Below are 288,358 nucleotides of genomic sequence, written 5' to 3'. Positions count from 1 at the left end.
TCAATGGCCTTTGAGGTACGTCTTCTGATATTTTATCTCTGACTTTTAGTCATGAGATAAGATTCACAAAAGCCCGCAACAAAGGAAGACAATTGCTGAACTCACCTCTTCACCCCATCTTTGAAGATCTTTGGAGAAAATCTACCAAAATGCAAGTCTTCAAGTAATGATTTACCCCAACCCTCCTAAAAATATGTATTTATATTATGTATAGATATAGATATAGATAAATATATACATATGTAAATAAATATACGTCTAGAAAATTTTTATTTTTATATATATAATTTATATATAATGTATGCATCCCATACCATTTCCCTAAGCATCATGATGCACTATGTCTTATCTATGCTTATCAATGCACAGCCAATTCAAATGTTAATGAGATTTAATTGTTTAGAACCTGGCTGGCTTATTCAGCAATACCCCTTCATTTCACATTCAGCCTAATGTGGGTTAGAAAATCATATCAAATCATCAAGCTCATCTCATAAACCCTATAGAGAAGAAAATAATCCCTAGAGAACCAATTTGTTATCAGCTGACTATTGAATTAATTAGTAAAACAAGAAAGATGAGTATAAAATTTCTATTAGAAATAATTTCTACAGAAATCAATAATATCACTAATACATTGATCATAAAAGGAAGCTTGGTTTTATAAACTCCTTCATTGCATGTTTTATTTGAAAACTTCGTCAAAACATTTTTTCAATCAAACAAATATTTTTGCTCCATGTCACAGCATGTCATTAGGAAACACAAAGAAAAGTTTAATGCTGTCAATGATACAGTGAAATGACTGCATCATTTTGGAATATGACTATAATGCAAGCATGCCCTTTCAAACTATTTTAGTTAGGCCCTGTGTATGCCATTTTGCTGAATGCAGTGACTTTTGCTGAGGACTTTGAACTCAGAAAGAAAATATTTTGGCCTCATATATAGGCCTGGAAATTTGTACTAACATTTTGGTAGTTTCTATCATTCTCTACTGAAAGAACAAGGAAGGAAAATAGTGTCATTTTCTCATTTGAAGAAAAGGGATGGAAAGAATAGACCAGAACAGATGAGAAACAGACAGATTATTGAAAGTGTGACGATAAGAAGGTTTCCAGAGAACTGCAGAAATGGATGATTTCTACTGTTGCATTTAAAAATCAGATATTAAAATTTTAATTGTGTAAATAAAATGATGTTGTTCTGATACCAATGCAAAAGTGAAGGCATAAATAAAACTCCCACAAATTTGAGTCAATCTGTTGGGGTTTTCTCAGGCTAATGCTTGCTTTAAAAATAAAATTGTACAAATGTACTGGGTTGCAGCCAGCCATTATATATTCACAGAATTAAAGATTGGCACCTGCCTGGCTCCTTCTCATGTGGAATTACCCAGGCAAGTGTACTCATAATGCTCTTCTTTTCTGATGTGTTCCCAGTTCCTTCATATTAATCACAGTGGAGCATGTGACAGTGGTTCTTGTCATGCCAGGCCAGAAGAAACTCCTTGCCATCAAGTCTTGTGCAATACAGAGGTCTGGTGGGTGTACTGACCCGTGAAGATGTGCTGTGTCTGAGGCTGTGCCAGTGCAGGTCAGCTGCTTTAATGTACATGGACATCTGAGGCTCTGGGGTTGGCCCTGAAGTGCTTCATGTTATTTTACAAAATACACTTTAGAAGAAAAAAGAAAGATTGAATCTGCATTTATGCCTGCCTTTGATTTCTCAGTTAGCCACTCTGTATGTCCTGGGCAGACAGGCTGTGCAGCAAATATGGCCTGCAGCAATAGCCCACACGGTTGACAAAGTGTGTAAGATGTGGCAGATCAAAGAACAAAGGTAATGTATGGACTGCAGTAGCAATCTGCTACTGAGAATATCTGCTCACGGCATTTGCAATTTAAAGATATCCTGGCTTCTGGGAGCTTTTCTCTTTACACTCTTGAGTGTCCTCTCCTTCCACAAACTTTGGTCATTACCCTCTATTTTGTCCTCTTCCTCTGAACTGTCAAATTGCCTTCAAACAAAGAAACATTAACAGAAGTTCCTCCAAGGAATTCAGCTCAGGGGAATTCAGTCCCTTATGTCTAGGGCAGAACATGTCAGTCCCAGAATTTCCATCCTCCTCTCTCGTCATCCTGTGGTCCATTTCAAAGCTTTGCACTTCTTCATTATAATGTCTGTTGAGGTTCTTTACTAGTGCTGAGAGGGTGATCATTAAGCTTTGATTTCCAAGTGTGACCTGCTCGGGTAGGTGCACATCTCCCCAAATTCCCAGCAGATCAGATCCTTCACCCCAGTTCAGCTGGGGTCACCTCCAATGCGGAGCATGAACACCTCCTCCACACGGGCCAGCTCTGCCCTCAGGGCAGTAACCAGATGGGCAACAGGCTCATGACACAGTTCAGGTGGTCTCTGCTGTACCAAGGAGATACCCAGGGTCCAGAAGGAAATGTCCAAGCCTGATGAGGTTGACTGCTCAGAAAGGACAATGTGAACAATATAGGAATGGTGAGTTTGGCCCACTGTGGGGAGAAAGGAGGGACAAAAAAGGTAAGTGAGATGGCATGAGTGAAAACACTAACTTTCCCATGGAGTATGGAAATGGCTGATCCAAAAAAAAAAAAAAATTACAAATACTAATTTTAAAAATAATCTGGGAAGAAACTTTGTGCAGAGTAAGAGGTTCCAATGCTTTGAATCTGGTAAGGATGTCACTTTTGTTATGAACATCTTTTTTCATTGGAAGGAAACACTGAGTATTTCATACTGCCACTAAGCCTGAGAACAGTTATTGCAGTACACTGGAACAAGCATGAAAATATTTAGGCAGAAACCTCTGTTAGTTTTATACAGTCAAATACTTAAAGTCTCTACTAGAAGCTGGTTGACTCCCAGGTTTTCACACAGGGCTTACCCACAGGCAGTGAATCAGGCTCAGTGTTTTGCATTTGCATTCTACCTTTGAACTTGGTAATTCTCTCATCTTTTAATCTCCTTTTCTGTAGGAACTGGCAGCCTGCCTGGCTTTAAGCAGAAGCTCAGGCAATGATTTTGCATTTTTTGTGTGTGTGGCTTTTCTTTTAGTTTGGGGGTTTTTTTTGTTTGTTTGTTTGGGGTTTTTGTTTGTTGGTTTTGTTTTTTTAAATTTTTAGAGCACTGCTCAGTCTTGAATTTTGGATCTCCTGACTGATATTCAGTTGCAATGACAGATACAGAGAAGAAAACAAGTTAAGTCAGTCCAGTCTGTCTCACAGACAGATGCAGTTATTCTCCAGATTCCAATGAATCGCATGATTTCTTTGATTGGCATTTGGGAAGAACAGCCGTGACAGCTATATATCACAGCTATCTATTGTGGCATGATGAACAGGTATTTCCAAGGATCACAGCTGATCCCTGGGACATTGCATACAAGATTCAAGGTATCTGTCCTCTGATTAGATGTTGTGCTCTGCTTGCTCCTGCACAGAGGTGGCAGACACAGGTCAGATATGTCCATCCCTTCAGATTCCCACTCCATCTTATAACATAAGTTTTTGGTGACAGATTTTTAAGTGTATGTTTTGAGATGTAAGAGAAAATCTGGAACATCTGTGAGTTAAATCAGAATTGAGATCTTCCTTACTGAAGCCATCAGTTTTTGAACACTAAAGCCATGGGTTTTGTTAAGGAAGTTCATTTTTTTTTTCTCCTTAGACATCTGGGCTCATAATACTTTCCCTAGACTATTAAAAAAGAGGAAGAAATCTTTTATCAGTCTTCCAGTGTGGCCTCTGAAGGACTTTGGCACATTGCTGCTAGATAAAATCTGTCTGCTTCCTGAAATACGTCCTGACTCAGATGTGGTTCCTGATTCCATCCATCCAGTAAGGTACTTGATCCTCTTTCAACCAGTGCAGAGGAGAATTTTCAAGGGTATGAAGAACATCTACGTCACTCCTGCAGCATCACATGAAGCACATTCTTAACAGAAATACTGTGGATGAAAATAGCATTGACTGTATGATGACAACAGTGCTTTTGACCTTGGGATTTCCTTTCCTAGTCTTTAATGTCCCTGCTCCTTTAAAGTGGTAAAACTACAAATCCTTCTATTTTTGTTTCTCTTTTTTAACAGAGTCAGCCACATATCAACAGTGGGCATAAAAGACATCTTAGGTTCACAGGAGCTGGAACATCAGCCTCATAGGAAGTTTTTTATCCCTAACTCTTAATTATATAAATTATTAATCAACAACTTGAGGATGTAATGTGGACAGAAACAGAAGTTGCTTAGTAAGAATTTGGTTGGATCCTTGTCCACTTGGAAACATAGAATTTTCACTGTGATTGATGAAGACTTTGAACAAAACTAGTCCCAGAACTGGTCCCCACTTCTCATCTTAAAAAGGGATTGTTAAACACTAGCACTTGCTTTTTGCTCCTTATTCAGCTTTTAATCTGTAAGAGGGACTTCACTCAAACACTTTCTTCAATATTTTTGGGGAACAAACCCAGGCGATACAAACTGTCCAGATGCTGGGACTGAGAGGTGGAAGCTGTGTTTATTCTTTGAATAAATTTGTGTCGTGTGGTGATGCACATCTTGCCACATGCCAGGTAACCCCAACATGGCAGGCACAATAAAAGGTGATATTGTTGTGAAGATATGAAGGAGGGCCAGTGACAAAACAGAGGAGACCATCATTGAGAAGAAGAAAACTTTAGCTGCCATCCAGAAAAGGAGGGAAATGGGCAAAGAAAACTGTGGGGTTGGAAGATGCAGCATGTAAAGTGAGTTGCCATCAGTTACCAGTGACTGATGTACAGGTATCAGTCGGCTGTGAGCTTTGAGATATCTAGTCAGCCTCTCTGGCACTGTCTGAGGAACCCTGAAGGACCAGCAGATCAGCAGGATTTGTGCACTCTGTAATAAACAAAAATAGTTATTAAGAACATTTTTCCTTTGAAATTTTCAAAAACCTTAATGCTGTGTCAGCTGCAATGGGACATCACCTTCAGATTGAGACATATCCTACCAAGAAAGCAAACAATCCTCCAAAATCTCTAATTCCAAATATTAGATCTTCGATTTTTTTTTGGCTGTGCTAATTGCAGGCAACATAAAGCAGGTCATCAGTGAGAGACAGCCCTGAATACCTCTTCTCTGAAAAGGGTAAGCAGAGATCCAGCCAAGTAGAGTGATTTTTTTGAAAGAAACAGATGTAGAAGGATGCTGACATTCATAAGTCTTTATCACACATATCTGCATAGAATCACAAAATATGAAAAATGGTGAAAAAAGAAGTCAAAGGCAAAAGTCTATGAGATTCATTAATCAATGATAAGGAATGGAAGGATGTAAGACAAATGAAAAAGCACAGAAGAATGACTTTGACACTTTATCACATAAGACTGGTATATTATTACATAGTAAGCAAAAGAAAAAAAAGAAAAAAGAAAACCCCAAAGTTTCATATTAGCACAGTTGACTCTTTTTGTCATAAACTGTGAGGAGTGAAATAACTATTCCTACAACAGAAAATGGGGTTGTTACTGGTGACTGGGTGGGCTCTCAGCATGTGCAGATTTCATCAGTGATGTAATAGCCAAGACAGAGAGATAGAAATCCATAACAGTAAGTGTTGTTCTGTAGTTTCCATAGGGTAATTGTTGCCAGCCTAGAGTTGAAACTGAAATTATGTGTGACTCAAAAGATCAGTGTTTCAAGAAAAAATATTAGTTAAGGCTTTGAAAAGTTGTGCAAGAGAAATAGAATGAACAAAAAGTGTGTGTTAGAATCCTCCTACATCTGCGAAGAAGTTTCCAATGGATTGGTATTTCTGCCCAGATGACAGACTGCAAATGAAAATATGTGTTTTAAAGGTAGAAAGAGACCACCATGTTCCTTTGATTATGACTTCTTGCATAATGGAGCTGTAGACTTTCATTCAAGAGAACTTTTTTAGAAAAAACCAGTAGTCTTAAGATTTCAAATAATTGAGAAACCACTACCTTTCTTTTCCATTAACTTGAATTATTGGCTGGCACATACCATGAGGGACACATACAACAAAAGAAGGACATGGATCTACTGGAACAAGTCCAGAGAACGGCCACAAAGGGGATCAGAGCCTGGGAGCACCTCTCCCAGCTGAGAGAGTTGAGGATGTTGAGCCTGGAGAAGAGAAGGGTCCCAGAATATCAAAAAGCAGCCAGGAAGTACCTAGCTGGGCCTTTGAGGAAGCTGGAGAGGGACCTTTTACAAGGGCATGTAGTGACAGGACAATGAGGCATGACTTTGAACTGAAGGACAGTAGGTTTAATAAGACATGAGGAAGAAATTCTGTACCATAATTGTGGTGAAACACTGGACCAGGCTGTGGATGCTCCATCCCTGGAAATGTTCAAGGCCAGGCTGGATGAGGCTTTGACAACCTGGTCTAGTGGGAAGTATCTTCAATCATTGCAGGGGGGGTGAATTAGATAATCTATGAGGTCTTTTCCAACACAAACCATTCTATGATTCTTATCAAGATGACATTGTCCAGTGTAAATTTCTCACTAATAGCTTGTATTGCCTGTGTGTAATATGACATTTTGACTAAATACTTTTATTTCCTGAAAGAAAGGAACTTGTGCTTATCCCCTCCAGATGCTGACAGGAGGCAAGTCATATTCAGTGGTATATAAAAGTTAACAAAAACATTTCTAAAATATTACTGTTGCACGTTGTTGTATCTGATAACTTAGTTGGCAGTGTTCAGTTCCTGGAGATAAAATAGCTTTTCTCTCTTACTTCTTCTTCTTCTCTTACATAAGCTCTCTCTTAGTCTCCTATCCAGACTTTCCTGATAGAAAAAAAGGAAAAAAACAGGCCAAAAATAGTTTATTAGTGCATCATTTTGTCAATATATGGTGAAAATTGCCTTTTGTCAACATGTTTCTGGGTGTCATTTCTCTCTCAGTCTGTAACAGTGCACCAGCAAAACCTTCCTACCTAGGATGCATGTTATGAGTACAATTTCTATGCAGAGAGGGTAAAGAGAGGGATGTCTAAAGTGAAATAAACTAGATTTCTAGATCTCTAATACTTCTCCTTTTTGCTTTTTCTGGAAACATCTTCTCTCCAGATTGTCGCATTCATTAGAGTCACAAGCAAATAGGTCAGGAAACATCTTTGCTCACTGATATCTTCTCTGACTCTTTAGAAACATCGACCACTGAAATATACTATGTTACGTTGTATTATATTATATTATATTATATTATATTATATTATATTATATTATATTATATTATATTATATTATATTATATTATATTATATTATATTATATTATATTATATTATATTATATTATATTACCTTGTACTAGCCTTCTCTGCCTTCCCTGTTTTGCACAGGGCATAAGTGACGTGCCTCTCAAATACACCTGCCCTGCCATCACACCCTCCCCACTGGTACCTCAGTGCTGAAACACACCTTCCTTCACAGCCAGTCCCAGACATTCTCCTTCCCTCTTCCTGCCCCATCTCCCTCTGCCCTGCACCACAGCTAACTCTGGCCCCAGCCCCTTCATACCTTGGTCCCTTGCTACTGAAATTCCTCATGAAACTACAGGCTCTAGAACCAAAGAGAAATTTGGTCATGCCTACATAACTAAGTGGATCAAAGTAATATCTTATTCCTAGTAATGCTGTCTTATTTATATTTGAAAAATACCTAGCCCAATCAGAAAAGAAAACCTGCCAGTGATATGCCCTTTGCTGGCAAGGCTATTCCTCTGCATATCCTCAGGGATTGAAGGCAATTTCATAGAGGGGGAGTTGAGACAAATCCTTTCCCTCAAACAGGAATCACCTTGAAGGTCTAAATACTAAACAGATTTCTTTAGAATACAGTCTCAGAATGAATCTCAGAATACATAAGGAAGACTTTTCAAAAAGTGTATTAAAAGGAAAATATCTGCATTTGGATTACAAGTTAAGAACAGTTTACAGTTTATTATTCAGTGTAATTTAATTGCTTTGTTACTAGGGGACATCCAGTCATACAAATGCCCCAAAGCAGCTGTTTACAGGGGGAGGGTTTAAGTATGATCATAGCAGCTGAACTCTTCCATTTGCTGCTGGATGCCCAGAAACTAGAAAACGTACCCTACTTGACACACAAGCCCCTTCTGGTAAAGGAAAGCCCTTGTTTATGTAAATACCTCTTTCTAGTAATTTGGAAGCAGCTGCTAACCACAAGTGTTTTAATTGCCACTGAACTATTTCAATAACTAATTTTTGAATTGTTCCCATCTCTCTATGGACATGTTGCAAATTATTATAATTGGTTATGATGGACAGCTTTAGAATGGCATCTATTAGCACTTCTATAGATGAAAGACCCTCATAATGACTATTAGCAACCGTTGCAGGTGATAACACATGATGGAGGGGAGCTACACCATCCTACATCTACTGTGAGCAGTAATTCAGCTGCTGAGTTCTGAATAATCCTCCTTTTTTTTTGGTCTGCTTTTTTCCCCTTTTGTTTGTCCCTCTTTCAGACATAAATATTGAAATGTGTAAATAAACTCAGTCATCCTAAAATTCCAGTAGAAAGATTCTGCAGTATTCTACTACATTCAAAATTATTTTAAAATCAAGCGTTTTACAGTCAATGAGCTCCTCATATACTTAATGCTAATTTCTGACAATTTGTTTTGAATATTGTGAGAGAGCAAGTTAGGATTCTAAAAGGTAGCAGGAGGCCTATTACACAATGGGTGGCATAGGAGAGAGACAGCTTCTCTACAACCTTTGTGACCCCTGCAAGCTGTAAAAATCAATAAGAGAATCCAGCCAATTATGTGGTACTGAGAAGTTTACAGAGGCTGAAAATGGAACTGAGGGATACAGCCATTGATTTATTGTCATAGCGTGTTCCCAAATAATAGATTTATAATTCCATTGTTTGCCACTGGATTCTTTTTCTTCTTTAAAGTAATCAAATACGAGGCCCTCTTCTGATGCAGGTGCATTAGGTAATTATCCTTGTGATAGGTGCTTTTGTCCTTCTTGCTCTTTAAAATACTTGAAGATTCACTTAGACAAAACACAAATGACTGAAAATGGCATATGGCTCAGTAGATGACAGCATTATTCTCATTCCATTTCTGTGTGGGTGGAGTAAATGTAAATGCTTTCTCAGAAAAAAAAAAAAAAAGTAAGAAATGGGTTTCCTGTTAGCACTCCTCTGCTAGTGATAAATACTTTAAAGAGTATTCTCCTGAAAGTTGTTATCATCTTGGATCCATGCAGAGGATGGCACCAAACCTTGCTCACTTCTATATGTCCATTCCAATGACCCAACAAGTGTCACACCTCTTCCATCTGCTGCTCTGTACTCCTGCTCCCTCACAGGAGTCCTTTTTTCTTCTATGTACGCAAACAAGATGGTTTCACTCTGAACCAAAGGGAACATCCTGCAGCAAAGCAGGTGTGAGGCTTTCAGGACTCTAATTACAACGGTGCAGGACCAATGACTTACTGGTCCAGGGCACTGGCTGTCTGATGTTCAGCTTAACAGCACTGGTGCAGGGCTTCCCCTTCTCTGTGTGTTTGGCTTCACACTGCAGAAATCTGACTGCTGCAGTTTTGATGTTATATAGATACACACTTGACTGAAGAGGTCCCTCCCTTGGTGTCACAGCTGTGCTATGCAGGAGTGATAGATGCTTGCGATCAAAGTATCACAGTCAGTACACAAGGCAGCTGCCTCAGTTTGCTTTGAAATTCAGCCAGATTCTGGGGAAATATTCCAGAATCATCTCATGTTTCAACCTCTCTACCACCCCTCCTGGCTGTCCTTTCTCATTTCGTGGACAATGGAATGCTCCAGCCCAGCACAGGTACTTTCCTTAGATGGAAATTTCTTATGTGTATCCCTCCTTGTATCTCCAAACTTGAAGATGCTATGGAATACAACTGAGTAATTCAAGATCACTTTGGGAAATGAATGGCTCCACCGTTTGCAAAAATCCCTTTCTCCACTTTGTATTTCATTAGAAATGTCTAGTTATACCAAAGAGGTAGAACACCACAACTGTGTAATCCATGTCTCACTGTCCTCTTTACTCTGGTATACGATCAGGGGACTCTGAACCTACACCAAAATACAGTTTCTACTCTGAACTTTTTTTTAACTCTGTTCCTTCTGCTGCCCTGCCTGTGTCCTTCTTCTTCCCCAAAAAAAGATCTATTTGTGGAATGCAAGTTCTCTGTCTTACTAACACAAGCACAGGGTGCATCTAGAATAAAATACAACATAGCTGACAATCTCGGTACAGGCAAATTTAATTATTTAATGCTCATTTAAGGAAAAGGGGCTATGGAGGTATTGGAGGTATTGGAGAAGTAACAGAACAAGGATAAAGATAAGGTTGGGTTTGAGGATTAGGAAAGAGGAACAGCAAAAAGTCCTTAGCACAGCTGCTTTGCTGCTGCTGCTGTGTTAAAGAGGGCAATGCTTCTGGGAAAATACTTCACAGGTCTTTTGAAAGAATCTGCTTCTCTGCCAGTCTTCACATCTTCCTTCCTCAATGCCAGCAGTTGCCATGCAGGGCTTTAGGGCTTGGCAGTCAGAGCAGGCAGCAGAGCCACGGCTGGGTGACCGCCTCACACCAATGCAGGCAAATGCTTACCTTGTCTTTGTGGGTCCTGAAAGTTGTTCCTAAGGACACAGAAAGTTCACAAAATCAAACTGGAAGTTGTGTGTGTGGAGATATCATCCTACTTAATACAGTTTTCTCTAAAAATCAATCTGAGATGCTTGCTCAGACATTCAAATTTTTCTAAAAACATGCAAATTCTGTCTTAGGGGTCTAGAAATCACTTTAAATTACTTTGGTTACGCATGATGGAAAGTGCTGAAGATTACTTAGCTAATCTTTGAAAACATTTTAAAGACAAAAAGTGTCAGTTATATGTTACTAGTAGCAATAAATACACCCTTACATTATTCATTTCAGTAGAGATACCTGCACTTCAGTTAAAGCTAAAAAAGTAAAGTTGCTGATTTAACTATGTGACTCCCGCAAAACCAGGCATCATCACAATAAAATTCTGATGCATTTTCCTGACAAACTTATCCTTAAATTGCTTCTTTATAATTTAGTAAAATACAATCATTCCTAAAGAGTCAGTTCACTGATCCCAGTGACACTGAGGAGCTTCAGCCTTGCTAGCAGCCAAGTGGCACTCATGTTATACTGAATTTGGGGAGCAACTTATTTGCATGGAAGAGCTCATTGCTCAGCTATAGTCTGTAGTCTGTAGAAATTCAGCAGCATCTACTGGATGCAGAAACCCATGGGCTTTGTAATTTTTAAGTTTTCACAAAGGAGCTAAAACAGTTGCTATTTCACAAAGCCTTTGTCCAGCACTGGCATAATCCTGTTTATAAAAAGACAAATATATTTGGTCTTTTGTAACATACAAAAGAACAGAAAAAAGTAAAATATCCCACATTCTCCCAAACACACAAAAAGTATTAAAACCACCTCTTGAAATAAAAATATATTACAAAAATTATTTTCTTGTTAAAGCAGTTCAGAGTTGTGACTTAGTTCAGTGATACTATACAAAATCAACAGGCATAGTGTATGCCTGGTGATGAACTATTTACAATTTTTTGCTAGATACTAATAATGGTATGCATTTTTCTAATTAAAATGATAATAGCTATTAATTTAAAACTGTCTTAACATGACAGATGCAGTTTCTTGTTGGCTAATAATATTCCTCCATTTGTTTCTCACCTATTTATATGCTACCGCTTAGTGTTAGTGAAGTGTGACCCTGCCAGATGTGCCTGCAGAACTGAAATGAGTGCACAGTAGCAGTGAAAGCCTTGCAAGCCCTTCAGCTAATTCACGTTATTATGTGTACAGGAGGATGCAGACGGAACAGCAGAACAGCAGCTTGTGTCTTCACCAGACTTCCACTGCAAAGCCACAGTCATGGCATCCTGCCAAACTGAAATGCCTTTGTCAAGAGATATTCCCACTGGTTTTGTGTGAACTTTTAAAGATTCAAATTCTTTATTGACTAGAGAATCCTAATCTTTACCATATTTACATGTTTTATTAGAATCCAAGCAATTGTCCTCGGTGGGATTATGCAATTTAACCTTATTTGGATACAAGTTTTGAAAGCTAGGGCATAAGAGCAACACTTTCCTCCCTCCACACACCCCTCCTCATTCAAAGGCCATCTTATGGGAGAAAATGTCAAGATGCAATTTTTTTAAACCAATATAATACACAATTGTCTAACTTATGTTTTGGGATTTTTTAAATCTCTTAGATACAGAGCTGGTCTTTACTTTACATTATAAATACCTGTGGATGCTGATGCTGAAGTCCAGAGGGATTATTCTCTTTAGGCAGCAGCTCCTCACAGAGGCAGTCCTCAATTCCAAGGCTGAGATGGGTCTGAGTCTATGCCCATGTGTCAAAACTTGGTGGTAGCACCTGGAAATCAATTTCTTTACTACATGCTTAGCTTTGCTCTGGATATCTAGACCAACAATGCCTCAAAGATTGTCTAGTCACCTGCAGAGATAACACATTGCCTTTGCTTTTGCTGTGGTGCTCAGGGAAATGAGCTTTATCCTCAGATTACTTCCTTTCTCCTCAAAAACTTCATGTGTTGCATGTGGCAGGGACAGCAAAGGCCAGGAGTGCAGCAACAACCCATGGACAAACATGGCTTGGGCAATGGAGGGGAGTTGGATGAGGCATTGGTTGGACATGGATGGGGCAGCCTCAACAAGACAGCCCTGAAGCAACCCAGATGCAAAAGTGAGCAGCTGAAGCTCAGCAAACTGAGCAGTTTTGAAATCAAACCTTTTTTAAGTAGGGAGCATGGAACAAATAGTAATAAGCCATGGAGCAAATTTTTACATGTAAAGTGTCTTTGCTGCCACCACTTAAAAATGTAAAATCTTTGGTTTCTTTGGTTTCTTTTTGAAATATCTGCCCTGCTTCCTCCAGCTTTTTCAGGTGTTATGACTGGGTAGTTCAGATATTAAGGATGGGAAGGATCCTTCTCCTTCGCAATATGCAACAGCAAACACAGCAGTCTCTTTCTGCCCTTACACTAGACTGGTCTGCTAGTTCTGTGACTCCTACCAGTTACATATCAAAATATCTTCAGTTTCTCATCTAACAGCATTTTCCTGACATGAGGAATGAGTAGATAACTTCTCTCTTTGTTGGTAGGAAGAGTGGCACAACAGAAGCAGTGAGTACTGAGGGCGACAGCTGGTGGGCCCTTTGGGCAGTCTCCAAATACTCAGGGCTGATCAAAGCACATGAGATGTTCCTGCAGAGCCCTGCTTCTGCTCTGTTTCACACAAAAGGGAGACACTTTGCAGGCTCTCAGATTACCCTGCATGATAGGTGGTGATAATTTTCTTAAACTGCAGTCTCATGGTCAAACCACAGTGGTGATGTGGACACACAACCAATAGCATGGCACGGAAATGCCCCAGTCCAGGTGAAGCCTTGACTCTGATAATAATCAGCACTGGGTCCTCAAGAAGCAGGAAAAATGACATCTTGTGATTCCCATGGCCAATATTGTGACACTTTGAAATGGACTTTGACTTAATCAGTTTGGAGATGATAGCAGGATCTGGCTAAACTCTAGGACATATGGTTTAAGTCAGTTATGTAAAAAGAAAAATATTTACAACACTAGAAATGCTGAAACATATGGAATATTATTTCTAACAACCTGAAAGAAAATGTTGCTAAATAGCAGTTCTTGTCTTCTCTTTAGCAAGGCTATTCTTAGTCCTCATTTGTTTTCCAAATGACATTATTATTCAGTAAATAGAATATGAAGCCAAGGAATTGAAATTGCTCAGTTCCTGGCAAACTTTATTCTCATCTTGCTCAATAATTGTGATTATAATGATTTTATTCATAAGTCACATTAAGTTTTTCCCTATGGTAAAATTAAATGCAATGGGATTTGAATGATCTGTTCCCTAAACTCAAAGCTAAAAGCAATACATCTTGCTCTTACATGAAGCAACTATATTTATGCTCTGGATAGTCAATGACTGAATCAGAAATAACTGTTCTGAGGAACACTGGCATTCAATTCTTCCTTTTCTTTTTGTTTCATAGCAGAAGAAAATGTCAGTCTAATAAATTAATGCATTGATATCTTTATCTATGGAGACCCCAGAATGTCAGAAAGATTTATACGAAATTTCTAGATGCAGAGTAATCAATGCCATCTGGGAGATCAAAATCCAGAAGTCAAACATGACACTGAACAGATTGATTTGTGTCATGTTTTATTATAAAACATGTATCATCAGCTCTTTACATTTCCATAAGACTGAAGGAAACCAACTTTAGGATAAATTTGGTGTGAACAATTTGTTGAATTGGGGTATCCTATAAAACAAAAGGCTGGACATAATTTGCTGAGGTTTTGGTTTAGTAGAAAGTAATTTCTTAGAAGTGGAGAGAAACTCTGAAAACCATACACCCAAAGAAAGTACCTGGGGTCTGAGGTTAGCATGCAAAATGAAAGAGTCCTCGCATCCTCTTAGTTCACTATTGCCTAGTGAAGGTATATTGTGGTGTGCCAGGACACCTTCTGAAGGAAGCAGGATAGCTGCATGAAAGCCAAATAGTCTTTTCCCATTGAAGTGAAACAGATGATTTTTGGAGGAGTAGGCAAGCAGAACACACTCACTTGTGGCTTGACACAATCCTGAACCTGGCAAAGGAGACAGAGAACAAGAAGTAGGAAAGGCTGCATTAACTTAAATCAAAAACTTGCATCCTTGGGAGATGAGTGACTGATATGTTTGCAAAAGGCATTGCAATGTTTTTATATTCGCTTGGCATTTATGAAGGGTCAGTCTTCTGGGTTTATATTTGTCACATACAGTAAACTGAGAAGATTTGAGGGAAGAAAACTTAATAATAGATCTGCTAAGGCTCTGTGAGTATAAAAGATTCTGTCATAACAGTGGCAGCATTTACCTGAGATATCTGCATTATTCTGGAGAAATGTTCCCATAAAATTTATGGTTGTGATGTTCAACAGCTCACCAAACTTAAAACAAGTTTGATAACGGTTGAATATTGTATATTGCTTTAATTGAGGCTATGGCGTGTCCATGACACAAGTCTTAGAGAACAAATGTCCTCACCAGCATTTTGAAAGCAAAATTAGTTAAATGCATGGGATCACTGAGCATAAAGAGGTTGCATTGTCCTATCCAGGTGTTGTGGTTTAACCCCAGTCAGCAATCATGCACACAGAGCCACACTCTCACTCTCCTGCCTGCAGTCGGGGAGAGAATTGAGAGGGTAAAACCTGCAAAACTCGGGGGTTGGCATAAAGACAGTTTAATGGGGAAAGCAAAACATGTGCACACAAAAAAACCAATGAATTAATTTGCTTCTTCCCATGGGCAGGCAGGTGCTCAGCCATCTCCAGGAGAGCAGGGCCCCATCATGTGCAGTGGTTACTTTGGAAGAAAAATGCTGTCATTTCAGATGTCCCCCTCTTCCTTCTTCATCCTAAGAGGTTTATATACTGAGCATGATGTCATATGGTTTGGAATATCCTTTTGGTCAGCAGAAAAGGCTCTGTGTAACCCCTGCTCAGCAATAACAAAAACATCTCTCTATTATCAACTCTGTGTTCAGCACAAATCTAAAACACAGTCCTGTACCAGCTGCTGTGAAGAAAATTAACTCCACCCCATCCCAAACCAGCACACCAGGTTACCATAACCCAATAATCAAAGTTTACTGGAGAGCAAAGCAATATAGCTAGACTTGATACATTGTGTCTGCCTCACAAAGCATGTTTTCTGGTGTATGTTGAATTTTCCTAAAGTTTTGCCACAGAGGTCCTTTTTAGGATTACCTTTTGACAGCTGGGAAAATTGATGCCGATTCCCTTGGATAAATTGAGACAGGGACTTATTAAGGGAGCACACCACCCCATCACCTGACTCTCCTATCAGTGAACACAGTGGACAAAAGCAGCTCTGGCAAGGCAGACGTAGGCCAGCCCCATCTGAAATGTGTGGGGCTAGGAGGTCACACTTAACCCCTAGGGGCTGAAATGCCCAGGGCAGGCAAAAGGATATGAGGGGTCAAAACCTCACTTGGCACGGAGCAGTCCTCCAGAAACAATAGCTTGGTTTGCTCAGGACTCTGTCTTTTGAATATAAACCTAAGCAAATAATGACATCGATTTCTTTATTAATTTCTCTATCTTGTTTCCAGTGGACAAGATATCAAGAATCCATGTCTGTCTAGTATATGCTGAACTTATGGCCAAAGGAAAATGTGATCAGTGTTGAAATCACATTCCCCCAAATAACAGAATTCATCCCCTAATTCAACAAGAGCACTGTGGAAGCAGCACATTTAAAAGAAAAACATTGTTTTGATTAACTTATTTTCGTGCATTTGCATGCGTATGTGTTGTACATATATTTACATAGTATGTGTAAAAGCTTACATTTATTTACACCTGGCATGCCTGTGGAGTACCAGATACTCCCTTGCAGGAAAGATTCTGTCCTCTTTTTTGCCATGAGTTTACCTCTTGAACTACAGATGGAAGAACATGAAGATTTACAAAGCTATTACAACTGACATATTAAATTTCATGGGGATGTGTGTTTTAATTGATAGCCATAAAAGCAGTTCAGTAAAGGTTATCTTGCAACTGTATTTGGAAATCACTTTCATAACATCACTTAATTCCTCTAGAAGATATCTTTAATCAAAGAAAATCTCTGCTGATATTATTACATATACTTTATCTGAAAGTGACCCCATTTTGTCTTATTGTGACCTTATCTTATGCGTGATTCAGCAAGTATGGGAACTCATTTACTTCCCACAGATCTTTTTACTTCATATATCCTGTGTAGATTTTCTATCCCAAATACACTAATGCAAGAATATAAGCACTTGCTATGATACACTGAAATCCCTGCTCAAAAAAGGGCTGGCATGTAATGGTGTCTTCAGGCAGCTGACTACAAAATGTTAGAAAACTGTGACAGAAGGTTGTTTTTTTTCCTCCTGTTTTTGTAAAATAAAGATTTTGTGGGAGAAATGTGTGCTGACAGAAAACCAAAATAATGTTGTGGTGTCATTTACTACATATAACATCAAATTGTTTTCTCCATTAAAAATAGAAGAAAATAAAGACTGTGCTTTTTAACTTGAAACTCTGTGTCACGTCACTCCCCGGCTGCTGGTGGACAGCCCACATTTTGCCATCAGCACAGTCTGTCCCTCTCTGCTATCAGGTATCCACAACCTAAATAAAGGTATTGTGAGAAACACCAATTTAAAAATCTCCTTAGGCTGTGTAAGAGCACCACTGTTTCAGGGAAGCATAGCAGCTTGCAGGGTGATTTGACTGTCAGTGGTTTTTGCTGTTTGTGTTTTTCCTCCTCTCTCCCATATTAAAACAGCTGTGGGGAGGCTGGGGCATACAAGGCTTCAGGGCTGTCTGTAAGGGTATCTGCAGGGGTGGCTGTGGGGGTGTCTACAAACATGACACCTTTTTCCTTTTTTCAACATGGCAGTTGCCGTACTCATTAAGACACATATCCAGTTGTCAATAGTGAACAAGTGTGTTTTAGGAACTGTATCCATATTGTTCATGAGAGCAAAAGTGTTAGAAGCCCTTTCAAAAATGAGAAAGGTGTGAAAGGAGAGCCCTGATAATGTTCTTGTTGTTTTACACTCAGTGCTCTTGCACAGCATGTGCCCCAACCCACCTGTGCTCCAGGTCCTGGTTGTGAGACATTGGACTGTACTAGTGACACTTAGTTACAAACACATGTGCAAAAGCATAATGAAGGGCCAGCAAGCAAAGTTATGGAGCAAATATGGACAAAGCAAACTGCAAAAACTTGATGAGAGAATTTCCAGCCATCATCAATAGACCTAGACATCAACACACATGGTATCATGTATTTAGACACCCAAAAGTTCTTGGACAACGACTGTACAATGGGCTTGTCAAAGTAGTTCAGCTGCAAGAGAGGAGGAATGATGGCTCTGGCCTGAATGTGTTCATTGGTTTCAAGGTACAAAAAAGAGAATAAGTGACCAGTTTTAATGGTGGAGGTGATTACGGGTGGGGTCTGAGACGTGCAGCATAATCACAGACAACCTGGAAGTGGAATGAGCAGGGAGGTGATGTGGTCTGCTGATGACACAGAGTTATTCAGGAAGAATAAAACTAGGGCTGGTTGTTAAAAGCAGTAGAAGAACCTGAAAGTGATGATGGACTGGGCAAGAAAAATAGGAAATTAAGTCTAATTCAGATAAATCTAAAGCACGATGAAAACTTGCTTGACCTGACAAGCAAAAGCTTGGGCTATAAGTATCATATTAAAATTGCAAGCTCAAAGTTCAGCAGTCAAAGAAATGCAAGAAACATAAGGAATTACAAGAAAGGAAGAGAGCAAACCAGTGAACATGGTTGTGCCTCTGTAGCAATTCATGATATATTTGAATTTCACTTGTTTAGGTAGTTCTGGTCCACAGATTTCTGCCCACAGGGAGCATAATGGAACTGGAAGTTTAGAGGAGGGGAAATAGGATGGTTATGGATAAAATGCAACTTCTATTAATTACACTAGAATGTATTTGCTTAACAATGAAGAAAAGAGTTACTCCCTAAGAGCACAAGTGTCCTAGACAAGGTGAACATAACAGTGAGGAAAGAGTAGATGGACTTCAGATGAAGAATCCATAGGCACAAAGCAAATCAAATGAGGGGGTTTTTTCCTCATTATGTAGAGTAAAACTGTTATTCCTTGCTGCAGAATTATGACTTCTAAGTGTCATTTCCACATGACCAATGAGACAAATTCCATGAAGAAAAATCCACTGACAAAAATGAAATATATATTTATTTCTCTCTCAGAAAGTGTCAGAGGTGGAATGGTAGAGCTGGAAGGCCTTATTCCAAGCTTGCCCTGTGCTTTTACTGCTCTCTAGCTGCTGGGCACTGCTCAGGGCAAGGCCCTGGGCTGTCTGTAGTTGTGATCTGCCCACTACTACCACTCTTGTCAGAGGAGTGTTGAACAATAAATACACTTCCCCACATTTTACAGTAATTATTTGAATACAAATATAAGAAAAAATTGAAAAGTAGTAAAGTTCCAAATGTCTTACCATGCAGTAGTGGATCCTGTAGTAATTGCTGTCCCACTAGGGTCTGTCTGGGAGATACATATCTATATGTTTTGTCCGACTGTGGTAGGCTTGGACATTTTGACCAATCATCAGACTGACCACACAGGGACTTTCTGTGAAGTTAACCTGCAGTGTTCAGCCTGACAAAGAGGTCAAAACTGTTATTTTGTAACTGACCCAGCTCTGCAGCTCTATTCTGCCAGCACAAAACTGACTGGAATCTGGATGACCATCATGCTCATATTAATTTACCAGCTAGGATAAATGAAAAATTTTTGCTTATATAAGATAACCAAATTAAATAATTGCTGGCCTTTATGCTACTATTTGTAGAAAGTGCACTGGGGCTTTGTTATTCTTCTGTTATTTCTTAGGATTAATTCAGATTATCTAAAAGCTCCTGAAACCTTTACACAGTATTACAGTGATCATGCCAGTTCATCAGCAACTTTAGTCACAAGTTTCTGGCTGCATAACAAGTATATATCCTTCCTCTAGCCCCTCTGAGAACTGTACTTCCAGTGAATTAAACACATAAAGGCTGAAAGATTCAGAAAAGTAGAAATGGGGGGAAAGAAAACAAACAAATTTGAGTGCCTGCTTAGTGACTTCAGAAGCAAATAATCTCCCTGTGGTCCCTGGTTAAAGGCCAGACAGCCTTGGTGTAAACACATCTGACTCAAAGAAGGAACCTGAACACTGGAAAAATCCATTGTACAGAAAGACACAAAGAATTATGACACACCATTTGGGGGAAAAATGCATGGATTAAATATGAAGAAACAAGTGTTCTCCTGAGGCTGATGTTTTTAACACATCTTCTGGAACCACATACTGTGCGGTATATTTAAGATACGTTATATCACAGTTCTGCATTCAAAAATCCCATAAAACCACATCCTACTAAATTCTGCTGTTCTTTTCCAGAAAATAATTATATCCACTTACAGTTATTTTCTTGGTGTATGTCTTCTTTAAAGGTTTTTGCTTGACTAAAGCCTCCTTCTTCAGAAAACAGACATTAAGAGAACAGCACTGCCAAGAAATACTAATCAAGATTTAGAACAGCCTGTTGCTATGGAAATAGCCAAGGCATCCAATATGACTTCTGCTGTGCTAAAAATAGGTTGAAAAAAAACAGGAAAGTCTGGCCTGAGTAAAATAGAACAACAGAGTAAGCAAATTGAGCAAATTACATCAACGATACATTAATGGTGAAAATTTAGCCTTTATTAATTATGCTTTCATTGGCTCATTTTTGCCTGCAGGCAGAGTAGCTGCCTCCCACCAGGCAGTGTGAGTGCAACAGAGAGGAATATTTGCCCCCAAATACCCAAAATGAGTTCACTATTTTGCTGAGTATATGTTTAGTGGGACTGGTTGTGTCTGCTCTCACTCAGCAGTGCTGACACTAAGGGTTGAAAACTCATGACTTGAGTCTGCGAAAAATAATGTAGTTTTTGGAGAGCAAAGGCTCCCTGCTCCGGGGCACTGTGTGAATAGAGACTGTAGTCAGGGCTGCTGATTATTCTTGTGGATTGACAGGGCCCCATAAGGCCCCACAGAAAGCCTGTAGCAGTTTATTCTATACCCCAAATTACACCAGGTGCACTGTGCAGGTATAATTTCTGTCCCATCAAACTCCAAGACATGGTAGTCTGCATCTCCAGCCTGCCCACCTAACAACCCCCCTGTGCCAGTTCTGTCTTTCAGCTCCATCACATCCCATCCACTGACTTAATTTTGACCTTCTAATATTCAACAGCTGTGCCACTTAAATTGATGCAAAAGCATCATGCTGCGAGGAAAAAAATTGACCACAAATTCAGGAGTGTCAGGGGCTGATCCCAAGTCTATTGCAACATCAATTCGTGAGACTCTTGAGCCCTTCTTTTGCTTAGTTTGATCCTTCGTTAAAAGATTACTGAAGTTGAAGATACACGTTGTCATTTGTGCCTGGAGAGTTAATGTCCTTGGAGGGGATCAGGATGATTTGCATCTTCTCCTGGTCCTGGCTTGGCATATCTTCCACTCCAGGTAGATCTCATCACTTTGACAATGCTCCAAAATGTGGAGTCAATTTAAAGATGAAAGCTCAGATTTCGAAACAGGAGCTGAGTGGCTCGTGCCAAGCATGATGTGTAGCACATCCATTTTGGGGCTGTTCATGGACAGATGGAGATTGTGGGTACAATGGTGGCTGAATTCTTTACAGCAGTGGCTTTACAGTACTTCCACATGCTGGGCAGGATTGCCTCACATGTGTATAGTGCAACTACTTGTTCAAAGTGTAAATGCTGCTTTTCTGTGTCCCTTGCACCTGAATATCTGATTTTAGACCTAGGCAGTCATCTGGCTGCTGCAAAACCTTCCTGCAAAACTATATACTTTTGGAGAAAGATGTGATATTTGATGTACAACATGGAAGAACTCATATTATACTGGCTGCCTAAACCTAATGTTGGCAGATGGATCTTGGAAGTCTTTGGACTGTGTATTATGAATCCAAATCTTAATATCCAGCTGATCCAATACAACTCCTTCTAAGCCAGTGATGACTACAGTGAATCTGCTTTTAAAAACTAGAACAAAATTGTCCAGTTATCTCAACTGAAATTTGCACCTTTTAATTTAACCTGATATGGCCTCAGGATCAAAAAAAGAAACAGGAAGAGTTAAGTCCGATGTTGGTAGAAGGACATGCTCTAAAAGCCTGATTATCCAGATGGAACAGATAAATCTGTTACTCTTTCTCTAAATATCAACACTGCATAATTAGCAGCTGCTAAAATAATGGAAGCCAATTGAAGAAAAACATGGTATACTCTACATTCATTTATTAAATACCTTATGTTTCCAAACAGAGCTTTCCCTATTTGCTGCAAAACTCTGTAACTTCATGCTTTACACAACTGAGCAAAGATGACAGCACTGAAATGAGCTATTACTATTTCCATCAGGAAGATATGGGGAACTAGTCTGTGTCTTTGAGGCAAAAATATATATCCATCAAATGGAAAAGCTTTAAAAAGCAGCACTATCTAAGATATCAGCATCCTGTCTCCCTTGGAGACAGCTAAACCCCATATTTATCTAAATTATCTTGGTAATATGACAGAGTGATTGCTCACTAATGGTCAGTAACAGTTTTCTTTGTCATTTTCCTAGTCATTACCTCCTCAAAATGAACTCCAGAGTAAACTGCTGATGCATCGTGACTAGAATATAAAGCTTATCATCACAACAGAAACCATTTCTATTAAACTCACAAACCTGTACATTGGACTTCTGACATTTTCATTTACAAAAAATAATACCCCTCTATTACCAACTCTCTAGATGAGCCTAGAGATATCCTACTCTTAAAACAGAAGTAAAGTAATATTTATTTTGCACATATGTCTTCTATTTTCTTTCTTTTCTCCTCACAGCTATTTATGCAGATGAGCCACATTCTCTGCAAAGAGCGCAGCTCAAACCAGACCAGTTTTGTAGGTACTGTATTCCACGGCCCATTCAGATGCATTTTTAAATTTGGATGTTTATTTGCCCTTTTTCAGGAGCTGGAAAGAATCACTGATTACACAGTCTGCCCGAATCTCATTTTCCCTGCTGAGTCTGAGAAAAGCCCTCACAGAAGGCTTGTGCATGTGGCAGCTGCTTGACTCCTTCTTCTCCTCTCAAAGACTGGAAATTGTCAGTGCTGCCATCCACTGTCTTTATTTCAAATTAAATGGAACTGATTTTTTGATCTGCCAAGATGGAGGAGACAAAAAACTCGATCAGAAGGAGCCAAAGTGCTGCCGTGTGAAGCTGCCTCACTGACATAGTGCATCAGCCTAGATAAACAGCATTACGGTGACCATAAAGGAGGATTGTATCTTTCCCAGTGTTAGAACAAATGGATATGTACTGATTGTTCAGGGAATCCTAAAGGCCAAAGTGATGGGGAAATGCTGTGGGCCTTCTTTCTATACTGCACTGTCTGACTTTCTTTTCTACAAGAGGCAATCCTGTCTGTTTGGTGAGCAAATGGTCACTGATAACATGGGCAGTCACAGAATGACAGAGGTACTTCTTCCTGTGAGCTGTCAAATACTCTTTTAACCTTGCAAAAGAATTCGCACAAATAAGCTAGACATATGAAAAGCTGTCAACACTATTTTAAACTCTGCTGTAATTAGGAGGGAGGAGAGGATCACAGCACACTCTGACTCCTAAGGAAGTGGGGCCCACCTGGAAATTCTGATATTTTAAAGTCCTTAGGGGACAAGGAATTGAAGAGATCAAATTTTTCTTTCTCTTATAACAGGTTACCAAACCACATGCTTTCCCTTGAAGTAAAGAAGATTCCGTTTATCTTTGCTAACATAGCTTGACCATGGAATTCAGGTCAGGACCATGAAGGAGGTCAGCTTGACTATAAGCTTGGGTCAGATCATTAGAGTTTGTGACCATGAAGTTCAGGTCATGTCCTCAGTTTAGCTAATCTACAGGTGCACAGTTTGCAAAAGAAAAAGAGGGCACAGAGCTTCTTGAGGTCCCTTTCATAGTTGACCCCCAAGAATAGGCAGTGGTTACTTTAGTGCATACAAGTTTTTCCAAAAAGTGTTGTCTGGTAGCATCACAAATGCTCCTACCCCCAGAGCACTGGAGCAGAGAGCTCAGGGAGGAGCAGCCTTGAGCTGGGCTTCTCTGCTGAGCCACATCCTGGGGCTGTGCAACACTCCCCTCACCAGGGTTTGGGCTTGTTTGTGACAGTGGATGATGCAAAACTCTTACTCCCAGCAGCTTTCAGGCACAACTTTCCAAGAAACACAGATGTATTCTTTCTTTTTTAAAGGGAGGGGAATGACACGAATCTGACCATTATTAGATTTTTCAAGTCTGGGTTGCTACATTCCTACTGCCTTTCCTGGAACCCAGCGGTGAAGATTTGCATATTTCTGTCTATATGCAAAGAGTAGATCTCCTTGGCAGGCAGTTTATTTACCTGATAGGACAATGAAGGACTGGCACAGAAAGGAAATATTTTTCCCTGCCAGAGCATTGGTGCATGTCTATTCAACTTCTGTTTTCTTATTTTCAAACATCTGAGTATAATCAGTCTCCTTGAGGGCTAAGAAACAAAAGGATGAATCTGTTTCACATGCTGAATGGGCCATGAGGATAGGACTAGGTGGTTGTCCTGAGCCTTATGTGTCCTGCCCCCATGGAGTGAGGGAGTTATGCCTTCAGCATCTACAGGAAGAATTCCCACTACATCCATGGATTAGCATGAGTTTACTTATTATCTATTATTCTGAAACTAGATTATTTTCTACATGTAGAATAAGAAACACAACAGGAACCTGAGAGTGTAAGACCCAACAGGCTGAACTGGACAAAAGCTCAAGTGAGCTCATTACCATATCTCTAGAGCCCAGCATTGCATGGATATCCACATTTGGCATTTTGTGGCAGCAACTGATTCCACAGTTTCATTATGGATTCTGTAGCAAATTACTTCATGTTTTGAGACTTGCTGGAAATGTCATTTAATGTGTTTTAGTTGCTGCTAGTGAGAAACAGTTACTAGCTTTTCACCTTCTCTACACATCTCTTTCCCTAGTCAAGAGTTTTAATCTGATCTTATATGGAACATATTCCCACAGACAAGATTTGAATGTTAAATTACTAATTTGCAAATCATGTAACTTAATGAAATGTTTTTAAATAAAGCTAATACGCCTCAGAAGAATACCTATTTTAAGATGGGGATCAGTTCAGATCACACTGAGATAGGTAAGATTATTTTCACTGTTTGATCCTTTGCTCTTGGGACAAATGAAAACACTCAAATACTTGAAAAAATATGTATTGAAATAAAGAAGCAGTAAAAATATCAGCAGGTACCACCTAAATATGTGTAGGAGAAGTGAGAGGAGGCAGGAGGAAAGGAAGTATGAGTTTAACCTAGCATAGAAAATTCCCTCCCCAAAATAATTTTAATGCAAAAAGAAATTAATCTATTCTATACATTTCCCACTATAATGAGTTATTTTTGCTTCAGCCTGTCAATCATTTCTGCTGACAAAGACTACAAACTTTCAAATATTTTGCATCATGCTGTATTGCATGAACTAAAATTAAATTTAACAGATGCTTAAGAATAGATACTGAAAATTTTTGCTAATTTTATCAGCTAGAAAAATGGCAAGGGCTAATTTATAAGAAAATAATTTCATTCTCCAAGGTGATTTAGTCTATCTTTCATGACTGTGTCTAAGAAATTAGCAGGCTATGTAAGCAAAATAGCTCTTTTCAAAATGTGCAGTAGATCTGCAGACAGATGTTTTGATCCTTAAGGAGATTTTAATCCATGTGTGCACAACCCTGAACCCAAGTTTTCAAGTGGCCTTGCCTGAGGGGTACAACAAGGTAGAGGAAATAGGAAGACGTGAAAGAAATACCCAGTTGCTGAAAGGAGAAGTCTCATAAAACACCAGCCCCATGCCTGGGACATGCCCTGCTGGTGACACCAAGGTGCCAAAGGGGATTATCACCCAGGAACGAAGGCCAGGGGTACCTCTGGGCATCCCCTCTGGCAGTAAGAGCACACAGTAATCACTGCTGATCACATGTGGGGTGCTTCCCTTACCAGCAAGGCCTCTGAAGTGGACAAAATATATACTATTGTTATTGTTATTGTTATTATTATTAATAATGTTTATGTTATTAATATTAATGTGTTTACAGGGAGACTGAATTTTTGGGAAAATAGGTTTTTTTATTTTGAAAATGAATGGGAGGCCTTTTTGACCTTAAATGACATGCACAATTCTCTAATCCTCTCAGAAGCAGCCTCGTCACGCCACACAAACCATTTAGAGGAACTCCAGGCCACTCTAAAATCAGGGGGCATATGATTAGCATTAAACCAAAAAGCATTTTAATCCTGCTGCAAGATTAAAAGGGTGCTGAAAAACAAAGTGGTGTTCCTGTTTCCCTCTGAACAAAATATTTCGTTTTGTAACAACAGGAAACTCTAGAGAAGAAACACCTGCTCATTGAGGGGGATGAGCATGTGGCTGGAGGACTTTACAGCTTTTATCCATCCAGCTATTAACTCCAGGGCAGTTGCTACAAATCTGCATCAATAGTGCTGGAAACAGCCCCTGGTCTCCAGCCATCAGACCTTGCTCAGTTCTCAAATGGCTTATCTGTAGCTCCCTAATAGAGAGGCTTACAAATAAGTGGCTCAGCTTGGTAAAAGCCACTTTATAAGCTGCCTGCTACAATACAAAGCTTCCTTCTTTGATTAAAAGGTACTAAATTTATGGGAAGACAGCAGTGATACACCTTCCTGACGCTTATTGAGAACAAACTGATTTATGAGAGCAGAGAATCCAATAAAAATGTAGAGATTGAGTCAAAACCTTTTTGGTGGAGCTAAAAAATATGCTATTAGATATTTGTAAATGATGAACTTCTTCCTGGACTTAGAGACACAAACTGAACACTTTTTAAAATCTCTCCCTACTTAAAAACTGTGAATATGGGGCTGACATTATCCTATTTAATTATAACACCTGGCTGACCATCAACATCCTGGGCTCTCTCTTTGTGCAATGGGATCAGAAGTGCTCTGAAAGTGATTACTTCTTTAATCAGGACTGAGTGATCTGGGGTGATCAGGCTCCTATTTTTTACAATGTACAACAATACCTCAAGCTCCTAAATCCATGCCATAGGCTGAAATTATAAGGAGGCATTACTGCCACGCTGTCATTCCTTTGTTACTTTTTATGTTGAATTTGGTGTTGAACTAAGACTGGATAGGGATTTACCCTTACTGTCCATCAGTTTGTTCATTATCTATAATACATGCCATGATAAGAAACAAATCCAGAGTGCTGTGGCAAGATGGAACACCTATATTTATTCTCTTATCCATTTTCCATTGTTCATGGCAAATTCTCCAGCTAGTGGAAATTATAGTATATTGATGGAAGGTGATTCAAAATCTTCAGAGAGAGGAGACAGAAAAATCAAAGGGAAACTTGCAGATTCAGTGTCTTTATTACAATATAATAATATCAGAGTATATATATATTTTGAAGACATTAACGTGTCACTTGCTCTGGATTCTTGGATTTAAGAAAAAAGATCCTAACCAGCAGTTGATGGAAAAAGTGCTGCAGGAGAGCCTGGTGCTATGGTAACAGAGCTGCATGCCCGTGTGAGCGGCACTGAAGCGGGAACCATCAAACACCAGCTTCACTCCCATCGAGTTCCACTGGAAGAGCCACTGTCATTTTAAGCATCATGAAATCACTCCTCTTGTTTCTGTGTCAATGCAGGATAGTCTCTCTTCAGATAATTTCCCTTCAAGGTAAGATTTTTAAGGGAGCATGCATACAAAGGATGTCAGTTCAAATTGAAAATTTCTTTGAAAGCACCTCCTTTACTCAGGGTTAAACACCCAGATACCTACTTCTGCATCTTAGATTTACTCGTGGTTCTATTACAGTACTTTTCAAATTGTCCATGAAATACAAAGAACTAAATGTGAATCCAAAGATCTGAAAACAATAGACATACTTTGCCCTGTATTTACCAAGCAGCCAGAGGCCTCACAAGTCTGCATTTTTGAGGTCTGATTTCAGGTACCACAGTAGATGTGTGCAGGCAGGTAGCAATTTCTTCATATTAAACTTCGATGACCATTATTCATTTCTAAAAATATAAGCTGGTGACTGTGTGTATACAAGTGCTGGTGGGAATCAGGGTCCAGTGGTGTCTGAAAACAGGTGTCTTTTAAACAGCCCCCAAATCCCGAAGGAGATTGCCTGACTTGAACTATAAACCTCTGCAATTATTTCTTAATTTGCACTTACTTTCAGACCCCTGGATAGTTTCATTGATGACAAACAAACAAACAAACAGACGGAAGTTGCTAATTTTAAATTGATTGCAAATGCAGCAGTAAGACTAATTATGCCTAATGCCCTAACTTGATAAATTGGGCATGGCACAGAAGGGAAGGGTATCTTGCAGCTCTGTGTTTCTAGGGTATGTGTGAGGTAGATCTATCTTCACTTTAGTAGTTTAATTTGGCTGCTGTGTCCCCAGAACTTTAGGGCAGGGATTGTTGGTTCTCCCAGCTTCTCCGTGGAGAAAGGTACTGTAGGTAAAAACCTGTCCCACCCCATGTAAGAGCTTCACTCCCTGTACTGATGGCTTGGGGAGGCCTGAGGGGTCACAGTGTAACCCAAAGAAGCCTGCAGAGGAGGCAGCTGAGGCCCTGTTCCCAGCCTGGCATGCTTCTCATTCATTCAATGGACCACAGAGTTTGGGAAGCTGAGACCAGAGGTCCAGTAGAGGTGAGCAGGGGATAAAGCACAGCTATAACACACCTTGTTAAAGAGAAACAGCCTCATGATTTTAAAATTGTTCTGGAGGAAGCCTGCTTTCATCTTTTACCAGACAAGACAGTAGTGCTCATTTTTCCCCTTTAAAAGAAGAAAAATGGAGACTGCAAATCACATTGGCCCTTAAAAAATGAAGGCACAAACATTGAACAGATGCACTAAACAGCACTTCAGTAATGACTTCCAGGTACATGAATACCTGACTCAGTGTGAAGTTAGAGACAGTTAAGAAACAGGATTCATCTCTCTCAGAGAATTTTTTTGGAAGGAAATTAGTTTCTTTTTGTTTGCAAATTGCTCCTCAGGAAGTTGTGCCCAGAACTGCATACAGCTCAGGGTGTTATGGCAGCACTTTCCTCACAAGTGAGGCATAGCTTGAGAGCAAGTGTTTACACATTTAATATGCAACACAGCAAGTCTCAATGCAGAGGTGCAGAACAACAATAGGATATTGCTCATGCAACTTCCTTGAAGTGTTTTTGAATATTATTAGATCCTGGTGGGACTTGTCATTTGATAAAAGTTAAGCAAGTGCATGGATTATAGCGAGAAGTGGGTCCATGTCATGGTAAGAACATTACGGGGCATCTTGAAGATATTTATGATCACTTTCACCCTGCCCATATTTACAACAAGGTGCAACCCTTGCTGTCCTCTTATGTCTCTCTGGTTTCCTCCTGCAGTGCTCAGGCAGCCATTGCTCTCCTGGCTCTGAGGAGTGGAAACCCAGAGGAGTCATTGTGGGGAGCAGCACGGAGCTACTTCAAAAAGTCACTTAGAGATGGAGCAACTGAAAGCAAGCTCCCATCAGTCAAATCTGTGTCTGATGAGAGGGTCTAAAAATATCCCTGCACAGTCTGTGAGAGGTGACAGCCCATTACAGCCTCCACCTTGCCTTTGCTCACTGTGTCCTCACAAGGTACAGAGCAGTGTGGCTGCAGAGGATCACTGGAGCTGGCCAGGGTGAGCCTGCCTATGCCCCCACGAGAGAAACAAGCAGCCACTGAAAGATGAAGGTAGATCCTTGTGCGTGATGGCATGGTGGTTCAGTGCAAATAGTTGTCCAGGCAGCAGCCTAAGACAAATCAATACCTGTAATAGGGCTTATCATGCTCCAATAACCATTGCAATCTGCATAGGAAGACTCATGCTGGATGGAGGGGAAATGTGTGTTCCTGAGGGAAAAGGCACTTAAAAGTAAATTCTCATTAAGTGAAAATTATTTGCTGATGAAAGATTAAGCCAGTTGGCAACTGGACAAAAGATGGATGTATGGCAGGGAAAGAGCACATAATGTTTTCTAATAGATTCAGCTGAGGTTTGTGGGGGTGATATTCAATGTCAGCTGCACTAAAAACTGCAGCTTTGCTTCCAAGCATAGCTACTTTTTAATTCCTTTTTAAGAATTTTCCTAACATTTCTACAGAAGAAAGCCAAGACAGATCTATTGGAAAATAGCTGGAGAGATTATTTTTATATGTTTAATTAAATATTATGAAGAAGTACACTTCTGAGAGAAAAAAAATTTGCTCCTATTATAGCGTGAGGGGTTTTTTTCCCAAATGTGTGGTTAGGCTGTTAGAGATAAGAGCATTTATGATTTTCCATATAGATCTGATGAAACAGCTTCTTCATTTACATTTCAAAGTGGGAATTGGATGGGTAAATTTTGCAAGAAAACAAAATAAGACAGAAGAAAAATAAAGAAATCAAAGTGAGAGGAGCATCATACAGCTATAAATACCTCCTGGAGTTACCCTGGAAAGAAGAGTATTCACGGCTCACTGTAGCTTCATGCCTGACAAACAAATTTTGACCATTTTACTCTGGGAACAAGAGCGTGCATTCAGGGATGAGGGGGAGGATTTCAAATGCTTTTGTTACTGAGTACTGGCTTCACAACACTAGTTAATGGCTCTTTAGATGTGCCCCGGCAAGTAACTCTTCCTCGACAAACCCGAGGAGTGGTAGACCCATGCAGGCAGAGCCTGGCTCCCATCAATGTCCCTGGGAAGCTGGATCGGGTGTCCCTCGGGATGCTCCCGGGCCGATGTCTCCGGCACCGTGCTCCTGCGCCCCGCGGGACTCGGCACTCAGACTGCCGGCGGTGCTGGCACGGAGGAAAGATTTGCACTCCCACCACTTGCTCCGGCCACAAGTAAATAAGTGAAGCCCAGGGTGGGGAGGGTGTCTGCCTCCGACGCCCTGCCTCCTGCCACCTGATCTCCCAGGCATCCAGTCCTTCCCTCCGCTTCCCAGCCAGCAGCAGGCGAGAGCCAGCAAGCCCCAAGCTGGAAAGGGAACGGCGTGGCCGAGACTGAGTGAGTACGATGATTTAAATAGAGCGAGTTGGACAGTTGTCAATGGAAAGGAAATTAGTTGGAATCTAAATCTAACTAAAAGAAACTAGCCAGATTACTGACACGGTAAATTGGATTAAAATGAAATCCTACGGGAAAATCGATGGAAAGCGATAAGCAAGCAAGTCAAAATGACAGCAGAAAGAGGCAGACGCTCCCTGAGAGCTTCTTCAAGAGAACCAGTCAGAAGTAGAAACGAAAATTTAATTGAGCCAATCCAAATCTAAATGGTAGAAAAATAAGGGGGGATTGGAAGAGATTAGAGAGAAAGCCCAAGGAAAATATTTTTAAGAACGTTATGAATCAGTGCACAAAACAGAAAATGGGAAGGAAACTAAAGAAAGGAAAAAGGTAATTTTAATTATGTCTTAAAGTAAGTGAAATTAAGTGCCTGGGAGTAGGTTTTTTATAGGATGCATTTGTTTACATGGAAGTAGACTTAAATTGACATGAAGATGTTGTTTTTCTGGAAACAGGCTACCTTTTTTTTTTTTTTTTTTTTTTAACCTGTATGTGCTCTTACAAAGCCTTTGAAATGCGTGTGTCCTCACTCCATGCTCTGAAAAACACCGGGTCTATTTCTCTTTCTCTCTTCCTTTATAGGTTCATCCCTTCCAGAGGAGCTGCTCAGGGCTGTGGGCAGCTGCAGCTGCCTGCATCCTGCCAGCCACCCACGAGGGGCAGGGCACGGGCAGCCTGTCCCAGGGTGTCCCACGGTGAAAATCTTTACCTTTCCTTGGCTATACCTACTGTACCACTGGATGTCACTGTTGTTTCATAAAAGACAAAAATCTTACTGTGATCTTTTTGACAGATAATATTTAGTTCATAAATATAAACATGTATTTATATTCTTTTCCCCACAACTTTTCTGCACAAGGATTGAAATTACAGAAAGTCTGTGCAGCCTCCTGGCTCTCACTCACATTTTTGATGACTATTTTTATAAAGATTGTGTTTGTGGGTCCTTTTGTGGCACTCCAAGAGGCATCTCTTCCATAAAGGATTGCTTTCTGTTGTGGTAGATGCAGAGTGTGGCAGAGCTGCCACAAGAGATTTCAGTTGTTTGGAGTTTTCTTTTTTTCCACTTGTTTTATTTCCAGGGAATTATTTCAGCTCACCTTGGCTGGACTGGTTGCAGCTGTGTTGGGGTAGAGGTGTGAGCTGCCTGTGGAGCAGCAGCATCTGGTGCTGTCTGTGTGGAGCCCAGAGAGCTGGGCACTGCCCGGGCAGCGCTGCCCATAAATCAGGATTACCCTGGAGGCATCTGCTTCCCTCCACTTACATAGTGTGCATAGACTGACCCTAAATCTCCTGTACTGAGAGTCAGTGAGAAACTCGGACCCTATTCCTTAGAAAGGAAAAAGCTATTTTTTCTTCCCAATTGGTTGCCTGGGGTTGTATTTAGCTGGCCAAATGAAGACAAATAACTCTCTTTAGAGTCAGTGAAGAGGAACAGGCAATTCCAGGAAAGTGATTCATCCCATCTGAAAGAACACTTGTAACAGACAGGTGAGGTAAGTAGAGGCTTTTAGGCATCTATTTCTACCAAGCAACACTGCAGAAACCTTCAGTGACCAGTCACACTACAAGATTCCTACCCATTTTTCCTGGTATAGGCACTTCTACAGCCATTTTTTCATGAACCAGTATGCAGACCTTTTCTACATGAACTCCACTCCATTATTAATCATCTTTGAGGCAACCTTCTACGTATTTCCCTAATGCTGAACATACCAGAAAAGGCACGATGCCCAGTGACTCACCCCACACTGCCCATCAGGAGCTCTGCTATCTTCATCCAGGGACAGAGAATGAATCAAGAGAGCCCTCAACAGCCCTGCTGAAACACGCCAGGAGCTGACCCAACAATTTTGCAGTGTGGAGAGGGCACTGCTGTGCCCAACAAGGCTTCTAGTGCCATTTCATAATCAGTGCTGCAGCTTAGGGGGGAAAAAATATTTCTATTGGTGGCAGCTTCATAGACTTCTGTTTCAGCCCCCAATTCCCAGAGGTTTATCTGGTACACAGAGGATAACAGAACTGTTGTTACATATGACAGGACATGAAATGCAATGCTGAGAAGGTGGTCTTCTATTTGCGTGAAAATAGTTCAGCATTGTAAACTGTTCTCCCTCTCACACCCATTTCAAGCAACAGTGTTAAAGACTTCTTTAGGACATCGTCGGCCTTCCCCAGCATAGACTGGTCCATGCAATGAGATAGCAGCTGTGGATTTCTGTACAGAAGTAGAGTATGAGAGTCCAGTTCCTCTTAAAGAGGTCTTAAGAGCTCAGGAAAGTCTGAATAGGGTAAATTAGGAGAATAAGAAATTTCTGACAGTTGCTTGTATCACTTAATGGGAGAAAATGAAAAGAAGAGACAAAGATTGAGAATAAATACCTATTACTCCAGTGAGGAGTTAACATATTTGGGGTTAAAGGTCATGAATGCAGACTGGCCGATGAGATTTGCCAATTTTAATTAAAAATTATGCTAAAACAACAAGGAGAATAATATGTGCTGTGCAAATTGAACAGGAGATTCTTAAGTCCTGGCTGTTTCTAGCAGCACTCTTTTAATTTCATATCCATAAATAAAGGAGTGTAGAAAGACTGCTGTCATTTGATACAGCACAGCAAAATGTCTAAATCATGCAAAGTTAGTTTCAGGGAATTGAAATTATAAGCCATTTCTAAAAATAAGGCTTTATAGGGTAACTGCTCAGAGTGGAGCTCCCCTGAGGTGTGATAGGCAATTCCTCCATTTCTCCATGGCACAAACCTCTGCCACCACCTGCATCTTTGGCCTACTGCTACCTACAGAGACAAAGGCAGGAAACTTGTCTCCCCAGTGTGTGCACATGCATGCTAGCTGCATCTTTTAGGTCATATTTTGATGGGCACCAGGAGGCTTGTACCTGCCAGGCAGCCTCGGGCACTCCGTGGAGGTGTGCAGTGCTCCGAGGCTCCGGCCCATGTCGCCCACGGCCGCGGGAGAGCCGACACTGCTGTGCCGCCTGCCCGGTCATAGCCCGTGTACCTGACAGGCAGAGCTGCAATCACATTATGTGTAGAAAATGAAGCAGTCTGCAGAGTGCCCAGAGAGACGTGCGAGGTGTGGGGCTGGGTGAGATTGCAGCCCGCTGCCTCCCCCAGGGCTGCGGTGGTTGCATGATGCCCCATGGGTGCAGGAGCAGAGTAACATCCCTGTATCCTCACTTCGTCCCCAGCTCCGGGGCTCCTCGGGACAGAGGGCAACACTTAAAATATCAGGTTTTCTGTATTTTTCATTGTATGAATTTTCCCCTAATTTGGTGTCATTTTTCCCATCACTCAAAATCTGACTAGAGATTCACAGAAGACGCAACAAGCCTGATCCTTCTCTCATGCTTTTTCTTCCCAAGCTGTTTCATGGTACACGTTCCCGCGGCTGCCGTGGAGATCTAATCTGCTTCACGCTCGTGGCTCGGGCGCTTGGGGAGTGTCGCGGGCTGGGAGCCGCTGTTCCTCCGCGCTCCACAGCCCAGGGAGACCGGGAACAGAGCCGGGACCGCGCTGAGCCCTGCGCGGGGATTCAGCCGGCGCGGGAGCTCCTCCTCGTGGCTCCGAATGGGGAGCCCCATTCCCGCTGGGAGCGCTTCGAGGCGGGGAAGCAGCACCCCGGGAGCGGGAAGCTGACAGCATCTCTGTGCAGCATCCTTTTAGAGAGTTTTTTGCATTTGCTGTTATCTCCACGAGTCATATGTATGCAAATTAAACACGGCTGGTAGCCGCTAAATAGGTATTTCTTGCCAAAAATATCTGCTCTCTGGGATCTCCACCTTCTCGCATTTGCAAACTGCATCAGACGCCGCATAAAACATCCTCCAAAATGTACTGGCACTCATACCAGTATCAGGCAAGAAGTTTCTATCCCTCCCCACATTTTCCCTTTAATTTTTTTTTCTCCCTCATAATTTTACGTTTTTACTTTTACATTTCTAAGCAATTAATTTTTTGGCTGCCATGTAGGATCAACAGGTGTGGAACGACTGATACGCTCCATCTGGTTGCTGCTGATAAGGTAATCCTGGGAGTTGAGAGCAATATCTCCAATAGGCTTAAACCGCAGCAGCCTAATCTACTTGCAAGGGAGAACAAGCCCTGCAGCCAATATTGTTATTTCACGGGAACAACTGGGCTTTCACAGGAGAGGTAGAAGGGTTTTCACCCTCCTATTCTTCCCCTGGGAGTGATGATTCACTCGGTGCTCTTGTACCCGCTCTTAAAAAAAGAAAAAGCTTTGCTTTGAAATTTGCGCCCCCCCCCCCCCCCCCCGATTTCTGAATCAAATCACCGCTTTGCTTCTTTACATCCCACTCATGGGTCCTTATTTAATCTTTCCCAAGGCAATGGGAAACTGTTGGCTTTGGGTTGATAATAAGTACTATTTTCTGTAACTTCCACAAAACTACCATAGCTGATGAGATCTGATGCGTGTGTTGCGTTCTGGGGCGTGATGAGAGCAATGGGGTGTGCTTGGGGTGCCCTCTGCAGATGAAGGGCTCTGTCATCTCCGCTCAGGTTTGGGTTTGTGATGACAGTCAGGGGCTGTCACCACAGGCACACTGAGAACAGTGTCGCCTCCCCTCCGGGTGTTGTCCCGGTCCACGGCATGAACGACGCAGTGTCGTGCCGACAGCATCACAAACCTACGCCTGCGCCTTTCCTGACTCCCATTTCGTGGGATTTCAGCCAACAGCTTTGGGGTTTATTCATCGATGATTTCGGTTCTTAGCTTTCACTGTGTGTTTACCCTGTTCAAATATCTCCTCTAGTTTTCCCCGAGCCAAACTCGTGCTGTGGGGTTAGCAGCCGAGCCACGCCGCCGACAACAGCCAGACGGCCCTGCCGCAGCTTCCTGGGGAGCCGCGGCGATTAACAGCGTGTTCCCTCTCCTCTGGGCTGCGGGAAACGCAGAGGGCATTTCTAAGCCGGTGTCCTCTCAGAGAAACAAGCGGGCAGCGCTGTGGCAAACACGTTTCCCGACGCGCAGGACGGTGATCCCGCCCCGTCACCCAAGGACACTGGAGTGACGGAGGCACCTGGATGCGGAGCTGCCACCCCGTGCTGGACTCCGTGGCCCAGTAATGAGCACAAGCGCCGTCCCTGCAAACACGGCGCTGATGGCGTCGGCAGCAGTTACAGCATCATTGCACCGCACGGTTTTGTCATTGCTTCTCTCAGCCACAGCGACATTACAGCACCTAATTTAGAGAGCGAACGCGCTCGTCTGTATCCGAGAGGGCAGTAGCCAGCAGCAAGCCCTCAGTCTGGGGGCGGAGGGGAAGAGGGGAACATCCAGTTTCTCCTTCATGAATAGTTAAGCTTTTCCCGTTTTACATCTCGAGCTGCTGCTGGTGTCGGACATTGCCCCATCTGCTGGTGAGCAAAGCAAGAAGCTCGCAGCAACGACGGGGAGTTTCTACATCTTGTCCCCCCTACCGTGGACAGGGGTGCCTCGGCCATTTCTGGTGCCCAAGGCTCCCCAAGGGTACTGGGTGGGAGTCCCTCGTCCTGCCGAGTCCACTGTGGCGAATCCTTCTGCCTCCACCTGCTGCTCGGGACCAAACACACTTTTCCTGCCCCCAAGGTTTATGTCATTCCTGGATTTACCAGGTGAAAAGTTAAAATTAAATGTACATAGTTGATTCTCCAGAGAGAGCTTCATCTCTGTTACCTCCTTTCTAAATCCTCAAAGACATCAGGACACAGAGAGAAGACTTTCAGTTTCCATGTAAGAAACAGGGTTGCCTCTGCCAGCGCTTTTAAAACTGACCCTTAAGAGAAGTGGCTCTTCCCCCCCTCTGCAACCTTCTGTTCTGTCCTCCTGCCCAGCCCCGGGCAGGCCCAGCAAGAGGGCAGTAGCTGCACCCAACAAACCATCCCAGTTTTCCATCGCCCTGCCGACTCTCTGCCACCAGGAAGCCAGTGCTCATATTGGGTGCTTAGATGAGCTGCTCCTGTTTGCAGCAGAGACAGCAAATGAGGAAGGAGTGAGCTTCAGTAATTACATGGAATAGTTCACGTGATGCTCACATGCATGGCTTTTGGGACAAGCACGGGACACAGAGGTAACGGGAGGGGTCTGCATGCTGTCAACCCATTTCAGAATAAATGAATGAATAAAGCCAAAATTCTGATTACTTTTGCACCTGGGTAGTTTCACTGGTGTTAATTACATAGTGGAAATGGAGGATCCATGTAAGCAAGATTCCAATCAGTCACTGATATTTAGCTCTGCTTCAGGTCCTCTCTATAGTGTTGCTTCTGTCGAAGTGAAGAATGAAACAAAGAGGGGAAAACCTAAATAGTGATTAATGAAGAACAGTCCTTATTTAATCACAGCTTTCAATTCAGACTTTGTAATTTAAACTTCAGCAATTGTCTTCACAATTTTGGCATCTGCTCATCTCAGCCTACACGCTATCTTTGAACTAACAGCACAGCTTATCTTTGCAATTAAGCATTCAATGTAGCAACAAATCTTCAATTTGGTGTGAGTCACTCAGCTGCTAAATCAAACAATGTGTCACTAAACAAATCAGTTTCCTCCTGACCTCACAGAATGATAATAATGACTTGTGAAACCATCTTGAGATTTCCTTGGTACAATTTGCTGGTACTTTCTGACACATTCCTTTTCATAAATATAAATGGGTTCTGCATTAGAAACAAACAATTGAGAGTTGTTAATATCATGAAAATGTAAAAAACTTACCTCAAAAGCAGTTGCTAAAAAAGCAAAATATTTTTCTATAAGTAAGAGGTGTGGGTTCAGGGTGAGTCAAAGTTACAACTGCAGTGGCCTCAGTGGGTGGGTGGGGATCTGGACTCCTGTTATGGGGGTGGGCAGTGCTGGCTGGACAGGGTGGACACTCCTTGTGAAAATAGGAGCCCCATGCCTCAATATGCCAGACACATACCTGCTGCTCTGCATCACAAGTCTTCATATATGCAGTCAATTAATCAAAGAAATCCATAATCTTCATCTCAACATAGTCAAGATGACATTTGGTGCCATAAAGTACCAAGAAAGTGCATTTCTGCACTCAAACAGAGAACAGCAATGCTGGAGTTGTTGTAATATGCAGTTCCAGGGCAGCCTGGGCTCCCAAAACTGACACCACTATTTCATACAGGTGAAATTTCTGAGAATCTGGATTTGGAATCATGGTGGATGCAGGTGATTGCTTACATTGGCAACACAGCCTCATTGCAGGATAGATGACATTCACTGCAGAAAAGGCAACTACTTAAAGAGACCCTGAAAGGATGAAAAATCTCATTTGTTTTGCTTATGTGCATTTTAAAAGTGATTTTGCAAACCTTCACTTTCATTAGTACCATCGACTTCACCAGTTTCACTTCAGCGGCCCAGGCTTTTCTGGAACAGAGTCCCCTCCCAGCTGTTCTGAGCCTGAAAACGCTCCAAAGTTTCTGAGCCATCTCATTAACAGACAAAAAGGAACTGACTCTCTATACAGTGGAAGCATGATGGGTATTTTCAATTTTGTACCTGCAGACTGCTCTTGCATTGTGTTTTCATATCTGTCTTCACAACTACAGTTATTTTTTAAAAGGTGAAAGCTGAGATATTTGTCTATCCTACCTCTCCAAGAGCTGGTAGAAGCATTCTCCATGTCATGGTAAAGACAGGTCACACAGCTATAGGACTGCTCCTTCCATGACACATAGTCCTAAGGAAGTGCTACTACATGGATCACACCTGTCCCGAACATTTCAAAGAGATGATTGTAAGGCAGTTCCCTTCAAACTCATGTCAATATTATCAGTAGAAAACAAAGTAATTTCATCCAACTCCTTCAGCCAAAATCAGTTCAACCATTATGCATAGCAGGTTTGTGTTGGGACGGTGCTTCAAGCTTCACTGTGTACTCACCCAGGCCACCTCACCTGGTGGTGCAAGTGGGTGACTGGGCAGTGCACACCCTGACACCAAAGTCACAGCCTAGTTCAGGATTTTTTCCATCCCTGCACATGTTTTCTCCACCATCTCCAGAATGCTTCCAGGAATGACCCCTGGTGGGAGAGCCAACCTTGGGAATTTGGGGATTCATCAGCAGAGATTCTTTATCAGAGAGCACATGAGTGGCCTTTCTACTTCTAAAGGACATAGCTTTGTGAGGATACTGCCTCTGTGTGTCCCACCTCTGATATTCACTTTAAAATTTACCTGCTGAGGAAAATAGAGTGGCTGGGAGATTTCCTCGCAGAGCTATGGCTGTAGACACAGGGCAGGCCCAGTGCAAGTGAGCCTTCAAAGCGTCCTTTAGCGTTGTCAGAAGAAAAGTGGGTCAGACCTTGCAGCTTAAGTCTTCTGGGACTTTGACTTTAGTTAAAATGTGAGATATATGCACTCATCCTCACCCAGACATACAACAGAGGGGACATGCTGCTATTACTGCTTACAGATTCAAACCCTCAGGGTGAGACCTCCTCTTCCCTGACTGCCTGCCTCAAGTCATACAGAAACTGCTCTTGTGACTTTATGAATCCGTTCAACTAATGCCCAAATGACATGCCAGGTGGAATGACACAAAAAGGACTTTTCTTTACACTGCTGACCAGAAGGAAGCTCCTCAGAGGGAAATGCCATGTTATCCAGGCAGCTTTACCTCCACAAAGTCCTGGGCTTTGGAGTGCATGATTTTGGGAGGTCCCTGTGGAAGCTACCAGGCCACTGCAGAGCAGGGGTACAAACTGAAGTCCCAGGCTCTTCATGCAGAAACAGATATTTCTCCACAAATTTCCATGGCAGCTATGTAATAGGTTGACTCCTAACAAGAAAGGTTGTTAAGGGTCTGAGGGCAGTAAAAGGCTGACAGGGAGACGTGTGGGATGCTGGAGCTGGTGGCAGGAACTGGGAATTAATGTCACAGTGAGTGGTGAGCTAATAGGTTACCTCATTTCACATTTACAGGAGATGGATATGTCAGCCTTAAAGAAAAGAATTTCAACTGCTTTATGCAATTTATTTTAACTTCTTATGGAGTCAAAACAGCATTTTGCTCAGCCTGGCAGTTTTAGTCCAATTTTATGTGTCTGTTTATGTAGTGTTCTACCTGTGCCAACTCTCAGGAGCTTCTCAGCTTTCCTTTAATATTTTGTGTTCTTCTAAAATCTCAGATCCTGCAGAAAAGTGGCATCCTTAGCGTTTCCGTTTCTGTTTTATTTTATACATTTTAGACAATAAAAAAAGTTTTAAATCATCGACTGCAATATTTGAACTCCATTCTCATAATTTGGAGGATGAGACCGTATGTTTCAATACTTAACTTTCAAAATATTTATTGATGCTACAGAAAGGACTGAAATGCTCAACTGTTGTGACTTACATGCCAAGTATGAGTTGTTCTGGATGGCATATACAGCCTTGTGCAAATGTTAGTCTATTTCTAACTAATCTGTACTAAGTAACTGCCATACCACTGGTAACTTTCCCTCCTCTGGAGTTTTTAATTATCCTAAAGTTCTGATCATTTGGAAAGCATTCGTTAAGTCCAGTCAGTATTCAAATGAAGATGATAAGCCAGAGAGTACCCTCAAGTATACCAAAAATTTACAATTTTTATTTCTTACTTAGAGTCAAATGAAGTTTTCAGTAAATTATGATCAGCCTGTAGAAGCAGCTGAGTGGGAATTTACAGCTTATAAAACCTATATTATTAGGTAACTGTGAGCTACCCTGTACTGTAAGTGCCCCTGTGTTGTTCTCACGGCTGCTTAGAGGCAGTGCTGCCCTTGCCCCAAGGGACATGTCCATGACTCGTGGGGCAGTGTCACCCTGACCCCTGTGCTGGGTGCTGCAGCAGGTACAAGTGGTCTTTCATACCTCACAGTTCACATCTCCTCCCCAGCTGGAGGGGAAGGAGAATCAGCACCTTCATGAGTGGTTATTACTGCAGTGGGCTCTGCTTTCCTCCCTTTGCATCCAGAAGCCTGAAGCAAAATGCTCTGGATATGGTGGGCAGATAGATGCTGTTTAAATATCAGCAGATGCTGCCTAGTGTAAGAAGGGGAAGTTTGTTGAGCTTTGTGTGACTACCACCAGTTTCATTGCTCAGGAATCCAAAAGCACGTGTATAATGTGACCGAGCTCTGACAGGTTTGCTGTGATACACTTTCGGCCAATAAGTAAACAGGTAAGTGCTATCAGAACAGTGACAGCACACCAGCAAAGGGCAGGGCTTATACACCTGCTGGTGGAGTATGAGAAAGAAATCAAAATGCATCCTAAATCTGTATTGTAGAGTTGCAAGGAACCCATGCTCACAGCTGGTACAGTTCAGGATGTTGAATCGCTCATATTGGATACCCGTAAGGATAAGCAAATTGGTGATTACAGCACCTGATTTAGACTGTCACCATGCCACATGTCCTAGAACATTTAGTCACCTACTTTGCATTTGTACAGAGATGCACCAATTTTAGGAACAAACATTTAAGGTGGAGCTTTTAAAATTATTATTTTGTTTTTAAAATTATTATTCTGTGCTGAGGCACAGCGCAGAAGATGGTATTTGTGGTTGGGGCTTTGACAGAGCCTGTCAAAAGGAAAAGCTAACAAGGCTGGCTCCATCGTAGTGGTAGCACAAAACATATTTAAGATATGAGATATAATTTAATATCTTGGGGGGCTACTTTAAAAAGATGATCTAACAGCCATCTAGTCTATTTTGCAGCTGGGATCACTTACACTCACTTGGCAACAGTGTTATGGCCATGTTGGCATCTCCTCAGTGTAGCAGCCTGCCTTCATTTCATTTTTTTCTGCAGCCTTTTGATATGGAAGCCAACTGCAATTTGGGTTGTGAGTGCAGGAGCATCAAGGAGAAGGTCAGCCAAGAAGAAGGGCTCATCCTGTTGTCTTCTGACAGTCATTCACCATCTGGGAGTAGGTTAGTATGCACTGTATGCATGGTATCCCAATGTCAGGTGAAGCAATCATGATCTGACTTAAGCTGCACAAGGGAGAAAACACATAGCATAGTCCTCTAGATTTCTTTGATGCAGAAAGAAACTGCTTTATTTATTCTTACTTTGAGAGAAAATAAAGAAGCTTCACAGCTCTAATAAGAGTTGTTTTCCCATCTTTTATCACGGTGTTACATTAAACTGTTCCAGTTATCCTTTCCTAAATTTACATGTAGCTCTATAATTAAGCTGAAAGTCAGTGGCTTGGTTGTCTTTGACTACCTGGGCCTTTGCATGTGGTTGAATTCAGCATAAGAGTAATCCATATTTATATACACATATATCTGTGAGCTAAGCATGTGACCCACATTACAGCAGAAGAAGTGGATAATGTTGGTGAAGCGTGGGGTGTGACCGGGGCTGTCACAGACTTGGTTTCCCTGGCAGAGTGGGCTTCATCCCTCTCAGGCTCCAAGGGCCAGACTGCATATAGCCATATTGGTTGGTTGGGAATTTGGCCATGGGACTGGATCAGGCACCTCTGCTCCCCCTCATCCTGATGCAGCTGAAATTAGTGGAGCCCAGATCTCTCTGGCTACATCTACATTTCAACGCCTCAGACATAAGCAGAATCCCACTTTGGGTGATGTGTAGAGTTCTCCCTCTGGAATCCTTGCAGGGCCTGGATTTCACAAACACTGTACTGTTGTGCCTCCACCTGGGGCTGTAACTGACCAGCACCCCCTGAGAATCAGGACACTCCTAGACATCCCTGCTAACCCCCCTGGTTATTGCACTGTTAAATGAAGGCTTTGTGCTTGCCTGAGGCTGCATCTGAGCCCCAAGTGCAGTTACCTTTGAACTGAGCACATACATGATTAGCTGGGTAGCTTTAGCATTTTGCAAGCAAAATCTTATGCTGAAAATAACTGGTAAATAGAATGATTTAAACATTAAGCAGAGAAAATGCTGCTTAAGCAAAATTGTATAATTTTCAGTCTTTTACTGAACTTTGCCAGTGGTGCTTTCACAGGGAGTCACCCCTCTGCCTCCTGACTTTCGTAGAATACTATATTTTTTCAGGAGCCTTCAAAAACTGTGTAATTAAAATTGTTTTCTGTTTCTCTGACATTTGTTTATCGCTTTTGTCTGTAACCAACAGGCAGTGAAGTGGCCTGGACTCAGTTTCTAAATACTCCAATGGAAAGCACTCGATTGATACCAGTTTAAGACTCCACCTGGCCCCCAGGGAAGCCTGCAGTGCACTGTCTGCGTATCACAGCAGAACAGTGGTGCTCCCTCAGCAGCAAAGGACTCCCAGTGTGCACACAGCTGGAATGGGTGTGCATTTGCTGAGCCACCACGGGCCGGCTGGTGCTCACCAGGAGCACCGACCATCCCCTCCCACTGGTGACCTATGGTACTGGTGTGCTGTGATGGCCTGTCTGGCTCTGAGAAGACATGTAAAGCCCGAATGTTTTCTCCAAAAAGGCTACCTGATAGCAGGCAGCTTCCAATATGTATGACCTTATACCTGGGATGAGTGTCAGCTTTCAGGGCAATTTATATTTACTACCAGACTAGGCTAAATGCCTCCTAGCTAATTTGGTTTTTTCTATCAGTAATTTGCCTACACTCCTGAGGAGGTAATGCTGAGCTGGCCAGACTGGCTTTCTGCATGACAAATCTAGATCCATATCCTACCTCTCAGTCTGTGACTGTTCAGAGCAGTCAATGTAGAAAGATGTGGTGTTAATTTCTCAGGGTCCATGCTAAGTTTTCAAAGGAAGCAAAATGTCTAAATAATATTGTCATTGACTATATTCCAGTTTTGAATTAGGGGAGCAACCAGTGGAGCAATTTCATTGCTTGTCTGTTACAGAATGCCACAGGAGGGCAACCTGCAAGTTGTAATTTGTGCTGAGTGATGGTGATAGAAGTGTGAATGATCATCTGTAAATAGGGACTGTGGGTATCACAAATTCCTCTCCGTGTGCACTGATTTGGCTGGGATGGACTTTATTTCCTGTGTAGCAATCCAGATGGTGCTGTGCTTTGGATTTGTGACCAAAACAGTGTGGACAATCCACCGATGTTCTGGTTGTTTTTCAATTGTGCTTGTAAAAATGCATACCTTCTGTACCTGTTCTTTTTGTCATGTTCCTCCCTCAGCAAGTGTGCTGGCAGTGGCCAAGATGCTGGGCAGGGACAGAGCTGGGAGAGCTGGGACAGCTGACCCTACTGACTAGAGGGATATCTCATGCTGAATTATGTGGTCCTCAGAAATAAAATCTGGAGGTAAAAAAGAAGAAAGGGGGATATATGCTGCTTGCCTTCCCAAATAACCATTATGTGTGATGGAGGTCTGCTTTCCTGAAAATGGGAAATTTTGACTCCGGGGTCTAGGTATCAGGTGCAGGAATTGCTAGTCTGATAGAAAAAGAAAAAGATATGCTCCATATCTCAGAAGAATGCATTCACAAGGGTCTGTTTTTCAAACAAAGCAAAACTTACCATCTCCATCCACATCTACACCTCAAAAAGATTAAGTCAGAAAATGCACAGAAGCTTGAGCTCTTTAATGCTGCTGACAACAGTGTGGGTGCTGAAAGGATTTCTGTGCTGGTGTTTGAGTGAGCTCAAGCAGCAATGCTAAATGACATTTGTGCAGTGGCTTGTGGACACATTGTGATCTTGTTGCTGTGTCTTTCAAAGTCATTTCTGTGCAGTGTCAAAGGTATTTCTTTACGTTGTCACCAGTTTGTTAGCTCCTGTGAAAAAGCCAGGGAGTTGGATTTGATGGGGATTGCAGAAAACACAGAACTGGCTGTTTTCCTTCAAATCCCTGGCAGGACTGACTCTGTGAATTGGCAGAGTGGGCAGCAGTAGCAGGAAGAACGGCCAGAGCCCTGTCCCCTTCCATGGACACACAGGCTCCTCTGCCCTCCCTCCTCACTCTGCCCCTGCCTCTTGGATACAAGATTATTCATGTTTTCTCAAGTATTAGGATGGATCTTTCTTTGAGTGGATCAAAACATGAAGGATAGCATCTTTTTGGGTAAGTCTAGTTTCTGATGGGCCTAGTGTTAATCCTTTCAGAAATTAAAAAGATAGAAATAAAATAGAGTCAGTGTCGGTAAAGAGTATTCCTGCACTACTATTGTTATGGGAATACTGTAGCCTCTTTTAAGTTATATTAGGGAAAGAGAGGAAATATTCTACAGTCTTGAACTTTTAAGCTGTTTAAGCATCTGTCCAGTCATCCTAGGTATTTCTTGGTCGTGTCCATGTCTGTGCCTGTGCTGTTCTCTGTCTGATCCTGAGATTTTCTCTTGTCTAATTTAGGAAAGATAAAATGCAAAGATTTTAGCTGAAATAATTACCTCATTGAAAAATCAGTGGCTCAATACAGGCCTTAAGAATTCACTCCCACCTAAGGCAGGCTTTTGAAGAGAACCGGTATCTAATCCCTCACCACAGAGGCTTCCTGTTTTGAGGTGCCACTCATTGTCCAGATGAGGTTCCCTCTCTCCTCCACAGCATTCTCTGCTGACCCACAGACAAGGAAAACATCCTCCCCCTGCAAAAAAAGAAGAAACTCTCACCCATATTTTAGTTCCTGAAGAGTGGCTTTGGGGAGGACAGGAGGGAAGCAGGGTTGTCCAGTGCTCCCTCTTGACTACTGGGAGGCCCATGGCTGCAATGCCACCCTGGGGTGTGAGCCCAGAGTCACAGCATGTCTGGGAACCTGACAGATGCTCTGTCATTTAAAATGTTCCAATCACAGTAGCAGGAGGTGAAGTAACACCCCCGCAGGGAGGAAGAAGGTGGAAGATGTGCTACCAAAACTCATTGCCATCACCTTATGAGACTGGTGTCCACCTGTGATGACAAGAGTGAATCAGGCAAGTTCTCATGTTATTATGACGAAACCATGTCAGATTTGGCCAGATTTTACCTTCTAAACTAGAATGTTTTGCTATTTGAATCCTGTTTCGTCCCCACTACTGAAATGGGAAGGAGCAGAAGATGGCACATAACTGTGAGTGTTATTTTTTTCCCCAGACCCAGAGTAGAGACATTTCACATTTGAAACGTAAACTAGAGGGGCATCAGGGAGATGCTGCAGCTGCCAAAGCAGAGCCAGCCCTGGCATCCACATCCCTTCCCCTGGCAGATGTGGATGATAGAGCTCTGTGATGCTCTCCTTTGTCAGAGCAGAGAGAAAACCACCACTGGGCACCCAGATGGTCTTTTCTACCCAGCACGTGTGTTAGAGCACAACTTGTTTTACTCACTTTTTGTCCCATGGACCAATGGAGACTGGTTTTAGGGAACACCTCACACCCTCCTGGGCGGTCACATACATCTACAGTGCTTGCCCTGTCACATAACTGCTTGTCTCTGTAGCTGGCATGCTGTGGAGGTTTCGTGGCCTTTTAAAATTGTTATATTCCAAGTATTCTTGTTTGGCATCCAAATTTATGAGGGTGAAATAAGTTAAGAAAATGGGGTTTGGACTATTTTCAGCCTGGCCTCTTACTGAACTCTCAGCTGAATGTCTCTTAGAGGAAGCTTCCTTTCAATTCATTGAAAGATGCTGTGATCTGCCTTGGCAACATCTTATTAGAATACCAAGAACAAGATCAACAGCTGTGCTGTGATTTCCATTCCTGTGCTGTAAGTGTAAGACATTTGCTCATGCCAGCTATCCTGCCACCTCACACTGGACTTCTGAAGGTCCCTTCTAGCCTAAATGAGGCTCTGATTTTATGGCTGCTCAAGCACAGACTTCCATACACATCTCTGCCACTTGAACTGAATTACTCGTAGTGAGGGCATTTGTTAAACATGTCTTTTTTGGCTATGTCAGTGCTTTCAGGTTTCTTTTCGTAGACCTTTCCTTGAATAAAATATCTCACAATCTTTATTCTAGTCACATAAAAGATTTATGCACCTCTTTTTCTGAGATGAGTAAAGAAAGGCATTCTTTATGGAAAAGGGGGAGTGACATTTAATATGTTTCCTGGTTTGTATATTGAAATTAGATCTAATAAGTATTTTATATTTATTTTATTACTATATTTCTTTCAAAATTACATGTGTATGGAAGATTTAGAGACCTTTGCTATTCTCGAGATGTCATTTCTTCCTTCCCAGAAACTAACATGTCTTGGTATTTCCATTGTTCTTTCCCCACCACAAGAAAATAACTATTGCAATTTTAACCACATTTTGGTGCCTCTTTTTCATTATGTGGTTTACAACAACTCAAGGTTGGGGCAATTTTTCATAGGGAGGCACTTCTACCAAGGGAGGCAGAAATAGTATGCTTAGAAGAATTTCCCTTGCAACCAAGCAGATTTGGAGGGCAGACTGAAGGAAAATGAATATTCCTCATAAATTTTCTGTGGAAACCCAACTTCAGAGGTGACTGGATGAACTTGTCCTAAGCCCACTTCTGTCCCTCAAAGCATGACTGAAATGTACATTGTCTCATGTGCTTTGCTTAAAGATGAAAACTTGAAGCTCTAAGAAAAACCATCTCCTGATCATTAGGAACTTCACTGAACTCTCTGGCTCCTTCTGCCTTCCTGGAGGGGCCAAAACTCGCACTGCGAAAGTTGTGGTCTTCCCTGCCACCTCACACACTGCCCCCACTCATAAGTGAGTTTTAGTTCCTCCTTGTGCACAGCTCAGCTGACAGCACCCCTGCAGCTCTGCCAGGGCCACCTCTGCCACCCAAACCTGCCCATCTTCATTTTATATATCACAAAAAACATTCTCATTTTGCTAATTTCATATAAGTGCGTATTTTGAAACTGAGGCAGAAAGAGGATGTAACAGCTATGAGAGAAACAGCTGCCACTGTGAAGAACATGGTGCCAAATCCACAGGTTGAATTTCAAATATGAAGAAAATATGTGTGACTCTGAGGGTTTCAACCATGGGAAGGAGCAATGGCTGCTGCTCCACTCTCCTATTGTTGTTCCCCAGTGGGTGAATAAAAAATATTTAAATGCCTTCATTTTGTTTTAAGTCTTTTTTTGTACAAATTTTGCAGAGGCACTCCCAGATGTTGTTGGTGGAGCCCTGCTGTATAACTGCTCACCTTGTAAAAGCTGTCACTTATAAAATGTTCTAGTGATTTTCCCTTTGATCATAATGTTTTCAGTGATACTCTCTTCAAACAGTAGCTGCTACATACACTGATCATCTTAAAGAATATATTTTTAGGCCTATTTTATGCTTTTATAGTGTGGAAAAAGAAGGTGGCTCCAAATTTTACAGCATTTACCCTGTGGTGCGTGGCATTGCCTCTTTTAGTTACTACTCTCCTGCTGTGAATTCCTGAATGTTTAATTTTCCTCTTTGGCTGCTATCAGGAATAGGGCTGAACTTTTCTAGGACTCTGAGAAGTTTTTCTCACTTATTCGGGGGACATTTTCCATTTGCAGCTTGTATTTTGTCTCCTGCTCACCTGCCATTCCTGCAGCAAGGGTAAGACATGTCCACCTGCACAACCTGAGAGGACTGCGGGCCCCAGCAAGGTCTGGCACCTCAATGCCATCAGCATCCTGGCATCAAAACTTCCGCTATTTGTTAAAAATTAAACCCCCCATTTTTCAATCCTAAATTTGTGCTCACTGACTTGTAGGCTAAACGCCCTCTTGGAGTAAGAGGATAAGTATGGAAGAAGTAAGGAGCTGATGTGTCCCAGGTGTTACTGGGGCACCCCCACTGTCTCTGCTCTACTTTTCACTCCTTTACCCTGTGCATTTTGACAAAGACCAGCTTCTGCTTTTATGATGAGAGCCCCCAGAGCTGCACGTAATGCTCAGATAGATACTGTTCCTCTTCACTCTGCATCCACTCTTGTTTGAGACGATGATTTTATGGGGATGGAAAGTGTGGTGCTTGTTAGCCCATACCTTAGACAGATTTGGTTAAATGGCTCCATCCTCCCACTGCCTACAACCAGTGTGACTTTGTGTTGGTTTGCAGACACATTATCCTGAATATTAAGCTTTTTTCCTGTCATTCTTTACTTGCAGGGTCTCAGAAAGCACCAGAACATGAGCAATAGATGATGTGGTTTCATTTTATATTGTGAAGTCCCTTGAACCTTGCACCTTGCGTTGTCCCATGCCTTGCACACAAGCAGAGCCCCTAGGAGTCCACGGAGCTGCTCACAGGAGAAAGAAAAAAAAAAAAAAAAAAAAAAAAAAAAAAAAAAAAAAAAAAAAAAAAAAAAAAGAAAGAAAGAAAGAAAGAAAAAAAAAGTATTTTAAGCCCCCACCTTCGTTTTTTGCCCTGTTCTTTACCCTTTGCTGTCCAGTGCTTTCAAACCCAGAAATATGCTGTGATGACTTGCTCTTCCCATCCCATGCCTGCTCAGAGGGGACTGCCCCACGGGTGTGACAAAGTGCTGCCCACACAGTTCTCTGTACCAGGGCTGTTCTCAGAGCCTGTGCTTGCCCTCTGCAGCCTGGGTTAAGGGCAGCCCTCCGGGAGGGTGCTCCACTTGCACTCTCATCGCCTGAAAACGAGGTGTAAAACACCTGTCCTGGAAGCACAGGCAGCTCCTTTTATTCTGATTACCAAAATGTCTCCTGGAAATAACTGGGCAATACAGTAAAGAAGGAATGCGTAAATACTGTGTAGCAGCCTTATACATTCACTTACTTCCCTTGCATCTATATTTTCTATTATTTCGTAACCATCATATAAATAAAGGAATTTTTCCTTCCACTGCCATCCACATCTTTTACTTTATGTTGCAATAGACTTGGAAACCACTTGGGGGAACTTTTCCCATTGCAGTTAATTACAGGTAAAAGACTGTATTACCAAAAATACCTACTGATCTGACTCAGCTGCTTTTATGAGCACTGCATATCACAGAAATCCAACAGATTTCAATAAGAAATGTCAAATACTTAAGACATTTGCCGGTAAAGCATTCTTTAGATTCGTTACTCTGATCGTATAGTTTGGGAAAGTTTGAGTTTGAGTGAGGGCCTAATTAATCATTGAACTGGCACTGAAAGACCTCTTTTAGTCTTGAGCTGTATCATGACCCACACAAATGGGGACATATTATTTAGTTGCGAAACAGGACTCGGCGGTGCCCTGAACAGTTAGAGTAATGTCATGACAGAAACTGTTCGGCACAGATCAGAGTAGATTTGTATGGATTTCCCGCTCACAACCCCTTTACTGAAGGCAGCGCTGGGGCTCTCCCGGGCAGGTGGTGCGGGCGGAGGAGCGCGGACTGGCGCGGGCAGCAGCGCGGAGCCGCCGCCGCGCCACCAGGGGGCGCCCTGACCCGCCGCCAGCCTGGAAACGCTCCCGAAAAACCCGAAATTCCTCCTGCCGGGCGGGGCCGGGAGCGTCCCCCGTGCTCAGGGCTAAATGGCGTCCTGCGGGCACGGGAGCATCCTCGGTGCTCAGGGCACCGGGGAGGGGCTGCGCGCTGCTGCCGTACCCGGGCGCGGGCGGGGGAATTCGCAAGAAGTGCCCCGTGCCCATCTCTGCTCTTTCTCTGCCAGTCGCTCCCGTTTTCCCGGTTTCCAGCCCGGCTGCAGGAACCCGGCACTGTCCCCATGTCTTTGGCCCATCGTTCGGTTCTGCCCCTCGAATGTTCCCCTCTCTCCTGCCCGCGCTGCTGCCGTGTGCAGCCTTGCCCGGCCAGGCTGCCCAGAGCCAGGTAGCAGGATCACAGCATTTCTTCGGTACCAGGATCACAGCATTTCTCATGCTGTGATTTTTTTTCCCGACACACCAACACAGTGATGCACTATGCTTCTAACAACGGCAGGAATCAAAAATTACTCAGTATGAGGCCCAGTCACATCCCTTTATGTCTCAAACTACATCGAAATCCAGGAACGACCTTACTTGAAATAAATGGGCAATTAAGCCTTAATTTATGCATTTTTACAGATATCGAAATACTTTTACCTGTGGCAATCATGGAAAAATCTATGTATGTTCCAGTGAAACCAGCAGAGCTAGGTCCAAGGCTGAGGTTTAGCATCCAGCTGGTTGCTGTCCAGGACTGGGGGCCCTGTCCTCTTCCTCTTCCTCCTCACCTCACGAGGCCATGAGGGGAAATGCTCTGAGCAGAATCTTTCTTTGTGAGGATGTTAAATTCTGTGGCAGAGGTACCAGTGTCCGTCCCTGGGCCAGTGCCCAGTGTGCAAGAGACTGGAAGAAACTAATGGATCTGTGTGAGAAAGAAAAAGAAGAGGAGAGGAGAGGAGAGGAGAGGAGAGGAGAGGAGAGGAGAGGAGAGGAGAGGAGAGGAGAGGAGAGGAGAGGAGAGGAGAGGAGAGGAGAGGAGAGGAGAGGAGAGGAGAGGAGAGGAGAGGAGAGGAGAGGAGAGGAGAGGAGAGGAGAGGAGAGGAGAGGAGAGGAGAGGAGAGGAGAGGAGAGGAGAGGAGAGGAGAGGAGAGGAGAGGAGAGGAGAGGAGAGGAGAGGAGAGGCTCTTCCAGGATCTGTGAATATCTTCCAAGAGCCTTGTCAGAGGATACCAGAGAGACCACCAAAGTCTGTTGCTCCCTCCTGCACCCCCTAGGGAGAGAACAGACCTGTAAACAGGTAAGAGGAGTAATAGTCACAGAGGATTTTGTTATAAGTCTTTGCCATAAGGTAACTCTTCAGCATTGAAAACATCAGCATTTAGGAGACTAAATGAAAAACATATATGCAAAGATAATTCCAGCATTTGGTTTTCATTTTCCTTTTTAGAGGACGTCTGATATTCACTTGCAGAAATCATTGCTCCCCCGGGAACTGTGTACCTGCTGTGTTAGCTGAGACATTTCATGGTCTTGTGTTATTGAACCTGAGGCACCCTGTGGTGCCTAAGTGCTGTTGAATGATCTGGGGGGGTTGTGTCAGCCTTTCAAAGGCAGAAGAGCATTTCTTTAGGCTGCGTTGAAAGGCTTTAAATCACAACCACCGATGCAAGAGAGATTCGCTAGGCCTCAGTGACAGCCACAAGTGGGGGGAAAAGCTCCCCAGAGGGAGCAGGGAGGAGACTGGGCATCAGCAAGCGCACACGTACACGTCCTTTTCGAGCAGGGAAGGTTGGAGAGCTGGAGGGAGGAGTAACTGCCACTTTGTTGCTATTTTAGCACTCTGCATCCAGCTGCCAAGCTGATCAGAAACAATCAGGACAGGGGTTTGATGGCCTAAACTGCTGCCTCTGTGGAAAGTGGATTTCATCTAGGTCTTCCAACTGCCTGGCTGTGGGAGATGTTCTGAGAGAGGGACATGCACACAATCACCACAGAATATTTCACCCTCCAGACTGCTGCTTTCCTTGCTGAAGCCAAGGCAGCACTCTTCTTTGCATTCCCACTACAGAGACAGCACTCCCCAGCAAGGGGGAGCACCACAAGAAATCTTCTCAGTTTAGCCACCTTTTGAACCATGACCAGTGCTGATGGTACTTTCCTCTGGCTGCTTCTTCCAAGATACATACATACATATATATATATATATATATATATATATATGTAAGTATGTATGTAGTATTTTTATGGTCGGTGGGGTTTTTTTTTGTAACAAATATGATTTTGTGGTCTCTGTCAGGTCATTGGATAAACCTCAGGGAGTCAAAGCAAAGCTGGGCTTATGCAGCTGCCCTTGGTGGAAGGTCATCACCGGGATTTGCAGAAAATTGCACTGTAAAGACTTGGCTTTGACTGGACCAGGAAAAACAACAGATTGGCACTTGGTATCTCCCTGGTATGACTCTACACAGTTAACAGGAATCAAAAGAAATTACCATTCTGGAGCTCAGAGGCCCAGAGCTGCCTGACCAGCTCTTGCCAGGATTCCAGTTTGCCCAGCAGCATTGGGAGAACTGTCAAGAAACTCCTCAGCTTCTGACTGGGACATCTTGAGCTTGAGGATTTATATCACCCTTTGAAATGTTTGAGTCACAGCAAACATTATTCCTATTATGACAAATTTTTGAATAGAGATTGAAATGATAATTTTTTTTCTTGCTGTAGGAGTACGCGTTTTCCTTTGCCTCCTAGTCTAGAGGCTTTGGGTTGCCTGGTTACTCTGACTCAGAAACTCTGTAAGGTGTCTCTTGGTGAAGGAGCAGATACAATTGGCAATTAGAGAAGCTTGATTTGTCATTGAAACGAAGAAATCCTTAGGAAAAAATAGCCATTTGGAGAGCAGTTGCACAGAATCCACAGTGAGAAAACTCTCAGAATGTACATTGGTACTGAACATTGCTGCTTTGCTTATTGTAGAGGCATGAAGGTCATTAATAATGTATGCAATAATTAGGAATGTTTTTCAGTGTTCAATTAATAGAATCCTGTTCATAGCATATATGAATTGCAAATGTGATCAGAAAAGCATTTTTGTTGAAGAATTTCCCCATGGACTAGTGCTATAAAAAGACTCCATTCAGCCAGCAATCTGTTCATCTCAGGCTGGAGTTAAAGGTACATGATACATTCAGGTGAGGCCCCAGTACAGCCAGCATAGGCAGCATGTCTTATCTGCTTCAGTGTGCATGTGGCTACATATATATTTTTATATAGTACATGTGTGCCTATAAATGTGTGCAGATGTTCTAACAATTGCACATTTGTGCTGATTTGGAAATTTGTGATTGTGGGAATGATTTTATTTTGCGTAGTATTTCCTTTAGAACTGAAGCCATGTTGTTTCAGCAGTTGCTTCAGCATAGATGCCCTTTAGTTGTTTGCATTTTGATGCATCAGAAAACACTTCAAGAACAAAGAGGGTTATTTAATGGTCGGGAAGGTGAGGAATGTTTGATGAAAAAGTCAGATCTATGGACCAACAGTTTTGCTATCCAGGGATCAGAGAGCCTCAGCTAGTATAAACTCTAAAAGGTCAGAATTTGATTTAATGAACTGAACTTTCAAGACAAGCAGTGTTTTTCATACAGGATATCCCCTCAGGCTTGCTTTATTCAGATAGCAAAAAATGCAGAACAAATAGACTGACAAAAAAGTCGTGGTTTGTATATCTTACCATGTTTTTAACCAAGTGTCAGCACTATACACTTAGGGTTAAATTTTGGATATCTCATGCTGTATTTATTAGAGGTAGGGCATTAGCTGTTTCCTTTATAGCCTTATGTTATGCTCAGTACTGTGTCCTACATCTCCAGGATCTGAATCATTGTCTGCAACTTGTGCACCACGTCTGCTCACACAGTCTCACTTTGGACACGGCCCAGTTGCAGTGGGCTTAAACACCTCCATGCTGTCGGGATCTCCCACTTCTCGGTTTGCTTTTCTCAGCTTTTAAAATGCAATGGCTGTAATAGGGAAACAGAAAGCCACAGGTGTCTGTCCTTATCATTAACAAATAGGGATAACTCAAGGAAAACACATCACCCAGGGTTATTTTCAGAGGTATATAACTCACTGTAACAATCATTTTAAGTGGGAAATGGTGAAACTGTTACTTAGTCATGGTATCAGGAGGTTCTTGCCAGAACTTTGATAGAGAAAAATGGTGTCTCTCTTACATAAGTTTGTTGGGGTTTTGTGGTTTGGGGTTTTTGTTTGTTTTTTCTACCAGAGAGAATTGCAGTTAATGAAACAATCAGAATACATACATTTTCAGCCAGGCACAAGGCAAACCTACAATATTCTCCTCAGGAATGGTATATAATCTGTTTACAAAGTACCGTGGGAAAAGTACAATAAAATGAGATAATTTTCAGATAACGCTGCCCTCCAAAAGTATTTACATTACAATATAAGAAATGGAGGACAGCTCAGGAAGCCTTTCTGCAGCAAAATTGTGTGAGCAATGAAGTGGGACACGCCATGCAGAGAGTGGTGGTTGGCAGGAATAATTGGAGTTTATGTTAATCTGAATTACTTCTGCCAGTTAAAAACGAGGTTTGCAGTTCCGGTGCTTGAGGGGGATCAGGGCTGCCCTGTGGTTTCTCCTCTCCTCCGCTCTCTGAGGGGCCCTCCAGGCTCCACAACCTCCCAGGACAGGCAGAGCCCCAAGCTTGGCCATGGCTTTCCTTCCACTCAGCATGCAGTGGCAGCAGGGAAGGGAACAGGGAAAATTAGATTAGGAAGAATCAGTGAATGGAAAAGAAAATGGCATAAGAGATTGCACTGGGAGTTTGCTTTTGTAGATCTCAAACCATCAATCTGCGACCGGAAAAAGGAATTAAAATCTGGCCACCACAACAAAGCAGGATTTAACAACAGAAAGGGAACATTGGGATACAGATATAGTGAGTGAGGGCTACCTCCTGACAGGCTGCTCATTCTGTAATGACCTATGAAAGCAATGACGACCTATTCATGTTCTCCCTCTAGGATTCTCCACTTGGCTTCTTTCTGAGTCAATCTGCTGGGTCAGAGGTGTATTTATGTTTCTATGTTAAGGCTCACTCACATTAAACATTATTATTCCAATCACTATTATAGTTTTGACTAGTATAATCTTATGTTCTATTTTCTGAAGATAATATCCACGTTAACTCTTGGAGTCACAAAATAGAAGGAATTTCATTAACCTATTTTGTATATTTTCACTGACCTCATGTGTGCAATATAATTTGTCTCTACAGATAGTTTATTTAGTCGGACTTAAAAGAAAAAACTGCAAATCAGAGATACATTATATTTTTATTCCTGTCTGTAAAAAATATTTATTAAAATTACATTTGTCTTGAGTGAGAAAATGGTTTCACATATTTTACCAGTCATGTTTTGACTTACAGAAATTGCCTTAGTAAAGAAAGACATTGCATTTCCAGGTTGTCTTTCTCCAGAAAATGACCCAAACATGGTATTCATAGGATTTTGGTGGTCCCTATTGAAGGGGATAAAGGAAGCAATAACACCCAAGTGGAAAGCCCAAGGATAAAAAGGATATGTTTTTACTCCCAATTTCTTAGAGCATCAAGTCCTTCTTTGTAAGATGGCGAGTATCATGGTACTCAAGGAAGATTCATTTAACAAAACCACCTGAAATATACACAAACCCCATACAGAAAAAACTTCCAGATTCAAATTTGGATGTAAAAAGTTTACAGAGAAATAAAGAAAAACACAGTGGAGAAGAGGCTGACTTCTCAAGCCCTGAGAGACTGACAGTCTCCCATCAGAATTAGGTAAATAATTATATTTTTTAAAATCATAAATTATTAAAAATACACTTGTCCCAGTGCCTAAACTGCAGGCTGGTGGCAAGCTGCTCTTTCCTGCATTTCTGATTTTATTTTAATATAAGAAAAGGGATTTTATTATTGCTCTTTCTCGCCTAATGAATAATCAAAGTTTTTCACATCTTTGGATGGAAACATGCTGGGATGAATTTTTTTCCCTAGTTTATGCCCACTATTAATGCATTCACATATGAATGCATTCACAGCCTCACAGGGGGGTAACATTAGTTGAGGTTCAGAGAAAGAATAAATAAATTAATAAGAGACAGTTGTAAATACATATCCACATACATAGCTGTGAGGTTCTGGCCTCATAATTGGAGATCCTTTTTACAGATTTATCCATAGCCTGGTACACTTCTGGCTTCCTACTGTGAATTAGTTTACCCTTTTAAAAAAGTCACTTTGTTACCTATCTGGTGCATAATTTTAATGATGTTCTCAGCAAATGAGGACAATTATAAACACCAGTGATGACGGAGAAATAATCAAGGATCAGGAAGTTTCTAATGGGAAAATGGAGCCTCCCACAGAGAATTCTGCTTAAAATATCATCTTTTACTAATTGATACAGTCACTGGTGTTGGAGATGTTGTTGTTTAGCACCTGATTTAAACAGAGTTCAATGAATACTTTAATCATACTAGGAATCTGAAGTGTTTATTGTGTTTTTTTTTCTGAAAGAATGTTGTAAAAAGAGTATTTTAGAGATGCTGAAAACTCAGCAGCTAACATCAGTGATGCCTCAGCTGTGTGGGAAAGGGCTGGAAGAGTGCAGTTTCATATTGTTAGGTGGCCTAAATACTCACTCAGGTATATCCACCTCTGCATGAAGGAAAGGTTTTGATGATTGCCTGAATTGTTACTTCCCAGAGACCAGTGCTGCTGGAAAGGGAGGAGGAGATGAGAAGAATTAACTCACCTGGGCAGTGAAGGGGTCCTTATGAAACCTGCAGTGGGGTGGGCATGGATTAGTAAGAAAATTTTTGAAATGTAGCAAAGTCCAGGCTGAGTTTCCCAGGCTCCTGTGAAGGATTAAATGTGAGTTGCAGTGGATTTTCTCCTGCGTGAAGCTGTAAATGCAGAGTGACAATATTCACACAGGACCCCTGAGACCCTGGAATCCATTCCTGACAAAAAAGTAGGCTGCATGTATGTGTTGCTGCATGTAGGAGTTAGCTACTTCTCTGCCGTGGAAATATCCTCCTCAAAGTTATTTTTGTATAGCCACTCTTTCTCTCAGTATGTGCAATGCCTAAAGTTTTAATTGCCTCTGATGTTTGAGCCTTTAGGATGCATGGTTTTATGGTCCTCCTTGCAGCTATTTATTTCATAAAAATTCATGTAAACAAAAGCTGATCTTTTTCCAATTAATAAAGTCCCTTCATTTAACTAAGGAAAATAAAGATACACATTTCTATCAAGGAACTATTTATTTCAAATGTCTTCCTGCATTATTACTTAAGGGAGTAGGAGGAAGAGTAGAGAGAAGGAATGCATTTCTCTCTGATTCAACAACAGAGGTGCAAAACCTAAGTTTAGCCACCCCTCCAGCTCCCTTCCTAGCAAACAATGGTTCTTGGACACAGTTTTAAGATCACTTTTTCATCTTATTGTTGACTTTCTCAGCATTGTTGACTTCCTCGGCACTAAGTTTGAGGAGAGAAGTAATGCCACACAGAGATCTGGCTTAGTGGGAGATGGCAGCAATAGCTACAGGAAGCTTTTTTATGCCTTTCTGAAAGCAGCATATCAAAGGGTAAAAGCTAAGCTACAGAGGATGCTTATTGTGCCAGGACAATAGCACAGACACCCTCACTTGAGCTGGTAAAGGTTTATTTTTCATGAAGCCTTTCATACTGCTGCCGGAAAATGCCATCCCATTGAATGTTTTGATGACAATGTACTGATGTACCTTTCCTCAGCAGGAACTTCTTGAATTCATAATGTACACGTGGTCAAACAAGAGACGGCAACACTCCAGGATGTTGCCACGATTTCCAGGCTGCAGTCACTCTTCCCAGATTTTTTTAATTAAACTTGAAAAAACCCCACATAAGCAATAACGATACTCTCTGCAGAACAGGGTTTTTATTTCTGCAGCTCTCCTTAATCCATCCCTAATGGCAACACACTGTGTGTCCACTCAAAGTACAGACATCTCAGAGAAGCTCTGTCAGGAAGAAGGAAGTTGGATTGCTGTTGCTAGAGGGGCAGAGCTGGGGTTCCAGGGTATTTTAGCTATGCATTGCTTTACTTTCAAAAATGCTCAGATTTTAGATTTTAAAAAACGTTGAATTCATAAGTTGCTACAGGTTTTCTTGTACCTTAAACATTTTAGTTCTCTTCAGGCTGCTGCTCTATATGATGAACCTTAACCATATTCAGTATAATCCTAAGAACACAGCATATTGCCAGCATCAATCAGGACTAGAGCTGCAATACCATAGTCATCTATAACACCCATCTACAAATGTACATGCATTTTGTACATTGGTAACCTCTAAATGGGAAAGGCAGCACTATCAGAACCTTCCTTGACTCTGCAAAAAAACACTGCCGGATATGATGAAATAAACTGAGACAGAAACTGACTTGGATTAGCATCTCACGCCAGAGTACATTGGAGTAGATAGGCTTCTTTTTACATTAAAGGATTTCTAGAACAAGGCTCATGTTTCATATCTTCTTGATATTTCAGTCTCTTGTCTAAAGGTCTGCCTGCAAAAAGCAGCAGTTCACTCCAAGTGACTCACTTTAGTGGATAGAAGACAGAAAACCTCCCCAACAGCACTTCACTCTGAGTCACAGTTTTCCAAAGTAGCATCTATTCAATGTACAGGGACTGACTGTCATCTTACTTGATCAATTAAATTCTGGAGCACTGAGTAAACATCCTTGAAGAAAGGTGCAGCCTGATGGATTTGCAGCTACAGTGGTGAAGGGATACATCTGCATAACAAAGTTACCACACACTACCAGCCCCCTGCTTTTAGAGCTTTTGGTTGGAATTTTCTAAAAATAACTACTGTTATATGTCAGGGTCTTTAGGCAGCACCTAGGAAAAGAATCAGGGATAGCTGGATATAGTTGTGTATGAATCTATGTCTGCCTATGTGTGTATTTAAATGCATATGTATATACACACCACACAGACATGTATACATACATGTATATACATTAAATACATAAACACATGCACAAACTATTTTTCCACATAAATTGCTGTGCATTTTGGTTGGTTATACATCTAAGTATGGTACAAGAGAGAGCTTGAAGACTCTTGGCAGAGAGTTATGATCCACTGCTGGCCGCCTACTGTCAATTCTCCCAGATGGATTCTGGCTGAAGTCAAAGCAGCTTTCACGGGGCAGGAGAGCAGAGCACAGTGAAGAGCCGGGGATGGCCAGGAGGCAGGTGGTGAGGGACTGCAGGCACAGGGACAGCATGAAGAATAAGGACTTCACTTACTTACTGACAGAAAACAAATTGCATTGGTGCAAACTTGAGACTCCCACAAACTTCTGTGAAGTGTTTCAAGCATATTCAAAATAAGATTAAAACAGATAATTGTCATTCTGGAATACTGGGGGAAAAAATTACAGCATACCCACTAAAGTTCAGTGAAACTTAGCAATTGCAGTTATTGACAAACCTGATATACAAAGGTGTTTTTACTCATAATTAAGTAGTAATGCTGCTTAACAGCATTCTGGGAAGAAAATGTGGCTTTCTCAGTAAACACAAGAGTGGGGCTTTTACCCCCATTAACCTTTAGACTTGTGCATGGTCAGCATTGTTGCTTGAACTTGAACCTTGACATCCTTCATGTGCAAGAGAGAGAAATTAATGCAATCACAGAATAACTTAGGTTGGAAAAGATCCTTAGGATCACATCCAGCTGTTGACCCAGCACTGCCAAGTCCACCACTAAACTCGGTCCCTAAGCACCACATCTACACATATCTTAAATACCTCCAAGAGTGGTGACTCAACCACTTCCCTGGGCAGCCTGTTCCAATGCTTTGCAAGAAATTGTAGGGGGTGTTTGATGTCTTAGATGTGGAGTTTAAGAGGACATTAATTATGTCCCAGACTCAATCAACTTTATTGATTCCATGTCTGTAAAGGGGACCCAGGGAGACTCACAGAGATGCTGGCTCTTACTCAGATGGATACTATTTTGGGGAGTCTTTACAAAGTAAGTTGATGATATTTCCCAGGTTTCCTCAGTTCCCTCCCTCATCCCTCCCACATATCTTTCATGGTGGAGTTCTCTGTCTTGCTGCTTTTTCCCCCAATGCCTGCAGCACATGAAAATTATGGCTCCTCTTGGTTCCCAGCACAGATTTTGCTGAAATGTGTTGTGAAGGGCGGGTCTCTCGGTGAACCACTGTGATCTGTACAGCAGGTTTGACAGAAAGCTCCATTTCACCTGCCTGCACTAGGCTCAGTCCCTTCACTAGGTCATGATGCCACCGCCTCCCCCATCCCCCCCCCCCCCCCCCCACACTTTAGATGTGCTAAAGAGGTGAGAGGAGCCTCTCTGTGCACTGTGATGACAGAGCACACCCCAAGATGTGGAGTCCTGCTGCCATTCATAAACATTTGGTGCCATGATTGTATTCCTGACTAAAGACACTGACACAAGAGAGCTGTCCTTGCACATTTAAGCAGGGTTAAATAGAGGGTTTGACTAAGAAAGTGTTTGCAAGGATGTCAGGTCTCATCTGTGTGTGGCTCTGGTGTCTGTTTCTTGAGTCAATGAGGCCATTGGGGGAACATGGAGTCATGGTGCTTGACCGTGGTGCATTACTGATGCAAATAGTTTACTACACTGAAGGCTGCTATGGACTGCAGCTATAATGCAGGGCAAACCACAACATTCATGCACAGAGAAACATATGGATATTCATTTCTCAAAGGAAGAATGTTATTTTGTTGAGTGGTGTAGAAGATTGGCTTCAACAGCAAGCAGACCAGCTATGTATCTTGGGAGGTGTGATCACACAGCATATTTCACTCTTGTGCTATGTCATATAAGTTTCTTAGGAAGAGAAAGAACTGAAATGGCTAAGTAGATGTGCTGATTTACCTCAGTGGTAAGTGACATTTCAGGGGCAGAACAAAGGGGTGGTTGAATCTCTGAGTGGGTTGGAGTATGATGAACAGTTTTTACCCACACCTTTGATACAGTAAATCTCAGCTGCTCCTCATAACTCCACAGTAACTGTCCAGCTTTCTGCACTTGTTTTTGCATGGAGCATCTTTAAAGCCTCACCTCACATTAAGCATGACCTGGCTCAACATTAGTGTTATAATCCATACACTTCATGGATATCCATTCTCACTGTCATACAGATTTTCAACCGTGGCAAATTATAGACCCCAAATCCATCATATCCACATTTAATGGTTTCCAGTGCTGGAATAATACTGTACTACCTAACACTTCATACCTATGATTAATAGCCTTAATATTCATCTCACTATACACATACATTTTACCTGATACTGATAGTATGCTGACTCCCTTAATTTCAGTAATTTAGAGTGTTATTCCAATGTTTAAAAACTATATCAATTTCAAGTAAAATTGCAATCCATGTATTATTTAAATAATTTTAAGCTTCCAGTCACTTTACATCATTTCAATTACATCCTTGATCAATATAGAGAGCACTTAGTCATAAAAGAGAATGAGTTAGTCAGATGTACAGAGTTTTCAAGGTCACTATATTGTTAATAAAACTTGTTAACTGACACAGGCATTAGTCATAAAGCTGAGTAAATGTAATGATTAAGCCACTCACAGCTCCTCGCCATTCTGTTATATCCTGTTTTCTAAAGAGAGAATTTTTTATTGTGGGGCCTAATTTAAACCTACTTAAGTCAGTGGAAAAACTGCCTGTGGCTTTGCTGGGCTTCTTATCAGACTGCCACTAAATAACAGAAGCACACTCATGAAAGGAGCAGACAACAGGCTGGTAACTCAGGCAGACTCCTACACATCAGCTCCTGGCAGTCTTTAGCTGTAGCGTTCATCTCAGCAAGACAGATGGAGCTTGACCGAGCTCTAGGTGGAACTGTAATTACATTTTATTCCTTCAGACACCTCTTACTGCAGAAAGCACAACATTTTCCCTGCTGCAGAAAGAGTGGAATAATTTTTGTTTGAACTTGTTGGGAGGTTTGGTGACCCCCCAATGGTAGGCTGGTGCCCACTCTCTGGGTGCAAGGGACCAAATGAGAGTATACATACAACATGCAACCATACAAAGTGCGCAATAAACAGCAGTACCCAAATAGATACACTTCATTTAATGAAAACCCTATTCAGCTCCTGGCAGAGATCACATAAGATAGAGCTCCCTTTTAATGATAAGAAGTGCATTATTTTTGTGTACACGACTACTCTATACTGAATACTATCAGGTATGATGGGTTCTGTTTAAAAGTGAAGGATTTTTTCTGGCCTGTGTCTATTCTGCCCTACTCAGACAGTCATCAGTGATGTAAGATGAGGCATTTGAATTATCCTTGCCTGACGAAAAGTTGGGAGGCTGTAAAGAAGTCTAAGGCATTGGCAGTGCCAATATGTACAATACAGTATGAATCATGTCCTATGTGGGATCCCACATCTCACCTAGTATGAGACATCTTGGATACCTCTAAATCTTAGATAGTCATCCTAATCTCCCTCAGAAAATAGATAGATGGCAACTACCTCCTGTAGGCACTGTCTTTAGTGTGAAAGGAATTACGCCACTGAATCCAGGGAATATACTGAATAAGTCTCCATTGACCACACAAGGGCCCAAAGTAGAATCCCCTACATGTAGGTTTCTACATGGGGAGATTCATTCAAAGCAGCCCTAAACACCCCAAAGCATTTCCTCCTGGGGACCACAAGGCAAGAGAAACACCAAGTTACTAGTACACAATGCCACCAAAATGGGCAGAATCCCTCCTTGGCAATGCCAAAGCACTGCAATATGCCCCTGAGGAAGCTGAGTCTGCCACAGACACCGAGGGAGCACAAAACCCTTCAATGAGTAGACTGTACACTGCAGGCCCCTGTCAAAGCCCCCTGTAGGGTTGCATGCAAGAGAAAATGTCCAGTTAAATGGACAACTTGCTAACCACAACCACACTTACATAAAATGTATAAAAGGTGTCTAGTGACTCCAAGGAGCAAAGCATTAAATTCATTGCAAAGTAGCAGGAGACAGGCTGCTTTCATCCAGAAAGCTGATCTGGTTAGGAGCAACAAGGCAGAGAAATGTGGCATTACACAGAGCTGGGAAAAGCAGAGCACATGAACAGTCACACAGCAGAGGGACAACAGCAGCAAGGCCAACGGACTCCTCCTCCTGGTAGGAATAATAACAAAGGAGCATTCAATACAAAATCCAGGACACTGAAAGGATGCATCTGGAAGGTACAGCCAAACAGCAGCAGAGACCTGGTCCTTCAGCGTGATGAATTTATCAGAACCACAGCCCCTGCTACAGCCAGCTGCCACTGAAACAGCTTTTTCTAAACAAAGCAAATCCTAATCCAGCATGGTCTGAAGAAAGGAAAATCATGGGTTTGGAAGCTGGACCTTAAAGAAGCAGCAGTCTGTGCACATGGCTACATTGCTGTCAGCAAAGCATTTAGAAAAAGGAGCTACAAACTCTTTAGAATCTGTAGTTTATGTAAGTAAACAAGTATGGAGCCTTCCTACATTATTGCAGAGTTCCTGGTTCATGAATCAGTATGGATACATGCAGAATTTAGTTTCGTCAACAGAATTATTTTAATAATTTAAAATTATTTTTTCTCTTTTGTATTCTACTTTTCCCTGAAAAATGCTCTTTATGGATCTTTAACAATATCTTGATAGGCAAATATAGCTGAATAACAGAAATATTTTTTTAGTGTCGGTGATGTGTTCATTATACTCACGTGATAGTCATCCCTCTTCCTCTTTTGCTTTTGTCTTTGTCTTTCCATAATCGTAGGCTGTAAAGACTAAAAAAAGAATAAAATTGGCACCTAATTTTGCATGTACATTTTTGTACAGTTCCCAGCACAACCTAAATTGATGCAATGATGCTGTCACTCCTGCCTGTGCTGCTCAGGGAATTCAGAAAGACTGGGGAGGATGAGGCAGAGAGGTTTGCTCAGGTGGGTAGCAGTATCTGGAGCAAAACCCGTGACCATGGGGAGAAGAGAATTCAAAGCAAATGCCAAGGTGAGGGGTGATGAATGTTTGGGATGTCAGAATGGAGCACATGGCTTTTGCTGGCAGAAATGATTTTGAAGCTGAAAGAATAGGAAAAAATAGGGGGCTTTAGCAAAGGCACAAGCACAGATCTAGTGGAAAAGGCAGAGGACAACTGTAACACAGAGTTTCTGTGTCTGATGGAGAAGCTGAGAATAAAAGACAAGGAAGCACGAGGGAGAGATGGGGTAAATAAGATTTTTGAGAACACCTAAATTTTTAGGGCTTCTAAGTGTCTCTTGCTTTCACTGTCCTGTTTGGAAGCAACAGGTTGAGCCAACAAACCCCCCTGAAGGAGAAGAGCTCCAATCAGGCTGAACAAGAGCTGGACATCAGGCATGCAAAAGGGGTTACAAAAGAAATCTGCAAGTCTAGGAGACATCTGTGCATCTGCGCCAGTGCTGGTACATGAGCTTGTTCTGATCACTCCTTGTAAGAGAAGAGGGGGAGAAAATGCAGCCCTTGAAGGAGAGCAGCAGAAAACACTAGAAAAGAGGATCAGGAAATGCATCTAAAGCTTTATTCAAGATCTGAGTTTACTACACATGAAAGCTGTGACAGTGACATTAAACACAAACAAACTGGATGCTTAGAACAGATTTGATCACCACGTTGTGCCACAACTTACTTTTCTTCTGAGCAGAGTCAGTTTTGTTTAACACAGCCCAGCTATTTTAGTTAAGGTTGTAAAGAGGAACAGCCTTTGATATAATTTATTTGAGTTTACCTGGCTCCATGGAATTGAAGAGAGGTGAAGACCTGCTGAAATTAAACAGACATATAAAACTGTACCAGATGTACCAGAGACACAAATACCCAAGACCCACCCTGTGACATTTGGATAGTATTTGAAGAAACAAGGAGGATTTTTTATTTGCTCTTCATGTGTACACAGGAATTCTGCCATAGCACCAGCAAGCTGTGCAGGTGGGCAGGGGAAATTCTGGACAACTCCTGCACTGGTGCTAAAAATCAACAAGTATTCATTTCCCACATCTAAACAACTCAGGGGACTGTATTAATTTTCATCTAGGAAAAGGTCAGGTCACTTCAGCTTTGAGTTTCTCAGGGTTTTATCTATTTTCCTAAGAAAAAATGCAAATTATAAAAGAGCCAAGAGGAAATTCCACACAGTGTAAAATGGCTTTCAATGACCAAGCTTCAATAACCTGCAAGTTGATAATAACCTGCTTTGTGAATCACCTTTTACTGTCATTCAACACTATATAATACTTTGTGATGTAGAAGGTGAGGAGCAGTATCATACCTGGGTTTCTTAATGTTATCAAAAGTACCTGGAGACTGTAAGATTTTATCTGCATCCTGTTTCCCATCAGTAGGAAGCAGCCACGTCTTCCTCACATAATGATAGAAAAACAAGGCACAGGGAGCCTGGGAGCTAGACCAGTACCTATGTAAAAAAATGTGCCCCTTAATGGTTTGCCAAATATTACATCGGGAATTTACAGCTAGGCAGAAAAGTGTATGAATGTGGCTTTGTCCTGGTTTGGGACAGGGGTCCCATTTCACAAGGACAGCTTTAGTCTGTATGGCAGCATGTTTTTTAAAAATGAAGTGGAATGCTTGAAGGAGATGAGGATAATAATGCTGCCATCTGCCCAGGACTTGAGCTGGAGAAAGTGATTAAAGAGAGCTGAAGGGAGCTGAACAGCAAGGAGAAAAAGCTGAAAAGAGCTTTAGTTTGTAGCACAATGCTTCTGGCCTCTGACTGAAAAAAGAGCAGAAGCAAGCAAAAGCCACAGCGACATTTCCAATGAAAAGACAAACCTTTTGTACTACCTGCAGGGTGAAAAAGGGCAGTAAGCACCTGGTGGGACCACCAGCTGGAAAGCAGGTAAGTGAACCGGCAGTGGCAGCTCTTGCAATGATGAATGCTTTTTTGTTCCTTAAGAGTTTTGTATCAGTGGACTGCTGACAGTAGGTTTCTGTTTCCCTGGTATGAATATGAACCAGATCCTGACTTAACACAGCTTATTTGCTGGCCTAGTTTGTATGAGGCTGTGGGCTCTCCATCCCAGTCTGGCTGAGAAGGTGTTTTTACTGTCAAAATTTTCTTTCCCAATATGGCTCTAAAAACTCATTCCTGGTAGTGCAAAATTAATTCTAGATACAGTCAATGTGTGGTCCTGTGTGTTGTTACCAACAGTTTCCCATGCCAAGAGTCCACCTGGCTTCCCACCAGGTTGTGTCCCCAAGGGGTTGTACAAGGGCATGGACTCTATTGCTGACTTTCCAGATTTGTTATTGCTATTTGTAAAGATTCGGCACAGCATCAAAACCAATAACCCAGTCCGTCAGACTGGAGTTTTCAAAGAAGTCATTGCATCAGAGAGAACTGGAGACAAAATTCCTTCTCTGGTGGCTATGAAAATCAGTAATTTCTGAGCTAATTTCTTCGCTTATAGTTTGCCTTTCATTCAGTAACTGATAACCTCTTTGTCCCCTAGGTCTTCTTTTGGCTCATATTAAGTTACAGCAGAAAATGTGTTTTCCATGTGAGGAGACAACAAATAAGCAGAGGAAAGTGGGAGCTCTGCTTAAGCAGCCCCTGAAATGCTGCAGTGTTTGTTTTGTGTAAATGTATTTCCTTTTATAGCCTACCTGCTTGATACTTCAAACATGCACACACTTTTGAAGAAATTATATCCAAACAATTTACTTCCAGAAAAAGGCAATATCCTTTAAAGCAGGAACAGCATAAAATGGTGCATAAACCCCAAAAAGCATAAGCAGGCATGGAACTTTAACATATGTATGTGGTTTCTGCATCTTCTATTGAAAACTATCCCCACTGGGTAATTTTAATCCTCAGTAAAAATTGAGTTTGGGGCAAGAACTACAAGATGCATACTTGTTTCAGCTGAAATCACAAGATGGAATGTACTGAGCAGTATTTGATCAATCATCAAAAATGTACAAGTTTTATCTAAGCGCCTTAATACTATAAAAATTGGTTTTGAATGTAGAAGTAATAAATAAAATCCTCATTGTTTCGTTCTGTTTTCTTCCCCAGAGATGCCAAGCTTTTCACATTTTCACTCTCACATTTTAACAAAATAAAGAATATGCAGTTCTATCTCATCAAATTTTGATTGTTATCTGCTTGTCCATTATATTGAATTATAATGTTGTTCCCAAGGAATTAAGAATACTATCTACATTTACAAGGCAATGAATAAAACACCAAAGAAAGTAGTTTAGTTTGTGTGTAAAAATTCTTGTCATACAGGGATGGGGTGGCAAATCCATAAAACCCAATCCCTATCTAGGCAATGATTGTCCGTAATATGACTTTCCAATTCTAGCTGTAATACAGACAACAAACAGTTGCATGGAAAGGTCATGCAATGCACAATTACAATCTACAATTCATCATAAATCCTAGAAGGAAAAATGCAGCTAAATGACACCTAGAAAATAATGAATGTAGCTTTATGCTACCAATTCTTACTGTAATCTTGCTGGTCATGAAAACAGAATAAATAATTAAAGTAATCAGAATAAAAATCACAAAATCTGTATTTTTAAATATTTAGCTATTTCTGAAGGAAAACTACATGAATTGTTATACTATTCTTTCTGACTTCAAACACAAATAATTTCGTGGGGATAATGCTGGCCTTGCAATGGAGCTGCTAAGATACAAATCAAGTTTAGTAGCAAGTTCCTGCAGAAGAATTAAAAAAAAAGAATCACAGAGATAACAAAACTCCTATAAACAAAAAGAACCCAAAACTTTGTAAACCAAAAGCATTAAAGGGAATATACACATAAAATACATTGCGTACAGAGCAGCATTACCCAATTTTGCTGGCTTACACAAATCCTGTGTATTTGCCAAATAAAACATGATGTGGGAACAGAGCTGGACAGGTGGCCGCTCCAGTGCTGCTGTGATTTTCCTTTGATGATGTCTCCAAGATGACTGCTTTGGAAGCACACAGCTCTTACCCCCCTGCAGCTTAAGAAAAACTTCCATGACAAAGACATCATTACATGATATTATTTTTACCACGGAAGTATGTCAAATCAACCTGGCTTTTATCTGTAGTACTGCAGCTAGTCTAAACTCCCTGCCAACATCATCTGTCAAGCAGTACAGCAAACAGTGTTCAGAGTCAGGCAGCCTCCAGCCTGCCCAGCTTTGACAACTCTGCAGCATCCAAACCCACCTCATGGCCACTGCTCTTGTCTCCTCTGTGGAGCAGCAGGGGAAAAGTACAGCAGGGAGCCACCACTACGGGTGTTTGCCGAGCAGATCAGCCAAAACCAGGTTTTTAAGTCTACTCCAGGATTCAGCATCATTAAATAAGGAAACAGCAGGTGAACTGTAAGCAGAAGAGCAAAAGGTCACACAGGTGGGCATGACAACCCACGCTGTGGAGGGACCAGAGGGGCATCTGTATTTGCTCTTCCTCTGAACATCTCCCCAACAGCCAAGAAGCAAAGGCACAGGCAAGCCCTAACTTCACACACGTTTTTTACCCATAGATGTGAAAGACACCCAGTGGTTTGCATTTCATTAAAAGACTTCCATTAAGCAGGCTTAGCAATTTTCTCTTTTAATTGCTTCTAAAAGCAGCTACTTGTCTACTGGAAAACCCTGCCTTCTGCAGCTACAAGGCTGCAGGAATGATTCTCTGCCTTCTATATAAGGTATGAATATCTACATTATACAAAAGATCATAAATGCACATTTCAAAAATATATACGGCTATTTTGGGTAAAGTGTATGTTTTTCATGCTTTGATACAATGAAAAATTTAACCTAATTCATATATTCAGAAATCTAAAATCCAGTATTTTCACAGTAAAATATCCAGGGTTTGATTTGTTTGTACACTTTCAGTGACTAACACAGCTAACTCATAAAAAAAATGAAAAAAAAAAATCTGCATAAATGGAGAGACAATGTTTAATCTCCCAGGTGTTAAAAAAACCAGAAGATTGAATATTGCAATATGATGGCAGCCTGCTAACCCACTATCTTTTACTAAATTTTAAGCGTTGCTAAAGCTAATTTCTGAGTTGATGAAAATGCTCCTTCAGAACTGGAAAAAGTTGGTTTCAACATGTCAGAAATCCTATTTTATTGTAAAAAGCACATTCGGCTTGAAATAACTTCTCTGCAGACAGGCAGGCAGACCTGTAACCCTGAATGGAATCAACTGTCTTTTTGAAGAAAGGCATTCACAACCCCCCCCAAATTTAGAATTTCTTTAATGGTTCCTTCAGAATCCAATCCAGTACCGATTTTTAAAATATCCTCAGATTGTTAGAGAAAAACATTACAGTTTTTGTAAGCTTTCTTTCACCTGTGCACCAGCTCAAGTACTCACTGAACACAGGCAGAAAAACTTCCCAACCAGCTCTAAACAAAATAATTTTCCTCATCACTTTGTTACCACGGTAACTCTGGGCTGTGGGGTCAGAGGAAAAGCCAAATGCCTTTCTATTTCAGCAGCTGGTGTCTGTTAGGAGGGTTTGCCCAGAGTTATGTAAGATATAAATGAATGTGTGTCCTGTGCTCCTGGGCAGGAGTTGGAGCTGCCTGGTATCTGCCTACAGGCATTCAGAGGACGATGGGAAGAGTAAGTTCTAGTAGCAAACACTCTTTGTAGGATGATAGGATTATTCAGGAGGTCTCCAATCCAACCTGCTGCCCAAAGCTACAAGACCAGGGCTTTATCCAAGGAAAGCTCCAAGGATGGGAATGGCACAACCTCTGAGTAACCTCCACTGTTTGACTTCTCCTGGTGAAAAAGTTTTCTGAGTATTCATTCTGAGCCTCTCTTGTTTGAGTCTATGCCTGCATCTCTCTTCCTCCCACCGTGCACCACTGTGAAGAGCCCATCTGTCCTCTCCATACCCTGCCCCTGGGTGCCAGGCCGACAGTGGGACACTCCCTGCCCCAGCTTCTCATGGCTCTGCAGGTGCACCCACAGCTTCCCCTCATGAAATATAACAGGAGAAGTAAGAGGGTGTGTGAAAATACATCTCTGGATGATTTTTCAAAGCCAGAAAACCATGGAAATAATTTCCTTACTTCTTAAAACCAGTGAAAACTTTAGAAGTGGGGCTCAAAAGGCACCCAGCACTTGAGAGAGCAAAAGCTGCCCTCAGTTTAAGCTGAGCACCCTGAAGTGGTTCAGTGAAAAATCTCCAGGCCTTATTTTTCTTGTATCTGAACTTCCTGCTTTCAAAGGACTTGTACACAGTTCATTTAAAGCATGTAATTCATTCCCTTCCCTTCTTTCCACCTCATGTTTTCATTACACCTGACACCATGAGTCGGTCTGGTTACCCAAATGGCAGCTTTCCAACCCAGGAGAGGTACATGTGAACACACACATATGCCCATGCAGGAACCTATCAGGACTCATACATCAACAATCAGTCATTAAAAACCAGCAGGATGACAACTGAAAATAAACTAAGTGAGCCTAAACTATCCATATTTATGCAGACATAAGAATGTACAGAGGTTGTGCTGGATGAAATGTTCATGTAGCACCATACTGAGCAGTGAGTGATTAAGGTGAGAAAACTGGGTGATTATGCAAAGACAATTATACTACTTATCAGCCATCTAGAGGTTAGGGATTTATGAGTTTTCTATCCACCATGTTCAGGGATCTTGATGGATTTGTCTTCTGTGACCTCTCCAATGCTTTCTGAACCCACGATATGCACAGTGATTTGTTAAAATGAGCTCCACAGTTTATTTATGACATATGCAGAAGAAAACTTCATTTATTTTAAGCTGCTGCATGATGGCCACCCTGGGTGTTCCATAGTTCCCACACAACAAAACCCAGCAAGTTCCAGACTCCTAATTACCTTTGAATCATTCAAAATTTTTTATAGGTCTCATCCCTTTTTCTGAGTCATCTCTCTCCCAAGGTAAACAAGTTGCACTTACTGCCATTCTCTGCCTCTCATTTTTTTTGTTCCCATTCTTTGTATCTTTCCTATACCTGTCAGACACCTACTGGAGATGAGGAATTCAGGAATGTGCACATATAGAGATGAGCTAAAGGATTTTATAATTATATAGTAAAATGTGGTCTATTTATTTCCTCTTGTTTTCTAGCATTGTGGTTACCATTAAATTCAAAGAATATAGAATAGACTCTACAATTTTGACCTCAAAATTGCAATCATAAGAAAACAGAGCTATTTCCCTAACACGAAATCCTGAACATAGTATATGCCTGCTCTGATAAAAATATAAGGAAGATCCAGAAAATGATAATGGCATGATCTGATCACAGAAGCTGTAAAGTTAATTACTTTACAAGTTTGATAGGAAACCCGTTCAGCTTGGATCAGTAATGACTTCAGAAAATCACAACACAAAAGCGGACAGATTAAATATAAATGTGCTTTATTGCAGAGAAGTTACATTATTTACATGCTGCAACACATTACAACATAAATCTATCAAGTATTTCATGGTGGATGCTGTTGGTTGCCAGATAACATTGTCATAAGAACCACATTATAAAGTGAAGAGACTTACAGCTTTATATACTCTACAACTTGGAGTAGCTAAAATTTTAAAAGTCAAAGGCAGTGTTTGCTCAGGCCTGCCTGTTGTCATATGCATGCAAAAGCCTAAGGAGAGCAAATATAAACGTCCTGTCTCGTTTCAGGTCTATGATGCCACCAAAGCTGATGATAGGTGTGTACTGATTTATATTTTAAAGCGCATAATCTTGCATAAATTATACAAGTCTAATAAGATTGGTATAAATCTAATTATTTATAAACCATGGCTTAGAAATAAAGGAGATATGCAGCTTGCACATGCATTTGGAAGGACAACCTAGCAAAAGTTTGTAACCTTCATGTTTATTGTCTTTTCCCTTAAAAGATCTGCTAGAAAACATCTTTATTACCTCTTTACTCTAGAGTTGCACTTCTCTTGGCTGAACAATGACAATGAAATTCCAGAAAAAGACATCTAAGCAATCTAGTCAATATATGCTGGTGGAGAAAAATCTATGAAATACAAAACTTTATTGATGCCTAACTTAGTATGTCTTCATTAAGCAGTGCTTCTAGCAGCATCATAGTGTAATAGGATAGTTGAGTGAAGTTTGGCCCCTCATTTTCTTAAATGTGAAATAATTTAAGTCCCAATTGAATCTGTAGCCCAAAGATCAGTTGCTTAATAAACTGGGGAAAGCTTTTTGGTTTTCTAAAGGAAAGTTTTCCAACTGTGTCAGTCTTAGGGCATGTGATACAATGAGCCTAAAGAACCACAATAGACAGTTTTTAAGAAGTGAGGGAAAGGGTCAGGACGAAAGAAATCGAAACCAAACGAGTTGTACAAGCCAATGCCTTCCCTGGTTAACCAGCCATTGCTTTTTGCTTGCTGTGCAGCTGGGCTGTCTTACACCAGCCAAGGAGTGGGCTTTGTTTCTGTGTTTCTAATGAAGTTTTCTTTCAAAACAGAAAGAAAGGGAAAAGAACCCGAGCAAGTACAGATATATAGCGGTGGCACAGACACAGTCATGCACAAGGGGCTTGATCCTGCCAGGAATGCAAGGGGCAGTGGTACTGTGCGGGCACTTTGCCGATGTGGATCCCCTCATCCTTGGTGCCCTACACAGCTCCTGCAGAGCAGGGCAAGGGCAGTGTGGCCTTGCTCTGCTCCGAGGTAATGGATGGAGGGCCAGATGAGCAAGGGCATGAGGGCTGGTGCCTGCTCCTTGCAACCATCTGTCTCCAAGCAGCAGTGAGTACACAAATATCTCCTTCCATGATCCCTCCATGGATGCCCACTTCTAACCTCACAGCTGGGCTCCCATAAATGAGCCAGGGCAGCCTGCCATTAGCTGTCCCCCTGTCCCAATCCCAAAAACCTCTGCTGAGACTGCAGAACTTCCCTTTAAGGATAGGAGAGGTCTGAAATGGTCACCATTTCAGCAGGTTTAAAGTTGTGTATTTCTCTGCACACAGGGTCAGTGTGCTCCTGGAGGCCTCCCAGAAAGCTCTTTTCCTAGGATAGACTTCTTCCCATGGAAATACTGGGTTATTTTCTCTCGGAAAAGCTGATCAAGTCCCACTGAAGGTGACAAGACAAGTTGCAAACAAATCCAATGAGTGTCTGGGACTGGGAAGGGAGAATCTGAGCACACCAGGTCTAATCTCAATTCCTTTCCACACTAAGGACAGAGCTGGATTTGGGCTGCACATAGGATGCTAGTGGCACTGCATGTGCAAAGTGGGTGCAATGATGTCAGAAGCACCCAGACTCATATGCTTGACTCTTTTTCATGGGTGGAGCAGGGATTCTGGGTTGAAGGGTCCCAGTCAGATCTCCTAGACCATAATTATACCCTACAAAAGAGGGGTGGGAGAGTCAGTCAAGCCCAGGGTAGTAAAGACCTAAGTCGGCACATCTCCATGGTGGAACTGAGCACTATCCTGGATAACGAGGTTGGCTGGGGCAGTTCAGTTCACTTTATCTGGAGCTAATGAGCAGAATTTCTAAGTGAGGTAACATGTTTAGACAGCACCAAGACCTGAGTCAACTTGAACCCAGCTGGCTCAGGTGTCGGCACATTCCAGGTTTGGGCTTAGCAGTGGCAGTAGGAAAAACAGATCCATCTTGATCTGTCAGTCTAGACATGCCCATAGACTCCTTTCCTTTTTAAAGGACAGAAAAGGTCCTCCCCATGCCCAGGTTGTCTAAGTCCCTCTGCTCATTGCATTTTATCTTAAGCCACTTTTTCTATGATGCCACAAAAATCAGTTTATACTACATATGTGTATGTGCATGTGTGTATTAGATATGACATTTATATATATATATTAAACATATATAAATATCTATTTTTATATATATTATATATATATTAAACAACACATTCTATTCAATCACCCACATTTCATGTTCTTCCACCGAATCCCATCACTTCTCAAATTGCACAAGTTCTTTAGGACTGAGCTGTCTTTGTTTTGGAGTACACTACATATAGCCAATTCCTGTGAACAGCACTTTACTGGTACTGCGTTGAGATGGCTGGGGCTGTTTCATTACTACTGATACTCCTCAGAACCCTTCAACGTGTCCTCAGGCCCTGATGGTGAACTGTCACTAAGATTCATAGTTGTGAATGGGCCACCTATGAATTAAGCTCATATGCACGATGAGGCCTGTAGCTAATGCTGAAAAGCAGCACTGTATCAAACACTAACTTTTACTGTAAATGTACATATAAATTTAAAAAAAGTCAAAGCATTTTGGAGAGCTGGAGAGAGATGTCATCATTTCTGTTCCCAGTATCGCTTACATTTGCATATTTGGGGGAAGAGTAATATTTTGGAGTTCTCTCCTCACTCCAAGAGCAAATTATTGAGGTTTGCCAACACGGATAAACAGTACAGTGTTGTTCTATAAATAAAATATCTCCCAGTGCTGTCTGGTTTTAGTGAAACAGGTGATCATTTTGGGGTATACTCATTGTCATTCTTGTTTGTCTTATTTAACAGGATAGGTTCAGTATGAAATACTGAACAAGATCATCACCATCGATGTCTAAAGTAAAATCTCTCGTCTCCTAGATGATATTTTCCAATTACTAACAAAAAACCCAGATAAGTTGTCCTAGGACTTACCAGTATATGCAGCTAAGACGACTGAATTTCCACTATTAACAAAGTCTATGAGCATTAACAGGGAAGTGCATAACTTACTGCATATAAAACCCCTGAATATCAAATTATATCAAATTATAAATATAAATATAAATATAAATAACAGAGAGTAAACAAAAAAAACCACCCAAAACCCACTATATAAATCACAGGAAAGAAAAAAAAAAATCTCCAAAACCCAAAAGAATTTCCCAATACGAATTACGGCTTCCATAGCCAGTGAAAGATTACTGCAATTCTATATATAAACAAAAAGGTCGACAGCAGGTATTTTAACTTGCAATTAGAAGAGAGCATCTGCAGATTGCACATATCTGTTGTTGTGTCACATAATATCAAAGTTATTTGCAAAAATTATACAATCTGGAATGCTTTAATATGAGACACAACAATGTACTTAAACACATGGTAATAAGAAAATGAAAGTAATAATTTTATAAAATATTTTTGGGATGCATTTCGTTAGCACTGCTATTTAGATTAAATATGTAAAGTGAAAAGTCGTCACTTCAATAAGCTGCTCGTTGATACCCCTTTTTGCCATCAGGACATTTTCTGTGTCCCACTTCTGCTAGATCTTTAAAGTCCCAAGGGCAAGTTACAGCCAGTTACAGCATCCAGAAATAATTTGGTTAAGATCTACACTGTGCGTTTGTTATCATCTTATTATTTTTTCTTTTAAAAGAGAATTGATTTCACAAAGGCAGATTTCTTTCATTGACACAGTAAAATCCTTGGAGCAGGGACCATATTCTGGGCACTGCTAATCACATTGTTGGCACTCAACTTATAAATAATAACAACAATAACAATAATTTACTTTGCTGAACTCCTACGTATTTGTAGCGCTGCTTCCTTTGATTTAAGTGATGCTCCTTAGGAATTTTCAGATCCTTTTGGCCTAAGTCCCCTCTGTCTTTCCCGTTGTCTGTCTTCTCAGTGTTGCTACTCTCCTCAGTCTGAAAGCCTCTTATTTTCGAGGTGCTGCTGTTTTATTTGCACTTATAGCAGAGGTGTTCAATAAAGCTACACTTCTTTCTGCATTTGGTAAATCTGCTGTATCAAACTCCCAAGGGCAGACTTCAGCTCGAGATGCTAAAGGTTGCTGTAGGTAACTACTTGGCTTATGGGAGTTAGATGAAAGCACATTTCCCTCAGAAGAGGCAATTTTTTTCTGTTCAGCCAATTTATTGAGGTTTTCCTTTTCTGCTGTTTTCTGGGGCAGCTCCTCCCGCTCCCCAGCACGGGTATTAGGTGTATACCTATTAACATTCTCACACTTCAGCCCAGGTGAGACCTGGGACTTGGAATTTGACTGATTTTTCTCATTTTCAAAGATCTGCTGCTCTTGTGTCTCCTGAGTGGCCGATTCCACCTTCTCTGAACTTTTTTGATTTGACTGTTGGTACCCCTCAGGTGTCTTCAGCTTATGATGAGTCTTCCCCTTTGGCTGGGAAGGGTGGTTTTTCTCTGGCTCTGAGGAAGCAATAGACACATGTTTTTGAGCTTTAGAGTCAAAAGGCACAGGACCAGGAATTTGGTCATATATTTCCCAAGGACAAACTTCTCCTATGTTGAAATTGTCCTTGTGCAGAGACTTACCTGGGCCTGTGTCTGGATTTGCAGGTGTTTGACTAACCCTTTGCTGTTTAATAATTCCAGATTTATGGGTTTTCTTTGTTTCCTCAGACTGGGTAGAGTTTTTCCGGTGGGAATCCTTATGTTCCCCTTTATCAGAGGCTGAGTGCTTTTTGCTGGCCTCCTTACTCTTCTGCTGAGATTTATGAGATTTAGTGCTTTCTTCTAGGCTTTGTGTTTTACCCGTTAGTCCCAGAGTCTTTTCCTTGGCACTAGCAATAACACTGAGGGATTTTTGTAACACAGATGTTCTTGGATGCAGAGGCTTCTTATCAGCACTTAAATTATGCGCACTTACTGATTTGCACACCAAAGGAACCGATTCAGTGGAGACAGCTTCAACTTTTTCAGGAGCATTTTTGGTTAATTTGTTACCATTCAAGGAGTCTAGAAGCGTTTTCTCAGCAGTTATAACTTCTGCACTTTCGGTAGTCAAGCCATTTGATTCTTCTGTTTGATCCCTAACATGATCATAAGTGCTGTGGGACTTTTTTAGGGAAAAGACTCTGTTTTTCAAAGTCTCTTCTTTTGGCTTTGCAGGACTTGTGGAATCTGGTGTGTTCTTCTTCAGTGTGGCCAAGTTCTTCACAGCATTATGCTCCATCAGGTCCTTTTCATCCCTGGAGCACTGCCTGGTGACTGTCTCAGGGATTTCTGTAATACGCCGCATTATTGAGCGCCCCAAGCCCTTTTTAGAGCACCTTTTTTTCTGGAGATGTGGATTATTAGCAATCATCTTTTTCCTTTTATAGATTTCAAGCTGAGCGTATAGTTTCTTCAACTCATCCTGCAAAGCAAAGCGAATGGCAAAACTAGTATTTATACAATGAGTACAGTCAAACAAACAGCCTGATGAATGCAAGACCTACTGCTCTAAAAGGGGCATTAAACTCATTTCACTGTCCTTTCTAATTCTTGAATATGCCATTTCTCCATCAACTTGAATCTTATTTTTTTCCACCTTAGAACAAGTTCAACCTTTGTGCACAAAACATTTCACTTTCCACACTTCCTATTCATTTATACGGTTTCAGATTTCACAGTGCTGTAGTGTATGCTTTCCTGCTGAACTCTATAGCTGTTTTTTGTTCTCAGAATGTAAGGCCTTTAATCATGTAAAATAAGAATAAAGTAGTTTTCTCCATTAACCAAGTTTTTAAAATTTTATCTTTATAGTTATGTATGCTTGTGTGTATGTTACATACAAATGACTAATTAAAATGAAACCAAAAGCTGTTTGCACTTCAAGATAATTCAAAGAATCTATGTAAAATGAATAGCAGCTCTTGCTAAGGATTATCACTCCTCCTTAGCCACCACTATGACTTTTACTACAACTAGTAATGCAGCCTCTCTTCACACTAGTAAATACTTCCCATGAGATCTGATCTGATACCACAATCAGAAAAGATCTAAGCTGGCATTTTTCAGCTGATATCTGCAAAGAGAAACAAATGCATGCAAGCTGGAGTTTTCTTGTAGGAAAAAGTGTCCTTGAAAACGAGTGCTTTTTAAATGAGTTATATGTACCCGAATATCTTCAGGATCCAAACTGTGCTCACTCCAAGCTGAGTTGATACTGCTGTTCAGATAGGATCCAGAACGACCCATATCAAGCTCATCTTCATAAGCTTCTGTAGCTATATCATCTCTTGGGTTATTGCTTGAATGTGAAAACTGTAAGTATTCACAAAAAATATGTTGTCATGAGTACAAAAGTTTACTTCAACATCAGTGTAAGAGCTTACAACAATTTTTACGGTACAATGACCCTTCTATAGATTTGATGTCATTCTCAAACTCGAAACATTACTGTGAGTTTCATTGGCTTAAGTAGTGTCCTATAAAGTCTCAGTATTGTATGGAAGGAACTCTTCTTAATGATGGCTTAACTTGATGAATTGTAGAGATTTGCATAAAGAAAAAAAATTCTACTTATTTTGACACTTTTTTGAACCTCCTTAAATGGCATTTCAATTAAGCTGGCATGAAAATAGACTTTCAGACATTATTTCCAATTAGGCTGCTAAAACAGTAAGACACTATTTTATACAACAAACATCTTAATAATCCTGCAGAAAGCAATTCTCCTATTTTAGATCCTAACCCTGAAAGGGAAAGGGTGTATAAGGTGGGAAAACAACCCAAACAAAACAAAACCCAAACCAACAACCAAAAAAGAAAGAAATTAATGAAAAAGTAGACAACTTTTTTCTTCTATGTTTCACCAAATCCTTGAATCAGGAGTTGGAGTGAGGTTGTCATTATTGTTTTGTTCATATTGATTCACTCATCTGAAGTTATTATTGTCCACATAGTCATCTGTCTTCAGCACTTTATGAATATAACTAAACCGTGTGAATCTTAATTCTCTGAATTCTTTTGTGTGTTGGAAGAAAAGTCTGTGCAGTTTAACACAGATAATAAGCTAAAAATGAAAATGTTGATCAGTGGTTATGAGTCAGCTTCAGAAAGGTCAACAAATTTTCTAGGCCAGTTTAGAAAGACACCTCTGAAGATATGTAATAAAGTACATGAATATAAAATAGAAAATATAAGACTATTGCTAAAGACTAGAAAAGTAATTTAAAATAAAACAAGGTTATGCAATATTAAGGTTGCATCAGTAAGTCCCTTGTTATGACTGTTCAATGTACACATATTTGACAGTCATCAGCACACCCTGTTCTGACACACAGGAAAAAGGCAGGAATAGCAGCTTCATTGACCTGAAAATTCTATCAACCTGAACTGCTTCATGCTCTTTCTTCTTATGTAGCTTCCACCTTTACTGCTATTTTGACTCTTGTTTGATTAGTATCATTAGTCATTTCAAAACCCATTAGAAAGTCATTCCTTTTGTGGGGTTACTGTCCTGAGAAGGAAGTTCCAGTCCATTCCTGGGGACTGCTGCTAGGGACAGGAGGAGCCTCCTCCAGATCTCCTGCCCCTAGTGAGACACTGGGGCTTGGCTCCCAGCGCCCCACGGGAGGTGTGCGGGCTGCAGCTCGGGGGCTCCCTCTGCCATCACCATCTACCTGTGTGTGCCCCCACACACATATCTTGGCACCCAGCACTGCTCCTGGCCACGTCTCCTCCCAGTATGCAGCATCTGTCTGTCCCAGGCTCTGACTTGCAAAGGGTTCTCCTTTTTCAGCCTGCAACTGGCTGGTTTAAATCCCTACCTCCCTATCTCATGGCTAGTCCAGCCTCCTGATTCCAGTGTTTCTATGCCCTTGCCTAAATTCTTTGTCTGATCTCAGTTAACTTTGGCATCAGCACAGTCACACAAAAGCCTAAAAAAAAGCACAGTTAGGCAGGATTCTTTCCTTCTTGTATTAATCACATCAAAATTTTAAGTACTTTAAACTCTTGGAATTTTGAAAGCAGTAAGAAATAAACTTTGAAAATGTATACTTTTTAAAATAAAAACAATACAGCTTTTAAGGTAAAATATCCAAATTTTACATCCTCCTTTTCTCTCAGTTCCTGCTAGATTTGTACAGAATTGCTTCTGCATGACAACATTTATCTTCCTCAGTCTTGGCAAAAGAAAAGCGACTGCAGACTCAAATACCTTGGGGATCAGAAGTAGCCCAACAGTGACTGTCACAGTCAAATGTGTGTGTGCAAAGAACAGCATCAGCATCCAGTCAGACTGAAGTCTTGAAGCAAGAATGAATCTGAAAATAGAATTCAGAGTTGCAATTCACTGCATTTCTCCAGTGCAATAGATTTAATATCTTTAGTATTCCTAAAGTTTCTCTCACTGAATGGCCAAACACAACTGGTTTTGTGCTGTACTGCTTTCATACGGACTAAAAATTACATCCACAGGCTTTCCCTATATGCTAAAATTTCAAAACAACTCTGAAAAAAAAATCAACAACCCAAAATATAAAAAGAATCAACAGACCTTAAATTATACTCCTTATTCCATCTTTCTCACTCTGTTGAGCTGTCTTTTTGTTTTGTGTATATTGTCACAGTTTCTTTGGCCTGAGTTACGGCAGCTTACATACATCAAGGAGCTGAAGGGATGGTTTTAGGTTAAGCACATGTACTATGATGAATTGCAGTGCACCATATAAACACAGGATGTCCACAGATCACAGCTACTGAGTACAGCTGATAAGCCATCCAGGGGAGAACTGAACTGAAATGCTTTTTAGCAGGGAGCAGAGAAATGGTCTTTATTGCAGGACTGCCCAGCTCAGCGCTGTGGGGTCCAAGAGCCTGTTGAATGCTTGGAAATGAGTGGCTGAACTTCTCAAACAGAACAGTTCCTTGCTGAACTTTCTAAAGGAGTGGTAGAACAAGCAGTGCAGTTAAAGCTGAAGCATGCTTGGCTTGTCTGCTTTAGTGAGCTCCCAAAGATAGAAGCAGTAAGCAGTGCAACGGATGAACGGATGTACTGCTGGCTTGCAATTTCCAGGTTTACAAAAATCATTCAAATAGAAATGACATTTGCAACTTATCCAAGTTCACAGATGCACATTTTGAAGATGCTTTTGTTAACAGAAATAGTCTGGCATGAAACACTAGCTTACATGCTGTAATAATACAGTCATAATTACTTGTTTAATACTTTGTAAATGCAATGTTTTATGAACACAACAAAATATTCCAATTAATTAATTCCTAGAGAGATATGTTGCTTTGGGGTGTGTGGGAATATGAGGAGGCTCAGGCCTGAGATTTCGCAAACTGAACACAACTGAACTGATGAAGATGACCCGAGAGACTGATGGACGTAACAAGTAACAGCAAAAAGTGAACAAAAGTTACAGACAGTGCTGTAAGGGATGGCAAGATTTCACAGGTGGTTAATAGGGAGTCATTTGAAAGATGGCCAGACTTCACAGGTAATTGAAGGACCTTTGAGGCAGCAGAACTTGCAAGGTCAGTGCCACTGTTATCAGTAATGGCAGATAAGATTGTGATTACCTAGCTAATGGCATCACAAATGCCAGATTTGAGTACAGATGTAGCAAAACTGTGACCAATAAGAAAAAAAATAATGAGGGTGGGTTGTTTACTTGGGAGAAGACAAGGACTGGGACAGATAGGGGATAAATCAGGTGGGGGAAAAACAAGCATGGAAAGAAGCAGGGGATAAAATGGCTAGTGACATGTAAGCAAGTTGTCACTGAGCTCGCTACCTGACAAATCTCCCACCTTCTCATTAAGTCCTTCTTATGTGTGATACCACCCTCTCCATGGTGCACGTCTGCATGTGCAGTTGATGAACGAATCTCGGGCAGCACATGGATGACTGCCCCTGGGAAGACCCAAAGTGTCAGCTAGGCCCAGCTGCAGAGGAGGAAGAGGAGCAGGCTAGGAGTGCTGGACCTGCACTGGCCCCCGTGGCCAGCCAGGGGTTGTGTGACTGCCCTGACGTGGATTTGCTCAACCTGCAATGGAACCAGCAGCAGCCAGATCCATCAGACAGATGGGAGAAAGTATCCACATCCTGATGGCCACTGGAATTGGTTAACCCTTAACAGATCAAATCCTCACATTCTGTGAAGACTTTTTTGCTTGCTTTAAGCTCGAGACCTTGACTGATTAGGTATCCATGCCACAACATGTCTCTGAACGCAAAATTGCACCTGTAGGAGCCATTCAGCCCTAGCAAAGATATGATTTCTATTTGAATGAGATTTTTTCCATATAAATTTTGGGTTTCTCAGTAATTTAAGAGAAAGAGCAATGCAGGAATTTAATACTATGCTGATCTGAAGACAATCCAGAATCCTCTGTTTCTGAAATGGGAATACTTTCAAAGGAAAACAAAATGCAAACAGTTCAAGGTTTTATTTAGTGCTCTCATCAATCTTCTATGAGCTTTGGGAGTTTTCAAACTGGATGGCTGCCTTGTCGGTGTCCTTCAAGGCTCCAGTACTTTCAACTTCATGATAATTCAGGTATGTCATATAAATCTAACTTTTACGTTTCTACCCTTTCAGTTGCATCCAGAATTTGGCAGGGAAGATGGAAGCAAAAAAAAAAAAAAAAAAAAAAAAAAAAAGGATTAAGAGTTGTGCATGCAGAAATAGACATAATCTCAGGAGGGATTGTGTACATTTTTTCCAATCTTATCTATAAACACTACACAATATTTCTTCAACAAACCAGCATATATCAGACAGATGGGAAATAATCAATACAAAATGTACATTTAAAAAAAAAGGAAGAATATGAGGCTGCAGGCATAGGACTGTCAATAAGACAAACTGAAAGACTTAATCCCTTTGTGTCTCCATCATAAGGTATGTATTAAAACGCCACATTTTCCCCTTTTCCCCTCTCTTTCACTCAAGGTTACTTGCCTCCTGTTCTATTGTTAAAAAGAATCTTGTAACCCACAAAATAGCTCTGAACTGTATCTTCTAAGATGGCTCAACACAGTTTAGGAATATAAATTAATGGGTGAAAAATTGACTGAGAAGCACTCATATTGGTTATAATAAACTCAAAAGTATTGTAGGTGAATTTTACATCTATCAGGAATTAAAAGAAAAATGCTTCCATCAAATAAAGATTTTAGACAATAACTTTGCAGATGTTTGTGTTAGGGAGTATAGATTTTGAGTGTATATGGGTGTTGAGATATAACGTTAAAAGAAGGGGAAGGAAAAAAAAGGGCATGCCAGAGAAAATCCAGTGAACTGTATAACAATGATAAGGGAAAAGCGCACCAGGAAGGAACAGAGATGAAGGATTTGCTTTGCTGATGTTTACTCAGAAAAAACCATGAAAGCAAAAATCAAGAAGATGAGGAATGTTAGTGCCAAGAGAGACCAAGGAACAGAGAGGAGTATTTGAAGGCTGTCAATGAAGCAATGTGTAAAAAAAACCCCAAAAAACAAGAAACAAAAACCAACCAACCAACCAAACAAACTTAAAGTCTGTTAGGAGGCAGAAGATGGTGTGATTAGAGTTAAGCGTTTTAACAGGATGAGATGAAACTCGTGTTATCTTTCCCTTTCGCATTTTCTAGGACCAATTCATTTTTAAAGACTACTCTGTAGGAAAGCCAGATTAAGTAAATTTTCATGTAGCTATAGCAAAGACCCTTCTTTATTTGTTACTAGCCAAAAAATTTGTAAGCATGAAATGCAGAGCTCATTATAGACTTTAGAAGAAACATGGGCATTATATTACTGATATAATTACTCATCATCTGCGTAACAATTTTTTTATGTCAGCATATAAAACATTATGCTTCATGCCCAAACCAGTACAATAATCTTAACATACAGCTGCAGCTCACCAATCTGTTGCACACCAGCAAAAGTACATACAAACCAACATTCTTACCTGCTGTTTCTCTAGGGATACAAAACAGTGAGCAGTATGTAGATGACTGAAGACAGACAGTTGTTTTGCTACACCTAATTTATCATATATACTGAACTTTGTTCCAAGAAAATATCACCTAACTATACTGGAAAAAACCCTAATTATGAAGTTTCATATTCTTGAATCCCACGGGAACAGTTTTAAGTTTAGTAAGCACTTAATTTGTGGAAACAAATACTTATAAGACCTTCCATTATGCATCCTATCCCATTCACCCATTCTAAGTTGTACCATATGAAACCTGAAAGATAAATGGTTAATTACTAGATCTACAGATCACTTGCCTAATTGTATGGAATATAGCAGAGATAATGAGCTCATTGTGAACTGCAACAGCCATATAACGTGGCTCATGAAATGCTGATGGGACTGTCCGCACTGCATAGCAGAGATAAACACCCCACAAGAGGAATAAAAATTCAGCTGTGAGAAGAACAAAAAGAAATAATTTGCAATTAGTTTTATAGATGGAAGGAAATTTGAAGCACTACAGTATCTTCTGTATGTGTGAGTATCTATGCAAAGACAGTACACATGTATATAAGTACACACATAGGCATTCAAACTTTTTCAGATATTGTCACTGTACATGATATATTTGGTTTTTATTTTACACGTCTTTTTCCAGATCAGGAACCTTTGCATTCATGGTATTTGGTTTTCAATTGACAAACTTTGAGAAAATGCCTAATAATGTCTTGCTTGCTTTTATAATTGGTACTACACAAGTCTGACATCACTTCAAGTAACATGTATTTTTAATTGTAGCTCTGGTTCTTGTTACAAAGGCAGAAAGAGTGCTACTACCAGACTACATGCTTTTTAAGACAAGACTTTCATTTCAAAGGTTTATAACTTAGATAAAACAATATATTTTGTGTTTAAAAAAAATCCTCAGTTAATGACAGTTAATTCTGCAGGTACCCATAATATGACAAGTCACTTCTGAGTGTCTAATGCACCTAAAACAAATGATGTGTTTCTGTTAGCAGAAAAAATAGTAAAGGAAGAAAGGAGGAAAAAATAGGGTGTCTGGATCAGCCTAAACTATTCAGTTAGAGGTAGTTCATCTGCATCCAGCACTATGCAGACTTCAGCTTCCAGTGGACATCCTGATGTGACATCATTTTGATCTTGATATTAATAAAGTGATTTCCTAACTATCTTGAAAAAACTCCCAGAAAAAAAATCCCTACAGCTCTGTCGTGTAGTTATGAATAGAGATGGTGCCAGTCTCTCTTGCCTTGCAATCTAGGTTGACAGTGGCTGGAAGTGTTTGAGTGTCACTCAGCAATATGCAGTTCCATGTTAGACCCCAGCAATGCCAGCACTGCTCCAGACCAGCTTCAGACACTTGCGGTCTCATTGTTACTCATACACTGCTTTTGTCTTGTTGAGTTTTTGCAATAAAAACTACAATTAAATGCAGCATAATAGAAAATTAATCCTTTTTCAGACTTACTTTTGCCAATTATTTTTCCATCCTGTAACTAAACCTGGTGATCAGTGACATCACCCTGTGGAAGTGATCAGCAAATAATTACTGGTCTGGTTTCAGTAATGACACAAATGCTTGTGAACCCCACTATTAACAACAGACTATAATGTCAGCACTGGATAGCTCATTAGAACAGGTCCTCCAGTTCCTCTACTTTTAGTAGACCACAACTTCTGTAACTTACCTATTGTTATACCATTTTGAAACTTCTAATTTTGCTGTTAATTCCAGCTAAAATCAGTAAGAGACAAGTCTGGATAAAATGAATTCAGTTACATAAATCTCTCTGTGCTATGACATGAGTTCAGTTTGAACTCTGAACAACACTTTGCACACTTCTTAATGAAAAATATATGCCCTACCTCCAAGATCATAACTTTTACTAGAACATCTCCTTCACAGACCCAGCAGCCTTACCAGTTACATAAACCCAAACACCTGAAGCGGCGTAATCCATCCATACTGCTGGTTTTGTGTTCTTCTTCACCAAATCCTAACAATAATAAGCTTTTGACTAATAATGATCTTTTGACTAAGTAATAGTGTGATTTGAGGCCTTACCGAGTGTCAAAACGAAAAAAAATCTTGGTATGAATTTCTGAGACTCTGTGTCCCAGCCTACTTTTGAGCTCAACAAAAGCACACATGCAGGTATGTTTTTCCAAAATTGCTCATACACTTGGGCAAACTGGCTGCTACTTGCATTTAATTTCTAGAAAATTACCTATGCTATAAATGGAGTCCATAATTCTGGTCTCTTAAAAACCTCCTCCACACAATGACTTAACAAGCCCTCTTGATCCTGAAGTCATTCTTGACCAAGTGGAATACAAATTTGGCCTCAATGACATAAGAATAAAGGTTTTCTACAAATCTTAGCAGTTTGGGGTTTTTTTTTTTCTTTCGGTAGTCGCCTCACATATGCAGAATCATGGCACTGAAATGTGTTGCTTTTCAAATGACTGTAATTTATTGCCTTAATTGCTCCACAATGATTTAGAAGAAATTGAAAAGTGGAAAATTGCAAGATTTAGGCTGCTAAAGCCAGATCATTATATCTTACTGTCCTGTCTTCTTTGGAAATCCTTGATAACTGACACTGTTCAGCAGGGCTCCTCTAACAGGCCAGACAATGCCTATTTCCTCGCATTTTGCCTTTCACCGAAAATCCCCCTCCTCCCCAACATGAGCAGCAGACCTGAATAGATGAGCTAATTGTAAAATAACAGGCACACTACACAAAACTACCCATGGTCTGTTCTTCTTCTTTTTTTCTCAGCTGAAGTAAGAAGAGACCCAAGTTTCTTTCTGACTGAAAAGATCATTTACAAGTGCAAACAGACGCCGAGAGTTTGAAAAGGTTTGGCTTTCAAAGAAAAAAATATCCATGTAAAATTTCATGTGCTGAAGGTATTCTTTCTTGAACTAAAGAATGAGGGCCAAAGTTTGCTTACTTTTAGAAGAAAAAATAAAATAGCTGTAATTTTGAATTAGTGGCTTTTGGGGTTTTTTTGCATACAGAGCAAATGAAAATGAAAAAAAAATAAAACAAAACATGCATCCATTTAAAAAAACCAACACCTTACAACCCAAACATTTCAATTAGCTGGGTTAAGTAGGAAGGCAGGTAGCATCTGATCTCCAGATCTGATCAATTATGAAAATTTCAGTTTTCAGTTTCACAATCATAGTTACAATGAGTTCTAAAGACAATTTCAAAGTATTAATATACTGGAGCATAACAGTAGTTTGTACCATTCAGTGCATAATGCTTTTAGAAAAAGCTTTATATTTAGAGCAGAGTTGGCATTCCTGTCCGCAGATAATAATTACTGTGACATGTGGTATGGAACACTAATACGGAAGAGCTCTTAAAACATAAGGTAAAATAACAGAGTTCCTTTACTTGCTAAGTCCAACATTACAATAATTTCATCAGCAATGACAAAACAAAACAGACTGATAGAAAGCCAATTTATTATCCAAACCACTAATTAAATAGCTTAAATGTATCATATAAAAGCTGTGTTTGGGGGAAAGTCAAGTTCCTATAATTAGCTACAGATTGTAAGTGCTATTTGCAACAAAAATCTGAAGGTGTTATAAATTTTTGCTGTATTGTTTTCCTACATGGCCTTTTTACTTTCTCAATATAAAGTAAGGTAACATATTAATGTATTTATTACTCCAATGAATAACAAAGAAATAACTAATGATAGATAGATAGATAGATAGATAGATAGATAGATAGATAGATAATTGAGTACATCTGGCCACCATGAAGTGAGGTTCTAATGTACAATTCATCTCTGATTAGGTTGTTTATGGGACACTAGTGACCGCTTTGCATCAAATATCCTTAAAATTTTTGTGAAATGTGATATAAAATTTTGATTTCGTTTGCTGAATAATTTTCTACTAAAAGTCTGATGTAGAAAAGCGACTTTCTGACCACTAAAGGACTATCTTAGCATACTGCATACCTGTCAAGAGCAAACTCAAAACACATGATCTTGTTCCTATGATTTAGCACAAGGCTTATAAATTATCCCATTTCACATAATAAGCACAAAACCAAAAAAACCTTCCTTCCCCCTTCTGAAAAAACTATAGAAATTCCTAGGAGAAAGAGCTGTCAACTGTTCTCTGGACAGAAAATGCACAGTCAAAACAATAAAACATAAAAGAGCTCTGAAAAAAACCCTCACAGTAGTTACTCTATAATTATCCAAAACAGGCATTCAGATTTGGGAGAAAATCTCTGATAGACAAGAGGTTAAGAAAAGGCACAGTTGCTTTAAAGGCATAAATGGATGCAGATATGAATGGAAGGTAGGAGATGAAAATCTAAAGTGACCTCAATATGTCATGTGCACAAATGAATCAGTCTTTAAATATCTCTCTTCTTAGTCACTACCTACTTCTTATCCACAGAACCTTTTATCTGGTCTTTGCATTATCTGATCAACCTGCTTAGTATATTCATTGGTGTTTAAAAATCAGGATTCTTCCTTGTCTTCATGATGCCAATCATGTTTTTAGAAAATGAAGCAATTTAGAGCACTTAGCTTGATCATCCAATGCACTGGGCCAGACTTGCCTGATGCCACCAGCCTGTTACAATGAAGGGTGTGCCATGTCTGCCCACTTGAGATCTTTTTAGGCCACTGCTCATATTCTGCATCTTCTGATGATGCAGGACAATGATTCATATCCACAGTTTGTGGTAGGTATCTGCTTCACAGAAAAGGCTGGACTCAGGGTTGTTGCTACTGACTTAATCAAATCTTCTCAAAAGATCTGGGTTAATATATTTTCTAGGTTTTGCTAAACATGCAGTGATCTGTGTTGCTCTGAGCAGAAGGAAATCCCCATGTTAATCCATTGCAGCTTTCACTCTTGCTATGCAGCTGTCTGTACTTCACCTAATCAAGGCTGCTTAATGATGAAAGCTCTGCAATTTGTTGCAAATGACATTTGGATATCTAGTGAATGACAGGAAAGATTGCAAGGGGGGAAAGTGGTACAGCACACATGCACAACTGACTTCTAACTCTTGCTTGTGCCTCAGGCTCCTATGAATATGAAAAAAACCCATTTGAGGTCCCCATTCAATCCAAAATTTGCAGAGGTAATAATTTTTTTTTGCAGAAGTGGGAGCATTTTTCTTGCTATTTGGGTGACAAATACACATTTTTGCTGCGATTTGCAGCAAAAAAAAAAGCATGCAGGGCTGTATTTGTAGCCAGTGAGACCATACCAATGTTGCAAATATATTTGACTAAGCTCTGTAACTGAGTCAAAGGCATTGCAACATGGACAACCCCTTATTAAATGGACGATATAACCCTAATCTCACTGTGCCTCAGCTCTGCCTGTGTAAAATGGGGATAATACCCCTGCCATTGCAGGACAACAGTGGAAATAAATTTGCCCATACTTGTGAAGAGCTTAAATCCTAAACTGCGTGTTTCCTTCCTGCCATGGTCAGGAGAGGAAAGTGAATTATTTCAGATTGTCCTGGTTGCTTCTCAGTCCTCCTACCCTGGCAGAAATGCCTTTCTCTTCATTCTCTTCCTTATGCCAGCCCCTCAGTGAAGATGACTGTGGGCTCCCTGGAGCCAGGACACCCATTCCTGTGCTCGCTTGCATTCTGCTGTCCAGAAGCTACTTGCAAAAAGCAGACAGCCCTAAAAGACTAATGCCCATTTTCATGGCTCTGTATGAAGCTTTATGTCTGATTGCACTTCTTGTTTAAAAACCACCACAACAGGCCAAAACCAGGCCACCGTTCCCCAGGGATGGTGACATTGAGGCTGTGACTTGCCTAAGTTCAACTGCTATTCTGAACTCTACACTGTTGGTAAAACAGTACTGTTCCAACAGTTACACCATTTTTCCCCCCAGGTTTTAAACTCTAATTACTGATTACCACTCTACGTACATCCATAACACAGCTACGACAACTCATCTATTTCTCTACCACGCTTCACTACATTTTAAATCCCGTTTACTGAAATGAAGTGAGCTATGGATCTGGAAGCGCAGCTCTTCCATCCGTTCATTCACTCAGGGTGCCAGCTGGAGCTGAGCATGCACCATTTTAAAACTGGAAAAAAACTGTGTCCTCGATTGCTCCTGTGTTGCCAGCCAACGCAATCTCTGCATCGCTGTGTCCAATCTCCCACCTGGAGAGTTGCACCATGTCATAGGAGAAGCTTTTTTCTTCAACTGAAAGGATTTTCAAATATTTCAATGAACTGTGATTACAAGTCTTTAGTGTTGAGTTATTCCTAGCAAATTATAAATTACCAGAGGTTTATCTGTCTCTCCCACCATATCTCAGCATCATTTTAATTAGCTATGCACAGCAATAAAGCGAGATATTTGTGGTGAAAGAAATGATGGTGGCAGATTCAGACTCTTTTTCTTCCCAGAACTTCCATGGCCTGTGGCTGTGAAGGCTGAGAAAGAAGAGTGGGGTCCTTGGGCTGATGGGAGGCACAGCACACTCTGTCCCCCTCACTGTCACAATACTGCCTTGCAGGTCTACTCAAAGGGATGCAAGGGACATGCAGACCATGGTCTGTGGGTCTCATGGCTTCAGGGTGCCCTAGAGTTGGCTTTTGCTGGCAGTGGAGACATATCCACTGACGTGTGGCAACAGACCTAGGAGTCTTACTGCCCTAAACACATGCCAGTCTCAGGTCTCCAGGAGCTCCTCTGATATTTGTACTTGTTTTAACTCTTATACTCAAGCATTTTCTTAATTCCTCTAGACAAATATGCTGTCTTGCCTCATGATTTCCACAGCTCACTGTTGTTATAAAAGTCAGCTCGACACTCTTCTTGTCTCCATGTGCCCCATCATCCTCTTCACTTGAGTGTGGATGAAAGAGGGAGGAGAGGATCAGTGAAAACTGGCTGAGTGTGGGTCCTCGTCTCTCACAAAGAGGATGCAAGCAAATGCCAATGGCATCCAATGTATCTAAAGTGCTGGAAAGATTTGGAGCAGTACCAGTAGTGGACTCCAAAAAGAGTGGTGCAAAGACAAGAGAAAGTCAGAGCACCTTCCAGCCTCTCCCAAACCACAGGAGACATGCAGAAGGAACTAAATATGGCATTCACCAATACATAAACATGTGGCCCGGGCAACACAAATGTGGTTTCCTGAGCAGATTTTTTTTTTTTTTTGTAGAAATCATGCCTAAGTAAGGGGTATGGGATTTCACTTATCACATAACAGTAACAAGAAAAAGCAACGTCACTGCAGGGGGTAATGCAACTCAAACTGCTAAACCTGGGGGTTCCAGCAGCACCCCCCATCTTTGGTGCTGTCCCTCACACTGTTCCAGATTTACCTTATCCTACAGATGAGCAACACATAACTATGCACAGTGCTGTTGACATGGACTGTGAAGGACTGCTGAAGAGATGCACAGGGTGGCAGGAGGAGTGGTTTACAAGCAGAAAAGAGACAGAGCTGAAGGTAGTTTGTAAAATACTGTTCTTTTCCTATTTCTGCTGCAAATATTTTATACAGCCCTGGCCTTATCACTTAGAATAAGCTTTTCACAAGTGATCACCATTTTTACATGATCCATTTTTTGAGTATCTAATGTGAGAAATGAAGTCAGATCCACACCAGTGCTGAATTCTAAGCATCTCCTGGTTGTGCTTTCCGCAGAGGAGGCTACAAACAGTACTCTGAAAAACCAGCCCCTCGATGTCTCAAGACAGACACTGAAGATGGGTAATTTTAGCTTTAATCTTTGTGCACTGATGCTAAGGGGAACATGTTTAAAAATGCCCATTTGGAAACAAACAGTTCTTTATTCATTGCATGCTCTGAACAACACACCCCAAATATGGCATAGGGCCACATCAAATGGGGATAAAAAAAAGAAATAATAATCACTCATTCACTGAATGCAGCAGAGGACCTGTAGAAAATTTAATAAAAGGACCTGATAAGGATGTATTACAATGCCCTAGCTCAAAACTGTACAGGCAGTCTTGATGCCCAATTTGTCAGAGCCTGTCCTGGCACCTCATGTCCTCTTAAAATGCAAAGATTATGTATGTTAAATATCAACAAATGAACAGTGGGAGGGAGTTCTTCTGGGAACAATCCAAAAATAATCACATTGTTCCTTTCCCTGGCTGAGAGCATGCAGTAATTATGAGGAAGTTTCATATTTTAAACCCTCCTGATGCCCAAGACCCAAAGCAAGACCTATGGATGTGTGGGCCATGGCAGCAGCTCAGTGCACTGGAGCAGCACTGCTCCTGCCAGTCAGAAGTCAAATAGGTGCAGGGGAAAACATCTCCCTCTACTTAGTTAATACCTGTCATTCACTTCTGGTTTAAATAAAAACTGAAAAACACACACAGAATGCATGGAGGACTTTTAAAAACCTCCCTATCCATTTGGGGTGAAACTGGCCCCGTTGACATCAGGAACATCCACCTGTCAAGATTTCACCTCTGCTTTTTGTTTGTACTTGTGCATGCATGTTTATCTCTCTGCCTGCCTTTGTCTCCTCCCTAGGGCTTTGTTCATTAAACTTATTATCTTGTCTCTTTTTCCAGTTTCTGGGAAGCTCTTTTAAATCCTGTTCCAATATCTGTTACACTTATAGGATGTTTTCCCCTCAGGATAAAGAATAATAGCTTGATTTGCGACACTGAGAGCCCTCAGGTATCAGAAGTTTATCACTTGGAGTTGTTTTCTAAGTCAATATCTGATGGTGACAGGTAGAGGTATAGAATATGTTCAGGCCACAGGAAAAAGGCTTTGTGGTGAGTATTTTCAAGGCCTCAGGTCTTTCTCTGCAATCTCAGACTGTCAACTATGCCATGGCTTTTCAATGAGACAGATGCCCTGACCTTGAAAGGGCTGCAGAAACTAACACAAAGGAAATAAAAGAATAAGGCAAGTAACAAATAAGCTATCCACAAGTATCCAACTCTAAGGAAAATACACACTAACTTACAAAGGTGAAGGAAAATACACAGTAATTTACATTGCATTATGTAAATGCAAAAATGCAGATAAAATAAGATTTGCTAAATGCTAGATTTTCTAATCAGCATATCACTGAGTACAGAGGCAATGCTAGAAATGGTGATAACCATTGTGTTTAAGTCCCTACGTCTCTCACAGAGACCATCCTCTTAAACTTAATGGAAATGTAAATATAAAACATTCACTGCAATAAAAGTCTCCAGAGATAGAGTCTAACTAGCATGATTAGTATGGAAAATGCTTCATAAATCCCAATTCCAATAAACTCTGGTAGCATAAAGGATTCATCTCATTATGACTTTCTAGCAGAGCCTTGTTAATTCTCACTTCACTAATCTGTGACCTTGAAAATTCCCTGTCCGCATTTGAGTGAAGTGTTGACAGCCAAGTGAAATAGGGAAGTATTCCAGCAAGGGCAACAAGTGACAGAACATATCGCAAAACACTCACTAGATTTATATAAAATACTGTGCCTGACTAAATTAAATGAAATAACAAGTCTTTAATAAATTACCATCCATTGCATTTGAAATCAAACAGCAAAATCTGTCATTTAATTTATTACATATTATATTTTGCAACGCTGCTGCCATAAGAATAAAAGGAGTTCTGTGTTAAGGAAATTACTTCAGACACATTTCTGAGATGAAGTATCTAATTTTGGGACTAGTTCCTACTGACTGTAAGCTTTTCAGGCTGCTATTGGCAATAAAAATCTTGAAGTCACATGCACAGGCACATACACACATAAATATATATAGAGACCACACACATTTCCACAGTCTTGTAGGTGCACATCTCCTGGTACCACTACAACGACTGCATAGTTTACTGAAGAGTTGCATAGTTCTGTTTATGAGGTGGTGTGGGTAAGAAGACAAGGTGACTGAACAAAAGAAATTCTGCCCAATTTTCCAGGCTTGAGAGCTCACTTTGCTTTTACTACCCCTGGGTGTATTTTGAAAACCATTAAAAACTTCTATATGTAAACATACCTTAAAAAAACAATCCTCACTTTTTTCAAAACTAAGCAGACAGCAACTTACGTAATGTCTTGCCAAAAGACGCAACTGATCATAATTGGGTATTAAGATCTGAACTGTTAATCACTACACTACCAGAATTATAAAACCCAGAGACTAAAAAAATTTGTTGCCATTATGTAAAAACCACCACTATCAATATATTAATACATCTACACTGTCAAATGCACCAACATTTTGATCCAAAATAGGTTAGTGCAGATGATATCATCAAGTGTTTCACATTTAATTCTTTTTTGTTAATTTTACATCATCTCTGGCAATACTACTATTCCATTACTGCAAAGTACACCCTCCAAAAGGACCCAAATTGAGATGTATTTCAGAACATGCTCCTCTCTACTCTTCTCTGCGTGGTCTACCAGTGAGTATATTGGCGGATGGGCTACCCCTGTGCCTGACTGCCTCTGAGATCTTACAGAAAGGAGAGAAAAGCAGAGCAGAGGGGCATCTTGGAGCCATGGAAGCTCCTCAGTGAAGCTGGCAGTAGTGTTTTGTTATACACTGACTTTCTGTGTGCCAGTCTCAGAGAAAACACTTCCGTCCATCTCATCTGCACTCTCACACAGAGAAGCCACCATTACCTCTCCCTAATCCTCAGTAGCAGAGCTCTGTCAGTGATATGTCCATGGGAGAAGCAGGGAAAGGGAAGAAAGGTAGGAATTTAGTTCAGATTTCAAAACACTGAAGTATTTGAGACAGTGGGTGGCTAGCCTGGGCTGTACAAGAAACACTGGTTCTAGGTGGAAGCACTGCATGGGAGAAAGCACATTACACTATTTAGCTGAACCCTGGCACAGAGAACCCACTGTTTCTTACAGAGTTAAGGAAACAAAAACTAAACCTTTCTCTGCTTTATATGACTTCTGCAGGGTGTCATTTTTAGCTCCTGCCTATTCCATGCACTGAAAGCACATCTAACAAACACATCAAGTTGGCACTTTTGATGTTCATTTCCTATTCCCTCTACCTTGATACCAATTTCTGTAAGGTTATGAATGAGTGCTATTGGAAGTTCTTTCCCTCCTCACAAAGAACTCTGCCCAGTTCTGTGGTGCAAAACCAAAAAGCCTTCATTAAACTAGTCACAATTTCTCTCTTCAATAGTAGAACCATTGAAGAGCTTCAATAGTAGAAGAGCTACTTCTTCCTTCTCCCTTCAAAGATGAAATATCTTGAGCACCCATCACTTCGTTACTACAATCCAAGTTACAAACCTTTGAAAGTCATAGAAGATTCAGCATATTCTGTTTTAGTTCTGAGTCCTATTAAAAACATTTATGCTGATATTTTTCTGTCATACTTCTCACATATTAGGCAGTCTTTAAGACAAAACTTTAAGATATTCTAAAAGAAAAATTAAAAGGCAACCAAGGTTTATTTTAAAAACTAAAGATAAGATAGAAATTAACATACCAACAGCCATCATGTAATCCCAGCGGTCTATGAGGCACATATTGAAGATCAGATGGTCAGATGTTTGCCCTTGACCAATGAGTGGAATGTTTCTCTCCAAATTTTGGGTTATTGCAGAAGTCCAGCCAATGAGAAACCAAAAGACTACCAGAAGAATAACAGACAGCATCCTCATCACTCTCCCACCTGTCATATATGGAATACGCTGAGCTGTTCGGGACAGGAACACCTTCAAAACCCTGAAAAATTCAGACAGTGCACAATTAAGAAGACCAGTAGTAGTGTCACAGGAATTAAGACTTTCATTTTATTTCAGTACCAGATTATTTAAAAAACAAATCAACAGTCTTTCCTCTGACAGTATGCACAAGAACGAAGTTTGAACATTATTACTTTCATATTAATCATATTTAAATGGAACTGACTGCTGCCCAGAGAGTGTTACATAGCAATAATAGAAAATATTAGCTATGCTTATGCTAGAGATATGCATTTACAGGCTGTCTTGTCAAGCTGTTTTGTACATTCCATATTCCCAGTAGAAGACTTCTGTCTTTGAAAGATGGAAGGTCATTTCCATAAACCAGCAACCATGTATGTGAGGTTTTATTCTGTTTTGTTGCTGTCTGTTCATCCCCAATCCTGCTATTTCCAGACAACAAATTAACACTTCTTAGATATTTTTCCCACTGAGTTTGATGCTGCTGAGACAATAACTTACTCATCACAGAAATAACTGTGGAAGGCACTTTGCTAATTAAATGGAGTTTGATTTGTTTAGAGGAAACAACACGTTTTTTGAGCTAGGACAGAACCATCATAAGAAAAGCTACACCACACATCAAGCACTTATACCACGTAACAGCTACTGAGCATGTAACACTCACTTTAAAAATAATTGCACCTATTATTAGGAAAAATTTACTCCCACCAAGAACTGTTCAAGGAAATAGCACCTGCATTTTCTATCCATCACCACCTGCTAATGCAGAAAGAGGTCCTCCTAGGAGCATGAGAACAACCAAGATTTGAGGAAATCCCCTTGGGAAAAAGGAGTAGTTTGATTCTTCATGTAGCACAAAATACGTCTGTGCTGCCGGCACACTGGATCTGCCAGATGCCTCTTCTGGGAGCATTGCAATGCTCCTGCCTTGGCCCTGCTAAGCCAATGAGGATGAACAATGAGGAATGGCTATAATGGAAGTTTTTAAGTACCCAGACCACTAGAAGCAGATGAGCTGAAGTTTAAAGGCTGTTCGGGTGAGAGTCTTTTAAAGTGAAGGGTTCAACTGTTTCAATGATTTTGTCCTCAAAACCACAGTGGTTCCTGACTCCTGAGCATGAGCATGTCCAGTCTTGATATCCATGAAGAGACAAATTATCACTGAGGTTTTGGGATCATGATTTTTTTCCCTAAAGTTAATTTTTTAAATGCCCTTGTCAGCTCTTAAGTTATTTCAGTGTACCACGTATCAAGCCACCTCCCAAGACATTCTACAACCAGGCCTGCCTTTTCAGCAATACAAAATCACACTTCAGATTAACATTTATGCCTATATTTGTCTGAGAGAAGGCAGAAGCAACCCGTGTTGCATCTCAAACAACTAATAGAGCAGTGTCTTTAAAGGCAGAAACACAAAAGGTTTTCTGCATCCATAACAATGAATCAGCATCTGACTACAAACACAGCCTTCACAGTGTGCATTAGGTGAAGTCAGAGATCTGAATATGTTCAACATTATTCAGCTGTTTCCCTCCCAACAGCCACTCCACAGGGAGTCACAGTTTTTGATCTTTCCATGTTTGATAGATGTTCTGCTCTCCCTTTACAGATGCTAAGTGCCTTATGTTGGAAGCAGACTCCCAAAGACTTTATTCAGGAGAGACATAAAATTCCACAGAGGCAAGTCAGGCCATTTCCCTCTGCATTGCTCAGCCACAGCACCACTGTTCCAGGGCAGCACTGGCGAACCCTTGTTTCCTAAACACCGAATTCCGGATTTTTTCTAAAATCAGGAAGCAAAGGCTTCCCTTCTCCCTGTTGTGAATGGTGGTCAATAGTTAGCCTCTCTGAAGGGGAGAAAAATGTATTATTTTTGTAATGAACTGCAAAATTTCACAGCTATAGTTTCTCATTTGAGAAAAATCTCATCGTACACTTTTATGAATGTGTAATTATTGGAGAAATCACACAAACCAGCTGAGAACTATTAGAAACTTTTTGTATTTTGGCTCCAAAGTAAATTTTTGATGATTCTGCTGAAAGTCAACATGTGAGCCTATTTTAGGCATAATAAGGCAGAACCCATTGGATTTTTTTCAGTACTGTTCATTAGCTGCTGCCTGTGAGACAGCTTTCTAAGGGAGAGGTATGGGCTGCTATTTTATTATTTACCAAAGCACAGAAAAACAAATAATATTTTGCAATACAGCAGTCAAAACCCCTCCAATTGGGATCAAATCACATTTCTTTTTTTGTCCTGTTTTTCACAAAAATAAGCATCCCCCATCCCAATAATTTCTACCTTGGACTCGTAGGCTTACATGTAAGCTAACGTTTATGCTTCTTTTTTTAAACATTCTTTTTTCTAAAAGCTGTAAAGAAAGTTGGGTTAGATCAGTAATGTTGCAAATCTCCTTTTCAGAGGTTGTGGTATAAAAGCAGTCAAGCAGAACACAGGCTCCCAAGTTGCAATTCCCTCATCCTCCTGCCACAATGTGAAGCCGAAGCCTCATTGCTCACCACCTCAGCATTGCCTTACATGCTCTGTCTGCTCTCATCCTCTATGTATTATTGAACATGTATCAAAGCAGAGACAACTGCCCAGGAGTTCCTCTCCCAAGGGCACATCTTCTCACCAGACTGGAGGGTCATTATGATTCCTGCACCTCTGACTCATACAATCAAAGGTCACTGTAAAAACGTTGAATTGCTGTAGTATGAGACCAGACTGCCCCAGCAAACACATGGTGTTTGATTACTGGTACCCTTTGTCAGAAAACAGGAGAATTCTTGATTCAAATCCCTGCCCTAATTTCCAGGTTGACACTGTTCAAGTCCCTCTTTTCTACGCCGTTCAGTATCTCTGATTGGGTCAAACTAGCTAACGAACAAATAAAAGAGAATTCTTACAGGGAGGCAAGAAGCAGGGCTGGTGGGCTGCATTGCTGGTAGGAAATCACACATACCCTAGGTCATCCCTGACACTGAAGCCAACTGGCAGAGAACGGCCAACATCCATACTATTACCCTTAGCATTATAATTTATGAATATAGATGTAGCCCCAGATTCAAGTTCCTGAGCAAATTAATGTTTAATTATGAGTATCAAGTAAGGCAAACCGGATAGACTCTTCCTTCTGTCCTATCTACAGCCGAAATTACTGGAAGTGCCAGTTGGTGCCCTGTAGAAGCTTAGGGGCCTGTTTGAGACACATGGTCTCTGATCTAAAGCAGAAGAGGAAACTAACCATGTTCACCAGCATCTTCTAGCTATACTCCCACCTAAAACCACTCAGCATATGCAATCCACTTTTCTACATTGTGGTTGAATAATTGAGCAATCATTTCTGGTGACATGTCATCAGCTCTGTTTACAGGCAGATCAGAGAGAACACTGCAGCATGTTTTACCTGCTTTTCTGGAAGACACAGCTGCCTTCGAGCAAAGCTTTGACTCACAGACAGCTACGGCCAGGATTAAAGCTGATATGCAATAGCCATTCCTTTTACAGAGTAAACAGAAGCTGCAGTTCAGGCTGAATGAACTGCCTGGAGACCACGGCACATAACTCCCAACTCTGCTGGCTGCACCATCAAGTCTGGGGAGAATTAAGCTACATGGATTGAGGATTTTCTTTGGGGTGCCTGGCTCTGTAAAAATATAGAAGGAGAGGGCTTGGTTGCAAACACTGAGAGCCAAGGGAAGCTCAGCAGCAGGGAAGGGAAGCCATGCTGCAAGGGGATCTAAAGCAGAGGGACAGAGCACGCTGGTTCAGGGAACTGGCTGGGATCACCAGCTTGGAAACATCAAGTGAAGAACGTGGCTGCTGCTGTAGTTATATCCTAAGATGCAATGTGTAACCTTAGAAAATATATAAAACCATATTAAATTTTCATGTCATGTCAACAAAAAGATGGCCCCCAACCTACCACTGACTGCATAAACAGCAAAGAACAACAGGTGAAGGATCCTGCTTTGACAGCCATGACCTGGCACAGTTTGTTTATTTTTTATTTCTAGCATCTGTCATTTTGTGACTCTACTGAGTCATTCTGTCAAACTGCTCTGTTCCAGACGGGTGATTTTTATTATGATACAAAAGCTACATCAGAAAGATAACAGGTCAAGCCCTTCGGAAGTATATTGCCCTCCTACAGTGCAGGGATTATGTCTTATCTACTTTTCTGGACTAACAGTGAATATGCCATTAGTTACTTTGAGTTACTAAACCAATGTGATTCTACTAAAAGTGAAAAGGTACCAGTGGGACATGTATGGCACCATGTTGATACAAAAGAATGCCTACACTTCACATTTGACACACACACACACACACACATACACAAATACTGAGTGCAGGTATAATTTCCACATCAGGAAAGATGACTGATTGAAGAATCTCAACACTTCAGGCCCAAGATCTCAGAAATTGTGTTTAGATAGACCCATACCGTCAGTTACTGGCTCTTGCTGGAAAGGATAAAACCTGAGAAATTAACAGCTTTCTAAGCAACTTCCCAGCTGAAAGTGTTCAAATTAGTCATTATCTGCTTCCCAAGTGATTTCTCAAGACCTCAGCACAGAACAAACTAGAAGTGCACCACTGAAGAGAATACTTTTATGGGATGATCTTTTGCTTTATTGATTCTGACCACATTGAACCTGAGCAAACCTGGACTAAGAGGCACGCCATGTAAACAGCACAACAGCAGGGTAAGATCAGCATCATACGCATCATGTCCTCTCCAGTGAAAATATACAATAACTAGAAAAAGAAGTTTTGGCAACTATGTGGGTGTATGGATACTTCTAAGAGCCAACCCCTTCCATCTTGTGTGCAGCCAGAAAACTTGGCCACATATCAATGACAGCCATCACTTTTATCTCAATCCCTTCACACTACACATGCAACATCTTACAGTGTAGATAACAGGAAATCTCCCACCTTTTTATATCAAAAAGGAACTTTGCAATAGCAAATACTTGTCAAGAACACTGCCATGAAAGACAACAAATGGTTAGAAGAATTGACTAACCCATCCAAATGCACTGGATTTTGTAATGGGTAACAGAGCACAAGTGTGCCTTTGTGGCCAAGAAGGCCAGTGGTATCCTGGGGTGCACTAGGAACAGCATTGCCAGCAGGTTGAGGGAGGTGATCCTTCCCCTCTGCTCAGCCTGGTGAGGCCACATTAAGAGTGCTGTGTCCAGTTCTGGGCTCCTCAGTTCAAGAGACACATGGAGCTCTGGGAGTGGGTCCAGGTGAGGGTGGCAAATATGATTGACAGACTGGAGCATCTCTTTTATGAGGAAAGGCTGAGGGACCTGTTCAACCTTGGGAGGAGATGACTGAGACGGGGCCTCATTAATGTCTGTCAGTACCTAAAGGAAGGGTGTCAAGAGGATGGATCCAGGCTCTTCTCAGTAGTGCCAAGCAACAGGACAAGAGGCAATGAGCAGAAACTGATGCACAGGAAGTTCCACGTGAATACAAGGAAGAAATTCTTTACTGGGCAGGTGATCACACACCAGAACAGGTTGCTGAGAGAGGCTATGGAGTCCCCCTCACCGGAGATATCCAAGAACCATCTGGATGCAATCCAGTGCAATGTGCTCTAGGATAACCCTGCTTGAGCAGGGAGGCTGAACCAGATGATAACTGTGGTCCCTTCCAACCTGACCCACTCTGTGATTCTGTGAAGGCTGGTCTGCACACTGAGGCCACTAATGGTATCATAAACTTGTTCCATAGTTACAAGGTAAACTATAGGTACCAATAGTACTGGAAATACAGGGAGGGAGATTGTGCTGCAGGATTGTTTCCACTCTACTGGAAGTGTACCCGACTTAAAACCCTTATGTGGAGGTCTGTGTTTAATAAATGGCAATAATAATATGAGAGGATATCTTAATGGTACAGTAAAAATTCCCACATTATTTTTGTGTATTGAGTAATGAGAAAAGCAGTGCTGTTTCTGAAACATTTTCTGCAACATTTCTGCTGCAGAAACATTTTCTGCAACAAATTATATTTACTTTCAAAAATGTGGTTTTGAAAGTACAGTTTCCTTGATATCTTCCCTAGAGATCTAAAGTGATTTGCTATTGTGGGAAATTAATGCAATACAAATTCTTAATGTATGGCTAGAATAACAAGCTGTGAAGATGTATTTTACCTCAGTGCCTGGTAAAATGTACCTCCAGTAAGCAAAGAGACATGTGTCATGACTTCATGCTAACCTACTCCACACAGTAGTTTCCTAGATTAGTTTTAATGCTACACATACAAAGGTAATCCTACAGTGCTTGAATAAAAGTTCCCTTTCTGGATAAACACTGACATAATTTCCAGGAGTCTGAGCAGGCTGAAGAAGGTGGGAGGGAAATTACACACAGTTCAAGGAAAGGCTCTGAGTATTGGGAGGCATTAGGACAACAATGGATTTCCCACTGCAATCAGAACCACTCATTCACTCACTCCCATGTGAGCAACACTGGACTAACATTTTCTTGCATATTTAATAACATGGAAAATGTCGAAAAATATTACTTGCTTTGATGAAAATTTATTCATCTGAAGTAGTTTTGTTTGCCAATCTGTAGGTAAGCCTGAAGTGAGCAAACATTATGTCTTTAAATGTAGCCAAGGTTTCTGACATTTTTCATGCTATGCATAGGTTTTATTTTCTCCTTTTACCTGCAAGTCTAAATTCCCACCTGAGAAAAGCTCAATTTCCTGGTGGATTATAGAACAAAAAGCTTTCTCTGCCCACAGCCAATTCCAAGAACTGCAGCTGGAGTCTTCTGATAGACCAGCTGAGCTTTGCTTTTCCCCAGTGCCTCCTTGCTTCCCAGCTGATTGCCCTGCTGCCTGCATCTGTTCCAGCTGGCTCCCAGCTCCCACTGGAGCCTCTGTGTGTGTATTGCTTTTTGAAGTGCTTTTGTTTATATCACCATATCATCCAGGTAGGTCTCATCAGAAACGGCCACTTCTCAACAGGATTTGCCCATCCTGAATGTGTGCTGATGCATGTATTAAGCACTGGAGAGCTGAGAGGTAAGAAGGCTCAACAAGGGGACTTTTCATGTCACGTAACTAGGTTTCAGTGAGGCAGACCAAGTCTCCTTATTTATTAAATCCTCATCTGCTTTGTGCTAATTATCTCTTCTAATAAACCACTTACTGCACTAATACCCCCATGAATCCTGCTTAGATTAGCAGAACTACAGAGTGCCAGTGAAACGTCTGACATTCCGCTGTCAAACTCTGATGAGGCAGAGCTGCCACAAAGCACACCGTAAACCATTAAATAAAAAGCCCATCAGTCTGTCCCCAGGCAACTAGCAGTGACATATCACAGAATGGTTAGGTTTGGAAGGGACCTTAGAGATTACCTCATTCCACCCCGGTGACATGGGCAGGGACATTGTTCATTAGATAGGTTGCTCAAAGCCACATCCAACCTGGCCCGGTACATTTTAATGTCTCATCTCTGTCAACTACTTGGACTTAAGGTTACATCACACAGAGCTCATGAACACAGACTCTGATGCCTAAAGTCCTGAAAATCCCTGGTCCTTGGGATAGACACAAAGCCATCCTTTCCAAGTCTGCTACTGAATGGTTAACACAGCCATTTCGATACTTTCCTCCTGACAGATATGTTTAAATAACTACATACCTCACTCAGTGAAAAATGAGATCAGGTGCTCAGACAATTTTCTCCATAAGCAAACCAATCTTGTTGAAGTCTTTCCTTCATTCAAATTTGTAGTGATTTAGTGACAAAAACTTTACTTCATAGATCCTTAAGACTCCTGCCATTAGTAGTTTGGTCTAAAAATTATAAATCCTTCAGCCTATGTAAGGTCTGGCTAAATTAATTATTTGCTTCTTAAAATTCATCAGGTGGTTATTATCTTTTTTGCAAATCCGAAGTAATTGAGTTCTTTACCCTTATCAAAGACTTTCAGAACAGGCAGTACAAAAGATCCCAAGGTCAATATTTATCAGGAAGCTTACACTGTGAAAACAGACGCAAGAACTGCCTCCTGGTAATCTTTTCCTACAACAGGTCAAGAACATTTTCAAGGCTTTCATTCCAAAATTTGCTTCACAGACTACTGCGGAGTTGAATGTACAAAAGGCAACTCCCCTTGTGAACCTAGCCCACAATGTTTCATTTAACAAAGGCTGATGAGTAAAACCAGCTGGGATGAAAAATTCCCCTCCTTGTTAGTGCTGCTCTATCTAACACTGCTCCTCTGCCACTGTGAATGAAAACATTCACAGATGATTTCAACAACCTTTTCAATTTTCATAGGCATTTTCTAGCATCATCAATAAGGTAGCTGGGCAAAACCTCATGCCAAAGCTTGTACTTTTGTTCTTAACATAGTCATACTACAAACAGGGGAAGTCTTGAAATGGATAAAGCCCAAATCCAAACCAAAGTAAATTTGAGAGTGGCTATTTATATTGATGTAGACAGATCATGGTGCTAACACCAAGGATGGGGTTCGTTCCCCTCATGGGCCATTCACATAAGAGCTGGACTTGATGATCTTTGGGTCCCTTCCAGCTCAGAATATGCTGTGATTTTCTTTCCTTGCTTCTCCTCCTTAACTTCACTGGCAAGCATTGTACTTCTGATCAGAGAATTATAAGCCCCACTTAAAAAATCCAGCATTTTTAATGTGGCCAGAAAACCAAAATACCTCACTCCTCTTAAGCTAAAGGTGGTAAAGATTCTGGTCCATTTGCATGATGTGAAAAGTTGCAGCTTTAATAAAGATGTAGCAATCCACTACAGCTGTACTATGTTTTTCACCACTTCTATAAATGTATTAATATAATATATAGGTATAAACATAATGTATTCAGGTACTATATAAGAAGATACTATGGCTTTTCACTGGATCAAAGAATAGTGAATATAAATTTAGTGGACTTGAGTGAATTATAATTCACTTTGCTAGCACTTATTTATTTTAAGGACTGAACTATATATCCATAGTATATTTACAGATCACTATACTTTGTTTTTTGAGAACTGCACTAAAGAGTAGTCGGCAGCTGAAGGTAAACAACCATAATTTCACAGATAAATTATTTGTTTTCATGTTCACAGATAGACACCACATTGTTTTACCCTTTGTATCCTATGTCACAAGTGGTTAATGTGATAATGTAACTGTTAGTTTGGGTGGGCTACATTGTGGATTTGAACAAGATAAAAAGCTTTTACTAAAAATATCTCATCCTTTACTTATTTTTAGTCCTAATTACATAGCAAGTTTCTGCACTAAAGCAGAATAAAATGAAATGTGTTGCTGTGTGATCTCTTTTGTATTATTAGCTGTTTTAACAAAATTAAAAACTATTAGTGTTCTTCTAATAATATCGTACAACTATGCTACTGAATTTTCTAGAACAGCATCTGAGATCCTGCAGCTTGCAGGGCTGATGTAGCTCTTAATTTCACCGAGGCTGACAGTTCATGGCTGACATCCCTGGGACCCCATTAATGCACAGACCAGTACAGGTGTTTGCATGGTCTCCACATCCCCAGCAAGGAGGAGCTTCCCACCCCTGCTCTAAAGGAACAAAAACATTGATTTACAAGATCTAACCACAGAGTCTGGGTTTGGATTTGCCATCACAGAAGCTTCAGTGACCTAATGATTTTTTTTGAATATTCCACTTGCAGGAGATGAAAAGCAGGGAAATTGATTTCTCCTTGGAAGTCAAATTGTGCTCCTTTATAAAGTTTCTCATGATGATGAGATTTCTTGTAGATCTTCAAACTCTGTGTGATGTCTGGCATTATCTATATTTCTAAGACATTAAAGACACAATTTTTTAAGAAACAATGGGGTCAGTAGACTTCTCTGACAGAAGTGTTACTTCTCTGTTGATCTACAGACTGCTGAGCAAGCTCAGACCTGGGAGACAGCAGCAGATAACAGTAGGAGACCTGGAGCAGATGCAGGAATCTGGAAAGAAAATTCTCAAGAAACAGATGAGATTGTGGAGAATTTGATGTAACTTCAAAATTCATGAAACCAGATCAAATCAAGACCACTCTGCAAGAGCATGGCACATGGATCAAGAATTAGACACAAGCACTGCTACTTCTGGTCTGATGTATCTCACTGCTTTGAGGTTTTCCATTAAAAAAATAAATCAGCTTATTGACTTATCAATCAGATTTTCTGAGTTTTCTCTTTGTCTTTTCAGAGGAGGATCCTGCAGAAGAAGCTGTACACAGTGCAAAGGTGTCACTGACTATGGGTCCAGCTGCATTTACAGAGGATGCTCAAGGGAAGTATTTTCCAAAAGAAACTGGTTTAAGTATACTGCATTGAAAAAAATTCTGTATAAAGAAAGAGACTAGGAAAAGATCTGTACCTGTGAAGCACTGACTAAAGCACCATACACAAAATCTTTTGCCACTAAGCTGTCTCCTCACAGATTTACTTGGAAGCACTTATTTCCTTATCTGTTGTGCAATGACGTTCTTACACACTACTTTAAAATGGCAATTCATTGTTAAAGATGCAGGAAGCAAACATCAGCAGTCCAAGAGTCAGGAGCCTGTCCTGTCTTTATACACTGCAACAAGCCACCATTTTTATGCCCTTGTATCTTGTGGAGTGTGTTTTTGTCCTTTCACCTTCCTTCTGTCAGAGTGTTTCAGTGCTGGAAGTTACTGTGAACTGGCTAAATTGCTTCCATTTTGAATGATCCACAATGCAGACTGCAGAGCTCAGAAGAGATGCTGGGTTGCCAACACCCTTATTATATGATGCCAAGTTGATAGGAGTTAACGAAATGTGGTACAGAAAGACATGTAACATGTAACATAAGCATTATTTAGTTATATTATTTGTTGCTAGTTTTGTGCCCATTTTAATAAACAAATGTTTACCAATTTATAACATGATTGACAGGCAGCAGTGTTTTGTACCAACTCTACTGCAAAAGAAGCTCTTTATCAGCATTGTGTTTTCCTTCCACTTGTGGAAGAAATATTAACTTTATCTCGTGGTTGTGCCTGCACGTATCATGGCTAAGGCCTTCATGTGTATTTGAAAGGAAAGTTTATTCTTCAGCTTGCCTGCAAAAGACAATATTCAAACCACTTTTATAACAGATAAAATCAGGAACATCTCCACCTGTCACAAGATATAGCAGTGTCAACATCAATAGAAATTGAAACCATAAACAATGTTAACTTCATTGAATAAAATTTCCATGCTATAAAATATTATTATTAAAATATTCCTCCGTAAATATGCACCTGGAGTAGCTTACACCAAGTGGACAGAAAATGCTGGCAAGGGCATTAAAGCTCATCAGGCATCTGGGGAGTTATTACATCTCTGGTTGATTAACTCACAGAATAGCCAAGATTGGAAGAGAGAAACTGAGAAATTCTCTGATACATCCCTGATCCAAAGTAGATCAATGACAGCAAGTTACTGAGGGCCTTGTATAGTTGGGATGTGAGTTATTAAACTATGTCAAGCATCTCCTACAGAGGGTAAGGCAAGAGGCCAGTTGCTGGCATGGAGGAGCAGTGACCCTCTGTAAAATAGAAAGCCTAACATGAAGTTAAATAGCAAAGGTTTCCACAGAAGGTTTTCACTGCAAGTTCCAGGCTCTCAGGAGATAGTTGACATGGAGGAAGAACATCATATAAAAATATGCCTCTAATCTGTCAATACAGGGGTGCAGATATGGCTATTAGAGGCTGCAGTACTACTACAGACCTCCCCTTGCATTGCCAGCCATCTTATTTTACATTCTCCACTCTCAAAAGCAACAACGACAAAGACTCCAGGCCTTCATTCCTTGAAACTCCTGTCTTTTCTTCTAAATACAGATGATGCAGAGGACAGACATTAGTTTGTAACCAAGCTGAGAGTCACATGAATTCCCTGACAAATTGCCCAACTTGTTTCCTTCAATAAGAAATTTAGAAAAAAAAAATCTACAGTAAAGGTAAGCAGACCAAAATAGAATTTTTTAGATGCTTTAGTATGCCAAACACCTCTCCTAATGGAAGAACAAGTGCCTGTGTAAGAAAATGAAGATCAGTATGTGCGAGACAGTTTCTCAGCTAAAGCAGAAAACAAATTCTGGTCAGAAAAAGCCAAATATAGAAGAAAGAAAAGAATGTACATTTTCACTTTATAATACCATAGTAACAAGACAAATAACTAGAAAATCCAGCAGCCAAAAAGCCCCAGTTGTATAAAACTGACACCTGATAAAATGCATCCCTATGGATTCCTGTGCACAAGTCAAGCTTCAGCTTGACTTGTGCAAGCAGCATGGTACACAGCAGTACAAAAGAGCCCCCCGTTCTGGCATATAAAATAAAAAGTACAGTAGTCCAGAATCACTGTATAGTGTCAGCAGTATCTGATTAAAATTAGCTCTTTGATGAGCTTCCATGATCTATTGCCAGGTAAATGCTCAATCAACTGTTTACTCTCAGCATGTGTGACAATCAGAAAAAAATGCTAATTAGGTTTATCATGAGTACTTCTGAGGAAGCTACAGTTTCCTGGAAACTGGTTTCTGAATGTCTGTCTGAATCTAATTTTTGTGAGAATAATTAAAGTCTCATATCTTGATAATTAATTGCTGGGCAAGAACAATCCCATGCAGCAGCCCATTCCAGGGGCCAACTGGCTGGAAAGCAGCTTCGCAGAGGATGACTTGGGGATACTGGTGGACAACAAAATGACCATAAGCCAGCAGTGTACCCTTGTGGCAAAGAAGGCCACCAGCCTTCAGGAGCATACCAGGCAGAGCATGTTCAGCATGTTGAGGGGGTGATCCTCTGCTTTAGTCACCGTTGGTGGGACCAGAGCTGGAGTGCTGTGCCTGGCTCCAGGCTCCCCAGTACAAGAGAGACATGGACATCATGGAGATAAGTCCTGTGAGAGGCTACAAAGATAACTGAAGGACTTGATCACCTTACAAGGGGAGAAGCTGAGGGCTGGAACTGTTCAGCCTGGAGAAGAGAAGGCTCAGGGAGAAAACTTACCAATATATATAAATACCTGATGGGAGGGAGTAAAGATGACTAAGCCAGACTCTTCTGAGTGGTGCCTTATGTCCACATAACAGGCAATGAGTACAAACTGAAATACTGGAAAATCCATGTAAACATAAGAAAAACCTTGGAGAAGTTCAGAACCTGACTGTACATGGCTAAGAGCATTCTGATCCAGCTGAGCCTGCTCTGAGCAGGTGAGCTGGACTCGATGATCTTCAGAAGTCCTTCCAAACCTCAGCTTTTCTCTGACTCTGTAATCTCTGTGCAGTTGATATACAGATGTATAGATGGAAGAAACTATATTTTCTTGGTATGCTTTCTATAACAAACTTTTGAATCAGACCTTAAATCTTAAGATTTAATATGCTTTAGAACTGTATTAGTATTGAAAGCTCAGGTAGGAGTAGAAGCTCTTTTGTATAACTTGTTCTATGATCTTTTGAGCTTTGACTGAATATTCTACAAGGTATCACAAATTATGCTCTCAGGGGCCCACTAAAGTACACATTTTAACTTTTATTTTTCAAATTTATTACTATATAGTACCGTCACCCATTCTAATGCAGAGGGCAATGCAATTACTCAGGCTCCTCTGCATGGTTATATACATCACTGCAACATACAACTTCAATAAATAAATGAAACGTTCTCTTTATTTGTCATTCTGCAATAAAATACTCAAGCTAAAAAAGCCAACTGTGAGAAACACTAACTCTCATCTTCTGTGTTTCATCTCACAGAGGAAGAAATAATATCACCTGACACGCTGAATTCCACAAATGGTTGTTTTCTGTTTTCACCATAAAATAATGAAAGAAATTATAATTTAAATTGCCATCGAAGGTTTAGTTGTCAAGGAAAACAAGAATAATATTCCCATTTAATGAGACACAGGAGAGCTAATCTAAATGCCACAATTTTCAGGACAAAAGAGCAACAGTGGATTGCTATGAGATAGATAAAACACTCCTGTATTCTCACTGAAATCAAATGTAAAAGATGTAAAAAATAAAGACACAGGCAATCTACCCACACAGAGAAATGAGACCCTACTGCCAACAACATGGACTGAACAGAATGGGAGTAAAATGCAATAGGCTTGAAGCTCCACAATATCTGCAAAGATAAACTAAGGGCAGAGTCCCATCTTCCGTTTGTGGTCACATACACATTAGGAGTGTTGATAGTCATGCTGTTTTTTAGCGAGTAGTTGTTTAAAAAGAAATACTGCAATTAGAGAGATATCAAATAGTGCTAAGAAATGCAGTGGCAATGACCTTGCTTCACAACAAATAACCCAAGGAAGAAAACAGGGAGAAAAAGGGGGGAATTACTAAGACTCCTTTTTAATTAATAGTCAGACACTGACTCCAATTCAGACTTGAACATCCATGCAACAAGAGCTAATTACACAAAAACCAGATATGGACTCTGGAATATAATAAACAGCTTAAATGTGGTGTTCCATGTAGCATGAAGATGAAAATAAGACAAGTAAGTCTGGTCTAGCTGAGCATAGAGACAAAAAGGAACAGAACACGTACTTTGATTTCACTGAAAACAGTCTTGATACATAATTTGGTTTCTGTATTCTATCTGATAAGTCTTGCCAATGACATTGATGCCTCTGGCTTTCCATGCTAATGATGCATGATGACAGACCTAAGGCTGTCCAGGGCAGGGCACGCTGCCAGCTCTTCATACATCCGAGCCTGCTAGGGCTGCATCCAGGATGCAAACCTAGGGAACAGCTAAGCTCCAATGCTCACTGCATTCTGAGAAGACAGCTACAAAACCTGTCTCACTGTTTTAATTTTCAGTACCTTTCAGGGTACTCAGTTTTGTTGTTCTTGAGAGTCTTGTGTTTATTCCAAAAACTGATGAGCCCACTCAGGAAACCCTTCTAGGATTTGGGATAAATAGTATTTTTTGGGTTTGCAGAATGGCCTTTGTCAGTGGCTTTACTACAGCCACTATGATTCTAGTAAAAAGGTGCAGAAAACAACTACAAAGTTCACTCACTTGATTTACAAATATCACCTTTTTTCTGACAAAAAAAGAAGCCTCACAGCTGAAGTCTCAAGGGATTTGGGTAGGGTCTTTCTTTGGTTCTCTTCAGAAGGCCTGTGCACTCTGGCTAGACTGCAGATGTCACAGACAGGACATTCTGGCTGCTCTGTGACTCTGTTCAAGAAGGTCTTAGTCAGCTGAGGGAATCTGCATCTTTAGGAAGGTGTGGCAGAGAGCTACTGCAGCTGGTGGCTGTGTCCTTCCTACCAAACAACACAGGATTGTGCCCACTGGGTAAAGCAGACTTTGGCTCTGCATGATTTCTGAACACTACAGAAGGAAAACAAAGGAAATGCAGACAACTCTCAGTTCTCTGTGGTCCGTCTACCTTTCTCAGCTCAAGCAGCAGGTTAAGTGCTTCACAGTGCCTGGAGTTAAACCCAGGCAAGCTGAGCATCTGCGACCAGGAGCACTGAGGTGTGGGCAGCGGGCACAGACAGTGGCAGCGAGCCACAGAACTGCTGCACCGACATTTCAAAGGGCAGGACTTCACAGGAGTGGTATTTCAAACAGCCCAAAGAAGGAGAGAAGAGAGTTTGTAACATACCTATGAGAAAGAATTGGTCTTGTCATTTGAGGTGGACAAACTGAGCAACAGACCTGGTTGTGGCTGACACCCAATTGAAGAAAAACTCAGAAAGGAATTACTGGGATCCCAGAATTAGCCCTTCAAACAGCCACCAGAATTTGTCTAGCAATTAAATTACCCAAACAGAACTTGGGATCAGAAGACCTGTGGGTCAAAAAAGCTACAGTAAACACTGTACTGCACCTGATGGTGCTAGCCAAGACATCTATATTCTTCAAACACCAGTCACAGTGTTTCAAGAAACAGTATTTCAAAATGCCTTACCTAGAGCTACATCTGTTTAAAGAAAGACTAAAGAGTGAGACAAGACTACATTGTCTTACGCTCTGCACAGGACTACACCAGCAATTCTGCTGGCCCCACAGGAGTGATGAATGAACCACCAAAGTATCTTAAGATTAAGTTTAAGGTGATCTAGGGCTTACGAGTCAAAGTGGCAGCTGAAATAATGCCTAGTGCCCAAAGTAAATGCACAGCCAATTTAAAATAAGTGTAGTTTCAGAGTTAATTAGTGATCAAACATCCTGTAAGTTGGCAAGTGAAATAGACATATAGGTAACAGATAATTGGAAATTACTCAGTTTATAGCTTTTACCAACAAAAACATGTATGAAATAAGAGGATAAACGCATGCTTCATTCGTGGTCTTACTCAGCTTTGGAGAGGCAAGGAACAAACAGCTGAGGAACATCTTGGCAGAACACAGCACATTCATAAGAGTCCAAATGACCTACAGTTTTATGGTGATTTATGCTGCTTGCCACAGGGCAACAGCTTACATGGAGAGAGTAACTTGGTGCTCCGACAAACAGGCAAGGAAGTAGGTAGTTCTGGTTCTTCAGAAGGGAAACAAAGACAGCTAAATATGCAACTCTGCCTCTGTAAGGCTAAATACAAATACAAATTTGAAAGAAATATTCGGGTGCCCTAACCAAGGAAAACCTGGACGACATGGACTAGGCCAATGCTAAGGCAACTGTGCAATACTCTCATCTTCCAGAGACATTATGGGTATGGCACAGAAATGCTGTATTAGCAAAAAAGCACACCAGTATCAGGACTGGAAGCACCACCCCTATGTTAGTGACATGCACACCTCAGTTATTTGTTAAGAGTTAGGTTTTTTCTTCAGTTCAGCCTCAAATTGCGCCAAGGGAGGTTTAGATTGAATATTAGGAAAAATTTCTTTCTGGAAAAGATTGTCAGGCACTGGAACAGGCTGCCCAGGGAAGTGGTTGAGTCACCAACCCTGGAGGTATTTAAAAGACATATGAGTGTGGCACGCAGGAATGTAGTTTAGTGGTGTGCCTGTCAGTGTTAAGTTTATAGTTGGTCTCAAAGATCTTACAGGTATTTTTCAATCTAAATGATTCTATGATTTCGTGTTTGGCACAGTGCTGCAGGTTTCTATGGCTTTTAGGTATCCACATGATGTTGTATCTTGTGGAAAAAAGTCAAGTAATAGCATTTGTTTGGGTAGTCCTGCCCCATGCTTCTATGCATGGCACATACTCACATTCCCCTTTGGGCAAGACAGTTTATCTTTGGCACACTGAAACTTTCAGGCAGAAACACAGAAACCACTTGTCAGCATAAAAACTATTCAGGAAGAACTCCAGGATAGTTATAATAGTTATCCAAGATCCTGAGAATCTCTGATGAGACTTAAGAGTTCTGAGCAAAGATAAACAAATACCAGAATGCCACATGAGAGAAACAGCAAGCACAGAAAAAAAGTTCAAAGACAAGTATAAATAATCAGTGGGCATCACCATCATGTTTGCCACCCAAATTAAAAAGAGCATGAAAACACACAGAATGGTCAACACGGATTTTGTGCCTTGCTCACATCTGTGGTCCTGATGGTGCAGCTGTGCAGCACACCTGAGTGCAAATCCCAGGAAAGATTGCAAAAAAACAGTAGGAGTTTGTTGATTTGGCTTCCAGACTTAAGGCAACATCTTAGCAAACAAAGCAAACAAACTGAGCACCAGCCAGTATTTCTGAGGATTCGTACTGACAAAATTTCATTACAAGAGACTGAGCCAGAAACAAAACTGAACATTACTTAGTATCCAGTTCTTCCAAAGCCCTACATTTTCATACATTCATACATGGCAAAGCAGTCAATGTCTCTTTTTCCTGGATACAACAGTGTCATGGTTTACCAATCAACACAAATGGACTTTTGCTCCTCACAGGCCAATGGTAGCTGACACCCACCAGAAGTCATCAATTGCTACTTCAACACAAGTTTGACAATCCCCCACCAGGATCCCAGAGCAACACACAGGCCATTTTCTCAACTAGCAAAGTATCATTTGCAAATCAAATAGAAACTTAGAATTGAGATTTGGTCATTGCAGCCACATACTCCAAAGCATTTGAAAAAGTGCAGAGGAGCAAAATCCAGAGCTGGATTATGTCAATCCGATTTAAAAGAAAAAAAAAGCCTGTCCAGTCTAAGATAGAAGGCAGACTTATTGCTGAGGCAAGATCCTGCATAAAACAATTAAGGCTTTTACTAAGGGATGGCTGGGACAGTGTAAATCCAGCTCTTTTATCAGTTTCAAGCCTCTGAGCACTATACGGAGTTTCGTTCAAAGCCAACAAGAGAGTGATTTCTGAGGTGCTAGAGAAATATCTCAGGACTATATGATGGTCATTTACAGACTGAAGGAAACCATAGGGGAGCTAGAAAATACATGATTTAAGAAAAATAATTTAAAATATTAAGTTTTAATATATAACTTTACAAAAGAGTAGCACGAAAAAGGTTCTAAAAGCTTGTCACCTGCAAAAACCAGAAAACCAAGTCAAGGAGAAGAACAGAAGATCTGCAAAAATGTGGTCATAAATTTGATTGCAACATCTGGAACTAAACAGTTTATAGGTTTTTAGCCTTGTTTCAGTAAGACAATGGTACCATACATGCTTATACATATCAACTTTCCTGTTACTAGCCCTGGTGAAATTGCCACAGTACCCTCTGACTTTCCTCTTTGTTTAGAGGCCATGAATTTATGTTGTTTGAACTGAAGTATGATTTCAGACATGTAATGCCTATTTGCATTATTCACAAGTGAACAGTAGAAAATAATACCAAAGAAATGCTGAAAAACATCTATGACAAAGACCCTGATCCACATACAGAAAGAAACAAGGCAGAACCAGTGAATCCCTGGTTGCCAATGCCTGACATTTTTTAGAACAGAATGGTGAAAACAAGAATATGTGCACTGGTGAGGACTGATACCAGTCAGAGATGCTTAATCGTTGTATAAAAAGACAGGGAAGGAGAAACAACAAGCTTAGTAAGATTTGTGGTCACAAGAGTGGCTGCCACTTCCCAACAACTCTGTGCAAGCCAGTGCTTGAGATACAGCCTGCCAAGAGCAGGCCGTCCCCACCAACAGCCCTGCATTCACATGAAATTGTAACCTCCCCTAGGAACACCTGGGAGGAACAAGCGGCATCTCCCCAAAAGACCAGCAAGGGGGGAAGGATTTTTCTGCTCAAGAAGATCTCTGAAGAAGAACAGACATTGCAGTAGGAGAGGCCAAGAGCAGAACATGGCTCCACCAGGACAGCTGTGTTGCTCTGAACCACTGAAGCACAGCACTGCCGATGGCTGGTAAGAGACTCAGAGACCCTTGAGTAATGGAGCTCAGCATTAGAACTCCCAGCTAACTTAATTCACACGTTGGAAACAGCACTCAATTTTACACCAATTATTAACAGCTAAGATTTTGAGATTTGCCAGAAACAGAGGCTCCAACTTGAACCATATACAGTAAATGCAAGTATGAACAGAGGCTCACAGTGTGCACACAAAGGAGGTAGGGCTCAAGAACACACAAAACTTATCCTGTGCTGTAATACTCTAGAGCAGAAAAACAGTTTTAATTTTTAATACAATTTTCTTTGGTAGCGTATATGAAGTGAAAATGTTACAGATTAGATCTAAAAGGAATAGCTTAATACTTACAACTGAATTAATTCTGAAACTTTCTACAGGATGTACTGTGTATGTATTCCCAAGCTTCAAGCAGTCAAGTCAGCATTACCTTGGTCTTTCCAGCTCAGTCTGTGGATCCAATATATTGCATGTAAAGTTCTTAGAGCATCTCATGCCTTTTTCAGAAAAGCATCTATGAAGATAACTCACCAATGCGCAGAGTGGTACAATGCTGAATGAGCTTTACCCCTGAGTATGTTACAGCAGAGCAACACAGTATTCTATGCCACCAGTGATTGGTTACCACTGATCAGATACTCAGTCCTTCAAGAACACAATGGCAATTTTTTGCCTTCATAGAAATCCAGAAAAGAGCAACTAATATGTGAGAATATTTGATCCAGAGACTGGTTTTGCCAGTACTCAAGATACACATTAGAGTAAGTGATCAGGAATAATGAATGTCAAAGCAACTGGTACACTCGAACAAACAGTACCACTACATGTCATTTCAGTCTATAAATATGCTTAATATCTTAAATAGATCTATACTAGAAATAATGCTTAAATATAATTTTTATTGCATGTTTGTAAAATAAAGGCCAAGTATTGGACTAACCACTAAATTATACAGCTTGATCAGTTGTGTAACACAGACCATTATATTTTTCTATTGAAACTCCTGCCATTTGTAGTAGTACTTAAGTACAGAATTTTCCAAAAGAGGAATCAGTCTTGAACTGGAAGCAGCACAAAAAATTCTCATTGCTCCTCCAATCTATTTGGATTTTTCAATAGCTAAGCACCCTTCTGAGAAAAATGTATGCCAGATTGCTCATTTGAATTTCTCTGGCTCTGGCTTCCAGCTACCAGATCTTATTAAACATCAGTCCAACAGATTAAAGAGTCTTTTGTGACTACTTTTCCTCTCCCTTCTTATTTATACACCACAGAAAAAGTCATCTCTCAATCTTCTTGTGGATCTAAAAACCAGATTAGCTTCCACAGTATCAAGCATTTTCCCAGCCCTCAAATACTTTCTGAACCACAACCACCTATACTAAACCTCCTTTAAAAATACATCTCAAGAATGGGACATACTGCATTTACATGAGTTTCAAAGATGTTACCTCCTGTTGTAAGATCAATTCCCTACTGACTAACCTCCTAGTCTCTGTAACTTTTTGTCTTTATATAGTCCCTAGTTATAATTTGCCTTTTGGCTGCACTCAAATGCATCTCTTTGACTAAGACAGTAACAACATGGACATGGCAGAAATGTTTGGTGCTTTCATTGCCTCGGTCTGCAACACTGATGATGGTCTAAGAGGGTGCCAGTGCCCTGAGCTGGAGAACCATGTCTGTGAGAATGAAAATCTCCCAGTTGACCCTGAACTTCTACAGGATCTGCTGCTCCAGCTGGATCCTTCTAAGCCTATGGGGCCTGATGGCATTCATCCAAGAACACTCAAAGAGCTGGACGATTAATTGCAAGGCCTCTCGTAATGCTCTTTGAACAGTCTCGGGAATCTGGGGAGGTCTCAGCTGATTGGAAGATGGCTAATGTTGTCCCAATGTCCCAAAAAGGATGACCCTAGAAACTACAGGCCTTTTAGTGTCTCTTCAGTGACTGGTAGAATTCAGAAGAGTATTCTAGGAGTTACTGAAAGACACCTGAAGGACAACACAGCTGTAGGTCACAGCCAACATGGTTTCATGAGGGGAAAATCCTGCTTGTCAAACTTAATTTCCTTTTATGACAAGGTAACTCTCTGTCTTGGTTTAGGAAGACAGGTATCTGCTAGGTAAAATTACAATCAGAGGCTCTTTGGCAAAGATTTGGGAAATAGGAATAGCAGTTCTTTACTAGTATGTAATACAAAGCAAACAAACACAAAAAAAACTCCCCCCCCCACCAAACAACTACAGCATTAATGACAAACGACAACAGCACCAAGAACCTTGAGGGCTTTGTTTCACAAAACCCAGGGCAGTTTGGTTTCGGTGTCCCTGCAGGATCGTCAGAGCACCAAGCTGGAACAGTGGAAAAGTCCCGGGCTGGTAGCTGGGATGGCAGGGTGTCCCGGCAGGCAGGGGCAGGATGTCCCGGCAGCGCAGGGGGTGCAGGGTCACGCTGCAGCAAGAGGAGCAGCGCCGAAGAAGCTCGAAGGCGAGGCAGAAAGCGCCCAGCTTCTCCTTGGCGTGCTTTGCGGCGGCTGAGATCCTCGAGGAGCGGCCGACACGCGTCTCCCGAACGCCGGAAGCAGAAAAGCACGCAGCTGCCTCAAGCTGTGTCTTTTACCTGCGTTATCTCCCCCTTCCACCTTTTGTCCATCTCTTTGTTTCAGCCAAGCACTCTCAAGTATCCAACACCCGGTCCCCTTGGCAACCCGTGGGGAAAAAATTCCCCAGAGAAAGAAGGAACAAACCCAACCCCCAACACTCACCTAGTTGATCAAAGAAAGCCAGTTGATACAATCTTTCAGGACTTCAGCAAAGCTTTCAATGCTGTCTCTCACAGTGTCCTTCTGCACAAGATGTCCAGCTCACAGCTGGATAAACACGTCATGTGATGGGTGAGCAACTGGCTCATGGGTCTGAGACTGAGCAGAGACCTCACTGCAGTTACAACTTCCTGTGAGGGGAAGGGGAGAGTCAGGCACTGATCTCCTCTCTGCGGTGACCAGAGACAGGACCCAAGAGAACAGCCTGGGTTTGTGTCAGGGAGGTTTAGGCTGGATATTAGGAAAACTTTCTTCACCCAGAAGGTGGTTGGGCACTGAAACAGGCTCCCCAGGCTAGTGCTCATGGCACCAAGCTTGTCTAAGTTCAGAAAGTGTCTGGACAATGCTGTCAGGCTCATGGTGGGATTCCTGGTGCTGTTCTGTGCAGGGCAGGAGTTGGACTTCGATGAATCTTTTGGATCTCTTCCAACTCAATATATTCTATGATTCTAGTAAAGAATACTTTTCATTACTAGACCTTCTGAAACAGAATTTACTATTTTGCCAAGCTTTGTTATCCACAAATTTTGTGATTAATCATTTTTTTCTTGGTTGTTCATTGCAACTGAAAATGCTAAATAGTATCAGGCTTACTCCTCATCCTTTACAGTAGCCCACAGAGAAGCCCCCTCTCCAGTCATGATTCTTCACTGACAATCGGTGTATGTGATCTGCAAATCTCTGCTTCCACTGTGATCAGCCCGTCTGTGAGTCACATACTTCACTACCTCATCACGCCCCTCCACAAATAGCTACAACTCAAGTATTGCAGTGTAATGCCTGGTTTCTCTCTTATGCTGTAATCCCACCCGGAGATACCTTGTTCCACTGACCAATTCCATCCTTCCCCCATAATGAGAAAAAAAAGTCTATAGGGCTGTTATTACTGGTATTGCAAAATGCATGCACACATGCACACCTACCTGGGAGGCATTGTCTCACAGCACAAAGTTTTGCTACCTGAGGGAGGTCCTAGACTTGGATATCCTTGGAAAGGATAGGTTCCAGTTCCAGCTCTGAAGCCCTTCTGCTGTCATGTTAACCTGATGTGCAAAACCAGTCCTTTCTCACAATAATCTGCCAGGGTGCTCTTGCATGGCATCAAAAGACATCTGAGGGGTCTTGTGATACCTGTGGATCATTACAAAGTGCCTCCCAACCCACTGCTGGGTTTTTTTCCTAATCATGATAACAATGTAATTAAATACTAAAACACCAGATAATTTCTTTATCTTCTCTTTGAACTTTCCTAGCCAAACTTAGTCTGCCATGATAAAGCAGAATGTTTGCTTTATTAAGGTGATTAAAACACCAGCCTATGGAACTGTACAGCTTTTTACTACAAAAATTTATATAAATTAAATATTAATAGGAATACGGATGAGAATATTTTCCAGGATCTCAGTGCCCTATTAATCTTAAATACATTATATGCTGCTGATTTTTTTCCTTTAAGATAATTAGTCCCAATTTATTAGTCCCACTTCTACATGGCGCTCCATCAAGATTAATTCTGAACTGCGTTTTTTAACAGCTGTGCTACATTTTGCTAGTTTATACACAAGAAAGTAGATATTTTATTCAGAAATATGAAACAGAACCATTACAATGTCTAGTTAAGCCTAGTTATTGCTTGAGAATGGCAGGGATACAAAAGATCTAAACAGGATTTTAATAATGTAGGTTTTATTGAGAAAAAAACCCACAGTGCAACAGAATGTGACTCATTTAATCTAGAAGAACTGCAATACAAGAATTTCATCTTGAATGTGCATCATGCATGAATGCTATATGGGGTTTACTGTCTCAAGCCCTGTTTTGTTGTACACCATAAAAATAAGTAAACAAAGTAGCAAAGGTTTGCAGCAGACGTGAGGCATGAATTATACTCATGAAATTAATTAATTGGGTTAAGGCATGCTAACAAGAAAACAGATTTTTCCATGACTGGTCTAATTAGTGAAACTTCATTCCTTATGAACTCCTACTGTATGTGCAGACACTTTTTCAGCAAGCCCAGCTTCTTCCCTCCCTAACCTGCACCCCCTAGCCTTTCACTCTGTACCCAGCCTCTAAAATCCTTTTCTCCAGCAGCCAGGCCTGAGGCACAGTGTGGAAGCCACCAGCACTATGTGGAAGCCACCAGCACTGTATGGGAGCCACCAGCACAGCCTGTGAGCCACCAGCACCATGTGGGAGCCCCCAGCACAGTTTGTGAGCCACCAGCACCATGTGGGAGCCACCAGCACCGTGCAGCACACTGACCACCCAGGGCAGACCAGGCAAAGAAGGAGCTGCCGGTGCTACGGGTTTCAGCCTTTGCTCTGTGGGAGTACGCATAATGTCTGTTTTCTGCCCCAAAACAGTTTTTCACAAAGCTCTGTAGGACTCAATTCATACAGCCTCAGGTGCTAAAACATGACACTTCTAGGGAAGCGACAGCCAAATGGTTGGAAGAGTTATAGAAAGCCCCTACAGTGTAAAAATCTTGACCAAACCACTCCTTTTCCGATATTGCAAACAGACTGGAATCCTGTCAGTCATATTAAAGCAGTAAAAAACACAAACAATTCAACAAGGCAGTACCATACCAGCACTCTGGACACTGCATTTCTGCAACAGTAACATCTGCCTTGAAAACAATTTTTCCTCCTTTTGTTTCATGTGAGATAACGACTACAGAAATCACCATGGACCACATCCAGTGGCAAAATCCAACTGTGAGTGCATCTGTCTAAAGGTATTTCACTCTCACCTTCCACAAGAAAAGGATAATTCAATAGGAAGTAAATCCTCCCCCTTTTTTAAATGCTCAATCAACATAACCACAAGGGCCTGACTCATTTCAAAAAACCAGGGTGGTTCACCACTACAAGCCATGCTCATCTCACTTTGCTTGCCAATTTAAGTCGAGTTACACAGTAACCACTCCTTCAAGACAAAACACTCTGCAGTGCTTCATCACTAGTGTCCCATCCCATGGAACCACTGGGTAGTGGTGTTTCGGCAGTATGGAACTGTCAACTATTGGCTCTATGACCTGTGAAATATTGGCCATGCAATAATCCAGCCCTACAGGTTCCAGCTGCCAACGTACCTTCTGCCCCTTTCTGCACCACATTCCCACCAAACACTTTTAGACAAGACCATCTGTATCCTCTTTCCCAGCCCTAGCTGACCTAGAGGAGGTCATATATGCCATGTGTTGTGGTTAGGAATGGTAGTCCCAAATTTAGTGTTTCCACTGTAAAACCCCAGACCACATGCTGCTTGCTCACTTCCCCCCACCTTCCCCTGTGGCAGGATGAAGAGAAGAACTGAAAGCACAAAAAGGTAAAGATGGCAGGATAAGAACAATTTAGCAAAACAGCAATGAAATAAGAAAAGAAACAGTAACAACAAATAGTACTTAAAAAAGAACGTACAAATTAGGCAAACCATTCACACACCACTGGTCCCCACCTGCCACACACCCTCCACCCTGGGTCCCCCCCTGCACATGGTGTGAGGCCTTATCCAACAACCTCAGGGGCTTGGCTGTGTCCCTCCTGGCCGATGCTAACTTTAGCCCTGTCCTGCCTGGAACAGGACACCATGTCCTCAGCACTGATGCTTCGAGAAGCAAACTGACATCTTCTTTGGGTTCTCTGCTGGCGTGAGTCTCCTCTTCAGTAAGATACTGAACCACAACCCAGAGAACCACAGAATCTTTGAATTTTTTATGGTGGAAAAGACCCTTAAGATGATCAAATCCAACAATAAATCTAATACTCCCAAATGAGCCACTGATCCATGTTCCCCACTAAAACATGCCTCTAAACACCCACACACTACCCGCACTGTTTTTTTCTTCCTTTTTACCACCTCCAAAACCTGTAGGAAGGTCCACTACTTGCTCCAACTGTACCAGATGGTAAGCACAGCAATATAATCTTAGCACAGCATTTAGATGAAATGCAGAATTGCATCATAGTGTTAACATCTTGTTCTCCCACTAACACTCCCATCCCACCATCACCGCTTACAAAAAAAGTGTGGATTATGTCATTGTCATGTTTCTCATACCTGAAACATCACCTTCCCCATACCTTCTCATTCTCCTCACTTTCCCATTCTCTTCTGTTTCTCTTACTAATATAAGAAATGGAGATTTCCCATAAACTAGAGACCCCATTCCTGGGTTTCCTTTTCCTAAAATATCTGAAAATTATCCTATGTCTACACACACAAGGGCATACATTTGTTTGTACGTATGTTACTTTGTTTCATTCTTATGCTTTAGTCCAGAATTAAGGATTCTGTATTAACCCTGACATGAAGGTGACAGAAGGTCACACAATATTAAAAATAATGAGATAACCTGTTCATAAAATACAGGGCTTGAAAAAGCACACAGAGTCTTCAGTTATGGAAATATACTGAAAGGTGCAACTTCAGCAGCTCCTTTAAACACAAAAGGTTAAATTTGAAACATCATTATTTCTTGAGAGAATTATTTTGAAAAATCCATTGTTAAGGAAAGTATTGTATTTTATGTTCATAGCTCTTCAGCTAGATTCCTTAAATTAAGCTCATTTCCATGCCCCCATCCTTCCACCCCCATAAACATCAGCTCGTTATTTTAAAAATGCACAGTGAATAAGAAAGAGGCAATTAAGGATGAGGCACTGTAGAAATTGACTGTGACAGGTGTTCAAAGAATGAATCAGTACATGATTTCCCTGTTCTTTTACTCTTCCTTAAGCATCTGCTTTCAACTTCTTTTCTGATTTCCCTTTGGTGCTTGACCCTAACAAGACCTCTGAGTCCTCCTTAGGAAGTGAGGAGCTACAGGAAAATTAAGAAAAAAACCACAGGAACCCCAGGTGTGTCCAGTGACTTCTACCTGGCTTTGGTTAACCTTCACGCTCCAATGCTACTCAAAGCACCTCATTTGTTGAGAACCAGAGCATTAGACTTTCTCATTATCATTAATAGCTACCTTTACACAATATTGGTTTTCCCATTTAACTCAGAAAAATCACATGTTCCTTTCTGGCAATTGGTTCTTCCTCCAGGCAGGACACAGCCTAGCTGCAGGAGGGAAGCAGTGCTTGTCAGCAGTATTTGTGATGTCTGCAGTAAGTCATTCCTCAACCTTTTAAGACCTGTGGATTGAATTAGATCTGCCAAAATTTCCTACCAAATTTCTATTAACATCATATTGTTCCTAACAGCATAATTGCTGTGAATGTGCATAATAAAATATATATCTAACTTGACTCAGTCTTTTGCAAGGCACAGTCTGGGATTGAGATATTCAGTACCAAAAAGGAACACATCACAAATGTAGGAAAGGAATGGACAGGATATCTGGGTGGAAAACAAAAGATAGATTCCTAGAGAAAGCAATTCTAGGTTAACATACTAAATAGGCTTTTCCCTCTTTGGGTTACACAAAGAAATACAGAATTATTCAGAAGGCCAGCCAATGCTCACAGCAGAGTTAACAGTGAATCCAGACCAGGTTGCTCAGGGCTTTATCCAGTTGGGTCTTGAAAATCTCCAAGTATGGAAATTCATAACCTCATGAGCAACCAGCTCCACTGCTTAATCACCCTGACACTGAAAATGCTTCCCTCATATAACATTGACCCTGATATTCATTCATATTGTGTAATGTTGAAATCTCCTATTTTAATTTGTCTATGTCTTTTGTTCTCCCACTATATACTGCTGTAAAGAACACGGCTTCACTTCCCTGTAGGTGTTGGATAGCTTGTGTTAGGTCCCTCCAATGCTATATTTTATTCATGTTGAACAAGCCCTGCTATCTCAACCTCTTTTGCAGGGGCAGTGATCCAAGCCCTGACCTTTTTGATGGCTTTTCACTGAACTCAAATGAGTTCACTGATATCTGGACACGTAATTGCAGATATGGTCTGAGTCAAGGAGAATAATCATTTCCCTCAGGCTTCAGGCTACTGTCCCATTGATACAGTCCAATCTGCTGCTATCCTTCATTGCTTTGTGATGATCAAGGATGAGGATGTCGTGCATTCTTCGTTTTTTACTCAATTTCGTCTTGTTTGCTGACCCTGTCAACACAGGTGCCAAGTAACACCAAACAGCTGAATGAGCAAAGCAGAAGAAGTTCTGCCCAATTTTGTAGCCTATCCTCCCTTAATATGAATGGAAGACCAACTGTCCTGTCAGGATAGCTGCTTTCTCACAACATGTACAATCATATAAAGAACCTGGTAGAATAGCAGAACGGCAGTGACAACATGAGCCACCCACAGTCTTAGGCCTTTTATCTATCTGAGCTATAGAGAACAAAGCATCCAAGCAAAGTCCACACCTCTCTCTTCTCTACTGCTCTACTTGTTTTACTTTTTGCATCAGAAATTGTTTGTTTCAGAAATAACTATGGGGATGTGGGATTTTCTTGGTCAATTTCAATGCAAAGATGTGGCCAGACACAGCATTTCACAATTACAGTTTACTAGCCTAAGCGTACACTTGTAACTAGGGACACAAATTAAAGGGAGCTGCAAGAAGGAGCTCTGTTTTAATGGGAAAACAGGGGTTTCCACCTAAAATGGGACAACTCAATAACGCATCATGAAACACAAGATATTTTTAGTTCTCATTCAGTTTATGTGCATAACATCAAAACTCCTCTAACATGCCAACACAGTAATGAAACTAAGATAAAAAGATGAGTGAGCGTACTTCATCCAATACATTCAAGTATCAATATATTGCTTATCTCTTTGCTTGAATAAAAATACTTGGAGAATTTATCAGTAATTTTTTTCATTAAAGAGGGAAGAATATTAGGATTTTATCCAGCATACACAGAAAAAGCTTAAGTTTTTAAGGGGACTGTCTGCAGAAGTGGGAATTGAAGTTGGGCCTCTAAATCTTAAATCTCCAAGTCACGTACGAATGTACTGCCAATGCCATGGAACCCAGAATTTGCCTCATGTTTTTGCTGGCAGGTACTGATGCTTGTGAGTGTGTAGCTTGTCTGCTATGACTGCCTGAAAAAAACAGCCCTTTATGTATGAGCCGTAAGAAAACACAGTAAGTACATACACCATAGTCTATTGCTTTACCCACCATTGCTGTGTCTAAACACTTTAAAAGCATCTCTCTACTCGTGATCACTTCACAAGGAAACTTTGGAACACTCTATGAATACTTCTGTATTTTTTGTATTCAAGGAAAACACATTCACCTCCTGTGAAAAGGGGTTCTTGCACAATTTAAGTTAGCGTATACATATTTTTCATCAAATCTGTCAGCATTCACAGCTCTCAACTCAGATTAGTACCATATAATTTGAGCAGGAAAATCAAGGAGAAATACACAGTGAGTTAAAAATCAGAAACGGCACTTGTTTATGATAATATTTGCAGCCCTTCCATCTAAGTACCCACACAGATTGCACATACTCCCACAGAGATGGAAATTAACATGTGAAATACCTGTGCAGCTTGAGTGTCACAGTTCCATAAACAGTAGCAAAGCCCAGAAGACGAACCCATCTTAGGAGAACACAGCGAAATACACTTGGCTCAAAATACAAAATGACAACCTATAGAACAGAAAGACAGAGAGAGCTTCAGTACTGCTTTCATGAGAAAGTAGTTCTTCATTCAAATGCAGAATAGTTGCAAAACAGGACAGCAGACACATTTCAGCTTGTACTGCTGTATATTTAGATTTTCTAGTAAAGCGTTGGGATGATCAGATCAACCAGCTGGCACAGTTCTAGGCACCAACTCCTTTTTGAAGGGAGCTGGCAAAAGCCCTGTGACAGACTGTGAAGTGATAACACTTTTAAATGCAATTCCACTGACTTTTCTTAACTGAGTGAAAACATGTACCCAGAGAGGAGGATAGAACAGACAAGGACTTTTTCCTTGAGCTGTTCAAGTCATATGCAGCTGGTTTAATTCTGGTTTGATAGGCTATATTTACTAGGTTACACTTCAAAGTCATTCCTAATAAACCTAGCAAAATGATAGCTGCTCATTTTTCTCGGCCAAACTAAAAATGATTTCACTAGCCTCTTTCTAGCCAAAATATGAAATATTTATGACACATTTAACTCTTTCTTCCCCATATATTTCACCTAAGCTATTTCAAATCTCCCTATGCATCACCACTTTCTTAAGAAAAATAACTTTTTTTCACCTTTGCATTTCTCTAATCAAATAAAAAAATGTCCTACCAGACTTTTGCCCTGTCTACCAAGGACCATGCACAAGGACAACACTCCATAAACAGCAAAAGAAAGCTACTTCTGTAGGTGTAGTGTATATAGAAGCTTCACTATCAAGTAAAATACTACTCTTCTCTAGAACAGGCTTGCTCAGTCAACTCAGTCACAATTTGAATCAGGACTCCATTCCTTCTCATTCCAGCAGACATTGTCCCTGGTGTCCTGAGGGTTGTTCTCATATTCCTTCCCACTCATCTGGTCCCACCAGGAGCCTGCTGTCCCAGGGATTTGTTGGAAAACTGCCCCTACGCCATCTGCAGACCCTGCCTGGTCCAGCAAACCTAGATCCCATGCATCCAATGTGTCTGATCAGAACCTGGTAAAACAACCCAATGCACCATAGTACAAATTAATTAGGTAATCCTGGTCTAGAGAAAGCAAGCACTGGAACTCTTCAGGCCATCTGTCACAGCTTCATTTACAGTCAGTACATTCTGGCAGCAGTGGTAGTATTGTGCCTACTGGCTGCCACATATTATCTTCCCAAGTAAATGCTCTTCTATGTGGGAATTCAAGTTCAGGATATTGGCCAAAAGCCCAGGACTACATCCTTTGGGTGACACAGACTTCTTTAGAAGAGTGGGGGCAAAAATGGCAGATGTGGGCTGAGAGAGACGGAAGCTGCTGTGTTTCAGTGGAATGCTTTTTTATACAGCAGAATCAAACTATTTCTTTTAAAAATATGATTTGCTGAATCAAACTGTGCTGCAAAATTTAATCTGCTTTTTTTCACTGTTGTTGGACTGACATAGGATCACATGATGTACTGAGTTGGAAGGGACCCACAAGGATCATCAAGTCCAGCTACTGGCACTGCACAGGACACCCCAAGAATGACACCATTTGCTTGAGAGTATTGTCCCAATGCTCCTTGAACTCAGTCAGGCTGGTGCTGTGACCACTGCCCAGGCAGCCTGTTCCACTGCCCAACCAACCATCCTTTGGGTGAAAAACTTTTTCCTGATTTGACATGCTTCAATGTAGACATTTTCTGGGATTCTAACAAATTGTGCATGTAGAAAAGGCAGCAGCTTTTCTCCTTGGAAAATTGGGTGGAAAACTGAAATGCATCCACATATGCATGACCATGCTTGGGTAAACAGAGCATCCAGCAAAAAATTTCTCAGAAAGACCTGAATGGCAGAAATGACCTCTTATCCTAATATACAGTTATATACATAAGGACAGTTGCAGAACCTGAGCAAAGTCTGTAGCAGTAACTTGTCTTCTGAGGTTTGTCAGAGGGTAGAAAACATGATGTTTTATCTTTGAAATGTTCAGAGTCTCTGTATGGCAGTCTTTTTTTGACATTGTTTTTCTTGTTTGAAAGAATCAAAGTTGATTTGAAAGCAGAATTTTTCAGATAATTGAAATGGGAGGTCTGAAAACTCTCCAGGCATAGAATTTTCTGAACAAGGGCACCAGCTCTCTTTGCCATGCAATCTGACACAGCAATTTCATCTGCTGCTGCTTGTTGAAACATTAAGTGCTTGTGTCTAGAAAATCTCATTGATTTGCATTGAATCATTTGTATGAGCAGCTGAGGCATTTGGCTAAATATCAACCAAGAAACCACCACTTCAAATGCAGCCTGGTGTGAGCTGGCATGACAGCTCACCAGGAAGGCTGCAGAGGCAAGGCTCTGTTGGAGAAAGCTGTTCTCATCTTCCTGTTTGAAATAGACACATTTCAATTGCTCTTTCACCCAGTGGTGAAAGATACTACAGAAGTAGGACTTCGTCCAAGTTTGAGTCTCTTTTGGATCTTCCTGTGTTTATATGATGGAGAATCGTAACAGTGCCTTTATAATGGCCAGTGTCCATTTCTACCTCTTCTTGCACATGGGTCTGTCATGGACCCAGGCTTTGAAGAGCCAGAATTGCTATATGTACATTTTGTTTTCTTCTTAGGCATTGCAGCAGGCTATTCTAAGAACATGTCATTCCCATTCCCATCAGGGCTCAGCAAGATGCTCAGGTAATTGCCCTCTCTAAGCTCTTATCAGTATTACATCTCTTATAAGCACCATGAACTGTATAGGCACAATTTTTAAACAGAATTTTAAACAGAACAATCTTTAATGTTTTGGAGTGAAGGGACTATAGAAACACTGCCATGGAAGCCTTGCTCAATTTTTTAATCCAAGTTGAATACAATTCTTGCAAAGAATCTGGTCCAAAGTATGACTGCTGCACTCCATCCCTCACTCTCCCTAGCAAAAAACCAAACAAGAAACACAAAACAAACAAAACCACACAAACACATAAACAAACAAAAACAAAAAACCAATGAAACAAAAAAAAAACAACAAAGAAAAACAAACAGAAAAAGTGGAACATCAGGCCTCTTCTACCTTATCAAAACCCCCATTCCCTCCTGTTATCCCCAGAGCTGTCTTCTTCAAGTGACAAAAAATGTTCAGCAAAAGGTTGCTGAGCTCCAAGTGAGGAGCGTAGGATGAGCACCAGATTCACCCACATATCTAGGCTGCTCTCAGAAGAACAAGGGAATCCCTCAGTTCTAAAAGACTACCCTGCCCACCAAAAATCTGACAATATTTCATTTTCTCTTTTTGTATTTATGATGCATTAGACCATGATCTTCTTAAAAATGCTGGGAGGTTTTGCTGATGGATGGAACAAAACATCTTTACTGTACATAAAGAAATGTGTTATCATCAGTTTTGCCATCTCTTGGCATCCACTTAAATACTACATATCAGTTTCTGCAACTTAAACAAAAAGATCTGGGGAAAATTATTTGGAAACCAGAAGAAGATAAGCCAAAGCAGTGGCTGTTCATGTCCTAGTTACTGCAGCTGTGCGTGAGACTTCATGAACTGTGAGTTGTCTTTGTCATTTGGACAAATGCATTTAGATGTTTGCTTTTAAACTCAATGTGGTTTAAGCTATTACTATCCTTGCCAAAACATTGTTCCAGTAGTCACGCTACCACTTGTGGAGTCAGAGACGAAAAGACTTCCTAAGGTCACCAGCTAACTGTCAAGTGTGTTTAGAGCTGGAGAATTACAGACACGGAAGAGGGACTTAGCTTGCTGACACAGCGATCAGCCAGCTCAGTTATTCATCTGACATGATGAACAGACACACACACACAACACTTTAAAAACAACAGCTGAAGTCAATAAAAGCACCTCACACATTACAGCAAATTTTCCTTATCAGGACAGGTAGGAAAGTAAAAGTGCAAAGAGAACTAATGCTGAACAATTGAACATTCAAAAACATAACAGAGTTCGTCCACACACACAAAACAAAAGGGAATTAATGAGTTTTATAGGCTCAGTGCCATTGCTTATTAAAAGATAAACAGCACTTAGAAAGATTCTTTTAAAAAATCCACCTTATTATAGCCCTATAATGTTAATAGCAAGCAAAACTGCATCACAAAATGCTCTTTTGTCTTTCAGATTAACTTTACTGTACACATTAAAAGATAGTTAATTCTGCCCTTCACCTTGGCACCAGATCCAAGCAAAACCACTTTAAAACTGTGTACTTCCCCAAGGTGCACTGACTGGGATTCAGTCTGCCTAAATCAAATATGTAATTTCTTCCTACACCATTCTAGGGGATCTAGTAATTCAAGCCTACTAATGCAAGTTTCACACATAACCCAGGGATAAAAACAAGTACCTTGAAAAAGTTCAGCTTCAGCTACTTGAACAGGAGCTTGTCCTAAAGGCTTCAAGTATACATCTCCATTGACTAGAAAGGCACTACAGCATTTATTTTAGGGAATTTGTTTCACTATATGTCAATTAATAATCTGCATTAGGAGGACTAAGCCAAGCACTTTATAGCCAGCTGTAATAATTTTGTAATGTATTGAAGATAAGTACTTTTTACTTCCATTCTTAAGCCACAGAAGTCACATGAACAGATCAAAAATTCATTTTCCTCTACAACCATCAAATTGCCACACTTCATGTTGAAAGAAAATGGGCAACACTATAATGTCTCAGAAGATCATAAGCCAAAGAGCTTAAAAAAATGCACTCATTGTCAGTGCTAAAAATCCTAAAACTAAACATGAAAAATTTGGAGCAGGACCTTAACTCCAAAAGCCCCAAAGTGTTTGAAATTTTTGAACTCTTCTTATTTTTGTCCATGGTTGTAAATCATGCTAAGGTTTAGGTTGGGATGGACTTTTAAGAATCATCTAGTTCCTAGTGCTGTGGACAGAGATGTTATCCATGTTATATAGACGGAAATGAAATTCAAAGCTTAGAATTTGAGCATCAGCATCATCTGCTGATGGATCTGAGGTCCAAGTCACCCATGCTAGACAAAAGTGTTACAAAAGTAATTTTTTTTCCCATTTGCAAATAACCAAATTAATCTTAAAATTGTGGTCACTTAACCCACAGAACTTTACAGGAAAACTATCTACTTTTAAAATTGAACTTCAGAATTTTCTGTAAGTACTTTGCACAGTTCAATGCAGGACATGAGACAGCCTTTCAAGATAATGCCTTTTGGGTTAATTCCATTAACAAGCATCTAGGAGATACTGTGAAGAAATCCATCTGATCTGTTCCACTGCCCAACACCATCTGCCCTTGCCTGACTGCAACAGCTGTCTAGGGCTGTCTCTAGGCAATTCTGCAATGCAACAAGCCATCAGATACTTCCTCTCAGTCTCCCGCCGCACTGAGGGATGGGCAGTCTTCCTCCTTCTGCCATGTTTCAGCAGTTCCTTTCACCACATCAAATATCCTCCAGGGTACATCAAGTCACCTATTAATGCCTCAGTCCTAACACTGAGAAGGGATTTCCTGCAGCAGAGATGGTTTTTGCAATGTTAGATAAGCTTGCCATCCAAACTCATAACAGTCTGGCACTACGCTTCCTAGGAAAGGGACCAATCCACTTCTCCGTGGGCACAGTGCCATCCCAACAGATGGGATGAATGAAGGCATTCATGAGCCTGTGCACGCTACGGGCACCACATACCACTGCTCGAAACATGAGTCACAGCTCAGATCATCTGCTTAAATATTAGCCAAGGCACAGCTCCTTATCCAGCCCTGTACTACCCACAGATATTTCCAGTGCAGCTATACACAATATTTTAGAAGTATGATAACAGCTGAATATATACTTAGGCTAATTACATAAGAACATTTCCTTCCATTTCCATCCCATTTTTTTTAAACCACATGTGCTTTTTAAGACGTTACATCGTACTATAATAGGCCTGTGAGCACACAGTACCTTCAAATGCTGCTATCCTTGCAAATATCACAATTTTAAATCAGAGCTGCACCAGATCATTAACTCAAATGCCTCTGTAAAGCTCACATTTGCTGCATAAAACCACAGTGACTACGCAGTAGGTTTTATTCTTGCCTCTGAATTGGAACTGAATCAACCTCCCAGTACACAGCATTGGAAGCACTCTGCTGCTGGTGGCAATGCCTTTCAGATAAGATGTATGTCACAAGCAAAATCCTTGCAGCCTTTAAAGTAAGATCTTCTGGGTTTCTTCACAAAAGAAGACAATTTTTTTCTTCATTGCCCACGCAAAGTCCAGCTTAAAATTCGGCCTACTGAAATCCTCTTTTCCTTCCCACTATACTTTCAATTGTAGATATTGGTGTTTCTTTTCTTGCCTATCTTATAATTTCTATTAATACATATTAAACCTCTTTCTGTGTTTCAGCAAAGACGTTTCTTGTCTGTAAAATCTTCTGGAAGACCATGACCCAGTATAAGCACATAACCACCAGCACCAGTGTAAAATAAAAGGCTGGACTTCCAGAACTTCATTTGTTAGAATGCTTTGCTATCACCAGCTTTTATTACACTATGGATTCATCCCCATCAGGCAGTAACAACAGATCTCTAAAGTTCTTTATAGAATACATATTTTACAGTGGGGTCATTTAACCCCATGAGAGATTTAACTAGAGATTAAGCAAACAGAACATTCAAGATGATTCTGGTTTGACAAAAGACTACATACTTAGAATGTCTTTTATGGATATATCTTTAATTATTTTCCTTTTTTTCCCCCTTCCTCTGTTCATAAGGGAGATTTCAACTAATTATTGACAAGACACCATGAATAGATTATTTTGAGGAATACAAACATCCATGTGATTTCCAAGAAGCTGTCATGTATTTCCTCAAATTTAAAGAGAAAAAGTGATATGCCACAGATCCTACCAGCTCTGGAAATATTTATTTATAACTGACTTGAACACATGGCCTGAAAATGCATTTATTCATCATAAATTCTAGCCTTCGCTTAAGCCTTACTAATGATCCAGCTTCACTGTTCCTATTTCCTTTGGCCTAATGAATAGTATTCTAAAATCAAGTAATGAAAAATTAACATGAAATCCACAATGGCTTTAAAAAGAGACATGCTTGCACTCTGTAGACAGATTTGATCACAACAAATGAATTTTTATGCCCAACAAGGCCCACACAGTAGAGAAGAGCAATCCATGACTTTTTCCTAATAAAGGACAAACCTTTGTCACAAAACAGTTCGTTAGCTTATGAGAGACACAAACTGATGCCCCGTCTGAGCTAGTTATAAATGGTTGAAGGGTACTCCAAGTGTCAATTCACAACTAACAAGAGAAAAGAGATACAAAGAAAGACAGCATACCAGCACACCTTCATTGGGGAAAAACAAAGCATAAAAACAAGTATTACCAAAATGACTAGACCACTATCCCAGGCTGCTGTGGGAACCCTCTGAGGAACTGAGGAGAAACAGAAATCACCTTGAAACACTGGATTATCAGGTATGTTGTCTGCATCTATTTCCAAACACAGAGATCATGCTTAGCTTTTCAGTGTAATAGAATTAACTATTTAACTTCAGCTGCAAACTTCTCAAATACAAGGAGAGATTTCCATGGTACTGGCCCAGGGAGTGGTGATGCTAAACAGGTAAAACATGATCATTCAGCAAGTATGAGGTGTCCCAGTCTAAGGTGCTATAGGCACTGAGGTGCTGGATGTGGAAAGTCCTTAGGGGCAAGAGTTTGTCCAAGAAAGGTGTCTTCTTGACTACTGCTGGTTATTGGACGCCTATGCAGAAGCAGTACATGACAGGTAGAAGGTCTGAGGCTCAGAAGTTCCATTGAGACCATGCCTAAGTGTAGCACAACGAACAAATTACCTAACACTGAAAAATCCATGCTGAAAAAAAATAATCTACTTGTTTAAATCATGTCCCATGTAAGGCAAAAGAGAAAATAAAGTCTGAATTGCACACTATGTTTTCCCTGCTCTCACTCAAGTGTACTTCTAAGTCACAAATTACCATAAAGCAAAAGAGGCAAATAAATACTTTTCAGGGGGGTCACGCTGTTGTACACCACAACGACACAAGACTCCGACTTCAGAAGGCTGAAAATGACTCCTTTATTTTTGGGATGTGTCTCCCTTATATACTGTTCTACACAGACCAATTCGATTGGTGAAACACAGACAAACCTCTTCAATCACATTGGTCAGACCAGAGGGACATCAAGAAGTCCCTCCAAGGGAAAGAATGCAAACAAAGTACCGTTACAAAAACATGTCTCTTGTTTACAGAAAATTCCCTGGGAAAAGAATTTCAGAAAACCAAAACATCTCAGGCACAAACCAGGGCTACAAGGGGGTCCAAAAAGTAATGAGCTTTGTTGACCCAACTAACCTTACCCATCGGCTTTGATATGCCAGCTATTTCTCTGTCTTTGGTAGATGCCTATCCCTCACACATATATTGGCTCCCTCCTGACAACCTCACATTCTTTAATACAGTTTCCCTAAAATTAGCCTGAACAGCCTCAGAAGTCTGTCCCTGAGGTCTTGAGAGGTGGCTCATCTCAGTAATTCAGACACTTGAACTGGCCAGATGTGGACTTGGCTGGGTGTCTGAACTTTCCACAGAAATCAAGACACTGCCTCAGAATGTTTAAAATGTGTTAAAACAAGATTCTTTAAAAACAACAAAAACTGTGGCGTTTGAAAATTTAAAGGCTATCAGAATCTACCTAGCTAACTGTGTCCAGAGCAAAATGCTTTTCCTGATCCATGCAGGTGACCAACCACAGCCTGAAAGCACAAAATTATTGCACAGTAATTGATCTGATTTTAAAGATACTTAGGGGTTAGTAAGGGAGTCAGGAGCTGTTGACTTCACTGAAAGGCAACTACCCAAATATTTTAAAAATACCTGTCTTCCTGTCTTTAAAAAGAGTGCTAAAAGCAGTGTATATAGCACTGATGCTCTGCACTCTTTCATTTGATGTTTTTTTAAACTTACATGAAAAGGTCTTCAATTACTTTTCAGTTAAATACTGAAAAATACATGAAAATGTGGGTTTCCTGATCAAGCAAATGGTCAGGTTTTGAGTGAAGGTTATTAGAGGTGATCTGCCAGCAGCAACACTAAAAGCAAAGATGAGCAGACGGGGCATTCAGGGCTCCAGCTTCATGCACACTAAGGCTGAGAAGAGAAGCACAAGTGAAATACAGAGGAGAAGCTGAGCTCCTTAATCATTCAAAGCTTCTATTTTCATAGTTTGCGCTACATTCAAAAAACGTAATTCAAAATTAATAGAAATAATTTCATCAGGACGTTTTATCTCAGAAATGTATAGGCACACCAGAAATTGTTCATGCTGATGCAAAATTTAAAAGTAGAAAATCAAAGGAAGCTGCAAAGTCAAAATATCTTCTAAAATATTTGCTACTTCCACCAGTTAACTTTTACAATCCAACTGCTTCTTTCATCTGTTCAGATACATTTTCTGCCATGTGACATGCCACTTGGGTAAATCACAACAGTCAACTGAATGTCCTAGTTTACCTGCTTCACAGGTTAAAAAAACCCCCTAAACTTACTTATTGGGTGCATTACTATCCTCTTTTCTTATAACCAAAGAAGCAGAAAGAGAAACATTTTAACAAACTGAACCATATCTAATGAAAAAACCCTGATGTCTCTTCAGCCTATTCATTTGCCAAACCACTGACACATTTTAAAAATAGTTTTAAGGATGTGTATTTTCATTATTTTATTAAAACAAAGGAAAATCCAACAATTAATTTTAAAACCACATCTGTGATTTTGAGTAAAAGGAATCTTTTAAAAACATAATGTAAAGTAGTCTATATTAAAATAAATCTTGCAAGAGCTGCAGCTAAACCAAGACATAATGGAATAAATTATTCAGAGCAATTTGTCAAGTATACTTAATGCAAAACACAGGTCATAAAAGAAGACTTGCACAGACTTTTTGATCTTGTTACACTATAGCTGAAATGCCTACAAATATACAGTGTAAGGTGTGTGTGTGTGGGGGGGGTGTTATTTGCGTGTTTCCAAATAGTGATTCCTACCTTGGGAAAAGAAAACATGCAGTATTTAGAGTTCCAAAAATGTTTATCTCCTTGTCTTAATCTAACAAAGCCAGAGAAGTATTTAACACAAACTTTGTGAGGAAAAAAAAAGCTATCTGATGGTTCAGGTTCTTCAGAAATACATCCTTCCTTGCTGTACATGCTCTCTCTGAACTACAATTTGGCAGGTTCATGAGTCAGGGCAGGAATTTTACTCACAACAACTATTAGCATGGTTATTTGGAAAAGGTAATGCAGATAGACCAGGACCTTGAAATACCCTGCTAAACCATAGCAAAGAGCAGGACAAAACTGTCTGCTATCCTCCTCAGGACAATTTTTGTTGGTATTTATTCTGACAACAAGCAATTTAGAAAAACTCTCTCTACAAAAAATACCAGCTGGACATCTCAATCCAGCCGGTGCCGATTAGTTTACTGCAGACATCTCTGCTGGAATTATTGACTTTTCATTTTCAGCTTATGCACCCGTAGCAAAAGCAACAGTGGGCACAAGCCAGAGACCACGGTGTGACCAGCCTCCAGAAGAGGTGCTGAGAGTGCTCCATCTCCTAATGTTCCCTAACGAAGACTGGATGTCTGTCTGACAAATCTGCTTTAGGTAAACAGAAGCTACTGGTAATTGGATGAATTGCAAAAATGAGTGACATACTCTGCTGGCATGACCTACATTAATCTTCAGTCTACACTAATCACATCAAGCAAATTATGTTATTAACATAATTAATTCATTATGGGTAATTAATGAAGTCCAGAAGAAGCCAGCCACATCTGCAAACTCAAAATTCACTCCACAGTAGAAACTATAGAAATAGGAATGAAACTCTATTTTTCTTTCTAGTAGGAAGACATTCTTATAGTTCTAAAATCACATGAATATGAACATTTTTACCTTGCAAAAGAATTGTTTGGAGTTTGCTTAGCTAAGAGGGCCAGAGAGCTCATATTCCTTTTGTCTAGTCAAAAGGAAAAAAATGTTTAATACAAATCTATGCACAAAAAGTATTTTTACGGCGTTGAGCAGACATTGAAAAATTATTATAACTGAGAAATTAAAACAAATTTAGCAAAATAAATTTCTATATTCAAGATGATCAGGCTGTTCTGTCATTTTCTTTCAGTCACATATGCCACCCAGGTGATTTTTAAAGAGCAGCATATAATTAATCACATGCTTGTATAAATATTTGACTACATATACACTTAAATGCAGAAACAGATGCGGTGCATTTCTTGTGATTTCTTTTTGCCTGTAAAATCATGATTCTCTTTCAAAAGTTAGTTACTTTTCATGCACATTGATTCTAAAGCACATTGATTCCAAAATAGCAACATAATTTGAGTGTATCTGCGCCAATGTTTTCTGCTTTATGAAGAGCAACACAGATCAGTATCAGTCTCCTGCAATCCTAAGCAGCTCTGAAATACACTTTATTGCAGAACGATTCATGGGGCATCTCCATGAGCCATAAAACACTCCTTCACACAGCATGTGAGAAAGTCATACTCTCTACATTTACCCTCCTCACCACATTCAACTAGGGTGGTTTGATATTATAATGCAGCTATTCCTATCAGGACTGGGAATCTGGAGCAGATGTTCTACACACCTGAGCCAGGGAAGACAAGTCAATCATTAAATTCCAAGACAGTCAGACCAAGCTCCCTCTGTACTCAGTGGGGAGCACTGTAGCAGAGGGCAAAGCACAACATCCTTCTACAGGCACCTGAGTGCTGTCCTCCAGAGGTGCCTCCTTCCCTCCACAGCCTACAGTTAAATGTGATATTCAGAGTTAAAATTAATTTTAGAATTTTTTAAAATAAATCCCTGCCCTGCAAATAGTCACTCCAAAGTTTTACTCAATTTTCAGTGCTCCCACGTTCTCAACGGCAGGCAGCAGTTAGTAAAATGTCAGACCATGTAAAGCCCATCCATCAACTCTGATATATTAAAGAAGAGAATGAGCTGGAAAAACCATCAGAACTATTTAGCCTAATTTAATATTTATTGTTATTTTAAGCTGGGTGTCTCAAAGGATGCAAAGAACCTTAGAATACTGAACTGATTTGAAATGATGTGGACCTAGAACAAAAGTTGTTTCATGGATTTTATGGAAACTCTTGAAAAATGAAGAAACACAGAAATAAAATAGTATAAAAAGTAACAGAGACGTTAGCACGCTGAGGGCCAGGTTCTTAATGGACAAGTGACATTTCCATTAGAGAAGAAAAATTAAGAAGTCCTAAAATGGAAAGCACTGATCTCAAGATTAAGCATACAAGCTGTCATGGAGTAATCTCAAGCAATATGTCAGCACCAGAGCTGGATAGACTGAGATGAGCCTGAGAAGAACTTTTCACTACAGACCTTAGAAGAATATTTCTTTAAGAGTTTGAGAACGAAATACTCAACTCTGAAAGAGCAGTCTTCAAAAGCTTCAACACGTGTAGGTGGCAACCAACTAAACAGAACAACTCAGAACAGAAATCTCCCCTTGGAAACACTGCATGGAAGTGGAAAGTAGGAGACGTGAATCTTGAAGCAGATTTTCCAGAAGTTGAGTGTAGACTAGAAAAACTTTAAAGAGTCTGTGGAGGTCATTGCGCAGTTGAACAGAAGTCTGAAGTACAATGATGCAGGAAAGAAAGGTATCAGGTTGCACAACGTGAAATTATTGACTGGGAGAAACTAAGGGTAGTAAATTCTCCTCCTCTTGTAAACAAAATGTCATGACATACCAACGATCTGTATAGCTGCTCATGACCTGAACAATCAGCAACAGTAAAATCTCTAAGGAATAACAGGCATATCTCATCTTCCAAATATTGCATTTTCTAGCCTTTGGATACATTCAGGTTTTCCAGAAAACTGCATTACCAAATGCACTTATTGATGAATTCTTAATTGTTTGACGTGGGCAATTTCTTTTACTAAAAGAAAGAGACACCACAAAAACATTTGAGACGTAAAGTTGCATTAGACAAACATATCGTTGATATTTAATGTCTTTTTCAGTTATCATTAAAAACTTGAATAATTTTCCTCAGATGATATCAAGTCTTTTCTGGTCCTAAAAATTTGAACTCAGACACTCAGAACAACCCTAAGACTTGCAGTTTGTTTTGCTGCACTATGCTCCCTCTGTAACTTAGGGTTTGTTTAATGTGACTGTAACTGCCATTTATTTTAAACATGTACATTAACTATAAAGAAATTTATTGTGAATAAAGAAAAAACCTCAGAGGAGCAATTTTTTATTATTTTGAAAATTTAGTGGGATTATACAAAACAACACACCTGTCTGCAGTGCAACAATTTGCAGGTTTCTGAGGAAAGCTCTTGACAGTGAATGATTTAACCTGGAAAACAACCAAATTCAAGCTACGTTTTTCCAGTGACAACAGCTGAGGCCCATATGCTACTTTCTGCTCATAACTAAAAATAACCATTCCCTCAAGCAGTTATAAAGCCAGATCGCTCCATTTTAACCAATACATAATCTAACCAATGGGTATAACACCTTTCCTACTGCTCTGCAGTTGGATTAATACTTGTGCTTATACCCATTTACTACTGCTTAAAGGAGCAATGTGAAATGGAACAGTACCAGCACAACAGGCTGAACACCTCCCATGCTATAGCATCCTAGAGAGAAATCAGTAAAGCTTTCTTCAAGGTGGTACAAGTTTGTACCTTCTGAGCCAGAGAGGGGAACAGGACCCAAGTGTCACGTCCAGAAGGAAAACATTAACAAGAGAGATATTGAATAAAAATGCTGTCTATAGGCTGGGCTTTTTACCACCTATACTTGATAAGAAAACGAAGATTGCATGGTGTACTTGAAGAAAGAGTTCAAGTCTGCAGGTCTGGTGAAGGAAAGCGTTTTCCCATGCAGAAAAACTAGGAAGATGATAAGCACAAATCCTTCTGTCTCCAGGACATCCAGCTGCCTAAGCAAGCAAAGTAGGCATGCTGGTGTCTGTGTTCCTGACTTAGCAGACAGCCCTTTCATGTAAAGAGTACCTCACCTGACCTCAAGGCACCAAAATTGAGCATTGCAATCTGTGATTGTAATGCTTACCCAAGTTAAGTAAGTTGAGTGCTTAAAAGACTTTCTGCGATAAAAATTGAAGGTGTATGGGGAAACATGTTCCCAACTAATGGCTAAACTATTCACGCATCTTTGGTCTCCTCCTCTGAGAGACACCAACCAAAATACCTATAACCAGTACCTGCTGGTTCCCCCCTGTTGCTGCAGCTGCAAAAATAAGGCATTAGAAATAACAGCCTTCCCAGAGAAGATTACTTATTTGCATTCCTGGCACAGCTCACTTGCACGGTCCACAAAATGCATTCATTAACAGATAACGAAACAGCAGAAGGAGGCTTTCTTCAAATGTTTCACTCCTTCCTGAGCACAGAGGGAGTCCTCCAAACACTACACTGATTTATCAAAGAAAAAGCCCACCTTCTAGCAGGAGAGACATATTCCACTGCATTTTGTTGCTAGGCAGTCCTCTGCATTTAACTGCAATTATTTATTTATATGAACTTCCTTCTCCACCCTCCCAAGATGCTTGTATTAACTATACAGAAGCAGAAGGGCAAAATGTTTAAGAGCAAAATTAACAGCTGTCACCAGAAACTAAGAATGAGATGGCAAAGAGAAACTGAAATAACTGGCAGGGGTCCAGGAAGAAACAACAATTTTTTAAAAGAGAAGTCAAGCTGCTAAGATAGATAGAGAGATAGCAATGAGATAAACCAACCAAGTGTTGAGACCTCATATGTGAGACTGCCCAAAACAAACATTTCAGGACTCATATTTACTTGAGGAGCTGTGAGTACTCAGAAGGCCATGACCTTCTTTTTCTTCAAGGTTCTTGAACCTTTACTATATATAACACTAGTATTTATGATTTAAAACAAATCCATTCAGGCAGATTTTGATGGGATTGCTTGTGACACGTCTGCGAAAAATGCACTACTTTAAACAGTCTGAGGAAATTAACCTAGCAGATTCAGTGTATCATGCCACAAAATTTCATCTACTTTAGCAAAGATACACACAGAGGGTAAAAAACCCCATTTCTTTGAACTTGCTTAGATAACTCAAGATAACTCAAAATCCCAAGAATGTCCACTGTGCTCTCTAGACCAATAGAGCACTCAGTGTTTAGCAACAGGAACACCTCTGTGCTCTATACAATTTTCTCTCTCTCACTCTGAATGCTTTCAACTTTTTTCAACTTTTTCCTGTTCTCTAACCTATTTCTTAATGATTGAAGACTAAACATTACTTGAAGATGGGTCAAGGTTCCAAACTTTATCTTGCATTTGTTGAGAGTAACAGAGAATTTTTCTCCCCTTTACTGTCTTCTCAAGAATTCATTCTGTCAATGTCCTTGTTTAATCTGATCCATTATTATTATTATTATTATTATTATTATTATTATTATTATTATTATTAACAGTAGCACATTCTAATTATGGTATCAAATATAATTAGTTATCTATCAATTTCATTAGTTATCTATCAAGTTCTTGATCACATCTGATGTCCGCTATACACACTGGAGAGTCAAACCAGAAATGAATGCCTTGCACAACTACATCATTTGATATAAAAGGCTTTTGATGTTATCAGGTTAACCTAGTTCATAGACACTTGTGAAAAATATAATATACTAGAGGTTTCCTTTTCAAATGTAGTAAGGACTGATGTCCCTTATCCTAAACAGACGAGATATCCTGCCTGAGAAAAGAAGTGCTCCTTATTATTTGTTAATCCCACAACCAACAGCAGTAATTACACCTCATATAAAGACATCTCAGCTCAGGTTCAAAACAGATCAAGTTTCTTTCTAGTAAATTGGACTGTGTTTCAGTTCCAGAAACGTTACATGAAGAGCAGCTAAAAGAGATTTTTTTTTAATGTATTCTTGGTGACATCTGAAATTGGCAGATACCTTATTATTGACAATAATTAACTTATTAACTTATTATTAACAATTATTAACTTATTAATCTTGCTTAAGTCTTACATGGCAAGCACTCAGAGTATGTTTCTGATTCAGCTATCTTTCAGAATTCCTGGGTCTTCAAACAACTGAGCATATGATATTCTAACAGAGCCTTACGTTGAATTAATTGTTAATAAACATGTTCCTTAGGATTTTAAAATACTTGCTGTGACAGCTCTTTGCCTTCTTTTAGCAACAATTGGTGATTACTTGAACAGAGAGTGCCTGCCACTATGGCAGTAACTTATTTTGATTATGATTTCAAAGATGTAAAAATGCCTTAAGGCTTGGAAAGCAGATACAAGTTTAATAAATATAGATATAAATAGCTGACTAAATAACCCACTACACAGACTTTTATAGATCAGTTCTCTACAGATTTCAAGGCAATGCCATCAATAAAGGCAGAAAAAAGGATAAGCTGACACCATGGGCCAGCAAGCCCTGTCAGATTTTTTAAAAATCCCACATTTCAAGGGTTCAGCATGCTGATCATGGCAGATTAAGAATTTAAGAGAAAGAGTTGAACATTAAGAACACTTGCTCTGTATATAGCATTTCAGTATGTGCTGGGGATTAGGTTATTAACAAATTAAGCAAGATTTATACATTCAACAACATACTGCTAGAATACATGCAATTTTTTTGACTCTGACTAATATGACAATTTACACAGCTGGATTGACATAGAAGAGATACAAAGGTTTAATCATAGATCCATGCTTTAAAAACTGTGGTTATTTAGAACAAATTATTTCCTATAGAAAATTCCAAAATTTAAAAGGAAGAAAAAAGTCTGAACAAGATAAAAAGCTTGAAGGAAAAATGAAAAGGACTTTCCTTATGCCAATATAACTTCCTTTACCTTTCTTCCTAAATGTCACAGAATCACAGAACCACAGAAAAAACTGAGTTGGAAGGGATCCACAATGATCATTGAGTCCAGCTCCTGGCCCTGCACAGAACACCTCCAAGAAACACACCATGAGCCCGAAAGCGTTTTCCAAATGCTTCTGGAAATTCTTCAGGCTGGTGCAGTGACTGCTTCCCTGGGGAGGCTGTTCCAGTACCCAGACAGCCCCTGGGGGAAGAGCCTTTTTCTCACATCCAAACTAAGCCTTCCCTGACACAACTTCAGGCCATTCCCTCATGTCCTGTCACTGGTCACCGCAGAGAAGAGATCAGTGCCTGCCCCTCCTCTTCCCCTCACAAGGAAGCTGTAACTGCAGTGAGGTCTCCCCTCAGCCTCCTCTTCTCCAGGCTGAACAGACCAAGTGACCTCAATCACTCTTCACACGGCTTCCCCTCAAGGCCCTTCACCATCCTCGCTGCCCTCCTGGACGATCTCTAATAGTTTAATATATTTCTTATATTTATCTTATCTATTTTTATATATCTTGAAATGATTTCATCACAGTCTGCATAAGTACCAGTGTATGCTATACAAAGTATACCTGTGTGATACACATGTAACAGGTTTAAACATTTCTTTCAGTGAAAATGATCAAAAATGCTTTCACCATACAGGAAAAACTGTATGTATATAAATTTAATAGAAAATAAGAAGTTAAACAAAGAAATATTAAGATCCTTTATGAAAAAATATTTCTTCTTCAAACTTTGTACACACCACAAAGTACACCCAAACCTCTTTGTAACAAACAATGCTGTCAGAGATGAAGCACTGCCGCTGGAATGGCAGCCAGCCATGGCAGCAGCATAGGCAATGTTCCCCTGCCAGAAATTCCTAACACAACTGTATTCCACCACAAAGCACCAAGATTGCAGCACACCCAAGGAACACACTCAGCCTTTGTGGTACATCTGCCCAGGTACACCAGTGAAACACATTCAAAACACGTCAGAATTTATGTGCGTATATGCTATGACTATGGCTTGCATTTCCCAGTGCATTTGGCCCTTCAATATTATTTTAAAACCAAGGACCCTGACACTGATAAAGTTTCCAGGTATTCCAAGTAACTTCTTAGGTTTACTTTTGCCTGCTTTTTGACTCACTGCCTTCCTCACCAGCCTTGAGTCAATCTCACAGGGGACATACAAAGCAAGGACCCTCGACTGTCTGCAATATATAAGAGAAAACAAGACAAGTAACCCAGTAATCATTACTTGCCACGGGTTCTACGGCATCTAAAGGACTAGCTTCAAGACTATTTGCTGGTCTCTAAGTCACAAAAGCCTTGTCTAATCTAGCGTGTATCTGAACCCTCCTGATTCATGCTGGTGCCAAACTACGTAACGTCTAACTCCCTTCTGAGCCCTCTTCAGCTGGTAACGTGTAGGATCCAGTCTTGCTGCCAAGGCCAAACCAAGGGACTGAGTAAGCCTACTCAGACCATGGAAAAGCAGTTTAAAATCCCTGGTTAGTTTGAGAGAGTCCAAAGCCCCTTTTGTGTAAAGGCATGCCCCCTGGGAGGCAGCTCAGGGATGGATCTGAAGCTGGCCTGGTTTCACCCCACCCCAACAGAGCTGCTCCAGTTTACACGGAATGCTTGGATGCAATCACTGGCACAGTCTGTACCTTATGAGCTCAGGTCAGGCCCCTAAAAATGGACAGATTCAACACCGTGTTTATTCAGAAGAGGACAGAAATATTAATTTGAATAGAACTGGGACCTCTTTGTGCTGTTGCCCCTTCACACTGCCAGCTTTTCCACTAATCCCTCTGTTATCTTTAATCCCACAGACTGATAATTTATCCTGAGCGCAATGAATTTTTTTCTACTATTTCCAATTGCTTTGTTTATCATCTAATGTATGTCTTCTCATACAAGTTGGGTGCAGCTCCACAGAAATTAGTAGAACAGTTTCATGTGAAACCAGTATTGGGCTTTTTTCTATTAGTATTTTTATGGCTTAATCTTTTCAAGCATAAATCAAATATTCTCAGACAATTCTCATAAAGTACCTATACTCTCTAGAAGTATAAAAACAGTTGCATGCTACCAGTCCTCTGAAGACATGAGAAATTCACCATTAACTGTGTCCTTGCTCACACCTTTAATAAAATATTTTTAAACAGTTTCACTGTGGTTATTATTAGTAACAGTCGTTTGTAATGTGATTCTTACTCATTGATCAGGACCCTGCTGTGCACGGCACAGCAATGCCAAGCATCCCTGTACCAAAGGGTTCATAATTTAAATATGAGATGAGAAACCACGCATCAATACCGAAGAAGCAAAAGGAAAGAATGGAAGATTAATCTTCTACAATTATGTAAGTGGTGTTTTAGGAAAGGAGAAGAAAGCTTACAAGGAGTAGTGAGAAATAACTGTATGTAAGCAAAGAACAAGCACTGCATGTACAATCTGTGGTCTTATAAATATCTTCTATAACGTGTAGTTGTGACAATAAGAGTCCTGACTGTATTAAGGTACAAGATGTCATTTGTGTCTTGTTTTCATTTCTGTACTGTTTGGTTGCTCAATTTTGGATTAATTTTCCAGTTTCTTATTAGACTTTTTGCTGTGTTTTTATTCTTGGGGGAAAGTTCTTTATTCTATTTTTTCACCATCATTCTTTTCCTTTTCTCTTTACTTTGCCTTTACTGATTAAACCATATGCAATAAGGCTCTGGCATCCCAGCTTGTTTAAAATATTAACATTAAGTAGTAATGAAAATTACTGAAATAATTTAAGTTTGATAAATTATCATGTAATGATATGTAAGAGAACTGTCTAAAATGTTATTTTCTTCCACTTACAACCCTTTGTGCAAGGAAAGATTCATTTCATCCTTATTTTTTCTGTAGGTATTTTGTCCATATTTATTACCCTGGAATGTCTTTAAATTTTTAACCTTGGAAATCCTGCCATCCATTTCTGAAAAGAGCTTTGATCGAATTGACATATTTCTCTTTGCCTTTCTTTTTTTTCTTTTTCTTTTTTCATCAAAAATATGCAGAACTTACTTCACAGCATCATGCCAGTACAAGAAATTTACTCTAGATTCAGATTTCAAAGAGATCAGCATATGGATACCGTATACTGCTTATGAAGGACATGATATTTCCTAACAGCTTCCTCAAAACTTGCACATATTTGCAGATCTGTGCTTAGTCCCACAAAGGCCGAAAATCTAAAAATTCAGCAGTTTGCATAAAACACTGTTTTCTGAAAATAGTGGGTTTTGTATGTGACAGAGTTATATCCAAGAAATGAGAAAGTATCAGGAAAAAGCTGCTTTTTGTAAAGACTAATTGCTTGCTTTAATGGACATCTTTTGTTGCATCTGCACTACTGTTGTTACTTTTAAGAACAGAAATCTCATCTCTCCCTACTGGATTTGACGTAGATTTAGACCCAGGCACTAGTCGTTTGAATGTCTTATTTTCAGAAATCCATCTGGCTAGGTACATGGCAAATTTTTGACCTGCTGGCCCCTAACTCTTCATTTTTTAAACCCCAGCAAACTAAAATTTTGATATTTTTGTCAGATGACTCTACTATTATCAATACTAGCAAAAATACAGAATAGCTTGTACACTGGTATTTGTTGATGTGTTTTGATAATTTCATATTGCAACCTACATGTTATATTGTAAACTTTCTCTCTACTCTCATAAGTGTTTATATTACTTTTTCCAGTTCCTCTCTACAAGCAAAAAGCTAATTTCCTATTTACATCAGATGATATGTAGTCTTGGTTAAAAGCACTGATTAAAATTCCACTGATCTCTGAGCTCAGAGTTTAGACAGGAGATATTTAGAAGTGCTACACAGTAATAAAAACTTTGCACTATCAGCATTAAAATTCTGTAAAATTTTTCCAGCGCAAAGATTTCACTAGTTGTCATATACTTTTGCCTGCAAACTGCTTAACTTCTAGCAGTTGATAAGAAAAACCACAAACCATTGCCTGCATCCTCTCAGTTCTCAGATTGTAGAATGACTATGGGGAGCCTCATTTGGTACAGATGAAGTCTCCTTTCTTAAGGATCTCTTCCAAAAACATAACTCTTCTCTTTCTCCATTGTAATGTATTGAATTTCTTCTCCCTCCTAATAATTGGCCATTAATCACCCTTCATGGTGCAACACTTAAAATCTGAGTAGATGGTCAGGAAATACCTAATGCATTCATACATAAAAGAAGAGAGACTACGAAAAACCAAAGGAGAAAAAAGCCCATAATTCAGCTCCTGTATTATTCACAGGGAACAAGCTTTGAGATGGAGACTCTGTCTTTTCCTTTTCCTCTGTGTTGATGCAGAGTAGTCTGTCAAGTGACATGGAAGATGATGGGTAGGATATCATGTTTCACCTGTACGTCTGATCTCAACCTCATATTCCAAGGCATGGTGAGTTATAATATCACCAGTTTCCCCCTGACAGCATTGGTTTACAACTGCACCCAATTTCGAAACAGAAACAACATGGTAGTATCAGCTTGTGAAACTCAAGTCTTCCTTAAGCATGAACTGCTTCTGCTTTCATTTTGCTTCAGATTCTTGTTGATGCAGATCACAACAACCACAAAGCTGGCAACAGCTGAATCTAGTAAGTTCAGCAGGCCTTCCACTTGACTCTAGGTGTTGTTTCTTAGGTATTAAAGCATGAATAAACAAAGAGAAAAGGCATTTGGTGGAAAAAAAGGAACATGCCCCCACCTTTCACTGAAAGACACTTGGATAACTGAAAAAGAATGACTGAAATTTATCTCCCACCAACAAGCAGTCTCTCAGGTGCTAAACTAATGAGAGAAGGTAAAACACTGATGCAAGGGTTATGCCCTATGCCACTAGTATGTGGTAACTAAAATTTTTAATATTTTCCTTTCTGGCACAGTTCAATCCTGGCTCAACTATACTAACAAAACCTCTTGCCTCTTTAGTTTTACAATTTAATAAAAATGTAATTTTCTGTCTTTCAATATCTTTCCTGTAAAAGTTTTATCACATATTTTGAACTAATACATGAGAGTGCCTTTTTTCATGTGTCAATTTTTTTTAAACAATTTAAATCACTAGAGAAAAATTCAAACATATTCTAAGCATCTTGCTACTGACTCAGTTCACTTACCAAGTGATCAATGTGGTCATCAAAACATTTGGCTGAGAAAACGATTCCAATCCTTTCTAGCTTATATGCACTGAGACCCAACAAGAATTATATAAAAGATACATAAATGACTAAACATAAAAGAGTTATATAAAAGACCTTCCTGTTTTCTAACTCTAATTCAGCAGAAACAGTGGGTCAAATGAAGGCTTTCACTGATTAATTTTTTTTCAATCAGGTGTTCTTCAGTAATACTTTGGCATGGAAGTGGTCCTGCTGTGGTCTCCTGCTTGAGTGCTTACCAAGCACCAAATGGTTCAGCTTTAGAGAGCAGAGCAATGAGGATAGATTATTTGAGCATGGTTCCAGGCTTTAGTAAGGAACATATTACGAATATGACCCAGCACTATTGTCCTCCATTTGAATGCGCCCACATTTTACCTCTGATAATTTTTGTTTCAAAGCTTTTTATGATCAGAAAAGAGTTCCCCACACTTTAACATTTCAAATACAGCACATTTTAAACTTGTGTACACGTTACTGCTCAAGCTGTATCAAAAAAAATTTAAATCCCCTGGCTAAAAATTATGGACTGTTCTTCAGGACTGCAGTCTGATTTTATATCACTTCTTTGAAAAGAATATATTAATGTAGAGTTTTATCTACAAATTCTTATATGTGTAAGTTTATTCATGCAAGTTACTTCAGTGAAATTATGAGTAAAGAGGAAAGACCACCAGATCTTGCTCTGCTCCCCTCACTACAAGATTAATTTCTCTGAATGAAGGGCTGGCAAGACTGTACCACGTAAGTGCCTGCAAGCTGGCAGTGCAAAATAGTAATTTAAAATAAAAAGGCCAACAAAACCCCAACACAGCAGTTGGCTCAGGTCACTGGCTGCTGTCCTTTCCTCTCCGACTCTCAAGCCCTTCACACAAAAACTTTGCTATTCAGTTAACCCAGAACCTGACAAATGTACCCTTTGAACTTAAAAAAAGCTTTCAGAGTAGGAAAAATAGCGATGCCCTCCTACAATATCTACTGCACCTTCAAATCCATGGAAGGGAAAGATCGAGTTTTGTCATGGTATCACAAGTAATGCCACAAGGATGAGCATGGGAGTCCCAGTTGTGAAAGAACAAAAGAGTAAAATCAGTACCTGTACCTTCACTGACCTATCTTCAGCCTGCCACGTGTAAGTCCCATGATAAGTTCCAGCAACATCCCATATTTTATCCCTATCCAAAAAACCTACAACTATGTGACTTCATTGCATGCCTGCACACTGCCTGATTGGGTAGTCTCCATCCCTGCAGGTTTTTAAGACCCATTGGATAAAGTCCTTAGTAATCTTGTCTTGTGTAAAGTCTTACAGCTGACTGTCCTTTGTGCAGGAAGTTGGAGGAGAGGCCTCCTGAGGTCACTTCCATCTTAAGGTAACCTGGACACGTAGACATACGCAAACACAGAGAACATACACAAATACCTCTCACCAAATTCCACCCATTTAATCTCTTAGAAGTTATGAGGTCATAGCTCTACTGAGTTTCCAATACCCCAAACTTTTGTCATGTACACAGAGATGCCAATATGTAACTAAGATCAGGAGACATACAGCTCTGCCCAATCATAGTTCTTAATGTGGATAATCACATATACAACAGCCTCTAGTTATCTCCCTGACAGTAGCTGCCAGAATTTTTTAGGATAGCTATGTAGATTAGTGAAGAGAACTATGAAGAACTATCACATGTTTCTTATTTTTCCTGACATTTTAAATAATGTATTCAAAAACCAGGAAATATTCAGTGCTTGCTTCCTATCAGTAAAAATAGTCATAAACATTTTTCTTAGCATCATTCAAGGCAAGGACACAAGTGTTTCCAGTACCTATGAGGTTTCTGCACTTAGTAGCCTGTAATGCAGAGGCTACACTGGCTGACTTCTGCAAAGTAATCTGGCTCTCAAAAGATAAGGTATTGGAGGTATTGGTTTACTGGTTGTATGTTAACTCCAGAAAGTATGTTCATCTGACAAGGACATTCACCAAGAGAGACTAACTACGGCATCATCTGCCTGGTTCCCTCAACTCTATGCCCAAGCATACAATGTATATTTAAAATCCTTGCAACATGGTATCTAAAATATGCCTTTTGCAATAGCTGGATATCTAATCCACTGTGATCCAAATAAATGGAAAGACACTTTCCTAGAGTACTACAGAAATCTGTAGTGTTTAGTCTAGAGCAGATATTTACACTGTGTCCTTGAACTTCAGTGACATGAACACCAAAGATAGGTGTGTTCTTTACCTGAACAAGAATAAAATGATGACTGTTCATTCTAAAAACTTTAAACACTATTCTTTGATTAAAGGCAATGCAGTTATATCCTGAAAAAGAATCAGCCTGAAGCATCTGGGGGATCAGAGCAGACTTGCAGTGCTAAATGTGTTGGAAAAAGCAAAATTTTCAGTTGGCCTCAGTGCACATCAATGTATTTAGAATAAACAGTGACTGTGCTTTTGTAACACATCCCTTATTTGAAGGACAAATGCATAAGAGTATTTTTCAGTGTTCTATTTTCACATTCATTAATGCCAAAACCAGAGCTTTCCAGTGACCTTGCTCTGCTCAGGACTGTTATCACTAATGGACCTACTGCAGTCTCATGCTCCCAAACTTCACAGCCCATTTCTTCCATGCTAACACACATACAGATAATCTGAGGGGGAAAAAAAATTCCATATCCATATCTGAGCTCCACGACTCCCCACCTTCTATTACTTCTCATAACACAAAAGGGGTTTTAGTTTGAGTGTGAAAGAGGGAATAAGACAGACCCAGAAACAGATCTTAATACCTAACACATGCAACAAGATGTCAGAGCACAAAGTTTATTCCAGGACTCGCTACTGAACTACTTTATGAGCATTAGGAAGTCAATGCCCCCCCCCACAGCTCCATTTCTCTAAACTGATAAACAATATTGCCTTGTTATAACTTGCAGTTTGTAAAAAGAGTAAAGTTGTAATGATTTTGGATTTCTTTAGCCAAAGGAAGAGTAAAAAAAAAAAATCGTAAGTTTTTAAAAAGATACTCTGCAGCCTCCAAAGCTAGTCCATCTTATGATCTAGCTGACCTCACTCTTACAAGATTCAGCTCCATTGTCTAACAACTTTCACTTGCTGGAATTTAAATCTAGTACTTCTTATCTGCTATATCAAGAACATGGAGAAGAAATTATTCCCTTGGTCTTTGCATCATCATGCTCACAACTTAAATCACTGACTGAAGAAATTGTATCATATCATATCATTATTACATGCAATCTGTTGCATGCATTTTGGAGCTTCAGTTAATGTAGACTAGCAGTATGGGAACTATTTAATATATCAGGTAATCCTAGCTGCCTAGGGTGGAATTCATCACCATTTGAGGCAAGTACCTCAGCTTCATTAATAGTCCATGAAGTGTTGGCCATCATGTACCTCATCTTCAAGTTCCAAGTCTAAAACAAGTCATAAAAGGCCCAGTTCCTCTTCAGGATTTGGCGAGCATAGGGTGACTGTCTCAGCTATGGATGCATACATAAGAAACACAGACTCAGAGAATTTCATTTGCAAGGGAGCTTTGGTGGTCATCTAGTCCAGTAGTCCAGCTCCCTGTCCAAAACTAGGTCAGGTTGCTCAGACTTGGGCCCAGTCAAGTCCTGACACCTCCAAAGATGGGTATGTCATAAACTCTTGACAAAGAGTTTTGGTAATTGACAATCCTCACAGCTAAAAAAAAAAGTTTCTTCATATCTTATCAGAATCTCCTATTTTTCAACTTGTTCCCGTTACAGAAGTCTAAAAGCAGCTGAGGTCTGACCCCTAATGCAATTAACAGGTTACTCTATTACACCATTGTGTTACTGCTCACTTTATTTGAAGGTCTTTGTAGTAAGCAAAGAGCCTTTTAACTTGTTGGTAGCGTGTTCCAAGCATTAGCAAGACAGGGAGTTAAGAAAGGTCTAAAGGTTTCAGAACACTTAGTATTTCTGGACAAGGAAAGTAATGAGATTCCTCCCCTCAAATGCCAAGTACTGAAATTAAGGGACTCATCCATAAGACAGTAGGGTTTTGGCATTCTGTTCAAAATCTAAAAACAAAGAAATATAAACAAAATCAATTAGAAAGTCTAGTGTTCATTTGGAGGAGATCCATTGATAATTGGAAAAACTAAGTAAAGGCAAATTAGAGAAGTTACGATGAGACTACAGAAAATATAAGAAATGAGAGCTTCAGAAATGTGAGCTACCCAGCAACTTCTGAGTAAAATCTATGCATTTGTAATAGGCAAAGCTCATCTGCCTGCTTATAATTCAGGAAAGATCAGTGTTGCTATGAGTATAGCAGAACTTGAATAATAAATTTAGGTGGAGACCATCATTTGCACTTCCCATTTGGTTACAAGGGCATTGTAACAGCTGTTTTTCTCACCAAAAGCAGCTGACTGGTGATATTATTTTTCAATTAATGATGTTACACTATGAATAGATTACTGCATGTAGGCACGAAAACAACAACAATTAGTGAAAGAAATTCAGCAATGTAACAAAGCAGGTTTTGGTTTCCATTTAATTGGAGGGTAGGGAAAGTCAGAGATGCAATAAACCCCTTCGAGACACAGAGAAATTTGTATGCTGAAGGTTCTCAAAACAATCTGAGACAGACTGAGTAAACACATCTAGAAAAAGAAAGAATTAGGGAAGTGTAGAAGAGCGGAGAACAAAGATGCCAAAGACTTAAAGCAGTGTTGAGAAAATCTAAGGGGATTTTGTTTTTTTAAATAAGAATGTAATTTTGCACTGAATCCTCAAATGAATAGAGAGTTCAGTTATTTAGAACTGAAATGCCTTCCCTCAATATCTTTACATTGTTACACGCACTAAGCCAAGCTGTGTAATTCCACAGTTGGTTGAGTGTGAAAGTAAAGCTTTTTCGTTTTACATTCCGAATCACAATAGAAGAAGAAGAGATGATACCAAAGGAAAACAGCCTTATGTTGAAAGACAGCACCCTACTGCAGTGGTGCTTTTGAACTCCGTTCCATACATCAACTCACATTTCATACTATCTGTGGAGAACACAGCCAATTTGTATAAGATGTGAGATCTAGTCTTAGAGCTCTAACATACTCCTCTAGCATAAAATGAGGAGTAAATCAAATAGCTGAAACAATGACCTCTGGACACATATTACTACATCTTTGACCACATCTCTAGGTCACAAAATATCCTCAATTCTTCTCGGAAGCAAATAAAAACACAAAATATCATGAAGGGGTAAATAAATATGACCCAGGAAAAACAAAATTTGCTTTGCAGGTACATGACTTACAACCAACACATATATTGGTAATATATTCTCTGCACCCTGCTATGAATGAATATGTGTGTGAATGTCAGCTGGTGCAAACAAGACTCTGTTTAAAGCTTGGGTCTTCTTTCTTGTGTCATTCTACTCTGCTTTGCGCTCCTTTCCCAGACAATAAGCAGGTGAGCACATTTAGATTCTGTCCATGTACAGCAACACATCAAGAGTTCCCATTCCAAGGACTCACCCCTCATAATTCACACCTTGCAGCTTTTCTTTCTTAAAAGAACTATGCTTTATACCTTTCACATATTTACTGTTTCACTGTCTTGCCCTGAATCAGAAACTGATGAAAACTAACTTGCAGTGAATTGAGGGACAGGGATATTGGAAAGATGATCTTTCTGATCTTTGATTTTATGAAACCGTATTTTTCAGATTGCTGATATCAGGATTAATTTCTCTGTCTGAAAATGCAAAGGACCCCCCACTACCACATTTGCTACAATCCTCCCCTAAACCCCTCAAAATAGAAATGATAAAATTGCTCTCTTTTCTTTTTCCCAAGTCTGTGGGAGTAACAGCCTTATTAGTAATTCCCTGTATAAGAAACAAGAGGGCCCCAGCAAAGAGCGTGGGAACATAAAACTGCTAGAAGAGAGAAGCCAAGTCATACACTTTGCCTATTCATTTCTAATAGAATGTGTTCTCAGCAGACAGTTTTATATTTTAAAAAAAAAAAAAAAAAGAGACTTAAATGCCAGTGAAGAGCTGAGGGGACACTTGGGTTATTGAACTACACCCTCCCAGAACCACTTCCTTTCTTCTCCCTCTGCATTTATAGGTTGTGGATGGTAAACAGCTCTTGTATCCAGCAGCATGGTCCTTCAAGTCAACTGCTGAGAGAAGTCTTTCTCCACAGCAGTGTCTCAGTGTCCCAGGTGCTGAGCACCTGAAGCCTGAAGCCAGACAGACACCAAAGAATGTTCATCCTTTGTGAAACACAACAAATGGAGATCCAGGACAAGAACTGGGAAACGAACTGAAGAATGGGTGACAGCTGAACAGACTGCAGACACAATTCTGATGAGCTATGACGAGGCTTCTCAGACTTTGGAGCTGAGGCTGTACAGACATTGACTGGTTCTGACTGACCATCTGCCTGGGGAGCTATTCCCTGGCCCCAGGGTTCTCTGAGAAAGCAGAGAGGAGACAACCATGAAAAGGAAATCCCTTGCATAATGCTTTAAGCTATGAATTTCTGTAAATGCTCCACAGCACCAGCTGAGGAAGCAGTGCATGAGCTTTCTGTTCTGTTCACTGAAAAGATATATGAAAGAAGGTCTGAAAACCCATGGGAGAATTATTTATTGCAAGTTGTAAAAAAACTTTTGTCCAACATGAAAAAAACAAGAACTTTTTTTTCCCCTGACTTCTGCAAAGTGAAAGATGAAAAAATACATAAAACTATCCGAGAAATGCACATGTTTTTTCTCTGGAACTTGAAAGGCCCACACTATTCAAAAAAGAATGTATAAAAATACCACCATGGTTTGTGTTTATTTATAGTATTCTTCACACATTCTACTTCAGTTTATTTCCTACATGTTCTGCAGCTACTGAAGAGTTTTGTTATCCAGCACATCTTTCAGTAACTACATGATGGTCTGTAAAAACACAGAAAATTCTGACTACTGAAGAAAAGAGAACATAAACATATTAAAAAATAGTCCACAACTCCATCTTTGACTGTCTCCCAACCTGCATGCTTTCTATCAACTTCATTCAATATTACTTTGATGTCTTGTTTTATCTAGTCATTGTTTTGGGTTTATGTGGCAATTAAGAAACTCAGTTTTTCTGGGACTTCTCAAAAGAGAATTGACACATATTTCTCTAAGTTTTGTGATATATTTCCCACATGACTGTGGGTAATGCCATCTAATTTTCCTGAACACATGGTTTTGAAGATACCACATACCTTCAGAAACATCAAAATATATGCCAGTAATGCACTGAAATAACTAATCTCCTTTAGACTACATTCCAGAGAAATATTTGGTATAATCAGGGTCATTCTTTTACATACCTTGCTTTTTCCCCCCCTACCATATCTTAGAAAGGTATTGTCATTCAAAGCAAAATCTCAACCCAGAACACCCAAAAACTTCCAATTAAACCACTGGCAATTTTTACCAAATTGAAAATGGAGAATTGCTACAAATATAGTAAAACATTTGAGTATTTTCAGAATATTTACAGAACACAGTACATTTTTTAGTCAGAATAAACTAATAATAAATAGTTTTTACATTTATATTTTCACCAGTTGTTCATACAATGTTTTAAAATGTTGGCAATGGTATAATTTTTTAAAAAAGTTATGGTTTGACTTACTGGGAAGTACAGGAGAAGTGATCCAAACAGAATGGTTTCCAACAGCACCAGCCCTGAAGCCCTGATACTCTAGAAAACAAAAACCAACACAAAATATTAGAAAATTCTCTGTGTATCATTTTCATAAAGGCATCTTCACTTTTGTCAGTATAACACTTAAAAAACAGTAATGTTTTTTAAGCTGTCATGCTTGCATGCTCCACACTCTTTAAATCACAGACCCATTACAATGGTTGTGTTTTACAAAATTCAATTTAAAAAATCATTTTCCTAAGTCAAACATTATCCAACAGACATTACCTGGATATGATTTGAAACTGCTAAATTTGCTGTCAAGTGTCAAGATTTAGAGATCATGGGAATTACAGACATGAGTTTAACTGTAGAATTTGTTCTGCATTGTTTAAATTTCAAGAAGTGCCTAGAATATTTTTGCTTAATTAATATTAATGATTTGGCTTCCATAATAAGTATGAATAATCTACAATTTTACTGAATATAGAGTGTGCCCTCAGACTGAAGTGCATTTCCTTTTCCTGAAATTTTTGTACCAAGATGTTGATTCATTAACTTGTCAGGAATGTAAAATACTAGACCATTTCCTCACTACATGTTGGTTAAGAAACCCAACATGGTTTTCTTAAAACTTAAAATTAATTTTTTTTTTCTAATGCAAAGTGTTTACCAAGAAGTTTGATGATTTAGGTACAGTGCAACTGTGCCTTAGAGCATATTTGTCTTAGAGACAGAACATCAGCACTTGTGAGAAATGTGAAACACTTGTGAAATGTTAAGGGTTAATGACCCAAAGACTTGACCACTGCAAAAGCAGGGGGGGCTTTTGTGAGGTGCTGTGTGAGGTACAGCCCAGGTGCAGAGGCTGTGAGCACCAGACGGTAACCAGGACAAATCAGTCTTTGTTTAGCAAGAAGCTGGGTTTGAGCCAGGTAAGGGAAGAGGCCAATAAGAGGCAGATCCTGAGAGGTGGGATAATGCTTTTTATCATGCCAGTGCCCTCCCTTCCACGAGTGGCTCCAATATCATACAAGACACTGGCAGAGGTCAGTGAACTCATGTCTCTCATGACTGAGCAACACTAAAACCACTAAAGAATTTTTTTTTCTTATTTTGTACAATGAATTTCTATATACCAGAATGACCAACAAAGCAACTGAAATGAGCTTCATATAGAGAAGGTGGAAATTTTCTAAAACACCTAAAGTCCTTTTAACTCCCATGTGGACATTCTTTTCTAAACAAGTGTTTCACATCCTGATCAGTCTTTTCTTATCAAGCTTGTTTCTGGGCAGCATGATCAGAAGACAACCTGCTGGGGCAAAGAACTTCAGCATTTCCAGCTCTTCTTCCATAACAATAAATTATGCCATGATTTTCTTCTCACTTTTGTTCTGGCAGGAACCATTCCCTGCAAATTCTACCTATGCACTTCTGCTTCCTGCCCTAAAAGATGTGTGGCTTACAGAGCAATACTGGAATTCAAAGTGGGCTTTAATTCAGCCCACTTTGACTGTACTTTCACCTCAGTCTTTGCTACCAGGAGAATGGGGGGGGGGGGTTGCCGAATGTTTACAGATATCACTGCTTTTCTAAACTGGATTCCTTGGCAAATGGAATAGACATTATAGCAGAGCTGAGTGCTATCCACAATGAAGAAGGAAAGCTCAAAACTTCAAATACAAAATAGTACAACTATTTTTACATAAATGTAGAGAAAAGAAAAAAAATAGTTTGGAAATTGAAGTATAAGCATTTTCCCAAACTACATTTTTGAAACTGTTGGCTTTCTCTACTGCAAAGAAAAACAGATATTTTAACACTTGATTCTAAAATATTTTTATTTCTTCCATAATGACCACTATAGCTCAAGAAGTCCAGAAGAAAAAATTATCCAGCACTGAAAATTTAATAACAGGGATTAAATAAAGAGAAGAAACCAAACTAAAGCAGAATGTTTCAAAATTAATTTACTAAAAATATTTTATTAGATATACAGATATTTCCAGAAGACTGTGAATAATAGCTTTTCCACTGAAAGCTGAATCTTCCACTGTATAGACTTTGCAAACTCGGGTCCCTAAGGCATGGCTGGGCGAAGGATCACAAATGCTTCACACTATGGGCATCTGAAACATACTCAGCAGTGAATATGCCCACACACCTCAGGAAAAAAAGCCCTTGCTCCTTGCTCTTTTAAGAAAATAAACGAAAGAAAGGAAACCAATGACAGCCCAAAGTCTCCGCCAGCTGGTATCCACCTATACAGGCTGCATAAATAAAATTCTCCAATAAAATTCACAGAAATTAGGGCATTTTAGGACACAGCCCTGAAATTTCACACAGTGGGAATTTCCTCCACTTGGGTGTAATATTTGTGGCCTTTTTTTCTTTGTGTTTCTTTTTTTTCTTTCTTTCTTTTTTTAACAGCTGCTTGGGGTGTTTTGCATGTATTGCTTGTTGGTGTTTATTTTGATTTTACATATTTATTTCTCTGGCTTTCATCTTCCGTTCAGTTTGTTATTGCCACTTTGTGTGTTCATTTTCCATTCAGGGTTTAATTTCTATCTTTACTTATCCGTGGCAGTAGAACTGTCCTGTCTGGATTTCCATGTCTCACTCAATGGTTACACATTGCTGACACCTAAGTAATACTTCAATTTATTTTGTTTCTGGCTTCATACTAACTTTTATCCTTAGCTATAAGTATACCATTCACTTATCTAGGTCTGCAAAAACTACTGTTTGCGAAGGACTCATTTACGCCTTGGGATTTGCTCAGTCTTCCATCCATCTATTCTAACCAGGCAACATTAGTAGCCTTTGCCATTCCTTATTCTTGAATCTGAGGAAATAACACCATTTCTGGGAAAAATCCCATTAAGAAAGGAAAGTCATACATGCCTCTTGGCCACTGCTAAAGGGTCATAAATAAATGTTTAATATTTATTTGCACAAGGGCAATTTTAAAAAGTGTAGCTGCCTAAGTTGCATTAAGTGTAACAAAACAAAAGCTGAAATGACGTATAAACAAGCACAGAAGATGGTACATTTCAACTGTCTGTGGTCCTAAGCAATCCATGAAATACAACAACATTAATTAGCACTGAATTCCTGAATGTCATCACATAGATCAGTGAGATGAGTGTCAGAGTATTTTCATAGTGGAGAAAAAAAAAAAGAAGCCAAAATAAAATTAAAAGTCATCCTGTATCAGTTACATTGTGTAATACTGAATTAACTGAACTGTAGACTTTTGGTGTCAGTCCAGAAAGACTGTAGGTTCCTCCAGGGCCACACGGCACTGTGTATTATATGAGCATAATACCATGGAAACCTACTGAGGGGGAAAGGTTGTCATATTTTGATTTTTTTCACCTTTGTTAAACAGTTCTGCCACTTCTGTAATATAAAGAATAACCAAAGAGGGCTGTGATTTACAGAAAATTTCCTTTTACAAAGGTGGTTTCACCAGAATGTGAGATTGCCCTTCAGATAAGTAAAGCACATCAGAAAAATAATATTATATAAAATATTATTTCTATATATTTATGTATGTTATTATATATAAATATTATTTATGTATTTTATATATAATTTTTATATATTATATAAAAATCAAATCAGAGAAAAAATTCAGATACACTTATTGGATCTCAACTTTGAATACATTCATATGTATTAAACTGGGAAGCGTATCTACACTCCACGTGTAGCTGGAAAGCACATACGGATACAATGGTAGAGAAGCAAGGAAATATAGAGAATGGGCACAGGTTTGCTCTGCTGTGCTAAGCTGATATATTTGAAGTGACTAGAAAAATTACTATGCAAATTGGCTCAAAAGAAGTGAAATAAAAAGGGTAGCTAAAGGTAGATGGAAAGGCAATGTGCTCGCTCTGCCGTGCTCCCTTGCACTGCAGATCTGGCAGATCCATCCCACTCTGCATGTGAGGACATGGGAGATGTCATGAGACCTTACAGGAATGTATTCCCAAATCTGACTCTTACTTCTCTGAAAACCCTTCCTGGTCAAATTATTTTTATTTCTGGTGCAGGTGGTTCTTCTATTAAATGAAAGAAGTGAGAAGAGATTATTGTCAAGTTGAAAATACGTGGTCTGAAGTGGAGTTGGTTGAAATGTTTTATTACCAGTTGTTTTTCTTACTAAAATACACTTTCCCAACAAAAACCAGCAAATAATACACAACAAATAATTTCTTTCCAGTATAACTATATTTTTGACTTGATTTCCACGTGCTGTTTTTCTAAAGCCCATTGAACCACTTTCCTCTGTCTTATCCCATATACCTTTCTCCAAACACAAAGACACTGTTATCTTTCTTAGTGAAAGAGCTGTTTGGAAAACCTAAGCAAGTACTAATTTTCAGGAATTTTATCTCAATTAAAGTTTACTTTTAAGAAACAGAATGCAGAGATTCTTCTTTCTGTCCCTGAGGCTGAATAACAGCAAGATGTTTGACTCTGCTGTTAAGAGACAGAATTTGGACTTCCAGTTCCCAGACACTGATATTAGGAGTTACAGAAAAGAGTGGAACTACATTTCATACTGGTGATTATCCTAATTTTATTTACACCTGAAAGATGATTACTGAGGAATGAAGAATGGGCACAAAAGCAACTGGAAGGAGTTCTCTGAATCTTCAGTTAGCACCCTATAACAGTAGTGTCATAAGTTATTTATTGTCTTGTTAATAAATTCAGGGACTGATTAGGATTGCCACCCAGGAAAACAGAAATGTCAAATTGCATAACAAGGCTTTGCTTTAATTTTATAATTGTTGGTTGAGGTAAAAAATTTAAACAGCTCATTCCCAGCTAACTGCAGGAAAAAACTCTTCAATTCAAGGGAGGAAGAGTTGTAACTCTTGAAAATTTCTCTGTAAAATAATGAAGAGGAAATTGTGTGTCCTGCTCAACCTTTCATCACACTAATACTTTTAACCCATTTGAATCATAGCCTCCTAGTAGAATACAGATTAAAAGTGCAGAAATATTCACAGGAAAGGGCAATTTTTCAAAGACAGGCCTACAGTTACAGGCTGCTATTTAAACTGTATTGACAAATCGTCAGAATTTTCTGGCATTTGCAGGTTTTGTGCAGTATTCCTAAACCAAATAAATATAATCCTCATGTTCTTTGATTTCCCTTTCAAGCCTTTGAAGAATACTTACATGAAAGTCAATTTCTTTTTCTATTACTAGTTATAGCTGAGCTCAAACAGAATACAATTATTAAATTTACTTTTTAGTTGAAAAAAAGAAGTCAAGAAAAGCAAAGGCCATCAATCATAAAGCAATTTCATTAAAAGTACATCAGATGTCAGGCTTCCAAGAAATCCCCAAATATTTTATTTTTCATTTCATGTGGTCCTTGTTCCTTTCTGTTATACAAGTAACGAAATCTGTTGAGATATATCATGATGAAGGCAAGGTGTTCTGCATTTAGAAACATGGGTATTATTGCATCTAATTTGCATTACACCACCTACAAGATAGACATTTGAGAAAACAGTATTTTCTGGTGAAGAACCATCACAGTAAAAATGGTTAATGTCCCAGGGACATCTTTTCTTATAAGGGCAGAAATTCCTTCCTTGGGGACATGCTGCTTAGATCAAGATACCTGCTTCTCATCAAATAGTGGTGAATATATACAGGAAAGAAAATCAGTAATGAGGTACCTTCACAACAGTCTATTTACAGCTTTATAGTTAACTTAAAAGATGAATATGTACAATGACAATCATAAAAAATATGGATCACTTAAAGTGTCTGTTTCACTAGGTTACGCATTCAATTAACACAGAAATTAAATGAAGATCCAAAGACATTCCTTTCAAGAATAAATTGCACTCTAATATTGATAGTAGCCTGATCACCAAGAGATTAAATTGAATATACAAAAAATCTGATGAAATAGGAAACCAAATTTCAGGAGCAGGAGGTGAGGCTCAGTATGTTGCTCTGTTTAGTTTACAAATAGCTTCAGAACACCTGAACTAAATTTCAGCTTTCTTATTCAGCATGGCCTCACCTATTACAGAAGATAAACCATAGCTCACTAAAACTGTCTGTATAAATTGTAGTTCAACCACACAGAAATAAACAGTTTATGGTAAAAGGATAAAAAACCCAAGCTGACTGCGAAGTTCAAGATTCACAACATCTCAGAGGAAACCAACTGAAAATTACGTGAGAAGAGTTCGAATAAATCTGATTGAGGTAAAAAAATCTCATTATTCTCATGACTTATAAGGCAAATTAACTATAGGTGAAAATCATTATATTAATTTCTGATCAATCAAAACCACATAATTCTGAAGGTTTTAAATCCAACTTCAGTTTATTTTATTCACTTTTACTTTACAAGAGGCAAGTGCTAAACCACTCCAAATGATTACCTTATGATTGCATCTGAGAAATCCTAATCCCCAAAATGGTGAGATTTTTCAGCTCCTCAGAATTTATTAAACTAAGTAATCTCTCTGTAAGTTTAGATCATGGAATGTATGTTTCACTGGAAATAAAAGCATATTTGTCTTGGAAGGAAATACTGCTACGCACAACTTAGTAATTATTCCTACCAATGTATCGCTAAACGGCCCAGCCCCAGGGAAGCCTCAATTAAGTGCAGATCGCGCACAAGGAAAAAGTGATAACGGCTGTGCTATCTGCACAAAGTTAAGAGTTTAAGACAAGGGACAGCATATGGAGGAGGGCAGATGAGAACAATGGAACAACAAGGCAATATCACATTTCAGAACTAGCAATTAGTAGTCCCAGCCTATCATTATCCCACTCGAAGTCAACTTTGTCAGCACTTGAATCTGAAGACATGATATGGAGAGCAGGGATGCTCTCAGAAAGCCTCCACCAAGCATGAGGAAAGTATGACGGGAACAAGGGGTGTTTTTTTGGAAAAGATGAACAAGATGAGGCTGGTGTTGACACTTCTGCATCAAAGAAATGGCATTAGGAGACAGAAAAACGCTCATGCGGGAGTTGAAAAAAACAGAGATATACAGCTCATGTATGATGTCAAGAGGGAGATGCAACGAGGGCAGCAGAAAGTGGCAGAGCAGTAAATCGTGCAGCATTGTTTCGAACAGACAGCAGCAGGCTGCGACTGCATCTGCCATGGCCAGTGGAAAGGACAGCACAGTAGTCAGGACACAAGACACCAAGATGAGACAATAAACTGCAGACTAGTAGAAAACATTTCTTTAAAGGGAGGTCAGAAGGAGTTCAGCAAGGTTTAGACATTGCCGGAGGCACAGTGAGCTCCAGAGTCCAAAATTACCTTTGGTAACAAGCAGGTTGCTACAGTAACTATGAAAGCAGTAGCTGGGATGTCCTAGAGGGAAGCAGGAGATCAAGGTTTCTTTTCTGCTATATTGAAGTTGATGAGAAGAAAAATGTCATGATTTTATTCCAGACAGGGGGAGGCATGGCTGGGCCAAGGAAGGCAAAAAGCAATGTTACTGTAGACATAGCACAAAGTCCTAATGAGATGCTGACAGCATGAGCCTGCTCCTGAAAACCTTCAACTTCTATCCAAGGAAATGAAAAAAAGAATGAAGAACAGGAATAAGTTTTAGTTTAGTTATTTTTGGCTATATCATGTGGTATATATGTTTTATCATATACACCACATGATATAGCCAAAACCAACCAACCAACCAAAATATTAAAAACAGCATGAAGTTTCTACCATTAACTAAAAGGTTTGCAGTGTCGCATATGCAGTGAAAAATGCAAGACATTTCCTAGAATAATGTTTCCAATACAGTTTTATTTTTACTATTTGAAAGTTCTCATGCTACATATTTTTCCCCCGTGTTTTCTTTCCCTGTTTCTTAATTTATGTTACTTCTTTCTTCTCTCTGGGTAAAACTTCTAAAAAACACTATTTTTTCATCTTCATAAGATCTTCTCCTTAGTTAAATTGATTCTTGAACATCAAAATGGGGTCTTACTATTAGAAAAAAAGAAAAAGAAAGGTCTGCCTCAGACAGAAGTCTTCTCTTGGAGAGGGAGGCATGACAAAGACCTCATGCAAGCCACCAGGGACTTTGCTATTGCTATTGATTGTACAAGGAAAGTTCACAGCAGGATACAATTCCAAGACAAATAGCAGGATAAATAAATAATGTCGTCGTTATTCTGCTGACATGATAGGAAGTCTCTTCCCAGCAAATCTGTAAATGCCCATTGAGGAATCCAAATGTAATTTCAGATAAATGCAACTGCCCTGAAGTTACTGCATCAAAGAATCAATGGGGAAAGCTTATTACCACGTGACAGACTATTCAGTCTACTCAGATACCCTATAAGGGCTATAAATACAAGACTCAGCAGGAATCAGAGAGTAACAGACAAGCAGAATCTCAGCAGTTTTCTCAGTTTAATAGATGACTCTGAAACAACCTTGGAAAAACTTTTTTGTGATGTTGTCATTGTTGGAAAATATTTGCTGAAATTCAAGAATTCAATTACTTAATTTTTCATAATTTTTTTTAAAGTGAAATCATAATGCAATAGAATTCAATGAACATAGGCCTTCAAGGCTACTACAGCTTTTTTTTTGCTGACAGCTATATCCTTGGCCAGCACCGTACCCTGAAAGTGCACTACCAGCTCCATTCATTTGAACTTTGGGGCTCTGTGTTGCAGAGTTTTGTGGAGTACTGGTGGAACAGAAGGTAACAATGATTCACAGTCTGCAAGGTCTTATGCAGCAAAGCATTAAGATTAAGAAAGCAAAGGTCAGGAATCAGTTTCAATGTCAAAGTGGAGCAAATGTGTCTCAATTCACAGCTGATTCACATCACTTTGAAGGCAGTGCACTTCTTAAAAAACCATGAATGTTTTCCAGATGGGACCCCTAAGGTGTTGTGCAATTGAACTTTGTAGAGACAAGCTCTGGCTTAATATAAAGTTACACAGAGAAGACTGTAGCTTTTGAATCCTTAGAGCTACTCCTGAGTATTGATGAAAAGTTATTTTTATGACCTGTCTTAGCCATTACGAGTAGACTGTATCTAGAACACTAATTTCTTTTTTTGCTTTCTACCACCCTGCTCTTCTCATTAGCTCTTTTTTATGAGGCTGAACTGAAATCAATGAACTTATTTCATATCTAGATCTTTATTTTCTTCACACATCAGCATTCATTAGGCATAGAGTGTCTGTAGTTTAGTTTTCTATTCACAAGTACTTGACGGCTCTAAACTGTGTATTAGAATGCAAATACATACTCATGTGAAACCTTCGGCCTTAGGAAGGGGATACACACAATAAATACCCTGCAAACACTGCAGCCATGCCTACCAATGTCTGCAGTCTCTGGGAATGCCGGCAGTCAGTACATCTCCCTGAGACTCAACTGTTGCTGCAGGCTAACAGCCCCTCCACTTCTTATCCTTCCAATATGGCACTCTTAAATTATTTATGTGGGAGCTAAGAAAGTACAGCATCCCTAAAGGCACATCTTCTCTACACAGAAAAATGGGAAGGGACACGCAAATAAAGGAAATGAGAATTCCATTAAAAACAACAGTTTCGGAAACAGTATCGGCAATGTCTTTCAACTTGCACACCTGAAGACTACAATAAACTTCCTGAGAAATCACAAGAAACTAGGTTCTCACCCTAGGATAGGATAAAGAAAGGGTGTCTAATGCACTGCAGAGAATGCGTATATGCTGAGTGAACTATCAGGTATGCCCACCAGAACAGCATGTAAAGGCAGCTGCTCCATCTGTGCAAGATCTCTTCCCTCTATCAAGTTTCCACTTCAGCTGAAATGTCAGAAATTGTTGTCTAGGGAGAAAAAAAGCAGAATGTGCACCAAAGATGAAAGCCATCCAGGCATAAGCACATCAAGATGCCACTGTGGAGTCAAAAAACGGGAAAAAGGATTGGCTGATTTACATCAGAAAAAGAGGTATGTTTGCAAAGCCAGCATGCTTTAATATTTAAAGATGTATCACACATCAATAGGCTGTGATTACCTCATTCTAAATTACTCTATCCTATCACAGCTACAGTAAGGGTGAAAAGACATTCTCGATTTTTCAATATTAGAAAGGGGAACTACAGCATAAATTTGCATGTTGCCTTTCCATCTATGTGCAGTTCTGTGCAGTGTTTAAAATTGCACTGCTTAGGGACTATCCTCACAGTTTTGAAATCATATTTAGCAGATCACTTAAATATATTTACACTAAATAAAAAATGGGATACTGGTGGCAGCGTGTATTTTGCCACTCTGAACTCCAAACTGAAAATCTGTATTTGACAGAGTAAAAACCATACAAAAACAGTCTGTAGCTATTATTTGCCACATTTCCCTCAAGAGAGGGAAAATTATTTATTCTTGTTGATGATTAGCCATATGGTCCTGTTAACTGTATTTACCTTGATCAGTGTTCAAGATGTATATTTTCCTCCTCCCATTAAAAGCATTTGTATTTCCGTATTTCCAACAGCTCCTGAATGTTCATAAAGGGGGTGGGGGGGGGGTGGGGAAGACCAGTACTATAAAACATAATGTAGTTTAAAATTTCCAATAATTGGAATTGGAACTGGTCTTGAACAGGGCAAAGTCCTTCATTCCAATGGGCTCTATTACAGTCCTTCATCACTGTTAATGCCATATGAAAAAACCATTACAAATTACTTTGTTGAACTCCAAGCATTTTTCCATTATTTTTCAGAGCTGAAAACAACCTTTGCCAAGTGTGCTCGCTACTCCCAATTTTACCTTGACATGCTGGATTTAAATCCAGAGATACTGGCCACAGGTGCATCAAGAAGATGGAATGACCAGATCCCCTGCTTGCTCTCTGTTCCCCTATTTTCAGAACCTGGTGGCACCACAAGGTTAGTGAGATGAGGGCAAAGTAGTTTGGCTTTAGTGCAATTACTCTGAAGCCTTTAGCATTGATCTGAATGAGAATTCCCAGCAAACAAGACCCTTTAGAAAAAGTCTAGCATGAGTCAAGGCTGCCAGCACATTCTCATCTCTCCTTCATCACAAAGCAGCAATTAGTCTCTTCCACTCAATAGCTAAGATTAACTTCTCTGCTCTCTTTGCCAGTAGAGATTCTTGGCATTTCTTAAGGGCACATACAATCCTCACAGCAGTTGTATTCTACCTGAGAGCTGCCTGTTTGAGGTGGTGGGCTGCCGTGCAAAGATCAGTTATTTTCAGCTTTTCTTTCTGATTCATTTTAAAACACAGCCTGGTAACTGAAGAGCCTTTTAGGTTCTTTGCAGGTAATGTCCTTCCACAGTCCAGGACTTTTACAAAGACATTATTACAATGCAACTGGTTTTCTCTTTAAGGCTCTGGTAGATTTCTAGCCATACTTTAAGTCTGAAATTAAAAAAAAAATCTGATTTCTATTCATAGTTATTTAAATGTTCAATTTCTTTCCAGTAGCTTTGCTACCCATACACTGCATGTCAATGCATAATCAATGCTGCAGGTGGTCACTCCCTGTTTGAGCTCTCCCTTGGTCCGTACAGCACTGCCTACACAGATGAATTCTCCTATTTTGTAGATGCTTTTTCTTACAAAATCACTGTTCAGCTTCTCATTTTTGGGAGTATTTGTTTTAATATCCATTATTTCTGGCCTTGTCTAACCAGCTACTTCTGTTAGCTTAGCCTCATATTTTTTGGACGTGTTTTTTGTAGTGATGCTTGCATTATTTAATCAATAATAATGCCACAGCACATAAAGATGTTTGCTAGTATCACCTTGAACTGTTTTGTTCCTCAGTTGCTCAGCTTAGAGAATGTTTTGCACCTCTGTACACAGCCATGAAAATCTGACTTGGTAACGCTGAAAGTTCTGCAAGATCCTCTCATACCCAAACTTTGAAAACCAAGGAAATAAGAGGAGTCTGTTCTTCTACAGACTCCTCTGTCATTGCTAAGACACATAACATGACCATCAACAGCACTGAGCCTGTTCCTTGTTTCACATCCAGTGTCCCTTTATTCCTCTTACATTGCAAAAACCTCACCACCTTCCCAGGTCAGAAAATCACTCTGTCAGAGCAGTCAAAATAGAATTTCAACATTTTCACTAATGAGGAAAGATTTCTTTTACCCAGGTTTCATCACACAATTCCCTCAGTGACATTAAACTGGTGCTGTCAGGTGCTGTCAGCTTTTCTGATGGGATTTCACAGGTTTTCATCTCCCTTGAGTTTTTGAGCCTCTTGCACCTTGTGTCAATACCAGGTTCATGGCTTCCAGCTTTCACTACTGATTGGCACAAGGGCTGTCCACAGCAAAGATTTCTTTGAAGTGTCCACACATCTGATTTCCCTTCTGTATTAGCTATGAATAATTTTTTCTCTTTTCACTTTGTTCGGCACATTTCCCCCATTACTCTCCTGCTGAAGTGCTTTGTCTTTTCCCATTTTAGCAGTAGCATCTCCTCTTTATCTGTTACATTTTTCATCTTTTTCTGTCTTTCCCTACAAAGCTTTTCACTAGTGGTTTAGCTTCTGCTACTCCTTCTGTGCCTTATTCCAAATTTTTTTGTTCTTATCGTTTTGGAGTTCTTCCATCTCTTGGCAGTGGGCCACCTTTTCTGTCTGTGACTTTCTCCAGTTATGACTCTTGGAGTTTAATAACATTACTGCTGAGCTGATCTCAGGGATGCTGAGTCACTTTCACCTGTGTTTGACAAAGCCTCAAATGAATTCCACAGCATTGACTGGAGTTTTGTCACAGTATCTTTTTGCCATTCCATTTTGTTCTTTTGGCCAATTCCAGCTACTGTTCAAAGTCACTACTTTGCAGATTGGTCAGAGGTACCAGTAGTTTGGATCAACTGTGTTTTGGATGAACAGCTGAATTTTGTTGTCACCTATCAAATACGCAAGTCTACACAAGTAGTCAAGAACCTGCAAGTGTATAAGTTGGACCTAATGATCTTTAGTTCTTGTCACTATTATAGGAAGTCTTTATAAATACAGATGTCACATATCCTATCTCCTATTGCTCCTTTACTGCTATTATTGTAAACCTACTACACAGTAAATAGTTCAGCAGTTTTCTAGACAGAAGTCTGAAGAGGATTCTTCAGAGAAATCTTAATAAGTTCTAGAAGAAGAGACTTAAAACTTCAGAAACTTGTAAAAGTCTCTCTAAAGAGAAGCCCAGCTCTTAAAAGCCAGTCATCTGGCTTGCTATAGGCTTTGCCTATTTACTACCATTCATTTTGTCAAGATCTGAGTGGGAACTCACAAGCTGCTATTTACAAGTTCTCTTTAGAGTCTTATTATTACAGCCTAGGTCAATAACAAGGATCATGTCAAAATGAAAGTTATATCATCACATTTTGTCAGTAACACTTTGGCAGTAATTGTCCAAAAGGTCTCTGTTCTCATGGTCATGCTCTTTGGCAGTGTAGCACTCCATCTTTTACTCGTGGTTGGTCTTTTAGCAACTGCCTTGGATCTCACATATATTCCATACTGTTAACAAAACTAGGCCAATGGCAATTTTCCATTTTAAGTACTGCTTGGTCATAAGAAGTGCAACCAGTGCGATCTGAATAGCTCAGGTATTTCTTCACTTCCCTAAAATACTTACGATCTGCATCTGCTCTTACAGATGCATTGATTGTTTTAAGACAAAAAATGTCTTATCACTTCCATCATAAGCTAAAGGATGCTTATGGACCTTTATCATTCTGTTTGTGAATTATTATACTCAGAATATCACGGCCAAGGTGCCTGGGGTGTTTCTTCCCAAGTGCTTTCTGTTGGCAGACCTTAACTTTTCAGGAGCTTAGATTTTTGAAGGTAGTAATTTCCAGGAGCCCCTATGAAGTACAAGCATTGAGAAGTTGTCTGCAGTCACTTTTACTGAAGAGGTAACCTGGCCCCATTTACCTTCTGGTTTTACTGATCAACAGATAGATCAAAATGCCACATATCTACTCTTCATTCCTTTCAGCACTGAAAGGGCCTTAATTTAACATCTTTTATTTTCAACTCCCATTTTTGCTCCCTTGAACACTTTGAATTTGATTTAGTAGCAGTATACTGTTCTGTTAAAATATTGCATTAAAACTATTTTTGCAACTATTTGAATACTGTAGTGCTACATGTGGGAGAGAATCCAAAGAAATGCTCTTCTGACTCCCACACAGCACAATGGAAATGAGCAGTTTAACACAGCAACTTTAATCACAGACATATATACTAACCTAATTGTGTTTTGCTTCACTAACAGTTGGAAATTCTCAAAAAGGCAGATATTTTGAATATAATTCAATATGTGTTCTTTCATTTTCATGATTTTACCTCCTTGGCAGAGAGCACATAGTAAGCTACTAGTTTTCTTCCTTCACTCCCAATTTCTGTCATTTCCCAATATAACCAGCAGTTTTCTTATGCAAATACTCACTGTTCTCAGTCTGTTTGCCCTTCATACAATTTCACATTTCATGGTAAACACACAAGATCGTTTTCATGCTGTACCAACAAGATAAAGAACACTACAGGAATATCCAAGAAAAACCCAACTGAATGACATGAAAAGCAATAAAAAAATTTATCAGTTTCTATTCCTTGAAAACATCAATCATAATGGAAAGGTTTGTTAATCACTATATTATTTCTTTTGTCACATGTTTCCTTCCTTTTTCCTTGTGGGATACACATTTAGAGAAAAGTCAACTTTTCAGTAAGGTACCAAAACTGTAACCGAATCCATCTCTGGTCAACTGAATGGACTGCAATGTCTTAAAGGTATCATTGTTTTCAGGGAAAAAGAATGCTCTGTTTTATGTCTGATTCTCACTCATTCATATGCCATGATTTCTAATCGTAAGAGGGAATCTGGAAAAAAATAAGCACAATCTTTTTCCTAATGACTGAAAAGCACTTCAGAAGCAATGGAAGATGTGTATATGCCTCTTTAGTACTGCTTTGGTATTAAAGATTCAGATTCCATGTGTTTCTTCACTTATAGACTACTTTGGAGGAACGACAAATCACAAATGTAAACATATGCTTTTCATGACTAACAGGTTTTGAGAAACACAAGATTGCTGTGTTATGTCTAAGAACACCTTTTTACTGTAGCAGATTTCTGTATCACAACATATACAACTGTACAGGTGCAAGAGTGAAAACTCAATGTATTTGTGAGAAAACATAAATATTTTCTATAAAACAATCAATATTTCAATGTGTAAAAAAGAAGTCAAGCCCAGCTTGCAATAGTTGCATATCACTTCGTAAGTCTAGGAATAGTTTTCAGTCACAAGAAATGCTTGCCGTGATGTTGTCTACGACATTAAAAGTAACATTCCCAGATTAAAACCTCACAAAAATCAGAATGAAGTTCTTCTGCTAAGTTAATGTCAAGCAACTAAACAGATGCCGACAACAAACTTTTCATAACGAAAAACTTTATGAATACAATTAAGTCTGTAATTTGAATCATTTAATATAATATCATAAATACAAAGACACTGTCAGAAACATAAGAGGGGAAAAAAAAAGAATGTTATTGCTCATTCTGTGATTTCCTGGCAGGATATTAAAGTCTTTCAAAATGAGCCACGCATTTGTAACACAGACCTGCAGGATCAGGAAACTGTGGGATCAAGTGTTCCAAAAACCAAAATGGAAATACTTATCTAGTTATAGAAAGTAGATGAAGCTATTAATTTCAATAATGTAGCATACTGTGTGCACACCTACGTTTCCCAAATGTAGGTAGTGAATATATGCCAGTTTCAGTTAATTTCTTTTTAGCAAATTTGAAGTTTCAGAGAATATTCTGCATTTACTGAGGCAACAGTGAGATTCCAAGAGATGTTACCTGATTTTCAGTGAGGTAAGTTCAGTGAGGTAAGTTTCCTGAGGTAAGCAGGAAGTTCATTAGCTTAGTACATAAATGCTGCACCAGCAATTTACAGGCACTCCTTAGTATACTCATGCTTTAGTGAAAAAAATAATAATCTTTAACCATAGAATCACATTTAAACTCTCTAGGAACCAGATTATTCAGAAAGATTTCTCTTTGCCATAATCATTTTCCAGCTAATCTCTCAAATACATTGAAACCAAACATCATTTCCAGTAGTGGTAATGCAAAGAATTTCAAGATCCCGACTTTCTGAAAACCCCATGTCCCCTTAGATATGTGCATAATTAATTGGCCTGGTTTTCCAAAATTACTTAACAGTTTCCCTGATTTTTGCTGAACATCTATAAATGGAAGCATATTCCACTGGAAGACACAAATTGCTCTGCTTTAACCACATAAACAATTTAGGAAAACATTCCTGTTTGGGAATCCCATCCTCCCCTTGAGCTGCGCTCCTTAGCCTGAGAAACTGGCTCTCAGAATGGGAAGCTATACACCCAAGATAAATGAGCATGTACCACCCAGTGAGGAGGAACATCAAAGTAAAACATGTGGGTTTATTACCTTTGCCTTGCGGAAGTGGTAGACCACCAGCATGCTTATGAAATCCAGCAGCATACAGAGCGTTTGGAAGGAGATGATAGCCAGCCGCAAATACTTGTCCTCCTGTGCATAGCAGGGAGTATCATCTGTGCAGAAAGAACATCCTTCTCGGCAGGGTAGGCAGGTGTAGACTTCTTCTGACAACTCACCACCAGAAAAGCGATTTTCTGCATCCTTTCCTGAAAGTATCAGAAGAGTGAGGGGAGACACCTTCAGTTGTACAGGATGGGGAGTTATCACCAGCCTCTGCTGGGTTTCCTTTCCCTCCCCTTCTCTCTCAATAAGGTACAAAATAGCTCGGCCAGTGCTGCTTTTCTTTGAACCATCCTTTGTAACATTCAGAAAACGCAGACCAATGAGGCAAAGGGAGCTTATTAAACATCAAATGCTTTCCTGTTATATTTAAAGTGGGCTAAATCTGCACGGAAAATTCTATGAAGGAGAATTTTGAATGGGGAAAAAGTTACATTAAATATTTGGGAATAAGGACAGGATTTTACACAGACAGATTAAGGGCAGACCCATTAACTACCTAATGTTCATAGTACAAGCACTGATCCTATTTCAGATTGTTCCTCAATTTTATAAAAATGCTATCTAGTGAATCAATGAGCTTCAAATTAGATGAAACCCTTCTTAATTAACATTTTTTCAACAGGTTGTTGCATGATTGCACTGCTCTGTCCTCGAAGTCTAAGTGCACTGGTTTAGCTAAGTATAGTTTTCCATTGTTCACACAAGCACACCAGAAAGAAAACCTACTGGAAAGTTAATATTTTGTCTAGGAAAATCAATGACTCTTTAACTGACATCTTATCCATCAATCTGAACCCATCAAGAGTGCACACAGGGTTCCTAATTTTTCTGATCTATGACACTTGCCCATAAACCCCTGTAAGGCTGCTTACCCTGCAGGCCATGAATAGAGTTAAAAGGTGAAAGAGAAAGGGGGCAAAAAAACCCAAGAATATTGTTAAATAAATGGAAAAAATTAATTTTTTGAAAATGTTTTTTATAGGCAAGACAGCCTTAGGAGCTCACAAAAAAAAACCAGAATGTGGCTGAAGCCAAACCAACGGTGTATTATAACGTGTGATAAGTCCCGGCACTTTTTACAATGCTAGAGAAGTGCTTCAGTTTCTTTGATCAAAATTCTCCTACTCTGTTAGTGAAACCAGTAAACTGTGCATTGCTGAGTCCTTGAAGACACAGCCTATTACCCCTATGCTGCACATACACGTAGGCTTATGCAACTCTCTTCAGACTTTTAGCTTGGAAAACTGAAGCAGAAGGTTATCTACAAGGGTAATTACTTCTTGCTTTCTCAAATCTACGTCCAAATGTGCATGAGCACACATCTGCTGCCAGGCAAAGCCTGGGAAAGGGACAGAGGCCATGCTCCTTGTCCTCACTGTAGAATGCTTCACTCTCACAACCCAGAAGGAGTAGAGAACAGGATGGTATTTCCCATGCAGATTGTGATTTCTCCTTGGAGCTTTATTCTACACTAAGATGTTGGAAACCTGAATATAGAAGAGTAGTGCTGACTCATGTTGGAAGTCAGATTTTTAGATACAAGGACTCAGCAAGAAGAGATCTTGTGCTTTTTTGACCCAGACTGTGTGAGGCAGGAATGGAAATCTTGGAAAATAACCATGCTTTGGCATACCAAGCAGATGGAGAACCTCTAAGGAGCACTAATGTTGAGGATATTCTAGGAACTTCTCTTCAGAGTACACACCCATGGACCTCAGTCCATTATCATTCCAAGAGCTTTAACAGAAACCACCTTCTTCAAATCTAATATCAGATCCCTGCCTTCTTAATTACAGCTAGAGCAACAGACTCACACTGTCCCCTGTCAGAGACAGAAGTCACAGTCTCTCACCTCCCATCTCCATATCCAAACCAAGCGTGCATTCCCTACTGTCCAAGTTTTCCACTTCATTTTGTCAACATTTAAGCTCATGTCAACATGCTTTTCCACCACATATCTGTTCCTTTATCATTTCTATAGCTGCCCTTCAATTAGTTCATCTCTTTAAAACTTCACATTTCTGAGCCCCATAAGCCATTTGTTAATATATATTTTATTGCGTCAACTAAATACATTATTTGCAGTATAAATACTTACACAGAAGAAAAAAAATTCAGGACTCACAGTTATGAAACTACTTGTCACAAATATTATATGAATATGGGTTGAAAATTTAACACCATCCTAAACTTGATGCACTTACTTTATTTCTGAAACGTTCAACCTTGAAAGTCATTGCAAATACACTATATTCCATTTTATCAAGCAGTTTCTTATCTGAATCATATGTGGCAGTATCTTCATGTGGATGCTCATCACATACTACAGGGATAACAATTAAATAAACAGTTGCACGTTGAAGTAAATATCCCACGGATATGACTTCATAACACAACAGTGAGCTTTTTTCTAGAATGTCTGATGTCATGTTTAGAGATAGGGATGGGATGCACAGGGAGGTGGTGGAACCACTGTCCCTGGAGGAGTTTAAGGAAAGACAGGACACAGCACTCAGTGCCATGCTCTAATCTATGGCAGTGTTTGGTCATAGGGTGGACTCAATGATCTCAAAGGTCTTTTCCAATCTATTGCTTCTGTGATACTGTCAGTTGTACACAAACGAAGATCACCGATGCACATCTTTTGCACTGTCTGCACTGCCAGCCAGGATGGACTTTTCTGTGAATATCTTTTGACTACCAAATGGAGGTGGAAGTGTCTGAAGAACAACTGGATGTGGCACGCAGTGCTCTGGTCTGGTTAACAAGGTGGGGGTTGCTCACAGGTTGGACTTAGTGATCTTAGAGGTATTTTCCAACTACTGGATTCCACGATTCTGTGTGATTCTTACTTATAGCTAATAAAAGAAAGATAAAAAAAAAAATCGATCTACATGAAATTTTCCACAATGTAATGAGGAACAATTAACAATACCCGTATTTTTTTTTTCTCCTTGACAAAAAGAAAAAACTTTTATCAGACCCTCTAAAATAATTTCTTGGGGAAGAATTCTTCATTAAATATACCACTGACAGGGATCTTGTCCACCCACACCCTTGCCCTGACTATATGTCTCAGGGTGCAGCTGCCCAATGCACAGTTGAACATTTCTGTCCTTTTTGTCTGGTCCTGTCCCCTCACCAAAGTCAATGCAACATCAATTCAAGACAGACAGTCCAAGCCAAGCCTGGAATGCCTCTAACAGAACTGCTAGACATTTCATTGTGCCTTGTTCTATCTCAGCAGTTCTTTGGGATTACATGCCTCCTGCAGTGAAAAAAAACAGTTTTTCCTCCTCAAAATAAGACAAAATATTCTAGACAGTGGTAAGGCAGATGGACAAGAAGTCATTTCTGCTGTGTGTAAGGCAGCAGCACTTTCAGCACTGTCACAAATGTGATGGAAGCAACACTGTGCTGCAGGAGTTAAAACTGAAAATGAGGAAGGTGTAAAAAAAGAAAAGAAGAACAGAAATAAAATGTAGTAACCAAAAAATAAAAAGGATAAAAAGGAAGGAGAAAAGATCAAAGCAAAGTAGGTTAAAAGTAGGAATAGGGAGACCAATTACATGAAGTATAATAAAATAAACCAAAAAGCTTAAATGTTTCAGCTATTTCCACTCTACCATATTTTTCTCCTAGCTCTTCTCTCTTCTATCCCAGTCTTATTTTTCTGTCTGATTGGCCCATCTGCTTTTGAAATGTTCTCTTGAGGGTAACTCCTCATCAGCTTTGGTTCTCCTAAGGACACTTTGCCACGCAAGGGATGCCTCAGCAGCTGCGACATTGCCAGCTGAGATCTTTCTGCAAAGTAAGATTGCGAAGGAAGTCTGCACCACAAACTGCTGAAAGCCAGCCCAGAGCAGGGCAGGGACTGCTTTGTCCCAAACCAAATCATCCCACACTCCAGTCAGAACTCAGCACATGAACACAGAGAGCACAGTGCATGCTGAGCACTGGGCAGAACAAAAGACTAATTCTGCTCCTGTTCTATAATAGAGTAAATTAGGAACACTACAGTTGCATCAGCAATGTTGCAGTAACTTGGTGAGAACGTAACTGGACCTCTTGGCACCAAAACCTGGTCATCAGCCACGGTCATAAGCCTCCCCTCAGAAAGAGATCACTGAAGTCAGTGAGCACCTTCATATGTGCAAAGATCTGCACAAGAGGATTCTGCTGAAGAGCCAAAGCTGAAGGGCAGTTGTAAAAAATGAGAATTCCTGTTGAACTGGAAACCCCTCTTGGAAATTTTTATGTGATCATGGTAGTGTTAGAGACAGCAAAGGTACATATTCAGACAAAAGAGCCACTTCTGGTGCAAGCAGGGCAGGTTTCACATCCAAACAGGAAAGCTGAGAATTTCTCCAGTATATGGATGATGCGCTGCTAAAGAACAAACTTCAAAGCTGAACAGATCACCGTTGTTCTGCTAAAGATTTTTCAATGCAAACTTGATTACCCCATGAGGCAGAGAACAGAAGTGCCTTGGAGAAGGGTGTTACAGGAATGTTAAAATATAAGTAATCATCAGTTAGTCTATTCTACCTACATAAATAGTGCTACCTAAAAATGAGCCATTAGGAGAAAGTGCATAACCATGTATTCAAGCACTTACAGGTTAATACAACCTGTGTACAGGAAATGTGCTTTTTTCTAAAATCGATTTCCAACTTCAAAAGACACCCTGGAAGTATGGTAATAACTTTCTCCCCTTCTAGTACCCAAGGTCCTCATTAACACATACAGAGAAAATAGGAAGGTTTTACATATTTTGGCACCGTCAGTTCTGAAGAACAAACACAGACTTGGGACAGAAATGCCCTCCTACCTGGCTTCTTATTCAGTAAGAGAACAGCCTGAATTCCAGTTGTGCCCCTGTCCCACACACGCTTTGGGGAACCTGCAACATGTGCAGACTCCCTGGAAGCAGCACCACCATGCTGCTTTAAGACAGAAAAGGAACAGATTTGCAGAATCTTTCCTACACAGGACACTGTTTATGTCACGTTGCAGGTTCCCACAGAGCCTACCAGTAAACTGTGTAGCGTTCAACATCTCTGCAGAGCTGTATTATACAGTTATCTTTCAGACTCAAACCAAAACATTAATTTGGGCCAAAAGCAGAACCTTTCCCCCACTCAAAAGTTGGACACTTCAGACACAATGCGCAACTGTAGTTATCCATATTTTGCTGTGGTGTAGAATCCCAGCATCACTGAGAAATGCTCCCATTTCAAGACACAACACAATCCAATTTTTCAACTGAGTTAAGTGAAAAGCTGGTCATTTTTTTCTATCTATCTCCTTTCTGATATCTTGAGACCTGAAAATCTTTGCTGCCTCTTTATCTTCTTCCACTAGGAATACTTTCTAAATGATTAGCATTCCTATTCAGTTTCATCTCTTTTATCATCGGATTTCACCAACCTAGCTCCACAAAGAGATCTCCAGGTCAGACAGCTTCTGTCAAAACCACTTGCAGAATTCATGTCTTGAATTCCTATGTTAACATCATTTTGAACCACCAAATACATACTACAGCCATTTTAGCCATGTCATTTTTTCCTCTATTTTTTACAGAATGCAGCTGTGTGACAGAGCCAAGTTTCCTTTGAACCACGAGCTTTTCTCATTACTTTAGTAATTTCCAGTCTCACTGTTCACTTTTTGAAATAATCTATACAACTTGGCAGATGGAGCTGCATCTGGATGAATTTAAAAAGTTCTTCATTACTGTTTCAAAACTCAGGTTACCTCACAGCAGCAAATGCTCAAATCAAACTAGCCCCCTTCATCCTACAATATCAGCATTTACAAACTTCCTTGAGACAAATTTCACTTTATTAGGAGCTAAATAGCCATTTTAAGGCTCTTCATTCTATAGCAAATGTAGAAATGATGGAGGTATTGCTTTTCCCATCCAAAGACAAATCACCCTCCAGGAGAGCCATGCTCGTGATGCTGTCTGCAGTTGAAACCAAGGTGACTAATAGATACCAAGCATACATATTTTGCCCAACTGATATGAAATAAAGTTAATTTCAACGCTAATGATCAATGTTGTTATGAACTCTAGCTGCATTTTTTTGGTGTGTGTTCTATGGCATTTGGTACAAGGTTTTCCTTTATGCTCTCTCAAGGAATTAAATCCTAACTCAACCAGAACTCACTGCACTTCAGGAAGAACCAAACATCCTCCTTACTCTAGCAACAGATTCACATAGCCCAGAGAAATAGCACTATCACAAGGCTGCCTTCCGCAACATTTTATAATATGAAATGAAAAGACAAGGGAAACACTCAGCAGATAAACTGCTGAAAAAACTGTGCTATTTATTCTACAAATATGTACAGGAGACATTATATCCCCTATATATGCCTGTGTGTGTGTGTATTTTAAGTGATGATTAGTAGTAGAGGTATTTCTCTTGGGGAACAGGAACAGCTGTTTTCACACAAGCCAGGAGACAATACATGCAATCCTGGATCAGGCTCAGTGGAAGTCACACACTGCCATTCCCCTGATATCTCACACAAACTGATCTCACAGCGAGAGCTGATGTCATGAACCTCTGGCTAAAGGATGGTGCAAAGAAGGTGGGCATGAGAAGAACCTGAAAGCAGGAGGCAGAGAAGGATGTCTTGTTACACCTCCAAGGAGCAGCTTTGCACCTGTGACTGCAGCCTGAGCTATACCAGTAGAACTGCAACAATTTCAGCACAAACCCATACAGAGATTTGGTCACCTGATGAGAGTAATAGACACCAGCTTTGGACATACTGTTTTCCCTGATGAGCACCAGTCAAGTTTTGTTTTTCCTGTTGTGGACAGTTTAGTCTAAGAACCATAAAATGTGTGTTCTGGGCATGTGTAGGATGTATGTTATCCATAAATCCAGCCAAACAGACTCCCAGGCTTGAAGCATCTCTATTACCTCATCAGCACATATTAGAGTTTGGATGCTCCTTTGAATTCTCTTTTGCAAATGGAGTAAAATGAAAACAATTAAAGCCCACACAAAGCCAGAGGCGAGGGCATTCTCATTTCCTCTGGCTAAACAGAAAATGAGTAGATTAATTTCCAGAATACTTGTGCATGAGCACAGATGCCAGAAATCTCTATTTTCCCTTAGCAAGGCTTCTTTTCGTGTTTTTTAATTTATTTACAAATCAAATATTCTTCAAGTGGGTATGTTTTACAGGATCCTCAAGAGTATTGTGAATGACAAACCAAAGGGCTAGAACTCCTTAAGTGATTATATAATCCGAGAGTTGCAAACCACTGGGATTTTACTGTATAACCCTGACGAGGATAAAAAGCAGCCCTGCATTATTAATGCTAGCTCTGCTTTCCCTTTTTTTTTAAACTCAAGCAAAGGCACTTACTCTGAAAGCTGTTCACTGAGAAGATGTTGGGATGATAGAATCCAGCCTTGCAAATGCATTTGTAGGCTCCAAGCACAAATCCAAGGCCTTTAATTGGCATGCACTGTGAGAAAGGAAAAGAAGAAAAGTCATGCAGCTGATCACACCACTGTATACTCAGATGTACATTCAAGCATAAAAACATTACAAGATACTCTGCGCAGACTTCTAAGAACAAATAGCACTCTTTCCAGACTGACAGTATTTTCTCAGCAGCTTTCCCCATAGTCATATATCACTCCAGGTTTTTTGCCTTGTTCATCTCCAGCAAACAGCAAAGACAGCTATAATCAAGCCTGTCCCACTGATAAACTGACCAAGTGACAAATTTGACTCCTGCATATTTGATCTAGGCAGGACATTAGACGGCTCTGGTTTTTTCCCTGAAGGGTTTCCAGCACTTTTTCCCTGCACAGTAGGTGAGTTTCAGACAGCTGGAGTTCACACTGCGTGAGGAAAAACACGAACGCCTGCAGCCAAGCCCCAACCTTCTGCTGGCAGCACATGCCAGTGTCCCCACAACAGCAAAGTGGAGCTAGCCCAGTTAAGAAAAAGACAACTACTTGTTAAAGAAAATGGCTGCAGACATAAATCTGACCAGGCTGAAAGAGAAAAAACCTATGCCAACAGGAGCCCCATACCTCTAAAATACCTTGTAATTTTACAAGGTTGTAATATGTGAATCAAGTTTTGTTTAAACTCAGCTTCACTCTTGCTTAGTTTTGACACCAGGTCAGCCAAAGCAAATTTATTACCATGACAGAACATCTACTGTCAGACCATTTCTATATATCAAATGGACTTTGCCTAGTACAGAGGGAAGAAACAGTCTAGCAACACAAAGGTAGAAACCCTTGTAAAATGATGATTCCCAGTACAGTTTATTTCACTTCATCAGATGAAAATAGACTACCAGACTAGACGCCTTTACCATGAGCACAGGTATACCTATAACGTAGGTGTACCATGAATATGAACTAGACATTAGCAGTTCCTCAGTGACCAGTTGAATGATTTAACTCAAGCAGCCTCAGTCCTCTCACCTCCTTATTTTTCACTTGTTATTGACTGTGACTTTAGAATATGCTTCAACGTCTAACTGCCTGTGAATGGAAGGAAGATGCAGAGGACAGGGTTCAGTAAAAAATATCTGGGTATAAAAATATCAAATGTACACCAAGAGACAGTCTGCACTATAGACGCTCTAGAAAAACTTGGGGAATAAAAGCTAAGAGTTTCTTCTTATCTCAAATTTCAGCTTTGTGGCATAATTCTGCCTGATGTTAGGAAGTCATGTTGCTTTTCTTTGCCTCATTTCCCCAGACGGCATCATCTCTTCTTGCACCCTTTGCCAATCTGATGCCAGTGCAGGCCTCCAGGTGCTATTGGAAAACAACCAGTAAGTAAGAAACTGGTATGCAAGAACACTGAAAATTCATTCAGCCTTTGTATAAGCATGAAAGAAGAAAAAAAAAAAAAAAAAAAAGGGAAAGAGACGGCCCAAAACAATTTTTTTTTTTTTTTACTCTTTATTTTCACCCTGCAGAAATGTGACTGTTGACAGGGTGGAGAACAGGACAAATTGAAGTGGGAGGAGAGTGTGTGCAAGTCCAATGACAGCCAAACCTCTTTGACCAAACACAGAAAGGTAGTTAAAGTAGTAAAAAGACTTTTTCAGAGAAAAATTCTCTTTTGCATTCTGGCTTCTTGCTTTGCAGGATGAAGGTACATGCTGCTGTAGAGACTGCATTTTCTTTTTGAAGAAAAGACTAGATCCTCCTACTCCTACTGTATTACGTGAATTCTGCAGCACCCCAAGTACTGTATTCATAATCCTTCACCACTGAACAAATTTACAGAATCACAGAATTGCTCATATCAATTATGCTGCAGGCTCATGAATCTGTTCTGCATTAAAACAAACACTTCACAGAGGAATCTTTCACAAACACCCAATACTCACACCAAACAAAAACCTGTGATTTTTATTTTATTGTCACTGACCAGTCTAGAACTTGAAAATGGACAAAATACCTCAAATGCTGTTATCTTTCCTTGATCTAGGACATTATCCTTTTTTCCAGAATTTGGAAAAGCTGTAAAACAGCTTAAAAACCATCATCAAATTGTTTCTTGCAGTCCACATGATCCCAGGCAAAGATGTAATAGGGATTAGAATATCATGTTGACAGGTGGGATGGGGAGAAGGAGAGAAAGAAGCCTAGATTCCTCTAGATGCAATTTCAAACTCTGAAATTCCATTGTGCTCAACATTGCATGGAAACAGAACTATTTACAGCCTGAATTTTTAAAGAATTTCAGCACCTAGACAGGAAAAACCACTAAATACTATGAGCCCAAAAATGGGAAAAAACCTGTCTCTGGAAAGAAAAAAAAAATTACTCTTTTTACAAAAGATTTAACAGATAGTATTTTATTGGCTAATGGTGAAAAATACTATGATGAAAAAAGGTAATAAATAAACTGTTTTCTGCTGTAGAAAAGGAGTTTAGCAAACAAAGTCCAGATTTGTTTGCTATATTAATTCACAGATAAAGGCTCTTTCTGGCTGTCTGTAGGTGAAATCTACATGACATAGCAGGCACAAGCAAGCAGCTTTTGTCCTTGCCCTGACAAGTGGCACTTGGTTCCAGTGGCCCCAGTGGCAGAGTGAGCCCAAGCCTTGCAAAGCTGCACTAGCTCAGCCACAGAATGGGCCACGGGCTTCAGACCCTCAGGAGCACAGGAACTGAGTGACGCACAACAGGCTCTGTACTCACAGCCAGTAAAATATTCATCTGCTGCTAAGTTAAGATTTGATCCATATAGAACTTAGCATTGAATAAAAGCAGACGTGTGAAAAATATCTGCTTCCACATAAGCAAAAAAAAAAAAAAAAAAAAAAAAAAAAAAAAATGGGAAGCATAAAACTGACCCGGTTTCAAGTTTCATTATAAAAGTGAAAACACAGCTCTGGGAACAAACCCACCTTATTCCTGAGTATTTTTGCCTCATCAGTAGTCATCAGCTTTTAGAAAGATCATACTTTAATCAATTCATAAAAGCAGCTAGCTTAGGTTGGATCAGAAGCTCCATTTAGGCTTGTATCACACTTCCTATGTGCCAGCAGTCAGTGTTGAGACAAACAGTGAATGAAAGATGCAGTTGGCTACTGAGTGCTACCGATACGCCCTTCAGGACACCACACTCCTAAATGGAATTTGCATCGCTTTAACTTCCAGTTCTTATAGATGGCTTGGTTACAATTAAGATCAGCTTTATCATCATGTTTGCTAAAGAGAAAGTAATAGGTGTCTGTAGAATTTACAGAGAGCATCTATTCTACCTGTCTGTTCCCTGGTATTACATTTTTAGCTTTACAGTATAATGTAATAACTCCCAAGCTTTTTATAGTAAGCTTTAAATCATACGTTCAGCTCAATAAAACCTTTGATATTCAATGAATATTTATCTTGAGATTATTTATAAGCAAATAGCTCTTGAATCAACACAAGATTTTAACACATTTAAACACAACATCTAAACCAGTTTTTTAAAAGTCTCTATTGGTTTGATTTTATGCTGCTTTTTGTAAAGGACAAAAGTCGGTAAAATCTAATGCGATAAAGATTATCTCTGTTGGAAAGAAAATAAACCCTTCAAATAACATGTGCAATTGCTTTGGAAGTCTGAGCCAAATCTTCTGGCACAAGAGAGACAAAGCCCTTCATCAGATGTGATTAGCCAGAAACCAAGTGACAAAGTATTCAGCAGACACAGGAAGCAGGTGAGATATCCAGAAGGGGAGAACAGGGCAAAACCCCACAAACAGTTCAAGAGAAAGCATGTGGCATCACGTCCCACATGCAATCTAGAAACTCAGATAAAGGACTAAACAAATCCATACTGTGGCATTCTGGAGCAGAGGGGGAAAACCAGTAATTTTACAAATTAAGAAAGAAAAGGAAAGAAAAAAAAAACACACAACAAAAAACTCCACCAAAAACCCCAAAACTAAAAATACAGCCAGCCTTGAGTAGGATACTTCAAGTTTTTCAAAGAGCAGCTTTCAAAATCTGAATTTTCACATGCATACAGCAACAAGAATGTCTCCCTTTCCCAAAGTCAACTCCTTGTTCAAAGGACACAGTAAGAACAATGTCATGATAGATAAAGCTTAACAAAGATAATACAAATAAGCCCATGTTTCTTTGCTCTGTATAGGGGCAGCACATAAGAGATTTCTCGAAAATGCAATGTATAAAGTAATTTTGTACCTGGCACACAATAGGAGCTGGAGCAGGTTGGTTTCCTGCAAAAACCCAGGAGGATTTTTTTCTGATACCGTTTACCACTCCAGTCAAGCACACTCATTCTTTAAAAAAAAAAAAAAAAAAAAAAGGCAAAAAACCACCCCCCCCCAACAACAATAACAATAAATAAAATAAAATCTAAAACTAATTTAAAAAGAGGATAAAAGCCGAAGTCTCTTTGCCTAAGTCAGTGGCAGCTCTGTCATTGAAAAGGCTTTACCCATTGTCTTTTCTCACTTCATTTACCCTTCAAGACCGGAGTGTTGTGTTAGTGTGTTTGCAGCCTCTCAAGTGAGCAGTGAGCACATCCACGAATCCAAGAACCTTGTGCATCACCTGGAAGGCCCTGCTATGCTCCAGAGAGCTTGGGAGGCAGCCAGCTTGCCAACCACACTACTCATTAACTTTACCAATTACAACATATTGGTTCAAAGAGACAGGGCAGGGTTGGCCACTCTATACTTTTACTGCAGGGTTGCTTAGGCCCCTGTAGTTCTTCTCCTTTCTGAATGCATTGGTGGGGATAATTACTTTTTATATCCAAGTTAAAAACGTGTTTTCCAGCAACAAGAGACTTAGAATAACATTGGTTTGTTTAAATCCGAGTCAGTCAAAGCACAGCAACAGATGATCTGATTCAGCTTAGAGCAAAGGTAGTTGTCAGGACAATAGTTTTCTTTATAGTTTGATGCTTTGCTAAAAATTCTTCAGTGCTTTTTCATTTGATTTTTCATTATTCTGATTTTGTTAAGCACAGGATAAGAATAAATAGTGATGGAAAGGAGCCTCAGCTCATTCACACAAATAATAAGTGACACATGACTACTGACAAACCATGAGCAGAAAAGGTAATGTCATTCACTAAATGTAAGGGACTGTATAGTCTTTAACATCTAATTAATTTCTTTTGAAATGTGGCTCAGTTTGGTGATCAGGCTGTATGTTTGAGGAAACAGGACTGACTCCCTTTTGGTTCTCCTCTTCTTAACTTCAAGGATGATGATGATGTTATCAGCCCACTGGTGGACAAACACTACAAACATGCAAGCGCTAGTGAAAAAAAATAATGGTGGAAGTGGACCAAAGAAACAAAGAGAGGAGATCAGAAATATGTTCAAATCATAGTACCTTCTTGGAAGATGGAGAAAGCGGAATAAGTTTAATTGAGCAGTGTTTGAAAGCAGGTTACATGGGGGCCATGGTGGGGCCAAGGAGCAGAAAACTCACCAAAAGTTGTCATACACATGGAGAGCCCATGGTCAACTTACAAACTAAGCTTCCCACAGTCAGGATCCTTTACAGACAGATCAAAGTACAACAATCACAGCAAGTTTCAGAGGATGGGTCGCTTGGACACCCATAGGTTCTCAGCAACAATATTTTTTAAGACCAATTTTTCATTACTGCTGAAAATACCTATGCAATCTACAATCAGACTACTTTAAAAATAGAAATCTCTTTATTTGATAGTCTGGAATTGACACTGATAAACTGAATATCATTTTGCAACACATCAAACTTCCCTTCTGGTTAACATACTAAACAATAAAATTACAATGTCTCCTCTCCTAGAAAACTGCACTGCAATTACAGGGGAACCTGTTAACAGACACCAAAGGGACTGAAAATTTTATAGCCATTAAATAATGCAGCGTAATTAATTCAAAGGCACTTTCTCAGGGCCTGATATCCTTGGCTTTGAAGATGAGTTAAGACATTTTTCACCATTAGCACAGGTTAAAAGTCATTTAGAGCAAAATTTCATTCACTTCCTCAGTGTCCTAGCTAAGAGAGAATTCTCTTCATACTGTCTAACTTTTTCTTCCTATCACTAGTGTAATTGCAGGCTCTACACATGGGCAATACTGGAAATACCAAACATTATCAGCAGAAGACCTTCCAGAAGGTCTGTCAAGTAACGTGCCAAAACACACAGAGGTCCTTTACCTGTGAATGCCTGGTTCTGCCAGCTACTTCTGCATTCATCTGTAGCTTGGCAGCAACTGTTGCAAAGTTTGCCTGGAAGATGAGCCACACAGTGAGACAGGGGATTAAGAAAGCTTGCCAATATCTGCAAGAATGTGAGTCATTTCCGAAATCATTTGGGGAGGGGGGCAGGGAGGAAAGCTGCATCTATTCCTGATCTCTACAAAAGACGCAGTGTTTTAAGAAAAGCAGAAACCCCTAACTTTGTATTATTTATCAATGTCAATTTTTAACCAAATTTTCAGTTGGCCTATCTCTGCCAATAAATGCAATTAGTGGCCCTATGACAATGCAAACTAATTCCATTCTGAAATCCATTCTGCACATTTATAAACTTTATTAAAAATATTAATTTACAGTACTAAAATCAGACTTCCACATTTCCTTCTAAAGGTCAATAGGAAATACCAGAATAGGCAATCCAATCCAGTAACTCATCAAGACAATTGTGATGCTTAAGCACGGAAAACTTATTCAGGATGGGAAAGAATAACAGGGGGTAGAGGGTGCACAGGAACTGCACAGCTCATTGCACAGAAGGGCACAGCCAAACATCCAGGAGACTGCACCAGTCTTTGGAAAGAGTCTGACTGTTGAAGTGCTTCCAGCATGGACAGCCTGCTGGTCTTCCTAGCAGGAAAGGGAAAAAATTTCCTATGGTTCATCCAACAGCTAACAAATAGCTACTGTAATCAGTAGGTAATTTAGACAGATGATTCAAAGAGGGGAATAAAATGGTGGAAAACAGTGCATGAAATTTTAATAAGTTAACGTGGACAACATTGCTAAACCAACATTTTCTAGCCAGCAGATGTATCTGACATTTCTACTGCATTTCCTAGCAACTATTCATGTAATTATTTCTTTATTCCTAAACAATGATTTCTAGGCTGATTCCACACACTAGCAAGACGTACATAACCACATTGAAAAGGTCTGCAGCAGTTTGTGTCTGTATTCCCAGCCCACAATCACTTTCTGGACTTACTGCCTGGTTCCAGGCAGTGCAGCAGGGGTCAGAAATCTGCTAAGTTCGCACAATCTTCATAAAATTAACATCCTGCTAGAGAAGAGATACCCTCTGAGTGTCCCTGATGAGGGGGAAACTAAATCACAAGGACATATATTTTATTAGACACCAGAGAATGCTCTTCGAACATGCGAAATTCACAAGAAAAGTTTTAGCTGGCATTGCTGCTGTCTTAGACATCAGTGAAGAGCATAACATCCTCATAGACAAACTCAGAAAGTGAGGACTGGATGAATGGACAGTGAGGTGGACTGAGAACTGGTTAAATACCAGATCCCAGAGGGTGATAATCAGTGGCACATGGTCTAGTTGGAGGCCTGTCACTGCTGGTATCCCCTGGGCCCATATTGTTTAGCTTATTCATCAAGGCTTGGATGAAGGGGCAGAGCCCTCCTCAGCAAGTTCACTGTCAGCACAAAGCTGGGAGGAGTGGCCGATACCCCAGAGGGCTCTGCAGCCCTTCAGAGGGACCTTGACAGGGTGGAGACATGGACAGAGAAGAACTGACTGAAATTCAAGAGGGGCAAGTCCTCAAGAATCATCTGGACACAATCCTGTGCAATGAGCACAAGAATAACCGGGCTTGAGCAGGGAGTTTGGACCAATTAACTCACTGTGGTCCCTTCCAACCTGACCCATTCTGTGATCTGTGATAACAAAATATATTAGGAAACCAAGCTATAATAATCTGATGTTCCTGTTCCTTGGTATTCAGCCCATCTTTAGGACTCACCCTATTTTTCCAGAGGTTTTGACTACTCAAGACTGCCAGGAGTCTTGAGTTGAACCCAACTGGGTGAAGTTGAATAAGTTATGTTCTTAGTTAAAAAATTATTTCTTACTGAAATTCTACTTGAGGAGTTTGTGTGAAACATGGTTGAGAAGACAGCTGAAGAGAGGCTCAAATTTTAATAGATTTGGTCAATTTTACAGCATTCTTTCCCTTTTATATTGATGTCACATTGGACAGGAATTTAAGGAAGATACCCAGCTCATTAGTACTTAAATGAAGACATAGCATCTTTTACCACAAACCAGTCTGACATAGTCAATTACATGAGTCTTTCTATTTGGTGGTCATTGGCAAAACTAAACACTCAGCTATGTTCTGTCCATCAGCAGCATGCATTTTAAATGCATATTTCTTTAATTTGAAAAGACAGTCAAGTCCTGCAGCAGAGCACTTGTTCAGTCCACAACTTGATCAATATCCTTTCAAAAATTTTGCTTCATTATGGACTGTAGCCTCTACAGTTTGACAATGTGTCAACTTATCAGGAAAGTTAATCTTACCTACAAGATACTAACAGAACCTGAGGTTTTCTACTTGTCCGCGTCAGGGTTGGAATGTCCCTCAGAACTTAAGTTCAGAGCACAGTTTCTGGGTTTAACCATGATCTGAGCTCCGTTAAATTACAGTTTCTTCATGACTACTTTCAATCCCACAGTGAGAAGAAGCACCATATTGTCGCTGTCAGAAAAAAATCCTCTCCAAATCCCACTACTCGACAGCAACAGCTTCACGCTGATCTCCACAGCCTGGAGCTGCACACTCATTCATTACGAAGCACAAGTCCCACAGAGGTGCTGCATGTCCCACCAGCACCATGAAAACAGAGCACCCACTATTTGCCTAAATAGCTCACAATATGCACTATTTGATAGCTCATTCCATTTCTTCTTCAGCACTAGGCAAGCACAAGAGTTTTAAAAAATGCTTTGGGCAGACAGTTAAACTTTTGGGCAACAGATCAGAAACAAAATGTTATAACAGCCTAATATGACAGAGCAATACGCTTGATAAATTAATACCTGTCTAGTTGCTTACTGCTTCTCATCCAGGACACCTCAGAGATCAGCCAGGAAAATGAAATTCTGCTTTTTGCTCTAAATACTTGCTTATTCCCTGCAATGTTTATCAGATTTGAAGAAAAAGGTCCTAATTTTGAGTTTTAACTGTCCATAGGCAAGTCCTCACTTCTAGGTCTAAGGGTAGGTAGAGGGTTGGTGATGAAGCCCCCACACTCTAGACAGACACCTTGAAAATATTTCCTCTATTCTTCTGCTTCACTTATTTCAAATCTAGATTGTTACTTTTCTCCAAAGCCCATGTAGCCTTGATGACTCATATCTCACTCCTCCATTGCCGTCTGGAGCTGGAGGGTTTGGCCATAAATGTAAATTCCTTAAAAGTTTCATTCTAAATGGCTGCTTTTGATATTTAATGATGCTTCTCTCTCCTCATCATTATTTTTCCTTCGGGTTTGCACTTATTCCAACAAGGCTATCCCTGTGCCCTGGTGATTAAAAGACACTTTTCCCTGTTCTGCTAGGCAGCCATTTCCTGCCCAAGCTGAGCTCCTCCTTCATACAAGGCTACAACTTTTCTCCATTTAATATTAGGAAAGTCACCCACTATAAAGCTGTTCTCTGAAGGTCACAGTGTCACATGAGCTTTCATACAGCCCTACAAAGAGCATGCAGACTAAGAATAAGGATTGTGCCCAGGTATCTATAGGAATGGAAACATTCCAACAGGAACTCCAACAGGGAGTCCTTGTGTCATAGAGTCCTCTCACATCCACAGGAATTCTAAGCATATCTGCTGGAGCACATCACACACAGCTTAAGCTCTGCAGGGGTTTTGGGACACTGTTATGCCAGGGAATCCATGGAACAGTGCAGACTCATAAGTCTGCCAAGGTGGCTCAAAATCTTGGTAGCAGCCCTCCTCTTTTGTGACATCTTTAAGCAGGACACTTTCTTCTTGTATAAATATGAAGTACAGATTCCTGCACTGTGAGAGCTCCAACCAGGACAGCTTTCTTCTTGTGTGAACCTATAGTGTAACTAATCTTAACCACAAAAGTGCAGCCACATTTAATCAATCTTCTGAGATGTACAACACTAGACATTCCAAAACGATGGTTAAGTTCAAATGTAGGCTGGAAGGATGAAATATACTTTTTCTTTTCAATTTGTTCAGTACACTGCTTTCCCTTTGTTTAGCAACGCCCTGTTTTTGAGCCAAGGTCCCAAACCTTGGGACAGACTGCCCAATTCCAAAAGGAGTTCCCTGCTAACCCAAACAGCAGATGGCCACACCACAGAGATGCACGATGATGTTCCAGCTTGCAGCACGAAGCTAAAGCAAAGCATCAGTCTCTCGAACTTTGTCTTCCTTCTCCTGGCAGGGTAACTACTGATAACACTATTTGAAACACACGTGGCTGCAAACTTGGAAGCCAATTTCCTAGGAATCATTAAGAATGTCAGGACATTCAGCAAGTTTACTTGCACTGTAATTATTTCTTCCCCAAGCACTGGCAAGTATACAGTGGCAGAAGAGTAACACTAAAACTCAGGAATCAAAGTGGCCTTCAGGCAATACAGTACCTATCACTTACCAATTCTATGTAATGAATGTGCATGAAAACAGGGCTTAATGAATAACAAGTTATGTGGTACATCATCTGAAGAGAAAGCAGGCTGCAGTTTTCTCTCTATAATTCAGCAGCTGCCAGGAGCTGATTCACAAAGCATGATGGACTGGATCTTTTCTGACATCATTAAAATTAAAAGTGAAATTGTTTTCCATTATTAATTATAGAAATGTCCCTCTTCTTTACAGAGCTCTCAGAAATGGTGAAACAGCATCTGGTAGCAGAACACTGTAGACATACAAACCTCAGCAGACAATAGGATGCTTGGAAGCGTTTGCCTCAGACTGAACAAAATGTCAAGTTTACTTTCCATCTGACAGAGCAAACCCATTTTTATTGGAAGCCCCTACAGAAACAGCACCAAAGACCTGCCAGCCTTAATGTGACACAGGCCTGTGCACACAGGCATCCACCCTCTATCATTACTTTTTAACTCTCATTTTGAAATAACTTGAAGATGTGGCAACAGTTACCACTTCTATCCACTAGAAAAATCCTGGAGACCAGTGAAGTCACTGCCAGGACAAATCAAGGAGGAACCGAGTCCCTTCTCACATCCATAGATTTTAGCTGGTAACATGGAGATGTTATACAGTTCACAGTGGAAGGGGAAACAACTTACAGATTAAGAGAGACAATTTTTGGTTAGTAGCTTCATTAAACTGCACTTTAAAGGCATCAGATTTTGTTTCATATTTATAAATAAATAATACTCACAGTTTCCGGTGTTCACAATACCAGAACAACATAGCACAGAAGCTTGTAAAATTACCTTAGTACTATGTTTTCTGTTACTGCTTCCCCCTCTCTGTCCTTTCATCTCACTCTGCAAAATGCAACACATCCCTAAGGACATGGGACTTGTGACCCACTTCCCCAGAAAAGCCTCCCACCTCATCCCCAGGAACAGCACAGGCTCTCCATTCGCCTCACCCCAACAGACTCGTATTTCAAACACTTATGAAGCAAGACACAAATCCAGGAACCAGCCCATTTAGTCTGAAGAGCCTTTCCAGTTCAAATACACTGATCAGTATTTTTCTCAATCTTCTAAAAGTGCAAATAGGACACAAACTGGGTCTTCCAGATTTCTATCCTGAGACTCAAAAAATTCCATCTCAACCATTCATTTTATTAAAACAAACCAACTAACAAACAAGAACAAACCACCAGGTAAATTGCATTAACATGTTTCTGCACGGTAAGCAAATTATAAACCAGCAAAGTTTGTAGACGAGTTTCTATGGAATTTTCTTGAGTCTGAGCAAACTCCCAGAAAGTACTGTTATTGCTTCACAGAGTCCAGGAAGTTTCTGAATTCTAAATAGTAAAGTTGTAGTCCTATAATACAGTGAATACAAACCCATAATAGGATAACTATATCCAAAAGCTCCATCGTAGTTATCTCATTATAGGATTGCATTTACTGTATTATAGAATTACAAAACTGCCAATGGAGCATGGCAGAAGCTTACGGTGAAATCCTGCTCTCTCTCACATCAACCTTTCAGCGAGTCAGAATATGTCATGAAAACCCTAAAACCCAGAGGCAATGTTTTGAAAGCTCAAAAAATTCAGAAACATCAGAGAAAAAAGCAATGCACTGTCTATTGGCAGCATGAGAGCCCTGCAGACCTGCAGAGCCTGCGAGCTTCCAAGTCAAGTTCAGAGGTTCTTGGTAAGGTTCAAAATGTTCAGAAGTTCACAGGCATGGTCACTCCAGGATAAATGCTCCCACAGACTCTCACTGTGACCTACCGACTAACAATCCTTGCTCATCTCTCACAGGAAAATGCTTCCTTTGCTTATTTACAGGCTTCTTTCTCACTTGTCTTGTAGATGATACATCTTTTCCTTATCTATGGACTTCTCTGGGGTGGGGAACTTTCTTTTTTGATCCCACTTTCAAATTCTCCAGACATCTCAGGATTAGGGATTTCATAGAGCCTTGTACCACAACAAATGTTTCGGTGAAGTAGTATATGTACCAGGCTGTTTAGTCAGCACCATACCCACAGGGAAATAGAGCAAGAAGATTTTAAAAAAAGCTTTCTTGCTCCATAAAACAGCAACTTGCTCACTCCAATGTAAGTATTTTTAAAGTATTTCTGTGATATAGAGAAAGTCACCTGACAAGCTAAACTGTACTTGGGTTTTGCTATCTTTTGAGACTGTTATGCTGCTTATAATTGCTCTGACTTGTAAAAAAAACCCCAAACAGTTAACGTTGGTAGTGATGCTGGTAATGACAGAGCAAGTCATAGAGAGTAAAATTAATTATATTCAAATTAAAGCAAATTTGGGAGAGGCATTGGGACACACTCAGTATTCAGCTACCTTTCAAATTACAATCCACCATTTTTATAGGCTTGTGGTGGAGAGATTAGTTTTGTAAACACGAAGTTCCCCATGTAAGGACCAAATGGAAAGAAGTGAGTGGGCATTAAACACCCCCACCTACAGAACACATCCCTGCAGCAGCAGCCAGGTGAGTGCCAGTGCCCCTTCATCTGCCTCCGGCTGCCACATGTGAGACAGGAGAAGGGTGGGCCTGGATCTACTGCACCCATGAGGCTTTTTCTCTTACAGTTTCCACAGCTACAAGACAGGTGATTCAACACAGAAACTACCTTCAGCTGCATTCTTTAGCACTTTATAAAATTTTACCCAGCTATCCATACAAACTATTAGCATTCTTAAAACTGTCTTTCTCCCTAGAAATATGCCACAGGCTCCTCAGCCACATAGCCTAACTCCTATTATAAACCTCCAAAAGAAATACACAGAAAGTGGAAAAAAACCCCTCATCTTGTACTAATCTCTTAGCAATAAAAGTAAATATGACTGTCAATTTCCAATAATAAATATGAATTGTATAAATCCACATGACTACCAACCATATAAAGTTAATATAAAAAAACGACCCCATCCAGTATCTTCCTCCCTCATACTTCTTGCAATCTCTAAATCCTCCAGACAAAGCCATTTATCCCATGCTGCGGAACCCCAAACTAGAAGTGAGGAGACGTACATGAAAGGCAAGCCAGCTTTTAGTGGCATATCAAAAGCAGCTGAAAATACACAGCAGTTCACTGAAAAGGACGATTCTTCAGGAAATTATTAGTGGCTATTTTCAGAATCACAATAATATGCATAGAGCTGCACAGAACAAAAGACATATACAGTCTTTGCCACATGAAGTTTATTGTAACAGACACTTGAAAGGCAAAATGAGAAGGATTCAATTCTATTCTCATTTGCCCTTATTTTAAAAAAACCAAAATTCCAGTGACTCCAGTGCTTCCAGTCACCTCACTAAAATTACTGGTTAATGATGCTTGAATCAAACACACTTTGTCTCCTGCTTTTATACTTTAATTTACACTCAATTTTTTTAATACGAACTCATTTGTTGAGATTATTAAGAAGTTATAAAACCTAAAGAATGAAGATCACCTCAGCATTAAATGCCACCTTTGACCCCAGCTTCCAGCAGATTCCAGAAGGATGAGAAAGTAGGGTAACCCCACTACTATTGCCAATTAGCAAGTAACACTCACTAAGCCACAAGACTTCCCAAGTCCCCATCAAATTCCAGCTTTATCAATGAACACTTTTCATTGAATTTATCAATGAATATTCTTCCTATTAAAATCACATTTCAGTCAGGATTCAAAATTTCATCCTTTAAAGTAATTTCACAGAATTCTATTAAACCCTTTCACAGAGGCAAGAAGCACTCTGCACTTGAAGACACTTAACTTCAGATAAATTTTCTCCTCATTTGCTCTAAGACAAGTAGGTGTTACGGCTGCATATGTCTTATGGCTACAACAGAAATGCCTTCTTTGCATGGGAGAGTCTGCCATCTTCCCTATCTGATTTGCTTCTTATGCTGAAACAACCCCTTGGATTCTCATGGCTGCTTTGCTGGTGTAAGAAACTACCAAAATGAGCAAGACAAATAAAACAGAGCTCTAAAATAAGGTGCATAACAAAGCTGCTATCCTTTGAAGATGTCAAGTATTTCTCAGATTTTGGAGGACTCATTTATACAAATATTTAAGCCCTCAAAGCCAAAACATTTACCAGTCATTTAGACATAATCATCTTGTCACTTACATAGAGCTCAACAAACATATCATTGGGGAAACCTCTCAGTGTAATTAACATTGCATTGAATGACAACTAAAGAAAAACATTATAAGCAGTCTCATTCAAACCTGAAAGGCAGTATCTACTATGTCAACACTCACTTCACCAGGAAGATTGATTTTCCCCATTATTATTCTTAACTGTACACATGTAGCTTTCAGTTTGATTTCACTATTTTAATCATAGCCTGACTTCGAGGTTTTCTGTTTGGCAGTGTAGTCCCAAATTTTGTTCTCAGGAAAGCAAGAGATCAAGCCACATTGCCTGTTAGCACAGTTAAGAGATCTGATGGTCAGAATGGAGTGGAAAGACAGGAAAAATTACTGTAATTTTTATTAACTTTCAATCTTGTAGGTAAAATTTTCAGAATTTTCAGTAACCTACTGTAAATAAACCAAACAAAATAGTAAATGCTGGTTCCACTCCAATAATCATTATATTTTCCTAAATGTACTGTCCAGTCTTCAGACAGTACAGTTCCAGAAGGAACTGTAGCTCCCAAAGCTCTTATTTTTCCGTCAGTGTTGTTCAGTTTCATAGAGAGAAGCAAACTGCAATCATGTTTACCTAAGTTATAACACATTTCCTCTATATTGACTGCAAAAGATGCAAGCAGAGCTATCTGTCAATGTACCATTTTAAAATATAGACACAACTGTTCTCTAAGCAGCACAGCTCTAAGCTCTGAGATGCAGCAAGGTCTCACCAGCACATCTGAATTCTGCATAAAGTACTATTAGTGTCTAATTAAATATTAATTACAAGAATGTAGTTGAACAGCATTTAACTGGGGAAAGGCCATCAGCAAATCACAATTTTTCTGCCAAAAAAATACCTAGCACAGCACTACGTTACTTTCTGCCCTATTTAATGTGGATCACAAGGAGGCAGTAAGTGGTCTGAAAGCATCAGTCTCACCCAGTGGCAAATCCTGTGGTCCATGGTCCTCCCCAATTTAGCCAGACAGAATCCTGCCTAAAAAGCATGCCTGGGAGATGTGAGTATTATTTATTCCAGCAAGAGGAAAATGTTCAGTTCCAAAGAGAAGTTCAGCCTGCACATGGGAAGCCAACAGCACAGATGTTCCTGACCTCCCCTCCTGCCTGACAAAGAGTTTGGGCACCTGCCCTCACACCCAGCTGCCGCTTGAGGGTCCCTGCTGACTACACAGGGACCACAGCCATCCTTCTTCAGGAGGAAGGGACCACCTCTCCAGCTATCCACACACATTTCCTGCAGTCATCCTAATCAGCAGATCAAACTGAAGACCCTTCCCACACCTCATGTCATGCTCAGCTGCTTCGTGCCATATCCCATGGATGTGCACTAGATCTGCCTGTGAGCGCTGATGGCAGCAATGCAGCTGTGACACCAATTTTTCCCAAACAAACCTATGTAATGTGAGGGATGTATCACAAATACTTGAATTCTACCAACTGAGGCGAGCAGAACCAGGGCCTCCATTGAAAAATGGGGGCCATTCCTGTTTTGCTAACTTACAACTATGAGATATGGGTTGAAGGAAAGCTCTCGCACTACCTTAGGTCAGGGCTGAACAAATACTTTTCAACTATTATCTGCAAAATAAGAGTTGTCTGGGTCATATTTAAATTATTTAACTGTCTGAATCCATGCCAGTGAAAAAATACTGCTGAGGAGAGGGAGAGCTTTAATTTTGTATGATTAAAACACCGATTCAATAATGGCTGCAGAACTGGTCGTTTCCAACTGGGCAATGAAAAAACAGAAGAACCTTCACCTACCACTGAACTGTAGCCATCACAGGTGCAGACCCTTCTCTTGTGTTGAAGGACCCAAACTTGCACCTCCCATCCCCAGAGATTGCTCCAGCACTCAAAATTATTCTGGGAGTAGTTTGACTCAGATTCAATCGAACAATGTAAAATAATGATCTCTGGGCATTTTAGTTCAAGTGTCTGAACATGCTTTAGAAAAGGCATCTCATCTCTCAAATGCACCCTTTAGCTACCAGGCAGCTAATCCATTCACATCTCCTTGGTGCTTCCATGCCACATGGCAGCACTCTAAGTAATTTATTAAGTGACACTTAGTAGGGTATAGTTGAAGTGCCCAATTTCCTCACACCAAAAAACCCTGTTACATTTTTTATCACACACTTCCCTCCTCAAGGTGCCCTCTCGGTTTTCATGTTTCACCAGAGCACTGAAATATTTTATAGCACTCACGAGAGCACTGGATGGCAGAGACACATGATCCCTGCCCAAGGAACTCACAGCCTGGGAAACAAGCAGGGACAAGGCAGCAGGATAGCAGAAGCAGACAGTGTCAGAATTCCTGAGCTCTGGGATACGCCCTTCCCAGGCTTTTACCTGGGAATTCACCTAGTGCTGTATCTTCTCCTGTCTGCCTTCTAGAGCACTTGCCTTTCAGAAATAGGCATCTTCACAGTCCTGAGCTGCCTCTGCAGAAATTACTCTGCTAATCTTTTTCTTCCATTTTTTTAATTTCCTTCAGAATATTTTTCTGCTTCTGACTTCTCCCTTCCTTTCAATTCTACTGTTAGATCAGTTTGATACAATTACCATTTTTGATTAATGAAAGAAGAACAAACTCAAACACACTGTTCTTCCCAATAACACAGGTCACATGAATTGCTTAAGAGTTAAGAAGTCATCAAGCAGAGGTTTATGGGACCTATTTTGCAAAGAAACTACACAATCTAGAAAGAACAGCAACTCAGAAGGCATCTTTACATTGGCTGAAGAAGTTGGGCATCCTCAGGCAGGATGAACCAGCTACCTACAATGCCAAACAACTTCTGTCCACTTCCCCAGGCACTTTGTCTCCAGAGATCAGTATCACACTTACAGCATTTTGGCGTCATCAGAGCAGTTGCTAATGGAGAGCTGGTAAGCTCCAAGGGAAGTAGAAACAAGGCATGCAGGCTGCTAGAGCACCACCACAGTAAGTGCTCCCAAGGGCTCTGTGGGAAGTGCTTCTCCCACCCGGGCTCTGTAAGAAACAGTGCTGCAAATAGCACCACATGCAGAAGTATGAAACAACACCTGGGGACACAATTTGAGAATGTTTTTTCGGTCCACTCATTCTCTGCTTGCAGCTGCCGTAAGTACATGTGAAATTGCTCCACATGATCCAACTTCTTCGGTTTCTACACTGGCTTTTAGAGTAACAGAACCAGCTGAACGTGTTATTTTTTATTTTAGCCATTGCCTCTGCATTAAATAGGTTACGTTGAATGCTGAGGGTGAATGAACAAACAAGATTTCTTCTTAAAAGCTAAGTGTAGGATTAGCCTATTGGAGATGAATGCCAAGGAATCTCACACTGCGCAGCCTGGATTCAGGCACTCTGGAAATGCAGACACCCTGGGAGAGCACAGGCTTTTAATTGCAGATACACTGGTTCCCAGCTTACACTTGTAATTATTCCTTACTGCTCATCTCCATAGAAATGAAAGGATTTACATCTTTTTAAATAACTGCTTTAGAATTTTCAAACATATCTTACAACGACAATTTAAAGCATTCAGCCTGTGTTATCTAAGCTGCTAGAGCAGAGAAGCAAACAAACCAGTATGATTCCCCCTCCTTTCCCTAATGCATTTTTATGTTCTGCATACATCAATTTTTAGCAACACACTTTTTAAACTGATAAATGGAGATCTTCAAGAACTATTTGAACATTACATCTAAGACTACTGTGCCATTTCTCAGGAGTCACAGGGAAAAGTTTAACTTTTCTTCTGTAGTGTTGCCCTCCTTTCCTTTCCTATGTTTTACAACTTTTGACTGTGGTACTTGAAAACAAAACTGACCAAGAAAGCCCAACAATTAATTCCAGGAGCAGTGATTGCAACAGAAAGTTGGTCTAATAGATTTAAAATAGACTAGTGCTCTAATGTCCCTGCCTCACACAGTCAAGTCATAAATTCTAACTCATTCTTTGAAATCAGAAGCAGGTTGCTGATGCAGACAGATCCAGTTTCACCTGGGAGGTAATGAGGTGAAGTCATTGCTTGGGAGAGAAGAAAAATACATCCAGCTGACTATGCAGCATTTAACTCAATAGCTCCCTAGAGGGAAGTATCAACAGCAGGGGTGCAGCTGACAAGTGAAATGCTGCTTTCTGTAACACTTTACTACCCGTTTGTGTGCTATAGGAATAGCAAATCGTCAAAAGGCCACAGAGGAACAGAGCTCCATCAAAGCAATCTGCAGAGGTACCTTTTGTGGTTAGTAGGCAAGAATTCAGCAAGCTCATGGGCTGGCACAAAGCTTTGTCCCTTGAATATTGTTAGACATTAGTTTTCTGAAAAATGCCTGTCCGGGCTGTTCAGTGCTTCACAGTATAGACAGAATATAAAGTCCCTGCTTTTAGACCTTAGACTATATAAAGGGTCCTTGGCAATAGGATTTAACATCTCTCCTGCGACTCTGGATGCCACTGTTACCATCTAAAAAAAAAATCTCTATAGTCAGTACAATGAAGGAAGTCTGGTTTCTTAAGAGATACACCTTATTTTTGACTGTGAGCTCTACTTCAACCATCTCACGTGGCTGGGACTCTAACATCTCTTGCCTGAAACACATGAAGTCACCCCACGTCTTTCACCTCATGGAGAACTTCTCCTTCCCTCCACTCCTTTCTCTTCATAAAACACACAAGACCAGAACATATTTGTGACTTCACTGTCATATTGACAAATGGTTCAAAATTTTCTGTGAGATGACCTGACAGTCACACAACATGCTGGTGAATATTATCTTTTCCATGGGATTCCAGGCTAAAATTACAATATAAATACATCCAACAGTAACACAGTGTCCCGCAGCTCCTGTCACTCACAGACCTAGGCTGTTGTGCTTATTACTCACTGAGCTACGAGACTGTCCCAACTCAACACGGATGGCTGACCTCTGAAACACTTCCAAGCAGACTTCAAGTTTAGTAAAATTGTGATATTGGAATGTCTTGACAAATTTTTGACAAATTTGACAAGGTTTGTTTCTCTTTATCCCCATGCTGCACTGAACACTATTACAAAGGGCTCTATTTCAGCACCTCTTTACTGTTGAGCTTGTAGATTTCTGCAATCACTTCAGCTGTGTGACCTGGATAGAAAAGTGATTGTAGAAATATGGAAGTTTCCTATACGTTTGACATTTTATCAGTTAAAAGAAATCATCAGGGAAAAAACCCATTCTTTTTCTTAGAATTATCTCTACCACAGCTTCCACATTTTGTAGAAGCACTGCCCTGGCTGCAGATTGGGTCATGTCACTACAGCTAATCAAGAGCGTGTCTCCTGTGTCCAGAACCACCATCTGAGTGAAGTACATCAGATAAAAGCCAATACATTAGCACACTAATAGCTGCTGCAAGTACTCAGCAAGAGAAAGAAGATGGGCACCTACTGATTGATGATATCTTGAAAGGACAGAGAACTGCCCAAAACTTGCTTTCTGAACAAGGGGATTATAATATAATTTCCAACCATTTCAAAGTAGCAACGACGCAAGGATCATTATACAATCCAAATTGCTTATTGATCGTTAATTAATTTGATTATCAGCAGCAGAAACCAGCTTCCTGAGCAAAATCTATCCAACAGCCTCACCATCAGATACTCTATCCTTCCCTCCTAAAAAATAAATAAATAAATAAAATTTAAAAATTGCCATAACTGTTTTTTCATGAACCCTTCCCAACCAGGGAGGTCACACGTCTCAGTAAAAAAGAATCTGTCCAAAAATCCAAGTGTCCAAAGATAATGCAAAGCAGCCTGAACAGTTTGGTAAGTACCACGGCCCTACTCCCAGCCAAAAAACACATTAGCATTTGATCCATCATCTGCCACCTATAAAGCCTTGACAGCAAGCTGAGCAGCTTTGACCTGCATCATACCGATCTGAGAATCACTGGAAATTTGAGAATCACTGGAAATTTCCTCACAGCTGGGGGACTGCTGCACCTTGTTGAGACAGACATTGTTAATCAGACTGTCCTCAATCTTACCAAGGCTGCAGATGCAACTTTACAGATATAATAGGAGAATGGCCTACAGAGAAACACTTATGAACAAAAAAAAAATGTACTTTCTAGTCTCATTTGCCTGATGGATTCAATTCAAGACATTCTGGTTTGCTATGTTTAAAAGCAAGCACACAGCAAGAAACCTATATTCTTTTTCCCACAAATGAGAAACATTGCTTTGCTGTTCCCCAAGCACTGCAACAATGGTGTCAAAAGATTTCTAGGAGAAATAGAAGTCAGAGTCTAGGACACAGCAACATCTACTTTCTTTTTCCTCTTAGTAAGTCTCCAGGGTTTTAACAATTATTAGATGTCTTCACTAAGGAAGAGTTTCAATGTCAGAACAGAAACACATGAATAGCAAGAAAATACAGGAGTTGAAGTGTCAATTCACTAAGGTAATTTTATAATTTAAAAAAATAAAATAAAGTTCAAGGTTGACTAAAATCACTATTGGGTTTTGCCATTATCCTTACTGACAGATAAAAACGTCTTTGATTTGTGTGCTGCTACTCCTTCCAGTGAAGATTCGGGTAATGCATTTGCATTTGTGCTTAGCTTTCTGTTTGAACTTAAGATTTGCTTTTTGGTGTATTGGGAAATTCTAATAACAGTCTAATAAGATTTCTAATTAGCAGACATGTATTTACTCTTTCAGCTAAATTGAGGAACTTTTTTTGTCTGGGAATGACATGATTTTTCATTTAGTCTCTCAGTGGATGTGGACTGAAAGCACACAATGCTGATATTTCTCCAGAAGCGATTGTTTAAGAGGATTTAAATTTTATATACCTTCTTCATTTTTGCTTGTGCAGTCCAAAAAAAGCACTTATTTAGAAAAAAGTTCTTATATTAGGACCACTGTACTGCTCTCATAAATAAGAAGTCACGCTTTCTTTAACTCTCTACCAATATAAATAGCTATCATTCCAAATATATATTATCTTTACCATTCATAAGAATGGCTATAAATCACTAAATGGAAATTTGATATCTTTTCACTGTATTTTTCACATAATACTGTGGAACGATTAAAAGTTTCAATGAATCTTCCATTATTTAAACTCCCACATATAAACAGCCAAACAGTTTACCAAAAGAAATAGCGGTGCAAACAATGAAAACCAAATGACAAATGCCTAATAGCTGGAGATAAATAAGAGGACAGAACATATGAGACAAATATGTTCCAAGAGACAGAGATTGCTTGAATTTCAAATATCATGTTGTGGATAAAACCAAGAAAAAAACCATATCTACAAAGTCAATTTCTAAAACAAACCTGTATATTTTTCAGATTTTTTTCAGTTCTAACTAGTATGCATAAAATAAAAACAAAAAAATATTGTGCAATAAAGAATTTAAGTCAAATTCAGGCAAAGTTAGTAGTAAAACCCCCTCCTGCCTTATTACAGCATTTGAAACAAGCTTTAAACAGATATCAACATAAAGACACTACAGATTTCTGCAGAAAAATAGCTCATAGCATCCTGTTTTCTTTTTGCCTTACTAGACAATTGGTTGCATAACATCCTTGTGTTTGTTGTTTACTCCTTTCCCATTTCATCATTCCTTTAGACTGCTAGACTAAGGCTACTCAAGTAGTGGTAGTTTCTTTTATTTTTCTTTCTTCCTTCCCTCACAAGATTAATTGCATATTTATAGATACCACAAATCTTTCCAAGACCATATGGGAATAATTTCAATCTGCCCCAGGATCATTTCTGTCATTATTGGCTACTCATTCCCATTAGAAGCTGTTACCCATCCTGTTATTCACCATAAAATTGAAATCCAGTATTACCTATTCAATGCTTCACAGCTAAGCTGGCGTTTGTCTCCTGCCATTTGAGCAATTTGTGGCAGCAACAAGACCACCACCTTAGAAAGTTTTCAGAGTAACTCTGCTCATTCAAATTATGCAAACCAAGTCATCTTATTCATAGACAAATGACACATAATTCTACCAACTGTATCATGAGACTGCCAGGAGTAGCATTATGTATATAAACCAGTGATCCTGGAGCATGGAAACCAGATCACAGAAACATGAGAGATCACTGGTCTCTCTGCCATCTTCTAGACTAAAAAAATCACCTTTCCATATTTAGAACGCTTTACTTGCAGAAGGTATGAGTCTGTCTCAAACACAATACATACCTGACACTTCAAGGGGTTACAATGTGAACTGTGAACAGTCTTCCCCCAGTTCTGACCAGCTCTGCTGCAGTTTCTGACTGATGGGAAGGAGCAACAACTCACCTGGTGTTTTTAGTCCCAGTCCTGCCTCGTACCCTGGCTCCCAGGAGCCCCCTTGGTCAGTCACAGTCCCTTCCTATGGGGACATCAGTCAGAAAGGCTGCTCCCAGGAAAGCTGGGGAAAGCAAACTGCAGCCTCACTTCCCTCTTCTGATTCCCTCTGTTTTCTGATTTTTCCAACACAGCTCACCAAGACGTACACCATGCCAGCAGGTGAGGACCATTCCTGATGACCATCTTGTGACACTCCTGGGGACATGTCAGCCTTGGTCTCCATTGCAGACTCCCTGGGCTGTCCTTTCATTGCCCTGCCATTAGCTGCATTTCTGAATGCCCTGCACTGGCTCCTTTTCCTACCATTTTCTCAAGTTATCTACCATAAATATTACACATCTACTTGCTCTGAACTCTGTGACTGATTGTTCCATTACAAATCACATCTAGCAGTATCCTGTTGCCATTTCCAACTGAATTATCTAGACTTCTTTTCGTTTATTTTTTCACATAGCAATAGACTTTCCAGGATGGCTTGTCTGATCACATCTTCCACCTCCACCTCATGGTCCTGAAATTCTTATTTCTGCAACCCTTATAGGACTGCTTTATCCCACAGCAGAAGCAAAGAGAGAAATTTAGGGTGGCCCAACAAACCCTGATACAAGCCAAAGAATCACACAATAGTTTCTGTAATTGTCCAAGGCTGTTGCCTCTTCTTCATTCAGGACACAGGCTAGACCTGGATTTGGGACAAATCTCAGCACTGACAGTGCCTGCTTTCTGAGTAACCTTTGCTTCATTTGCTGCTGTAGTTGAGCAGGACACTGAAAATGAGGCAAACATTAGAGGGTTTGCAGGATGATTTCACGATTCAGATGACTACGAAGAACAAGGTCCTGTTCCAGCCTGTGCTGCAAAGGGCACAGCAGTCAAGCTCACCCTGCCAGTGAGCTGATCCAAGACTCTGCACATCCAGAGCACAAAGCCCAGGCTCACATGCCCTGTGCAGGAAGTCAGGCTCTTGGCGGCATGTAAGGTGTCTGAAGTCAGTATAGTGAAGTATTAAGAACGCGAGTTCTCCTGCTGAGGTCTGTTTGGTTGAACCCCATCATAGTCAGGGATAGTTCATGCCCTGTCTCAACAGCTGCTGCAAGGAAGGTATGCAGCTCAGGGCACTCCTCCTGAGTCCTCCTCACAGCTATCCTATCAAGATGTGGAAAATAAGAGTTTTCCAAGAGGCAGAGATCTGCTAAAGCCTGAGCACAAAGGATTTTGGTTAAACCAAGCAGCAGAGATCAGAAGAAAGAAACAAGTATCCAGCAGATGCCATTGGAATCACGTATTTTTGCTGCTGTGAGGGAAGCCAGCTGAAACAGTCTGATAATCACACATGGCATGATCAGCCAGACAGGAGATGAACAAGAAACGACAGCATACAAACAAAGCCGATGAATCAAAAATGGAAAATAATTCCAGGGAGAGCTATCTTAGGAGTGCCTCTAAAACTTCTCTGTAAACAGTCCTTCAAATGTCACCTCATGAGAAATCTGAAATAAATGTTAGGCACAAATGCTCAGCAGCCTGCAGCTTTTCACAGACCAGGAGCATCCTGCACATAGAGCACCCTCCTCAAGGACTCACCAGGTGCTCATTCCCCCTCCCAGCCACACAAGTCACACAGACCCTGACACCATTGAGCCCTGGCAGCAGGATCAAGCTCTGCTGGCTTTCCTGCACAGCCACCCGGTACCAAAGCACTCTGCACACACCTCCTGTGTGGAGGTCACCCCTGTCCCTGGCTGCCACCTTTGCCAACAGATAAAAACAGCTGCAGTTCTTCCTACATGTTTATATGCAGTTATACTGCTCCACATATTTCTGCATGGCCTAGCAAACACAAGGAGTGTTGCACACTTGGTTTTACTTGTGTAATGCTAGATCTAAGCTACTATTCCCAACAGTGTTCTATAGTTGAATTAACCTGTAAATATTCTAGGATGCACACTGTGCTGGTTTATTTTTAAACAGGCAACTACTGCATTTCATTCTAGCAAGCCTTTCCCTTCATTCTCATTAAAGGGGAAAGCTGTTTTCACAGAGACTCATAGAAACTGAGTAAAGGATGCTATATATATATCTTAGGAATCCTGTGTGGTTCCCAGCTGTCACAAGCCTTCCGAGTTAACAAAAAAGAGGAAACACCCAGCCAACATTTCAAACCATTTAGGAAAAAAACCCCAAAACCCAGAAACAAGTCTTGGGTGTTAATATGTTCTTAATGACTCCAACAATAACCTTTGAATAAAGCTCTGAACAGTTTGATGATCAGATGGCATGCACCAAGGTGACAAGAAGAAAGTGCCCTCAGACACAAGCCATTGTTTTCCTTTCAATTCTTATGATCTCCGACCTTGCTCTGCAGTGATGATACACTGCAGTTTTCCCTTCATCTAAAAAAAAACCCTTAAGAAGGTTACAATAGGTGAAGTGATAGTGCCGTAGACATAGCCTACTTCTCTTTTTGTGTGGCAGCTCTCTGAAATACTCATAAAATATGCATGTTTTAAGCTTCTTCATGGCACTGACTATTGTGCTAGTTAGCTTGATGGAAGCACTGCAATAAATTTAAAGAGACACTGTCAACTGGTTTGATTCAAATTCAGCATATATTTGGAAGCGCTGCATGTTAAGTCTAAAAACTGCAAAAATGCATGTTGCAGGAAATAACAAATTTTAAATCACAGTAAACTGAATTTCTTCAAATTATGTTCCATAAAGTTGTGAAGCCCCTTCCAAACCCAGGAGCAGGTCCCTGCCCAAGGCAGTTCCTGCACTTGCCTAGTTGAGCATCCTGTCACCCTCCACCATTTTTCTAGTTGTTTTTGGAACAGAGCAGTTGCACAGGACACAGAAAGACATAGATTTAGGTCCCTGTTGTCTGAACATGGTTCAACCCTCCCTGTGGGTTTGCCGCACACTCTGAGGGTACAGCCTGGCAGAAAAGTGGCTACAATAATTTGAGCGAAACTGCTCCTCCAAGATGTTTTGTAAATCAAAGTTTAATAACGAAAAATAACAAAATAACAAAATGTTGCAGAAAACAAATAATAAGCAGCGGCACAAGCACCTGAGAAAACCTCAGACACCCTGTTACAACACCTGGAAAACCCTGGAGTTTCTTTGTTCTGTCTCTTTAGTACTTAACAGCTTAGGGGGGCTTTTTGGCCCTTGGCTCAATGAGAGTAACAACAGACTTCGAGTTACATTCTCGGAGTCCAATCCGCATTCCGTGCTGGCTCCAAGCCAAATACAATGAGAAACCCACAGAATCTTCCAGCCAAACTTCCTAACATGTCCAAAGGTAAATTGAGACTCTTTCCCTATTTGGAAGCACCTGCTGGGGGTGTGGGGTGCATCACTACACCTCACTGTGTAAATTCCAAGAAAAAGCATTAATCGCCAGACTCTGCACATGTGACAGGAGATGAAGGGCCAGAGGAGGTAAGAGTGCTCCTCAGCCATGTAGCTGAAGTATTATTAAACACAACTAAAGAGTCATTGTACAAGGCCCAGAAATTACATATGCAGGAGGAAGAGAGAACAAGTTTCCTCCAGATCTAGTGAGGTCTCTGACCATCTGGCTCCAGAATAGAGCTTTCCACAACCCTTTTCTCCCATCTGATTCATCTTGGTTCCTTGGTTACACAAGTCCACAAGAAGGCTAGTGTCCCACCTAAGAACAGCACTAGCCAGGTGGCATGCTACTTCTCTGATCTAGTGGTTTTGTATTAACTCAGAAAGAATAATATTGGAATCTGGCCTCCTTCTTCTTGTCCGAGAGCTTTAATTACTGAGCTATTGCAGCACGAGGAATCTAGCTGGAACTGTTCCTCCAGAAGAGTGGGGCATGGTGAGGTTCCATGGGAAAACATAAAAACAGGCTGCCCATAATGTTGGGGGGACTCAGCATGACAGAAAGAAACCTCTTTGCTGCCTTCAGTGACTTGCCAGAAGTCATACAACGGGGAACTGAATCTAAATCTGCCTCCTTACCCTGAGCCCTTTCTGCTGCATCTTCTGATCTCGCAACTTCCAGTGCTGAAGTAGAGCTCAGCCACCCAAGATTCCTCAGCTTTACTTCAGTTTGCCTTGCAGGCTCCTGAAGCTCTTCAGCACATTCAAGGAAAGGACAGAGGAGAGAAAAAGCCAGGTGGGGGAAGATTCAAAGAGACAACCCACCCAGCCTCTGGGGAGCCTTTTCAGAGTGCTTGTCTGTGGTCACATGACCAAAGCAAAACCCATTTTTGCTGTTACCACTCTCCCCTTGGTCCTTTGAAGAGAAGAAATACTGTCTCACAAAAAAAAGGTAAATATTTACTCTTGTAGTTTGTACAGCACATGACCATTACCCCACTTCAGCCTTTGCTATACCTGCTGATATGCTTCCTACAGCTATAGGAAGGTAGAAAGGTTTCTTATTTTCGGACATCAGATATTTCAGCCTCTTAAAAAAATTTTCTCTCTCTTTTTCACAGATAACTTGCAAAGAATTTCTCTTTAACAGTCTCCTGAACTGTTGTCCAAGGAACTTTGCAGTCCAGGGAAGAATAACAGCTGATGTCACCAGAATAATCTATACTTTATCACCATCATCTTCCTCCACTTCCAAAAAGATAAATCAAACTACCACTTGAAGATTTTCCCTCTCATTTGTTGCCCCTCACTATTGCTTACTTCAAACTCTACTTCAGAATATTTCCAGTGTACAGCAGATAACACACTGATAGAGAGTAGGACAGTCTTAACGCCAGAAAATTTGGAGTGACTCATCTTCATGAAAGCAAACCATGTGAGTCACAGCCATGATGACTCAGAAGCTTGAGAAGAAGGCACCTTTCTGGGAGGAAGAATTGAAATTGTCCTACTTTTCCAAATATATAACTTAGGGAGGACCTTCCCACAGGGGCATGTTGAGGAGAGGAGCAAGGAGTGATGTGGAATTATATCATCAAAAAGTAAAGAGACAACATGTATATGTATATATGGAAGAAAAGAAACCCAGCAGTTACATGGTGACTTGCCATATCTATTAGATCTTCCATTTAATACACAGCTTCCTCCTTTTCTTGTTATGGGAAATTAAATGGAGTTAGGTTTTCTGTTGCAGTACTTGGTTGCTTGACTCCACTGGCCCTTCAATTAATGATTTCATGAGTGACCACAGGGAAAATAAAACTTCTAAGACCTGCAGTTCATTAAAGTTGTCAGCAGAAGTGGATAAATATGACACATTGATTAACAAATTTCAATGTTTTTAGATGTCAGCATGGTTAGGCATTTATTCACTGTGCTTCACATGATGGTAGTAAAAGTATAATAAGTATAATAAGTCAGGATAATCTGAAATAGCATGAACTTACAAGTCTGCTTATCATAATTTACATATAAACTAGAAATTATAACTCTACTTATCAGAAACTGTGCAAAAATCTAAAGTCACAAACCAAATTTGATGGCAGCAGTCCTGTTAATTCCCATCCATGTGGTCCAGACTATGTGAACCACAATGTGCAACAGTTTCCTTTCCTAAACAATGTGAAGATGGTCTAGATCATTTTTTTACTGCTGCCCACAGGGTCTGCACTGCTGTTGATTAAACTGCTCTTTGAGTGCTTCCAGTGTTAGAATTACTCCATTCTTCAGGATTCAGCCCTTGCTGCCAGATTTGGCACTAGAAATCTGATTTTCCTTCCTTCAAATTGACCATCTTATCCATGGCTGTTCTAGCAATGTCCTTTAAGCACACTGACTCATGGACTAGACTAATCAATGGCTGTCTCTAAATACCTTCTCTTCAACTTGCTTCCCATTCCCCTAAATTTCTTTCTATGTTTGAATTCCCCACATATGACTTAAAAGTTATGAAGCAATGCAGCTTCACTTAAAACCTATGCAAATAGGTTAAAGCTTTTTAACCTTTTACATTTTACTTGGGAAGACTACGAATATCTAAATGAACTTCTGAGGGCCTTCCAGTGTGACTCACTCTGGGAGTCTATCAGGTTGAGAGTCACAGTGCCTCAAACAAAAAGCAGCAGTCTGCTATCCCATCATAATTTTGACATTTGTCTGAGACCACAACAACATTTGAAGGCACAGCTAACAGGACATGCCTAAAGCATGGGCAGTCACACAGAGAGCTGTGCAAAAGGCAGGCAGTGGTCAGATACCTCACAAGGAAAGGAAGCACACAAACATACTAAACAGACAGATTCTGCAGATGTACCCTGGAGAATCTACCTGTTGTTAATTATCTTGAATATATAGCCTGACAGTCAGCAGGGCTGGCTCCAGCTGCCACTGCTGAGGACATTACTGCCCTGGCTGCTTATTCTGCCTCAGACACAGCTGAATTACTAATGGCCTTATCATCATTAGCTGGTAAAGGTGGGAGTACATTAAAGCTCAGGATGATGCAGGTAACGTACCTGCCCACAATCTCTGGGCAGCACCCTGTCGCAGGAGTCTAAGTCTCTGACAGCAGGGACATAGCTGTGGGCAGCAGTGCTTCAGTCTACCATACATATGTTTGCCAGGAAACATCTGCCAATTCCCTAGACTTAAATTCAGATAACTGTTTGTCTTCCTAAGGATGCAGATGCGGAGTAATGCTCTCCTCTGAGATTTCTATTGGTACCTCAAAGGTATTTGTAGATCTTGGTAACATTTTCTTCAGCAGCCTGCTCTTGTGTATGTTCTGATTCTAGGGTGCCTCAGCTTGATAACACTTGAAAAGGCCCTGTTAAAAAACACACCAAGTGCCAGCTCTCTCCAGAAGCAGGTCATGTGGAGGAAGCCAAGCCCCCTGGTCCCTCTGCACAGCCAAAACATTCAATCTGTCTCCTTGACTCTTCTTCATTAGGAGATCTGTGGCAGGCATGAATCAGCAAAATTTCCACTGGCTAATAGAAATTTTCAGACTCTCTTCTTGTAGATTTTCTACTTCAGTTGACACAGACATATTGCCTTTCAATTCTCTCAGTTTTCCATATTTTTTTGGTTACCTCTTAGAAACAAGCTTGAGGTCACACCACAGAGCACTTATCTTGAAGCAGCGAGTAAAGACAGCTTAGAAGAAAAAGAATAAAACAGAAGTACAAAACAAGCCGAAGTGACTTGCTAATCTAACTTGCTAATGTGTATATTTGTGACTACAAGAAACTGCTAATTTTTCTGGCATACATTACTAGAATCAGTGGCCTGAAGGCTGTCTGCAGAAAGAGAAACAATTGATCAGAGATGCACAAAATCCTCTGACACAAGTGTGTTTATATTTATAAAAGTGCCACTTCCTTGAGCACAGGAGGACTCAAACAGCAGGAGACAGTGGGTGTGTTGATGCTGCAGGACGCAGTGCAGCACACAGATACCATCTTTAAGCAGGCTGGCTGGGAAACCGCGGTGCCGCAGCAGCGCACAGCACCAGTCTGGACCAGCACATCCACCCAGGTGTGCATGCTAACTCCTTAAGACATTCAAAGACTTTTTTTCATTAAACCCTGGTTCCCTGACTAGTGCTAAAGTCAAAGTCAATTTGTTGGGGGCACTCTGAAGCAGGTTGCAATGGTGCTGTTCTCAGACAGTGTGCAAACCACGTGGAAAAGGGTAATGCAGTAGCAGAGGCAGAGCCACCTGCCCATGCTCTCTGCAGAGCAGTCGGGCAGGACAGCCAGGACTGAACTCCAGGCTGCTCCAAGAAAGCACAAGTTTCCCGAGCCAGAGGGGCTCTTCTGTAATTTGGGTGCTCTTTTATATTTAAGCATCTTCAGTGTCACTGCATGTCCCCCTGCTATTATTTCTCCCACTAGCCAGAACAACTTCTGTGAGACTTCAGGAGCTACTGCAAAGTAAAGCTCGGACGGGAGAACAATGGAGCCACTGTAGCTTAGAAAACATACCTTGGCAAGTACACACATATTCTTAAGGAGAACTGATAAACAGAACTTCAGCAGCTTCAGGAGCTAAAACCTGGATTAGGCTCAGGCTTGTCTGTACTCTTGGCTCAATCTGTGAGCCCTCCAGACTCCCAGTGCAAGAAACTTTGCCCTTTCCTTAGCTATTGCCGTTCTGTCTACAAAAACTCACTTAAAAATGCCGAGTGAACAGTGAGGACACTTATTATCCCCTGCATCACACCCTACCTTTACAAGCTGCTTCTGCAGGCAATTGATAAGATCCTGAGTTACCTCAACAACAGAAATGGGAGCTGCTGCACAGCAGTGCTAATGCCTCTATTAATCCACAACCTCCATAAAACCAAGGCCAAAATTCAGGTCCTCACTTACAGGAGACTCCAGACACAGCCCAAATCAGACATAATTAGTAGACCATGTGTCCAGTGATAAGGCATCAATACTATTCAACACCAAAATTACTTCAGAACCTCAACTCACAAAGGCTGTATGTTTTAATTATAAAGCTATCTATAGCCTTGATAAGAGGATAAAACTAAGTCCCTTCTGCCTATGCCTGGCTGCTGAGCACATGGATGCTAAAGATCCCCCTTGCATTCAGGGATCAGGATAACCCATCTAAATTCTCCAAAACAACATTGCTGACAAAACTCAACTCACAACTGTTGGCATTATGTTTGAATACAAATAAATAAATACTGCTAGAGACATCCGTCTACACATTAGGGTACTAGACCAGTGTCTTGTTAAATTGGAAATAAAAGGAAATTATGAATGGTTTTCACTGCTCAAGAACGCAGCTCAGAATACAACACTCTGTACAGTAGTTGTATACATAAAACAGATAATTGTAAACATGTTCTGAAGAAAATTAAAAGTAATACTTTTTGTACTATGTTCCTTACTACAAAAATATGCAGAATTAGATTATATTGTGATTTTTTCTTGTTTATGCAGAAAGCTGAAACATAATGTAAAGTTACGTGGATAAAAGGAGCATATTTGAATATATTTTTAACATCCTAGATGTTGGGCTGCACTGCAACTGGAAGAATATATGGAAACCTACAGTATGTCATACTGCAAAGTTACCTCTATAAAACCACTTTACAGTTTTTTTAATTCTGACAAAGTAGTTGGCTATACCAAAAATGGTGTCACCATATTGCAGGCTGGAATTACAGCACGATCATTCACCCATAATCAGATTTTCAGAGGAGAGAAATACAAGAGAGATCGGTGACATTAGGAAAAAAAACAAAAAAATCCTCCCAAAGTATTTTCTATAGCAAAACATTCTCGAGCTCAGTATCCAGAAATTAACAGCTTGTTAACAGAAGAGTTACCACATGGTCAGGTGAGAATTAGTGAGAAAGTAAAAATAACTAAGCACAGCAGACAAGGAAGGGTCCTGCTAAATTCAAGTCAGAGATGTGTCTTCCAAAATCCTGCCTTGCTAAGCCTTCCTGAATCAAAAAAGAGATAACTTCCTATCACCTTGTCCACAATTCCCAGTTCAAAATATGGGTTGGTTGTGCAGTCTTAAATTCACGCTTGCATTTCAAGACCTAACATCCTTCTCCCTACCCAAGAGTTTTGCAATTAGAGCCTCAAGAAATATCTTATATGATGAGCAGAAGTTCCAGAACATTTGAATAGGCCTGCTCAAATAAATGTTTAGGACATCTGTTCAGAAAACTAAATCCATTTTTGTGTCTTTATATGAGTAATATGCTAAAAACAGATTTTAAGTGGCCAAATTCTGTTCTCAATCAAACTTAAACAACTTTGGTGATTTCTACACCACTACATAATCGACTCAGTTGATACGCACCACTTTTGCCCATTGGTAAAGAAGTTGCAATACTGACTATATTACAGGATGAGGTGCTTCCCATGGTTGATATTCTCTCCTTTCTTTGTCTTTTCTCTGGTAATTTTATTTCCTGCTAGTCTTCAGTCTACTATAATTTAGCCATTTCACATCACTGTGCATACTTTTCACCAAGTTGTGAATTACAGATCGAAAAAACTGCACTGTGAGAAAGGCAGAAATGGACAAAGGACAGCATTAGCACACATTTAATCCACTCAAATAACTCCTTCGTTCAGCCCAACAGCAGAGTATGAGCAAGTCACAGCCATGAGTAACAAAGTGATTACCAGAGGAACAAAGGAATTTCTCGATGATTAGGCTTTAATTTCAGATGGAAGATTTCTCTCAAAGATACTGAGTTCAGTTACAATTTATCAGACTTGACAAGCTTTTACTTACATCTTAGAATAGATGAATTTCCTCCACAGCAGGAATTACAGAGTGACATTTTGTGCTTTGAATTATGCAAGGTGATCAGACCAGTTATTTGTATTTTCTCTTTGTGGCCTTGAAATTGATGAGCCACAGCTGAGGCCATGGTATGTGATTTGATGTGGCCTAGACTTTCCAAATTAATATTTCACTTTAAAGACTGGTCTTCATCCAGAACAATTTTAAGGTGGCACACTTCATCAAGTTACCAGATCCTGACTGATTCCAACTTCCAGTATTTTTGGATAGGAACATGTTTCTCAGTTTTTGGTCTAATAAAAGTCCAAAATCAGGAAACATTTCACATATACACAAGCCATAGCTCTAAAGCAAATTAACAGTCAGATTTAGATTGTATGGGGGAAAGGAAACAAAACCCACCAATATTTTCTTTCAATAACATTAATATATTAATTTTTATAACTATTAACTTGTAATTATTTTGAGACAGAGGAATACTAAGTGATTTTGTAATCTTTAGCATATTACTTTTATGTCTTTGAAGAACTCAAAGATTAAATGCTACACTGCAAGATTTGGTGAACTCAAATTTCCACAGCTCCCCACAGAAAATCGTTCAAGGCTGGGAAAGTTGATATCTCATGGGCCAGCAGCAGCAGAACACTGGCTGTGCTAATGGAACACAGCAATTCTCAGTTACCAAATGGTAGAAAGCATTTTATTCTATTCCTGGCAAGTGGCACAGTAGCAGACATTAAAATCACATAACTTCATTTTTATAGCATTTTTACTTTCCTTTCCCCTTATTTCAATTTGGATGCAATATTAGCAACCAATAATTCAAGTGCAGCCAGAAATAGAAATCAGATCCTTGTACTAGCCAAGAATAGCTTGAAAACATTTCAAAGGCTATGAAGCATCAACCTTCTCCTTTAATTTTTCAGAAAGAAATGTTATATATTGGATCCTTAAGTTATATTTGAACTGGGAGGAGGCAAGACTAGAAGCAAATATCAAAGGGTCACATCTCACAGTAAATAAATACTCTGGCAAAGGCATAAATGATATAAATGATACAAGATTACATAAGAATTTCCAAGTACACCCTAAAAGCTCTTTCTGTAGCAGCACCATGAAGCACTTTGTAACCAACTGCAATATACTCCTTGTCTCATTGCTTTTTACACTGCAGTAATCACTGTGATAAAAAAGTATCATTAAGGCTAAATTTGACCAAGGCAAGTAAACAGGGACCACACTAAGCCCTTCTGTGGTATCACACTCCAGTGGAAGCAAAAGGGGATAAATAAAAGGCTCTGTTCAGGCCTAATCTAGAGGCAATTTAAATCCGTGGAGTTAAATAGAATTGTCCTACTTTCTGTATCACTCTAAAGGATTCTCAAAATTGACCAAAAAGAAGAATAGAATCTTTTAAAAATTCATACAAACAATACAGAAGTTGTAGCAATAATCCAGTGATCTCACTACACATGAAATCTGAAATTCTCTATTTTTTCATTACCTACACAGAGATTAAAAAAAAAAAAAAACCACACTAGAATTTTTTATTTAATACTTTGATCTTAACAATTTTACTTTGTTCCAATGGTGGTGTAGAATGATATTCTGAATTTTGTAATGTTACTGTCCAATCCAAGCTTCTGTGAGAAACCATGTTCAAGTCTCCTTTCAAACACAGTGCAAGCCCAAGATCATAGGAGAACACAGAGTATCTCTCCATACCAGTGAAGGGATTTGTCACCACTTTGGCATCACTGCAAGGATCATCAAAGGTCTTATGATCTCTTGACCATTTTCACCCTAAGAAACCACTTCAAGTGACTGAGGGATGTTGCCAGCTGAGCATATGGATCTCAGACAGTGGGATTTTTGGCTGTGTTATTATGACAGCTCAGCAAGGTCTCAGACAGTTTGATATTTCGTACATTGAAATAACATATAGTGCACATGCCAACAGCCAAAACTGCTTTACACTGAGGAGAGGCGATGATAATTGCACAAACCTGTAGATGAGTTAAAATAATAATGATGATCCTCATACTACTGACAGGGTTGAGTATGCAGGTAGATCTAGCAAAGCTAACAAAAAACAGAATGCTTTCAACTAAATTGCTGTACTTTCTGCTTTAACTGAAAATAACTAGACCTGGAATGACAGTATGCATTTTTTGCATACCATAATAATTTGAAACAGCTACAGACTTTAGGCGTACACAAAACATGAAGGAATAAGAGGAGCAAATTTGCCATATTTTTGCACCGGGCACAAATATGCATGTGGAGCATGAAACATAGCCACTGCCTGACGTGATACACTGGGAGATGTAGTGGCTAAGAAAAGAGCTATAAACCAAGATTCTGGATAGCAAAGCTGAACCTCCGTGGGCTCCTAGAGGTGCTGGGTCTGTGAGGGGATTTCTGCTGTTGGATCATGTTAATGGCTTAATGGCCCTGAAATCATGGAGGCTAAAAGGCATGAGCAAGCTCACAGCTCGCCATGGAAAGCTGCACCATGCAGAGGTGCTGGTCAGCTCCAGGGAAAGAGTACCTGCATACAGAGAGAGTTGCAGACAAGTTAGTAAGACCCCTTGTTGGTAGGAGTTACCCGCTCAGGAGAGGCAGCTCAAAAAATCTGCAGAGAAAAGAAGAAATGGTCATCTACTCGTTTTTTCACCCTGAACACCCAGGATTGTATGGGAGAGCCTGTATCATCTGCAGCACAGCTACAGATGAGCAGACCAGGGGGCCAGCCATGCATTAAGAACCACTCCTGGCTTGAGGGACAGCACAAGTTGACTTTAGCAGTACTCAAGAAGCTATTAGCCACTGACAATCAAAAGCTAACCACGCACAGAGGAGACATAGCAGAAAAAAAAAATGTAACCATACTCAGCAGACGGATAAAATTTCTTCATCTACCCATGTATTTTTGTGCAATTTGTAGTGTAGATTTTCAATTTTAACACATATTTTTATGTTTCTACCTCTAAGAGATCCTGTACAGTTATGTGTGTCCTGTCTAAAATTTGCTTTTAAGAGTATCTCTTTCAAAAGAAAAAAAGGATAGGTTTAGGATTCAATAAGGCATGGTGATAGAGAACAAGGGGAGACTTCAGAAAATTAAACAAAGGAGAGAAATTCGCGGCTGTTTTTAATCCTTCTCATTCTCCATTAAGCCAGAAAGCTACGCTGTGCCAACAATTCACCTACTTTCTGTTCCATGCAGCCAGAGACCTCATCTGGTGTTAGTATGCGCATTCTTTAAAGAAAATTGTGAAATCAGACCAACAAGACACTCAGCATCCAGTCTGGTACCATGGCTAGGAGGAAACGTAGGAAAGCCCATATGGACTGGAACGATATACAGTGATACTCCTCTACAACACTCCCCCAACTTCCAGCTCAGGGGGAAGAGGCCGTATTGTTGAATTTCATAATCCCCACTTGATTTAATCCCCATTTGATTTTGCTTCCCTTCACGGGTCCAGACAGTTTTTGAACACATGTGAACTTCTAGCCTCCACAGTGCTCCTCTCAAGGAATTTCAGTGCAGAACTATTCAGCAAACAAAGGAATCCTCCCTTCTTTCTGTCACCCGCTCGCTGCCTTTGGTATCTTCCTTCCCAGACTGCCACTCCCAGACTTCCTTCATTATGGAAAGTATCTCTGGTACTTATTCTCCACTTGTGAGGGAAGGACTAAAAAAAATAAAAGAGATCTTACTGTATACAATAATGAAAGAGTGTTGGAAGAGAAGCACAGTGAAGGATGGTGTTCTCCTAACAACCTGAAAAACTAGACCTCCCTTCCCTGGGACAGAGCTGTATCCAAAAGGCTACAGCAAACAATTCAAGCTGGTGGTTGTGACTGTAGTCAGTAGCAGAGATTGCAGAGCTCTGCCTGCCTGAGCTCTTGTAAGAAAGTCAGGTCATTACCACAAGAGTCACAGCCAGAGAGGAATCTAAATTGTTTCAGGGTCTCTCAGCCTCTTCGGGAGTGATGGCAGGCAACATTATAAACACTTAACAGATTATTCAATAAAATTACTCACATTCAATGGAGTTATGCTCCAGTATGTATTTCTATCCAGCCACTTAACAAGAATTTTACATAAATGCTGAAAGAATATTCCCAAGAGAAACAGAAATGCTCAACATATTTTTCACAAAACAAACTCCTTCCAACTGCATTTCTCAGGTGAACATGGCAGGCAATTAAATAAATATGTGAGGGTCAGTAAGCATGGACTAAGAAAATTTAACTAATATAGAGCTAATCCCAAGGAAGAGAACTAACAGTAATGGGAAAATAACCAGCCTACAACAAGAAGAAAAATTGCAGTGCTTTTGTCACCACAGACATCCACTAATGTCATATCATCCTGGGAGACAGACAGTAGATCCTGTTTAAAAGGAACCACTGCTATGAATACACGAGGAGCAAGGCTCACCTGTACCTGAGAGCCCAAGAAAGGCACAGTCTGCCTGATGGCACACTTTGGGAACAGCACACTGTGGGCTTGGAGGCAGATGTCAGCCACCATGAGCATTCCTCCCCCATTCCAATGAGGAGTGCAGCCCTGCACTTCTTACACACCAACCCCCTGCGATACCTAGTCCATACTGTACAGAGCTATTTAAATTTTTTTTTCTGAACTCAAGAGATATTCACCTACTTAAATAAAAAAAGCTCCACTTTGATTTTGCTGTATATCATGCTTTAAATTTTAATGGTTTTGCATTTGTGTGTTTTGTTGTTTGGAGAAAGGAATAAATATCCTTTTCTGTTAACCTTTCTTTAAACAACTGTTTCTCCAAAATAAAATGCATATCTTCAGCATCTATGTTATATATGCACATACACGCAGAGCCATGCCTTTTCACATCCACTGTTTTAATGACAGCCGTCAGTCAAAATCAGGCACATTCCCAAGACAATTTTCAACACTCAGTCCACCTAATGAAAAATGGTGCTGTTTTCACTAATACAAAACAAGAACAGAGATATGTTCACCAGGGATTCCAAGATCTCTTCCCTTTCCTATTTACTCACCATTTCACTTGGCTGTTCATTTCATGAGCATCTCACACCATGTTTCATCAACAGGAAATTCAACTTAATGCTTAAATAGTAAAAATAACCAGACATTCATAAAAACAAGAACAACTTTAGATTTTTCATTCTGATTTTACTCCCATTTGATTTAGTTTCAATTACTGTCTGTTTACTTTTTTAGTAGCTGATTATATTTGGGAATGATGCTTGATGACAAATTGTGTATTCTGCTTTTCAAACATTATCCACTAGGATCTGCTGGTCTTCACCACACCAGATGTGTATTCCAAGTAGTGTTTTCACTGACTCTCCAGCTTGGCAAAGTCCTGCTTCACCAGAGGTATTACTGATTTTTTAAAATGACAGACACCAAGCAAGTGAACAGGGAGGGAAAATTCACAATTTTTTATAACACAGCTGGAGGCAGAAGAAAACTGCTTTTTCTCCACAGAATGTACTATACAAAGCAGGGGTAGGGAACTGAGGCTTTCTATCCTGGTGAAGTCAGCACTGAACTCTGATCAGCCTTGAAGGATTTTGTGTGTGTTGATTTTAACAGGGAAATCACAGACACAAATACTAATAATAAAGTTAGTGGTTTTGCTGTTCTCAGCACCACAGAGTATCAGTTCTAGGAAAATTTCTCCAGAAGAGCAAAAACAAAATTTCATAAGACCAAAGGCCTTTCATTTGCTCTTATGAATTACCTTTTTTCTGTTATGTTAGAGACAGCCTAAGTAGATCATATTTGCTTTCCTGAAGTTTTGAAATGTGCCTATCAAAACCCATTACTACAGCAGCAGCCATTCCTACTAGAAGCCATTATCCAGCAGGAAATAACAAAACTGTTCAGATACAGGCAAGAAAACAGAGCAAAAATTAGAAATGTGCAGAGACAATAAAAGGCTAAAAATATCAATGAGCAAGTTTCCAGATATAATAAAAAATAGTCATAGAAAATATCCATTTCTCAGCAAATGCTGGTTCTACATAGGCAGTGGTAACTAATTAAAAGCAAAACATATTACACTATACATGAACAGAGTAAACTCTCAGAACATGGTTGAAAAAGCTGAGAATACTTCTGAAGATCATAGATCTACTCTTTCTCTGCTAAGAGAGGCAGATCTGCTTCTCCCAGGCCAACAGTTACATCAGGATGAAGAATTGTCCTAACTCTACAGACTATAAAGGATTCACCATTTTTCATATATTTTTCAATTTATGTTTATGACAAGATTTATTTTGACCCACCAGGTTAGCCTTTTGGAAATATTTAACTGTATCACAGAGGAGAGAAGCATTTGGATGCCAAGAATAGCCCAGGGCAGAAGCAGGTCAGCATCTTCAGGATAATGGAGATCTAACTACTCTGTTTGGAGTGTGGGCCAAGATATCTAGAAAAGTAATTAGAAAAGATTTTGTCCTAATTAGCCTGCGAATTGTTCCCACTGCTAATCTTATATTGTTCAAGCTGATGGGAGCTTCAGCAACTGACTGTGATCTCAATGCTCCAAATTACTGACCAAAGAAGTGCCCATGGGTCTAACACACAAGAAAAGGGCTACAGAGCAGACAGGAACAGGACGCTGCATCTCTTCAATGACTCATTCATTTGGCTAGACCTTATTAATTTGTAGGTCTTCGAAATTAAATGCTGTCAATTTTAAAAGGCCGCAGAACACGCAATAATCAGTTTTATCAAGAAAGATTTATAATGAACAGCAACAGCTAATATTTAGAGGCAATTCAAGCATTCAGTGAACAGTCTTAGAAATACAAAGTCATTTCTTCTGTTACTAAATACACATGCTTTTTCTTTTCCTGTTTGCAATTTTTGTAAATTTTTTCCATGTATTCCTTATGGCCACTTAGTAGATGTGACAGGGACCTGCTCTGCATCAGGGTCCATAACCCAGTGCAGTGATTACATTTCACATTTGAGCTCCAGAAACCACTTAATTCCTACAGCTGTAGCTGGAGGCAGGGCGGGAGAGGAGGGGAGTAGTTTGCAGAAAGAAAATCTCATGCCCTGAGAAACAGCACAAAACTATCCTGACCATTTCCATCAGGATGCCAGGACATTCTGTTTTCAGAACTGTCCTAGCCAGACAGGGATGTCTAGACCTGTTATGTAGCTACTACAGTCACGAAGCTTCATCTGCGCCCTGGTTGCTGGTGCTGCCAGGCTACTGCTGGAACTACAAAGGAAAGAGTATATGTCCAATAGGATACACTATTCTGCTACATTTCCCACTTTCATAAGCAGGACAAAATTTTACCCAAAAATGATGATTCAAAATTCTTCAGTTCTGAAGAAAAACAAGCATTAACTCCTAGAAGCAAGAAATCCAAGGCCAGTGTTATTCAAGTCTTGTGATATTTAAATGAAAACAGGGGTTGGATAGGTAACTCAGCCATATATTAGGGATACATAATTTGAATGAATAAATTCAGTCACCTTCTTCCCCTAGCAGCAAATGTGTAAGTCATTAATATAAAAGAGCTTTCAAAAAAAGAGGAATATATGGGACACTCCTCCTGATGTTCTAAGAAGTGTAGAGTCAAAGTTGGAAAATTGTTTAAAAGGAAGGCATAATCCATAAAAAGTGCTATCAAGACTGCATAGGAAAAACAGGAATTTCATAGCCACTTAAGGAGGTTCATAGAGCATGCAATCTGAATTTTACAGCTAAAGGAGCAAGGAGCTAAAACAGATGAAAGAGTGTCAGAGAAAGCAGTTACACAGAATATGGCTGAAGTTCAGATCTTCAGAAAATCCACAGGAATCTGCTAACTACTGAACTTGAAATCAGCAAAAGGAAAACTCTCAAGGACTTATGAATGATTAGAAACCAGTGATCAAAAATCATCACCAATTACTTTTGACTGCTATGACAGCAGAGTTAATCCTGACATATATCAAGATGGGAATATTGCAAGAGTGAAGAGACAACATTAATATCCTATTGCAGCATTCGTAATTAAAAGACAGCATCTTTTCTTAGCATCCAAATACCAGAAAAGATAGGGACAAATAAAACAAGTCAAAAACTGCTACAGGAATGAGTTAAAGGCTGGGAGATAATGAAAATCTAATTTATTAAAAAATAAACTAACAATCAATTATTTTCAAAAATATCTTCCTGCCAGACAGACTTCTATTACTGCTTGCCTTTATCCAACAAAATGTCCTGAGTCATTTCAATTACTAGCAACTGAAGTTATGAAAGCTCACAATGTAAATAAGTTTATTACTTTTGCCAGTTAAAGAATTTTGAAACAACTTGCCTGCTGTGGCTGGTAAGAGATGACTCTAAGATATTCAACCATGACCAAAAACTTTTATTTACAGAAACCTTATTGAAACTGAATGAGTAATTACAAACATGCCATGGACACAAATGAATTTTTTTAACTGAAGTGATACAAAACAGTGGTTCCTTTCCCTCCTAAGTTTCAAAGTTCAGTGCATCAGAAAAACTTCATTGATGTCAGGGAATTTATCCAAGATTCACTTCAACACACCTGACATGCAGCACTGGCACAGTGACTCTGAGTAACACATCACAGCTGACAACATCCAGTTCAATCTGAAGTAAATACATTTGGGAAGTTTTAAGGAAAAGTGATACCTAGGCAAGTTATATTGTTGCATATCGCCTCAGAAGGATCTTAAGTAAAATCATTTGGTATTAAGCCACCTCCTATTTTCAGTGATACTTTTTAAGTGCTGCAAGATGTAATAGACATATTAGTGACAGGCCAATCAAAAAAATAATCACAGCTGGTTCAAGCAGGTTCCACCTGGGGAAGCATCCTAGCTAAATACCAGAACATTATGGATCTGAAAATACAGTTCACTTTGAATTTCCATTTCTTTTACTTTTTCATATCAGTTACAGATATACACACACAATACTTTCTTGTAATCACATTCTAATTTCTCAAGAGCAGCAAAGAGCTAAGTTAAAATATCAAGGCATAGAGAACTTATGAAAACCACTTTCTGTTTCACTGAAGGCTCCATTCTACAATACCAATTAATTTTTATTTTTTTTTCTTTCATAAGCTTTGATCCACTTAGAAGTTAAAATATGTAAAAAACCCAACATTCCAGTCACCTGAAATACTAATAGATAACAATCTTTGACTATAATGTCAAAAAAAAAATCAAATAGTGAAGTAGGGATATTACATCATCTCTGGAAGAAGCCATGGTGAAGCATATTATGGAATGTGTGCCCATTCTTGGTATATACATTTTGTGATGATCAGTGGTAGACTGGAGAAAATCCAGAGAAAGAGCCATAAAAATGAGCTGAACACCAGAAAACGGGCTTTTCAAGAAGACTTACTTCATGATAAAAAAGGCTGAATAGTTTAGACTGAAACACACTTTCACAAACATGGCAAACTTCATTTGATTACCAAGTATCTATAGCATAAGTTAGACAACAGTAAATGAGATACAGAATAAGAGACTTATTTTTACTGAAAAATGTACCATGCCACCAAACAGTTCATTTTCCATTTGAAATCTAAAAACAAAAGGGGATCTCCCCCTCAGGAACATGGTGAGACTCTTGGGTCCTTTTATTTAATGAGAAATTACTGAAAGCTATTTTAAAGCATTTCTTGAATTATTTTTTATCCTTCTACCTTCAGTCTCACATCTTGGCAGTCTTCTGGTTTCTTAAAATACAGAAACATTTTAGGCTGAATAGCATTTTTTGCAAGGTCTGGTATTAGCTGATTCCAAGGGATTCCTTGCTGAAAAAGTCAGACTCAATGATCCTTGTGGGTCCCTTCCAACTCAGCCTATTCTGTGAACCTGTGCTGCAGAAGTGTGTCTTGGGTTTGGCTTCTTTTCTCAGGAAATTATTGCACAGAACTGTTTCACAAAAGATGTAACAAAAAAAGCCTGGGGAACTCTCAGTAATAACATGAGAAGGCTTCAGTCCCTATGCCTGCTACCACTCCATGATTTTTAATTCTCTCAGTAATTCAGCTGCAGCCTTTGATTTCTGTTTGCTTCACCTTGAAATACTTACAGTCTTTGTGTCCTGCAAAAGTAGGAGACAGTGGAAGAGCAGCTCCAGTCTATTAAAGTAATACAGTGAACACAACCATGGAAACTTTCCTGACAGCAAGAGAAAAACAATCTGAAATAAAAGTAACAGCAGACTGATGGAATAGGGTTATTCCTTCTGTAAAAATGGATAGCAGAATCCCTTAGGGGTTTTTGACTTAAAAATATAAGTCTGTTTTTAATGTGCATGATAGGTAAGGCTACTTGTAACTAGGGTGACAATAAGAATAATTCCTCCTAAGAAATAAACCAGCATCACTATTCTTTAAAAAAAAAGACAGAAATAAATTATTTTAGAAGCTATAAAGACACACATAAAACTAGATCTTTTTCTTGGCCTTATGAAGCTTTAATGGAAAATGAATATTTATCCAATGGCAAGTCATCTGATCTTAATGAGAACAAGCTGTGTACACAGAGGGCAATAGATCTTATCCGTGTTAACAACCCAGTAAATATTCTTCTTTCTTTTTTCAGCAGGGAATCTCTTGGAATCAGCTAATACCAGACCTTGCAAAAAGTACTATTCAGCTTGAAATGTTTCTATATTTTAAGAAATAGGAGACTGCCAAGATGTGAGACCGAAGGTAGAAGGATAAAAGAAAAACAATGCTTGAAAATAGCTTTCAATAATTTCTCATTAAACAAAATTTGATGGTTTAAAATATACTCTATCTTGGGTAACAAAGAAATCAAGATTCCTAGGTTCTCTAAGTCTTATATTAAAAAGCACTTTTTTCTAATATCACCTGGCTATACCCATTAGCCTGTGAATTGAGGTGTAACTAACGTAGAGAAGGGCAATAAGCATCTTTCTCAGAAAATGCAATGGAAATTGTCCTGTATTTCATTAAATTTATATTCATCATGCTTCTAACAACAAAGCTGTGATACAATTTACACATCATTCTGAATACATAAAAATTTTTCCCTATTTCTACCAAGCAATGGTAGAGACAGTGACCCACATCAGCAAGAAAATTCTAGTATTTCTTTCTGGTCTATTAAAACTAATAATCAGTTCTACTACTGTGACAATGCTGACAAGTCAAAAAATGTGATTTTTACTCAGTAGAGAAGATACAATTTTTGCCAGAGAAGAGAGACTGAAAAGATTCTCAGTAGATAACAAATGAGAGCCACAGCGCTCAACCCATTTCTGATTTCCTCAAACCTCTCTTATTGTCCCCAACATGAAACAAACTCTAAACATGGTTTTCCTTTCCTTTCCTGAGGAGTCTCATCTCACTCGCTGATATATAAGCACTCTCAGCATTCTTTGTATGCCTTTATCAGTCTTCAAATAAAAATGACTTGCTTTGTTTAAGGTACTTAGTGTTCAATTACTGAGACAAATGCTGACAAATCCATTTGATTACCACAGACAAGGCTATGCCGTCCATTGTGGTATTTGCCTCAAGTTTTTTCCTCTTGATAGTGTTCATACTTTTGGACATTACTTAGGAGGTGTGGTGTACTGTATGTATTTATGAAACACTCAGGAAATCATATCTTCAGCAAGACCAGGAAAAACTCAGCTGCCTATACCTAACCAGGCAGCATAAAGACCCGTGTGGATAGGTGTAAACTGCCCCAAATTCTGTGTTACCTACCTACCTTTCTTCACTACCACTGCTAACTGGTCTAGGCAGATGAAAGTTCACACACAGAACCAGTAGGTTGGAAGAGACCTTCAAGATCACGGAGTCTAACCCATGCCCTAACACCTCAACTAAACCATGGCACTGAGTGCCACATCCAGTCTTTAAACATATCCAGGGATGGTGACTCCACCACCTCCCCAGGCAGATCATTCCAGTACTTTATCACTCTTTCTGTAAAAAACTTTTTCCTAATATCCAACCAACTTCCCTTGGCACAAGTTGAGACTGTGTCCTCCAGTTCTGCCAGCTGCTGCCCAGAGAAAGAGACCAATCCCCACCTGACTACAGCCACCTTACAGAAAGTTGTAGAGAGTGATAAGGTCACCACTGAGTCTCCTTTTCTCCAGGCTAAACAACCCCAGCTCCCTCAGTTGTTCTTCACAGGGCTTGTGCTCCAAGCCCCTCACCAGCCTCGTTGCCCCCTCTGGACATGCTCAAGCGTCTCAAGGTCCTTCCTAAACTGAGGGGCCAGAGCTGGACACAGCATTGAGGGTGTGGCCTGACCAGTGCCCAGTACAGGGGAAGAATGACCCCTGCTCCTGCTGGCCACACTATTCCTGATCCAGGCCAGGTGCCTTTGGCATTCTTGGCCACCAGGGCACACTGCTGGCTCATGCTCAGCTGCTATCACCAGAACTCCCCGGTCCCTTTCCTCGTGGGCACTGTCCAGCCACACCGTCCCCAGCCTATAATGTTGCAGGGGGTTATTGTGGCCAAAATGCAGGACTTGGCACTTGGACTTACTAAACGTCATCCTATTTCACTCTGCCCATCCATCCAACCATTCCAGGTCTCTCTGCAGAGCCCATTTACCTTCCAACAGATCAACACACACACCCAGCTTAGTATCAACTGCAAGTTTACTAATGAAAGACACAATACCCTCATCCATGTTGTCAGTAAAGATACTGAACAGAACTCGCCTCAGCACAGATCCCTGAGGGACACCTCTGGCTGCCAGCTGGATGCAGTACCATTCACCACCACTCTCTGGGCCCGGCCATCCAGCCAGTTCCTAACTCAGCAAAGAGTGCTCCTGTCCAAGCCCTGGGCTGCCAGCTTTTCCAGGAGTGTGCTGCGGGATACAGTGTCAAAGGCCTTGCTATGAAGTCCAGGTACACAATATCCACACAGCCTTTCCCACATCCTCCAGGCAGGTCACTTGGTCATAAAAGGAGATCAGGTTGGTCAAACACAACCTACCCCTCCTAAACCCATGCTGGCTGGGTCTGATACTCTGACCATCCTGTAAGTACTGCATGATGACACTCTATTTAAACTGCTCCATTACCCTTCTGGGTACTGAGGTCAAGCTAACTGGCCTATAATTGCCAGGATCCTTCTTCCCACCTTTTTTTGTGAATGGGAGTCACACTGGCCATCTGGAACCTCACCAGTGAGCCAGAACTGTTGGTAAATGATGGAGAGTAGCCTTGCAAGCCCATCTGCCAGCTCCCTCATCGCCCTGGGATGGATCCCATCTGGGCCCAAAGATTTATGAATATCCAAGCAGCTCAGCAGTTCTCTGACTGCATCCTCCTGGATAACAGGGGCACCATTCTGCTCCCTGACACGATCTATCAACCCAAGAGGACAGTTGTCCTGAGGACAAGCCATCTTGCCACTAAAGACTGAGACAAAGAAGGCATTAAGCACCTCCACCTTCTCCTCATCTGCAGCTATTAAGTTCCCTAAGTTGTCTTATAGATGAACTTTTGTCACTCTTATCCTTATTAAAGTGTGAAAATACCCTTGCCTATCAAACAATCCTTTTCAGTATTACAAGTCTCCTCCTGAAGGCATATAAAAAATCCACTGCAAAGATGGGTAGCCCACAAATCCAAAGAGATGCTCTTACACACTCTTCTGACTGAAGATGAGTTTTACAGTGCACTGACCTCATTTCTCCAGTCACTCCCAAGCCAGACTTCATATCAGGAACACACTCAAGCTTGTGCTGAAAATTAAGGTGGCATTTCAATACCGTTGAGGTTTAAGTTCTTCTGTCCTATACCTAACGTGTTCCTGATCATGGAATTATAGAACAGCTTTGGGCTGAAAGGAACCTTAAAGACCATCTTGTTCCAGCCCCACTGCCATCGGCAGGGACACCTTTCACTAGACTAGGTTGTTCGGAGCCTCATTCAACCTGACCTTGAACATTTCCAGGGATGGGACATCCATAACTTCTCTAGGCAGAAGAGGCCTGACCTAGGACCTTGAACCAATTGGATAAAAGATTCAAGGTCAGAATCTTCATTTGAGGGTGAAAGCCAACCTCAGTGTCGGCACCTTTATTGCTGGTTCCCATATTGTTGTTAGCACTGTTATACTGAAACGAGGCTTTCAAGCCTTGCTTCCTAACGTGGGATTTTTTAAAATAAGGTCATTAAGGTCTTTCTACCCTAAAGCCACTAAAGACAACACAGATAATTGTAATTAAACTCCCAAGAAAAGAAAATCCTTAATTTTTCACTACACTCTATGAAAAAGAATATTTAGACTGCTCAGCACCTATCTGTCACAAAGCAACTGAACTTTCAAAGTCCCTAAGAGCTGTGCTCTGCTTCCAATAACAGTTTGTGTATTTATAGTCATGTTTTCTGACCTCCTTTTTTCATTTTCTTGTGGGAATACACAAAGTTAAAAAAAAAAAGAAAAAGAAAAGAAGATGAAGGAATTTAATTATAGTAGTGGTTCATAAATAAAAATTTCATCTTGGTACAGTCAAGCATACAGGGTAAGCACCGGTGGCATCTTCACAGATTACATGTACATATTAGTATGTTCAAAACAACACCTGGAATACTAAAACATTGGACTGGAAATTGTAAAGATACATACTTGCTGTTAATACTCACTGTTAAACAGTACTGATTTGTTCAAATTATTCATAAGTTTGGTCCTGCAACAGACCTGGATAGGAAGCAAGTTCAGGAAATCTTTTCCCCTAATTTTAGCAGTAACACACACACAGCCTCAGAGAAAGATGCTCCTCATTTCTCGAAGACAAAGTAACTTAGTTTCAGGTGGATAAATGAATTTAATTCTTATTTCTGAATTCAATCCTTGGTATCTATACAATACACTAATTTGGTTGGACAAACATAAATTTGATTTTGTCTCATATAAAGAAGCCAGAGCACAGATTAATTTTGAGATCTTGAGTTTGGATGGACAGAAGTTAGAGCGTAGAAAACATGTGAACACAGAAATTAGGTAGTAGGCACAAACAAAACAGCAAGGAAAGGAAGAAGTAATGATTTAAAAAACCTCTGAGTCACATTTTGAAACTTTTGGTGAAACTTACACCTTACCCATGCCAGTTGCTAGAGCAATGCCTCAGGTAGAAATTGCTCAGAAACAAAAAACTTGGTGATGAATTCGCAGCCTAACTCAGATGCAGTTCCTTGAAATCTGTGCAGCCACATTCAAATAAACCCTGTGTAAGCAAGGGGAAAATATAACCCTTTATCAGCCTATCAGTATTAATCTTCAAGTATCTATAATTCCTCCCATCAAGGTAAGAGTGAAGCATGAAATAAACTCAAGATATGCTCACTGCCACACAGTAATTTAGTTGAGTTCCTTCTTAGAATGCCTAATTCTCAAATCAAGTGTTTCTCATTCCATCCAGGCATGCAATTATGTATCCATTACCAACTATAGCAGTGAAACAAATCTCAACTATAGTGTCCACTGCTGGAGTTCTGAATTAAAAGTAGGTTCAGCCTTTTCACTTTGGGTAAACTGGACGCCCTGACCCTGATTTGACTTCTTACCAGACAGCACTGGCAAGAACATGGTAAAAATAAAAACAGGGGGAGAAGGGGGAAAAACCAAAAGAGCTACGTCGTGCAGGACCAACGGGGTTTTATCTTCTTCATTAAATGGAAGGAAATAGATCATATACAAAATGCATGAAGTGGGAGCGACAGAGATGAATAATGCATCCGTTACTTGTTTGCATAATGGAGTTATTTGATCTACTTTGACTTCTCAGGCAGAGCAAAACCAAAACATAATGGTTTTCCCACCTTCTTCCAAGAAAGTCCTGTCTTTTGAAAGGCCACAGGATGCTATAGAATACTAATGAACTTCCAGCTGTTGTAGGTACACCTGTAAAATAGCAGGGGCAATTTTGCCCCCTGGAAAGATACCAATTGCTGGGCACCTCTGCCTGATTTAATGAGTGAAGCTCAAGCACTCATGCAGAAGGTGGCAGACAAGCTTCCACTTGTGCTCAGACAGCAGAGAAAATTTGCACAGGGGAAAGAAGAACAAAGGTATTTCAGAGGAGTTATTTTAACAGGTTTAGGGTCTTTTTACCCATAAAAAAACTCATATTTTTGTGAACTTTTAACACAGCAATTTCTCTCCAAATAAGCATTTTAGAAAGCTCTGGAAACTTCTAAATGCTTTCAAATGTCTTAGTCACTTCATGAATTCAAAGGCTGTTTGATAATGCACAATCATTTGAGCAACAAAGTTCTGTAGTGGAAAGTTCAGTCCTAAACTGAAGTCAAGGTCAGCACCCTCTGATGAGAAATTAAATACCTGACCAGACCAGCTTCTGTTGACTTTACATGTAGTAGCCTCACCTGTCCTGTGCAGGCACACAGGGTACTGCCCACTTTCTTTTTTCCCTTTTTTAATACTTTAAACTACCCTTGAAAGGATGGCATTCACCTCAAAACCAAAAGACACACTTCCTCTGTGGGTCCTCTCTGCCAATCTTCTTCTAGAACATTCTGCAGCAGGAAAATTTTTCTGCCTCTCAACTGAAGCTACTTTGCTAACATAAAAAACACAGCCAAACATCAGTGACAAAGAGGTAAACCAAGACATAACTCTTCAACCACAGCATATTCTTCCCCTCATTTCATCCGAAAACATAAGTTATTAGTTGCCAAATTTCTGTGGTCCTACATATAGTGCTAAAAGTCAATACACCAGAACTCAGAAGGTTTGGCCCAGCAGGGCTGCCTGGCCTGCCCAGACTATTACAGTGACTCTCATGTAGGATTCCAGGGTGTGGGCACATAATATAGTTGAAAACCCTGAGATCATATGTGGACAAACTTAACTTTTACAGGTGCTCATCTGTATTGCAATGGGAACAACTTCTTTTTCTGCTTTTTCTGAAAATTGCTGAGGAATCCTTGAATCCTGTAATGGCAGAATGATATTTATTGTGTAAAAAAAATCTTATTACAGGACAATTTCAGCATTACTTTCATTCTAGCTAGTCTAAAATTAACATTAAACCCATGGACTTACCAATAAAAAATACTGTCTGATAGAGATTTATATACGAGTCTAAATTTAGAGTCTAAAATATAAGTTATTTCTAATTTGCATGTAACAACTTTCTACAGAGTGCTCTACTAAATAAAAATGGTTCACTGGTCTTAATAAAATCACATTAATTGGACTGCATTTTTCTCAGTTTACATATTTGAAACTTAATAAAATGGCTTTTTTTCCCATCTGATTTATTTAGTTAAAATCACCACTATGCTCTCTCAATTACATCTAGAAGTAAGAGGCTCCTGTTACCTATCTTTCATTATACAATTTTTTTTTTTTTGCTAATCTCTTTCCCTCATTACTTCTTATGTATGAAAGCACTTTTTACTTACTATTGCAAATTTTGGATGCTAGGAGTTTTTTTCCTTAAGAATGGATCTTCTCATTGTGACGTAGAAGATGCTGAGCTGCGTTGTACAAAGCAACAGTATGTGGCCTCTGTCAGAATTTGCTTGGGTGTATTTACAAACTGGGCACCAGCCCTTTCAAATGTATATACAAAAATGAGTATTTTTTTCAGCATTCCTTCAAAATAGTGTTTTTATCTTTCCTCTTTCTCCCAAAGCATTGCTTGTCTCTGTCAGAATGCCATTAAATGAAATTTCAGTTCAGATGGTCCTGAATGCCAAGGCACAATCTAATCTTCATAGGAAGGGCCCCTGGCACTGTTTCTTCAGGAGAAATGATAATGGGAATACATTTTGTAATGGGCCAGAGTTGTTCTAGATCTATGGAGCTGTGGAAACAAATGTTAAGAACTCTTGCCTAAAAAGCCCACTTTTACCGGGAAAAAGTGCGATGGGTTTTACACCATAGACATAAGGAACACAGACACATTTATTGTCACAAAAGTAAGTGCTCCTAAAAGCAATTGTAAATCAGACTAGAAAAGGTAACAAAGTATACTGTACTCAAGCCAAGGAAAAGGGATAGGAAGCTTGGAAAGTAACTGCTCCTTCTCATGACTTCAGTGAAAATATTTTTGAATACATCTAACAGAAGTTGAACTACCCTGTCATCCTCTGCCCATAAAAGGTATATCATTACCTTAATTCTTGTATAAGGACAGTAATTTAAAAATGAGGTTGTACTTGGCAGTCACTTTTGAAGCAATTTAAATATCGTTAAGTGTTTTGACAACTCACCAACCTTCCAATACATAACCTCTTCCTGTCAGTCAGAGCACAGTTTTCTTGAGTCAACTCTCACAAGCTCAGTGCTTATAGTAGTTTAAGGCAGAACCTACTCCCTACAAGTACAGAAAAATAGCAAAAAAAAAAATTTAGTCTAATGCTCACTGGTCTGACAATGAACTTTTTCCTTACAGATGGCCACGGTGATTTGAGGTGAACGAGCAAACTGTACAAGCTTCTTTTAAAAAGCTGGGATGTTTCTTTTATCTGTCCTGAAGAAGATTCGCTCAGTTCTCACCTGTAGCATTTCCTCTGTAAAAGCCAAACTGCCAGTTTCAGGCAGGCATCCAAAATCTAGTTGCTGTTTTTCTTCTTACAGACTATTTTCAGGAAGAGATGTGACAGTCCAGTGGTGCTCCCCAGGACCAAAGATACATTTGATGAAATGATTCATCACTTCTAAAACTTTATTGTATATTCTAAGACAAAAGCAAGTGTTAGATGATGATAAAACCACCTACAATAACAGACCAGACAAATTCAAATAAAATATCTCTGTCTGGATTCCAGTGGCAGGGGAATGGTTAATAAGGGTTTTCCAGGAAGGTATCTGGTATACATTTAAACACCAGAGAGAGAAGTTGGGCCATATTTGTACTTGATTTTCCTGGTTAACAATGCAAATATCCCGAGCATCACTACGCATTTGCACTCAGAGTCATCAGGGCAAAATAAATAATCTTAGAAAAGCTGCAACTCCAAAGCCTTTCAATGGGTAGTCAATCCGGAGAGAAGAAAAGCAAAACCAGATTCAAGGCAGAGTTGCACACAGGTAGCAGCATTTACTTCTGCACACTTCCCAAATCAAGGAACACAATCCAAAGCCAAGGCTAAGCTAAGTAGATACTCCAATTTAAAATAAGACTGCAGACTCAAGAAAAAATTATACACTTGTTTGGATTGGTTTTTTTTTTCCAAAAAGGCAATTTGTGGTGTAGGATTTGGTAGGGGGAGAAGGTAGAAAGAAAGGGTCTGATTGTCCCAATTGACGCTGTATCAAAAAGGTAAAAAAAATTATTAGTAACATCCTTTTAAAAAGAGGAAAGAGAAGGAAGACACCTTTTAACCCGCACAAAGGTATCCCGGATGTCAGAATAAAGGCCTGCCAGAAACCAGACTGATCTTAATGATTTGGATCACGTCCACAAAACAGTATTTACTAAGAGCACGTTGCTTGTACTGATGGTTAAATTGAACATAAAGATCAATAGTACCTGGAAAGGTGATAGAGAGAATGACCCCCTGAATGGTGAGCTGATTAGCCTTTGCTGCAAGCGGGAAGAATAAATCCCACCTGCCTTCATTCTCCCTCCAGGATCCAAAATGTCTCTCTACAGAGGAAGCACTCAGAAATGCTGGTCCTAGAACAAAACACAACTGGAGTTCTGAGGGCCAAAACAACAGGTCAGCAGCTCCACTCCTTGTAAATATATACAACTCCTCTCTGCTGAGATCACAGATTACTGCCTCTGTTCTTCAGGATCAACAAGGATTCAAATGATATTAGTGAGAACTGTCTGCATGCTACAGACTGAAAGAGCAATTCCTAATGGAGAGCTATTGCTATAACATCATAACAGCTATGGATGATGTGAGCAGATAATTACAAACATTCTCACACTTGTAACCCAAGATTATATGGGACTTAATCAAGGCAAAAAATAATAGGGGGGAAAAAACCCTCACAAAACACAAGGATTGTTCTTTGTAACAGTGTTTATGTCTTTGGAGAAAGCAAATGGAGTGGAGCAAGAGTACAGTCAATGTTTGATGTTTACAATGGACAACCAAGAAATTCTTTCCAATGGCAACAATGTTATTTCTTTCATGTAACTGTTACTAAAAAGGTAAGTGTACAGGTGTCATACAGAATTCATGCTTTTCAAGCCCTCCTCTTCTTCCAGCTCTTTCCTGGACAGGGTTTTGAAGGTTGTGGCCCCAGTTTATGGGGACAGCTTCTGTGGCCCCAGTGACGTACACAGTACTTCCCATCCACACCAACTTCCCTTTCTTTCCCACATCGGTGACCCATGGCAGTCACTTCTTACATTACACACATACATATTTAAGCATGGAATTAATGTAAACCTATGGAAAAAATCAGTGAGAAGTAAGGACTTCAAAGTTGACACATCTCAATTATTACAGGTATTTCAACATTTTCACCATTTAGCAGTGTTACAACAAAGATACACAAACAGGGGAAACTCTTAAATTTGCTGCAGTATAACACAATGACAAAGATGCAAAATGCCTCTCCATGTAATCACTGAAGAAAGTATTTTTAGGTTACATTTGTAACAAAAATGACTGCTATAATGTACCATTTTTTAAAACAATGTTAGAAAGCAGTTAGAATAATCCACTCATGCATAATTAAAAGCAACTCTCAATCACCTATGGAAATGAAATACAACTGAGATGTGCATTAAACATGCAAAAATATTTCTTCCTTAAGTAGCATACTGAATAATATTTCATGAGAATTGCTTTTTATAATTCTCAGTCCATGTAGCAATAAAGTGATTCCTTAAAAAGCAATCATTACAGAGAAAACTCAAATTTAAAAATTAAAATTCATTCTACTACGAAAAAAAAAATCAGTCTTGCCATTTCTCACAAAAATATTCCTGAATATTCACATCAGGATGACAACAGCATTTTATTTAGACATTTATTTCAAAGAAGCATCATATATTAGTTATCTATATTTAAAAAAATCTTTATAACTAAGCTACCAAGAAATGCCTCCTTCAGCCAGTGTAATACAGTATTTACTTTGAAGGGCAGTGGAACAACATGAATTACAGAATTTAAGCTCTACAGAGCAAATATTTGCTCTCATGTGCCTAAAACCAATTTGTGCCATGTCTCGTACATATTGGAAGGTAATGATGTTTTATCACGTCTGGTAAAAAATCGCAGGTTCTGGAGTGCTGCTTTCTTTTACTTCCTTTCTTGGAAGAGAAATAAGATGCTTTGGCTGAGATAAAACAGCACAATGAATATCCAACAGCATAAGATAGACAGGATTGGTTATGGAACTGGACAAATGGTATCAAAAGTTTCTAAACTTTTCAAGAGGAAAGAAAGACATGCATTTGCTCGGATTTTGGTAGATAGGTTTCTAAAAATGCTCAAAATGTATCACAAAGCCATCTGCCATTATCATACAGCAGGACTCTCTCCAAGTGTTTTTTTTTCATTTTCTCCCCATAAGAAAGGATTAAGATTAATACACATTTTCAATCAAGTTTTACCAGTCTTTCAAATTATACAATTTCCAAGAGAAGTTACCCGAAATACATGCTTTCGTATTTCAAGATTGCACTTTTAAAAAATATTAATTCAGGAAAATGCACTGCTGGTGTTGCTTCACTGCATTTCAGGATAAAAACAAGTATCAGAATGTCTTAATTTCAAAAGAACCTATAACAATTTACTAAACAGCCCCAGCAATCCTCTAACTCTAGAACAGCATTCTAAACTTTGTAGTCTATTTGGAAAAATCCCAATTTATAATGCAGCATTTGTTGTCCAATTAAGAGTGCCACAAAATCTACATTTTAGATCTTGCCTCCACTCAAAGATTTAACCATTAGATACTTCAATAACATATATGAAGGGAGAAAAATATTTCAAATCTTGCACAATCAGCAAGTCAGCATAATTCAAAATTTAGTGCTATCTCTACTAAATCAACTTTCAAAGAAGTTTTGAAAGTAAATTAGTTGAGATGCTTAGAGATATTATCTAAAAAAATAAGAATCTGGATATATTGATTCCCTTTCTTCTATTGTAAGAAAGAAGTGTTGAGCTTCTTACAGAAGAAGTGTCTAAAGCAAGTAATTTCTCAAATAACTTTCATGCAATTCTTCACACACTTAATAGAAGTCTAAAAGAAAAAAGTGATGAGCAAAAGCAGCTGGCAATGGAAGAGAGTCTTGACACAAGTATAAATGAAGCAGAGTAGAAACGCAAAACTCAGAAGGGATGCCATGTTTTCTGGACATAAATCAGACAGGAAAAACGAATCATGTGAAGGATGAAAAAGCAGCTGACCACAGAATCACACAGCAGCTGAGCCTAGAAGGCACCTCTGAAAACCATCCAGTCCCAAGCTCTACTCAGAGCAGGCTCAGCTAAACCAGGTTGCCCTGGGCCACGTACATTCAGGTTCTGAACATCACCAATGGTGGTCACCCCATCACATCTATGGACAGCCTGCTCTGGTGCCTGACCACCCTCACGGTGTAATCAAAAAAGGGTTTTTACTGCTTCAGTCTGAAGGCCTACCTCTTGCCCTGCCACTAACAACCCCTGAGAGGAGTCTGTCTGTCTCCTTTACATAGGGAAAATCCCCAAAATCTTCTCTTCTCTGCCCTGGACAGTCCCAGCTTGTTCAGACTCTCCTCATTCAACAGGTACTTCTAATGCTTGATGATTGTGGTAGTCCTTGGCTGGGCTCCCTGCAGAGCATCCATGTCTCAAAATGAGGAGCCCAGAAGTGGACACAGCCCTGCAGAGGGGGCCTGGACCAGCTGGCAAAGTTCTGCCTAAAGCAGCCCTTGAGGCTGTTGGCAGCAAGAGAACGCTGCTGGCTCACGGTCAACATGGTGCTCACCAGGACCCCCTGAACCTTTTGTACAAAGCTGCTTCCCAGTGCCTCAGCCCTGCAGCCTCAGGTCAAGGCAACTGAGTTCATTTTATTTTAAAATGCAACAGTAAGACTGTTACTGGTTAAGATGAAAGATATGGGACTCACTTAGCTTAAATTAGAACGCATGGTTACACCACAAATACTTTTTTCCCCTAGCCAATCATATTTGAATGAAGAAAAGTTATTAGAATGCTTAGATGGAATTGGTGGCAAAAAAAAAAAAAAAGTAGCTATTACATTCTGACAAAAAGAGAAGAGCTCAGTAAGCAAATCCTACTACCTACTTCATGCAAGTAAATGAAACCTGATTGCCTTGAGAATAGTCATGGTAAATCTGGGGACCAAATTTAACTTCAGAGGGATTCTGATCCTGCTGCAAGAAGAAAACAGCACAGTGTAACAAATATTGTCTGATTGGCCTCTAAGGAATTCTACTTTCACTCACCATCCTTTATAAGTTAAGGAATAATCAAAGCGAATAAATATCTTATTTATCTTAGGAAGTTCATACACATAGGATGTAGGGAAGAAGTGTACTTCCTTTCACTACTTTTTCAGTGATAGAAAAAAAGAATAAAATCCTTATAGATGAATAATAAAAAAATGCAGTAGGATGAAACTCAGTAATAGCTTACAAAATAGCCAAAACACAAAAAGGCAGTAAAAATCAAAAATCTGAAGATCAAAAATCAAATGGTCTGCATTCCCATATTAGTACTGATGCTTAGTACACTCATGATCTCGAACAGCAAGAGGAAAGAAAGCAATAAAAAAAACCCCACAAAATACGATTCTAAGTAGGTTAGTAAAGACTAAGAAATTTCCAGGAGACCAGCCCATGATAGCCATCAGTTTACAGTACCAGCAAACGCAAACCAGAAGAGAAAAATCATCCGAATTACTGAGATTTAAACAAAAACATAGATAACCCTTAAGCAGCCATTTTTCAATTTGCAGAAAAGCATTTACCTCCTACCAGAAGTCACCAACAAAAATGACTGTATTTGAATGTCTAGTGTTATAAAATTGTGCTTAAAAATAAAGCTAATTTTTTTTTCCATTAAGGTTATTACTAGGATTCAGTACATTGCTTTGAATATAAAGATTCAGCAGCTATTGTCTCCGGTTTTTCTTCATGAGATCTACAATACCTTTTCAAGCTAATTTTGTCATAGAAAAAAGAATGAACTTTCTTCTCTACGTTAAATTAAACTTGCCTCTTATGTAGGTATGACTAAGTATGAAAAAAGCAGGAAAAACACAGTTACTATAGTTGATAAAAGGTTTTTTAAAGTAAGATAGACAAGTTTTTTCTATCGGTTAACTGTTTTTCAAGTCTTTAAAAAAAAAACCCCAGGTTTTTTTCCAAGTAAAAAAATTAACTGTGGTAGATATGCATGAGCAGAATTTTCCTATTTTAACAATAAAAAACAACTCTCCAGTATCTTACCTGAGTAAACTGATAGTTAAATCAAGAACAGAGTCTGCACAGTTCATAGGAAGCTGTGTCCTTTGCAATGACACCAACAGTGTGTTTATCTAAGAGGAGTTTGGGTGACTTTATTTTTGACCAAAATTCTACCACAAGTCAAGATCACTAAGAAAACTATGAAGCTCCTCAGACACAGGTTTCAAAAATAGATCAGGATGCTTAAGTCTTGCTGGAAGTATCTGAAGCATGGTGTGGGTACATGCTGTGATGCACCCCAAAACTCCATCCAGAAGATATCCAGCCTGGGCCCTGGCTGGAGCACATCAGGACTCTCAGCTCACATGCTCAGCACACCTCTCTGCAGAAGTCAAACTCTGGAGAAGGTAATTCACACACCTGGAGATCACCCTACAATTCCAGTCAATCAGTTTAGAGAAAATAATTTTGCCCGTGGGCCAGCTGTAAAATGGGGGTAATAGTTGCAGTATTACTTCACAAGATCCAGGAGTACTTGCACATCTTCCAAGATAAGCCTGTCAAAACTCTTACAGAATGGACCAGATGTTTTGAAACCAAAATGCTTTATACTTATCTAATTGCATATACTTACTTATGCTTAATGCTACTAGAGACATTTTCAGACATTTTACAGACCTCTGAATGTAGTGATAACAAATGAGAACTCTGAATGAAGCTGTGTTCTGTTTATGCCTGGATTTGCTACAGCTTCTGCCATTTCACATCTGGGAAAGACAATTCACAGCCTGCCATGAGAATGGTGCAGCCTGGCTATAGTCCCTATGCTCCTCACTGCAAGGTTTTCTGTGCCTCTCAATACACCCTGATCTTCCTTCTCTTGCACCAGCCACAGTTCCTCAATCTCTCTGCTGGGAAAAGCTCTTCCCTGCACCCATCCCCCCCTCTGCAACTTCTCCTTTGCTCCCACCAGGTGTATTTTGTTCATATTCCACCAGCCAACTAAATTTCTGAGCCTCACCTCTTCCCATACACAACAGGAAGAAGCACCAGTTCAACTAATCGGCACTGCCTGACAGGATCATCTGAACATCTCTGTTCAGTAGAGAAAGATCCAAAAATTGCAGTCATAGATCTGAAAGAACTGGAAAGGGATGTAATGCTACCATCACCTGCCATATGCAAGATAAACCAAAAATCTCCCAGCTATTTTAATTTGACAGACAACATCATTCAGCCAACTATCTACCCCTTTTCATGTTTTAACTCTGGGGGAAGGAAAAACAGAAGCAAACAGAACTGACCCAGATGAATTTCAATGCTCAAGACTGCTAACTAGGATGAAAGGAATTTTTGCAAAGGTTTTCTTCTTTGAAGAAAACATTGATAACCAAGATTAGCTCCTGCAAAACACAGACTCATTTAAATTTTTTGTCTTTAAAGCAAAGATGCTGTAGCTAAGCAACCTGGCTCTTCCTTAAACTGAAAGCACCTAGTTTACCACTGAGAACTCTGACAAACCTCCACCTTATTTTATGTAACAGTGTCTGGGGGAGTGCCAGATTAGATCTGGTTTACTGTCATAAGGGGACTTTTCCCATGAATGCAGATGATGCAAAAAATATTTTTAAAATAGCATTCAAAATGTTCTTTGTGTCTACTGTGTGTTCTTCAAATACCCTAAGCTGTTGGAGAGACCAGATACACCTGTCTGCTTCTGAATCCAAGAAGTGCTGACCATGTTCTCTTTACCTGCATACTGAAATGAGCCACTGTCCTTTCTGCCTTAGTTTCCCCTCTCAGCCCAGGACTTGATATAGCATTTAGTATTTGTTTTCTACCACTAAAGATGTTGTTTTAATATAAAATATATCCTGACATGCTCTCTGCTCTGGTTGGGTACTGTTCTTATCCTATGTTGGATGCAATCTGTAGCCTCAAGAATGATTATTATTTCCAAATTAGAAGCTAACTAGAGTCCATAAACCCATTCACTCAGACTGAATCACCAAACAGCTTTGCTTTCAAATCCTTCTAATTCTGACTGATTTTTTCCTAATAGATAGGACAAAAATACATGCAAGTAATAAGCAAAATCAATGACACTGACTATGACCTAGTGGGTTATGACTTCAGATGCTAATCTCTTGCCACGGTTCCTCTCCCACAGACTGTGCACATTAATAGCCTTTTCCCAGTCTGACAAGGGCACTGAAAAGCATTTGCTCGAAAAACCTGGAAAGCATTGGGTTTTTTCCCTCCCTCTCTCTCACTTCAGTCCCCATTACAATTCTATTTTTAATCAGCCCCCGCCTCCCCCTTGTTCAGTTACTTGCAACCTTGCATACAGTATAATAAAAAATGATTGTCCCAAATGTTATGCTGAACAATGGAAAAAAAGATTTTTGGTTGCACTGCTCATCTGCTTTCCCTTCTCAATCGGTTTTGTGTTTGTGCACAATAAATAAACACACGGTAGGCCTATGCATCCTTCTACAAACACAGAGATGCAGCCACTGTGTACAGACAGCAATGCAGCTTTCTTGTTTACTCTGCTTCCCTCATTTCCTCTAGATATTTTTGCACGCTGTCATTTGTGGAATACTGTTGAAACCCAAAGGGATGTCAGCTGAGCCTGCCTCACATTGCAAGCTGTCAGCAGGCTCATTGAGGCCAAGGGAACAGTGAGGAGCCTGCTGCTGCTGCTCACAGACTGTTGCTGCTGGCTGGAAGGATCTGGCCAAGCTCAAGGGGCCACACCAGCTGATTTCTTCAGATGCTCCTCAGCCTTGACATTATTGCTGGTGTCTCCACAAGGACTATACAGTTGTTTCTAAAAGTGCCAGCAGCTGCTGTCAGCACTTACAGAGAAGAAATCCAATATAATAAAAGTCTCCAAGGGTTTCAAACTGTAAAAGTGCATGTTTTCTTACTCCCATAACCAGTCTTGACTGTACATTGTACAGCATTTCCTGTACAATGAAATTACTTTGCATTTGTTATTGGGTACTACACTTTCTGTTTGTTAATTTCAGAATTGTCTGCACCTTTATATCATCTACCCAACCTAATTATTTCTAACTCTGCAGGTATTACCTGTCATATTTGTTGCAGTCCCAGAGAATCCAAACCTCTTGTCCAACAGCTTTTGGGAAAAGTGTTGCCTATTTGGGAGTCAAGGTAGAAGGCAGGAAGCAGAATGTGGCCCTCTCTCACAAAAATAACAGCCGGCCATCAGCCTCTCTTTGACTGATACAGTTATTTTAAAAAAAAAAGGAGAAAAATGTAACAACTGAAATAGACTTTAGCCATGGCTGAAATTTGGCTTTCCTGTGTTAAGTATCACCTGACTTCCTGCCAAATTAGGCTGAGCAGTGTCCAGTTACCCTGAGGGTAAAAGAGGGCACTCTTGTTCATCTAGGTCACTATGAAATCAGGGATGTATTTGTACTGTCCACAAAAGAGAACAAATCAAGAAAAAAAATTCACTACATACTAGGAATTTAAGTAGTTGAATTAAAAATGGGGAATCCAAAGTTCTCAGTGGTTGTTTTTGTTTCGTACTTGAGGGCATCATACATAAAGCAAATTATTTAAGAGCCACCAATCCTAAGGACCACCTAAATCTAAGGACAGGTGTCAGTATAAGGAAGATTAGTACGTCTCAGCATTTGGCATATTTGAGTCATAATACTCCTAAGTCACTCAACCTGACACTATTTTTTTCCAAGCAAGGACTAGCACTAAACTATTCCATCACAATCAGGTTGTTCTTGATGACTTTCCGAAGACAAATCCCAGTGCCACAGTTAGCATCATCTCCTAATCCTGCTGTGCCAGACTATGTGAAGGAAATAACAGTACTTTCAACAACAGTCTCTATTTTCTGGTGGAAGTTGGATCCCATCCATGCCTTCCCTTTTTTCTGTCTAGCACATACAGACCACTGGCTTACCATATGTTTCCATTCACTGTCATGCACCTCCATCTCCCTCATTTCAACTGATTTTTATTTAGAAACTAAACACTTCAGAACAGCACAGAAGGCAGGGAAATTTGTCTGCCATGTGTCTAGTAGATTTTAGCCACTATAAAAGCATTTTGATTAATCCATAACATTGTTCTTTTTCTCTAGTTCTTGCATAAAGTCACTGTTTTCATAGCATTAGGGAAGAAGGGAGTTGTATTTCTGAAATTTTTAAATATTCAGAAATATCAAGCTCTATGCCTTTAGTTTAATGGTATTGGTGCCCTGGCCACATGGCATGGGCTATGCAGCAAACACCTTCAGAGCCAAATCAGAAATTCACTATGGCAAAGGCTTATCAAACGGTCTGCACAGAGGCTATGCTGCAGTAAACACTCAAGTCACCTAACAGAACTGAAGTGAGCAAGGAGGGTCTAACTAAAGCAGAGCTGAAATCCAGAGATCTCCATTCTCTCCCTACTCTGCTTGAGACAGACTTTGTAAATGGGGGCAAAGCATTCAACCATCAGCAGGTATTTGTTTAACTGCTCCTAGGCAGATAAGGGAGAGCACAGAGAATTTGATTTCATCAGCATTTATAAGCAAAACGGTGTGGAAAATATTGTTGCACAACTATGTAAATTACCCTTATTCCACACAGTGGGCCAATGAAGCAGGTATGAAAAGCAGCACATGGGACCTTCTCCTGGGTTCAGCTGTAGCAGTTTCTTCTCAGTAGCTGGTACGGTGCTGTGTTTTGGAATCTCTGGGAGAGTAATGTTGATGGCAACAGCCAAAACACCAGTGTGCTAAGCAATGCTTATATTGAGTCAAGGACTTCCCAGTTTCCCATGCTCTGCCAGTGAGGAGGTGCACAAGAAGCAAGCAGAGCCAGCGCAGCTGACCTGAACTGGCCAAAGGGATATACCACACCATGGAACATCATGCTCAGTATATAAGTTGGGAAGAGCTGGGCAGGAGGGGTCACTTGCTGCTGCGGGCCAGGACAGGGGTCGGACACCAGGTGATATTGTGCATCACTGGCTGTTCTTGTGTTTCATTTTCCTTTCTTTTTTCCATCATTTTAGTAATAGTACGTTTTATTATCATTAGTATTGTTATATTTTACTTAGCTTTCATTATTAAACTGTTCTTATCTCAACCCACCAGTTTTAGCTTTTTTTCCCAAATTCTCCTCCCCATGGCAGTGGGGGCAGGGGAAACGAGTGAATTACTGTGTGGTACTTAGTTGCCAACTGGGGCTAAACCACAAGAGATCTAGGACTGGGGTTTTTTTTCTCAGTTGCAGAGATGCAACTTACAATCCCACCCCTCTGCTGGCATATTTTGCTCATAAGGCACTAGGAGAAGGAGGCACACTTGCCCAAGTATATAACCACATGGAATATATTAAAAAAAACGAGGTGTATCAGATCACATGGGAAACCATATTTTTCTTCTAGGACGAAACAGGAGTGATTTTAAAAGTATTCCCCTGAATTCAGAAGCCAAAAAGTACTCAACAAAGAAAAACATTTTTCCACTTGCAGAAATATTTAGTCTTATATCAGTCTTTATCAAAGACCTCATTTCACATTTCAAGTTTATTTTATGAAAAAAATCAAAGACAAAAATACCAGAAAGAAAGACGTTTACAAAAACTCTTGAGTTTTTCTTGCTCAAATATGTGAGCAGCTGAATTCATCAAAACCAACTGTTTTTCTACATTTAGACTTGGCTTTGATAAATTGGCATTTTACAGAAAATCAGGCAAACATCTCCTGACTTCTGGTAGACAAACCTCAACTTTCCCTGCATTTTAATTGCCTGTTCCAAAAGTACAGAAGTGCACAAGGTATCTACTCTCACAGAAAACGAATGGGTGCCTTTGAAATCACCTTTACACAGCAGAATTAAGAGAAAAATCAAAATGTATTTTCTTTAGAACTTTCACTGAACACATATGACTGGCCAGTCTGAATGATCTATGATTTGCTGACAGATGGAACCAGACACAGACCTTCAGAAGAAAGGGGAAGCAGGAAGGAACTGAGCACAAACATTTTAGTCAGCTCTGTCAAAATGTTGGCATTTTGACTAAGAAGGAATTACAGTATCCAATTCTGCCTGGTATTCTGTATCACTCCATCAAATGACCATGTTTTTCTGAATAATTATCAATAGCATTTCAGCTACTTCTACTATATTTTGCAAAGCTGTCCAAGGAAAAGTGACACTGACATTAAAATCCTATTTTGATTTTGAGCACAAAATAATTGTTTGACTTGCAAAGCAGAACCTCAAATTATTTCATTGGTAATCTTTTTCCCCTGTAACTTATCTCTTCACAGTAACTTTGCCTCTGTTTCAACATCAATAATTCTGAAATGCGGGCACTCCTGAAACTCATACATTCCATTACACCTCACACAAAGATTTCTCCAGCCCTACAAATCACATTTAATGTCTATGAAATAAATAACATTTATAGTACAGAACGTTACTCTGGAAAGATTTGTTACTGAAGTGAGGTCCCTTAGGGACAGACCTACCTCAGAATTGTTGAGATGACACCTGTGTGTCCCTGAGAACCATCCCTCGCTCGAACACTGGTCAATGTCCACCTTCTGCAGATTAATGTCGACTTTGACAACACCTCTGAAAACAGAGAGAAACAGCCTTGAACACAACCACAGAAATAGGTTAAACTTTTTTATGATGCTGTAGCCTGAAAAGAAATACATCTTTCTTCTAAATATGGAATTTGATAAAATGTCTAAAACCAGAGAAGTCTTGTGCTCCCAGAGCCATGGTCACAGAAACACATTCTTATTTTAGACTTTACTGAGATGTACTATGACAAGAGCTGAATAAATCTAACATATTAAGAGTAGGGTGGCAGTCAAGAACAAGTTGTATGTTCAAACGATGTAATGCCCTTCACATTTTACCATGCAGCAAAGACCCAACATAATTACAGTGAAAGACCTGCACTACTTTTTCTGAAGCCAGCAACCTTCCCAGACAGTTCTGAGTGCAGGACACCAGACACTGCACCCCACCCCATATCCAGCAAAAAGTTACATTCTCCCCTTTGCTCCAGGGAATCCTATTTGCCAAAACAACTGGCAAAAACCTTTTTTTGTACTCTTCCCAAAGACATTCAAGCCTCTTCTCTGCAGCTCAACATCCTCCTCCAGCAGGCATCCAAGCCCCGTCCCCACACTTCTGCCAGCTGGCCCTGCAATAAAACCTGATACAACACCAGAAAACTGCACAAGGCAGCAATAGATCACTCATGTCTGCCAAGCCAAAAAAAAAAAAAGTTTCCTACACACATGTCCTGAAGGACCATCGGAATTGTGTAAGTCCAAGAAGTCCCTAGGTTTCACCATGAACAGCCTACCTCAAAAATTCTTTTGAAAGAAAAGCCGACAAGCTAATTCAAAGCTGACACTATTTTATAAAAAATTTGAAAACCATTAGAAGAAAAAAGGTACAAGACCATAGTTCTAAATCTTAAAAAAAAAAAAAAAAGCCTTCAAAGATTCACATATCCTTCAGAATGACCTAGGGCATTGATAGCATCATCTTGTCAGAGCATGTCATCTATGACAGCTTTGCTGCAGTCCAGACTTGACAAAAATTTCAATATGCAACTTCTAGTTGCTAAATCATTACACAAACTCATTCATAGTGGATGAATGCTCTCTGTTGATTTCTTAAATCTAGATTACCATTCCTTTCAAGTCAATTTCAGCCACTTGGGACAGATGTTTTCATTACCACAGTCTGGACTTCCACAACTACAAACACCATCTCCCTTCTTTCAAGCTGTGAACTAACAAGGGCATGGCCCAGCCTCTATCTCAGAATCACCTCGTTCACCTCAAAGTGTGTTCCCTCTTTTAATTAATGCTCATAACACAGTAATAGCAACAAGATGGCTACAGAGCCACATATTTGAGAGGGTACATACAAACAAAATTAGAAGAAGCATAAGAGCGAGCTTGATCAAAACCAGGACAATACTGTTCCCTTGTATCTGACCCCAGTACAACAAGAGTCCACAACAGTTAAATTTGGACATTCATCTTCAGACATGCTACACAGTAAATGGAGAAACACAACTACATCATGTAAGTGGTCAGAAGAATGCATTAGAAAACTACATTAAAACAGACAGTAGGAAGTTAGACAGTATAGGAGCACTGAATCCCACTCAGTCTCCTGATTAGAATCTAAACAAACTAATGCTGGGCACATATAGAAATTACTTGAAATATTTAAGTGCTGGTTCTAGCAAGTTAACTTTAAAATACCACACACCACACTTCTGGAATATTCCAATATATTTTTAATTTACGGCTTTGTGCCTTTGCACACTTGTTTTGAACAGCAGTTTCACCAGGGACTGCTCAAACCATACTTCTACCCCAAGGAACTATTTTTCCCATGTTCCGGGTGAGCAATAATCCCAAGAGGGAAAACTGCCATACTGCACAGATTCTCTTTAAAATACTGATATCAGTGGATTACAAATTAAACCTGGCAAGAAGGTGCCTGATTCAGATGCCCATAGCAGTAGAGAGAACAAATCACTCATCTAGTCATGTGTAGAGCCCACCCAGTAGGTTTATATTGTCTTCCTTCCTTTAGGAGCTAATACAAATATTAGCGTGCAGGATGAGGACAGGACCTGCTCTGCAAGTGAATAATCTCCTCATGGCTGCATACAGGTACAAAGCAGGCAGCAGGACCAGGACCAACACTACTCCTTGCTCTCCTAATTCATGTTATAAATCAGTGACATTGGCAATGCTATCTAGGATTAGCATCATTCTGACTACTCCAAAGATATCAGTTTATACAGTAGAAAAAGCAGTGATGACTCAGCTTTAATAGAAATGCAACCCGTTTATCTGGGAGATCTGGAGCACCTGAGGGAAGAAGGTTTTACTTCCTTTACATGGAAAGTGTTTCCCTTGTGTACATTTTGTTTTTAACTGGTGGGACAGGAAACTCACCTTTCCCTCCTCAAACACTTCTGCAAAGGGAAGTACAGATTGCAAATAAAGGACAAATTATTCACTGCCAGAAGAGAAGAAACACCTTTAAGAGTTTGCTGTGTAGTATCACAAGCAAGCCCTGTAGAAGCAGAGTGTCAGTAAAAAAAGCTATGAGTATTTTTAAAAGAAAACTTACCTAGCGGTTACTTGCAAGAAAGACAACACACACAAGCCAGAGAAATTAGGGTCAGTAAATACACTGAGAAAGCATTTCAGTGTGGCCTTGTACCAGAAGCGCTGCCTTCTGGAGAATTCATGGCATGTTCTAAAGGGACAAGCATCAGAAAGCAGGAGATCATCCTAACACTCAGAGCCACATACTGGAAAGAAAAGAATATACTTCTGGACTTTTCATATCAGAATTGATTAAAGAACTTGCAGCCTTTGAAAGTTCTTTAATACAATTACTTTGTTAAAAATAGATGTGAAAATCAGATTCATACAGCAACTATCACTGGAAGAAGCCTCTTGCGATCAATCCAATCAGCTCAAAGCAGGCTCAGTAAAGTTGGGGGACTTTTATACCTTCAATAATGGAGACTTCACCATCTCTGGGAAATCTGATCTAGTGACTGACTAAACTCACAGTGTCCAAAAATAAAAAGACTTCTGATGTTTAAATGAAATTTCTTGTATTTCAGTTTGTGCCTCTTGGGCTTTCCATCCTTTCACTGAATAAGGCTGAGAAAGATCTGTCTCTCTCTCCTTTACATGTTTTCACTGGGTACTTACACATAAAATACCCCCGGAGTCCTTTCTTCTCCAGGCTGAACAGCACCAGCTCACTCAGCCCTTCTTGTGTGTCAGATACTCCAACCTTAAACTATCTGTGTGGCCCTTCACTAGGTTTGCTTCAGTACATCCATGTCTCCTGTGCTGAGGAGCCCAGAAGTGGACATAGCACTCTTGGTGGTGCCCTACCAGGCTGAGTAAAGAGGAAGGATCACTTCCCTCAACCCACTGGCAAAACTTCCTCTCACTGACCAGGAGGCTGTTGGTTTTCTTTGCCACAAGCACAGGTTGGTGATTCATGTCAAACTGGTGCCCACCAGGAGTATATCAATAGTGACTGACTTCCAATTGGACACAAATCATCTAGAAGGCTGCTGAGTTGGTTAAACACTATTTCCCCCTCAGAAAGCCATGCTCACTACTCCAAATCACATTCCTCTTCTTCCTGTGTTCCAGAAGGGGTTTTCACAGTGATTTGCTCCATCACCTTCCCAGGGACTTAAGTGAGACTGATCAGCCTGTAGTTCTTGGGATACATCAAGTACTTTGGACTTTGCAACATCCTTCACCACAAAGTACACTTTTCCATTCAGCAGCAAAGACTTTGGAAAAGACCTTTAAGATCATTGAGTCCCAACGATTAACCAAGCACTGCCAAAGTCACCATTAAACCATGTCCTTAAGTGCCACATCTTCTAAATACCTCCAGGGATGGTTAATCAACCCCAGCAGCCTGTTACAATGCTTGACAATCTTTTCAGTGAAGCGCATTTTTCTAATATCCACTGAAAAATTCCTCTGGCACAACTTGAAGACATTTCCTCTTGTCCTATCAACTGTCACTTGGGAGAAGAGACCAACCCCTACCTTGCCCCAAACTCCTTTCATGTAGATGTAGAGAGCAGTAAGGTCTCCTCCGAGCCTCCTTTTCTGCAGCATAAACTCCTCCAGCTTCCTCAGCTGTTCCTCATAGGACTTGCACTCCAGACCCTTCACCAACTCCATTGCCCTTCTCTGGACTTGCTCCAGCCCCTTTAATGTCTTTTCTGCAGTGTCCTTCCTTTCCTGAACACAGGATTTGAGGTACAACCTCACCAGTGATGAGTACAGGGAATGATCACTTCCCTGTCCTGCTGGCCACACTATTGCTGATACAAGATACTCATGATCACAGCCATGCTCAGACAGTGTCTCCATATTCCTCCCAGGTTACCTGGCCCCATTTCCACCCACACTTTCAATCTGTGTTAAAGTTTTGTCAGGATCTTGCCATTAAGCCATGTAAGCTTGAAAAGATTTTCATAATACTTCCAGAAACACTATAAAATTCTTTCATTTCCAACTAAATCCATGATCCTTTTACTTCTCTTGTACTAAAACTTCTCTCACAAGAGTGTTTGTCTTTCACAAAACCCAATCTTCATGAACTCAATGCAAACTTTTTAACCTACACTCTTCTCCCAACTGCAGCTCTTTTGTAGCACAATCTGAACTTTTGGTATGGTTAAGTTGTTCTGGATTTCCTTTTTCTCAGAGCTTTGTGAGCTCCTAAGTGAAAATCTACAGGAAGAAGAAACAGGACAGTGCAGAAGCAGGAACAGAAAAGCAATCTCTCCTAACAGTTACAAGCTGCCACAGGATTTCAACTGTTTTCCCCCCCATGGTGTGTATTATTCTTTTTTCACCAGACTTCTGCAATACGTGTTTCATAGTAACACCACAGTTCTGAAGTAGTACCAGGGTCTGAAAGTACCTGAGGATTCAGTGCTTTCAAAAGCAAAGTTTCTTTAAGCATTATTTGTGACGTTTACAAAAAGTGTCATGATGATACAAGACTTCTACTGCATTCATTTCAGATCCTTTGCCATTTTAAAACACCATCTCAGCCTTGCACCCCACTGCTGTTACACAGAGTACACTAATATGTACACGATACATTTCTGAAATTCATCTCTGATTAATACAGTAGCTGGCACAGCCTGTTTAGCCACCCACATTTTCAGTTATTTTTGATTCAGCATTCAGAAAATGGAACATATGGAAGAACACATCCTCCTAGAACGTATACGGACCAACTCCCTGTGTTATATTTATCAAACTAATTGGGAATAATTGCAATGTTGCTATCTTGGTGGAAGCAATCAAGACAAATATCAAGGGTGTAAGAGTAGACTCAGCTTGTCAGCGTAACACATTCATCCACACTGGCAATGCTGCCGGGCTGAACCCAAGCCACAGCCCTAAGTTAATAACAGTATTACTGGTAATTGTGGACCATCTGGCAGGTAAGCATATTTTGTTAATCTCCTTGTAACAATAGATATTTGTTTCCTGCCCTGATTTTACAGTCCTTACAAGCACAAAAGAGATATCTAAGGATTGTATGTCATGATAAACATGCAGTTAAGAAAGAATTAGTTGAACTATACAGGAAAAAAAAATTGAAGAATGATGTCATCAAGGATTTTCTGTCAGGTCAGAGGTTTGACTTAAGAAGCTTTAATGTCTGTCTGTATTTCCAGTACTACCGTTTGTTGGCATGCTGCTTGCCTTGAAATCTGTGCCAGAAATTGATTTAAGCTTATTTTCCCAACCTACTAGGTATCTTGATAGTTTCAGTAGTTATAATATTTCATTGTAACAACATGTTGTAAAACCTATCTACAGAATAATTTTTTGCCTCTACTGTTACATCATAAAAAAAGCAGAAGGAGCATGTTCTTTTTCTCCTAGTCAGCTTAAGCCAGGACTATACAAAATGATAGTCAGCCAACATTTAAATGGTGATAAACAGTATCCTTGCGCTCTAGATCTTCAAAAGCTTTTTCGGCACAGAGGTCATCGCAGCTCAGCTAAACACACAGTTTGCCTTCTAAGTTTGTAGATTTACTTTTGTGCCTGTAAGCATTGTGAGCACTCATAACTAAGGCATAAGACATGGCTATCACACACTAAAGTGGGCATCACTCCCCACATTGAAACACCTGCTTAGATTCTTGCTGTCATGTGCATTCAGCCCTCCATGCTGTCCTTCACAAGTCCTCTTTACCACAGAACAAGGAAGTAAGAAAAATAACTTCCCTACAGCCATCAGAAATCTGCAAACGCCCACTCCTCTAGACAAACACAGTTTTCAGCATAGCCAATGTTTTCAGGGCAGATGCCTTTTCTGACCACTCTCATTTCGGATGTTGCCACTTTCAAGAATGTTAATCTTCAACTACCATCTACTGCCTGACACCTGAGGCTTCCTCCCATGTACCATTGATCTGAGCACCCAAAAATAATCCTGCTGTCAAATTCGCAAATGAATTTCAGCTATAAGTCTTACTGACAAACAGCAGCTACTGCAGGTTCAGCTTGTCTTTTAAAGTTAAGATTTAGGATTCTGCACCACTTGGACATTGTCAAAGTTGTTACCTTGCATAACCAGCCAGATTCACAAAAGGCTACTGGTGACGTGACCCAAGACTTTGGCCTGGTCATGGAGTTACCATCAATTCCTTACTAATAACAGGACAGACACTTGCCGAATTCCTCAGCCCTAGCATGACTGCTGCTTTTCAGCACACATTTTCATAGGAGGACCAGCTTCCACTAAAAATAAACTTAACTGAGGAGTAAGGTATAGCAGTGTGGGCACATAAATTAGGATTCACCTGCAAAGAAAATCCCTCCAGTCCATTTGAAACAGTACTACAAGGGCAGAATACTTAAAGCTGAATTTTCTATTGTCTGGAGAATTACTTCAAATTTAAATCTGCCTTCAGATTTATGGCATGCAGTGCTGCCTCCTTGGGGATTCCCCTGCAGTTTAGTCAGAGCTCCTTAGATACTCTGAGGGGCAGGGATGGTGTGGGGGTTTTTTTGTTTGGTTTCTTTTTCATTTGTTTGTTTGAGGATGCTCAAGTTGCTGCTAGCATCTTAACTCTGTCACAAAGCATCACCTTGTATAGGAATGCCAGGTGTCAGTGATGGTAGAGTACCACTTACATTACATTATCCTTATGAAAAGCAGTCTTGGAGCCAAACTCAGGTTACCCTTTTTAAAAAGTTTTCATTGCAATCCATGGGAGCTTTTGAAATAGAAGAATCCTACGCACGAGGGATGGTCTCAGCCTAACTATACCAAATCCTGTGACCCTGAAGACTTATTTAAAGGCGATAAGGTCATTTTAAAACTCAAAAGTAAGTGGAATACAACCTACAAAAAAAAAAAAAAAAAAAAAAAAAAAAAAAAAAAAAGCATAAACCTGGGCAAGGAGAAACATACAAATCACAAGAATGAAAGACAAAACCAAGATATTTTTAGAAACAGCATGTTAAAAGTATAGGCTCTACTAAATAAAACCATTTCAAATACCTCAAAGTGGAAGGCTGAAGTAGAATCTCTAACAATACACAAGCAAATTACAAAAATAGTTCAGAGTAAAGACAGCTTCTGACAAAAATTAGTTATTTTCATCACTCTTGAAAGAATCAATGAAACAAAAGTCAGCTTTCACACACAGGGAAGTTGACAAGCTGTACTTTACAACTATCTCTTCTGGACTTCACAAATGAGTGGCCAGTGACAAAGTTTACAAGTGATAAAAATGCTTAATATAACCCACAACTAAACCTGGCTGACACAGAAAAAACGCTTTGGAAAGTATTCATTCAAGAATCTGGGATATCCCAATGTGTTTAGATTCATAAAGTGAATCAGAAACTTATGGAACCCATAATAGATGGATATTATTTATGGAATATATAAATATATTGTAGAATGCAATGCCAAACTACATTGCAGAAGACAAAAATGTGTTAAAGCATGGATAAGAATCATGAAGGACAGTTTAATATGTACTTACCATCCAGTCATTCAGATAAAGTCTGAAAAACAATTTATTTTTATTGCTTATCACTGGTAAATTGGATATAACCAGGATAGGAGAACTTGACATTTTTCCTTCAGTACCTGGCAGAAGCTGCTTTTGGAGCAAGAGCTATGGAAACCTTTTATTTGACCTAACACAGCAGTACATTTTTTCTTACCTTTAGGAAGATTTCTATCTCAGCCCACACTCACAAATAGAATAGATGACAGTCCTGGAGCTGAATCTCAGTAAGGACTGCCACATGTCCATCCCCTTCAAAAGAGCTTTGATAACCTGCTGTGCTGGAAGTCTAGCCCAAGGGGGATGGGGGTGGAGAACAAAGGACTTGGAAACAGAAGTCTGACCCAAACAAAATATGGTTCCTTTTATTGCAAATTAGCATGTGCTACATAATTGTGGACATGAATGCAGTATGTGTTTCAATCCTCCCATGGCCATATTAAACTTCTTTCTTCAAAGACCCACTTCTGTTTCTCCAATACTGGAGAAAGCTGAATCATGGTGCTAAAAGAAAAACCCCTATTAATTGTTTCTTTCCTATGTTTCATCAACATCCAGTTTTCTATCCCTATCCATGACCTCATATGAAAAATACTGGCAGGGACATAATTCATTGCCTAGAGAATACTTAAAATATCCTGAGGGTTTCCACAAACAGACAGGATAATAAGAGGCTTCTTTGTTTTAACTTCTTTTCAGAAGCACAAATCCAAGACTTTTAGAAATTCTAGGAAATAAATTATTCCTTTTCATTTTTGAAACCTGTTCTAAATCCACTCACATCTTCAATCATGTTAAAGGCTAGGATATGTCATAAAAAATGTCAACCTCACCATTTTAAAATATTTTCTGTATTATAAAACTAAAGTCCCATCATAGTGGCACAAAAAAAATTAAAAACGCTCCTTAAACAATTAAAATTAATTTTCTCTTAGCTCGGTATTCAGACTAAAGAGACATTGGGGGAAACTAAAAAGGGGACTATAGAAAAAAATTAAACCATGTCTAAAGGAAAAAAATTATCCACTTTTAAAAACCCTTTTTGCATGTCTACATGTGTTTGGGCTTTTTTTACCAAGCAATTTAATAGCTCTGAAATATTTAGCAGAATAATAAATCATATATATAATCCCTAAGAAATTACTTATTTGTCATAAATACTTCTACCTCCATGGTTTAATCTGCCTTTAGTAACATTTCCTTAACTAAGAGTCCTGTCATAGCCCAACACTGGAGTGGTCCAAGTAATTGTAAATGGTATAGTGCAAATCACTACATTACACTGCCTTTAGGGAAGCAACAGCTCAATTTAACTGTGCTGTAAAGATTATCTTTGCATCAAGGGATATCTTTCCAATAACTGAGAGAAGTAGCAAACCTCTGGAAGACAGAAAATATTAAGATTCAGCACAATCTGGCCAAACTTCAGAATGAAGTTACCTGTAAATGATCCAGAAAAAGACACCATCCAAAATAAAATAAAATTTTTAAAAAGTCATCCCCAACTTATTCGTCTTGCTGGTCAAGTACCTTTCTGCCAAAACAGACATTATTCCATTGGATTCTCCCTAAAAACCTTTAAAAAAGATAGCAAATGCTGTGCTGGATTTGGCAAAAAAAACTTGCTGGAAGATGGTGGGAGGGGAAAAGAAAGCCAATGCTTTGTATCCTGAAGACAATCTGACCTCCACAATGAGAAATCATGCAAGACCAATGACCAGTTCCAAAAATGTAGACATATTACAACACAACGTTAAGGAAAATGAGAACAGCACACAAGGGAACATTTTGAACTGCAAAAGCAGTAACTCATTCATCAGAGTTTGGGGATAATTGATGTCTTTGCACAAGGCTGAAACAGTGCACATGAATCTGACTAACCATGTTCAGGAAATATTGGAACGAGACTTGAGAAGAGGGACCATGGCAACAGCTTAAGACAGAGACTAAAGAAAGTCAGTTTGTGTAGTCTAGTAAACAAAGGTGGAGAAGGGGCCACTGCCTATAAATAAGTCAGGGCAGTAAACACCAGCTAAGAGTGCTAAGTCAGATGGAAGACAGTTCTGGACCAGAATAAATGCATGAGAACTGACTGCAAATAAATTCACATCAGAAATGAGAAGTTATCCAATCCTTAGGTCCAGCATGCCAGTGAACTGAAGAGTCAAGAGGGAAACCCACCTACTAAAAGATGGAGATTTGTCAACTGATGACATTAAGTGGGCTTGTGACAGCAGAAGGCTGACTCAGTGACCCAGGAGGACTTTTTTTAAATGGTGTGTTCCTATTAGCTGACTATTTAGTCATCTTTCTTCTAGATGAAGTGACCATTCCCACTCGTCTCCTTGGGCTGCTGAAGCAATGAAGACCTCTCATTTCTTCTCCAGGCACCAAGAAAATACTTTTAGAATAGAAATCATAATTACAACATGCACCTTCTCACACATTTCCACTTTCTCAGTAGGGCTGCAATGAGGACAGCTGGGTCATCACATGCCATAAAATATGGTTCATTCTGACCATGTGATAGACAGTAGCAGAGAAGGGGCACAGATCTGTGACAGATGCTACTGTGCTCTACCCCCTGCAGCACTACAGTAGTAGAGTGATTAGGCACATTAAGTGGTGAATTTAAGCTGCAAATAGCATCAGTTTAGACAGGAGGGATGGTTAACATCAAGTGATTACTTCGAGTCTCTGTGGATCCTGATTTCTGAACGAGAACCTACACTGCATCTTATAAGCAGGTAATAGTAACGTTCTCGCCATGCATTTTGGGTGGAAAGACCAGCAAATGCAGACAACAAAATACCAGCAAGCACTGCTAAGAAGCTGCAGACAGCCAGCACTGCTAGTTTAGCATTGTACTAAGCTAATGTGGCCCCACTGGGACTGAACAGCTTCTGGTACATTTATCAGCACAATCAAGTTGCCTTTGGCTTCTCCACTTTATCTCAGTATTCGTCTACAGGGTTAGCCACGGCAAGACAACTTAACCACATTCTCTCCTTGGCCTTCACTTGGGGCAGTTTGCCAGTAATCTCTTGGGAAGGGGAGAGGCGAAATCGAAGACAGATGAGCTGTTTGCAAGAGCCCCCTGGCCTGTAACACTCACATCCTCAGGCCAAACTCTGCACAATGTTAAGAACAAAGCTTGCTGCTTTTTGCTGCACTTCCAGAACGTCATTGACAACAGCACTGCAGCAGCAGCATGCACTGAACACAGCCAGTAGTAGTTATCAGTACTGCCTTCATTAAACTCTTTCCATTGCTATGCCACATGAACAAGCCCATCTGTTACTGCTACAGAAGAGATACCAAGGAGCAATGGCTTTTCCTTCTGTAAAGTGAAAGAACTCTCTTTCATGGATATAGCACGCTCCTGAATGTACCTTACCCTACTGTAGCATGCCTTAAACAATGTAAGAAAGTACACAAACTTTTAGAATAATATTAATAAGACTAACTTAATGGTATCATGCAAGACTACTAAATGGGAAGGGCATGGTAACTGATTTATTTAAATGTTTCTAACACATGGTTCAAAGATACATTTTCAGGAGAAAAGAACACAGCAGTCCCAAAAGATGGAGGTTAATGAACACTGTTTTTTTATAAGGGCCTTAAAAAAGAATTTGAAGTAAAAGTATTATGTCACTCAAAGACTGATGGTGAGGGGGAGTAAAGCTTACTTCAAGAGGCATCTTATAGTAATTCACACTAATTTTCCAGTAACCACACTATTTTACATTTTCCTATTATGTGCTCATGCTTTAAATCATTTTTTTCTCTTAAAAATTCACAGTGAGGCTGTGTAACTATTAAGTATTGAAAACACTGTGTAAATATTGAGACAAACTACAAGTCTTGGAAACATATTTTGTGCATACTATTTTCTGTGTAGCTAAGAAGCTACTTTCTCAAAATCCCAAGCAATAATCTTACATTAAACCTCATCTTTCATCTAGCATACTTCAAATCAGGAACTATCCTTTAGCCTTGCCAGAATGTGTATGGGCTTATAATTTTACTTCTTCCAACTGCTTCTTTAATAGTTTAGCAAAAAACAAAACCCATTTTTTAGAACTGCTTACAAACTCATCTCTGTTGATACAACAAATCTTTGTTGGTTTTGTCCCAACTGTTCGGTATAACAGCAACACAACACTTCGAACTTGCACAGCATACACCATCCCAAGATCTTCTATATAAGAAGTGGTTCTCCAAGCTTCGATGAGCTCAGTGAATGCCCTTTGAAATATCAGAGTTATAATAGATTATTCTATTTCTTCAACGAAAGTGACCCCCACATGGCAAACAGAGGCTGGGAAGGCAGTGCTCTGCACTGCATCCACGAGGACATCTACTGGTTGCCGTGGTTGGCCAGGGTTACGCCAAAACAGACCTGGTGTGTTCTGCACACCAAAGCTACCACAGCAGAAACCTACACCACTGAGATCCTTTCTGACATCACAGAATCTTGGCACAGAGCTGGGATCGTAGCTTTAGACTCTATTTGCTTAAAACAGGGGTTTATTTCCTCTTCCAGTATGTCAAGACTGAAGTTTCTTTGAGTTAAGCTTTATTTCAAAATTTATATTCTTTGTGGCTGCCACCACACCACCAGCCTAGTGGTTCTGCAAAATTCTATCCTCAACAAGACAATATCAGCCTACATTAACTTTCATCCACATCCAAAGTCCATCAAATGTTGAACATTTGTCAGAGATCATTTCAATGATCTCTGACAAGCTTCCTGGCTTCTCTGGACTCCCTATGGTCCAGAAGAGCTCTACAGTAGACCTGTTCCTGGGTTTTGGTCTCAAGAGGAATTCAGCAACAAACAGCCTACAGATGAGCTCATTTTACCTTAACCCTACCATCCCCATAAGTGTGAAAATTCCAGGGCAAAAAGTAATTCAATAGAGAAATAAGCAACCATTATCCATTCAACAAATTTCATTTTTTTTAAGTATTTATAACTATATTCATACCTCTTTGATCTCACTGGATTTCAGACTAAGGCAAGAGAAACTGCATTTGCAGACATTATTGCCTTGCCACCTAGGTGTGGCAAAATCTCTTCGGTGCCTGCTACGTTCTTATCAATCTTTACCTACTACTAATTCATAACACCAAAGAAATCCTGCGCTCCTCTCTCATCCTGAGAAATGCCAGTTGCTTGTGGGCAGTGGGCATTCCCCACTGGAGAGAGCTACCTGTGATCCCCTCACAGGACTGCCAGGGGAAAAACTGGCATCTCAACACTCTACAGGTTGCTCCCACTCTTTAAGCAAATCTCTTTGGGGTCAAAATACAAACAAACAAGAAAGAGCCTTTTTCTATCTTCCTCTCTGTTAGTTGCAGTTCAGTGGCAAAGCAACAAAAAGTATATAAAGCGATAAAAAAAAAATAAGTGAACCTTTACATATGCCAGGTATCAAATATAAAGCTGGTGGTGTAAAAGGAACGCTTTCCTACGGCCAGTTCAGGTTATAGCCACATGAACTATGACAGAACTGCAGTCACCAACCTTATTTACCTACAAGTGTACTGGCCATTGACCAGGCTCGAGCACCCCACAGTGGATGAGCTCTGGAGACCAGAAACAGCAGCTCACCAGCACAACACTGTTATTTCCCAGTAGGTTAAAGCATAGTTGGGGTCCAGCTAGGTGAATTTTTGCAGTACAGTAAGAAATGCCGCCTCAGTGAGCATTTTCCTCTTGCAGACACAGATAAACTTCAACTGGCAACTGCTGCTCTCCTCTCCCCACCACAGGCACACCAGGAACGTAACCCACATGCACGTCTGCTCCAACGGGAGCAGGTAAAGCAAACGCTGTCTTACAGACGGAGACGACAGCGATTCTTTTACGGAGCCACAGCTCCCGAAGGCACGAGAGTACGGCTCAACAGGAAGGCCTGAGGTCTAACTGCGGTGTGACTGTGCAGCAGGGGTTGGTCAGGTCACCCAGAGACCAGAACGCCCTTCCCGAGAAGAGAGGGCAGAACCAAACCCCCACCCTGCTGCCCCCCTCTCCTTCTCGACAGAAAGCAAGCAGAACACTCCCCTTACCTGAACTCGGGCAGGAGGTTTGGCCGCAGCCCATAGAAAGCCGCCGAGAGAGTCACTAGCCAGCCGGGTTTGTAATTCCCATTCTCACACTCCAGGTATGGTGAGGACCACCTGATGTGGTTCTTATCAGCAGTGAAGCTCTCCCGCCTCTTCCAACTGTTTTCCAAAGTTTTGGGGCCGGTGTTTAAGACCTTCCTGTGCAGATGTGGCCTCCACTTGCGCTTCAAGCTGTGGAACCACTCTGTTTCCACAGAGGCATTGGCCAGGCGGTGAGCCGTGGAGGACAAGTCCTGCAGGAGGACCTGGCTCTCGTGCCTACTGGCCTGGAGGAAAACCTGGGGGGTGGAGGAGAAAGGCTCCGTGCTGAAAGTGATAGCGGCCCTGGAGATGTTGGGGTCCTCCTCCAGCAGGCTCCTGATCAAGGCGCGGTACCACTCCAGGTCCTCCTGCAAGTTCTGCTCCCGCGACTTATTGCTCTGGAGGATCATGTTGAGTAAGTTGGTGGCGTGGGTGAGGGTGCCCAGGGCGCCGTGCAGGGAGGGGTGCGAGGTGAAGCGCGACTTGCCGGCGAGGCTGGCTAGCTCGTACCGGCCGGAGCAGTTGGCTCGCCGCAACTCCCGGGAGTCTCCCGTGTAGAGGAAAGAGGCCACGTCCTGGGGCACCTCCTCGGCGAGCCGCTGCGCCAAGATGGTGCTCTCTGTAGAGCGGCTCCGCGGGGCCGGCAGAGGCTCCCGGCTCTTGATGTGGTTGTAAATAGGCTGCTTCCCTCCGAGCGCCCGCTCCCGGCCGCGCACCGCCTGCCCTTGGTCGGCGGCAGCCCCCAGCCCGCGCTGGGCGAGGAGCAAGAGGAGAAGGAGCCGGAGCAAAGCCATGTCCCCCGGTGCTGCCGGTCGCGCCGGCACGGCGAGGCGGCAGAAGACGGGCTTCGCGCAGGCGGCCGCGGCGAAGGGGTGCGAACGCGCAGAGGCGGCCGAGCGGCAGCGGGGCGGAACGCGACCCCCGGCCCGCGAGTCACCTGTGGTGGTGCCGCCCGCAACCTCCCCAGCGCGGGGCTCCGCACAGCCCCACCGCCGGCGCGGAGCGGCGCGCAGCCGCTCCGGCGACAGCAGAGCCGAGCCCGCCTGCGCCTCCTCCCGCCGCGGCCACCGCGCTCACTGAGCTCCTGCCCGGCGCAGCACGCAGGGGCGGCGGCGCCCGCGCCCGGCGCAGCGGCGGGTCCCCCCGCGGCGCCCCGCCGCCGCCCGCGCTCCGCCGCTCCGCATCCTTTGGGCGCCGCTGCCGGAGTGGAGGGCCCGCGGCTCGGGACTGCCACTTGCTGCGGGGACCGGCGGGCGGGGCTGCTGCCGTGGAGCCAGCGGGCAGGCGCCCGCCTCCGCCAGCGCTCGGCTCTGCGAGCGAGGACGCCCGGCCGTGGGAGGACGGATGCTCACCAGGCGGCTCCGCCGCGGGCACCCCACACGGCGCGGCTCCCCTCACTGCCGGCCCTTATAGGTGTACGCCAGGCAGCGGCCGCCCTATGTGGCCACTTCGCCTGTCAGTCAGCCAGCAGCCACTCACGGGGCAGGAGGACGGCGCTGTGCGGTGCCAAGGGAGGCGGTGCCGCGGCCGCGGAGAGGCGTCGAGGCACCTGGCTTCACCTGCAGCCGGCTCAGCTCGGCACGGAGGCGGGACAGGCGCCCGCCCCGGTGGGAACCGCTCCGCTTTTCCGGGGCTCGGGAGTCGCGGGCGGGGAATCCGCGGGGGCTCCGCAGGGCCCGGGCCGGGGGTCGCCCGCGGCGCGTGGCAGCGACACCTGGTGGCCGGGTCTGGGACTGCGCCTCCGCGCCGGGGGCGAGCGCAGGAGAGGGGTCGGGGTGCCCCAAAAACCCCGCTCCGCGTCCCCCCTCCGTGCGGGGAGCAGGAGAAGCCCGGCGCCGCGGGGGAAGATAGTTCCAGCTAGATCCGCCGCGTGGGTTGATGCCTGTCAGGGCTGCGTGCCGCTGTGGGGAAGGCGCTCTCGCTTCCAGCGTTTTTAGGGTGGGTGGAGGAGGCACAGGCTGCGCCTCGGCTGTCCCCGGGACGCGCGGGGCCGGCCGGGCTGCCCAGGAGGAAGGAGTTTGGGATCTCCGGCCCCATCGCCCGCGGGCGCCTCTCCCGGACTGCCCCACTCGTCCTCCTCACCTGCCCCAGGCACGGAGTGCATCCCGACGGAACGGGAGCTGGGCCGCCTTCCCTCTCCCTGCCACTACGGTGGCTGGCTGGTTGTGTTTCTGTAACCATGATCTTTTTTCCCCTTCGTGTTTTAACTCCAAGGTGCTAATTCCTACAGCTGTTTTCAAAACTAAGCCCTTAATCCAGTGGCTTTTAACACTGACCTTCGGAGAACCTGTGTGGAGCCGAAGCAGCACAGGCTGATCACCGAGCTTTGCTCCTGCTCTGTGGAAACTCCCTTGGAATAACATAAATGCTTAGAAGACAAAGTTAGGATTTTCCAGATAAGCCATCATGATCACTAATAAGGATCTAGTTTAATAAAACATTTCAATATGTGTTTAACTTTTGTATGCATCTTCTCAATCTCTTACTAATGGATGAGGGATTTGTGACAGGGGACAGCAAAGTATGAGTTTTGGAGTAGGTGGTCCACGGCAAAATCTCCTAACTACATTCCATTCGCATTTAATATAAAATTCCATTTTGGAATTCAAAAGTGCAGACGAAAAGAGTAGGAAAAGAGGATCTTTTTTTTTTCTTCCCCATACATACACGTGCATGCACATCCTACAAGGGGCAGATTTCAGTTATGCAGAATATATAATCTAATTTTAAACCACTGCAAGCTATATCTGCTCCTTAAAGCACAATCTTATTTTAGAATTATTTGAAACTATACATGACAGAATAGTCACTCTAAGATAGCTAAATGTAAATTACATTTGCAATCCGCATATCCTAGCGATGTTGTGCACTTTGTCTTTACCTATGGACACCTTCAATAATTATAGTATCACAAGTTGGTTAAGAGAGAAAGTTATAAATTCTTTTTGTCTCTTGCTGCATGCAATTGAAGAGGATATTCAACACGTAAGCATAATTTACTTGTACTGAACTTTCCCTCAAGTGAATAGTTATTTAGAAACTGCTTATACTGAGAAGCTCAGAAGCTGGTATTTACAGTTTAGCACAGCACAGGGAGTTTGTATTTCCAAGTCTGCTCTGAACAAATACCTAAAGATGCACCATTTGCAGTGGATAAGAGAGAACTAGGGCTTTTGACAGCAGCAGCTCTCAGGACTAAGCTAAGCTAACGTAGGATCTGTTACATGGAGAGATATCACTAGCAACATAAATAAACACATTTTTTAATGGTGTGCCTGGGTTGATTCTCTTTTTTGACAGACAAGAGCTGCTGTAAAGAAAGGGTCAGTTCCCTGTTGGAAAGTCCCATTCCCTACTTTAGCCTGACTATTAATACTTGTCTGAATTGCACTAGGCCTGCTCAATGGCCACATTCACACATTCTCAGGATAATCAAATATCCCCTTAATGTACTTGAATGGTAAGTCCCTTGTACTTCCTGATCACCTGATAGTCCTTCCACATACCCTTGTCCAGTAGCATCCACCACTCCCCCTGCCCCTTGGCCTTCACTAACTCCCCAGAAGCTGTAGTTCTTAACCCAAATGTTTGCCAGGAGCAATGACCCAAATGGCTTAGTGCACACCTCCACATGCTTGAAGTTTCCCTTAATCTCAAGCATTAGAAGTCTCTCTATTTCCTGTCCTATCAGTCTACTCTGTGTGTTTGGTCTCTGTGCTAGCACTTCTGAGACAGAGGGAGAGGGGTTTAATGAGAACTTTCTCCTTCAGGGTGCCAAGATGGTGGCTGAGTCTTGTACAGCTGTATCACACAAGGTTCAAAGAGGTCTTCATTCTGTAGGGCTTCCTTCTCCAGTGTGTTTGGGGCCGATCCTAAAGAGCTGCTGTGCGCAGCTAGGTCTAAAATGAGACACAAACTCACTAAATGAGATTTTAAGCCATTGCAGATGTGCATCTTCTTACGGCTTTGTAAACACTATGCTGTGGGACCCAAAGCCTACCATTCACCACCGAGACCCACGGAATTGGCAATATGGAAATACAGTATCCTCCTAGATGAGGGAAATCTACCAAATATTTTATTTACTAATGAGTTTACTAAGGACCGGAAGAGGTGTTGAAGCCTGTGATCATTCTATTTTTATTTTAATATTAACACGCATTAATATTTCTGGACTGTTACATGTAATCAGTTGAGTGTGTCAGAAATCTGTTCAGCTGTGACCAAGACAATGTGAATATGGACTGGGAGCCCCCTGAGACACAAGAGTACAGTGACTGGATAATGTTTCCTATGCTTCTGCCTCAGTTCTGCCAGAGGTGCTGCATCAAGCCATCCACTGCAAGGAATCAGGAGGCATCTGACCACTGTCCTGGATATTTCTGAGTTGTTACAACTATTGCAATTGCTTCACTCAATGTACGTACATGTAGCATCGCAATTCACTGTATTACCTCTCAGGATTGAAGTCAGCTCTACATGAGCCTAATTACAGTGTAGAAAGAACAGTAGTGCAAAATGTTAGCTGTTATTAACAGACTAGAGTAAGTGTAACCTAATTTCTTCAAATATGTCCTGTGCAAGGAGATCTTGCTTTATCTGAATTGTTTGACATAATAAAAGCATCAGAATTACTGCATTATTAACCAGTTGGAAACAAGAAAATACTGTTGTAGCTGTGAAATATATTTAAAGACTCATTTATTAGAATTTGTCCTAAACTATCTAGGAGATATACAGAGAATACCCACAAGAATAAGTGCCAAAATTTTTAAAATTGTGTTGTATTTGTCTCACAAAATAGAGACAAAATGTGTCTCAAAATCACAACTTCTGGTATTTAAAAACACATGAAAAGTAAAGTATTCTTAAAAGTACTCCTAATTTTAGCTTGAGTACTTAAATAACATTCTTGCAGCAATATTTTTTTTTCTGTCTGCCAGTGACTTCTGATCCCTTTAATTATTTTCAGGTAAGTTTGACAGAAGTCTACAAACTTCTACAAATGTCATGAAACTCACAGCTGGATCCAAGAAAGCAACCCATGTTTATTTTTGATGCTGAGGGGGGGAAAGCTCAGAGTGAATTCAACAGTTAAATAGTCTCTTTGGTCTTTCATTTGGCCACTCATATTGGCTAATAAGCATTAATATACTCCCAAAACAGCTGGAACATGTGGAACAGCCTCCCTATCCAACAGGGAGGGCACAGCCAAGGGGGCTCATGGGGTGGAACTCAAAAAGACAAGGGGGAACTGCAAGTACTGTTGACAGTGAGCACAGAGCCGTGAGACTTTAAGAAACAATGCAACTAGTCCTTGGGGTCTGGGAGAAATGCTGATATTACAGCAGAGGGTGAGAGAAAGAGTGAACATAAATCCACTGGAAACCAGGCTTTGTTCACTCTCTTGTTTTCTCTTATGAATGAATTTAAACCATCAGCAAAATGTGTCAGGAGGAAATAGCCAAAACGCAGAGTACTAAAGTTCTTACTTGGAAGTGGACAAAAGAAGCAGGAAGAGCTTGCCTGTCAGTTAATATTCACTGATAGTGAGAAATTCCAACCCACTGGATATGTTCTTAGAAACATTGGGACAGAAGGAATCTGACAGAGGTTATCTAGTAGAGCACTCCAGCACTGCAGCAGGACTACATACAGCACAACTGTCTCTGGCAGGGGCTTGCTTGCCTACTCTCATAGGACTTCCAGTCAGGCAGACTCCACAGCCACCCTAACTACCTTCTTCCACATTTCATTACCTTAGTACTGGGTGTGGGGTAAGGGGGCCCCATAATATAGTCAAAGTCTTCTGTGCTTTGTTTCTTTGCCTTCTCAGAGCACAATCACCATAATCTGTCTGCAAAAGACCACTTTGACTTACTCCTTTTTTTCTTTTTCTGGGCTGAATTAATCAAATTTCTTAACAGACTATGTTATGCTTTCCAAAACTGTTGTTGGCCCTGCTGTTCTCTTCTTGACTATCCATTCTGTTAGCCCAAGGTGTTCCAGACAAGGCCTCCACTATGCATCATCTCCAGAACGTGTAAAATTCTCTGTTAATACACCCCACATTGAGGTCTGCCTGCTTTTTAACCTTCATCACGGTATTGACCACTACTCAAGTCTGTAATGCTGAGTAATCCTCATAACCTTTCAAAACATATTGCTTCCCAGTTATCTATTATCTATTTTTATTTGAGGATTTGAGCTCTGCTACCTCTGGGTAGTATTTTGTACTTGCATTTGCTGAAGTTTACCAAAGTGATTTTAGGTAACCTCTGATTTTTCCAAATCATATTTAATTCCTATTCCATTTTTCAAAATGCTTATAACTATCTCCTTTTTTCTTGTAGTAATTTGCTTATGATTTGACTTTTTATTTCTTTAGCCAATCTGTTCATTAACCAATTTAATAGAATGTATCTGAGATCAGAACTTTTCAGGAACCTACTAGAAACATCTTCCTGGATTGATAGTACAAAGCTGATACTTACTTTTGAGAATTAGTTCAGGAGCAATTGCTTACCCACTCATGAATCACCTACACAATATTTCCTTAGCTTACTGATGAGAACCTCAAGCTACATGTATAGTGAATACTGCTGATGCAAACATACAGCATATCTACTGCTTCCTCACTCTCCATGTGGTCAGTTACAAGTCAAAGAAGAAAATTCAGCTTGTTGCATGTGGAGTTCTCTTGATAAACTTACAATGGCTAATCTTGACCAATTTATTATTTTTACGTGATTACTAAAAAGTAGTTTAATAATCCTTTTGTGACTCTTCTGGTGATATCTATTTCGTTAGTTTCTTTATAATTTCTTCCATCTCTTTTTCTGAAAATACACAGCATGATTTTTTTCCAACTTTAGAATCTCCCCCCAAACACTTGAAATAGAAAGCACCAGTATATGCTTGAAAGATCGCATCTTATCTCCAACAGAGAATGTTATTCTAGATTAGGAGAAAATGTCAGAAAGCACACTGATGACTTTGACACCTAATTGGTTATGGAGAACTTGCATCTGATATGCTGATGTATCTAACAAGCAGATGCAGACTCTACAGTTTAAGTAAACACTATTCAAAGGCTCTGTTAGGTTATTCACAGTTGGGAAAAGATGGGGATGCTGAAATGCAGGTCTAAATGTAGTCCATATAAAATACAAATAAAAATACAGTCCACTCTACTTGTACTTTACAGATGTGATGTAAATGTTGGGAAACACTGTGCACATGTACTGAGGGCTGGTGGTGCCCTCAGCCTCTGTGGCAAGGACACAGAGTGTAACACACTTGCACTGAGGAGAGCAGAAGTGCAGCTCAGAACACACCCGCAAAGCAGTCAGAGCCCTGAGCCAGTTCCCACTAATTCTTTATTTGAATTTAAAACAAACATAAAACAGAAACTCCGGTGTCAATTAAGGTAGTGTGCAGCAAGTGGAATAAATAACTGAGCTACCTTCACAAAGCAAATCCCACTTCCCCCTAATTTCCAGTATAAAACTCCAGTGCTAAATAAGGACATTAAGTGGGCGACATCCCTAATAATGGTAGAAGAAGATTCACTGCTGTATCCGAAAGGAGACATTAGTGTTTGTGGCTCTGTTTTATGAAGCCTAGAAGCTGACATGAATCCCCAGCTCCTGCAACAGAAGAAGCTGCTGAGCTCAGACCCTCAGCCACCCCTGGGTGGGCAGTAACACACGTGGGGAGGAGGAGTGCTCCATCCCTTGATAATCTGTCTTAGCTGCAGCAAGAGCAGCATTCATTCAAGGGGTAAAAATATTTCTTGTCCTTTACCACCTAACTTGTGTATTTGAGTACAGCTTAATGGATGTCTGCTGAAGCACCAGCAGAGGTGGTAGGAGTGCTTGTCTTTGGATTAATAGCCAGGCCTTGAACATTGCTATGGCAAGTGAGAGGTAGAGACCCTTCTCAACAAGAGCTTCAAACCCACAACTTTGAGGAGACAACCCAACAGCAGTCCAGCACCTTGTCAGGGTCAGAATGAAGCGAGCAAGAAATAAACAAGAGAGAAATGCACTAAGATGAGATCACTTGGAGGTGAGAAGGAGTAAAGAAGTAAAGGAGGCAAAGGAGGAATCACCTGAAAAAGGAAGTTTAAAAATCATTATAAGCATCAAAAAATAACATCTCAACCAGGATATGTTATATGAAGTAGCTACGTTTCTTCCGAGCACCTTGGTTTCAGTAATGAACTCATTGATTACGATGAGCATTCAAATTAATACAGTGTTTTTAACAACTAAATATGCATTCTTCAGAAATATCAGGGAAGAATAATCACTGGGAGAAGAGCACAGACAAGGTGGGTTTGTTTATTTGTTCTCTTACATCAAAAATAACATTCATAGTTCTTCCAACAATATCTCAAGGAAAATAATTTGATTATCAAGCAGTAAACCATGAATGCATACAATCCTAATCCAGTCTCTACAGCAGTAAATTGATGGCTGTTGTTTTCTTCCTTGCTGCTTTAGGGATTTAGGGCATTAAAAATATTTTTTGAACCTTCAAAAATGTAACCCACATTATGATGGCATGGTAACTACTTGGGGTTTAACTTTATATCTAGATGAAGTATTCTCCCTCCCAATTATTATACCAATTACTTTTTTTTTTTTTCAAATATATTTCAAGACTAGAATAATCTTGCATTTTCTTTCCGTTACATAAACAGAACAAATTGTCATCTGATGTAGATTAGCATATCTTTACTGAGGCCAATGAAATTATATGAATTTATATAGATAAGTATTTGCCCACTCACCTCATATACAGAAGGAAGAATACAGAATTCCCATTAAAATGCTACAAAAACCTACATCTTGTTACATTTTGTTCTAAGAATTTGCAGATGTCAGCTAATGGAAATAAACTTCAAAGGGAGGAATAATTTGAATTAATTGGGAGCTAAATTACAATCTCAAAATAAGTTCTATTTGGAAATGGTTGCTTTATGCTGTGTTGTTAAGTGGGTCTTTTAACAGCTTTGCTGTTTCATGTAGAGCTGTCCACTTGAAATAAGAAGCAAATAGCAGAAGCTACTGAACATGGACTTTGAGGTTTAAGGCAGCCATGCTGATAAAATATTCAAAATAAACCCTCAGTTAAAATGCTGATTTTTCTCTTTCTTCTTGGAAGAAACAAGATTTATGCAAGAAAACCAGACTATCCTCTCTCTACTCCTGTCCGTCTGCCCCACTCAACATTCAACAGAAAAGAAACATGAGACGGGGTAGATTTGTTTTAAACAATGAATAACAGGGACATATCAACATCAGAGATGGAGGGGAAAAGTGGCGACAAAGAAATTTCATTTTTCTGGCTCTTTTTCTCGTAACTTTTAAAAAGAAAGGGTCTGCTTTACTATAGATCAGACAGACTACATTCTGGAGGAGAAAGGTAAGGTGTTGGAGGTAGTACAGTGAGCAAAAGAAAATAATGATACAGCCTTTTGTCATATGTACAAAGCTCCAGAACACCCATGTTTTTGATTTATGAAAGCAGTTTTAATGGACAAGAAGCCACATGGCCAGATAAGCTTTGGGCCAAATCTTCAAAACTCATATAAACCCTATAAATCAGACACTGCAGATGAGAGATGACACGGTCACTTGCCACACCAGTGTTGGGGTGGGAACACTATAAGGTTGATCTGGACAGTCCTCTGGCATTGAAGAGGGAGGCAAGACATGAAGAAATAAGGCAGACAGTGGGTAGGAGCAGACTGACAAATACACTTTCAGGTCTCCCATCACCGATGCCCTTCATTTGCAGCTGTGGTGTTCATATTTCCTGATGTGGATCACTAGTCAATAGGACCTGTAGTGAATAAAGATGCACAGAACTATATCATTCATACAGATGGTGAAGAGGTCTTGTGGGGCTAAGAGCTTTTGGTCTTTGAACTGAGAAAAAAAAATCCCTCTGGAAGAAGTAATCTATTCAGCCAATCCACCCTACCTCTGGAATTATCTTCAATATTAATGTCGGTTTAAGAGCAGAAGGGAATTTTTGTACATGTCTATAAAACTGGGGAGACTTGAATACATGGTTCAACGAAGCAAGGATGACATTCAGCAGAAACTGCTTGTTCCCCATCAATTCTAGAAATCAGAAGCTTCTGAAAAGATTGAAGGCTAATGCTGATGAGGTAGAAGGAGGATTCAGCCATTATTGTCAAGAGGAAAGCTCTTTCAGAGGAACATTTCAGTTTACCTTCTCTTGAAAGAGTGATGGTTTCCCATTAAAAAAAAAAAAATTACTTTGCAGCAATAGAAAAGAAGGATAACTGGTTTTCCACATCTAACCCCACCCTGCAATTCCTCTCTCTAAGGCATAATCTAGCCAGTTGTTTCGTTTTTGCATTGATTATCTCAATTACTTTTTAAAGACAATTCAAACAGTCAAAACAAAGGTGTGTAATTTACACACTAAGTTGTAACTTCAAGGACATACTCGTTCATATTCAGTTTTCATCTAATAGACTGTTGATATTTGCTTACTCCAAATCATAATTTGTGCAAGGTGCCTATTTCTCACAAGTCCTGTCCAGCAGTGTGGGATGGGTGTACAGTATTATCCAGCTGTTGTTTCAATTTAGGGAACATGCACCACGGGCAGGCAGAGGGGGGAATTTGGACTTACAGTGTTGAGAGCTTTGTTACCCACACCTTCCGCTCTCTTTCCTTAAATGTTTGCATCAGTCCAGTGCAGAGCTTGACGCCTCTCTTTTCCCAATGCAAGCTAAAATACTAGCTTCCTGAAGAATCAGTGTACTTCTTGGTCCCCACTGTGCTCCAGAAGGAGAAAGATGAGCTAGGTCACTTGTTAAACCGGTGTCCCCTCTGACTCAGCTGCACCAAATAACGAAAGGCAAAGAAGCCACATCAGTGTGTCCTTTTCCAAGACTGTAAGTAGTGGCCCACTGTGACTGCAGCATAAGTAACAGGACTGCAGTCTGCCAGTTTTCATAGACAGACAATACTTTTACCAAGCATAAATTTCTTTTTCCTTTACTGAGTTACAGTAAATTTACTGATTCTGAGTAACCTACATAAGGACATGCAGTTCTTCACATAAAATATATTTCCAGTAGCTGTAAGAGAAGCCAGCCAGCTCTAGGTATTTCATTGAAACACAAATTACAGCTTTCAGAGCAGTAAAAATACTGATGGTAGTAAGATAATCCAGGGACCTATTTTGACGAGTGCACCGTTGTTAGGGTTACTTCCCTATTCAAAATCTACTCTTTTTTTCAGTTGGTCTGTCTAAACTCCATCTTCATTTTCAAATAGATGCAAAGGCTAAAATCTATTTATGCTGCAATCCATAGCAAACCACTCACAGATTTTGCCAGAGTCAGTATTTTAGCCTATGTTGACAAAGGAGAGACACCATCAAGTTTTGCACTGGACTGGTGCTGGGCCTTGCAAACATTTAATGTCAGAGAGGGGAAGATACGGATTAATGTAGCTTTTGACACTATGAAGTCCTTCATTCTGTCCACCCTTGGTGCATGTTCCAAAGCTTGAAACAGCAGCTAGATAAGAGACAGATCAAGTATATCCAATCCCATGCTGCTGGACAGGATTTTCGGAAAGTGGGCTCCCTTCACAGAAAACTCTGCTGAGGACAATTCAGGTCAATGTCTTTTTTTTTTCACTTACTTTCAAGAGAATGTCATCTGGTTTTACCCTGCTGTGATTAGAAGATACATAACCTTCAGCTTTGCTTTCAGCATCAGTCATTTGTAGCTAATAATTTCAGCAAGTTTAAGCAGCCTCTGTGCTGTTGATTCTTCTAAATGTTTTAGTTAAAATCATTTTGGCAAGTCAGACTTGGACTCTGTAGGTTTGGAAAATTCACAAATTCTACTTTTTTTCCTCAAAGATATCAAAGAATTATGTTAAGAGATATGTAAATCGTCCATTCTCTTCCACAAGCAGGAGAGGCATCTCCTGTCTGATAAGCCAGAACTTACCAGCCATCTTATCTCAGATCTGCTATTTATACTGCCCTTCTGCAAATGTGTTATCAGTGCCCTGCACACTGTTCTAAGGCTTTTTCCACAAAACCTACAGATTTCCACATCCAAAATGAGCACAACCCAGATCAAATTTATACAGAGGCTGGAACTGAGTCTTCACTTTGGATGGCTGTATGTGGGCGTGTGTGCATGTATGTGTATTTGTGTAGGCGTATCAGCATTCATTGCTTAAATTTTGTTCCTGCTGTAAAAACGACTTGCATGGAGGTTTATTTTAATACCAAATTGCAAGGTTAGTTCATTTTACAAGATGGCAGTTTAACACATTGGGAGAAGGAGGGAAAATAGATTTTTTCCTAAGATCTGCCGTGTTTGTGATGCTCTGCAACAAACAGAGCAGAACAAAATTCTGGTGACCATTTTGATGAAAAAGTGAATGTGCTCAGTGAGCCAACAAGAAGCAGTTGGGAAATCAAATATGAGACTAGACAATTTTTTCCTCTTCCAGCCATTCCATTTGACTTTCTGTAATTTCATTTAAGACAGAAATATTGTACTTAAGGGGGTTTAATGCTTTTTTAAATTAAATATGCTAAATTAGTTTGTGTAGAAACATTTGTCTATAAAAATCAGCTGCGATATTTGGTGAGTTCATTCCTTCCCTAAAAGTAAAATCAGCTTTAATAACTTTCCTTCTAACTCTACGAAGAAATACTCTACAACTTTGGCTCTTAAATCTCCACAAAGTCTGTATAGAAATAATCACGACAAATGAAGACCAAAGAACGACAAACTGGCTTTAGGGCTCCATTAAAGCCATTAAAGATGGGAAGAGAAAGGAAGTTTGCCTTCAGAGCCTGTGCAGTACTGCACCTTATGCTGGGAAACTCAGCAGCGGCAGCTGGATTAGGTCCCTCCCTCTCTGTGGTTCAAGGCAGGAGGACTCTCCCCACCTCTGCCCAAAATTTTCTCTTGACCTTGTGATGTACCTGTTGGGTAAAATTCACATCATCTGCTTAAAGCCCATCAGATCCTTTCTGTGCAGCTCAGTGTCCCAGTGTCAGGGTTACATTTCCACCTTCCGGTGGGACCCATCTTTCAGGAGCGTGTATCCCAGCAGCCCCACCCTGATGCAAGCACAAAATTATGTACTCTTGGCTAGGGTTCACCAAGGTCTGCCCGAAGCCAGGTGCAGTTAAAGGAGGAGGCAGCACATTCAGTGTGATACAAGCACAGGTTTGGTGTCTGGGAGTCGTGCTGCAGATGTGTCTCCTGTTGCCTTTGCTTTTGCTGTAAATGACAATGCTTTTGTGCTGGTGAACTGTCACACACCAAACACATCAGGTACCCCCATTAAACGACCAAGTGCTGCAAAAAAAGTCAAAAGTTGGGGGAAAAATTCCTTCCTTTGCCTTCCTGTTCTGGTGAATAGCTGTGATCCTCTGATACTAATTAAGTTCTCTGCTTTTTTTTTTTCCCATTTCACTCATATATTCAACTATGTATGTACACAGACACGCACATCCACATGCTTTAAACCTTATGGACTGTCCTAACCATCTCCAGCCCCATCTAACGTTTTTAGCCCTGAGAGACCTGGTTGCTCAGCTGAGGCAAGGTCAGAGCCACCATTTGCAGGGATGGGAAAAGGAAGGAAGGTGCAGCATCTCACACAGTTGGGAAGGAACAGGGGGCAAGAGAGGAGGAAAAGCCCTTCCAGCATTCCTATTATGTCCAGGAGTAGCACCTAACAAAGACTGCAGTGATGACAGGTAAGGGTTAAATCAGTTGAGCTCCAGGGCACACCCTCTGACTGAAGCTTGCAGAACTTTTATTTTTTCTGCACCCTGCAAACTCCACAGAGGTGTGCAGCCACCTCTGCTGTGCTTTCCACTGCTGTTCACTACGCTGCAGATGTTCCCCTGTCACTTTGCTCTAGGCCATCAGACTTGATAAATTCCTATTGCAAACAGAAGATAAGCTCCGTGTTTATCAGAGTGGAATGATACCAAGCCTATTTTCATTTCTGCTACTCCAAGAATATGCATTATGCATACATTTTATATTTATACCAGTTGGACTCAATCCTGCATCTTCCTGTCAGCTGAAATGATTACCTTTGTTTCTGGCAGTGACATGATGATGCTTTATTTACCTGAACAGGCTTTTAACTCGTGATCCTACTCAGCTGCCTAATATTTTCTGGTTTGAGCCACCTTACGTTTGATAACGAAATTTGTGTGGTCCTATCAGTAACAATGGTAAAACACCCTACACAGACTCTTAATCTTCCCTCTCTCTTGAAATTTTGGCCCCTGTGGGAGTCATCTATGACAGGAGGGGCAAGGGCACAGTCCTGAGCAGGAGCACCCAGCCTGCACAGGTAGTGCAGACCTTTGGAGGGTGCTGGCATTGCCCAGCACTCCTTCCATAGCAGTTTTAGGATATTAATGCCAACCTGGGAACATTTCCACCCAGATTTCTGGTCCCAACCATCTCATTCTGGTCTGAACACTTAGGTCTATAGGTGCTATCTGCAATGGGCCAGTCAGTCTCTAAGTGGTCCCTTGGCCATTTCGTACCATGAGACCGCCTGTAACTCTTATCTGAATTTGCTCTTGTCTTTCCTATTTTCACCCCATAAATTCAGCCATTTCAAGCTTAGCTGCACCTCTCTAAACAGGCTCTCTCTCTCTCTCTCTCTCTTTCTCCCTCCCTGCTCTGCATTCTCACTTGCAGCCAGCCCTTTGCTGTTGCCTTATTGATCTCTTTCCTGTGTTCAGTTTTGCCAGTTAACCACCTCTTACTATCTTCCATTTCTCATCATCTGAACACTCTCCTTCAAATCATTTGTAAATCCCTGGTACTCTTGCATCTTTGCTATTCCTCTTCTTCTCCTTTTTTTCTGTTGCTTCTGGTGACAGAGCCCTCGTAATGGTGCATTTTATTAGAAAGTGATAATATGTGACAGTAAAGGTTTTAAATCTCATAGTTCTTTTCTTCCTCCCTCATTTCTTTTTCTCAGGTTATCTTCTCCATTGACATTTTTTCCAAGCCATTTCATTTTCATTTCCCACATTTTTAGAGCTCACCAGCACCCTGCTATTCTCTCTGCAGCTTTGCAAGCTTTGGAGTTTTTCCCTTCTTTTTCAGAGCCAGTGGCCACTCTTAATCTTTGCAGGAACTGTTAATCTCAGTGCAACACCTGTCATCCCTTGTGCCCCAGCTTCTCACTTTATATCTGGTCTGCATTTGCATAGTCTACTTTTCAGCTATGTTTCCTGGTGCCTTTCATGGCTTTCCCCACATCATTTTTTATCTGCTCTGTACTGTGACACCCTTCCATTTTATCCCAGAGGCAGAAGGGCCTTGTTAGTTAGTTCTGTTCCATATGAAATTTTCTTTCAACATTTTCTTTTAGAGCATACCAGATTGCAAACACTGTTAAATTTAGCACACGGCTCTCCAGATCCTGATGAGTTAGAGCACTGGAGAAAGGTCTGTGCCCTAAGAGTTCTTATTAATCCTTGGGGTTAGCGCAAATCAAATCTGTCTAGCTCAGAGGTTTTGGCCCCCAGTTTCTCTCTCTTTCCATGTCTGTACCTCTATGTCAGTTTGGAAAAGGGTTATTACCCTAAAGCTTTGCTCCACTGTTTTCAGTCACTCCCTTTTGCACTAAAATGCAACTAAAAGCATGCTTCTTGTTCTAGGATTAAATAATTTCTCAGAATTCTTTAGTAGTGGAGTTTCCACAGCCTTCCCTAGCAACCAGATGCTTGCCCCAGTAACCTTGCTCCCCATCCTTGCTTATCCCTGTTGCAATGTCAGTCTATTTTTCTTGTGATAACACAGTGGACATGGTGAACTATTCATTCCTTCCTCTTTGCAGGTACCATTTAGGTTTTGCACACATCCGCTTCCAGATTTCTCTTCTCTGGACTGAGCTACCACAGCAACTATAATCCTTTTCTTCTTTGGTCATAATTTCTAGAGCCCTGACCACTCTTGTGCTTTCTCCTCAGGTCCCTCAGGATCTCTCTCTCTCCCAGATTATTCCCTCCAACACATGAACACTGCTTTACTGAAGAGAAAGAAGCCTTTTCCACTTTGCTAGTCTGCCCATTCCCCAGGAAATGTTATACTTACATGCTTCTGTATTAGAGAGAAGGTCTCAATGTTCAGATCTGTGGTTTGTATATATGATCTAAACGTAAACCTGAATGTTTGTTAAAATATTTTGAAGCATTTGGAATAATTCTGATATCATGTAGCACATACTTTCTTCTCTCCTCAGCCATCCTTTTGGCACAGAGTATGTTGCTTTCTCCTAACTCTTAATTCTCTTAGCAGTGACTTTGGGCTGAGGGCACCCTTGGTTTCACTGTCAATTCCTCTAGTCTGCGAGACTTTACTGCTCAGAAGCTCATTTCATTTTTTACCAGCAGTTTTCTTTCTCCCTAAAATGGCAGGGGTTAGTTATAGGATTTGTGTTGTCCATCAGTATTTCATTTCTAGAATTTCCTGAAGACATATAAAGGGCCAAACACACAAAGTTCAGTGCTGTATTTCTATTTGAAAAAACAGAAGTATATAAATCCACCTACAACCAGTGACCTTTCAGGATTTGCAGAATTAGATCACATTGAAAAACTCTGATGGATGAAAAAAACAAGCGTAGGGAAAAGTAATATCTGGGATCCCTGGTGTAATGTTTTCAAGAAAAGATTTTATAGCAGTTTTTTTACCCTTTGATTTATTCACACCTTTTGCATATATCCTCAGGGCAAAGTGCTCAAACTGTTCATGAAAAAATCCACATTTGGACAGATTTTTCTTCTAATGAGGTGCTGGCTGCCTGTGGTAGATTTTTCTGAGAGTCCCGTCTAACTTCTTGTTGTGACAAAGGTTGCAGCTAATGTTAAACCTGCAATTTCCCTACAATAACTTTGTGGGTCCTGATGGTACCATAGAAAATGAGGATAGCTTGAAGGGCAACACAGTACAATAAATGGCGAGAATTTGCTCTGAGTGAGAGGTTTTTTGCAAATCTCAACAGAGACTCTATTCCACTGTTAAAAATTAGTTTAAACATTACTTTGAGAGAACCATAAAATCTGAAATATGACTTTGGTGGTAGATAAATTAAAGACAATGAGCAACACCATTTCTCGCACTCAAGATTCCTTCATCTGTAAGTTTTGCTCTTAAATCACACAAGGTCAAATAAGTCTTTCTAAAACTTGTCTGTTCCCCTCCTTTCAATAGTTTTGCAGGGTAAAAGACTATCCTGATGGCTGGGCCCAGGAAGTGTTGGTGTCCCACAGTAGTAAAAGGCAATCCTCTGACCTGTCAGTGAGCAGAGTTTGCATTTAATACTTAAATTAGAAATTAATTTTCATTTTGTTCCTGCTTTAGTGTTAGCAACCTGCTTGGCTATGAAGAGCTTTTCCGAGGAGGCTTAAGAGCTAGAATCGTTAATTAATTAATTAATTAATAATTATTTGTCCAGAGAGCAAAATCCCTGGAAGTGTTCAAGGTCAAGCTGGACGGGGTTCTAAGAAACCTGATTTAGTCGAAGGTGTCCCTGCCCATGGCAGGGGGGTTGAATTAGACGGCCTTTGGAAGGTGCCTTCCAACATAAACCATTCCATGATTCTGTGATTCAGCTAACACGGCCCAGTCTTGAGAGCGGAGCCAGCAAATACCTTTGGGGAGGGCTGGGAAGGGCACGTGGTTCGGGTTTAGTACCCTGAGCATCCTTCCCTAGAGGCGGGGGCTGCGGGCAGCGCCCGGGCCGTAGGATATGGAAACAACATTAGGGGGAGCTCGGTGCCCTCCTCCCGCTCGGACACGGGCGCTGTGCGGGGACAGCCCCGCCTGCCCCGCGCCGGCCCGGCTGCCGCCGGGAGGGAAGGTCGGCTCCAGTACACGTATTTTCTTGCTAGGAAAACTGGCGGCTAGCTAATGCCGTCCCTCAAAGTGGCCAGTTACCAACGATGGTTTCATCATTTCTGACTGAAAAGTCAGAAGTGCCACAGACTTAATTATTGTCTTTACATCCACCACCGGATTAGTTAATGAGACCAATTATTAGTCACGGGCACTTCATGCTCCCAGGTTGTGGCGCTTATACAATGAAATGTTTTGGCATTTTCCCTGCAATTTTCAGGGCTTATTACCGAGACAGTTTACTATAGTAATTATGCGAGACCATTTATTATTTTCATACAAGCTGTAATGTGCATAATTTACTTCATAAATAATCATTAGAGAAGAAATGGAGAAAAAGTAAAAGAAAAATTCTGATTCATAGGAGATGGGATGAATTTGAGTTACAGAGAATTGAATGTGGGCAAATCACAGCAGAGCAGTTGAGGGGAAGGACAAAGATGGGTGTTCTAGGGAAACGGAGGAGAGCAGGAGAGACTGGAAGAGACAAAAAAGTCCATGCATTTGACTGCTAGCATTACACAGAGGGATTATTAAGGGGGTTTTTTTTGTTTTGGTTTGGTTTTTTGGTGTTTTTTTTTTGGGGGGGGGGGGAGGTTTGTTTGGTTTGGTTTTGGTTTTGGTTGTTGTTGGGGTTTGTTGGGTGTTTTTTTTGGTTGGTTGGTTTTTTCGGGTTTTTTTCTACCCTGGGACAAAAGGATCGACTCTAAGCTTATTTCAACAGGAAAACAATAAAATGCTTTACACTAAATGGTTTTTTACTCGTCTTAAAATGCTTCCTACCCTCACTAGTCCCCTGCAGACAGCAGCAGTGGTCGCACAGCAGCTCACAGTTCTGCCTTGAAGCACGTTTTAAGCACCTCAGACAAAAGGAGGAGGCTTTGTGTTTGGGTTCTGTGTGCACCATCTGCTGAGAGGAGACACACAGACTTTCAGAAGGCTGCCAGCTGGCTGGCCATTCCTCTCATTTCAAATAAACATTCAACATGTTTTCAGTAAATTCTGAATGATAGAAGCCTGCTTTTTCCTTTCTGCAGTTCTCACTGGAGAGGGGGGAGCTTTTCTTTCTCTTGGCTATGTTACCTCTTTCCAGCAAGATGAACTTTCACTTCAGATTGTTACTATCTCATAAAGATAGCCCACACCGATTAATATTCATTATTATATTATTTTATTATGAACTTTAAAGGTGTAATTAGCTTTTTGAAGCATACTAATGAACAAGATCACTTAAAGATCACTTACTGAGCCTATACCTGAACCATTCTGAGCATGTACCATTACTTTAAAAAGTAATTTTAAAGAGCTCTTTTTCCTCCTAATGTGTTTCGTTCATAAAAAAGTGAGGTATGCAGACAGTTCTGGGTGAAATGCAAACTTTGCACTACCTTCACTGCATAATGATCCAAAATGACAAGCAAATGCCATACCTAGGTACAGGACTCCAATAAGTATATATCACTCTGTATATAGCAAAGACCCTGCAGCCAACAGTGGTTGTCTTCAGGAGGAAAGATCTCAGTTTTATGTCTGGGATGATGCTCATCATCCATGGACATCCAGATGTCCGTGTTTTAAGCAGGATGGAGCACGGCACGTCTGGCATGGAGAAAAACATTTTTGTAATCTAAAAGCAACACAGACATGAACCACGCAGTAACATTCAGCAGGAACGCAATTCCATAACACCACCTCCAACTTTTTATCTCAATGTGTCCTAAATAAAATCATGGAGACTATCAAAACTCTTGGAGTACCTGATTTTTCCCGCCTCTCCTTTCAGTGCCTCTGAGAATATGCAAGCAATTAAGTTATTGTTACTAGAGGAAGTTCCGGAGCGTCAGCTATTGTCTGATAACTGCTCATCTGAATGTTCTTCCTTGCAGGACTCGTGAGGTCATTTTCCCCTCTTCAACTCGCAGATAAGCAGTCTCAGTCCCCTTGATCCAGAGAGGTAGACACAAACAATTGCCGTGTAGCCCCAAGAAGTAACGCATAAGAATGTTATTTTTGTTCATTTTTTTTTAATTTTAGGAGCTATTCATTATGTCAAAGGTTTCACTGTATGACCTCAAGTGGAAGTACCAGGTTTATGTCAAAGGATTCAAAGCAGTTTGGGGGGTAAATGACAGGTGGACAGACAAACATACAAAACACGGTATTCTTTGAGAAACCTGGGTAAAAATACTCATACAACATTCAGACAAAGATTAAGGTTAATAACTTGTTTTGGGGTAGATTCTCTTATCAACCCAGTAAGTTTATGTAAAATTATTCACGTGCATAAATACTTACAGACCCTTACCAGAGGTCATTTCACATCATTCACTGTTCTAAGGTCATATTTTCCTTTGGTGCTATACATACATCAAGGAGCTAAATAAAAAGCACGGTGGTATTTTACAGCTTTAAAATCCTTTGGCTTAAACCATAAGACAATTTCCTTCCCAGGAGAATGTCATTTAAAAAGAGTTCTTCCACCCTCCACCCGCCTCAAAAATGTAAATAATTTCATATTTAGCTCATTTCCTTCTGGGGTAGAGAAATAATGTGAGTGAGAGTACATGGGAGATTTGTGACCACTAATTTACTGGCAATCCCAAAGCCTGTCCAGTGAAGAAGGAAGGAAGTATAGTTCATCTCAGTGGCAATTCCTATTGTGAGAAGTATTTCACATGCTGAAATGTTCCATATGACCATGAAAATGCATCTCATGCTACTAAAAACAGACCAGGAAATTGTAACTTAGAGAAACATAAACAAAAAAAAAAAAAAATCCCAAAATAGTGTAAAAGAATAAAGAAAACTATTAAGTTAAGGAAATTCCAGATGAAGGTGGTAACTACATCAGGCAGTGGCATAACAAATACAGTGCACATAAATATGGCAAGACATAATAAAAGGCAGATTTACCGTGGTGAATTCTGCACAACTCATATCCTGCTGCATTACTTCCTGTCATTAATTACCCCAACTACATCCAAATAATATCAATCAGCCAACTGGAAGCGCAAGGTAATGAGCAAAATTTCATATTCTGGGGCGTCAAGTTCCTTTTCCTTCATTTGTCTTCATTAGCAGCACCTCTCAAGGCTTTTCCCCAAATAGAAGGCAGTGAATTAGTTGAAGAGATTTTAAAAGTCGCACTCAGAAACAAAACTGCTGGATTAGCCTTAGTCCATCAGGGCTCTTAAGATGAAATGGAGGTTGTCATTGTTATTAAATGAGATTACCAAAATGAGGTGTCTTCCTTTCTTAATTATTTTCACCACCTCTAGTCTTGACCCATTTGCTTGGCGCCTTGGCACTGAAGGATTACACCGATGCTTTATAAATTACTGCCTGGTGTGTAAAGTGCAATGACCTTCTATCTCTGGTTACTCCTGTTCAGTCAGTGAGTTTCTCTTCACAACATCCTATCTTTTCTTCATGCTCCATATAAACAGGTCTTATCTCTTTACTTCCTGAGGACAAGGCAGGAACAAGGCAAACAAGGCCACTACCATTATCCTGTAGCATCTGCACAGCAATGAGAAGAGCAGTGGAACCAAGTGACAGCCACACAGATGTCCTGCTTCTCCACAACCTATTCCAGGGAGTTTCAGTCTCCTCCAGTTTTGTTGTCCTTGCAGAAGTCTTACACACCAAGACTCTTCTGCAGAGTCCACATTCCTTTAAAAGATAATTATGGACAGGAGCTGAAGAGGCAAACAGCAAAGTGAGATATTCCTGCATTCATTCTCCTAGGAGATCTCTTTGGTTTGTGTAATTTCTGCTTATGAGCTGCTGGGGGAAGAGAGAAGGCAGTGTCTCTGGAAGCCCTTCTTTATCAGTAGCCAGAGTCAGTTTGAAACCTCTGCCCTTAACCCACAGATGAAAAAATACATCACAGACTTATAGTCCTAGGAAATATTCCTGTCACCACAGATGTCGCCAGTATGGCGTGGAAATGCAGCAGTTGTTTAATAGATCGAGCAGTTTGCACACTCATGGGAGGGTTGGAAGCATCAGCATCACTGACAGGCAGCACAAGTTGGAAGTGTTGGGAGATTAAATGTGCACACAGCACATCTCTGCACTGAGGCAGGGACTCCTAGGTTTTCCAATGACGCTGTACAGAAGAATCTCAGACTCATCCCTCATGAAAATAGATGTTTCTTCTGAGCTGTTCCTATTCTACTTAGCACTAACACAGTCTGTTTATAAAAGGGCAAGGTGATAAATGACAAAAAGCTGTTCTTGCCTTACAGTGGAGCAGTGTTTTACTTGAGTGATATAAAATAGACTTACAGGGATCAAATGGAGTCAAATAAACACAATCAAAACCACCCTGTAGTGCGGTTCTGCCTACACATAAAAGAGCAGGAAAAGGAGAAAAGATTTGCACGCTTGGAGTCAGGATGCTGAAGTTCATTTTGTCAGTGAAATTCAGACAGTTGGTATAGCTTGAGGTCTCCAGCCCTGTGAAAGTTGAGGGCACTTGCAGGGATCAGATTGAGGTGGCATGGCATGATTCTTCTGCCCAGTCTGCTGTCAGGATGCTTTTCTGGATGACCTTGGCCAAAGGCCTATTGCATCCTCTGCCTGCTGCCAGCTCTCTAATAAGGGCAGAAGCATTTAAAAAAACTAACAATAATATGTGATTTTTAAAATTGCAGATCTTTCAACACTGACCCCTCTAACGTGTTCAGGACCAGGTAGAGACTGAGCCTTGTGTTAATGGCACTCAAAAGCAAGCTGATCTGTGTGGGGACATGACTGACCCTCCCAGGAGAACCACTCATTTTGACACCCTTTGGTAGCCCCAGTGCAGCCTTCCAGAGAGCCTTTAAATCACTCAAGTTAAAAACTGCAGTATCATTTTGAAAAAGAGCCTTTTTAAAACAAATGTAATTACTTATTGGTTTTACTCTTAAATCTGAATTTCATTGACATCAGCTCCTTCCAGAAAATAGTTTCCTTCTCAGCTGCTTGGCTTTGTTATCTCCTTGCCTCCACTCAAAACCTCTCAGCTCTCTGAGTCAGAACACTTTCCAGGTCTTGGTCAGGTTTGTGGAGAAATGGCAGGTCACTCCTGCTCAGAACAGGCTCTTCACTGATCCCTCCAGGGGCACCACTGAAATAAAGTCAAATAAAGTGCCTTAATGGCAGCTGCTGACAGCAAGGGCAGGTGATGCCGGGGTGCTGCAGACGCCTCATGGTTCAACCACCTCTGCGCAACAACCTTCTCCAAGGACAGACACCATGGACCTGGGAAAGGAGGGACTGAGGGAGCCCAGTGCCAGACCATGGGGCTTCCACGGCACTGGGGCCCAAAGGGAGGAATTCCCCACCAAGGAACAGGAATAACTGAAAAGCTCAAGATGCACAGTCCTACCTGGAGGCTTTCCCACGCAGCCCAGCTGGGCATAGAGAAGAAAGGCTTGTTTTGATGTTTTTATCTTATAAGAAGGCCTAGCTATGAAGTCTGAGTGAATATTTAATAGATAAAATAAGAAAATTAGTTTATTTAATTTTATCATCAATTTTCTTGGAAAAACTCAAGATAATTGAAATGCCAGACTCCAGATAGAAAATTATTTTTGCACAAAAATAGATGCTGAGCTGTTGGACTGGTATCTGGAAGATTAACCCAGCTCCTCATAAAGAAGGCTGTGACTTCTTTAGAAGAAATCTTCCAAAAGTAATTTGAACAGTTCTCTCATTTCTGGTGTTTCTAGATCCCTAGATGGTCTCTGTGAAAGAAAAACTAGGCCAGCCAATGTTTTGACCCTGGAAAAAATCTGTGTTAGTGACACTGTGATGGCCCTAATGCGACAGCTATTTATTGCTATTGATTTTCTGTGGAAAATGGACAGAATCGTGTAGCCAAGCCTGATAAAAGGGATATAAGAGGGATTTTTAAATCAACTGTGTACCTTGTCAGTCATTTATGCTGGCAGATTGATGGTAAGTGGAATAGTTTTGGAAATCTGTCTATCAGCAATTCATGAATCTCAATAAAAAAACTTCTATTACAAACCTTCAGTATAGCAGTGGCAACTACATATTAAATCACAAACGTTTTGTTTGTGTGGCTAATGTGCCTTTCTTGCCACTGTCTTTCCAGTTCTGCTGGAGAGCAGATGCCAACATTAATGACAAAACGCAAATTCCAAGATTTGCTAAAGCTTTATGTACCTCCTACTCAAAAGGAAACCTTCAGCAGAGAACGTGGCCAGGTGCGTAAAACCAGCCAGTGTCTACTCAACACTGTGATGACTTGAAACATCTGGTGGCCTTGATCAAGGGTTAGGCGAAAGTGAAACCTCAAAGCCCTAAAGCTGTGAAGCGTTATTGTTGCATGTGTACCACTGGAGCAGTGGTGTGCTTGAGCATGGGGCAGATAAGTCATCAGGGCTTGTGCCTGTCTGTGATCCCTCAAAGAGCTGACAGTCGCTGAGGTGAGACAGCTGTGGTACATGAGCACTGAGTAGGACGCACAGATCAGGAAATGGTTACATATGGCATTAAAAGACATGCAGCATGATTAGATATTAACTATTCGATATATCTCAATATTCAATATTATTATGGGCCTCAGTATGCTAAATTGTAATAAGCAATCTAGATGCAGTTTAAAGTAGGAGAGGTAGAAGAATGTGAGTGAATGATACCACAAGTCTCAGCCTGACTTTGATCATTCTAATTAATGTTAGTGGGAAATAAATTAACAGGAAAGCATTAGAGGCAAAGACCATCAGATGTGAATGGTAAGCCATGGCATCCTATCTGCTGGATTAACAGAAAGAAACTGGACTGCAAACAGCAAGAAGGGATATCTGCTGGCCTTAAAAAGGGAGATAATTTCATATCAGAGGAAAGTTATTAAAGGAAGGAATCAACCCATATCTTAGCTCATGTTCAAGTGAAGATTCCTATCAGCAAATGGCTTTGGAGCTTCCTTCGAGCTCAGGTAAATTCAAGTAAGAATTCTCCCCTGCCAGAGAACTGACCTCTGTCAGTGGGTGATCTTGAAGGTTGGGCTCAGAGCTTCCAGCTGTAATTCTCACTCCTGGGTGAGAGATTCCAGAACAATCCAGAAGTTTAGTACTGAAGCCTTATGGATATTCTTTTCCTTTAGCAGATTGTCTTTTTTCTACTCTTTTCCATCCACAACTGTGAGTGCAATATTTCTGTGGAGGGTATTCCTAGACTCTCTTCCTTTCAGCTCATGTTTACAGATCAAGACCTGCAAACAATAGGATCCCCCTTAGCACATATTTAGTATACAGATAATATAATTAAGTCATTAGAAAAATACATTGTAGGAATATGAAAATTCATAAAAGAATGTATGGGAAGGAACTGGATTGTAGAAGGCATGATCATTGCCTGCACCTCGTGGCTGATCAATTTTCTGCTGTCATCAGGGTGAAAATCTGCAGTGCAACTCTGGTACCAGGCTGAAGGCAGAGGGAGTTTGTTCCTAGAAAGATGTGGCTTTAGAGCAGGTTCCAGCACAGCTGCCAGTGATGGTGGGGGAGCAGTGTTAATGGTGACCAGTGCTCATTGTCACTGGTGGCTGGTAGGGGAGTCAGCCCTGGAAAGGAATTTTTTTACCCAAGATGGTGGAAAGAAGCCACTTCTTCTGCTTGGCTGGTACCCAGCAGCTAGGGATGGAATTCTATTGACCCTGTAAGACAAACTTAACCACCCAGTAGTTAAAGTTCTGGGAAGAGATATGCCATGAGATGTGTGAGGCAGTCAGTTTGTGCCTTGCAAAACTGCAGCCAGACCAGGCGAACACCAGGCTGGAGCTGCCCTGCCAGCCCAAAGCAAGCGAATCTCATTGTGGAATGCATCCATTAGGTCAGTATCAGTGCCAGGTTCTAGGAGAGGACCACTGGATTGGCTGTGAACCTCCAGTGAGTGTAGGAGTGCAGGGGAACTGCTACAGCTTGCCCTGGGAGGTGCTGCAGAAACCCTACACCTATGGGGATCAAAACAAGTATTTCCAGCAGCTTGGTGCAGCTTGGACCTGGGTAATCTGATCCCATTTGTGTTATGCTCCATTTGAGCAGGGAAACTAACAGGTCTTTAAGATGGAGCCTGATGTCTGTGTTGGGAGGATGGGGAGCAGGAATTTGACATGAACCGGTGCAGCAGTGCCCATCTAAAGGGGCACAGGCTGCATGAAGTTGAGTGCCCCACAAGTGCTTTGGCCTGTCTGCAGCTGTGTGGCACAGCATGGCCACAGCTTGCTGACTGCCACGTCTGAGCCAGCTGCCTTGCCCCGAAGACTACAGCAGCATGTTCTGTCTCTCTGAAGCAGTGCCCACAGGTTCACTGAATTTTGAACAGCTGGACAAACTCACACACGCACAGTGCTTGTCATTGTGGTTCCTGTCATCACAAGGGAAAAAATAATTAGCATATGAGCTTGGGTGAATCCACAGCTTGCAAAACAAATGAGAAAGGATACAAATATATTACATAGAAAATCTTGCGATTTTAACTCCATCTGTCCCCTAGGAATCAGGGCCAATGGTATAAATACAGCTAAATTAAGTCTATGCAGTGTTTACTCAGTTTCCACTGCATGACCTAAAAATCCAAGCAGTAGATGTTCCCACTGGACACCACTCTGGCCATCTGCATGTCGCCATGCTCATGGTGCCAGTGCCTTGTCCACAGTCACAGCTCACAGCAATGGCCTCCTGGGATTTTACCTGTCCTTCTTTCTTTTCTTGTCTTTCCCAGCATCTTCCTTCCTTCTCTCAGAATCTGCCTTTATACCATCCCAAGCATCCAGCCTCAGGCCCAATGAACAGCTGCACGTCCTGTCAGCTGCCGACAGTTGTGTTTCCTTCACTTGAAGTGGGGCTAGTTCCTGGCAACACTGAAGCTGATTAAAACTCTTCACAAGATCAGTTGATTAATCAAGACAACAGAAACATTGATCAGCAGGAACCAGAACATAGTAAGTATACAGGAGGCCCCAAAGAAAAATTTTCTTAATAAATAACAACCTCCCTTTCATGAAGTCTGGAAAATGTCTCATTCATGACTACTGAGCCAGCAGCTTCCACTCCAGCCTCCTGGCACAGCAGAGTCTGTTCACTATGCTGAAAACACTCAAAGACATTTGTCATGAAACCAAGAGAAAGCAACAACCTAACCATGATAGAATGAAGACATTTTTTACAGTGGAACAACCTTCCCAAGAATATGGTACAGTACCAATCACTGGAGGTTTTCAAGTTGGGCCAGTCCCAGGGTGCTAGATAGGGTGTCTTTTCCCATAAGAGGTTGGACCAGAAGATCTTTTGTGGCTGCTTCCAACATGGGCTCTTCTGTGATTCTGTAACAGAAGCGAATACGAGCTCCTGAAAATATAAAGCAGGTGATCAGGCTCCACATGTCTCTGTTACTCTGTTGGCCTTGACCCGCTGTACCTCTGAACCTACTGCAGCCTGGTAAAGTGAGAAATGCCAGCCTCTACCTCCCCTAGCTGCAATGCCTCTTTTCCCAGGCAGCTTCAGCAGCCACCAAGACTTAGCAGGAGCTGGGAGCTTTGCTGTGTACCAGGACCCCAGCCCAGTGCAGAGTAGCTCCAGGAGCACAGACAGGGGTGATGTCTCCAAGGCTGAAGTCCTCTTCTCTCTCCTTATCATGAAATTAGATACAGGTAGTCTGGCATATTTCTGTGTACAGAGAAATCTAATTGGATTCATTATAGCAGTATTTGCATACATTAGCATCACCACTGACACAGAGTGGAGTTATTATTATGTAACTGTCCCTGTTTGGAAGGAGCTGTCCATCAGCCACCTACGATGCTGGCAGGAGGCACTTTGTTGGCGGAGAGGCTCCTGCAACCTGCTCTCCTTGCCATTTGTTTGACAAACAGTATTGTATCAGCCAGGGGACTTAGCTAGCTGTCACTGTGATGACACATACCTGGTCTATCATTAAAAGGGAAATCTCTCTGAATTTATATGTGTATAAATGGAAAAGGTATATTTTCAGCAACGTCTTAACCTAGCTAAATTATGAGCAAAGTGATCTAAATTTTCCATTAGACATTTTGTCCTGTATTGTAAGCCATAATGGAAACTGTGAGCACTTTCATATATGACTTTAACAGGAAGCATGTGCTGAAGCAAAATTTATTATATCATCAGTTATTCACAACCTTTTGCAACGTATGGAAAATTATAAACTCTGTAGCATGATCAATAAGCAGGTGGTGTATTCTGAATGAGAAGACTTTTCTTAAAATCATAGAATCATTTAGGTTGGCAGAGACCTTCATCTTCATTGAGTCCAACCAGTAACCCAGCACTGCCGAAGTCACTGGTCAACCATGTCTCTAAGTGCCACATCTATCTACATGTAATTTAAATGCTTTCAGGGATGGTAACTGTATGGCCTTCCTAGGTGGCCTGTTCCAGTGCTTGACAGCCCTTTGGTGAAGAAATTTTTTTTCTAATATCCAGTGTGAACCTTCCCTGGAACAACTTGAGGCTGTTTCTTCTTGTTACCTGGGAGAGGACACCAGTTCTCAGCTCACTTCAACCTCCTTCCAGTAACTTGTAGAGAACAGTAAGGTCCTACTTGAGCCTCTTTTTCTCCAGACTGAACACCTCCATCTCCCTCAGCTGCTCCTGATCAGACTTGTGCTCCAGACCCTTCACCAGCTTTTTTGTTGTTCTCTGGACTCACTCCAGCAATTCAATGTTTTTCTTGTAGTGAGGGGCTTGAAGGGATTGGATTAGATACTCTGACTTCTGAAATGGTTTAATGCTTTTTTTTTTCTGTTTTTCTTTCAGTGGAAAATGAACATACAGGATGAGAGCCCTAGGAACGTTGTATTAACCTCATCCTCTGACAATGACATCATCCCCTCTGTGTGCCCAAATGAGGTCAATTCTGCTGATGGAAAAAGAAAACAGAAAAATTCTGAAACAGAAATTGTGAATACTTTTTGATACAGAGTTTTCCTGGAATATTTTAAACAAAAGAGAGATACTAAATCTAATTTTTTTTCCAATTAATATTGTGTATTCAGTATGCAAATGCATGTCTCATGAAAAACAAACCATGTTGTCAACCTGGGAGGTGCACTCTTTTATCACAGAAGTGTCCTAACAACAGGACTGAAGGTCACTGATAAGGAGCAAAACCTGACCCATTAATGCCTATGTGGATATAACAGCTAATGGAAAGAGCAGAGCAGCTTGTCAACCTGCAGAAGCCAAGGCTTGGCAGAGACACATCTCTCTGCTGCACCAAAGCAATTTGCTGATTAGACTTCCATGCTCTAATCAGTAAACTCAGTGCAGATGGGTCTTTCCAAGAAACTGGGGGTAAATTCATTTGTGACAATCTCTGTGAGAAGAGCAAAATAGCCCCTGTTCTCTGCCTCATTAGGGATAAAACTTGTAATGGGAAAATAATGGGAAAGGTGGTGAGACACTATCAAACCTCTGTCAAGGCAAAAGCCAAATGTCATTTCTTAGGCAATGCTGCTGTGTTAAACAGTCTCTGTCTCAGAGTGCACTATGGAAAGGGGGGGTGGGATGGAAAGTTTGACAAGCAATTCAGTTACTTCAGACAGGCAGATCACTGCCAGTTTTTCTGGAGAACAAGTATTTTGCTAATTGATAGGAAATGCCGGTGAGTGAACCTCTGAATCACAGACCAAACTCAAAACTTCAATTGAAGACATCTACCAGTTACACTGAAGTGGCTGTGGTGGGCAGTGTTCTCCAGGGGTTCTTGGGGCTGCTGTGGGAGGGAGAGGGTGAGGGAGCATAGCTAAGAGAGGTTTCAAACAAGGCTGTCTTCTTCTTTCTCAAGACATATGGGGATTAAAAAGAGAAGACACAGTGATGCTCTCATGTTCCCATTTAGGACAAGACCAGTTTGGTACAGCCCTAGCCATTTCCCAGCAGTGGATTGCACATATGTGTAATATTTAACATGCTCAATATGCTTTCTGGAGACCTCTTCATCAGCACAGAAAAGCAGCCACAACACAGTCAAGCTTGGAAAGTATGTGAGAAACCATTTTAAACCCAAGAGGAAGGGCATCAGAGGACGTACGGAAGTGAATTCAACCATTCTTCAAAATGTGTTCTGGGCTCCGTTGTGCCTGCAAACAGAGGATCACACTTCTGC

General features: G+C 40.4%; 1 protein-coding gene across 1 annotated transcript; it reads right to left on the bottom strand.

Annotated features, from left to right (window-relative positions):
* Nucleotides 1–71,870: 71,870 nt before the first annotated feature.
* GPR158 (G protein-coupled receptor 158) lies at nt 71,871–259,019 on the bottom strand. The gene is made up of 11 exons (XM_066199205.1): nt 258,148–259,019; nt 243,941–244,046; nt 179,519–179,621; nt 172,055–172,272; nt 155,543–155,611; nt 125,546–125,655; nt 95,657–95,895; nt 84,456–84,594; nt 80,384–80,489; nt 78,337–78,483; nt 71,871–77,593 (listed from the first exon to the last, which is right to left on the bottom strand). Exons 1-11 carry the CDS (start codon nt 259,017–259,019, stop codon nt 76,139–76,141), a joined length of 3,564 nt encoding a protein of 1,187 aa, XP_066055302.1. The 3' UTR covers nt 71,871–76,138.
* Between the last annotated feature and the right edge of the window lie 29,339 nt (nt 259,020–288,358).

Source organism: Chamaea fasciata, unplaced genomic scaffold, assembly GCF_029207755.1.
Source record: "Chamaea fasciata isolate MVZ Bird 193981 ecotype frontalis unplaced genomic scaffold, bChaFas1.0.hap1 SCAF_1, whole genome shotgun sequence".
Lineage (NCBI taxonomy): Eukaryota > Metazoa > Chordata > Aves > Passeriformes > Sylviidae > Chamaea > Chamaea fasciata.
Note: the sequence above shows the minus strand (reverse complement) of the source record. Positions and strands in the feature narration are given on the sequence as shown.

Excerpts from the sequence above, each read along its gene's own strand:
- GPR158 (XM_066199205.1), bottom strand. The coding sequence starts at position 259,019 with ATGGCTTTGCTCCGGCTCCTTCTCCTCTTGCTCCTCGCCCAGCGCGGG. Across the intron at positions 95,896-125,545 it reads GTGACACTCAAGCTGCACAG|GGTTTTGAAGGTGTTCCTGT; the intron begins GTATTTCACATG and ends TGAATTTTTCAG. Across the intron at positions 84,595-95,656 it reads GGATTACATGATGGCTGTTG|CTGAATTTTTATTCCTCTTG; the intron begins GTATGTTAATTT and ends TTCTTCTCACAG.